General features: G+C 44.0%; 1 protein-coding gene across 1 annotated transcript; it reads right to left on the bottom strand.

The window, feature by feature from the left end:
- Positions 1 to 26,446: 26,446 nt before the first annotated feature.
- On the bottom strand, positions 26,447 to 228,713 carry B4GALNT4 (beta-1,4-N-acetyl-galactosaminyltransferase 4). Its single transcript, XM_063117037.1, has 20 exons — positions 228,517 to 228,713; positions 124,476 to 124,591; positions 91,431 to 91,541; positions 82,921 to 83,016; positions 82,307 to 82,397; positions 81,010 to 81,110; positions 75,183 to 75,250; positions 65,445 to 65,523; positions 62,316 to 62,382; positions 50,300 to 50,443; positions 48,902 to 49,011; positions 46,804 to 46,904; positions 45,780 to 45,862; positions 42,354 to 43,635; positions 40,892 to 41,205; positions 39,622 to 39,775; positions 36,408 to 36,480; positions 36,152 to 36,305; positions 32,756 to 32,882; positions 26,447 to 27,391 (listed from the first exon to the last, which is right to left on the bottom strand). The coding sequence occupies exons 1-20, from the start codon at positions 228,665 to 228,667 to the stop codon at positions 27,277 to 27,279; spliced, it is 3,537 nt and encodes a 1,178-aa protein (XP_062973107.1). The 5' UTR covers positions 228,668 to 228,713; the 3' UTR covers positions 26,447 to 27,276.
- Positions 228,714 to 257,934: the final 29,221 nt, after the last annotated feature.

Here is a 257,934-nt window from a genome sequence, read left to right as displayed (position 1 = left end):
GCTTTGGTGAGGCTCCAGGAGGTAGAAGGAAGAAAGAGAGAGCACAGGCTGTTTCCAAGTTGCCCCAGCCTTTCCATCCAATGCTACCTTCACCTTCAGTTCAAGTTTCAACAGTCTCTTAGCAGGGCAAGGCCAAGATTCAGATAAATAATCCATCGGATTAAGGAAGAGCTGAATCACTGCCACACCAACAGAACCAAGACTTTTATTTCCTCCATTAATTTCCCTTACTGGGCAGGGTGACTGTCTGGCCTTGCTTCCTTCCCACACTTTTGCCTCTTCTCTCTTTACTTTATTACCTTTCTATTTCTTTCCTTTCTTGTTATCCTCATTACTGCCCCCCCCCCCATTCCTTCACCCTGTCGTTTTGGACAGCAGTTCAGATTTCAGCAGCTAAAAAATTGTGCTGCATGGATGGGGAAGACACAAAATTCACAGTAAGACTCAAAGGCCTGCTCTTTGATACATGCAGGATTAAATTGCAAACATCCGATGGTTGTCTAGAGCCCTTGTAAAATGCTGCGAATGAATCAGGGGCAATGATGGCACAATAGAAATAGGCACTCCTAACTCTAGATATAGGCACTCCTGAGGAATATTCATCTATGGAACACCAGGGCATGTGGGGTGTGTGTCTGTGTACATGACTCTACTGCTGTGACTAAGTGGGAAGGCATTGCGTAGAAGAGTTAGGATCCCTGTCATTTCAGAAGTAGGGTTGTCATGTGTCCTGCTTTCCAGAGGAGAGTCCTCCATTTGAAAGTGCCCTTTACTTTAAGGGGTTTCAGGTACAAGCCTACTTTAAAGATAACCATAAAAAGGTAGACCAGGGGGCCTTGAAACTGCCCATCAGCAGTTAACACAGTAGACTGAGTAGACCCACATGCCACCTGGTTAGTCTTCCCCACACTGGTGAGATGTGCATTGCACTTCTGTTTAAATTATAGCCATTGTTTCCAAATTTGCACCTACACACATAAATTAGCACATGCAAACTTTATGCAAATCTGTGTGCTCTTTCCCCCCTCTTTATCTACCCTATTTTGGAGTAAAAGAAGGAGGCTAAGTCATTAAGCTAAATTAGTTGGCTAATTAGAGGGAATGGGAGGAGATAAGGGACGAAGACATCATCAGAGACAGATGTCCTTGGAGATCACAGAAGCCAAACTTAAATGCCTGCTTTTGGGGCAGAGAGTTGCAAGAAAATGATGAAACGTGTGGTCAGACTGACAAGAAGGGGAGGTGAAAGCTGGTAGCTGCTTGGCACCTGGGTGGTCCTCACTGAGGAATACAAGTATTGCTTAATCACATTCAGCAAGTAATTTTTATTTACATCTTGTAAAAAAAAAAAGGACAGCAATGAGAGCCCAAATATTTCCATTGCAGTTCACTGCTCTTCCTAGGGGCTAGTGGAAACCCACTTTCCAAAGGACTTGGGGGCTGAACTGGAGTTTCTGTGGTTCTTCTCCAGGTGGAACATGTGCTTTGGAAAACACAATGAACAGCTTGTTGTTCATATGGATCTTCACCCCTCTTTGGTTCCCAGAGCTCAGTTATGCAGGCATACACGGCCAGAAAAAGGGAAGATGATTGTTTCTCATTTCATGTCTTTCTCCCCTTTCGTCTACTGTCAGCAGCTTAGGAGGGACCATAACTCCATGGTGGAGCACATATTTGGCATGCAGAGCCAGTATGGTGTAGCAGTTAAGAGTGTTGTACTAAGAATGGGGAGGCCTGGGTTCTAGTCCCCACTCTGCCATGAGGCTCACTGGCTGACTTTGGGCCAGTCACTGACCCTCAGCCTAACCTATGTCACAGGTCTGATATAAGGATAAAATGCAGAGGAGGAAGACCATGTACCCCACCTTGGGGTCCTTGGAGGAAAGGTGCAATAAAGCAGGATGGAATAATTTAAGAATGAAGGGGGGCTTAATCTGCAGGCCCCAGTGCATAAGGATGTCCAATACAATACAGTTTAGGGTGCCCATGACAGGAGACAAAGGAAAATACGGAAGATAAGGCAGCTTGAGGCTCTGGGCTGACCTGTTGGAGCCATGTATATGGGCCATCAGCAGCATCAGGTCTCTGTTGGGTAGATGGAGTGAACTAAGAGGCTATGGAGCTAAGCCACTGTGAGCTTACTAACTGGTGGGATTTCACAATGAGTGCCGGCTGCCATTTTGAATATGCAAGCCATGACATGGCTTGTCCTGTGAACCTGGACGGTGTGTTATGTGAGGGTTATGTGAAGGTTAAACCCAGGTGGCATGGGTTGCGATGGTCATGAGAACCTGGTGTATATTTTCCAGGTGGGGGCTGCTTGACAGGGCAGTCTGTTGATGGAAAGCGGCTACAAGCATGCATGCATGATAGGAATATGTTTGGCTGCCCTTTGATCATCAACTCTTCATGGCTGAGAAGGGATTAGTAATTAGCCATTTCCCACCTCCGAACCCAAACATTCCCTAATCCAGCGACCCCCAACCTGGTGACCTCCCGATGTATTGGACTACAACTCCCATCATCCCCAGCCAGCATGATTACATTTCTTGCAACTCCCTAATGTTGTTTTTAGGCTTATATCTACTGTCACGCAGAAATCCAGGGCAGAAAAGGTGACACAGCTTTGCTAAGTATGGAAATTTTTACTATGAGTGAGTATGTTAGGCTGTGCTAGAGCCTTTAAATGTGCCTTGACAAGTTTACCTAACCTGCAGAGTCACTTGCTTCTGGCTGCATGGAAAAAACTTTTAAGAAACAGGCTGATTAAAATTTGCATCAAACCTGTGAAGCAAGATTTTCAAAAGTGCGTTGCGGCAATTGCTGCACTTCCAAGGTAATTCTTGCAGAATGGTTTTCTAATAAGATATTTTCTTTTGAAAACCAAAGTGCTTATTGGTCTGTCCATAAGGCTGATGGCCACTTCGTAAGTTATGATTTCCCAACACCTGAGTTTAATTGTGTGTAGAAATCTGCATACCTATAATATAGAATTCTTGTTCTTGTGTCCCCTCTCCACTGTTAAAGCTATTTGTATTACACACTGGGGGGAAATACTTTTGTCAGGGCATCTGTCAGGTCCTACATTCACTTGTGATGCCCACCAAGCTACAGCTGACAGGACAAGCCACGCCACTCGCACTCAGGACTTAATTCAATCCCTCCTTGGGCTGATGAAGCTTGTGATGGTTTAGGCTTACTGCTGCTTTTGTTTTTGGACACAGGCCAGTTTTTGAAGGCGTCGACTCTACCCCACATTGGCAATATTCTGAACAAAGAAAGGCTCAATTCTGCAATTTGTGTATAAATGGAAATTCATCACAATTCTCATGATTCCTTTTATTTTTCACTATTCTGCCATTTTTAGCATTTTGCATAATTTATTCTGGTTATGCTAGTCATGGGGAAGGAAAGAAATGTGCAAGATATCAAGAAGCGCCACCCCAATTACTTGGTTTTCTTACTCAGTTTTCCTTCTTCAAACATATATTTATAGTCATAAGGACTACAAACTTGCTCTTTTCAAATGTGAAAGCTACAATTCTGTGGAAGCTGAACTTTGCTTGCAATAGCATATTGTGGGCAATTTTCTTACGCCTGCACAATCAAAGTATACAAATAGGCCTGCCTGCCCTTTATGATGTACACATGCTATCTGATATTTGTCAGCAATTACGTATAATATACTCAGATGATTTACAAGAAAACATGGTTAAAGCAACCTTAAAGGATGAAATGATGGAGAGAAAGTGAATAGGTAACCTTGCTTTAACTGTGAGAAAAATGGAGAGAAAGTGGTGTTACCTTTTAAATTCCAAGTAACTATTTGCTGTGTTATCCTAGCATGCAGTGACAACTCCTGGCTAAAGCCTGACTATGCAGAGATAAGTTTTGGCAGTGACAAAAGCAAAGTTCTGCAATAAACATAGTCCTGCACACAGGCTATTAATACTTGGTATTTAGTTTTAATTAATATTATCTTGCATTCATGACCAGATTGTGGGTTTCCTGTGGGCAGCTAGATGGTCACTGTGTGAACAGAAGGCTGGACTAGATGGACCCTTGGTCTGATCCAACATGTCTTCTTATATTCTTATGGAAGTGGAAACTTCCTTTTGAAGACATTGTTCTAGACGTTCAAGGTATAAACATTTAAAATAAATAATAAACATGTGTTAGGAAGTTCTTTCTATGCATAGCTGATCCTGCCCATTTACCTTGTTGGCCCAGTATACGTATCTGTGTCTTTTGCTGCCACTATACTAGAGTCTTGGGAATTCAACTGTTCTTATGTGCATCTATCAAAGTAGCTGGCATACGTAAACAAAAATGGCAGCTTTGAGAGGTGTGTATATGTGCATTACAGTCCCAAAGATGACAGCAATACATAGCATAATTCCAGAAATAGATATAGGGACCCACAGAGCAATAATAAAAGACCCACTTTCAGATTTTTAAGACTGTTTTGGATTTGGAGAGATTCTGGCCAAAGACCATGAACAACCCAGTTTGGCTGATTTAGATCTTCAGGAAGTGGCCTATACCAGGACGGACTATCTATCCATCTAACTCAGTATTGTCTACTCTGGTGGGCAACCAGAGTCCCAGGCAGAGAAGTGTCATCCGATCATGTTATTGGAGATTCCCTTGGCTGGAGATGTCAGGGCTTTAACTGGGACTTTCCCTATGCATAGAATGAGCTATAGAGTATGGTCCCATCCTATATTTTATAGCACACCTTCACAGAGACAAAGCTGAGAGACATAAATGCCTATTCTCAACCCATTTTCTTTTCATATTCTTAATAAATGCACCTCCAGCCATGCAATGCTTGCTTCATAAGTCGATGTAAGTTTTAATGAGCCTATTGCTTTAAAGGTTCTTCTCCATGCAATAAGATGCTGTGACTCCCCAGCAGATAAAACAAGTGTCCTTAACTACAGAGCGAGCTTAGGGAGGGCATTATTAAGAACAATCTTTTGCTCTATGATCTCATGAGTCCTAACCTTGTACACGTTTCATCGTTGCATTTTGTGTGTTTGCATGCATGGGATTAATTAAGAGTAGTTTAGAGACCACTAAATTGGAAGAAGGTGTTTAAACATGCCAAACCAGTTTGAGACACTAAGCTAAACAGTCGTCTGAATTGCTTGTACTTAATCAGCACCTTTGCTATGTTTTCCCACTTGAGGTTATTTTTAACTGCATGCTCATGGAACAGGCATTGTAAAATGGGAATAGCTGTAAGTGCAATGAAACAACCACTCAGTTTCATTTTATGGTACCTCGCCCACAAACCTGGCCCAGCTGCTGCTCTTTGGGATGATGCACAATTATTTAAAGTACTACTACTACTACTACTACTACTAATAATAATAATAATAATTATGATGATGATAATGATAATAATGAAGATATATGGTTCCTTTAAAGACAGAGCTAGCAGCCAAGTCTACCCCTCTCCATTTTACCCTAGATTAAGCACAGGGCCTCCACTCCAGATTAGGGGCAGGGGGGCTAGGTTTATTTCAAGCCTTGCTACGTATGTGCCTGATCAGTATTGGGCCTTCCATGTCTGTAATTTCTATTGCGAAATAGTGATCCATCAAGCAAATGGTTCAGCGGACTGCAGTGAAGGGCTCTAGAAAGCTAGTGCATATGCAAACATTTTGTACTGGGCGTAGCTTCTCCTGAGGAGGTCCTAACTTAGCTAGTCGTTCTTCCCACACTTGATTTGCATTGAGAGCTTCCAACATGAAGGTGCAAACTAGGGTGTTCTCTCCTGGGGGTGGGGGTTCTTCCATTCCCAGCTTCTCTTCTAAGGCTGGAGATGCTCTGGGACAAGTTGTTTTCAGACATAGAATATGAGCCGGAAGACTAGAGGGGATGGGGATGGGGGGAAAGGACTGAAAAGCAGCCCTTATAACCATCTTTATTCTGCTGCCCTGTCTGGAGGATCATCAGAAGGAACCTTCTCTGTATTCGTACACTTACTTGGGCTCGGCTGACCATTTGGCGGTGTGAGGTTGCTGCCTCAGGCAGCTGATTTTGGGAGTCATTAGTGCAGCAAATCATTAACTGTTGGATTTATTAATGTATGTTGCACTACCAGAGATGATTTTGGCACCCCAGGTGATAAATTTTCTGGCTTTGGGTCTGTGCAGGGCCAGCCCAAAACATTTTGCTGCCAGAGGTAAAATACAAGATGGTCTCACCCTCGCTTGCACTCCATGTACAACTGGAATGGCAGTTGAATCTTACTTCAACACTGGCCATAGGATCGGTGCCCTCTGATGCCCTCAGCACAGGGCATCTGAGGGCAACAGGCTACTTTATGGAGTGACACACACAGCTGTCTTCAAACAGTGGGGAATTCCTGGGGGACTCAGGAGAAACAGTTATGGAAGGGTTACTCCTGCTGCCCCCCAGTATCTGCTGCCTGAGGCCATCACCACACTTCACCTAATGGTAGGACTGGCCCTGGCACGATGCAGTTTGACTGGTGGGGGTGGCACCATTTTCTGCTTGGGCTGGCCTGGTGACTTACTTAGCATTGCTGACATTTTCAATACAGCTTTTTCTTCACAAATGGATCTCAGTCAGGTTTGTGCTTGTTTTTGATTTCAGTTTAGTTTCAATCTTGACCAAATGGGCAGATTACACTTGCATGCATTGAAATGAATTAATATATACAAATGGACACTGGATAGAATTTCCCCTCCACCCTCTGGGATACTCTTCAACTTCCCTCTTCTACAACCAATTTGTGAAATTTGTATATTATCTCTGCATGATGAAGAAATATTCTCCAGAGTTCTATTTTGCAAAATGTTATTTTCTGTAAATTAGAGTGGAATAAAGCTTGTGGGAGAGAGAAAAAGTAAGCTGGGCACATGACTCTAAAGTAATGTGTGATACACTGGCAGGTGTAAAAGCTAAATGACAGAGGGGGTGGAGCTGTGCCTGGGGAAGATAATCAAATGCTAATGTGGCCCACCACTGAGATCTGATCCACATCTGAATCATTTCCTGTGGCTGACTATTTAGGTGTCACTAACAGGATCAGCACTAGTTCAGCAGCTGCAGTCACTCAGCTTCACTGAAAGAGCAGAACATGCCTACGCCATGCTCAGCGTTTCAAGGGCAATTTGCTTCAAGGACTATTTCTCCACTACAGCATAACCCCGGCGTGGGCAACTTGTGGACCTCCAGTGCCCATCAGCCCTCGCCAACATAGCCTTTGTCACTTGATCTACATTTCATGTAGTTAATATTTTTTAAAATGCTGTCAGACTATTAACCCAGAATATGGTATGGACTAGTAGCTGGAATGAGAAACGTTAAGTTGGACTTCTTCGGCTGGCAAGAGGTGGTCCAGCTGTTGCCGGAGCAAGCCTTGGAGACGCTGGGAGACGCCTGGTCCTACGGGAAGAACCACCAGACGGCCGTGGTGGTCCTCGGCCTCCTGACGTGTTTCTTGATGGTGGAGACTGTGGAGAACTAGTCTAGCCTTCCCCAGTTTGTGCTCTAAAGATGTTTTGGACTTCAACTCCCATCAGCCCCAGCTAGCATGGCCAGTGGCCAAGAATACTGGGAATTGTAGACCAAAACGTCTGGAGGCTACAAGTTGCCCACCCCTGGTGGAACCATACAGTTGGCCTTGGCCTAATGATGATGATGATGTATTTATAGAGCTATCCCATAACTGAAGTTCTCCAGGCAGCTCACAATACAAATGATAAAAAAGTAAAATGGAATTAAAACCTACATTACTGAGAGACCCAGACCATAAGTTATTAAAAAGGTCTAGGTGATAAAAGAACTCTTCATATGGCACCAAAAAGACCATAAAGATGGCATTATGCAAATTTCTCTGGGAATTCCACAACTGGGGTGCCACTACCAAAAAGGCCATCCCCATCCCTGGTGGTCACCAACCTCATTTCATTCGGCAAGGGTGCTCGGAGGATCAGAGAACTGAAGTAACGCAAACATCAGAGAAATGAAGTAACACGAGCATCAGAGACGCGCATAATCACAGTTCTCAATGGGGACAGGCTAGAAAATGGAGAAGTCAAATAACAGTAGTGGCAATGGAGGGAAAGAGTGAATTGGGGTGGGGAGATTATCCCTTGACCACATCATAGTCGGGTCACAAAGGCATGCTCAGGAGTTAATGTGGAGGAACACAGCACACTACAGTGGAAATGCTGGGAGCAGCTTTAACTAAAAAAACCAGAGTAAAATGATTTTCTGATAATGAGGCTTTTCAAGACCGAAGTTGGCAATGCACTGGCCATGATGTCATGTGCTGCAAACAACCTCAAAAGGCTCTCAATCTGTGCGAAATCCCCTCTGAAGTCAGCCCCCAGTCCCAAGTTGGGTTGGGATTTAAACCCAACACTTTAAATTTGGCCTGGAAATGGTCTAGGAGCCAGTGCAGCTGACAAAGTTACAGGCATAATGTGGTCAAAAACACCCAATCCAGTTAATAATCTTGCAACCGTATTCTGGGCCAACTCCAGATTCTGAACTAATTTTGAAGGTAGCCCAATACACAACCCATTGCAATAACTTACAGCTATGCATCATGGTGCAGTGCAATTGGTGATGAAACCCTTGAGACCAACAGGCAATTTTCTTTCAAAGCTAACTCTCGATGGGCCCTGGCTTCCGTTATTGGCCTCATATCATATTGGGTTATTACTAGTATGCCGTTTTCCATTGTAATTTTGTAGTTGTTGTGGCTTTTTGGCTGAAGCAATAATTTGTTAAGTGCTTTTCTCGTGCAGACACTAAAAGCAGAGAAAATGTGAGATGAACTAACAGCCCTGGATTGTAAAACTGAAGACAAAGTTTCACCAGCCGTAGCTAAAACGATATGTTTTCCTCTGGGATGAGGAAGAATATAAATACAGCAATCCTCTCCAAGGCCAGGGGCTGGTGGCAACCCTGTGGGTGGCAGCTGAAAAATACCCTATTATTTCCCATCGAAGTGAAGGGGTGGAGATGGTGGAGGTGAGCGATGGAGCAGCAGAAGGTGAAAAATACAAAGAAACAAGCCTCTGTTGGGAATATTGCAACCTTGTCTGCAAGTTACAGGCAGGGGGAAAAGAGGCAGTAATACCCAATAATCCCACCAGGCTCATCACACTGCCACCGAATAAGGAGATATATTCTTGAAGAGAAGCAAAAAGGCAGTTTCTTACTATCCGTTCTCTAGAAGGCTGTTTCTCTTTTTAAGAATGTTCTTTACAAGGAAAGGGCATTAGATTTGTTTTGTTGCCTTTGAGAAAGATTCTTATCGGAAGGCATTGGGCTTTTTATATCTTCTATACTTCCAAAATAAATCTTCTTATTGGTAGCAGCTTGAGGCCCATCTTTCTTCCTCTGTAGCTATTTATAATGCGTACGGCCCTGGAGTACAAAAGGTGCCTCGTGAAACCGTCTTTGTCTCCGTTGTCGGGGCCTGCCAACTTGTGGCTTTGAAGGGTGCTTGGGTGCCATTAATTAGTTAGATGGCAGGTTGAAGATTCAGCAAGAATGGCTGAGTGGACTGGCTCTTCAGCAATGCAATAAGGGATAAGGCTGAATTTCTCCCCCCCCCCCCATCACTGAACTACTAAAAAATCAGGAATAGGCAGTTCTGACAGTATTTCCACAAGTCTAAGAGGGAGATCATTATTACCTTAATTCCTGATATAAAGTGACCTTTCTCTGGCGCTCTCTCCTTATCACTTCTGAAACTCCCGCCAACCCTTCCAAAAATTACTCGCAAAATCTGGCTTCTAATATAATATGGGTCACAGAAATCACCCTGCTTCCTCCTGGATCCATGGCTTGGCTCAGAGTTTTCTGAAACATACAGAACTGAAGCCCCTCAGACGAAAATCTGTTGTTTACCCTCCGCTGGCTGTTTAGCTGGAAAGCAGGAGTAAATGGGCTGTTCAAATCCACCATCATGCATTACGTTAAAATAAAATACTATAAAATATATTGTATTTTATAGTATGGTTTTATACTGTTGTTTTATACTTTGAATGTTTTTAATTTTTGTGGACCGCCCAGAGAGCTCTGGCTATTGGGCGGTATAGAAATGAAATGAAATAAATAAATAAATAAATAAAATAAAATAAAATAAAATACATTGAACTCAGAACTGAGCAATTTCAGGGAATCCATAAAACCATTTTCTTTGGTTCGTTGGTCAACATGTACCATACTTTATGCACTTGTAAGTATTCCTATAAGGCAATTTGTTGTTTGGCCATTTTGCATACCATACTTTGCTACCATTTTTTGGTACTTTGCTACCATAGATTTTAAAACTGTGGTGTCGGGTAGTTTTGTCCCCTCATCTACATTTCAAATAGTTAATAATTAAAAAAAATTTTTTTTAAAGAAAATTAACACAGAATGTGGCATGATCTAGTAGCATCGGTCTCCAATTCGGTGTCTGCAGGTGCCATTCTGTCTGCAGGGACCTCCAATAGCATCTGGGAATGGGTCCTCAACATGGTGCTTGTGGGCACCTGAAGGTTGTTTTTTTAATTATTTCCCCCCCATTATTGAAAATATACATACATAGATTTGTATGAAATGCAAACAACTTTCTAGCAATTATACATGTTTCAACAAACGTGGACCAAATATTCAAATAAATATTCATTTGTCACCCATTCAAATATTGAAAGTGTTGCAAGGTCCTTAATCCATTGCAGTATAGAAGGTGAGTGTTCATCCTTCTGATGTTTTAAGGGTGCAGAGAATCCATTTACACTGACCGTTTGTTAATTTCCATGAAGCAGGTAAATAATGTAAAAGAGCGTGTTCATCACTGAATATTAAAGATTGTTCCAGTACAAAATGTATCTGTGTAATAACCTCCTCCCCAAAAGAAGCAACTACTTGACAATGCCAAAACATATGTTTAAAAGAAGAATTGGCTGTATTGCACTGCCAACAATTGGCCAAATTAGACAATCCCTTATTAAAGACACGTTGTGGTGTCCAATAGACATGAAACAAAAGTTATTGCTGAATAAGCAGAACTGGTAGATACCAAAGTGGCGAGCTTCTGATTAGGCATTTTGTGGTGGTGCCCACAGCAGGGTCTCAAATTCCCAAATGTGCCCAATGGGTCCAAAAAGGTTGGGGACCCCTGAGCTAGAGTGAGAGAACTACTAGAGAACTTGCTGATGGAGACTATGAAGGCCTAGTCTAGCCTTCCCCAACCTGGTGTTCTCCAGACATTTTGGACTTCAATGTCTATTAACCCCAGCCAGTATGGGGGAATTGTTGTTCAAAACATCTGAAAGGCACCAGGGTGGGGAAGGCTGGCCTCGTCAAATCCTTCACAAAATCCTCAATGCGTTCATGTATATTATTTACTATATCTATACAAGCTAATGTCTGTTACAAAGCAATACAATGGATCTTGCAGACCAATACTATGCATGTTTACTCAGATGTAATTCCCACTGAGTTAAATTGGCTTTAGTCTTAGGTAAATATGCATAAGATCAAACACTGAATAAACATGATACAATAATTGCTCTAAATGGGACTTACAGCATGATTCTATATACATGTTTAGTAAGGAATAAGCCCCACTGAGTTTAATGGGACTTACTCCTTAGAGAGGAGTTCTTGGTCACAACTTACTTTTTTGCTGGATCTTATCCATGGATTGTAATACCCTTTGAATCCTAAGGCTGCAATCTTATCTATACTTACCCAGGAATAATCCCCATTGAATGCACCAAGGCTTATTTCCAAGTGAACGTGAATATTTATTTATTTATTTAAAACATTTGTATCCTGCCCTATATCATTAAGATTGTGCTGTAAAACTACCACTTCATTACTGGTATTGTTTACAATAGCAGTTTACAAGAAGTAAGTAAACTGAGAGAAAATTGAGAAAATTTATAAATTGGTAGAAAACCATTAGGGTTTTTTTTTTTGTCCACACCCAGAAATAATAAATCCTGTTTGAAGTGAACTGAATCTAACAAATCTGAAATTCACTTGAAATATTTATTTCATGCACCTGAGAAATCAGTGTGGCGATCTCTCGAACAGAGGTGTTCACACCACACAATCCCCACAGTAGGCAAGCATATGCTTAAATGCATTTTTCCCCAATGAGAGTTTCCATGACATGCTGGGTGGAGGCCCCTAAACAAAGCATTGTGGGTAGAGAAGAGAGTTGGATTGTCTTTCTTTTTCTTTGTTGTATTCTGTTTTGCAACAGAATCGAGGAGCCATGTACCTCAGGCACCTGCTGCTCATGTTCATTTAATGAGAAAAAAGAAGAAGGTACCCCAGATAGCACACATGTATAGTAAAACATTTTGAATTTCTATGTAAATAAGCTGTCAGAATAAGCTGAAGCACATCTGGAAAGGGGCCAGCAATGTGTCAAATGCACAATTGTTGTGTAACGTATCTGGTGGAGTGGGGTGAGGTGGGGTGCTAGTTTCTTTGTGTAGGTTCTTGGCTGCTGAATTATCAGCAATGCCCTGCATGAGCACATGCCCTGACGTCAGATTTAGCAGCTCCTATGCCTTTGCTATTGCCCTTCAACCCCATTGGTTAGTTCTCCCACCAGTTGCCACTCAGCACTGGTGACCTCTAACATCCCAGTGCACCGCTTCACCCTTGCCATGGAATCTATTAGTGATCAAAAGACTCCTGTGATGACCTCACATCTTGCCTTGGAGGCCTCAGGCTTCCTTTCTATGAGGAAAGTTTAGTTTTTCTTCACAGTTTCAGTAATTTGGAAGCCAACACTGAGGTCAAGAGTGCTGTCGACCCTTGCCAATATGCTATGTTGCCAGAAGTGCAGAAATGCTAAATAAAGTACAAGAATTTAGGGCTTCCATATGAAGTACAGAATTAAAGGTTACTCAGCGCAGCACAAATTTTGGCGTAAGTGTAGATGTTCCTGGGTTGGTCAAGAAAACTCAAGCAAGAACATGGAAGTGGGAGAATGTACTGGATGACTACATACAGTAGGTTTTTACTGGCTGGGTTCAGACAACACAATAAGCCACACTCAAGAGTTTATATAGTTTGTAATTGAACTGTAGGTTGTTGAAACATGGCTTATCATGTTATCTGAACACAGCCATAACAAACCACGGTTTGTAGCCACAAACAATCTACAGTTCACAACCCACTAATAAACCACGGGTTATCTCGCCTTGTGAGAGGGCTCAAAGTGAGAGATGGCGGGGTGGAGGAGGCAGCTGCTTTTCTTCCATGAAGACCTGTTTGCCACTCTTCTGCTGTGGCATTTGTCGCAGCGGGTGAGCAGGACTAGTGCTGCAGCAATGCCCAGAGAGCTCTCTTCTGGCAAGGGGAGGGAGTGCGATTTGCTGCCTCTCCTGATCTGCTGCCTCAACAGAGAATTCACTTTGCTTCATGGGAGGGCCGGCCCTTTTGCTTATTCTGTCTGGCAGCAGTAAGTATGTAGGACCCTCCACTGATGAACTGTGTTCATCAAAACCTGCATTTTATTCCACGGAGAAAAAAATACGGCTGGGGCAGGGGACACCCTTCACTTCCTAATGCATAAATGGCCACCCTAGTTAGAACTAATGAACTCTTGAACCCAGTTTTTTTTTTTTAGTGGGCTTGAAATTAGGCTAAACTGGTTGGCCCCTCCTTTCCCATTATGGTTTTTCCTGACATTCTCTATTTCAACACCTTCTCCTTTCTTTTTTGTCCCTTCTAGAAACCTTATGAAGCTCTATTAAACCAGTGCCAGGGATGGCTTGGGCCTAGAATCACACCATCATTATTAGTCTGTCATACTTCAAGGGAGTGGCCTTCTGGAGATGGCTCCTTGGTGTCCTATTAATCATGCTGCTTTTCTGCAAATGCATCTGTTGATGACTTGGCTGTGACAAAACCATCCTGTTCCAAAAGCTGTAGACGCCTAAATATTAACACTATCATTATTTAATGCCACTGGTGTTACATGGTCTGGAATATGCTTTTAGTGTTGTTTTATTACTAGTATATAGCCATGGTAATAAAACAAGTGGCAGAAGTAGTAGTCAATGATGTTGATGGTGAATTATTGGTTCAATTAATCAGATGTTTGTGTATATACTACATGCATCATGAAAGATCAACCTGAGAGTGCAGATGTCAGGGTTTTGAATACATGCACAGATGACAATTACTTTCCTGGACAATAATGTTAGTTTTACTCTACCCTGTGCCTGTTTGGTGCATTCTCTTCCCCTTCCTATTGTTTTATTATGATTTTATTAGAATGTAAGCCTATACAGCAGGGTTTTGCTATTTTATTGTTTTACTCTGTACAGCACCATGTACATTGATGGCGCTATATAAATAAATAATAATAATAATAATAATAATATAGTCATCAATGTAGGCCTTGCTCCATACCACATTTTTACCTCAAGTTTAATTGATGGGAATGAGGAAAGCTTTCTCAGTACTCGCACCTCAAGTTATCGAACTCCCTCCCCAGAGAAGCATACTATGCAAGGCCTAAGATAGTTTTTAGAAAAACTGTAAAGCATTTTGTTCTGATTACAGCAAGTTCTTTGAGGGTAGTCACTGATAGGTGTTGTCTTGGCTGCTGTTTATAAGTTGCTTGGAAGCTATTTTAGGATTTTGCTTTAACTATTGGATTTTAAGATGATGAACCTTATTACGCTTTTATTACTGTGTAATATGTTGGAAGCTGCCCTGAGGGCTATTGGGAGGCAATGGTGGGATATGGAGATATATATATATATATATATCAAACTAAAACAAACAAACACACACACACAGAAACCAGAATTCCCTACTGTGGAAAGAGTACACTATACAGATGGCTGCAATCCCAGACTGTACAGTATACTACAGGGCAGGATCAACACTACTGCTTTAGAACGGTTTATAACAGTAGTGACAACTGTTGGAACCCAGGACACACTCCATATACAGTCTTCAAACCATTTTCAAAGTGTCATATCCTGTTTAGAGTGGGGTCCCCAACCTTTTCAGCCTGTGGGTGCATTTGGAATCCTGAGGAGGTACCATTGATAAAATGGCCACCATGGGGGTGCTACTCACAGAATGGCCACCATGGTGGGATCAGGTCATGTCCTGCTTTGGCTGCAGCAGGCTCTAGATACAGTTCAGGTTATAACAGAGGGTGCTTAAAATCCAAGTAGGGGTCAGAGCACAGGCAATCAGGAGGATCAGGCAACAACAGGAGTGGTCACGAAACAGGCAAGAGGTCAAAGCACAAGAAAACAGTACAGAGGCAGAGTCGTTAGGCAGTCCAAAGGTCAGGAAACAGGGCATCAGGTGGAGACACGGTTCAGCGTACAAGGCAGGATGGATCAAAGTTGTTCCAACACTGGCTGATTTCTGATGCAGGCTTTGAAGCATGAAGCCTGCTGGACCGCACCCAGAGCTCACCTGCAGTCATCAAAGCCTTACTCCTGAGGAGCCCCTTTCTCCAGGCAAGCACTCCATTACACAGGAGCCCTACTCACCTGTCGCTTGAGGTGACGATGCTCCCAGGGGTCAGGGGGCTACTCAGCCTCTGCCTCAGAGGAAGAGTCCCTTTCTCCTGGCAGGGATGGCCCTGTAACCACCTCCTCGGAGGGCTCAGGCTCCTGTGGTTCTAATGGTGATCCCTGGTCTGGAGCTTTGATTTCTGGGATGTCCTGGGCTTCTGGGGCCTCTAGCGCCTCCTCTGAGGAGGACTCCTCAAGTAGGGGCACGACCAGTCAGAAAGACAACAAGACTGCAAAATAGTTCAAATATTATTTATTTATTTTAGAGTATTTTTATCCCGCACCTCAGCCAAAAGGCTCTCGGAGTGGCTTACAATTTATCAATAAATAAGACAGTCCCTACCCTCAGGCTTACAGTCTAAAAAAGACATGACACACAAGGAAAAGGGGATGGGGAGGGAAGAGGGAGAAAATAAAAAGAAATTAAGGAGACTGTTTAGGCTGGTGGGAAGGCCTTGCTCCGTCCTCTCATCTCCCAATGGAGGGGCAAACCAACAGCTCCTTCTTCCCCACAGGATGAAGGTGTTAGCCCGGGGGGGGGGGGGAGGGTGTCCAACTGAAGCCTGCTCCAGTCCCCCTCGCATCTTCTTCCCCACAGGGTGAAGATGGCAGTTAGCTCTGGGGTGTGTGTGTCCGTCCAACTGAAGCAGGCTCCGATGGTCATTAAATATGAAATAATTTAATAACAAATAAATCAAACAAAAATTCAAACGTCCAAACATTATCAACAAATAGTTGACAACGGCCCCTCCCACCACGCACTGCAAAAAACAAGCAAACGGGGCTGGATGGGGCAGCGAGCGAGCCCAGAAATCTGGCACACACCATGAACAAAAGCAGCTCAGGCGTATGAGCGAGCACGCAGCAAAATCCTTAACTTTGCACATGCACCAAACAACATCCAGAGTGCCACAGCAAACACAAGGCAGGCGGCCATGGGGGAGAATGGGAAATGCCCCTGCATCCCCACCATCCCAAACATAAAAGCTAGAGGTAAAGCAACACAGGCAGATAAGCAGGTGAGCGAACCGGTGGGAAATTCCATTGCTTCACCCACCCATGGCCAGCAAAAGAACGGAAGGGCACAGAGAACGAGCCCCACGCCTCCCAACACACAATATAAAGGGGTCGGAGACCCAGCGCCATCACTTCCACCCCCAAAAATGCAGGCAGGAGGGTGAGCAAGCAGGCCAGAAATGCCCTCCCTTCGCCTGTGCTTCCCTCTCAGATGGAAAAGGCTCCAGCCCACATGGTCCCATCCCCGTACTGCCAATTTACGTTCAAGGAGAACACTTTTCCCTTTCCCTTCCAACACAGCCACTCACCACTCACGCCCACTCCTAGCAGGCACAGAATGGGAGTAAGGACACTGGGTTGTAACCTATTACTTTGACCAATCACAGAGCAAGGGGGCATGTCAAACCCTCAAATTGAGGTAATAGACTTAAAGTTATAGAGGAATCAGATACATAGACTTAAAAATATAGAGCAACTAGGAAGTGAGCAGATATGCCTTGTATACATAGAAAGCACAATTAAAGGCCTCAAGGATGCACCTGCGCCCTCAGAAGCCTCGTTGGGAACCCCTGATGTACTATACAAATAGTACTACATATGTTATTCTATTTCTACCATCACCATCATTCTGCTGAATATCCCCTCCAAATCCATTTTGGAGGGGGAGCATTTACGTCGAGAAAATGGTGAGATGAGTTGCCTTTCCCCACCCCACCCTTCTTCACCTGTTTATAAAAGAAATGCAAGAAGGTGGGAGATTTTATTGCCGATCTCTAATATCTCATTTAATTTGGCTCTGCCTCTCATCCTCGCTTATCTTTTCATCAGTTTGCTCTTTATACTAATTTCCTGTCAACATCAGGCTTCAAGTCCAGTTCTTAGTATTTTAAATCCTTCCACAACCATTTAATTTGTTTTTAGCTGTGTATATTTATTGTTTTATATTGTATGATTTAATCTGTATGCCAGCCTGAGATCCTAGTGATATAGAGCAGGATACAAATGTTTTAAATAAATAAATAAATAAACAAACCATGACTCTTCTCTCTCATAGGAGTTTGACAGAGCAGTTACTTAACATAAATTAACAAGCCAACTTAACAACCCAGGATCTCATCTGAATTTATTCCAATGTGCCTACATTCTGCAGAGACTGAACTTTGTTTGCTTTAAGGGAGCTGGTTGAATCACATAAAGGTGAGCAAGGAAAAAATAATAGCATTTATTTATTTATTAAATTTCTATACCACCCAATAGCCAAAGCTCTTGGGGGGAAAAGAGCTGAGTTGGTAGGCACCTTCTCCAAGTAGAATATTGATGCTTTCAGCCACTGGGATTGAGTTTTCAGGAGAAGCACTGAGAAGACAGCCCCATAATGCTTCCTGCAGCATCTACAAATGGTGTCTAAAGGCTAACTTTTGGCTTTCAGAATTGGTTATAAAGGTTATAGAGAAGCCTGCAAATCAGTTTTTTCCCCAGGCTCCTGACTGTATCTTGAGTGGGCTAGAAAACAAACTTGGATTGCATTTCCTCAGCCACAGAGAATTGCTGGTGATTTTTTTTTAAGTGCTTGTTCCTTGGAACCCAGCGACATACTTTGTCCCTCTGAAGCCAATGGATTTTGTTACATATACCTGGGCACAGGCTGACATCAAGGGGAGGCATAGTCTGGTACCTGCTAAAGGCTCAGATCTGCCACAAGTCCCCTGGAGTGCCCCCTCCTCTTCATCCTTGCATCCTGCGTGTTCCGCTGCCTCTCCCTCTGGCCCAGACAACTGTGATGGTAGTGAGGAGGAGCAATAGAAGCCACTGCCAACTTTCTCCCTAGCTCTCTGCCCGTCAAGCAAGTACGCCACAGTGATGATGAGAACAGGATGAGGAGCAATAGCAGCTGGTGGCCATGACATGGGAAGGCTGGCTCACTGAGGGAGGGGGCCCCATTGAGGAGGCTCTCGTGCTCAAGGGCCCTCCGAAGACTCGGAGCCGGCACTGCTTGGGCATAGAACTGCAGCCTTGCTAAAGCCCTGGCAGGAGGGAGAGCTCCAAGTCCTGAGGAAGTCTTTGTGCATTGGTAAGGAGAAGTCTTCAGCTGCTCTTCTGGGCCTCCAGGATCTGCATTGTGACAGGGAAGATCTAGAAGAGGTCAGGGAGAGAGTCATGAATGGCATCCTCGGAGTCAGGAATATCTCTGGAAGGGGATGGGGAGCAATTTGTCAAGAAGAGATTAGCCTGGCTGTAAAATGCAAAGAGCAGGGCTGAAGGCAAGGAGAAAAACCTGGCAGAGGGCAGCAGGAGAGAGCAGGAAGAAAAGGGATCCGGGAGTCATGAATTTGTTTCGCCGTAGTTCAAAGTCATTGCATGTCTCTGTGCTCTAGTTTATTTTCTGAGGAACAACATTGACTGACGTTATCCAGGAATGACCTGTTTGTCATTCTATAACCCGGGCTTGACATTTGAGAAAGGGAATGCCTTTAACCATGTACAGAGTGCCTTTCCTTTGCTGTTAGATGACCACAATTATCCACACATCTGAGTTTAGTGGGGAAAATTTCCAGGGCAAATATTGTGGTTTGTGGGAAGGTTTGAGTCTTGGAATGTCTTATTTTAGAAACTGAACATTGGGTGCATTATTCAGTTTTCATACTTGGGCCCAGCACATCTTATTCAACTCCTGTAGTTACACATTCAGGGAGGAAAGGTGTTTATTACATAGGCTTTGAGGCTCTATCATTGCTACTTAGGGCATTGAAACCATACACTGGTCTTTGAGCTGGCTCAAATTAAGTTCAGCTGAGACTGGGCCAGGAAGACTGTGGAAGGCATTTACCACTTACATCTGATGTAAGTGGAAGGCATTTACCAACTGCTCCCTCTCCTGGACAGCAGGAATGTTGCAAATGTCATCTGTGCTTTGGTAATGTATTGGGTAGATTACTGCAATGTATTCTATGTGGGGCTGCCCTTGAAAACTACTTAGCAGATTCGGGTGGTGCAGCAGCTGTGTTTTAGAGAGGGTTGGGTAGAAAGAATGTAAAATATCAGTTCTCTTGCTTGTCTGCAATAGTTTCAGTCTCCTTCTGGCATGATACAAGGTGAACCTTTAAAGCTCTATAAATGGCTTGGGCCCAGCATGCTTGTAAGAATAATGCCTTTTCAAATATGAATTGTCCTAGCCTTGGAGCTTATCTGATGTAGCACTGCTTCCTTTTCTCTTCACATGTTATGGTTTTAGAAGAGCAGTAATCATAGGGTGACCATAGGAAAAGGAGGACCAGGCTCCCGTATCTTTAACAGTTGCGTAGAAAAGGGAAATTCAGCAGGTGTCATTTGCATGCATTCAGCACCTGATGAAATTCCCTCTTCATCACAACAAGTAAAACTGCAGGAACCCTGGCCTCTTGACCAGATACAAATGAGGGCAGGGCTCCTGCAGCTTTAACTGTTGGGATGGAGAGGGAATTTCACCAGGTGCTGCATGCATATAAATGACACCTGCTGAATTTCCCTTTTCTATGCAACTGTTAAAGATACGGGAGCCCTGTCCTCCTTTCCATATGGTCACCCTAGTAAACCACCATATATTTCAGCAGGTTCTTATTACTTAGCATTATTTTCTTCAGGGATGGTCTGTCTTTTGGCTCCAAGAGCTCTAATGAGGTGAACAATTTAAACTATCAATTCAACACTACACATTACAACAGGAAAATGAATAAAACAAACCAACATGATCCCCAAAATATCAATTTAACAGCAGCATTTAATTGGTGTTAGGAGCTGGGGCGGAGTGCTTGCTGTTTTACTTTAAATGAATGGTTTTTCTGGTTTTAAACTATGAGACGTTACGTTTTTTCTGTGTCATTACTGTGAAGGTAAGTCACCACATGAATACCTGACAAAAAGGTGAGGCATGTGTTTTAGAATGAATGGTGAGTGGGCAGGTGAGTGAATTAATAGATCCTGACCTCGGTCAAAACTACTGTAGAGAATGCTTCAGAAACAGGGATCTTAGATGATAAATATCTATTCTCCTTGCGCGCAGGCTGAGGAGCCTCCCCCGTTGCTCAGGACTGGCTCTGATTCAAGGCGCTTCATCAGAGTGGCTACTGGATGCTTTGCCCGGATTTTGTGGTGGCGGTGATGACAACAGAGAGTTCTGACAGCTTTGGGAAGGTGTTCTTGATGGCGAAACTGCAGGCTGTGCGTGCAAGACAGAGGCTGGGTGTGTCTGACTGGGTGGTGCTCATGGCTCCAGGGGGTGCTCGGATTCCTCTTGTCAAGCCGGGGCCTGTGCCCTGTACAGCAGCAGGCGAAAACCATCTCATCTGTTCACTCAGGCTTGCCGAGAGAGCGAGAGATTGCTAGTAACCCTTTCTTTGGACCCCGAGTACCCTCACATCCTCTGGACTGTTCTCTCATGTCTTATCAATGCCATCATCCCTGCCATTCTTCCAACACATGCCCACATACTCTGTCCTCGCACAAGTGACAATCTTGTGCATCTTCATTAGCAGTCTTCAGACTTCCAGACAGAAGGCTCCTGGCGCTACCAGTCAGAAGACGTTGTGCATTATTCCGTCTTTTTCCTGTCTTGGCCTGACAGGTTTACTCTGGTACTGCACTTCTCAAGTCATCCATGGTGGTTTCTTGTGGAGTGTGGAAGAGCCTTCAAGGTGTAGATTTCTCTCTCTCTCTCTCTCTCTCTCTCTCTCTCTCTCTCTGTATGTAATGGGTGGGTGGGGGTGAGCTTAGTAAGTGTGCCTGGCTTTAGAAGTTGTGCAACCCAGCACTGACTTGCTAACACACCTTGAAAACATTCCTCACCCACTAAATATTTTTGTTTGAATAAGCAAATCAATGAGACGCCAAAAGCCTTAAAGAAACAGCAGCACCTGCTGCTTCCCTTCCTTGCTGCTGCAGTAGCCTCCAATTGGTGGACATACAATAGGTGGGAAAAGGAGCTCCATGGATCTCTCTTGCTTGGCTGATCCCTTGCCTTTTGATTTTGCCCCAAGGAATTGGATTTACCTTTGGTCTCACGTGCATCTATTTCACACCACCCTTGTGAACCACACTTCTGTTTGTTGCCCCGTTTCTTAAAATTTACAAATGTGCACATGTCATTCTATAGTATACCATATTACAATTGTTCACCATTTATTCTTCCTTCTGCTTCAGCCTTGCTTGCACCATTTTTCCTGCAGAGCATTGCTGGAGGCAGTAGGTGATCTCAATTCCACGGGCAGATACAGATTTGTATGTGACAACATGTTTGTAGCGCTGCTATCTGCTTCACATCTCTCCTCACTCCCTTCTTTCTCATCGACCTGTTTATTTAATTTATTTATTACATTTATATCCCACCTTTTTTCCTCCAAGGAACCCAAGGCAGTGTACATAATCCTCCTCCTTTCCATGTTATCCTCAAAACAACCCTGTGAGGTAGATTGGGCTGAGAGTTTGTGACTGGCCCAAAGTCACCCAGTGGGTTTCCATGGCTGAGTGGGGACTAGAACCCAGATCTCCCGACTCCCAGTCCAACACCTTAGCCACTACACCACATTGGCTCTCACTGTTGAGTTTAATATGTAAAACAGAATGGTGATGAGCATTTTTTCTGCTGCATTGGAGGGTGTACAGGTGGTACCTCTTGGGGTTTATTTATATATTTAGATCCCCATCTGCGAGCCCTGTTGAGGCTTATAATACAATCACAATATAGCAGAATCAATACAATATAAGCAATTCTGAAGTACCACACTAGTCAAATCTCCAAGATGAAGTCAGAAACTCCTTTTTAAAGGCTTTGGCCAGCCTGTGAAAGATAACGAGTAGGGGGGATGAAACTCAGACCTCCTGAGTTGCATAAGGAGGATGCCACTATCAAGAAGGCCAGGTTCCTTGCAGCTCTCCATCTATATGGAGAGGGTAGTGCTCTCAGAGCAGGACTTCTCCCGATTCTCTTAAAATCTTCAGGGGAATGTTTGGGAGGAGGCACACCATCAAGTACCCTGGGCCCAGGCCATTGGAATGTTAAATGATAGTATAAAGGTTTCATAAACCTTTCAAATGGTCTCAACTGTAGGCTCTGCAAGTCCGATGCAGTGACTGTGGGAGATCTGGGAGATTAATTTTAGCATTTCTGTCAGGAATAGTGTGGTTTGGAACCATCTGACCCTGACACCCAGCTTTTGGAAACAGAACAGACTGCATTAAAAGAATGGACAGTGTACAGCTGAAGATGAGCAGAGGAGAAAAGTGTCTCAGTTCCATGAAGAAAAGGGACATGACCCAGTGGACCTGTGAAACAGGGAAGCCGCTGTCTTGAGCATTTACTTTTCAGTTACTCAAGGATAACCATCCCAGTCTGCTACTCAAATAGGTGGCAAATATAATCCTATGTGCAAATGGATTTACTTACTGAAGGGTTTCATGCACCCATTGTAAAGGAAGCTCTGTTTTTCATCATGTATGTCCAAAATTAGTGCAAGAAATTAATACCTCTTCAGTGTGGTAACCGGCTTTCCTGTAACAAAATGCCAAGTGAGCATGAATCTCATTCACAGAAGAGCAGTCATCTTTCATGGGTTTTCCCCCTGACATTACACTACTTATGACAGGGGTTGGGAACCTGATGCCCTCCCGATGTTTTGGACTACAACTTCCATAATTCCTGAACATTAACTAAGCTGGCTGGGGCTTGTGGGAGTTGTAGTGCAAACATCTGGAGGACACCAGGTTGTCTCTCCCTGGCTTAAGCATTTGTCTGAGCACTGTTTGCAGGTGCCGCTAGCAAGCTGTATGTAGCTCTAAATCTCTGCTTGATGCCTGAAAAAACTCCATCTGGAAGCAGCCTTAGCTGGCTCTCCAGAGACTGTAAAAAGCAACGTTACCTTGTGACAGAAATAAATTGAGTTGCCCCTGAAGAAGTGTTTTTACCCAAAATGCATTTAGCCCTAATGAACTGCTTGCCTAGCACCTGTTGAGATCTGTCCTGTCCCCTTGTTCTCTCTTCTCAGTAGTGCTGTCTGCCCTCATTCTCATTCTCTCTCTCTCTCGTTCTAAATATAGCTCTAAAAGCATACCAGAGTTTCAGTGTGGCCACACCTCACCCAGCCCTAGCAAGGCGGGAAGAAACCTTTGTGACAGCTTGTTGTAATGTTGAAGTTAATAAAATCTGGAAGTGACTGTTGGTTTGAAGACACTGGCTTCCTAATGCCTGTTTTTATTCCCCAAATTTTTTCTCTCTCTTGGAGGTACTAAAGGAAACACACATGTCAGAGCAGATTTCTGCACTCACAGCTGGCACAGGTGTGTACTCTGATATGCGACCCCATCCAGACCACGTTGCTCCTCTAGTGGTTCTGAAACTGACTGGAATTGCTTTTTGATGCAGAAGGGAATACGGCTCTGTCCAGAACTATTAGTTGTTGTCTAGAGCTAGATTGGGGCAATATTTTGTTCATCAGGCATGAGGAACCTTTAGCCCATGGGTTTCCCATCCAGCTTGACAAACCGCTTTCACAGGCCCTGCCCCTTTTACCTGCCCCAGCACGGAAAGAAGAGAAAGGGCAGCATTTTAGAGATACACTCCTTGCCCTCTCTCCACTCCAGAAAAAAGTCTTACCTGCAATCTGCAGCTAGCGGTGGCTTCACCCACTGCTGACCTGAAGCCCCTGATGTCCTGGCCTTCAAGCCAAAATCAGGTCCTTAGCCCTGCTGTATATTTTGATATTTTCTAGGGCTGCCTGCAACATTTACTTGACTAACACGTTCATCTGTTTAAAACTTTTGGATGAAAAAGGTCCTCTGGTTAATCACATAACCAACTGTTTAGGAGTATATTTGTATTAAGAATATTTGTAAGAACTTCAGGTGACAAGTAGGGATGTATAGATTTTGTAAAATCTGTTCCGTCTCTGAGATTGTCAAGTCCCTTTCGTTCCACTGTTTCCTCAATTGGATTTTTTCCAATTTCCCAAATTTGTGCAAATTCACATTTGCACAATTTTGCAGTTGTGAAAATGCACGAATCCCCCTCCCCGAAATGCACAATCCGCTCAAAATGTGCATTTTCAAGCTTTAGCCTATAGTAGAGATGCGCCTTTTCAGCCAGTGTTTTTATTTTACATATTTTTCTATGACTAAATTTGCATAAAATTCCAGAAAGTTAAAACAAAACTAAACAAAAACGTCCACAAGTCCGTGGAATCTATGTGGCTCAGAAAAAGCCAGACTGCTGTGAAATCTGAGGGTTAGATTCAAAGAAATCCAAACTCATGTAATCCTCTTGTGGATTTCTCCGACACTCCTAGTGACAAGCACCATCTTAGAAGAGGCCTCCCCACATCTTTCTCACCCAGGACTCTTCTGAGATGATGCCCCAAAAGAAAATCTTCTTCTTCTGATCTATTGTTATGCTCACAAGCAAATTTAATCAATGAATTAACTAATCAACTCATATGATTAATTGAATACAATTTCATTAATTGAGCAACAATCCTAATATTACCTGAATGCATGTTTACTTGGAAGTAAATTCCAAAGTATTCAATGAGGCTTGCTTCCAAGTAAGTAAATATAGGACTGCAGTCTAAACCTGTCGATCACATGGTGCAGCACTCCGTTCTGGGGTAAAGTCATCCTGGTCATCTACAGTATGTGAGGCCTCCGTTTGAGTGTGCCAGTATTGGCATAACACAATTCTCCAGTGCTACTGCAAGCGTAACTACAGTAGGAGAGGAACAGCACAGGCAGGCTGCCACTATGATGCCTTCAAATGCATTTGCAAAGCACCAAAACTGAAATCTGGGAAAATCAGAACCAAGACGTTGACTTTATTTTTTAATAACAATATCAATAAAAAACAAAAAAACAAAACCAGACATAACTTTCTGAAAACAGCTTTCTACCTCATAATTTCACAGAAATTAGCTTGGAAATATTGTTTTTGCCCTCCCTTCCTTTGATTCCTGCATCATTCCTTTGATACTCCAACCCACAGCACACCGAAGATGAAACCGGAAGGTAGTGAAATCTCACCTATTCTCCATGCTTGGAGTCTTTTGTGCGTAAAGGGAGGAGGTTGCTCCAGAAATAGACATGGGTGGGAGGAAACATGAGCAGCTTCCTGTCAGGTCCATTCATTCATCCCCTGCTCTGCGTTTCCTAGGCGCTCTCTCCCCAAAAATCATTGAGAGGGTTTGTTTTTGGGGTGGTGCTCACAGCATGAAGATGTGCCTGCCTTTCCCCCATTTGCATACACGAGTGAGGTGGCAAATGGTGGGCAGGAACAGCTAGCTTAGGCTCACTTAGCAAGTCCGCATTTATGGGTTCTCAGGGTTCCTCATTAATTCCTGCTTCTCTTCTGCTGACAGTTATGCTGAAACTCATCTGCTCTCTTCCCTGCTGTGGCCATTTCAGCCACTCTTGTTCCGCACGTTAAAATAAACAAACAAGCCCCAAACAACAGATGAAGAAAGGAAGCAAATGAGGAAGGAGCAGCTGATTCAGATGCAATAATGTTACGGTGGGGAAAGGAAGTGGCAGTGCCTCATGGTTCCTGTTCCTTGGTGGGGAAAGGAAGTGGCAGTGCCTCATGGTTCCTGTTCCTTGGTGGGGAAAGGAAGTGGCAGTGCCTCGTGGTTCCTGTTCCTTTGCCATTTCTATTATGTCCGAAAGAGAGCTGCAGTAACTTTCCCAACTGGAAGATGCTCTCCCATTGGGACGCTGTGGATCTCCCAGACAGGGGCGAGGGGCCAGTTCGGTTTCGGATGAGATGTGGAAGGACAGGAAGCGCAAGGCATTTGCCCTCACAGTTCCCTTGGTAGGGTAATTGCATGTGAACTGGCTGGTATCTGAGAGCTATGAAGGGCACTGTCACAGCCATACCCCGCTCCCTTTTCAGGGGAACATCTTTTCCCCAGTATGGGAAATGGCTGTTTTCAGCTCTTCCATCAGCCCTCGAAGCAGGTATATGTAAGAAGATCCCAGGCCCTGAATCTGGGGCTGCCTCTATCTGCCAGAGGCGGGATAGAGCTGCAGGGCTGGAGCAGCAAAAGAAGCAGCATTGGATTGGGAAGGTTGAAACACCCCCTCCGAGTCTTTCACCTCTCTTTTCAAAATCCTTTCCGGACACTGAATTCTCCTGAGCTTCTCTCTTGACACAAACGTGTGTGGGGCTCAGCAGGTACCTCAAAGAGTGAACAGTGCTTGTCACACTAAAGAGGTTCCCTTCCACTTCAGACGCTAAAGCTAGGAGACCCCACTATGAGGCAAGCGAGCCACAGAATCACCACGGCCTTCCCCTGGCAGTAGTATGAACTTTGTGTTAGCTGCCCCAGCCCTTTCCAGGCTGGTAGTAATACTGGAAGGCGTGTCCCATTCTCCCTTTAGCAGGAATCCTCACTTTTCAGTACTACTGAGTTAATAAATGTAATTTCTGACTAAGAAATTAGATCCCTTAAGAAAAGTCACAAAAAATCCCAAAGTAAACATGGTTTGCTTTAAGTAGCTCTGTAGAAACCCTCCACTCCGAGCGCCCTTGTGCGAGGACTGGCAGATGTGGTGTCCGGAAGCGACCCTGCAGCAGCATGGAAGCTGTGCCGAGTCGCAGTAGGAAAGCCAACGTGGCTGCTGCTGTGTGCTGCTTCTCTTCACCCCTTAAGGAGGGCTTGGAGTGGGGTTTGGCTGATGGCAGGGCTGGTGTTTACTCTTTGGGTGTCTTCTTGCTGCGCGAATTCCACATGCCACGTTTGGAATGGTAGTAATGGAAGAAGTTCCTGAGTCGCAAACGTTCCACTTCCAGCCCACTCTGAAGCACCCTGGAACAACGGAAGTAACCAAGACAAGCAGAAGGAAATCAAGAGAAAGATTCAGTCCATTTATAATAGAGCCTTAGACCATTTTCACGGGACACAAAACCACGTGTTGGCTTGGGCACACTATTTGTGCCATGTGCGGATGTTGCTAATGAAGATATATATATAAAAATATGAAAGAGAAGTGGAGTATCCCTTCTAGGAAATCTAGGTTTTAACACCTGTTTAATGGCTGAAGTACAGCCCCCTTTTAAGTGTCAGGGCATGTGTGAAAACACCCTTTCAAGCAGGAGTGGACAACTTGTGGCCCTCTAGATGCTTTGTCCTACAACTCCCATCATACTTCACCATTTGGCGATGCTGGCTGGGGCTGATGGGAGTTGTAGGCTAAAACATCTGGAGGGCCACAAGTTGCCCATCCCTGTTTTAGAGAATGCCTCCTGAATTATACCCCTTTACATCTCCAAGAGCACACCCTGGAGGACATCATCAGCACATCAAATGCAAACAACTATGGCTACAATCCTATGCACACTTACTCAGAAGCAGGTCTTATTAAACTCTGTGGGACTTACACTGCATGGTATTTTGAGAGGTATTCTCATTGGCTATTCCAGATTTCTGGAACTTCTTTTCTTGAGCCTGAGCATGAACCAGAGGGCAAAGGAAATTCTTTTGACTGGGCAAATACTTAATACCCATGGGTATACAGGACTTTGTTGTTAGTAGCATATTTTATGCGTATGTTTTTCATATTGCGAGTGTGTTCCTATGAATTGGTTTGGCCACAGACTGCCAAAATAAAGAACTCTAATTAACAACCAACTCTGCCTTCTTCATCCGTCGTCATTAGGACCTGCCTCCAGATGGCAGCTGAGTCGAACATGCTGACTTAAGAGCGGATACAGCTGGTACTGCAGCCTGCTCACTGCTCCAGCAAGTGGTTCATCTTCATAAGCAGCATAACATCAGAAAGGCAAACTTGCATAAGATCATGGCTCTTCTTTCTGGGAGCACAAAAGCAGCCACCTGCAATTGTTCTGGTTACAGGAGCTGATGGTGTGATCTCATGTGAGCTTGGCCTTCTGACCTAATACTGATGACATGAGCAGAACTTCAACTCGTGTGAACAGTTATGGGCTTTGTGTGTGTTAGCCGCCCTGAGATCTTTATGATATAGGGCGGGATACAAATGTTTTAAATAAATAAATAAGCTGTCTTAACAGCTACACCAGCTTTAAGAGAGCGTGACAACTACAAGCAATATGGAAATCCCTGGGCTGTTTGCTATTAGTCCAAACAGGCCTTTGGGGGCAATGGAATCAGAAGTTCTTCCTGCTTATATCTGAATTTTCTTGAAATCGCTTTGGTCAGTGGCACATGAAGCAAGAAAAGCAGAGTATATCAGATGTGAAACTTTGGGGTTGGGTCGGTGGAGTCAGGGAAGAGTTGAATGCAATCAAGCCCAGAGGTGCTGCTCAGCAAATGGGAGAGGCTTGTTTCCTGCCCCTGTCCAGGCTCCCCACGGCTGCTGCGCTCCTATGAATGGGAACTACAGGCTAGAAAACCACTGGGAAAGCAACTACGTCGCAATTCTGGAGGCTTCATAAATGAAAAGGGCAGGCTAGATACTCTGCCTGGGGAAAACTACAGCTACGCAATTGTGGAGGCTAAGGAATAGTGTTCTAGTGCTTTTATGAATGGGAAACGGGGGCTAGATAATCTCCCTGGGGAAAGCTACAATTGCGTAATTGTGGAGGCTAGGAATAGCACTGTAGCACTTTTATAAATGGGAAACAGGGAGGCTAGTTACTATGACTGGCGACAGTAGTGCCAACGGGGGGAAATAATGAATTGGGGTGGCGGGGAGGATCGGCCCCAGACCTTGACCACATCACTGTCAGGTCACAGCTACATCATAGAGGCATCCCCAGGATTTAATGCAGAAGATCGGGGCACATTGTGATGAAACCGCCTACAACTTTCATGAAAAATACGGACTAAAAGGACTTTGAGAAAATGCAGCTTTTCAAGAGGGAAGCTGCTGGTTGGCTGTGGATTGGCAACAACATCATGTGTCACAAAAGACCTCCAACGCCTCTCCCTCAGCACTAAATCACCGGTGTAGATTGCCCCCCTGGAGAAGCAGGATCACTCTGGGGGCTAAATCCAAAACCGCAATTGTGACATGGTGGCACTTTCCCCAACCAGCTTCCAGGCTGACCCATATGGACATAGCCGGCACGTGCTGCTTTTTGATCTTCTCTTCCTCTCAATATACTTGCCCTATGGGGGAAGCTACCACAGGGTAAATATATTGTTTGCCTGGGTCAGTTCTGCAGAGCAGATAAACTTTAAGAGATAGTTTGGAAACTTCAGTTGGTACAATAGGAAGAATGCTAGTAATGGGTAAATGACTAAGCATTACAATTCTGCACCAGTTATACTGGCTGCCTATTTATTTCCAAGCCTAATTTAAAGTGCTGACCTTAGTTTCTAAACCCCTAAATGATTTGGGTCCAGGTTATCTGAAGGACTGCCTGCACTTGTATAAGCCTGCTAAATCCTTGCTGTCTGGTCCATTGATAAGAGATGATGGGTGATGAGCACCAGGGATTAGGGGTGTCAGAGAAATTTGCAGTGGATTCAAATGAGTTCAGATTTCTATGAATTCAACCTGCAAATTCTACTGATAACTGTCTTTCTCTGAGTCGTGCAGCTTCCACAGACTTGCAGATCAGTTTTTACATTTGGGCAAGGTGGGGGTGCCCAAGTCCAAATTTGTACAAATGTGCATTGGAGCAAGGCTGCATTTGTGCAAGTGCAAAGAGGAACACAGTTCTTATACATCCTTCAAAAAAATAATAATCAGATTCCGTCAATGAGCAGATGATGGAACAAAAGAACCCTGGAAATCTGCAAAACACACTGAATGGCTATAACAAAATCCACAGACAGAACAGCTTTAACAAAACTGGGATTTTTGGTGGTGGCCCCTGACCTAAGGAACTCTCTCCCCCAGGAAATGTGTGTGGCCCCATTCTTGTCAATACTAAAGAAAAAACTGAAAACAATTTGTATTTATTTCAGTCCACTTTTTTTTTAAAAAAACTAATTACTGGGATTGCTTCTCCTCTGTTTGTGTATGGTGGCTTTAATTTGATAGTTATATTTTATGATTCTTTATATTTAATGAAATTTTGTACACGGTCTTGCCACCTACCCCACTGTTAGGTCCTGAAAAATGGTTTTATAAGTGAATGTATGCATGAATAAATAAAACTCCATAAATGAAGAGAAAGGAAGAAGAAAGGTGGGGGGATGATCAACATTGCTTTTCTGTTCTGTAAGACTCACTGTGTGGCAGAGCGGAAGGGACCAAAGCAAACTGGAAGGGGTGAAGGCACCTGCCTCTGAGCAATGGCAACATCAGCAAAGGGATCTTGAAAGCAGCTGAGTTCTGTGACGTTGGGCACGGGAACCTACTCGTCCATTTAGGCTGCAATCCTATGGTCCTTGGGAGGGTGTCCCAGGGACCACAGAATGGTGTGTATTTTCCTCTCCACTTGCAGAGGGTGGGGTGGGTGGGGATCTAACGCCAGAAGCCTCTTCCTTGCAGGCATGGAATCCCCTTTTGTTAACAGCAGGAAGGAGTGGTTTTGGGGGGTATATCCTGTTTTCCAACATACCCTTGGAACAGGAGGAAGTATGCCAGCCCTGGAGCTGGAATACTTATTTTCTCTCCAGGGGGCTGTCTAAATGCTGGGAAAGCCCTGGGGTGGATGCATGGTGGCGCAGCATCGATCATAGGATGCCATTGCAATCACACACCCAGCCTGGGGCTTTCCGCCGAGGCTGCAGAGAAAAAACATTGGGGACTTACCCCGACTTTTTTCTCTGGAGTGAGATGAGGATGCACAAGATGGCATCAAGACAGCCCCTTGCCATGCTCCAGAGTCACAGCGGAGGCGAGGCGAGGCCTGGTGGTGGCCGGTGGAAGGCAACCTGTGATTGACCACCTTCCACCAGGAAGAGGGCAGGGGCAGCTCCAGTCCCTGCATGGCCACTCAGAAACGCGGTGCTCCTTTCTTGGCGTCAGGATTACCTGACGTCACCCCAGGGGAGGGAAAGTGCAGGTATGAGGGGGAAGTGGCACCAACTTGGCGCCATAACTTGGCCCCAGCTTCCCCCCCCCCCAAGCCCACCTTATGCCCTGCAGAAGGACTTTGGATTTGACTTTTCTTCCACCTTGGATTCTCTTTGGTTTGCTCAGTGGTTCTCCTAAAGCAGCTGCTAAAGTTGCCAAAGATATTTTGACCATTGGAAAGTCCTTCCAATTTGTTCGAAAGGCAGCATAGAAAAAAAGAAGAAAATAAATAAATGATAGATACTTGGGAATCTAGGTTTTGGCTCTTTTGCTCTTCTTGGAAGAAAGCATGCGTGACTGAAGTAATGGGAGGATGACATATCCAATGACTAAGGAAGATCTGTGAAAGTTTCACCCCTCCCAGTGCAAGGCAGAGACACAGCGACTTTCCAAGATTCCTGCTGCAAAACCCTGCTGCCAAAGATTGGTTTCCACTTTATTAAGCAGAGGTTAAAATCAAGGGTGAATGCAGTATTCTAGCCCTTTGTACCCTGCAACAAGGAGCTGGGAAATGGTGTACGCCTCTTGAAAAGAAAATCTTCGAGTCGACTGACAGCCTAAGGGCATTTCTGCACAGTCACAGCAGGCTCCAATCACATTTCAGATTTTGCATGAAAGCCCCGGGCCTTTTCAAAGTCAATGGCACAACATCCTGTCCACATATTATAGATGGAGGAGGTATAGCCTTGCTTTGGGGAGCAGGGGAGGGCTGCGCTGCCATTTGCCCTTCTCCAGGCAAAGGGGGGAGCTAGATGTGTGCTTTAGTACAACAGCAGGAGAACACACAGCCTCCCAAGAATGTAATTAAAAAACAGCAAGGCACAGGGGAAGGAAAGGGTTACCCTTATTGCTGTTTGCCACCATTTCTTTTTAAGAAAGGGGCTAGGTGAGAGATGCTGGAGAATTCAATGTGCTTCCTTGAACAGTTTGGTCCTAAATACACTCCATGCATGCAGGAGTATTTGAGGTCTGTGTACAGAATATTTCTGCATGGTGCAGACTAGTTCTTCCCTGCTGCCATCCCCTCGCTGCGATGATTGCGCAGAGGCAGCAGCAGGGTATTGTGAGACCTCAAAACAGGGCTCTCCTTCAAACATTCCCAGCTCTCTAACAGATTAAGAAATCTGCCTTGTTCTCCTGCAAAATACATCATTCTGACCTCTCCCCAGAAGGATAAGGGGATTTGGGGGCTCTAGGCCCATCACATACAGCAGCCTTACCTGTCCAACAGCTCCCAGTCCTCCCCACCCCAGCGGTCCCGGAATTCTTCGGTGTTCATCCCCCCGATGCGGTCGAAGTCGGACTTGTAGATCCCAAAGAGGCCAAAGCCATTCACCTCCCAGTAGCCTGAGAAAAGATGAAGCAAAAGTGATCCCCAGATCTAGTTATGGAAGGAAAAGTTTCAAAGCCGACTCAGGCCTGGATTTATGTAAAAATATTTGCAAGCCTCCTTTTAGGTTCAAACTGCCTCCATACAGACTTCAGTACTTTCCTCTGCAGTTCAGACACCAAAGTGGTCAGTGGGAAGCTTTCACGAATGAAGCCAGAGGCAGATAGATAGTCATGCCTTTTGGCTTGCAACCAGGAAGGTTGGAAAGCAACTGAGGACCCTCTAGGCCAGGGTTGGGTGACCTGTGGCCCTCCAGATGTTTTGGCCTACGATTCTCATGATCCCTCACCGCTGACTATACTGGCTAGGACTGATGAGACTTGTAGGCCAAAACAATTGGACGGCCAAAAGTCCCCCCCCCCCGCTTTTGGCCATATACCTTGAATATACCCAGCTGAGCAGGTTCCGGCCTGGCTAGTACTTTGATGGGAAACTCCCTGACAATACCTGAGAGCTATAGGCTTGGAAATAGGGATGTCCATCGTGGAAATATCTGGCCCTTTTAGGGCTTGATTCCTGCAACACTCCTGGCTCGGCTTGCCTTTGTGAGCAGAGCTGGGGATTTGTTCCCAAAGTCTGGGTACTTCTCCCACCCTCCATGATGTTCTGCCAATTACAGCTGCAATTTGTGGAACACCGCAGTTCCCCAAAGGGGGGGGGAGTTTCCGCTGCGCACACCCCATGCGACCCTTCGCACTCTCCTTGCCAATGCTGACACCGGCAAGGAGAGTACGAGGGGTGTGCCTGGCACGGCAATGCCATAGAAGGGAGTTCTCCCTCCCTCCCTGCTGCACGCACACCCCTTGTGCTCCCCTTCCCTGTGTCAGCATCAGCAGGAAGAGCAGGAGGGGCATGTATGGTGGTGCTGGGACAAAATAAATTGGGAGTGCCAAGCTCCACACCCCAAACGAATTCCACCAACCTCTCTATTTGGAAAGGGCCATATTTCAGAGATACAGCATATGCTCTGCATGTAAAAGGGTCCCAAGTTCAATCGCTGGGCATCTCCAGGTAAGTTTGAGAAAGACTGGAGAGTCAATGTGGACAAGACTGGGCAAGATGGACCATCTATCTGTCTTACTTAGTGTCAGTTTCATTCTTCACTCAGGGCTCTTCCATATACTGAGAATATGCCCCATACATGTGAAATTTGCTACGCATCCAGAATTCCAATTTTTAAATTGTTGTGTTTATACTTGCAAAGATAGGCTTGAAAATGTTTAGGCAATGCCTTGGGAGCCAAAATGAGCGTGTGTATGCGAGAGAGATCAGAGGACTTTCAGGGACGTTGGTGTCTTGCATAGTTCCTTGTGTCTCTCCTGAAAACTGCTGTGACTAAAATAAACCCTCTCTGCCTAAAACAAACCCAGTAGCCTTGTTCCTATGGCAGAGGCATGGGATTGACACCACCACTAGAGACAATCTTTCAAAATGAACAAAAAATAAAATATTTATTAAAGGTAATTCCTTACACAAGGGGAAAAAATCTCACTTCAAATAGTAGGTTGAGATTTTTAAATTAGATATGCTTGGTTAGGTTACCATTCCTAATAGGTAAGGGAGTTTTCCCACCCACAGCTAAATAAGCTCGCGATAGCTTTTTCTTCAGTCCAGATTTCCCTAAAGTCCACCCAAAACAATTTCACACAAACAGGAACAGACGCTGTACCCCAGCCTTCCTCTGCCTACAGCTCTTCGGGCTTCTAGGATGTTTCATATGTTTCAGGGAGTACTTGCTGAAGTTCCTTATGGTCAGACATAAAATAGGAACCTAAAATGTATTATGTAGAACTTGGTTTGCTCATAAAATGATTATGTTCGATATATTAAAAGTATCATTTATTCAGTCAATACATGTTTTCTAAGTTTACTTTTAAATGTTTTTTTTTAAATTTTAATCATTATTTTATGAACAAACCAAGTTATACAAGTTATACATATCACATTTTATGTTCCCAAAGGTGAAATCTACCTAACACCCATAGGATTGTGCCCTAAAGTAACTTTCGATCTGTAAAAAACAAAACAAAAAAAGCCCCCCCAAAACTATTGCAATTTTTGTACAAATCCCCCCAAATTTCTGGTTTTTGGAATGATCCCCCCACAGGGCTTCAACATTTAAGGAAATTGTACATCTCTACTCCTGCCCTGTGGTGGAAACATATGTGTAGTTGGGTAGGGAAAGTAGTATTTGTTTTACTGTTTTACTCTGTACAGCACCATGTACATTGATGGTGCTATATAAATAAATAATAATAATAATTTGGTTTTTTTTAAAAAAGGTTCCCTTCAGCCACTCTCAGTTGTATTTTCTTCAGGTTCTCTCCCCAGCAAAGGTGGAGCACTGGGAAAAGAGGATGGCATCCCTCCTCAGTGAAATTCTAATTCATGTTTTCAACACAGTGGTCAAAAATATGGACCAAATTTCAGGTGATGAATGATTGGCAGAAAGAGAATGCCTACTGCACAAATCTTGTGCCTCTTGAAGACCTCAAGAGAATAAGCACATGGCTCCATTGATATATAAAAAAGGCACAGGAGCGCAACATATTAAAAATACCCATCTCGGCATGCACTTTCTCTCTCTCCCCTATTGCTTTTCACTAAAACATCCACACGCAGGCTGAGTCACTCCCCTTTCCCTCTCAGCCGCCTCACTTGGCAGGGTTCCCATTTAGGGCTTGTCACGTCAAAGCCATTCAGATAAGCTCGGCAAAGCCGGGCTTCCCAGCAGGGGAGCTGGAGCCGGGACTGCCGGGCTCTGTTCTGAACCTGCCATGCAGCCCTCAGGCAAATCGTTTGGCCTTTCTTTGCTGGGTTGCAGGGACACAATACCTTCCTGACAGGGGCTATGGCAAGCCTGAGCTGACGTTGATTAAACAGCTTCATGAAACGGTCCCGGAGATCCGTTGTGCATGATTTCTGCTCTCGCAGAAGACCAGCGAGTTGTGAGTCATGCCACTTTGCAGAGGAGGAGAAAGTGAATGAAGTCTGAAGGAGGGTGTCAGGTGAGAGGTTTTGTGCCTGCCGGAGCGACAGCTGTAGCGCTCTTGTGAGAGAGCTAGACGGGACCCAGGGCACAACAGCTGAACTGGATGCTCCGCCATTTCACCCGTTTCAGCCGCACAACGTGAGCTAGCTGCCCGAGGTGTCCGGCCCTGCTGCCTCACGTGCCAGCCGCTCCCGTCATTCATCCTAGCTTTCCCTAGCAGCCGATGGGGCTTACCGTTGGGTTTTTGCGGAGAACTCCCGCAGCCCAGCCTCATGACGATGGGGGCGTAAGCCAGCTTCCCCTCCACGCAATGCTTCCGGATGCTATCAAGGATGTTGAGGGGGAAGTGGATGTGCAGGTCGCACAGGAACACAATGCTGCTCGCATCCTGAGGGATCAAAGAGCAGCACAGACAGGCTGTGACTGGGTGTCCAATCCGATGCGGAGCAGGTCTCTGGGAAGAGCCACCCCCTCTCCCCTCAGTCCTCACCTCTATGGAGTCCACCCCGGCCTGCAGTCCTGCCGAGCGCTCAAAGTTCCCGGTGCGCTTCAAGTATTGGAACCTGAGGAGAAGATACACACCAGTAACAGCTCGCAGGAAGGAAGGGTGCGGAGATGAGCAGGGGACGGAGGAGCTGGTGCAGAACAAAGCTCTATATGTCTTAAGTTGCCTCTAACCCCCAGGAGTTTCCCAATTTTAGGAAGGTGGAAACAGATATAGGTACACCAGCGGAATAAGACCATTTAGCTACCATCTAGGCTGGGTAGAGACAAGGAAAAATTAGGGCTGTCCACCAATTAAAACATTCTTAGTTGATTAACTATCAGGTAAGTTTAAATACATTTGTATACTACTCAAATCTCACTACAGATATCTTTTTTGAATGATTAGAAAAGATAAGGAAGTTTATAATTTAATGAAGAAAATTAAATTACTGCTTTTTTTTTTTTTAGAAGAAAAGGCTATCATTAATGTTTAAGAACATAAGAAGAGCCCTGATGCTGGAAGAGACCAAGGGTCCATCTCGTCCAGCACTCTGTTCACACAGTGGCCAACCAGCCATCGGCCAGGGATGGACAAGCAGGACATGGTGCAACAGCACCCTCCCACCCATGTTCCCCAGCAACTGGTGCACACAGGCTTACTGCCTCGAATACTGGAGATAGCACACAACCATCAGGGCTAGCAGCCATTGTTAGCCTTCACCTCCAGGAATTTATCCAACCCCCTTTTAAAGCCACCCAAATTGGTGGCCATCACTACATCTTGTGATGTTCTCGTTCCATTACCTATTTCAGCAACATACCTGAACCCCAAGAGAAAATAAGTAACCATTCCTTAATTCACAGCCCAACCAATTAAGATGGACTCTTATTGATGAAGGCTGCATGCTTAATAGGGAATAAGCCCCACTGAACTCATCAAGTAAATATACATAGGACCTTGTTACAGTTTTAAGTCAATTACAGGCTGCACCATCAGCTCTGCAGAGACACCAGCTCCATTTTGGCTCCTCCTCTCTCTGAACTGTTTCCATTCTAGCTAGTTGTTATAATGTCCCTTTTTCCTTCCCCCTCCTTTTTCTGTCATGTCTTTTCAGTTGTAAGCCTGTGTGCAAGGACTGTCTTATTTGTTACTACAATGGCAGCGGAAGAGTAAGATAAGGGACTGCGCTGGTGCACTTTTTGGGGGGAACACCCGAGGAGTCCAGCTGACTCTTGAAGAGACCTGTCTGGAACATCAAGCCTTGTGAGTGGCTGAGGCTGTCGTGTTGCCCCCTAACCTGGAAGAAGTGTGCCCTTAGCACATGGGGATGGACTATGAAGTCACAACCACTGCTGGAGGCATTGCTGGCTTGTGGTGAGAGGAGTGTGTGCTGCCTCCTCTTTTTCCGTCTCTGCGTTATCCTGTGCTAAGAGGGCAGGTTTGACATGAGGGGATTTCAGAGTATAGTGGCTCTTTGTATCCTGTGCTGTAATTGGATTGTATCCAACAGCGTCCTTCTGGAAGCACAATGGGAACCTCTGGTGGATTGAATTTCCCCTCCCCTCTGCAGTTAGGGATCTCAGAAAAATCAGCAATGGATTCAAATGGTTTTGGATTTCTATGAATCTGACCTGCGGATTCCGCAACAGACTGGCTTTTTCCGAATTGGGAGGACTTGTGCACCATTTTTTAAAAAAACGTTTTTGTACAAATGTGCATTTACACAAGTGCAAACGAACGAAATTCTTGTACATCCCTGTCAAAAATCCGATTCCATCAATGAGCGGATGATGGAAAGAAAAATGCCCGACGATCCGAGAAACATGGACAGAATGAATTTAATGAAGCCCGTACATTCTCACCTGCAGCCCCTGCTGGACCAGATTTGGTGTGGGGAGGTGGGTGCAGGGGGGAGGAGGGGGAGGGAAACTCCTATTGTGCAAGTGGATGTCCTCTTGCGCAATGTTGGATTTAGCCCACTGTAGTGATCAGTTATGCCAATTCTTCTCTTGGCTTCTGCTGGCCCTAGGGTGGCTTTGTTTCCTTGAACAGTATGTCTGCATGGCTAGTCTATTGGCTGGTGGGATAGATATACAAGTGTATATATATATATTTGGTTAAAATACTGGATGTATTTTATTATTCCCTTGTTTATTGATGTATTGTTTGCTTTGGGCTTCCTTTTGAATGAGTGAATGAATGAATCTTATGGAAGCTGCTCAGGGAGCTCTTTCGGCTGAAGAATGGGGGCGGGGGCAGAATGCTATAAATAAAGACAGAAACACACAGAGAGTGATGTCCTAACCATGCTTACTCACAGAAGCAAGTTCTCCTGTTTTCAGTAAGGGGTACTATCTAGTAAACTGCAGGCTTAATCCACCAATTAAGCTGATTAAAACTTGCAAACATAAGTATATGAATTGCAGATTAAGTCATCTGCTTGGTATCTGGCAACAGCTCATAAAGCAAGAGTGTCATCAAAACACAGATTGAATGGAGAAGTGGCTGTAGCTACGTGCATTCACACACATACACATATACACTCATTCGTTCACTCTTACTCATGTGTGTGCACATATGCTTCATGTTTAAGGGGGGAATCTGCTTTCCATTTTATTGTTGGCTCCTCTTTCCTTACACATGTATATGCTGGGGCATTTCTGCTGTTACCTTGTATAGAAAAGGGAATTTCAGCAGGTGCCATTGGTATGCAGGCAACGCCTGGTGAAATTCCCTCTTCATCACAACTGTTAAACCTGCAGGAGCCCTGCCGTCCTTTGTATCTGGTCACTCTAGCTAAAGAGGGCAGGGCTACTGCAGCTTTAACTGTTGTGACGAAGAGGGAATTTCATCAGGTGCTGCATGCATACAAGTGACACCTGCTGAAATTCCCTTTTCTATTCAACTGTTAAGCATACAGGAGCCCTGTCCTCCTTTTCATGCGGCCACACTACTCAAGCCTCATTCACACACATAACTGGAAGAAACCCAGCCTAGTCATGCATGATGATTGGAAAATCTGAAGAAGAAATCAAGCAATAGATTTTATTTAAGCAGCCTCAGTCATCTCCCTAGTGGCTGTCTGTAGCCAACTGTATAATGCAAAGAAATGTGTTTGGATAGCATTAGTGGTCCAATGCAGAAAACAGACAGCTGGGCAGCTTCAAGACAGGCTTAGTGAACAAGCCTCCAGAGCTTCCATCATTGCTTAAGGTACCTGGGCAGGTGAGCCTCCTGAAGTGCCTTCTCCACATCCATGTCATCACTATCGAAGTCCACCAGGATAACGTTGAAGTTGGCATCCTTGGTGTTCAAGTATAGGCTGGCCATGTCTGAGATGAACTGCTGCACCCAGCGGGCTTGGTTCTTCACTGCAAGACACGAGCATGGACTGTTGGCATGTCAACACACATTCAGTATACTATTCAAGGGGCAGCGTCTCCATGACGGGCTTGTATTATCGATATGGACATACAGCCGTGGCAAGAGAATAAGTGCTCTCGACATGTGTGTCATACATCGCCAAGACTTCAGAGGTATTCAGCTTACAACAATTCAGTATACTTCTAGCAGAAGAAGGAACTAATTATACAGCGAGAGGATGCAAATGTGAAGTTAAGCACCAGTGTCATTTCCTTATCACCTATTGATCAGGATATATTTAGCTCTTTCACATTCTCACCACAGAATATGGTTTCTTTATATGCAAACAAAAGCACATTTTTATAACTAATACAGGTTGTGGAATTCATCATTTTGGATATGGCTCCCCCCATTTTTTGTGTGGTTTATGCAGTCATGCTTGTAGTATTTGCTCACTCTATGGGATAAAGCAGCCACTGTGAGTTTTACAGAGCAGGAGATAAACCTTGGCCTCCTTCTGGCTTTAAACCTGGAAAAAAATCTTGGAAGTAGCCATGTCTAGTGCCTGATTTCGCCATGTCTGAATTCCATGTTGCTCTGATAACTTCTGAAATGAGGAACTCTTGTGGAAGGGACGGATCTTAGTTCTGTACTAGTGTCCCCACTTTTTTCATTTCATATGTCATCAGATCACCATAGGAAATAACAATGGGAAAGCAGAAACCCAACCACTTGGGTAACATATGAATTGGCCAACATCTCAATCAAAGTTCTACTTGGCCTGGAGACAGACATTTGTTTGTTCAGATAGACAAAGGCACTATGAAAAAAGGATCACTGTCTGTGATATATACAATTTTCCAAATTTCTTCTATGACAAACAGGCTTTGTGGGTTCTTCTACTGCTGGAAAACCTACAAAACCTGTTTGACCTGAAGTGACTGTAGGATAAAATAAATGTATGTGTACACCAGGGAAAATGAAGCATCTCCCAAACCATTCCCAACTTTCTAATGAAACTCACTCTTGTTGGTCTCCAGCCTCGGTTTACCTCCCCAGCCCCACCTGACTCGTGCCTAGGAAAGCAGTCATTCATTCCCGGGATGCACAGTACAGTCTCTGACCTGGCACCACAAAATGCACCATAACGTCGTGCCTCCAGCTGAGCCGCAGAGGCCGGCACAGGATGGGCTTTCCGTAGAGCAGGCTCCAGGCACTAGGTGGTGGCTGAGATTCAGCAGACACAGTTGCAGGACCCTCTGGGTTGACTTCAGTGCTGTCCTCGGACTTGCCCTGGTGCAGCAGGACATAGATGTACTCCGAGAGCCGCACGGTCCTCCGGCCTCTCTCCATCAGCTCCAGCTCCATCAGGTAGCGGTTGCCCCGGGCTGTGTCTCGCCGTTTCTCCACGTTGATGATCCGCAGGAGGGTGTAGATGCTGTAGGTGGGAGAAGAGAAAGTGGACATAGTCCTGGACCAGACGAAACCTCCTCTTCATAAGAAACTGCCTTACACCAGGTCAGTTTATTTGTCCATCCAGCCCTGTATTGACTACTCTGGTGGACAGCAGTTCTCAACAAGAAAGGCTTTTCACATCAACTGCTATCTGACCCTTTTAACTGGCAATGGCAGGTCCTGAAGCTGGGGCCTTCTGGATGAAAGGCATGTGCTCTGCCACAAAGCTGTCGTCCCTTCAGAAACCCTTCTCCTTCTTTAGGATCTTTAAGGGTAAATTAGAAGTGGCCCTGAAATACGCAGGATGCTCCCCTGAAGCTGCTAATGAGAGAGACAGCAATCTTCTTGTATAGGCCCAGATTCAACATGTCCAGTCCTGAAGAGTTCACCAGGGACAGGTGAGCTATGAAACGGGTTACACAGTGACCCAACTTCTCAACACAATGGGATTCTGCCTTCCCCAGCCCGGTCCCCTCCAAATGTATCAGATGATGACTCCCAGCATTCCTGATCATTGACAATGGTAGCTTGGGCTGATGGGAGTTGAAGTCCAAAACATTTGGAGGAAACCTGGTTGGGTGTAAGGCTGCTGCAGGCAGTCCCATAAATGGGTGAGGCCTTCCTCAAACCATCTGGCTTTTGTATGCTAGGAGGAACAAGGGTTTAGGCTTGTCAGGAATGGGACTAAAGAAGAGCTGCTGTGCTGGGACTTGTTCTGGCTGGATAAAACTGGAGGATGACCACCGCCTCGGAGCAGAAAGGTTCACTGTAAGTCTGAGTTCTTCTGGAAAAACTATATTTTATGGCAATTGCCCCAAGATGGGTTGTATCCAATGTTAGCCTAATGTAAGCCCCAATCATTTCAATGGGTCTACTCTAAATGGGGCTAACATTATATACAACCCTATCTACCCCTCTATGTTCTAAAGTTAGTGGTAGTGCAGTCACTCTGGCAGATTCAATTAAGTTACGTTGGTGACTTCTCCGCCGTTACCATGTTTAGAAGTAGCTGCCAGCTACCTAAAAGTGAATGGAGATTTACCAGTGCACAACTCCTGAGTGGAACTGGGGCGGGAGGTTCTCATTCCAGCCCCTACATATCATCTCCCCTTCCCAATCTCCTCTCCCTACCCGCCATTCTTCTCGTTGAGTTTCTCCATATATTGGGCCACCACGTCCACCACCTCACTCTCGCTCAGCTGCAGGTTTCCTGAGACGTTGCACCGCAGGTCATTCCAGTCCGAGCGCAGCAGCTCAAAGTCCACAGGGCTAACGCTGAACGTTCTTTGCCAATTGATGGAGTCCTCTAACCAGCTCTGCTGCAGCTCAGAGTTCTCATAGCTATAGTCAGACAGCTCCTCCTCCACCTCCTCCTCCTGGGCCTTCTCTGGGCCCTCAACCTCCTCCTGCTGAGATTCTGTCATCTCTGACATCTGCAGGAAGGATGTCACTCGCACGCCTTCAGACAGCACCACCTCCGAGGAATTGTAGTCTAAAGTAGTCCTTGCTGGGGTGGTGACCTCAAAGGTCTCTTTGCTGAACAGCCCTTCCTCAGGCAGTGTTGCGGCACTGGGGCGCATCCTCTGCTTACTCCTACCCTTGGGGGGCTCTCGATTGTACAGCTGATCCCATTTCCGTCCAGCCCGCTGGCTTTTCCTTTTAGAAGGGTCTGTTTCCCTGGAGGCATTGCCTGTGAGCCAAGGTGTCCTATGACCAGGGAGAGCATGGAGTTTGTTGGAGGGAGCGGGGCGCCGCTGAAGGACTCTGGAGTTCAAGTGCACCTTCCTGGGTGGCCTGGGGTAGAGGAAGACTCCAGGGAAAACATCCTTTTGGGTTGGGGCTTTCCTCTTGCTGGGCTGTAGCCTGGTCACATACACCTTCTCTGGGGGTTTCTTGGCCTCCTTCTTGGGCTGCTTCTCCTCCTTCATGCCCTGCTGCTTGGCCTTCCCAGCAAAGAAGGGCACAGAGAGGTGGGGCTGGAGGCCGAGGGAGCTGCCCCGCTTGGATGGTGACAGCAGCCTCGGCTCACCCTCCTTCCTTCCCTTCTCCTCATCTTCTTCATTCTGTGCCCAGCGGAGGGACCGGCCATGGACCACCACCTGTTCTCCAAGAGGAGCAGCATTCTCGTAGGCCTGGAAGCCCTTGGAGGGAGCCACAGGACTCAGGCTAGGCCCATTGTTCGTGCCTGTGGGGACAGGCCGCCCTGGCGGGGCCCCCTCTTCTTTAAACCTCTTCTGCTTCTGGTGGAAGGTGTAGTAGTCCATGTTGTTCCCATAATCCTTTGTGGTTTGGGGCCTTTCTTTCCTTTTCACTCCAGGGAACACACGTGGATCCAACACACTGGGGCTCTTGTCCTTGGCGTCAGGGTCAGTGGGCTCAGGACTATCAGCTCCTTCCTCCTCTTCAAGAAAATCTAGAAAATAATAATGGGCAAAGCAGATGAAATCTTGGGGTTTGTGTGTGTGTGCTTGCTAGGGAGACTGTACGTGGGTTTGGAGGGCAATGGGGCAAGGAAGGAAGCCTTAAGTTGGATGGGCCTGTCAGAGGCAGTTGAGGAGGGAAGGGGCTGCAGGAGGTCTCAGGGAGAGAAAGCAGGAAAAAGGTATTCAGGGTGAGTGTAGGGAACTGGTAGGCAAAGGCTTTGTACCCCACTATTTACTGGGATCAGCAACCGCCATTGCTATGACTGTAAGGTAAGGTGCTTGGTGATGCACTGACAAACTTTTTGCCTTAATCCAAGCTGATTCCTCTTCTGTAATTCTGCAAGCATAGAATTTTATGCACAATTTAGATTTTCAAGGAAATTAACCCTTTAAAAAAAAGGTTCCTGGACTTTATGGTTCTGTAATATATCTGAAATGTGTAGGCAATGTCTGTGAATGGTTCTAACATTTAGGGGGTGGAGGGATTTATTATTATTTTTATTTATTTGCTTCTGAAGGGCCACTTGTCCTTTCCCCAGGGCCTTGGTCATGTTCCCCAAGCTACACACCACTATGACCTCCATTTACATACAGCTCTTCCAGTGCCTCTAATCTGCCCTGGCCAGCAAATTCCGTGGAATCAAAATTAAATAGGCTAACAAAACTGTGTCATGCAAAATGAGAAAATATGTACACACAGTACACATTTGCATAATTAATTTGAAATGCAGAACGTTGGTCTCTTTGGGAAAGAATTAGGATTTGGGGTGGCACGATCCTGCCCTAAACCTTCATACATTTCAACCAGATGAATCAAGGGAGAATTCCCCCCCATACTAATTATCAAAGCCATATAAATTCACTGAGAGGAGTCAAGGCTGCATGCCAAAGGTGTTGAAGGGCTAATATTCTTGCTGCAACAGACAAGATTTAGAGTGGGGAAAGTATTGATTGTGTTTTAAGGTAATCGCAAGGTTGTTCTCAGCACAAATTGGTTCTGGACAACTTTGCCTTTGGACTGCAGAAACTGCTTGCCTGGGTGAGCTTTTGGGAACCTGCAGCAGAGCTGTTGGTAGGAGCAAAGAGACAAGAAACACCCCAAAGAGTCAGATATTCTTCTGCCCATGCAAAGAATGGCTTCAAGGAGGGGTGGGGCTGTCCATGTCCTTCTTCAGAGGCAGCCAGGAGCACATGCACAACCACCCTGCCCCACCAAGATCTCAAGTCGATTTCACGAGACCTAACGAGAGCAGCTAACAGGAGTCAGTGGGGAAGGCTAATAAGTACCCATGTAAATGCATTCTGAAGTCAGCCGTGTTGTGAATATACGAATGGTGCTCGGTTGTAGAAATGGTGGATACTACTTTAATCTGAACAACTGCTTGTGCCAAAAAGGGATGAAGCTTAAGAATAGAGGTAGGAGGTAATTTTGTGCAGAACTAAATTAGATAAGAGCCATGCTGGATCAGACCAAGGGTCCATCTAGTCCAGCACAGTGGCCAAACAGCTGTTGACAAGAGACCAACAAGCCGGACACGGTACAACAGCACCCTCCTACCCATGTTCCCCAGCAACCTGAGTATACAGGCTTACTGCCTCTGATACTGGAGGTTTTACTTAGCCATCATGACTACTAGCTATTGATAGCCTTCTCCTCCAGGAATTTATCCACCCTACTCCTAAAGCCATGCAAATGGGTGGCCATCACCCCATCTTGTGGTAGTGAATTCCATAGTTTAACCATGCGCCGTGTGAAGAAGTCCTTCCTTTTATCTGTCCTGAATCTCCCACCAATCAGCTTCATGGGATGACCCCGGCTTCTAGTATTATGAGAGAGGGAGAAAAAAACTTGGGAAGCAGCCCTGCTCTTGCAGAATGCTCAGATGAGGTAATGTCTTCTCCCTCCACGTCTTTCCAGCGGCCTGCAGTTCTTTTCCCTTCCTCACCCAGAAAGCTGTTGCACATCACTGCCCAGGGACATAACCTGCCAAGGCTGGAGATGCAAACTCTGCAAGCAGATGGTACAACAGCCTTCCATGTTTTTACAGCAGCAACATGCACACAGGGGCAGAGAGATGCTCCTGAGCATCCCCTGCCTGGCTAGCATAAGCCTGAACTCCCAGGGACCACTTACTCTCTGGATTCAGGAAGAGAAAGGCTCTCTGGTGTGGATCCTCCTCCTCTTCGTCCATCTTCATGTATTTGTAAAAGCCAAATCTGGAGGGACAAGCAGCGACATCTCAGAGGCAAGACAAGGGCATGCAGGACTGTGTTGCCCAAGGGTAGCCTGTGGCCTTTAGCTTAGGAGAGGGGCATGGTTAAGGGGGCAGTAAGGTGACTTTTCACAGAGGCAGATTCCAGAGGGGTTGCCTGCTGTAGTAAAAAACACTACCCAGTGAACATATTGCGGCATGAGCTTTTGTAGTCCACAGCCTGCTTCATTAGACACCTGTGCGCGCGCGCACGCACACACACACACACACACACGGAGGCTATTGTTGAAATTGTGCTTTAGAGCCCCCAAGCAGCAGAGGCCACAAATCCCGCCTTTGCCATGCTTGCTATAGATGCACGCGGATGACATACAGTATAATGGGATCAGAAAGTGGAGGAGAGGCAGTAACTCAGAGCTGGTGCCGTAGAGCTGGCTCCCAAGTCAGAACAGCTCCCAAGTTGGAATTTGCACCTGCCTTTGACATCTCCTGAAGAGGATCAAGCTCCAAGGCGGCTGTACAAATTCGGCTAGGAATGCTAAGGATACTTTGGAAGGGAAAGAGGGCCAAGGGCACAAGAGTGGCATTTCCCACCTGCCATTTCTGATCCATCAGTGACCGAAATCTCCTGCTCTAAGTTGATGACTTGGTAGCCCGGTAAAATGGGCTTGGATGGCTCCCCCAGCCCCAGCCCCAAACAATAGTGTCTGTCCATGCAACAGAAGATCAGCTTTGCCACCTGCCCTTCTACAGTCATACACAGCAAAGGGCCCAAAGGGCCAAATACTTGTTGGTCACATCCACGTTTTGCATTTCAGGTGTCCATGCCATCTGCCAGGAGAGGACAGACCGTCCATCTCAACACAAGGGCCCTGACAGGTGGTCCACAGTTCCCTTTGCAGCCGGGCCGCCAGATGCTTTATTGCCCTGTCGCTCTGCACTTACTTTTCCAGGTAGAGCGGGGACTCCCTGTAGAAGCATTTGTTGTCAGTCTCCATGTGTGTGAGCCGGGTGAAATCATTGGGGTAAACAAATGAGAGGTAGACCTGTGGGAGGGGCAACCTGGTGAGAAGAGTCACAGCAAAGTAGGTATGTTTTCCAGTGTCTACAGAGAGGGTGGAGGAGGAAGAGGGAAGGGATGCGTTACATTCTGCAGGGGCAGGGGCTCCTTCCGGGGGCACATCCTAGAGCACATGTCGGCCCATGGGGCCCATGTGCACAAGCTCACCCAACTGGGGAATTACACCTGCCTGTGCATAGGCAGAAGCAAGTTTCCACTGCAGCATGCTGTGCCTGTTCAGGCGCAGAAACCAAAACAGATTTCTACTAGTGCTCAGGTGGCATCCAGTGCAGTTCCCCATCCTTCCTCCCCACCTTTTTTTTTTTTTTTGGGTCTCTGTGTCCTTTATTCCATCCTGAGTTGCCCCCTCTCCATCTTTCCTGGATCGCTAGTATTTCTCCCATCCCTGCTAAAACATTCCGATCCCCACTAATGGAGCTGGCCAGCAGGGACCCAGCCATGATGTCTTTTGGATTTGGTTTACTACAGGTATAACTCCCTCCCCACAATGTACCGGTTTACAGATGCGTAAGGCCCCGCAAAGCTGGAGTATATTCAAAATAACCCAATGGAAGGAAGAGACAAAGCCTCAGGATGTTGAAAATATGTACATAGTTTTATTCCTTGAAGTAGCCAATGCGTTTCAGCCCTGTATAATATATACGGGCCCTTTTCAGGGGCTGAATCAGAAACAGAAAGGGATAAAAACACGTGAACGTACGAGTTAAAAATCATTATAACGCAATAACACCTTTGTATGCTTACTCAATATTTTTGAAAATGCCTGTAGAGATCTCCGGAAAAAATATGTCTCCAAGATGAATCCTGCAACTGGTGACATGTTTGATATGCGGTCATTTATATACATATATGGGGAAACATTTCAGCTTTATCCTTTTTGTTACTGATTAGACTGAAGTTCTCCCACTTTGGGACATGCACTATATACTTAGAGAGTGTCTCAAAAGTCCTGTGCTGTACAAAAAGAAACTCTACTTCTTCATTTAGGCTCCCAGGGGTCAGAGTTTTCAACCTTAAAATCCATTCAAGTTCTCTTTGTAGTAGGGTTCTACTGTCATTTGTAGAACTTTTTTTTTTGCAAAGCCCCAAAGCTAATATCTTTTGCAGAGATATTTTGCTCTACAAAATGTCCTACTAAAGGGGTGCCCTGCTTCTTATTTCTAATGTTGTAAAGATGCTCTCCCTACCCATAATTTAAGAGCCCTAGTCATTTCCCCCACACAGCGTTTGTTACAGGGGCATAAATCTCACGACATGTAAATTGTTTCAGGCATATTGTTTTGGTCAGTCAGATCTTCGAATTCCGCCATCTTGCAAGTGTATTTACAATATCCACAACGCCCACATGGATGATGTCCAGCGGGCGGCATCGCGCCTGGCCCGACATTGTAGCGTATCTGCTTAACACTGCCTAAAATCACTTCTTATTTGCATGTCCTTGATATTCCTTGTTCTTTTGAAAGAAATCATAGGCATTTCTTGGCAACTACTAATGTTCTCTATAATGTGCCAATTCTTTTTAATGCTTCCCTGAAAACTGTTTGTCACATGATTAAATGTTAAACTACACTTTAGCTAAAAGATGCTTCTTTCTGTTTTCTCAGGAGATCAGTCTGGTGCATCTTGTTTGCTTGTGTTTTTTAACTGCTGGTCACCACTGCTGTCCTTGCACTATCACAGTGTGATTATTATTATAATGATTTTTGATTTCTATGTTTTATTTTGAAATGTATGTCCGTGCGTTTTTGTCCCCGTCTGCTTTGGGTTTAGCATCTGAAGAAGGCCCATATCTATTATACAGGGCTGAAATGAGTCAGGCTACTTCAAGGAATAAAACTAAATCCTGAGACTTTGTCTCTTCATTCCATTGGACAGATGCATAGCGACAAATGATGTCAAAAAGAGTGGAGATACCTCTCCATGGACAAAGAAAGGGGGCACTAAAGTCTATGGGACACTTACAAATTGCAGGCCCTGATAGCGGGCAATGGGGAAGTCCTTCACCACATACGTGGGGCTGTAAGCACAGGGCACCAACACATTCTCGACATGAGACGGCTCAATCTGGGGAGCTGAGGAAAAGGCAGTTAAGTCAGAGGAAGTCACAGGATCAAACCAGGAGACCGTCCCAGACTACCACAAGGTTCCTGAGTCCATTCAAAGTCAACTTGGCTGACCACCTGCCCTAGACTTATCTTGCATTCTACACCCTGGGTAAATGCCACCCCCACCCCAAAAAAAACCCTTCTTCCTGGCTTCTAGCATTCTGTTAGTAGGGTTTTCTTTTTGTATGGAGGAAGAGCACACATTCATGTGAGCCCTTGTCTGAAGTATGAAGTGATACAATCTGGACATAAGTTTACTGCCTCATCGGCTGTTTGAGAGAAACAGACCTAAGATTTCTATAGATTGAGATGGAATGGGATGCAGGGGTGGGGACATAGGTGCTCCAAATAGCTCCTTGCTCCGCCCCACCACTAGGAAACCAGAATAAATTGTGCAAACTAGTAAAATTCGTGGAACACATTTTTTCAAATAAGCAATTATACACACTTATCTTAATTTGCAAAATGTTTACTGGTAGCAGAATTCTCTTGTTCTTGGCACCCAAACTGGAATAGAGTCCGTGCAGAATACAGACAGGCCTGCAGGTATTACCGGTGGCCTTGACTATGTGGTCTGCTATTCCAGACGGTCTTCTGCTTTTGACCTAGATTGTGGGCAACCTTCTCCCTGAGAGGCCATGACTGTGTGGCTAAAAATTACTTGAGATTTAAAACACTCTTGGCAAAAAGGTCTTCTTCTAAGGCCAGATCTGCCTCTAATATAAGCCAGTCTTGCAGGAATAGCCACCCCCTCTCCATTTCCCAAAATCTCAAGGGCCAACACAAAGGTGATCATTCCACTTAATGCTTTCAGATGGTGTATAAACATCCTGCACGACTGCTTTATTCAACCTATTGCTGCTGACAAAAATACTTACTCGCTCTCCTCCAAGTGCCTACTCTTTTTGTCATCTTTAAAGCAATGGGGCGGCACTGCTCTCCAGTGACCAAGTGTGTTTCTATCTTGGCCAGGTTGCTTCCTAACAAACTTGCTCCATCCTGATCTCCGTAGACACCTCAATGTAGAATATGGGACAGGAGAGCAATAATAAGGAAAGCTGGGAGGACTAAATGCTACGGCTCTTCTCCAGTCTGGTGCCACTTATCCACGTAAGAACGAAAACCATCCAATACACCCGCAACTTTATACAGACAGAATCACAAATGCTTTAGATTTCCCCCGCCCCACTTTCTTGACCATAAATGCCCCAGAGGCAAGAAAAATAACTGTGCCAGAAGGCCCTCTCCCACTTACTAAGGAAAAAAATATCCCGAGGGTCAGGCTTCAGCATATCTGCTCCATGGTCCTCCTTCCGTGCACCCCAGAGGTAGCTGCCAGTGTGGCTGGCGAGGGACTGAGGCACATGTTCCACCTCATTCATTTTCAGACTGGATTCATCTGAAGGGGAAGGGGGACAAAAGAAGAGAGGAGGTGTGGTTGGCAAGTGTGGTGTAGTGGCTAGAGTGTTGGACTGGGAATTGGGAGATCCGGGTTCTAGTCCTCACTTGACCATGGAAGCTCACTGGGTGACTTTGGGCCAATCACAGGGTTGTTGTTGTGAAGATAAAATGGACTGGAGGTGGATTATGTTTATTACATACGATTTATTTATTACATTTATATCCCACGATTTTTTCTCCCAAGAACCCAAGGCGGTGTATGCCTTGAGTTCTTTGGAGGAAAAAAAGGCGGGATATAAATGTAATAAATAAATCGTATGCCAGCAGTCTTGGACTTTTGCAAAGGCCCAAGTGGCCCATGTCTCCTGGATTTTTCACGTAAGTCAGATGTAGGTATTGAGCCAGGAAGTACCTCCTGGGAAGACTCCTGGCGCCCTCATGGCAGCAGCTTACTGATCCTGCAATCTTATAAGAATGATTCATGGCCTCTATTAGCAGATTCCCCCACTTCCCACGTTCCCTGCTTCTCCCTTTGGAGTAATCATGACCTGGCCTGGTGGCATTCTGCGCTTTGGCTTGATTCCTTTTGCTCTTTCTCATCCGTGGCTCCTTCCCTCTCCAATACCCTCGATCTTGGGGGTGGCAGTGGTCATATGCGTGCGCGCGCGCACGCACACACATACACATGCCTATCTATGTATACCCCAGACCCCTTTTTGAATTTGCCTATTCTTCAAGATGAATACCTGATTTTGGGAAGCATGACTGTGACTGCGTTTTGGATTAGCCATCTGGCTTCTCCCAGGAGCCAAGCCTGGGGCCGAATAATTATAACACTTCTAAGATATAAAGCTCCATGTTATCTCACCATATTAGGGCCACCCATGCTCCATGCAGAGACCCTTCAAGCACAGGCTACACAACGTTCAGAAATGGCCCGAAATCTCTGCCCAGCCTCCCCTTCTTGCCTCTACTCCAGAGGGAAATTGCACCCTCCACTGCCCAAGAGGATCCTGCACCAGCTGTGTCTCTTATACTATCGCAGACCCTTTACCAAGCCACATTCAAAGCGGCTGGTGCTATACCAGGCCTGGCAGCTCACAGATCTTCACAGATGCCTCACATCCTGCCACTCACTTGGGCTCTCGTTCACCGACTTATAAATACTCCACCAGGGTTACTTTGAAAATATTTGATCTTCTGAACAAACAGAAAACAAAGCAAGGAATAATTTCTCCTGGGATGTAAGTGCTCAGAAAGGCAAAGCACAGCTCCTCCTCCCCCCCACTCCCACCCACGATCCTGTAAGGCTGCCAGGAACGACATCATCGGTGTCTGGGAGGAACGAAATGCCATATCAATTAAGCGCTGGCTGCCTCCAATGTCATGTTTATTAGATGAGGCTGTCTGTTTTCACAGATCAGTACTAGGTAACTGAAGCAAGGCAGGCACAGAAGTGTAAGGAATCAGAAGTGCTGCCGTCCATTGCTATCTCTCATCTGGCTTCCCACTCAATCCTAGTAAGTGGGGGGAGTGGGTAACACCCGACACGTCAGCGCTGGACCACAAAGATGGCCAAAGACTCTATAGCCGTAGTTATAACGGATGGCCAAGATAAGGCACTCATGAGAAGCCACCCATCAGCACCCCAATTACATGAACAGAGGCAGATCTGTGGCAATGCAGCTTCCAGGAGGATGCCTTGATGAGGATGCTTTGGCTGCTCGTTCCCTCAAGACCTTCGTGGGGTGGGAATGGCAAAACTGCACAGCTGGAGGAAGCATGGGCTTTCCGGCCGAAAAAGCTACTGTGTGATTTGGTTCGTCGAGCCTGCCCCCTGCTCTCTGCCCAGCCTTCCCACACATCCCATGACCCACCCTGGGCCTCGGCCCGTGCCTGAAATGCCCCAGCCTCAACCTGAAGCAAGGTCACCACAGCACCTGGAAGAAAGAAGGTGGTGACCTCGGCACAAAGGAAATAGTCATGGTAAGACAGCGACTTTTAAAAAGTGCAGTTTTGGGAGAAAGGCCATGGTGGCTGTGAGTTGGTAGCTGCGCCATATATATAATACAGCACCAACCTGTAAGCTATGCAATCTACAGGCACATCAGAACTAACACAATGACTGCCTAGAAAAATGGGAGCTAGACCGGTGAGTAAGGCGAAGAGGCATGCTGTGCATTTAGAGAAACAGAATTTTCCTAAGAGGGATATTAAGTTAATTAGGAAAGGAAAGGAACCTCTCATGCAAGCACTTGAGTCATTGCTGACTCCTAGAGGGACGCCTGCTTTCACTGATGTTTTCTTGGCAGACTTTGTAGCGGGGTGGTTTGCCATTGCCTTCCCCAGTCGCAGTTCCCTTTCCCCCAGCTAGCTGGGTACTCATTTTACCGACCTCGGAAGGATGGAAGGCTGAGTCGACCTGAGCCAGCTGCCTGAGAACCAGCTTCCGCTGGGATCGAACTCAGGCCGTGGCGAGAGTTTTGGCTGCAGTAACTGCCGCTTACCACTCTGCGCCACACGAGGCTCATCTAAGTTAATTAACAAGTGGTCAATTTTCAAAATGCAACTCAGGTTGCATCTTGATCAACATTCTGGTGAGACTGCATTTTTATTTCCGTACCACCTCACACGCTTCCAAATCAATGCAGCCTGCCAAAAAAGAGGGGGGCAAATGACATGCACCATGAGATGGGTCTGTAAAACAATTGGGTTCTGAGAATGTGACACAGCAAGGTATTAATAGATGTCATTAGCATAAGACACTAGCAAGGTATCTGTGATGACTGGGTGTAATAGCACATATTCAAGTATTTCTTTAAAGACTTCAGATTAGATTTTAAGGTATGTTATCTAAAGGAAGTTCAGAGAAGGAATGTTTTCTCCCCCTCTTCCTCCCCCCTGCAACCACCTGCACCCTGAAAAGCTTCTCCAAGGGTCATGGAGATCATCCTCAATACTGTTTGGCTGGAGAGGAGAGGAGACAGAACACTTTCTTTTCATGAACATCCTTAAGGATGCAATCCTATACATGCTTGGACAAAAAAAGTCCTACAACTCCAGGCATGCCCCAGCCAGCCATACTGGCTGGGGAATGCTGGGAGTTGTAGGACTCTTTTCTATCTAAACATGCATAGGATTGTGCCTTACATTGTTTCATTTTAGGATTCTTGCACTGTTTTGGACAATCTCCACTCCTAGTAGTCCTTATGCTACATTCCACATTTACTCGTGGTATTAGAGGAGGTCTTGTTGACCATCTAGCTATCATGAATGTCCTATCTGGTTCAACTTCCTGCTCAGGAAATCCAGAACTAAAGCAATTCCAACAGATGGCTGTTCATGAGGGCCCCTGAATCTCCTGGTACATTTTCAGGAGGTGCAGGTAGCTTTGGGGTGGGTGGTGAGAAGAGGGGATAGAAAACTTTCCTTCTGTTAAGTTCCTTGAGTTAAATTATCTTAGGTTCCACCTCTCTACCTAAAAATATAATGAAGGAGGAAGGGCGGGGCAATGACCAGGAAGATGGGACGCCATGGGACTTCTGACAAGATCAGTTATGGAAGAGTTTGGGCGTCTTCAATGAGGCACAACTTTTAGTTTGGGGGGAAAATCCCCCCTCCCACAGCAGTGGAGTGCTAAACAGTGATTGATTATGGAGTGCAGAATAGGCAACGCCATTTCCTTGTGTCATGTTCTGAAAGTGTTCAGATGGAAAACTGCCTATCTGGAAGCAACTGTCAGCACCTAATGTGATTGTGATTCCTCCTAAACTAGTGATGCAGGTTGCAGCCAGCACAGCAAACAGTTGGTTTGGCAATCTGGTTCTCTCTCTCTCTCTGTGACAAAGATTTGGAGATTCACATCCGGGTAGGGCAAAGAATTGCCCAGGCTCAAATCATTGCCTCATATTGCAAAGCTAAGGGGATGGACAGAGACATGGACATATTGAACCCTCTGGATTCTACTCTGGTTCTTTGTTTGGCCAACAAATAAACCAAGCAGAGAGAGAGAGAGAAAGAGAGAGAGAGAGAGAGAGAGAGAGAGAGAGAGAGAGAGAGAGAGAGAGAAGAACTATATAGCACAAACTGGGGAAGTTAATTGCACTGTGTATCATTCCACTGAAAGAGGAACGGTTTGCTCACACAGCCTGGGAGGAGGGAGAGGAATTATGATCTTAATGTTCTTTTGTGTGTGTGTCAGCCAGAGCCTGTGCATGGCCTGCTGCAAATCTGACAGAAGACAGGCAGATGCACCCATCACTAAGGCCAGTGGTGCTCACCAGCTTGTCATTCTCTGGTGCGAAGACAGCTTGTGTTTAAAACACTGGCTCACTTCAGCTCTCCAGGAATACGGGCACACGTGGTTGTCCTTGAAACAAAGAGCATGAAAAAATGCCTTAAGACAACCTCCTTTGTAGAAACAATGGTTTCTAAAAGCTGCTGTTACTAAACCATCTGGCCAGAAGACTGATCAAGACATTTCTGACTGTTCAGTGCAGGAGGGCAAGAAACACGAGTCATTTTTGACAAGTTTATTGCTGTTACTATGAACTATTTATGCAATCCTTATGGGCCAAGTGGCATGACGCTTTGCCTATCTATTATTCTCACGACAGCCTTCGTCGGGGAGTCTGTGCTACTTCCCATTTTACAGGTGGAGAACAAAGCCTGATCGCTGCCTCCCACATAGTGCTCTGGGCTCATGAATGAACTTATTCATGCAAACACGTGAGCAGCTTCATGACGAAGAATGTTACTTCAGGAAATGGAAACATCTCAAAAAGGCCCCTCAGGGACCTTCTGCTTGTGGAAGCAGGGACACAAACATTGCATGAATGGCATAGCCTTTCCATGTGGAGTCTTGATTTCTTTTAAAAGTATGTATCTGCAAGCATGGAACATTAGGTCAGAGGTGCTTAGAGAGAAGCTGACGTAAGGTCATCCATCACGTCCCTAGTCAGTCAAGGCTTTAAAACCAGCTCCCCCTCGCCACCTTCATCAGTCTCCCTTCTAAACGATACTAATTCAATGTTTAATAAAGGAGCAGATGTCCACTTTTCCTGGAAGTTATCACAACTATTTTAGGAACAAAACTTTTATATCTTGTATTCACCTTGAGATTGGCCCTCTTTACTCACTGGAGGCTGGTGGCTCTGATTCTGGTGGGGCTGTGCATCCATCCTGGGTTGCAGTCAGATCCAGCCAGATCTCTAAAAGAGCTATCCAAGGTGCTGGACCTGTTTTGGGAGGCTTGATTTCAGCTCCTTTAGAGTTCTGGCTGGTTCTGACGGGAACACAGAATAGATTCACAGTCTCACCGAAATCGGAGCTGGTTCTGCTATTGTACTTTTGTGTAAAAAGAGCAGGGAAGAAAGGGGAAATTCGGTGCATTCCTAGCTAACAAAGCCTGAGAGATGGCATATGCTTCAGTCCACTACTGACAAAAGGATTCTACTGATGTAAATCAGCTTAACCAGAGATTTTGAGACAAAATATATTTAGGAATGGAATGAGCATTTTGAAAGAAAATACATTATAATTTTTTGAATTTGGTGTGAATATTTGCGCAGATTAAAATGAAAATTTCAGACTGAGGCGGAAACAGTGTGGAATGGACATAGATGAACACATGCAATAGTGAGACAGACTGGAAGGAGACCAACTCATCCACCCCTAGTTCAAACACCAACAGAATGCGGGAGGGTTGAGGGTGGATTGCCTCATTACTGATTGTGGGATGTGGGAGGCACAAGAGCCGATGGATGGGGAGGCTCAGAAGTCAAAGGTCCTAGTCAAAGCCAACGCAATTGGGTCAAAACATCTCCTTGCTTGTTTCTGCAAATGTTTGCCCCTTCTTCTTCTTCCTCCTCAACATTGTTCCAAGGCTGCTAATAATAAGTTACCTGCAAGGCATTTCTGGCTTTGTAGCACAACGCTAAATAAATTAATTAAAAAAATCAAATAAGGCTCATAATAAACTGGAACAACAATTCTGAAAGCATTAGTCTCTTGCTGTGATTAAAGCTTTTCTAGCTATGTTGAGAGAAAAGATGTCTTTAACACAATGAAAGCAGCCCCAGTCTCTTAATTCCCCAGGCTGAAAGCTGAAATAGAAGCTTTTAATAATGCTTAATATCTCTCCACCCCTTTCCCAGGCGACCTGGAGTAAACAGGACACAAATATAAAACACACTCCTTTTGCTTTTCCCCTTTGGGGCATTTCCCCTAAAATCTGCTAGGCAATATCACAGAAGCACTTAATGACACAAACACAATGGGTGTGATACAAGAACCTTGATGCTATGACACGAGAGCAAAGTCTTCGTGTTTTGAAGCACCGAAAAGACAACCATAAACGTCACCTCAATCTTATTTATAAAATGTGCCTTGTAGATTTTCTAGTCACATCTGCTTAGCTCACTGACAGCACAGGTTTTCACTCGTGCCACTGTGGAGCTGATACAGCTACTGTGAAGCGAGAGGCAGGTTCAGCAGTCAGTCTCCCACGTCAACAACCGAGCCTGCTCAATTCTAATTCTGAGTTAACTGGAGGAAATGGACCTGAATTGGTAGAAATTCAAGATGAAGCAATCAAGGAGGCCTGCAAGAAGATTAATGCTACTGCATGTTAGGCAAAGGACTTGGCAACTACCATTAATGAATAAATTAACACACTTTCAATCATGGGTCCGAGAAGTAGAGCTTCTCATTAGTGGAAAAAAAAATATGGAAATCCTTAATTAGATTTTAGAACAGGTTAAGATTCTAAGAAAATATCAGGGAAGAAATACCAACAATGATGTAAGGTGTTGGAAAGGACACCTTTGTTATATTTTTGTGTCATGTGAATTAATTGGACTTGGGAGGATTTTGAATGAATTGAATTAAGTAGAATATAAACTGATGGATAAAAATGCTTTAATGTATCCTATGGATGATCAATGATTATCATTATGTTCTATTATAATTTTATGTTGACTGTATGCATGTGCATTCTTTTTTAAAGGAGGAATTAATACATTTAAAGTAATCAAAATAGAAGAGCAACCAGGCCTCATCTGGGAATTGCTAGGGATGACATTTTTATCTTTGCATGAAAAGTTCATAGAGAGGAAAATCCAGGAGATTTTCTCTGGGACAGAATTCCTCAACCCACTGTCTGGGGATTATGGGAGTTGTAGTCCAACACATATGGAGGTCAGCAGGTTGGGGAAGGCTGCTGTAAGGCATCTTAACCACAGCTGCCTGAGCCATTTGCATCCAGGTGAGCTCTTTGCACCACCACGCAAGACCAATCTAGCTCTGATCTGGCCACAGCTGATTACACCCATCCCTTCAGGCAATATGTGGCATAGTAAGACAGGTTGTCTCCTGCCCTGGCAAATGAAAGGCAGCCGTGCGGAGAGTCATCCCCAAACCACAATGACCCATGCAATACATCATTGCCGACCTCATGTGGACTCGTGTCAGGAAAAGTGCAACGTGGTAGTGACCGTGGTGCACTTCACACTATCTGTGCTCCAATCATGCTGCTGACATTCCTAAGGGAATCCCTCGTGATCAGCTGATTCAATGGCCTTGTAGACCCCTTCCAACTCTGCTATTTTATGACTATCAATATAATTAATTTGCTATAACGTGCATGGGTTACATACATTGGTGGTTTGCTGCCCAAGGCTGTAGACAGCAATTATATATCTACAACTATAAGTACACTGATAACTACACCTATATATCTTTAAAAGGGGGGGGGATTCCAGATATGCAGATCAGTGCTTAGACTTGATGACTCAAACTTTGCCAATCATCTTGCTATTTCTAGAGGCCAGAAAGTAACTCCCCCCCCCTTTTTTTTTGCAAAGAAAATAAAAGATTGAGCTGTGGTGGAAGGGCAAGGAGACAAGAGATTGGAGAGAGGAAACTGGATAAGGAAAATCAGAAAAGACTAGATCAATGGGTCTCCTCCTGCTGCCCCACCACTAGATTCCCAGGGCTGCTGCTGGAAAACAAGTTGGTTGGGGGGAGAGAGCATGTACCTTGATTCCCAGCAGAATCACACTATCCCTTGCCCACCAAACAGCTGTTTGTTTGGCTGGAGGGGAGCGATTTTGCAGAGAAATTGTGATTGTGCTGGGAAGCAAGGTGCATGCTCCCTAGACACCTTGTTTTCCAGCAGAAGTGATGGGAATCCGGCCATGCGGCTACTTCTGATAGTGGCGGGGTGTGTGTGCAGCTTGTGGTGAGTTGCAGGGTATAATGCATTATCCCAGCCCACCAAAGTTGCTGACCTCTAATTGGCTTAGGTCTGAAGTATCTCAGAGAACACCTTCTACATCTTCTTGGAGACCCCTAGCCCAAGCTTAAAGATCTGCTGGGAAAAGCTCTACTCATGGTCCCATCTTTTAGAGATGCAAGACTAGCAACTATTAGGAGAAGGTCCTTCTCAGGAGTTGCCTCAATAATATGGAACACCCTCCCGTGAGAGGTGTTCCATATTATTGCTCTTAATTGTTGTATTATGCTGCTTTTATACCTAAATTTCTTCATCAATTACTTTTGAAAAGTGGAATATAAGTGGCGTAAAATAAATAAAATAAAATATTGCCTGCAGCCAATGTACGACTGAGCTGCAGTGTAGATGGCACGGGCTAGCTGCATGCATCAGTGTGAAGCCCATCTATGCACTTGTGGGACATATTTTAAGAGTCCCTTTTGATATTGAAGAATGAACATGTGTTGATGATTACGTTGACGATTATCTGTGCAGTGGCTGAAAATATATTAAGTGCTAAGAGACCATCTTTCAGCCTTCCCTCAAAAGATGACATGGTCTCCTGCAACTCCAAGTGCAATTACTCCCGCTTAATAACTGTCGCTCAGCACAGAAAAGAGTCGCGGGCAGAGTGTGAAATAACGAGAAAATCACTCCTTGTGGGGTGCAAGCAGCAAATCAGAGGGTAGAGGAGAAAACTCACCGCGACTGATGGATCCAGAAGGAAATATCGTCCCACAGCCCATCTATCTTGCAGGCACTTCTGTCAATATCCCAATTGCCACCATCCTTCTCATGCCAATCGAGTCCTCGTGCTGCTGCACGGAAGAGGCTGCCTTGCCCAACCCCTCCACCTTATCTCCACCTTCCATGGGATACTTAATTACAGGCGCCTTGTGTATTGAGTGCCAGGCAGGGATCTATTCATCAAGTGCCTGCTGCTGCCAGGCCAGGTTATGAGGAAGGAAGTATAAGATCTATGGATTTAATTAAACCCGACACTATCCATCCCTGCTTACAAGACAGATCTTCATAACTCAGCTTTGGGAACGCCAGCTGATGGGCCTTTGCCAGGGGTGCTTTTGTGCCGGCCTCTTCCTTTTTGCTTTGAGACAAAGGAAGACCCAAGGTCAAAGGGCAGGAGGAGCCCAGGGAAGAAGAAGAAGAAGAGCATGGCGACGGCTTACAAAGGGAACCAACAAAAACTGCCCAGTAAAGTCTACATACACACCTCCCTAAACCCTCACTGCCTTTTCATGAAGGGACATGACTGCATGCTATTTTATTTTTACCTCTTTGGGGTGTTTTTTCTTTTCTTTTCTTTTTGCAAAGGCCATGACTGCTTGCCTTTCATAGCTCCGTTGCTTGATCCACCCACCATTTTTTTTTATTGAGTATACCCCCCACTCTACAAGCATGGAGCAATGGCCCGGCTCTTTGCTTGTGGCCCAGAATAAAGCGAAGATTCTGGGCTGTCGTCAAAGGTGGTGAAGAAAAGAAGGGGCAGGATGAAGGGTATTAGACTGAATGGCTTCAAGAGAATTTCCAGTCTATTCGACTACAGCGCTAAAGGAAATTATGTTGTACAAGCACAAGTGACCTCTAGCAGAACGCTGATAGTGTTTGCAGGCATGACAGGTGCTTTTGGCATTGACTAGAGGTTGCTTACGCTAGCACAATGTAAGTTATGTTAGTACCAGCATCAAATTGCATACTGCCCCTTTTCCCCCGAAAGAAATAAAATAAAGTACATTTACACCCCAATCTTTTATGAGTTTATCCACAATTACCCACAATTATATGTGTTTATCCTCTGTGTTCAGTGAGGCTTACTCCCAAGTAAGTGTGCACAAGACTGCAGCTTTATTCACCCTGGTTATAGTGGGAATGTAAATAAAGACACTCTGGTGCCTCTGTACCTACCTAATTCTGTTTGGAAAAGCCAAAATTCACCCTCAATATGGATCGTAACAGCTGGCTTTGTGCCTGTAAGGCAGGTGATTTCCCAGGATGCTACAAATTTCTCAAGCTGATAGCCACGTCCTTCAGAGGGACTTGTGGTCATAGAACTGTGGCAGGGTGGCAACCCCAGCAATGCCCAGGAACAGCAACTGCCAGGCGGGCCCAGTTCGCCCTCATGCAGAGAGTCTGGCAGCAAGACCCTAAGGAAGCCAGCTGGAGATGGGCTGGAAAGGCCACCGTCCAGCTGGTGAAGTGACCAGAGGGCAATGTCTGGGGAAGGAGGAAGCCAATCAAGGCAGCTGGGAGAGCTCTGAAAAGGCTCTCTGAGAGGGAGTTTTTTTAATGAAATGAATGTATCTGAAGGATTTCTACCCCATGTTTTTACCAGAGGGGCCTTCAAGAAAGCTTATATAGTCCAAAAAGAGCTGTTATGAAATAATAACAACAACAACAACAACAACAACATACATACACCACTGGCCATGGAAGTCAAAGAACTATGTCAACAGGAAAAGGTCACAATTATTCCGTTAGTCACATCAGTCACTGGCATCACATCAAAAAACTATACAGAAAACCTTCAGAAGCTGGGCCTACCAAAATACATCCACACCAACATTCAGAAAGCAGTCATACTTAAAACATGCTCAATTGACAGGAAATTCCTGAATCTGTAAAAGACAGCATATTTATATTTATTTATTTATTATTTTATTTATTTATTACACTTATATACCGCTCCCATAGCCAGGGCTCTCTGGGTGGTTTACAGAAATTCTAAAATTGAGGTAAAAACAAGTATACAAAATTTTAAACTCTAAAACACAGAACATACACACATAAAGCATTAAAAACCGATTATTTATTTATTTATATTATTTATTGCCCGTCATGTCTGTCTAGAAAAACCGCCATGAGCGAGAAAGAGATGATGATGATGATGATAAAATAGGACCACAGAAGTTCCATGATTAAAAGAATAAAATGTCAGAGAGAATAAAATTGAGGCAGCACTGAAAATCAACAAAAAATAACTTAACCAAATCAAGCAATAAAACCAGCAGGGAGTAAGGCTCATCAAATTAAAAAGCAGTAAAAAAGAGCACATATCTAGATCTATATATCAATTAAACTTCAAACACATACACTCATAATAGTTATACCATGAAACCACTAACTGCCCAAAGCTCAGGTTAGCACATTTTATTTGACTCCCAAAAGACAGCATGGCAAGCTTCCTGGCTATTTTAATAAGCCCTGGGAGGTAGTGGGTGTGGTAGATCTCCCCATTTCTGAGACAAGAGATTTTGAGTGTATGAGTGTGTGTCTTTAGCACTTCTATCCCACTGGTGGCAAAGCACACTTCTTAAAACACATTATGCTAAAAGGGTGAGCTTCTTGCCTGGCACGGTGGTGCTCCTTGGTATGAAAAAAGAAGGCCCAATACATGCAAGACAAATTAACAGTGCTGGATCTTGCAGGTGATCAACACATGGCTCCTTATGCATGCTTGTTTTTTTCCTCCTTCACACATACTTTAACTACATACACTACAGTCATACACTACAGTCTAACAGTCCTGCTGGGATGAGGGAGGAATTGCGTAAGGCTGCAAAGCCTCAAGGAAAGAATTTACCTGTATAGAGTGAGATGTAGGGGGAATCGACGACCTCGAACTTGAAGCTGGGAAGGAAAACCCGCCACTGAAAGAGACAGGACAGCAGTAAGTCAATCAACATGCATATATTTGTGTGGCTGTGTATGTGGGGATAAGAAGCTTTGGAAGAGCAGCTGCCAGGAATGTGAACAGGGAGGAATGTAGGAGGGTCCAGAAGATGGTTGCTAAAGTTCCCACTCATTGCCAATTCCCAATGGCGAATGTTTCCCCCCCATGCGGCTCTTCATCTGTTCTCAAAGTAATTCCTTGGGAGAATGAGCTGCATGATGGAAGCATCTGTTCCACTCCCAACCTGTTGTTCTTGGACATTATTGGCCTGGACCCAACACACAGGGTACTTCCAGATGGACAGCTTCGAGTGCTACCGATCAAAAGATGTTGTGCAACTATTCCATCTTTCCCCCCTTTACAGATTGTTTTGTGGATCGAAAAAGATGGGGAAAGTGATGGGAAAAGACAGGAGGGCTACAAATGGAAGATGGCATTGTCTGCCCACCCCTACTGTAAAAGTATGTGTTTGAGGCGGGGCAATTGCACAATAAAAGCTTCATCCGGAAGCACCCCAAAGCTGGTAGCTTGACTAGGCAGATCTGCTCCATGTCTAGAAGTAAAAGAAGAAAAAGGAAGCAAGATACAGCCCACAATTCTAAGTTCTCCCTACTAGCTGTAAGTCTTCTGGTGCAGCTTCTGGCCTTCATAACACAGGTGTAAATCTAAAGGAATATCAAATATTTACAGCTTCCTTTTGCATTTTAGTAGCAGTAGTGAGCAAAACAAAGAAGGCCTGGCCACTTCCTGGCACTGATAACGCAAGAGCATGCACTTCTGTTGAATCGGCCTGGCAAATTTCCAGACAACAGTCTTTTCTGTTATTGTTTAAGCTTGCAAACAACTTGAACAGCTGTTACTCAGCTGTTGCCAGGAACCCACTTGTCGTTTCACGTATTAGTGCTTTTGTTACAGTGCTTTTGATATTGTATTTTCTGAGCACCTAAGCTGCAACATTTTACAGTTGGAAAAAATGAGGAGTGAGTGCTGGGTGGAACGGTTGCCCAAGTGTCACAGCTACCTATTGGATAGTGCCTGTGACATCACTATGGCTCCTCCTCTGCCCAACACGTTACATTTGGTGAACATTTTCCCCTTGACGGTGCAAGAGAAACAGCTCTATTTCTGTAAGCTAGTTTAGCTTGTTTTCAGCATGTTCCCAGCTACATGCAAATCCATGTGCCATGTGCAAAGACCTTGTAGAAGACAACCGCCCCATCATTACAAATCATTTGGGTGATGTCTCTGTGCGCTTTGACTTTCATCAGAACCCTTTTTCCTAAAAAGAACAGGAGCTGCAGCACATTTTTCCACCAGTAGGGTAAGCCTGGCTTTCTCTTGCTTTCAGAATGGAAATGCCAGATATTCTAATCAGAAAACCAAATACCAATTCAATTTATTGTACTGATGCTTCCTCTGATGTTCATCACCTCTCCACCCCTCAAAGAAATGCATGCATGCTTCTAGAATTCAAAGTGTTTTGTTTTGTTTTTTGTTATTTCATTAAAATAGTTGAAAAACTGCTCTGGCTATGGGAAGCTGGTTGTATAATGTCACTGGCTCTAGCCAATCAGAGCTCTGCATAGCCAGCTTCTGCTGCCAATAGGGGAAAACAAGTTGCATTTAACAAAATTATGGACTTCTACTAAAATTATATGGCTCTGTATGCACCCTAAGAGAGTGAGAGAAAGAGAGCTTGCGTGCCATCCTCATGAGGAATACAATCAGGATTTTAGCAGAAGAGAGTCAAAGAGAGGCTATTCAGTCCCACGGCTAATATTTTTATATCTGGGCTGAGCTATGGTGTTGCTATGTTACAATTTGAAGTGTCTGAACACAAAGCAGGACCAGCCACTTTGGGTTTGTAATAGAGGCGACTTCTTTTTCTCCCACTGTAGCCAGGAGATTTATAAATGTTAATCTGGGTGCCGGGAGGGCCTCTGTGATGACTGACAAGCTTCTGGACGTTGTGCAAGGCGACAAAAAACATTAACGCGTCAATGTTCATCTATCTATTTTACACGCCTGCTTTTAGACAGGCCCATATGCTGTTCATTCTGCAAATTTAGTATTTACACAGACACACTAAGTAGCTGATGAGCAAGGAGAACCACCTTGCATGCATATGTGCTACTTACCCCTCAGAGCAGTCAAGTGATTGGCGCATATTATCTTAAAGCAATGATAAGCCCATGCAGCGTTTTTCATATTTCCTGTGCTCTGGGCATTACACCTGCTCGGGTGACCTAGAATCCTTTGGCAGAGACTTCACAGCAGGGACAGGGAGCCATTGGGAGGGGAGAGCGTTTACACTGAGCAGCTCTTCTTCCTTTTAATTTAGAAGTGGGATGAATGGAGCCTCTTTAAAAAGACTAATATTTCACCTCCAGCAGCCTGCAGTGCAGCAAAGGCTTCCGTAAAGGGAACACTGCCCCACTGAGAGGCATGGAAATTAGGCTATTTTAAAGTTTCTAGGAGATGGGAGACATTTTATCTTGAGAATAAAAGAGTTTAAGAAATTACCAGCTAGGAAATCCTGCTCACACTCTCTCTGGCTCTTTTCCCCAGAGAAGGACACAATTAATTTTAAGGAGGAAAGCCATTCTCAAGCTCTGCAGCAAGAGCGAAAGGGCCTGGGGACCAATCTTTCTCCCTCCCTCCCTCTGTCCTCTGCTTTATTGTAAAACAGATTAAGGAGGTTAAGAAAAAAGCACACATTTCCTTCTACTTGGTTTATCTGACAAACATGGACCTTTGGTGCACCCCATGGCCATGGCCAGATACCTTTTTCTTATCTGCGAACCTGCAAACGAGGCTTGCATTAATAAGACTCCAAGGGCGAATGTCTCTTGAAAATGCCTGTTTGGCTCTAAAAGGCTTCTTTGATGGACGCAGAAGATGTATTTGCTGGCAAGGTTTTTTTAGTCGGAGACCAGAGAACATAGGGCCAGAAGGGCTTTCTAATTTTCAAGCCCTGTTTAATTTTCCTACTGGGTGACTGTACCTGAAGGGGGAAACGGTCCAAATGGATTTACTCACACCAACTTCCACGTGGTCTGATCCGCGGTCATCCTGCTTGTGGAGGAGCTCGAAGTAATAGCGCCTGGAGGAGAGGACACTGCGTGGGAAACAAAGGAGATCAATAGACAATAACAAGTGCACCTTCAGGGTTACAGGACTTCTAGGACCGCCATGCTTTTACCCCTGGGGATCTCTCAGCTGCAGGAGATGCTGGCCGGGGTTGCACGGAGGGCAAATAGGAGAAACTTTTGATGTGGGGAGCTCATAAATAATACTGGGGAAACCACCATATTTCTTGTTGACTCTCCAGCAATGTGTGTGAATTCAGAGTCAGAGAAAGGCAGGCAGGAGAATGAGGCTATTTGCTGCTCACTCAGAAGCACTAAACAGGCTGTTTCAACACAGGAAGCTTCTGTGTGATCCAGCTGGTACTGGAGTAAAATAATTGGGGGGGGGGAGGAGTCTGTAGCCAACGTGCCCCTCTTCCCAGTATCTCTCAAAATGCCTCAGCTCCCTTAGGTCCTCTCAGCAGGCTCACCTGAAAGTGGCTGAGTCAGAAGCTGGCTCAAATGTACACTCCAAACTACATCCTGTACTTTCCCTCCCCTTGTCAGTTCTGTGCAAAGCATCCCAAAATCTTCCACTCACAGATTAAATGGCACAGATGTGTGCGAAATCACCTGGTCTGCATAACAGATCATCACGGCAACATTCACATTTTCGCAGAGTTAGGAATTCTTTGGCAATAGCTGGTGCGACAGAAAGCAAGAGGAAGAGATGGCTGCTGCAGTGGCTAAGGGGCTGAGCTGGGATGGGCAAAGTCAGTGATTCGAAGTCCACCTTGGCCATAAACCCGCCAGGTGTCCTTACCCAATCCCCCCTCTCTCGGTCTCAGCTCTCTTCTGCTTCCCACTCTGCAATATAACTTCAATAAGAATTCTGCCTTGCAGGGCTGCTGTAAGGAGGATCAAAATATAGGGTGCAAAGTGTTTGAACACTTGAATAAGTTGTATACATGTTAAGAGCCATACTAGACTTGATCTTTAATCACATGCCTGCCCTATGTTACGAATAAAGCAAGAGGTTGGAGGAAGTCTGCTTATGATATCCAAAGAGGCATATGGGTGAGGGGAGCGGTACCCTTCCCCACCTTAGCTTTCTGTGGTCCATCACCTCAGGCACTTTTCTCCCAGCCCAGCTCCAGGACTGAAGGTGAACTGCTTGAGGCAAAGGACTGTGGAAAGGTAATGTGGGCGAGGTAACTGCTCTCTTTGCCGATAGGCCTCTCCTGATGTTAAAAGTCACAATTCATGTGATTCAAGGAAGTTGATGGGCGTTTATCTTGCCTACTTTCACCCTCAGCAATATTCATATTATTACAGGCAGCAGGAATTGGGGGCGTGGGTGGGGAGGGGGAGAAAGCAAGGAGCAGGGGCCAGTGGAGGCTGGTGGCTCTGATGTCAGTGGGGCTGTGAATCCGCTCCAGGGTTCAGTCAGAACTCTAAAGGAGCTATTCAAAGTGCTGAACCCAATCCCCCAAATGAGTTCAGTAGTGTGGATAGCTCTTTTAGAGTTCTGAGTGGTTCTGACTGAAACCCAGAGCAGATTCACAGCCCACTGACATTGAAGCCACCAGCCTCCACTGTCAGATGCCATAGAGAGAACAGTGTACAGACATATATAGTGAACAGTGGAAGCCCTGAGTGCAGCCTTCTTTGGAATCACAGCCTACACTAGACACTGCCCATATAGGTTCAGTTCTTTGCCCATTTAGGTTGTGCACAATTATGATGGCTCTAAACATTTCTTCACTCCCTCTCCCTCTCTTTTCATCCCACCCCCGACTGAAATCTGAATAGCTTCAGATATGAAATTTTGTGCCAGTTTTCAAATCATACCTAGGGCAACACACAGCTTTGATGATGGGTTCTCAGCCCAAGTACAAAGCAAAATGGGATGGGCTATGGCAAACTTTCAATCCTTTGGAAAGCCATCTCCCTTGCTGAAACGGAGAAGGCCTAAGTAACTGAAGTAAAAGCTGGAAGGGTTTAAGGATAAAAGAAGCCGAAGCGGAACATCTACACAAAGAAAATGCTGTCAACAGTTCTGGAGATAATAGATGCCCACACCCAGTTGACAGAGTCAAGGCACTGAAGCTGCAGTTGCAGCTGAGACCCTGCTGTTCTATCACTGCTGCCTGTCAGTCCTGATCAGCGAGAGCAGAGGGCTCCTGAAATCCTTCTCTCTCACACACACACACTTGCTGGCTTGGCGTGTTGCATGTCGCTGCTGCCATGGAAACCATATCCATCTCACACACAGTGAGACAGAAAGCTCTCTGCCTTAAGGTGCCCAAGATGCCAAACGCTTGGAACGCTAGGCTCATTTCACAACAACACAAACTCCCCAGGGCTGAGAGGACTTGGGGAGTTCATGTGCGACAGGTTCTCAAGGAAACATGGCGAATGGGGAAGTGGTGGGTGGCTAAGGGCTTCGGCTGGTGCCTGTTAACTCTACCACAGCAACGGCCTAAAGAACTGGTGGCATTTCAGATGCCTTTCATACGAGTGGGGAAGAGAGAGAAAATAGCTGATCCATAAATCTACTGGCAATGGGAACATGGATGTTAGGGTGCAATTCTATGTACGTTTAGATAGACAGAAGTCCTACAACTGGGAGTTGTAGGACTTCCGTCTATCTACACATGCATAGAATTGCACTCTGAATGTGTCTACTTCCAACACAATGGCCAGGAGATGGACAGCCCTATCTTCAAAGAGCATCCCAAATAGGAGGGGACACAGCTCCCTGGAAGAGAACATGCTTTACATGCAAGCGGTCATAGTTCAGCCCCTGATATTTGCAGCCAAATGGATAGGTATCAAGCGCTCAGAAGGAGTCTGCCTCAGCCACTGCCAGCCGGTGTACAATTCTGAGCTTGATGGACAGTTCCCTGTTTTTCAAACCACACTGTTCTACAGGGACTGAAAAGAGGGGAGGAAACTAGAACGCTCACTTCATTCCATCTCTGCAATTCAGCAACTGACTGTTGGAAACTCCCAGAGACATAGACGATTACAGGCAAGACCCTTGAAGGGAGTTGTCTAGAAAAACTCAAGAAATCCTCAAAATCGTTTAAAAATGTTTTGCGGTATTTTAAAATGTTTTAATTTTTTATTATTTTGTCGTTGTTTAGGGGATTTTAGTATATTAAGCAATAGAGAAGTGTTTTATTTAATTAATAAATAAAAAGCAAAAGGTAGCCGTGTTGGCCAGAAGGGGAAAAGAAAAGGAAAACACACACACCCCAAACTCATATGAGTGTAATGCCTTTATTAGGCTAACCAAAAGATCACAAAAAATGGGTAAGTTTTCAGGATCCCCAGATCTCTCCATCAGACAAAACTTTACAATAAGCAGCAAGGATGCTTGTGCGTGTTGAAGTCATGGTGTCTGCGTGATCATAATACTGAGATGGAATGGAAGAGGAATCATAGAATAGCAGAGTTGGAAGGGGCCTACAAGGCCATCGAGTCCAACCCCCTGCTCAATGCAGGAATCCACCCTAAAGCATCCCTGACAGATGATTGTCCAGCTGCCTCTTGAATGCCTCTAGTGTGGGAGAGCCCACAACCTCCCTAGGTAACTGGTTCCATTGTCGTACTGCTCTAACAGTCAGGAAGTTTTTCCTGATGAAATAAGGCTCTAGTGGCTGATGTGATGGTTTCAGGTTTTACCTGGAGCTGCCCCTAGAACTGTGAGGAAGAAAGACTGCAGCATTGCTATAAAATAAAAATAAAATAAAAAAGTAATGCCCCCCCCCAACTAGGGATGAATAACCCTTTCCTATCATATTACATCCTATCATTTAGTGAGGAACATGAAGGGAATCTGATCTCTACCTCTGGCCAGGGTTTTTTAAAGCAAATTTTCCAACTGCACAAATGCCCTGTCACCCCCCCCCCCCACCAAACACATCATTTCTCTTTCACGACTGAACAGATTATCACCAACACTGGTAGCACCTTAAACTTAAAGACAGATTGACAGAGCCATACAACCCAGGAAGGCCGACAGACCAAGAGAAGTACATCACTGGTTGTCACCTAAAGCCCCCAATTGAAACCACTGCAGTGGATCATCAGTGAACTCCAACTCATCATCAGCACAGATACTTCTCTCTCTCACAAGCCTTGGGAGGCAAACCAGTCCTGGCCTACAGACAATCTCCCAACCTGAAGCAGATGCTAACCAGCAACAGTACACAGGACAGAGGGACCAGACCATGCAATAAATCCAAGCGCCAACTCTGCCCCCACATCTATTCAGGCAACACTGTCACAGGACCCAACAACATCAGTCACACCATCAAGGGCTCTTTCACCTGCATCCTTATATAATTTGTGTTACATGCCATCCCTGACTTTATTTATTTATTTATTTATTTATTTATTTATTACATTTCTATACCGCCCAATAGCCGGAGTTCTCTTTGTCTATTGTTACATTCTTAATAAACACATACACATAACACGTGTCTTTTTTCACCACTTTTTCCAACTGCACATTATCAGATTTCCAACTGCACATTTTCCCCCCTAACTGCACATTTTGTGTCCAACTGCACACTAAAAAAACAACCCTGCCTTTGGCTGTTCCTTCTGCAGTGTGTGTGTGTGTGTGTGTGTGTGTGTGTGTGTGTGTGTGCATGCGTGCACATTGCTATGTGTAACCAGGGCATGCAAACCAGGAACATCAAGGCCTGCTCACCACAGCTGTAGTTCAATTGCAGAAAAGAGAGAGAGAGAGAGAGAGAGAGAGAGAGAGAGAGAGAGATTTTTTTTTCCCTTGGGAACTCCAGGACATATACCAGGCTCTTGCAATCTAAACTGGCTGGGCTCCAATCAGCTACTTCATTGAACTGTGTATGGCAAGTGCACCCAAACTATTCTCCCCACCAGCAACACTCCCCACCCTTCCCTCCCACTTTCTTTCACTGGCTCCCTAATTAGATTACTGTGTGTAATTGTCCTCAGCTAATCATTTGCAAGGGAATCTGCAGCATATTAACTCCCCAGACTGAGCGCAGTTAAATGGTAACCCCACTCTCCCGGCATGCCAGGACCCTTGCAAGTCCCACGGATGCCTTCTTTGTCAACCAACCACAAGCCTCCAGGAAACTGCTCCTCCCATTTATAACAGCAGTTACAAGAAAACCTTGGGCTTGAATCCAACAAGCTTTAGACTGTGCGAAGTTATCTCCAAAAGGAATGAAAGGGGAAAAAAAATAGGTTAAGTTTTAAAAGGCAAAGAAATCTGGTTTTAGGAATATTACTTGGAACTAGTTTACAAAATAAGCTTCAGGATTTCAGAGAAGATGGCTTGTAGATTGCTTCATTTTTAGAACCAGAATCTAACCCTTCTCTGCTCTTAATTTTACTCGACTGGAAGTCCATGCCACCACAAAGTATCCATTCCAAAAGTAGTATCTCTCCCTCTCTCTCATTCTCTCTCTCCCTCCTTCTCTCTCTCTCTCTCTCTGTGTCAGTGTTTTAAGGGGTAGCCGTTTTAGTATGTTTCAGCAAACACAATGAAGAGCATTGTAGCACCATAAAGGCCAACAGCTCTATTGTGGCATAAAAGGCACAGCAGATGTATGAAGCATTTCGGTGCCACAAGACTCCTTTTTGCATTTGTTTTTAAGACACCTCAAAGAAGTTCACATAAAAGGGGGAAGGGCTCTGGGTTAAATGAGGGCTCAATTCTGCATGGTCACACATAGTTTTAATTGTTTTATTGCTTTTTACTACTATATTAGCTATGCATATTTATGCTTACATTGTTCTGATTTTATCTGTACGCCGCCCTGACATCCTAGTGATATAGGATACAAATGAATAAATAAATAAATAAATAAATAAATAAATAAATGCTACGGGGTTGTGGAGAGAAGTTCCATCTCATGGCCCACAGGCTCACCACCTTCAAGCCCAAAGAAATGGCCACCTTCTGTAATGGGAGACTAACACCCCCTTTGATAAAACATAGTGCCCTCCAGTTGTGTTGAACTACAACTCCCAGTATCTCCCAGCCAGCAGTAGTCCAACACATCTAGAGGACACCAGGTTGGGAAGTTTGCTCTAGAGCAAGGGTGGGGAACCTGTTGTTGGACTGGAACTGCCACCATTCTTGACCATTGGCCAGGTTGGCTGGGGCTGATGGGAGTCCAGCAACATCTGGAGGACCACAAATTCCCCACCCCTGCTGTAGAAAGAAGCTCCATAAGGTTGTATGCTATTGCAGAGGCCACTGGGGTATCCCTTTCTTCAGGATTACAAAGGTAGGACGTTCAGGCATGCTGCTGCGCACTTGGGCTCTGCTGGAATGCAGCACATTGGAGATAGAGAGAGAAAAAGAGAAAGAGAGAGAGAGAGAGAGATGGATGCTGGTTCTGAGCTGGCCAGCTAGCTGCCCTCACCCTGTCTGACTTCAGTGTTAGGAGAAGGAGCTGGCCAATGCAGAAGCCTTGTGTGACTCTCAGGCTTTCCAATGCTCAGGTTCAACACTTTGCATCTTGGCTCAGCTGCTCCACAGCCTTCCCAGTGTGTGTGAGCGGGGGGGGGGGGCAGTTTGAGGGGGGGGGGACACTGGATGCAGCCTACATTTTCCAGTTGGACATTTCTACTCTTCACAGTTCATTTCCAACATTATTGCTGCTGCTCCCCACAAGATGGAAGCACCACACCAGTCAAATGAAAAAAACTGCCCTGACCCATCTTCCCCGCGGTCCCTGTCCCCACAAATACACTCCTTTACTTTGCTCCTCTTTCTGCATGATCCTCATATAGTGCCATGGTTACCCCCATTTTGGAAGCATGCAGTTAGCCAACCCCATCCCCCAATTACGAAAATTTTTGTGACTGTAAGATACCAAAAAGGAACAATGTCTTAAACGAATGACATACATTCAGGTAAAAGACATATCTGGGTTCAGAACTCTTTAATAGTCTTCCAAATACACACTGAATGATTGGCAAGGCGTGGTTGTATGTATGTATCCTCCGTGCGATAACTTTTTTATTTTATTTTTAAAAAGGTCACCTTGCTGTGGGAGAAAAGGGTTGTGTGAATCAAGCGTAATTCCCATTTCTCAAATCATGCCGCAAAAGCACCACTCTGCGGAGTCTGTTCCTGACTTGAGAACCTACAGCGCACATTATGGCTACTCAGCAGAATGGGGCATATAGGGAGGGTGGGGGGAAACGAACCCAGAAAACAGATGGGATTTGATTGCACCAAATTCCAGGGCTCCATATGAGGTGTTGATGTTGCCTATTTCAAAGAAACCAGTGTGTGTGGGGGAAATAGTTAAACCCATTGGTTTTTCAAGCCGAAATGGGATACCAAACTACCCTTAGCCACATCCTGTGTCTTGAAATGCCACACATAGGTGTACAGGACAGAGCTCTCTGGATTCATTGACTGAAGTGCTGAGCACCTCTATTAAGAAGGCAAAAGATTTCCCAGCATGTAGCAGTTAGTTATGAACAAGCTCACTGCTTCAAGTTCTGGTATCTCGCTGAAAAGACAGGGAGAAAAACCTCGTTTATTAGCTTTGCGGAGGCACCAGCACGATGACATTCAAGCTGGAAATCTGCCCATATGCCCAGTGGTGAGTTGGGCAGGTGTTTGCCCATTCATACTCCTTTCTTTGCATTTGGATGGCTTCCCTCATTTCTTTCCTCCAGCAGCTGGGAGAAGCAATAAGCATTCAGCACGCATCGTCACTATTATTTGGGAGCTCTTCATGTCCTGACCCTAGCAAGAGAACTCTGCATGCCCTGTTCTTCGCAGTTGTCCTTCTGCCAGACTCAGGGCATGGCACGGGATATATCAAAGAGAAACAAGAGGCTATGCCAAAAGGTGCCCACAAATATATGTATACAGGGCACATGACAACAGGCCACAGGCCACCACCAGGGAGGGAGCGGTTCATAACCCAGAGCAATCATTCTCAATGGCCGACTTGAATACCACTGTCAGACACTGTTTACAACACTGAAGCTATGCGCTGAATAAACCTCATTGGTGAAGGACAAAGGGGTCTTCATGTGTGAAAAGAGCACTGGCCCAATCATTTACTGCATGAGAACCAACGTCTTAAGGGGGGACATGATAGGGCTGTCATGCGGAAGACGGAACAGATGTCTTCTCTGTTGCTCCAGGGGGCAGGACTAGAACTGATGGATGGAAATTCCAAGGAACCAAATTTTGGCTACGCATTAGGAGAAACTTTCTAACGGTAGCAGCTGTTTAACAGCAGAAAAGACTGCCTTGAGTTGTTTTGGAGGTATGCCTTCTTCATGCAAAGACTAAATGGCCATCTGACAGGGATATTGTAGTTTCATCCTGCATTGTAGATCCTGCATTGACCAAGGGGTTGGCCTAGGTAACCTACAAGGTCCATTCCAACTCTGAAATGCTATGATTACAGCATCACGTAATAGAAAACAGTGAAAACAGAACAGGGATGCAGAGTGGAAAGGAAAGAACACTGCTGCAAAGCACCAAGGAAGGTCTTGCTTGACAGTGAATTGACAGAGCAGGCAGAGACAGGCCAGAAGCGAGCTGCCAGCTCCATCCAGAGCTGTGTCAAAAAGGAGGCCCAGCGATGGGAGGGGGGTTGACAGACTCCAAATCCAGACAGAAAGTAGCTTCAACCTGACATGCCTGGAAAAAGGACAAAGACGTTGGAGGATGGGAGGGAATGGTGGAATGGGAGAAGGAAGGAACGAGGAAAGGACTATTAAAGGAACAAGTTTACAGGAAGAATTATCTGTTTGCCAACTTAAGCTTCCCCAAAGGATAGAGGTGGCCTTGGAGTTGGGAGGCCTGGGTTCAAAGTTCACCATCTGCCAAGAACTCATTGTGTGGCCTTAAGCAAGTCACCAGTACCTTTTACTGTAATGGGTAAAATATATAAAATCATAACTTATACTAAAAAGCTCTATTATCTGATTAGGCGTCCTCTACAAGGACTACCCGGGTCTTTCCCATTTCTTTCGCCCAGACCCAGAGTTTCCTTATAGCTATGGCAAACCAACCTGTTTTATAGGTCACAAAAGGTTGAAAAATCTTCTAATAAAAGAGAGATGATTTCTTGACTAGATCGGGTTGCTAATTACACTGTACATACTTCTTTTCCCCATAAGCTAACGCTTGCTCTGGTGGAAGGCTATAAGAAAACCTGGAAAGGGAGTGAGATAACAGAGAAATCCTATCCTAGCCCCACCTGCTGGAGGCTGGCTGAAGGAGGTTAGGATGGCATGGAAGTGCCCCTCTACCAGCAGGTACCACATTCGGTCTAGAGGCCGCCAGTACGCCTGCAGAAAGCTCCACCAGTGTTCCTATCATTGAAAGGGGGCCACACAGGGGATGCTGCAGGGGATCATGGATCTGCTGTATTGAAAGCTCCCCCCCCCCCCAGTCCTGAATGGTGCCAGCCTGAGTCTGGCTTAGTCATTTGCCCTCCCATTCAATGGCAGGAGATAAAAAGATCTGCCGGAAGGGAAAAGCTGCTCCACTACCTCCTGCCCTGGTTGTGGTGTATTGGCAGGGCTTTGGATGTGGTAGACTGTACGCCATGGAACTCTTCTCTGCGCGCACACACACACACACACACACACACACACACACACACACCATGTTTAGGATTGCTCTGTCAGTTGTTATGATGGAAGTGGCAGCAATACCTACCGGATTGGCTTGGAGACTTGCGAGCTGAATTTTGTGAACTCTCCTGGGGCAGTCCACTCAGAGCCCAGCTAGAGGAAAACAGAAAGGGCATGAATACGGGTACCAAATGCAGCGTTTGACAAGGGCAAATCAAATCCCACCCCCCAACAAAAGTAAAGAAAATCCGTCCGCTTACTAAGCTGCCATTTTGCGCAACAATGGAGGCTTGGGCATTTTCGGGAAGGGAAGATTACATAAATGACGGCTGTGAAGAGGCCATTTACGCAACATTACAGGCATGAATGCTCCGTTGGGCTCTCATCAAGCTGTAGGGCACTCAAGGAGCGGGTCTGTGAGCACCCCAGGGCTTAGTGAGCAGGTTCCGGCAAGACGAGCACAGGGGAGTCTGTTGGACTCCGCACACACACCCTGCGGGCTCTTGTGGCATCCCTAGTGGACATATTTAATAATGGAGGGCAGACTCCAATGGGGTGCTGCTTATGCCCCTGCTGATTCCCATTTGCAAGCGGCACCTCCTGCTCACAGAACGGAGGCACAGCATTTCCGGGAAAACGAACAAAAACACTAGTTTCCAGAACAGGGCAGGTGGGCGGAGCTCGCATAAGGAAGCTCCATTAACCTGTCCCAATTGAGAAATGAGCATTTCCACTTGTCTCAGGGCTTCTTCCAGGAAATCTCTGTTGTGCTAACAGTGGGTCCCACTTGCACAAATGAATTGCAAGCTGCGGCTCACAAGAGACACACCGCTTGCAGAACAGACTCTGCGGAGCGCAAGAGAATCGGCAGGGGTGTCAGGGCCTGATTGGATTCTGCCTTCAGGTTTCCTAACAATCTCAATGGAAATTAGTATCAGCTGGACAAGAACTGGGCTGCTGGATGAAACAAGAATTCCTTGCAAGAGGTTGCCTCCGAGTTACTTAATGTAAGAAAGGGAAGCTTTGTTCCCAGTGGGGTCTCCATGACTAGACAGCTCTATAATGGAGTTGCCACAGCCCCACGGGGCTGCAACTCTTTCCCATTGTAACTGCATGAGATATAGCATTGGCCTTTATGCTTTCATTGCAAATACATAGAGGGAGTGAGCTACAGTGGTCCTGGGACTGGCAGCATTGCATTTCTTGGCTGTGCATGTTGAAAATTTTGCCATAATGGAGGATGTAATTTTGTTGACTTTTATTTGTTAGCAGAAAAGCCAAAATGTGAAGGCAGCAAGGGGAAAAAATACAATCTTGACACGGCAAAACCCTGATCTTTAGAGTCTCACTGCAGACTACAAATCTATTTGGCGTAGCCTGATGGTGCCAACATTTTCAGGTATCTCAGAGGCAGCCTTTGAAGAATATTGGGATTGGCATTGAAAAAGTCCATAGAAAGAGAGAACAGATGGGAAATCTTTACAATTTCACAGCGAAATATAGATGCTCTGCATAGTCATTGAGTGAGTTCCTAGTGAGTATCTGCTTCCTAATGTCTGAAAGACAATCCATACATTATACATAGTTGCATGTTTCATTCTCCCAATGGTTCTCCCTACCCTTTCCCTTTTTCTAAAAAAATGAAAAGCAGATTTGGAGTGCAGCCTTATGCAGGTTTAGACAGGGCGGGGGGGGGGGGGGAGAGAGAAACCTCCTGCAATTTTCAGCATTCTTCAGCCAGCCATGCTGGCTGTCAAATTCTGGGAGCTGTAGGACTTTTTCTTTCCAAATATGCACAGGATTGCATCCTTATGAGGCCCTGAATAGGGGTGAAAGAGCAGCAAGGGAGGTGCATCTTAACCTTTTCCCATCCCGGCACCTCCTCACTCAGAATCATCCAGCCTGGGCTGTTTCTTTCTTTCCAGGGAAAACAATGTGCCTTCTATCTTTTCCTTTGCTGGTAGGAAAACAAACAGCATTTGGGTCAAATGGCAGGAAGGGCTTAAACAGCCCCTCCTCTCTACTTCTCTTCTCCTCTTTATTGAGCAAAAGGACCCAAGACGTGCCACTCCAACTGGACAGGGAGCCGCTCCCTTGAGGATTCTGGACTAAAGCAGTCAGCCATGAAAGTTTGGATTGTCATTTCTTTTGGTACAAATAGCAAAGGACCTGGAAGAAGTGACAGCACTGTGGCAATAAGGAGAAGGCAGGCTCAAAATACGTAGCAGGTCAATGTCTTCAGAGGTGAGTCTGACCTAACCACACATTAAGCTGTGGGTGTGAGAATGCAAAGTGCCAAGGGCTACGCAGGACTCTGTGTGTGTGTGTGTGTGTGTATGGGGGCCAATTCCTCCATTCCCCTCCACTCACACACCCACAATCCATCTTCCACAATCCCTCCCTCCCTGGTTCTGAAACCAGAACTGAACTTGGCTGTAAGAAAAACATTGGGGGTGGGGTAGGGAGAGTGTGGAAAGGGAAATGGCAGCTGCAAGGTGTGTGTGTGTGTGTGTGTGTGTGTGTGTGAAATTCTGTATGCCCTTCTCCGCATCCCACCAGCGCATCACGTACACTACGATGGGACAAGGGAGAGGGCTTTCTCTGTTGTGGCACCCTCCCCTTGGAGGCTCGACTGGCGCCAACACTGATTTCATTTTGACGCCAAGTAAAAATATGGCTTTTTAATGGAGCCTTAAATGGTTAAATTCGCTAAGATAGCACATTCTTTTAACTGTTTTAATTTTTACTGTTTTAAATTATATATTGTTCTAACTTGATTCATGGTTTAATTTGTTTTTAGCTGTGTATATTTATTGTTTTATACTGTATGCTTTTATCTGTACACCACCCTGAAATCCTAATGATATAGGGCTTCTCTTCTTCTCTTAGATTCCCTCCATGACCTTGGACTCCATGACCTCGGATTTTGTGGCTCTGTCTATAACTGGTTCGCCTCCTATCTAGCGGGTCGCTCTTTCAGCGTGTCGGCTAACGGCAGCTCGTCCTCCTCTTTTCCCCTTTCAGTAGGGGTTCCGCAAGGCTCGGTGCTTGGCCCGTTGTTGTTTTCTCTATACATGCTGCCCTTGGGTAAGCTTATTCAATCTCATGGCCTCCAATATCACCTGTATGCCGATGATACACAATTATACCTCTCATCTCCAGAACTCTCTCCTGATGTTCACGATCGTATCTCAGCATGTCTTTCAGATATCTCAGCCTGGCTGCTTCATTGTCGTTTGAAACTTAATATGGCAAAAACTGAACTGCTTGTTTTTCCTCCTAAACCTTCTCCTCACCTCTCATTCTCTCTTACTGTCAACGATGTCACGCTCTCTCCGGTCAAGGAAGCTCGTAGTCTCGGCTTTATATTTGATTCCTCGCTCTCCTTTATTCCTCATATCGAGGCAGTAGCTAAATCCTGTCGTTTCTTCCTGTATAATATTGCCAGGATTCGACCATTTTTGTCTGTCTCTTCTGCCAAGACTCTCGTTCACGCACTGGTTATCTCTCGGTTGGACTACTGCAACCTTCTTCTCTCTGGCCTTCCTTCGTCTCACATCAGTCCGCTGGTCTCTGTCCACCACTCTGCCGCTAAGATCATCTTCTTGGCCCGCCGCTCTGACCAGGTCACTCCACTTCTGAAATCTCTTCATTGGCTCCCAATTCACTCCAGAAGCCAATATAAACTTCTCCTGTTGACCTTCAAAGCTTTTCACGGTCTAGCTCCTGCCTATCTCTCCTCTCTCATCTCACACTATTCCCCCGCTCGTGCTCTCCGCTCTTCTGATGCCATGCTTCTCGCCTGCCCAAGGACCTCCACTTCCCTTACTCGGCTTCGTCCTTTTTCTTCTGCTGCCCCTTACGCCTGGAACGCTCTTCCAGAACACTTGAGAACTACCAACTCAATCACAGCTTTTAAAACTCAGCTAAAAACTTTTCTTTTCCCTATAGCTTTTAAATATTGAGTTTGTTCTGACCCTATACTGTTAGCTTCACCCTACCCGGTGCCTGTTTACACTTCCCTGTGCCTGTTTGCATTCTCTTTCCCTCCTTATTGTTTACTGCAACTTTATTAGATTGTAAGCCTATGCGGCAGGGTCTTGCTATTTACTGTGTATAATCTGTACAGCACCATGTACATTGATGGTGCTATATAAATAAATTAATAATAATAATAATAATAATAATAGGGCGGGATAAAAAATGTTTTAAATAAATAAATAAATAATAAATATCTCTTTAAGTAGCACTGCACCACTAGCTTTAGACATTATTAGTCCTAGTTTTAGACATGCCACTGGCATGAGTTTTTGGGCCTAAAGCCTATTGTTCTAGGGCAGGGCAGGTAGCCTGATGTCCTCTGGATGTTTGGGACCAACTCCCAAGACTCTTGACCACTGGCCATGCTTTCTGTGCCTTATGAGAGTTGTAGTCCAATACCATTGAGGAGTATAAGGTTGTCTACCCCTGATCTAGGAGCACTGTCATCAAATTTGTCTGAGAGAGGTCCTGAGTTCAAATCAGATTTAAGTTCGTGCATCTGGAAAAGGGGGGATGTATTTTTAAAGCATAATGTGGAAAATAGTTCTCTCAATGCCTATTACCTATAAGTCCTAAAATATACCTTCCAACATTTTACAAAGACAACCCCTATTTGTGAGTAGGTGGGGCTAAGAGTAAGATCCAACAACCCAGCAGCTCAGCCTGATGAAACAGGTGATCGGTCAGATTCATTATGCGCACTGCACACAGGCATTTGTAATATATGCAGCCCCCACTGGACTAGGAAGAATTGTTACAAAGATATAACCCAGCCGTCTTTTGCTGATTCTTCATCACCTCCAGCGTGCTGTTAGCATTAAACACAAGTGCACCACTAATACTGAGCAAGGGATAGCCTGAGGCCCCTATCAGACACTGCTGTCACTGTCAAAGAAGTAGATTTTGCTGAATGGCAAAAGAGCACTAAGGTCTTAGAAATCAAAACAGCCTGAGTAACTTCATCAGTTCTCTCTCTATCCATTATCTCCATTGCTCTGTCTATATACAGCCCAGGAAGGCATTCAAAAAGTCCAAGCCCCAGAGCAAAACCAGAGGGGATTGCAGGCAACATAGGTGAAGGAACACTTGCTGAGCAGCTTTCAAGCATTTTGAAGGCAGCATACCAGAGGGAAGACTGAAAGGGACTTTTGAGAAACTGCTGAACTGTCTACCTGATGCTATTTTCATTAGTACCTGGCTGTAGTTCTTAGTCCACTTCTTCCTAGCCGAGCTAAGCGTTTTATCGTATGATCCAAGCTTAAAGGTTTTAAATCCAAACCCTTTTGCCAGCCATCAATCTGCAAAAGCCATCCCCTCCTTTATATGGCAAAAAGGTCTCCTTTGCTCCCATAATTTCTTTATTCTCTAACCGATCTGTGAACAGGCTCTCTCTGCACCCAATACAGAAATAAGAGCTTTACCTTCCATTCCGAGCAAACTGGAGAAATAGCCACCAAATCTGCACATAACCTGCACATGTTAGTGAGCAAACCAGGTTGGCTCAGGTTGTGAGCCGCAGCTGCAGAAAAAAGAGTTTTTAGCATAAAATATCACTATCACAACATGATAGCATTTGGAACAGACTCATATACACACATATTTGTGTAACAGATCCAGGTTTTAATTATGCAGCCTCCAGATGCAAGGATCACAGCTGAGTTGGCTCAAGGTTTATATGGCTCCCAATGGCAATACTATTGGTTCCATTTACATTTAACTATCCCAGCAAGGAACCAGGGAGAGGATGCCAGATGGCATTGCCTGGAAGAAGACTGCAAGAATAGCATCTATCCACAGAAAGATGCCACGATGCCACTGCTATTGGTCTTCCTGATACAGTGCTAAGAGAACGTGTGATGGTCGATGCCCACCTTGCCCACAAATGCCACCAGACGTGCATTGGCTGGAGTCTCATCGGAGCTGAGCCAAAATTCAGAGTTATCATCTGAAGCTACTGAAAACTGGAAGTCCCCTACAAGACAAAAGGGGGGGGGAGGAGAAAGCAACACATGAGATTGGCGACCATTTTTACTGCTAACATTTCCTGTTTTAAGCAATTGCTTTTTACACTTCTTTAAAACATGCACCTTGGCAAACAAGCAAAAGTGCATGTTGGTCTTAGAATCATATCATAGAATAGTAGAGTTGGAAGGGGCATATAAGGCCATCGAGTCCAACCCCCTGCTTAATGCAGAATCCACCTTAAAGCATCCCTGACAGATGGCTGCCCAGCTGCACCTTGAAGGCCTCTAGTGTAGGAGAGCCCACTACTTCCCTAGGTAACTGGTTCCATTGTTGTACTGCTCTAACAGTCAGGAAGTTTTTCCGAATGTCCAGCCGGAATCTGGCTTCCTGTAACTTGAGCCCATTATTCTGTGTCCTGCACTATGGGATGATCAAGAAGAGATCCTGGCCCTCCTCTGTGAGACAACCTTTCAAGTATTTGAAGAGTGTTATCACGTTTCCTCTCAGCCTTTGCTTCTCCAGGCTAAACATGCCCAGTTCTTTCAGTCTCTCCTCATAGGGCTTTGTTTTCAAAGCCCTGATCATCCTTGTTGCCCTCCTCTGAACTCCCTCCAGCTTATCTGCATTCGTCTTCCTCTATTTCTATGGCATCAAAAGCCACCTCTGGTTCTTAATAAAAACAACAACCACAAAAGCATAATTACTTTGCTTTGAGAGGGACAGTAGAATCATGTAAGAACAGGAAGGTGGATTGAAAGTAAAAAATGTTTCCTATGCTGGTGAAGTGTTTCCTATGTGTGCATGGCTGCCTTGGATGCATCTTTGCAAATCACAAGTGTCCTTCAGTGTTGTGGGTCTCAGCGTATCTGGAGTGATGCTTGGTTATTTTAAAAAGTGAACAGAAGAGACTGTTTTCTCATATGATCACTCCAGACAGGGACAGTCAACTGAGCCTTTCTGAAGGCATTAACCCTTCTGACTTAGGGAAGGCAGTAAGGAGCAACTTTTGCTACACAGTAATTCCTGCCAGAGACTGGCTCCCTCTGCAGCTGCCTAGTATCTTCCATTGTGAAGGGGGAACCACATGGGGGTTTCTGGGAGGACAGTGATATCCCTGCCCAAAGGAAGTAAGAGGGACCTCAGCAATGAATCTTTGAAGCACAACCCTTGGAGGCAGAGTTAGGAGGTGGTAATTCTACTCACCGTCTTTGAAAGGATGAATGTACCCAAATATACGTAGCCCGTAGTTTTTCCACTTGGGCGACACGGCCAACTTCTTCACTGTTGTGCGGGTCTAAGGACCAGAAGGGAAGGGGAAGAGTGTTTGCGTGCAACTTTCCACAACACAGGGGTTGGGCAAACACTGCCTAAACATCTTGGGCACATGCTTGCACCTCCGAAAGCAGAGACTATTTTATCTACACCAAGCCTCCTCTTCAAATTCCCCCTCCCACTCAGTGTCTCTTTCAGGCGTCCATTCAGAGGTTCCATGAGCCTTCAGAGTGACGCACCCACTAAAGGTGTGCAAGGAAGCCATGCTGACATGGGAGTAACTTCCTATCTCAGCTTCTGATTTAGTGAGAGGTTCCAAGAGTAGTCTGAATCCATGACCGCAGACGTGATCATAGGCATGGGATACCATACCAGTCAGCTGCAATCAGTGGAAGGAATTCCACTTGTTGATTTCATTAGCAAATTGCAAATTCAGTGAAATACTGACTAGAAACATTTACTGTACAGGGAGATAAACAGAAATTGCCTTCCTGGAATTTGTGCAGGAAATGGCATCTTCATCTTGCAGAAGCGTTTGTACTCACATGAGGATAGAGGGGGAAATGCAGGTTCTCCCTTAGATGTCCTACAGCTCCTCCACACCAGTCTTCAAATACGTGCAGATTTGCTTTTCCTTTGTACTGCAGAACAAAATGGCAGCATTCTGGTCATTGCTTTAGTGTACGTATGCACACATGCATGTACAAGTGCGTATAAAGAAGTGGGCATATCAGTCATCCATACTTTACATGTTTATTTTATTTATTTACTTAATTCCAATATTGCCCAATAGTGGAAACTCTCTGGGTGGTTCACACAAGGTAAAGGTAAAGCCATAACACACATAAATATAATAAAACAATATAAAGTCTAAAATGGCCAAAGAATAAAATCAAGTACATCTCACAGCAGAGGATAGCAGCAGTGCATGGATCTTTTAAAAAAAGTACAAACATGTTTTCAAACTCAAAGACAAAAAAGCCTGGGAAAATAAAAAGGGTTTCAATAGGTACCAAAAAGACCATCATGAAGGCAACAGGTGAGCCTCTCTGGGGAGGGTATTTCATTATCTGGGTGCCACCACTGGACAGACCCTCTCTCTAGTTGCCATCTGCCTCACTTTGACAGTGGGGATACCTGGAGAAGGGTCTCAGGAGATGAACTTAGGGTCCAGGTGTGTATATATGGGAGGAGTTGCTCCTCCAGGTAACTTTGGCTCAAGCCATTTAGGTTAATACCAGCAATTTGAATTGCGCTTGGAAATGTCTTGGAAGCCAGTGCAGGTCACAAAGCACTGGCATAATATGAGCATATCACCCAGTCCCAAATAACATCCTTGCTGCCCTATTTTGGATTAACTGAAGTTTCTACCAGAGCATAGATTTTGGTAGCAAAGCTATCCCTGTTCAGATAAGAGTTATAGTATATTGGCCTAAGCTCTCATTCATGGAGGCCATTTGTGTCTCCAGTGACAATGCTGGATCTAAGAGCACTCTCAAACTAGGAATCTGATCCTTAGGGGTGTGTGTGTGTGTGTGTGTGTGTGTGTGTGTGCGCGCGCAAGATCAGGCGGAACACCAGCCAGTCAGGCAGACACTGAGAAATGCACTGGTGGTGGCAAAGAATTCTAGCTTTGTACCACTTTGGGGAAGTTATCTTTAACTTTGTTATCTTTAACTTTGGGAAAGTTATTACCTTATCATTTTTTGATAAGGTAACCTCCCTTGTGGACTGTGGGAATGCTGTGGACGTCATATATCTTGACTTCAGCAAAGCTTTTGACAAAGTACCACATGACATTCTGATTAACAAACAAGCTAAAAGTGGGCTAGATGGAACAACTATTAGGTGGATTCACAGTTGGCTACAGAATCGGACTTATCAATGGAACCTTCTCAAACTGGGGAGAGGCAACGAGTAGGGTACCGCAGGGCTCAGTCCTGGGCCCAGTGCTCTTCAACATTTTTATTAATGATTTGGATGAGGAGGTGCAGGGAACGCTTATCAAATTTGCAGATGACACCAAATTGGGTGGGATAGCTAATACCCTGGAAGACAGAAACAAACTTCAAAGTGATCTTGATAGGCTGGAGTGCTGGGCTGAAAACAACAGGATGAAATTTAATAGGGATAAATGCCAAGTTCTACATTTAGGGAATAGAAACCAAATGCACAGTTACAAGATGGGGGATACTTGGCTCAGCAATACTACAAACGAGAAGGATCTTGGAATTGTTGTAGATTGCAAGCTGAATATGAGCCAACAGTGCGATATGGCTGCAAGAAAGGCAAATGCTATTTTGGGCTTCATTAATAGAAGTATAGCTTCCAAATCACGTGAGGTACTGGTTCCTCTCTATTCGGCCCTGGTTAGGCCTCATCTAGAGTATTGCGTCCAGTTCTGGGCTCCACAATTCAAGAAGGATGCAGACAAGCTGGAGCGTGTTCAGAGGAGGGCAACCAGGATGATCAGGGGTCTGGAAACAAAGCCCTATGAAGAGAGACTGAAAGAACTGGGCATGTTTAGCCTGGAGAAGAGAAGATTGAGGGGAGACATGATAGCACTCTTCAAATACTTAAAAGGTTGTCACACAGAGGAGGGCCAGGATCTCTTCTCGATCCTCCCAGAGTGCAGGACACGGAATAATGGGCTCAAGTTAAAGGAAACCAGATTTGAATAACGGGCTCAAGTTAAAGGAAACCAGATTCCAGCTGGACATCAGGAAAAACTTCCTGACTGTTAGAGCAGTACGACAATGGAATCAGTTACCTAGGGAGGTTGTGGGCTTCCCCACACTAGAGGCATTCAAGAGGCAGCTGGACAAGCATCTGTCAGGGATGCTTTAGGGTGGATTCTTGCATTGAGCAGGGGGTTGGACTCGATGGCCTTGTAGGCCCCTTCCAACTCTGCTATTCTATGATTCTATGGAATTGAATGCTGAGACTCCTGCCTATGGCCTGAGCTGAGGTCTGGTCCAGTGCAATGAAGGACATCATACTTCCATTAAAGCATGTTGTTGTTAACTCCTTAGACATCCTGCATTGTGTACACACCTATGATGGAATCAGCACAACAGAAGCTGGGTCAAGGATAGTATTTGGCGACATGGATCAATGCTAAGGTCCTTAACTGCAGCAAAAAGTTAGGTAGATGTTTCCTGGCTAGGCATAATCTGATTTAAAAATCAGAAAGGAAGCCCTCTTTCCCAGTATTACCTTTCTCCAGCTTCAAACTATCCAGCTCTTAATTGCTCACACCTAGAATTTCATCTGGAACTTGCAATGGTCATGGTCTTCTTCTATAAATAACAGCCACACATTGACTGTAGCTATGTTTGATCAAAAACTGTGCCAGTATTGCTACTAAGCTTAGCTGATAATCACACCATACCATCTGTGTTGATCAAGGTTCCTAAGGATGTATAGTAACTAGTCCATACCACTTAACTACAAAAATAAGCCTGCCCACTTTCAGCTGTCTAATGAATGTTTTCCATTCCCCAAACTACCAACAATACCATTCTAATTGAAATAATAGGCCTGATCCAGGTGACATGTCTGCCCGATTAAGTGGTATTCAACCTGTTTAGGGAGAGTGCAACCCCCTCCAGAACAGGTTGAATACCACTTAATCGGGCAGACATGTCACCTGGATCAGGCCTATTATTTCAATTAGAATGGTATTGTTGGTAGGGGTAGTTTGGGGAATGGAAAACATTCATTAGACAGCTGAAAGTGGGCAGGCTTATTTTCGTAGTTAAGTGGTATGGACTAGTTACTATTCATCCTTAGGAACCCTGATCAACACAGATGGTATGGTGTGATTATCAGCTAAGGAGGAGGTTCATAGTCAGGGGTTGCTCTTAGATTCATCATTGTCACTAGAAGTACAATGGCCTCAGTGGCTCAGAGCACCTTTTATCAGCCTAGGCTAATATACCAAATATAACCCCGTCTGGACAAAAATAGCCTTCCGACAGTTATTCATCAACTGGTAAGCTTTCAGTTGGATCATTGCAATACTTGATACATGGGGATGCCTTTGAAAGCAGTCCAGAAATTTTAGTTAGTTCAAAATAGTGTGCTTGACTGCTAATTGGAACTGGCTGGAGTGATCATATTTATGCCAGTACTTCTTCATCAGCACTGGCTGTCAGTCCATTTCCAAGCCCAATTCAGAGTGCTGTTTTTGACCTTTAAGCCCTAAATGGCTTGAGTCCAGGTTACCTGAAGGAACCTGTCTCCCCTTATGTACCTACCTGGACATTAAGAGGCCCTACCAAATGCGGTGAGGCGGGTGGCCACGACAGAGAGAGAGAGAGAGAGAGAGAGAGAGAGAGAGAGAGAGAGAGAGTCTTTTCAATGGTGGTGCCATGCCTATGAGATGCTCTCCCCAAAAAGGCTCACCTGGCACCTACGTTATGGTCTTTTTGGTGCCAGGTGAAGACCCTTTTATTCTCCCATACATTTTAAGAACTGTTTTAGTGCTTTTAGTACTTTGTTCTGCTGCTGGTTTTACTTTGGTTTTGTACGCTGGAACGGTTTTATCTTTTGCTGCTTTTAATAAAGTCTTGATTTTATTCTGCTATGTTTTTATTTTTTTCTATTAATGTTTGTATTATTTTTAATGTATTGAACAACACCTGGAGAACTTTGTTTATTGAGATGTTTAAAAATACAATAAATAAATAAATATTGCTATATCAAACCAGAAACCGGTACACTATAAACATAAGTTGGTTTTAAAACTGTTTAATTCTTATTGCAATTCTTAAAGACCTATGGGAATGTTAGATTTGTTTGGATGCTGAGAATATACTGCCAGAGAATCCTAGCCCACCCACAGATCTATAATCCCCAACTTCACTGCGGCACTTTAACTGGTTAAAGTGAAGATATGCAGTGAAGATATGTCCCAGTTCTAGCAGGCTGCTTTTTCCTGCCAAAACCTTTGCCTCATTATTTCTTAATTTCTTCTTCATTATTTCTTCAACCCTCTGAGATTTATTCTATTGGTCAAGCACAATCACCTAATTAATTGACCAGATATGCAATATACTTATTCTTTCATTATTACTATTGGTCATCCTTTCTGCAGGGCGTAACAAAACATGAGACTGATTCACAGAACATGGTGGTATAATGAATATACTTGCATTACATTAGCAAGGCTGCTGCCATTTTCGAATGGAAAGGTTTCCATTTTGGATGCCAAACTTGCATCAGGTCAAGGGCTTGTATTTTCTAGACTAAGCTGGTTTGAGAAAACACAGTGCTTTGCCTCTGGTCAAGCTCTGATATCCTGTGCTTCTCTTTGCACTTTTGAAGTACTCATGTGCAAAGTAAAATGCAGGAATTTTTAAGGAGATACAATGAACGAGAAATGGCAGGCTGTGGAATTCATTCAGGAGTAAGTCCCCTATGAGGTAGTTGCTCCAGTCTGCTGTTTGAAAATGAAGGCTGGGGCCCTTCGTTACAATTAAATGTGCTCATGAGTAAGCCAGCTTGCTTAAGGAAACACAAACTTGGAACACATATTTATGAGTTCAGGTGCCCTGCAGAGGATCTCAGGGAGAAAACTAGTACAAGAATCATACTTTGTGACATGCTGGCTTTGTAGAGACAAGGGGAATTTGACATGCAGATTCTTTCAAATAAGCGGTCCTCTATGTGGCTACTCAGGTGGTACACCCTGTGAAGGCGAACTCTATCATGGACAGGCACGTATGTATGCCTCGTTAATGTCTGCAGCATCACATGAGCAAGAAATGTTGACATCAGAAATGGCCCTTTGTTATTCAAAGTATGTTCCAAGCCATTGGTGGTGGAATAGATAAGCTACACTTTTGGTATGGCCTATGGCACAGCACCATCTGCAGGCATCAATATCCCAGCTCACACTGTTTTGGCATCCATTTACAGAAGGTGGAATGAAGGCCCACATCCAAGGTAGCGACAGAGAGCGAGTTCATACTTCAGCATCTACAGGTGCAGTCCTACACACGTTTAGACAGAAAAAAGGCCGACAACTCCCGGAATGTGTGACCATATGAACTGAAGTTCTCTGTAGCAGCCCTCTCATTCTGTCACTTTTTCATTTAAAATTTCTAAGCCACCCATTTGCCCATGATAACTCCTCAAGGCAACTTACAACAATAAAGCATACAAAGCCTCCCCAAAGAATGGTTCAACAATTAAGACATCTAAAAATCCCACTACAAAAATAAGACCCAGTGCCTCATAGGTAACAACAGCATCATAAAACAGTATAATCAAATTAAATGAGTCGGCAGCCCCAAATGCCTGGAATAGAAAGGTCTTGAGCAGCTTCTTAAAAATCATAGTGAACTTTGAGGTTTTTTTGTGTGAGGGGGGTTCCAGGGGGTTGGTGCCAACTCAGAGGAGGTCCCGCTCCTTGTGGTAACCACTTTTGCCTCAAAAGGCAAAGAGAGACAAAGCAGGGCCTCCTACTTTGCAGTCAGTGTGGACAGAAGTGTTTCTTTAAGTATCCTAAGCCCAGTCTGTGTATAGGGCTGGGTCTGGTCGGAGAGCAGAGCCAGCCCTACAATAAGGTAGGGAGCAGACAGTGGCAGTGAGGACACTGCTGTATGGGCCTTGTGACCTGTGTTGCTTCAGCTAGACTGCTGACCTCAAGTCCGGTAGAGGCTCGTCCTGTCACCAGTATTGAAGTAAAATTCAGTTGCTGTTCCAGGCATCTTTGGTACATGGAATGGGTGAGGGTGGGGGAAGAGGCACCATCTTTACTGCCTCAGGCAGCAAAGCGCCTTGTGCTGGCCCTGTTGGAGAGTCCTTTCCTAGCCGTGCAACATACTCCTGGCACAAAGAGAGCTGCTGTTGTCACCCATCTCTCCCCTTTGCAGCACAGGATGCCTAACGTTTGATTCCAAACATTCTGGCACCTGATGCGGAGTGTCAAAACCATGTGCCTTTATAGTTATGGAAGCTGGCAGGGCAGGCAGATCTAGGAAGTCTTTCATCATTAAGGGAGTAAGACGTGAGCCGTCGATAGTGACTCCTGAATCTGCATCCTTCTGGGATGCTGACAGGGGACCTCTCCTCTCTTAATCTTCCTCTTCCTCTTGTAATCACAACACAGTCCTCATCCAAGCAGTGATTAATGGCCTGGCCTGCTTCCCAGATTCAAGTCTGAGAATTACAACCCGGCACATCTCGGCTGCTACTCTCTAGGCATTACTGTGACGCTTCAAATGGGGGGTTGGATCATCAGCCAGTACAGATGGGTTGCTTCAGTAAAGTCCACGGTGCTTAACTAATCCATACGAGCGGAGGATCTGGGGACAAAAGAAACTGCTGGGAAGGATATCAAGGTGAGGATCACCCCACCTCCCTGCCCGCAAAGCTATCTTGTAGCCCCATCAGCATGCATTGCACCAATCTTTAGTAAAATACATTCCCCATAGGCACCAGGGAAGCCTCTCCTCTTCGGAAACAGGAGCTAAATGTTCTAGGACCGATTCTTCAATAGGTGTCGTGTACGTCGGGCTTGTTACTTTGCACAAAGCCACTGTGGGATGCTGACGAGCCTCCTGCGAAACCTCACAGATAATGAGACCTAAGCACTTGACAAATCAATGAACAAAGCCTATTATGCGCTGCAGCGTGTCCCAGGCTTCTTCTGCCCAGTTGCTGATGGTGCTTACTGATCTGTAGGATTTGCTCATTTGTGATGCAACTCCCAGGTCTGGCTCTGTGATCAAACTGCTTCCTTCTCCCTTGAGCATCGCTCAGCGCCACCCCTCCCACTCCTCTCCCAGCCATCTGAACGCATTCTGCTAACAGCCGTGCTTCTCCGCCACAGCGCCACTTCTCCAGGGGCTTCCCTGTGCCTGTCATGGTCGCAGCCCAAATGCTGGCTGAATAATGCATGAGTTCATTAAGCAGGCAGGTGCCTGGACACCAGCATCCAGCTATCTGGGCTGCAGTCCTGGGCTTTACCCCCAAACCAAGTATAATAGAACTCTGCTGGGGGATCAGCGGGAAGTGGGCTGGACCAAAGATGATGGAGCGGGATGGATAAAATGCTAACTGATCTCTGAGCTGCCTTGGATGCCTGGGCTAATTGTGGGTTTCTGAAAAGTCCTCTCCATCAAGAACGAAGACCTGCATTCAACCATTCTGAGCATGAAGTTCAGGAAGGGTTCAAATACTGTCCATGAGTAGAGAACTGTTTCACAGTGGACTGAGATTAAGTTTTAAAGTTCCATAAAAACATAAGATGTGAGTGGACCCGATGGATCATCCAAACATGTCTCCTGTCCTTAGACAGGACCTCCTCTATTTAAAACAGCAGTGGGCGACATGCGGCAGTGGACCACACATGGCCCCCTCTACCCCTTGAATTTTAGGCTTTTTTTAAAAAAATGTCATCTGTAGTAGCTACAAAGTGCCAAAAGTGACACATTTGCCTGGCAAGCACGCTAATGTTGATCTCTTTGACACTCTGAAGCTGCTTTTCTAAACAGGTGTGGGGAGAGGAGTGTTTGCGGCCCACAGAGGCAGGGGGCAAAAAAGCTCTCCAGACCTCCCACAGTTGCCCACCCGATTTAAAGCATCCTTGGTAGTTGCACTGTTTGGGTGGGGGTGGGGGCAAAGTAGAACCGAAATCAAAGGACAAAAATCAATTGTGAAATTGTTCTTTGAAACCATCCCTGAAATGAATGAGAACATTGCTCTTCCATACTTCTCATCCATTTCACTGCAATGTAAACAAGAAGACCGCCTTGTACAGCCTTCCCCAATCTGGTACCCTATAGATATTTTGAACTACAATTTCCAGGATTCCTGACTACTGGCCATACTGGCTGGGGCTGATGGGAGTTGAAGCCCAAAACATCTGGAGGGCACCAGGTTGGGGGAGGCTAGCCTACTGAATTGTGTCCAAAATGCCCCATGATCTCATCTCTGTGCACAACCAATCAGTGAACACCTAGTATTGCTTTCCAAATGCTCTGCCTGAAACTTTATCCCTTGCAGATGACCTTCCTTTCTTGCAGATGTGGCTTGTCCAGCTTACCTGTTCGTTCCATGGCAGCACATGTCTGGTTATGTTTGGTTTGGGAGGTCTTCCAGCTCTGTCAAAGCCACGTCTTTTTGAAAACCATCCATCAACCCCTTGCTCTTCTACCTGGAAGAAGAAGAAGAACAATCACAAATGCAGCACTAATAAAGGGGATATATCCCATAAAGGTTCAAGGTGAGAGAACAATACAGAGAATACTAATGTCATTGCTATTATTAGCCTTTGCCAGAACAACATGCTCTCCACTTGACAGGATCAATTATCTACTGCAGTAAATTGTTGGGAATTCACTGAAGTCATCCCAACACCCACTATATCACTTCATCTATAAACGTCAAATAGAACACATCCCCCTATCCAAAGTAGAATAGTGTAACTAATTAAAATTATCCCAGCCCAGTATGTTGGGACAGGAAGGGCGGGTGGGGTGGGGAGTCATATCTAGACAAAGAAAAGAAGAATACAATTACTACATGGCCATATGATCGGAACACTCTTAAGATTGCCACAGGTTCTGCTGCACCAAGGTACTTTCCCACAACTGAGGAACAGGGACGGGCTCTCTTTCTTTCTTAGCTCTGTCTTATATCCTCTATTTCCAACATGTGATACATGATCCTTATTGCTCCCACATATGAGATGAGCATGATGATCAAAATGCAACAAATGGGAGGTTATAATGGTCATTGTGCTAAGCAGTGTTTTAAATTCCCTTTTTCCTCCCATGATATATTAGGAGAGTATAATGGTGTGCAATAAGGGCATTGTTTATATGTAGATGTATGTGTGGTATATATCTATATCTATCATTGTATTCAATGAATTGAGGGAGCAGTGGGTGGGGTAAGCTACATATTACTGGGGAAAGGGTAGAGATTAAAAAAGGATAGGCAGAGAAAGGATTAAGTACCTCCCTCCCCCACTCCCAATTGTCCCTCCCCAAAGCACTTTTTTCTTATTAACAAGGGGAGGGGAGATAGGGTACCATTACATGTGGTGGCATGTAACGTAGACTTTGGGCTTTAGAAGAAGTGCTGCTCTGTATCTAGTTTGATAATTACTATTTTGTGCAGCTAGATCTCCAGTCTCACTTGGCCTTTTGCTTCATAAGAATATAAGAAGTGCCCTGATGCTGGATCAGATCAAGGGTCTATCGAGTTCAGCATTCTGTTCACACAGTGGCCAACCAGCTGTCGACCAGGGACCCACAAGCAGGACACGGGTGCAACAGTTCCTCACCACCACCATGTTCCTCAGCAACCTGGTTTATACAGGCTGACTTCCTCTGCTATTGGAGGTAGCCCATAGCCATCAAGACTTGTGGCCATTGATAGCCTTCCCCTCCAGGGAAGGCTATCAACCCCTTTATCCAACCCCTTTTTAAAGCCAACCAAATTGGTGGCCATCATCACATCTCGTGGTAGTGAGTTCCATAGTTTAACTATGCACTGTGTGAAGAAGTACTTCCTTTTATCTGTCTTGAATCTCCCACCAGTCAGTTTTATGGGATGACCCCGGGGTTCTAATATCATGAGAGAGGAAGGAAAATGTCTCCCTATCCACATTCTCCACACCAAACATCATTCTGTACACCTCTATCATGTCTCCTCTTAGCCAAGCTAAACAATCCCTTTTCAGATTCAAAATACAGGGACCAAGGAAGATTCAATCAGCCATTTACCATCTGGTGCCAAAGCAGACGGGGAGTGTTATAAACAAACTGTATTTGTGGGGTGGATTGGCCACTGGACTAGTCCTTCTTTTCATAGTCACCTGGGAGCAGTTAGGATCAAGTATCACATACTGGAAAAAGAGGGTATAAGACAGAGCTAATATCAAAAGAGAGCCCATGCCTGCCTGTTCCTCAGATGTGGGAATGCTTCCTCCTACCTTCACGGTTTGAATTACAGATCTACATACCAGCAAAATGAATGCTGGTTCTGTGTTGAGTCTGGCCCCTCCCCCATGCTTTGGATGGGCTGCCCATTTCTAAAGCATGTTTCCAAGTGCCACAAGTAGGTCTAGTATGCATTTATACATGCATCCATTACTTTATTAATAAGAGGAAAAATAAATAAATGTGAAACTGCCCTAGGATTTTTGGTTGTGGGGGTGTTCATGGTGACATCCCAGGCTATCAGCAATTCTGCACAGCACAAACTCAGCTTCTGCTATGCACTTACAGAACCCAAGAGCTCAAGATGGAGAGGAAAGCTATGGTTGGACTCAACAGAGTGAGGGCGTTTTCCATATTGGACTCACTACTCCAAAATGTTATGTTTTCAGCCTGCAGGTGCAAGGCTATGCACACAAATTTGGGAGTAAATCCTATTGAGACTAGTGGGATGTATTTCTGAGTAAACATGGTTAAGCTTGTGTGATATGGCTGTGATCCTAAGCTTACATATTTGGAAGAAAATTCATACTTCCAAGTAAATATGTTTGGGATTCAGCTTCAAGGTTTTGTTGTTGTTTTTTGCAATTCTCACATTTGTTGGAGGGAATGCCTAGAACAAGGGATGGATATACAGCATTGGTGGGGCTGTGGAAGATGGGAGTTGTAGTCTAATACATCTGGAAGGCACCAGGTTGGAGAAGGCTGTTACAGCCTTGATAGCATTCCTACTAGAGTTGTTTCTGAAAATACCGTACTTTGCAAGAGTTCCATCACCCTCTCAACTGGACACTTTGCACCCTATCCTGTTTCATAATGCATCTAAAATGCTTCTTTCTGAACTTCACAACATACAGGACTGGTTCACACATAACGCTAACCCGTGATTTTTGTTGTTGAATTCTGAGTTATCATGATAAGTGAACCATCGTTAACCACAAACAAACCAGAAAGAGGATCTGTGTGAACTCTTGTTTGTTTAAACCATGGGTTATCATTAAGTGTGAACTCAGAACTGTGGGTTGTTCATGAATTCTTTTGCCAGGCTAGAGAGGAGGTGGGCAGGAGCAGTAAAAAAGAAAAAAAAAAGGCGGGGGGGGGGAGAACCCAGCCACTTTATATGACTATACTATAGTGCTGCAAAGGCATTTGGAATACAAGGAATGAGTGGGAAAAGGGCAGAAACGAACAACCCACGGATTGAGAAAACAAACCACGGTTTGTTTAACTGTCTGCCAGATAAACCCTGGGGAAGGGCAACAAACTATGGGTTAAATAAACCATAGATTAGCATTATGTGTGAATCAGGCCAGAGTCAAGTCAAATGGAAACGTGTAGAGCTAGAGCCAGAAATCCCAAGCTCAGGAGCAGGGCTTCAGGGCAAGAGTGAAGAGAACCTGACTTGATCAAATGTGGCTCATGAGGGAAAACAAACAACAGCCATTCTGAAGTCAAGGGACAGCACAAAGGTGCACATTTGATATTTATGCATAAAAAAGGCTGACCACATGGAAAGGAGGACAGGGCTCCTGTATCTTTAACAGGTGCATAGAAAAGGGAATTTCAGCAGGTGTCATTTGTACGCATGCAGCACCTGGTGGATTTCCCTCTTCATCCCAACAGTAAAAACTGCAGGAGCCTTGCCCTCTTTTGTATCTGGTCAAGAGGGCAGGGCTCCTGCAGCTTTAACTGTTGGGATGAAGAGGGAATTTCACCAGGTGCTGCACACATACAAATGGCACCTGCTGAAATTCCCATTTTGATTCAACTGTTCAGGATACAGGAGCCCTGTCCTCCTTTCCATATGGTCAGCCTACATAAAAACAATAATACCAAACAGGAGGATGCACAAAAATGGCTGGAGAACATGTGTAGAAAGGATGACATGGAGTGTGGCCTTCTTGCTCTCCTGGGCCTATTTGCATGCACACTGCTGTCATTCCCAAGACTCCAGCATAGCAGAGGCCAACAGGAAATTAGTCAGGCCTGCCCAAATCAGGTTGTGCCAGCCATTCCTCATTATGGAGAGACAAATTACTCAGGCGATGAGGGTACTCAGAAAAGGGAAACAAAAGCCTTAGCCTGTGATAAATGAGTCCTTGTCAAATTCCTCCTCTGGCAGAATTAATTCTCAGCCAGCTGCAGCTAGTGAAGAGAGGAAGCCTAAACTACCTCTGAAGCTTTGAGATGAGCAGGGTGCCACATGGCCTTCTCCCTAATGCCGGACAGCATTTGAGCTGCAAAGTACCCAAGAATGTTATTGGCAGGCAGAAAGAACAAGCAGAGACTGGAATGAAAAAGTACCCTGCAGCCATCAGAATTCTCAGTGATGGCTGCCCAATTCATGCCAACATGTAGCATGACTTTGAGAAGGTCCCTTAGCAGCCTGTTTCCTCAGATTCTCCACATATGAAGAAAGGGGACAACAATAAGCCCCTTCCCTTTTCTTCCTTTGAGAAAGTTGGCGGAATATTGGTATGCTGTGTCCTTTGTCCCAACCTCAAGGTCTCTCTGTACACGACTCATCCCTGCAGTTATCTGGCAACAAGATGGCTCCAATAGCCTCTGCTTCTCTGCATGGCTCTTAGCTACACACTGTGAGCTTCCCCCCAAATATTGCTCTGCACCCTCCCTCTCAGTCTCAAGTGTGCGATCAAACCTCCGAAAGAGAAATCTTCACACACGCAGGCAGCAGAGATTATTATAGCATCATCCAGCCAGGGCAAGGAACAAAAAAGCCTTTGATGGCAGCCGCATCTAATGCTATTATTTCTGAGCCGACTTCCACTCAGTTTAGACATCTCCTCAGAAGCAAGCAAGGGGTTGCCTCTTATGTAGAGGTCAAAGACCTATTTGCCTGGAAAGGTTTTGGAGTGGGGATTAATATGAAAATATCAATTTCATGATTTCCACTCTGGAACAGAGGCAGGCCTTGTTCTAACCCAACAAAACCTTCTGCCATTTCAGCAGCATTCTAATATCATTACACTGTGGAAGCAGGTAGGGATTCTCAGGATAAAAATGCATGGCAGCTGAGCACACACTCCTGAATATTTACATCTCTGGGGAAACTGAAAAAGGGCAGAGAGGAAAAGCGAGCTGGTGTGAAAGAATGGCAGGAAGAAATGGGTTTACCCCAGGGTAAACTCGCAAGCATTGAGGCTGTGGCTAGCTGCCACACAACCCCACCCGCCAGAGACAGCTGCAGTCACTAATGTTGCACCAGCAAACTGTGACTAATGGGTCTAGCACAGGAAGCTGATGAGGATTTTATAGTCAACAGTTGAAATACTTTGACAGTCACTGGGATCCTCAAGAGTGATGCAAATCTAGGCCTCAATGGCTATCTTAAAAAGCAGTATCAGAATGAATGGATTCAGACAACACGATAACCAACGGTAGTTTAAATAGTCAACGGTTGGTTATTTAACCCATCATGGGTTATCGTGTTGTGTGGAGGGAGTTTTTTAACCAACGGTTGATTATTTGGCTAAAATAACCAATACAAATAACCAGTGCTGTGAAGAGTTGGCTATTTAAACCACCATTGGTTATCGTGTTGTGTGGAGGGTAGTGTTGGTTATTTCCTCAGCCACAGAGTTGCAAGGCAAGAGCGGTCATAGTGGTGGCTTCCACTCTAGTCCAGCTGGCAGGATAGATTTTCGACAGCAATGGCTGACGGTATACTCACAGGAGGACTGAAGGGGGAGAGAGGGTGGGGGATGAGTGAGTCAACTCAGTGTGGACTAATAGTCAACTCAACACTGATCCTAATCCATACCACAGTTGATTATTATGTTGTGTGGGGAGTACCAGCTAGATAAATTGTCGAGTTGATTGTTTCCCCAGCATTGACTATCATGTTGTCTGAACACAGCCAATGTGTGATTTTTGAAAGCTCTTGCCACAGTTTCTCCCTAGGCAACCAATGGAGAAAGCACTAAAGAGTATCACTGCCTTATGGCTTTCTTGTGCGTGCAGGTGTCAGTCAGACAATCTAGGTTCTAGTTAGTCACTGTTGCTCAGCAGAACTGAGCAGGCCCATTCCTTCATCTCTCACACACACCAAAGCCCTTCACAGTCCACATTGGTCCGACTTGCCTAGTTCTAATTGTTGAGTTGGATTTTATACACACTCAGAATTCAAGCCATTAGGCCCTCAAAGGCAGCAGGCGATGTAACCCAAACAATTGTGGACTGGACTCAGATCTAATTCTCAAAACAAGATTTATTGATTATATTATATCCTGCTTTTCCTCCAATGAGGTCAAGGTTGTCTACATGGTTCTTTCTCCCACCCCCATTTCATCCCAACAAACCTATAAGGTAGGCTAGCTTACTGAATGCCCACAGTCACCCAGTGAGCTTTATAGCTGAGTAGAGATTTGAACAAATCCTTGGCTGAGTTCGGATGACATGCTAATCAACGGTTGTTTCCCATTCTGTTCCTATTACCGCCCCCCCAGTTGATTAGTGTGTTGTCCAAACTCAGCCCTTGAATGCTCCTCCATAAGAAACCACCCCTACACATAGAAAAGAAGTATGTCAGAGAGAGGTCTTGACAAAACTTCTTTTCCCTGCCATCTAATATTCACTGTGAAGCCATGGAGAAGCATTCAATCCATTCAGCCTGCAGTCTGAACTGGTACAGCCCAGGAACATGTAAACTACTTCATCTTCTGGTGGTTAGAACTATGTCTGAATTGGTCTGGGATTCTCCTGATTATATGTAGCTAGGCAAGAAAACTGAGGCCATAAGGACTCCCATTTCAAGTGTTCAAACATCACCTGTTCTGCTTTTATTTCCTTAATAAGTGAAAAATAGAACAAGGGAGAGAGGAGAAAATGGTGCATTTGATTGTTTTTCTCTTGATCAATGAGGACCACCCACCCACACCAAGAATTCTCTATTCCTGTTATTCATGGAGATTAGTGCCAGCAGACCTTAAAAGACTATGGCCTTGGAAGTTTGTTAGAATATATATCAACACCTACTCTACTCTAATGCTGGTCATATTCTAGCAAAGAACAAAGGCTCTTGTACAATACTCTGGAGGTCGCTTCACTTCAATGTAAGTAATCACGTGTGCCCCGCAAAAACAAATCACACGTCCCTTCTCCTGCAAGAAGCCAATGCTAATTGGTTTGTCACCACATGTGCATGCAACAGAACAAGTACACATGTTTGTCAGATGTGCCAGTGTGCATGCCATTTTGTCCTTTAAATATTGTGTATACCATTTAGTGATATAATTATTATTGTTTCCTCGGTAGGAAGAAAAAATCATGATGTGAAAATTGGGACGGGCTACTGGGGAAAAGTGGCAGCCATCTTCTCTCTTTGCAAATCAAAGCATAAACTGTTGTTGTGAAGTGAAAGCAACTGCCAATGTTTTAGTTCAGGGTTAAAATAGTCATCCATTTCAATAGTTACGAGCTATAGGATATTATTATCTCCATAAAAGTTGAAAGCTATAGAAGACAGGGGTATAATGCTTACCTATTTCAGTGTGGATCCAGGATCTGCCTTCCAAAAGGGAAAAAAAGACCCTTTGTCAGAGCAAAAGCTCCACTTGCGAAGTTCCCTCTGCCCAATTTTGGGGGACGCCCTGCTCCTCCCTCACCCCATTCAGCAGGGGTTTCCTGTCTCTCTGTGTAGCATTTTCAGGGGACTGGAACAGCTGCCGTGGGAAGGAGGGGTGGGGATCAGCAGCTGATCTGGCTTAAATCTGGATTCAACCCAATATCTACAACACAAAAAAACACCCTCCCACCCTCATTAACAGGGAAGGAACTTGTTGGGATCAAGAAAATTCACCAAGGGTGCTTCGTTCACACACAATTTAGAGTGGGCGTACATTATTATTATTATTATTATTATTATTATTATTATTATTATTATTTATATAGCACCATCAATGTACATGGTGCTGTACAGAGTAAAACAGTAAATAGCAAGACTCTGCCGCATAGGCTTACAATCTAATAAAATCATAGTAAAACAATAAGGAGGGGAAGAGAATGCCAACAGGCACAGGGTAGGGTAAGCAGGCACAGGGTAGGGTAAAACTAACAGTATAAAGTCTGCACAACATCAAGTTTTAAAAGCTTTAGGAAAAAGAAAAGTTTTTAGTTGAGCTTTAAAAGCTGCGATTGAAGGTGTAGTTCTCAAATGTTCTGGAAGAGCGTTCCAGGTGTAAGGGGCAGCAGAAGAAAATGGACGGAGCCGAGCAAGGGAAGTAGAGGCCCTTGGGCAGGCGAGAAACATGGCATCAGAGGAGCGAAGAGCACGAGCGGGGCAATAGTGTGAGATGAGAGAGGAGAGATAGGAAGGAGCTAGACCGTGAAAAGCTTTGAAGGTTAACAGGAGAAGTTTATATTGGATTCTGAAGTGAATTGGAAGCCAATGAAGAGATTTCAGAAGCGGAGTAACATGGTCAGAGCGGCGAGCCAAGAAGATGATCTTTGCGGCAGAGTGGTGAACAGAAACCAACGGACTGATGTGAGAAGAAGGAAGGCCAGAGAGAAGAAGGTTGCAGTAGTCCAACCGTGAAATAACCAGTGCATGAACAAGCGTCTTGGCGGAAGAGACAGACAAAAATGATCGAATACTGGCAATATTATACAGGAAAAATCGACAAGATTTAGCTACTGCCTCAATATGAGGAATAAAGGAGAGCGAGGAGTCAAATATAAAGCCAAGGCTACGAGCTTCCTTGACCGGAGTAAGCGTAACATCATTGACAGTAAGAGAGAATGAGAGATGAGGAGAAGGTTTAGGAGGAAAAACGAGCAATTTGTTAAGTATATGAAAAGAAATACTTGCTTAGTCATTAAAATTGTGTGTGTATGGCTATCTCAGGGTTAAACAGAGAAAGTCTATCTGTGGGCAATTACCTTGAGATAGAGGCTGTTCTGGGAACCTTGCCAAGATTCTAAGTTAGCCTCATCACAGCTGTATGTAATGTAGATAAGAATTGTGTAGATCTGTATATAGTTTCTCACTTGTGTAAAATGGAACTGATCACTGCTTACTGATCACTGCTCTATGATCACTGCTCTCTGTGTATGCCTCAGTGTGCTGATCTGAACTGATCTGAATTGAACTGCACAGAAGCCTGAAGGAAATAAACCAGCTCTGCTGTGTAAGACCTGCGTGATGCGTGTTTGTTTCTGAGCACAAACAGAGTTCCAGAAGGAGAAAAGTTCTGGCACAATAACCCAACAAAGGTTATGGGCCCAGTCTAGCCTAGACCAGCCTACGCCAGCCTAATCCAGGCAGAAGAACCAGAACTTGATGGGAACGGTGCAGTATCAGAACCAGGAGTCTGCTAAAACAGAAAACTGTTGATGAAGGAAGACATCAAGCTAAAGCCAGTGCTGCAAAGTGAGGAAAAATCTCAGTCGGCTGACTCTGAGGAGGACTCTGAGCAGGAGGACGGTGAGATACCAATTCCTAAAGCAGAGGAAATGGCAGGAGCTAATATGTCTGGTTTGCATCAATTGTTAGAAAAGCTGAATGACTCTAACTATGCATTATGGTCTTACAAAATGCAAATGTATCTGATTCAGGCTGAACTGTGGTATGTAGTCACAGAGGATCCACCAGATAGAGCAGATCCACAGAATGCTAAATGGTTTAAGGACGATGCAAAAGCAATGGCAGTTATTGCATTAGCTGTGGAAGACTCTCAAATTTCCTTCATTCAGTTTTTGAATACATCAAAAGAGTGCTGGAATGCGCTACAAGCTGTATATCAAAGAGAAACAGCGGGCAGTAAAGTAATTCTAACCCGGAAACTGTATGGAATGAAGCTGAAACCAGGGGAGTCTATGTCAAACCATTTGAAAAGCATGAGAGAAATCTTCAATCAACTCAGGGCACGAGGGATGGAGTTTACAACTATACACCAAGTCTATGTGATTTTGTCAAGTCTTGATTCATCGTACGACGCGGTTGTCACCATGATGGAAAGTCAAGAGGAGAAAAATTTAACCCTCGAGTATGTAGCTGGAAAACTACTGGAAACCTATGAAAGAAGACAAGCTTCAAAACAACAGAGTTTTAAACATCCTGTGGCTGAATTTCAACAAAGCCATAAATCTTCTGACGTGGTGGCTGCATTAAAGGCAAGGAAATGCTTTAACTGTGGTTCCACAGGACACTTAAGGCGGGATTGCAACAACAAGAAGAAAAAGCAGTCAACAGCAAAGTGGAGAGAAGAAAACAACATGAATGAAGCTGAATCAACAAAGAAGTGTCTTCTAGCAAGAGTCAAAGAAACAATGAATCCTTGGTTTTTGGACTCTGGGGCTTCAATAAGTATGGCAAAAGACAAACTTTCATTTGTAACCTTGGAAACTTCTACTTCAGAGCAAAAGTGTGTTACCCTTGCAAATGGAACAAAAATCCAGATATGTGGTGTGGGTAATGTATATTTTGATTGTCTGGGAGTTGAACTACAAAGTGTTTTATATGTACCAGAACTAGAAACAAACCTTCTAAGTGTGTTTCAGTTAACAGAAATGGGGTATGAGGTTTGTTTTACTGAAGAAAATTGTACTATAAAACAGGGAAACAAGGTGTGTGTGCAGGGAATAATGAAAGATTCTTTGTATGTGATTAATACTTGTACAGAAAATGAAGTTGTAGCCAGCAAAGTCACAACAAAAACAATAGCCAATTGCAAACCACACCAAGAGTGTATCCATTTAACTCATAAAAGGTTTGGTCATGCTAACTATAAAACAATTTCTAAGATTCCAGAATTGTGTGAAGGGGTGAAAATCAAACCATGTTCTAACTATGTAGAATGTAATGTATGCAGTGAAACCAAGTGTCATAAGTCAAACATTCCAAAACATAGTGAGAGAACAACAAAAGGAATTTTTGAATTAATTCATGCAGATCTTGCAGGTCCTTTTGAGACAAGTCAAGGAGGAAACAGATTTTTCTTGTCTATTGTTGATGATTACAGTAGATTTGGATTTGTGTATGTGTTAAAACAGAAGAGTGAAACTTTTGGAAAGTTTAAAGCCTTTGTTAAGTGGAGTAAAAATAGATTTAAAGAACCTATAGCTAATCTAAGAACGGACCGGGGAGGTGAATTTCTTAGCAACCAATTTAAAAAATTCCTCAGTGATGAGGGTATACAACATGACCTTACTGCTCCATATTCACCATTTCAAAATGGAGTTGCAGAAAGGAAAAACAGAACCTTGCAGAACATGTTAAGAGCTCTATTGAAAGAGTCAGGATTGTCTAATCTGTTCTGGGCAGAAGCTTTGTCCACCTCAAATTATTTGTTAAACAGGCTTTACCACTCTGTACATGAAAAAACCCCATATGAAATGTTTTACAAAAGAAAACCTAGAGTGTCACATATAAGGGTTTTTGGGAGTAAATGTTTTGCTCATGTTCAGAAAGAAAACAGACCAGGAAAGCTAGCTCAAAGAGGTTTGGAATGTAAACTGTTGGGATATGATACACAAACAAAAGGCTATCGTTTGTGGTCTCCATATCACAAAAGTGTAATTGTGAGCAGAGATGTAGTTTTTCATGAACAAATGCAGGAAACAAAACAGTATGTAAGTTTGCCTGTAGAACAGAAAGCTGTAGAAACAGAAGAAATTCCTGAACAATCTCAGCAAGAGAGGGAGGGGGAAGAAACTGTAAAGGAGGAAACTATGCCTGTAACTATGCCAAGACGATCAGAAAGGGAACGCAAAGCTCCAATTCGTTATTCAGATGAATACCAAAGCAAACAGGTTTCTCATAGAGCTTTACTAATAGCCTATGAACCTACTTCATTTGAGGAAATTCAGGAAATGGAACCTACAGAAGCTCAGGGCTGGCATGAAGCAATGTCAGAGGAAATCAGAGCAATGGAAAAAAATGAAACGTGGGAGCTAGTACCTTTACCTGAAGGTTGTAAAGCCATTACCTGTAAATGGGTATTCAAAATAAAACAAAATGAGAAAGGACAGGTGGAACGTTCAATGGTAAAACACAAAGAGATGCTTTTAAAGCTGGGTCTCAGATTGTAACACAATTTAAACAACATGCGCAAGAGGAGGACTGTTAAGTATATGAAAAGAAATACTTGCTTAGTCATTAAAATTGTGTGTGTATGGCTATCTCAGGGTTAAACAGAGAAAGTCTATCTGTGGGCAATTACCTTGAGATAGAGGCTGTTCTGGGAACCTTGCCAAGATTCTAAGTTAGCCTCATCACAGCTGTATGTAATGTAGATAAGAATTGTGTAGATCTGTATATAGTTTCTCACTTGTGTAAAATGGAACTGATCACTGCTTACTGATCACTGCTCTATGATCACTGCTCTCTGTGTATGCCTCAGTGTGCTGATCTGAACTGATCTGAATTGAACTGCACAGAAGCCTGAAGGAAATAAACCAGCTCTGCTGTGTAAGACCTGCGTGATGCGTGTTTGTTTCTGAGCACAAACAGAGTTCCAGAAGGAGAAAAGTTCTGGCACAATAACCCAACACAATTCAGTCTTTGCCATATTGAGTTTCAAACGACGATGAAGCAGCCAAGCTGAGATATCTGAAAGACATGCTGAGATACGATTGTGAACATCAGGAGAAAGTTCCGGAGATGACAGATATAGTTGTGTATCATCGGCGTACAGATGATATTGGAGGCCATGAGATTGAATAAGCTTGCCCAAGGGCAACATGTATAAGGAAAACAACAACGGGCCAAGCACCGAGCCTTGCGGAACCCCTACTGAAAGGGGAAAAGAGGAGGACGAGCTGCCATTAGCCAACACGCTGAAAGAGCGGCATCTTCATCCATTTTTAATCCCTCTGCTTTCCCAGGGATTCTTCCACCTTTTCCCATGCCACTGAACATCCACCTCCTCCTTCTTTAAAAGAACAGAACAGTAGCAGAGGTTTCACAGGTGTGAACGGCCCTTAACTTGTTGGATCCTAACCTCTTTACGGCGGAGGCAATGGAGAAGGTTCCAACCTCCTTTATTCCCCGAAGGGCAACCTGGCTGCTGTTACTGGCCAGAAGACAAATAGCCACTGGGAGATTATACCATCCTGGTTCCAAAAAGATCCCCAGAAAGGGAAGGCCAGCTTGGCCTCAGCTAGATGGAAATGTCTGGTAATAACTCATCACTTTTGTTCTGCCACTGTCAAACTGGTTCCCCTCCTCTACCATTTCCCTCCACTCCACCTTCCACTGAGAATCCTGAGAACGGGCCTTGTGTCTTATTTTCATTTATACACGTACACATCCTCCAGCACAACTGCATCTTGCATTTTAATTATTCTCAGCTGCTATGGTAGACATAATTTCTGCCAGAAAAGCAGAATAAAAATGTAATAAATAAATAATAGCTCACACTAATAATTACTACAATAGGCATCTAGACTTAACTGCATCCAAGCAAACTGAGTGATCAGCTCCTCCAATACATCCCAGGCCTTCTCACGTTATGTCAGTGGTGCAGAAACGAGTGATGCTATTGCAGCTCCTACACCACTGAGATAATGAAAGGACTCGGAGTAAGTTGCAGCATCTCTCCAAGTGCACACAAGTAGCAACAGTACAAAACACGGCTCTCCTCTGTTTAGAGCTATAACACTGCCGGGCAGACTGTGCCACCTGGAGACCTGCTGAACTGAAACCAACCGCTTGTGCATTTGAAAATAAACTGGGGAGCAGGTTAACATCCAATATTTTGCTCCCTTTCACCATTTTCCTCTTTCCAGCTTTGAATTTAAAACTGATTTGCTCAGTAACCATTGGGCTCTGAAGAGTGGCATATTGATCGTCTCAGCAATAATTGATAGTGGCTAGTAAAGGGCACTGGTAAGCCATCCATTCACTCTTTCCACTACCAGCTCACACAGTCTAATCGCATAAACGCCCTTTGTTAATTTTCACCCTGTCATGCAACTAGCTGTCACTAGCAGCATCCTGCTTCCTGGAGTGAGTGGCCTCATCCCCAGGGACGCATCAGTAGTTCTTGGCACTTTTAAGTCTCAATTTTTATAGTTTTTAGTCTATGAATTTTCCTAGGCCAACATATGCTGCTGTGCAGCTCATTGGAACCCTTGTTTCTGTCAGGGTGATACTGATAAGCCAACATCATAAACAAAAAGAAATACGGGCCCAGCAGCAAGATTCATTGCAAGGTCATATGGAGAACATGTGTTATATAATTATTAATGTGTTTTATTGTTTCTGTTGTGCACCACTGTGTTTTTTTACAAACAAAAGTGCTTTAAAAAAAGAAGAAAATGTTTTTTTAAAAGCCTTTTTGTTCTCTTTAGCTTCAGAGGAAGTAGCTTGTTCATTGCTGGAAAAATCTAAACTGGAATGTTGGGCCAACTTGCGTATTCTTTGTGATGCTGAGGACTACAAAATTAGTTTCAAGAAAATGTGGTGATGGTCACTAACATTAGGAAATTCAGCATTGCAGTATGCAGAAGCTACTGCAATCTGCAGATATCTGAAATTTATTCTAGAATTCTGCTATCAGTTCTAGTAACTCAAGAGGGGGGAAAAGCTGTTGTAAACTTGTCATCTAGTAGCAAAAGGTGTGGTCAAAAGGGGAAGCGTTATCCAAGAACTGGACACAGCAAAAGCTAGCCGCCTATGGAGCCCCAACTAGCCACAGCTCCTTGGGCAAATACTTCCCAAACTTCCATTAATTAGAAAGCTCGGAACATGTAGGGAAGCAAAGTGCTTTCTTAGGTTCCCCTTCTTTTAAAAAAGCATTATATTAATCCAATTCAGAGTTTGTCTCTCATAATGGAGATGGATTAGTCTGTGGTTCACCTTTATGTAATAAATACAGAGAAAGGAAATGTGCACATTATTTCACTGGGCTACTTGCAGAGTACACTGAAATAATTCCTAAGCTTCTCTATGGGAAATAATAAAAATGAAACAGTAAAAGCTTATTAACAGCCAAGATTAGTACCTGCGTCTGTGGGGTTTCTTGTGGCAAAAACAGCCCTGATTCTTCAGAAGGGCTTAAAGAAAAGAGCTTCTCTGGTTCAGCTCCCAACCAGAGAGAAGTTCTTTAACAGGAAGGAATCCTGTTAAATGCAGCTAGTTTTTTCTACCAAGAAACGTATTCTGTGCAAAGGCCAAACAAGTAGCTATTTCAGCTTTGACGGTGGCTCTAAAGCTGTTCTGCCTTTTAGAACTATTACGTGAAATACTGTAGGCCTGTATCAGCAGCACGTCAATGTTGTCTGAAGAATAGTCTGTGATAACACGCTTTCAAATACCTGTGTACATAATACAAGGACTGCCACTACCAGATGTTGTGTGGGAAGGGAGAGAATGTAGCTCTGCACTCAAAAGTGACTGCAGCTTTCTGAGTCACTTTGAGGCAGGAGGGAAGCACACACCAAAAAAACCCACACACCACCACCACTTGACTAGTGTGAGAACTCATGCAAGGTTAGGTAGAAGAAATACCCACTGCCATCTGCTTCAGCAGGTAACAAACTTTATGGTGACTGGCCCTGCTCATGTGGGTGTGACACACACACACACACACCTACATGAGATAACACCAGAGAAGCTTGTGTGTAATGTGTAGGGTTTTTTATATTCAAACAGGGTGGAATTAGAATTAGAATTATATTTACAGTGCATTCTCTGCATGCTTACTCAGATGTTCCACTTGTGCTCAATGGGTTTTACTCCCTAGAAAGTGTGTTTAAGGCAGGAACCTTAAAGTGTAAAGTCCTTTACAAGCCTTATCTTGTTGGTAAAACAGAACTGGTTGGATAGAATTTTGTTTTAAAAATTAAAGTGTTTTTTTAAAAATCAAAATTATTTTGCTTTGCTTTGCTTTGCTTTTTTTAGTCTACCATGTGTGCATCACTGCCCTCTGCTGGTTGGAGCCAGTCCTGTTCAAAAATGTGCAGCTCATTTCTCGACAGACCACATCACATATGATGTACACAAATAGAAATGAAATCCCAAAGGTTAAAACATCAGGCCCCAGTTAGTGTAAATATTGAAATATGGCACAAAGTGTTTATACACAAACATTCAAGTGTGTCTGTATGGGAAGGGGATAGGCAACCTGGTACCCTCTGGATGTTTTGGACTACAACTCCCATCAGCACTAGTAAGTAAAATTAATGGGAAGGGCTTATGGGAGTTGTAGTCCAAAACATCTGGTGGTCACTAGGTTGTTTGCCTACCCTGCAGGCATAATCGTAGCACAAAATCACAAAATGTCTATACAAAATTTGATTCCTTCCAAATAAAAAATAGATCTGTAAGGCCTCAGAATTTAATGAAGACCAAACTCAAGGATGGCATAGGTCATGCAATTCTCTCGCACACATACACCCACACATCAATCATTTTTATTTGTTACACTTGTGTTCTGTTCTTCCTCCAAGCTGTCTTACTTGGGGGCCCTGGCACCACATTCTGAATCAATGTAGCAGGGAGCATTAGCACTGCTGTAGCAGTCATTCGAATCATGACCGTGTCTCTCATTTGTGAGCATTATCCTCAGGATGCATGTCTCGAGCAATGGGCTATCTTTATTCCTTACGCCACAGGTGAATACCAATAAGCACTTTTTGCTATTAGCTCATTCCTAAAGCTCTGAGACTAAAATCAGCAATGTGCCTGTCCTTGATGTTGAATCTTCTGAACTCTCAGCTAGAAGCCACTGATGTATAAGGGTCACAGGTTGGGTCCTTTGCACTGCCATCTTGTCTTTGACCTCTGCTCCTACCAAGCTTTGGTGCCCGATTCACTGGTCTGTTACAGCAGAGGAAATAAGCTGACCCAGATAGGTTTCTTTGACATTATATCAAGGTGGAAGTAGCCCCGGCTTAAAAGCATGTCATTTGGAAATCAGAAATGTTAAGAGAAGCAGAAATGGTTCTTTTGTCAAAGCTCTGTCATTTTTGAGCGGTGTGCAGAAATAAGGCCTCCAGGGGACAAAGTAGACCCATTTTTGGATGCAAAAGTTCCTATTGATTTTTATTTCCGAGAGACACTGTACATTATACGACTTTAGAAATGCTGTGGAGTGGAAGGAGCACAATTGTACATTCCCCCACACAGCTACCGCTAAGCAAAAGCTTTATGAACTCCTACATCGCTTTTCATCTGACATTGTCAGGATGCTTTGTACCACTGATGCTCTAAACCAGTTGTGCCTCCAGGAGTCAGGAAAGACTTTATTGCCCCTGTTTGCATGGAGGAAGAAAGTGGGCTGCAATGTTGCCAGGCCGAAAATTAATGTGCGTGGGGAGAGAGAGAGAAGTGATGGAGCCACCCAAGCCCTCATCTGTTCCTTCCTTTAACCTACAATATAAAGAATACAGCCATAGATGATATGAGTTAGTAAGAACAGAAGTGATTTGTAGTATTTGTCCTTCGATGTTGCAGCCTTAGTGTGTGTCCTGTAGGACTAGCACTCCGGCTGCTCTTTTTGCTATGAAGAAGGCAAAATGGGGCACACAGTTTTATAAGCAAGAGCAGCTGTCAGGAGTAGGGATGGGAGATTGAGTAATAAGTCTATGGACTGCATTTTATTGTAGGTCACACAGGGAAACACAGGGTTGCATTAACCGCCGGGATAGTGCAAGGTGTGAAGCTACTTTAGCCTCACAACATAACCTGACTGAATTGCAGGACACTTCCAGGAGGCTATAAAAGCTCCCAGATGAACAACCTATGCACCCCTCCCCTTTCCTGCTTTAGAGCATGCCTGTGAAATCCATGTGGTATTGCTGCAAGAGAAAGGAATAGTTCTAAGGGTCTTTTCAAGACTACAGACATATGGGTGGCATGGGGTGGGGGTAGAAAGTAGCACTAGTCTGGATTCAGCACTTGGAATTTGACCCCAACAACAACAACAAGCATGAATTATTACTACATGCGATAAATAATACTGAGCGTGGTTTCTGGAAACATCTATACTTCCTGAGATGGGAAACAGCAGGTAGACTTGCATTAATCACAAGTTTTGTATACAAACACAATTTTAACGATACCCCCCCCATTTATTTTGTTTTCTCAAGATTTCTCTGTGTGAAATGTGCCTGAAAGAATATTTTACAAAAGTTTGAGAGGTAATTTTTTGTCAAAAGGTAACCTTTGCAGTTACAACCTTTACTTGCCTCTGCAGTAGAAAAAAGAAAAGAAAAACCTTAGTAAGGGTTAACAGGTATGTAAATCCTTTCTGTAAAGAGTAAGATAATAAGTAAATATATATAAGATTTCCCCAGAGTCTTACTACTTTTACTCTTGATCTCTTCAAAAAGTGAATACATATTCGTAGAGATTGTCCTACAGGTCAAACAATAATTACAACACTATTGGAAATGTTCTACGTATGCTTTGAAATACTTGTTCTAAACATTCCAATCAATGTATCACTGGCTTCCAATTTTCTTTCTGGGTAGAATTCAAAATTCTGCTGGTGACCTTTAAAGCCCTGCATGGTTTAGGAGCAGGATATTTGAAGAACCACTTTCTTGAGTACAAACTTGCACGCCTACTGAGATCCTCTTTGGAGGCCCTCTTGTATGTCTCAACAAGCCCTGAGATGCACTTAGGTGGGACTAGACACAGAGTTCCCTGCCAAGGGAGCCCTGTCTCCGTTCCTCAACAATTTTCTGGAAGTTGAAGAAGAACTTCATTTTCAGGAAGGCTTCAGTGTGTAATTTTAACTTGCTGTTGTAATCAAGTCTCCACTTGTTAAATGTTTTAAATATATTTGCTTGCTGTGGCATTGCATCTTTCTGCTGCTGCTTTTGTGTTTTGTGTTATGGAGCAATGTTTTAAATTGTTAAATTAGTTGGGCCCTTTCTACACCTAAGGGTGTAGAGAGGGACATGATCCTGGACTTACCTGCTTCTGGGATCGTCCCTGGGTGTCCCTGGACAGTGCTGGAGCGTACTTGCACTCCAGCGTGAAAGAACTAAAAGAAGAAGCCCTGATCCCACTCCCCACCCCGAATGTCCCTGGACTCCCCCTGTCCCAGCTCCTTCCCTCTGCTGACCCTTGCTACTCGCGGGGAGGAGGGAAAAACTGGGACAGGGACAGGGATCATCCCAGGATCCTGGGAAAAACTGGGATAACTGAGGTCTCAGTTACCCTGGGGAAATGAAGGGATCATCCCCCCTGCTCCTGGGATCCCTGGAAAAAAGGCCAGTGTAGAAAGGGCCTTGCTTGTTGCGAGCCACCTAGAAAACTCTTCTGAGATAAGGCAGGATATAAATGCTTTAAAATAAATAAATCATGCAAGCTATTATTACCAGCATTTACTGGAGATGTGAGTGACCACACAAAGCAGATTTGGTCTTGTATTCTCCTCCTACTGATGCTGCCTTAAGCAGGTTGGTTCAACTTACTGCATGGCAGGGCTTGCCCTGGGTGAAATTTAAATATATTATGATTATATAGCAAGCTGCATGATTGCTGTAGGTCTACCATTTCTTATCCATCTCTTAAGTTACTGAACTTGCCAAAACTCACATTCAGTATATTATTACTCATATATGATAAGAATTTTCATCCTGCTCCTTGTAACTGTGGCAGCTCAATAGTTTGTCCTATTACAATGGATATTGTTTCTGTGTCCTCATATAATGGATATTGTTTGTGTGTGAAAGTGTGTATAGCCTTGAAGCAAGGATGACCCCTTCGCCAGGGAAGGGGTTTTGTTTGTTTTAAACAGGTGATTGATTGATTGATTGATTACATTTCTATACCGCCCAATAGCCGGAGCTCTCTGGATGCTAATGCTAATGACAGAAAAATGCACAAGTTAGAAATAGTTTCATTTTTTTTTAAAAAAAAAATACATTAAAGAATGGGACAGTTACAAAGGAGGGAGTGGTTTTGCTGGTGTCCACTTGGTTTTCTCCTCCAATCAGGGCCTTTTGTGAGAATAAAGGCAAGAAAACATGTTTAAAGTCTCAAAATGGAGTGTGAGTGTGCATCACTCATCATTTGTGAGTTAATGAATACAAGCTAATAGGCGGCCATAATATTTGTGTATCCACGGCACGCATGACCGATGCTAAATTGCAATGGACGTACTAGCTGGAGGGTTTCCCCCTGAAGACAAAATGCAAGGCTTTGCTCCTAAAGACAAAATGCTGCAGCTTCCGCACAACAGACAGACAAGCTGTGAAGAAAACTATGGATCTCCTGCAACAAATGAGTAGCAACTCTGTATTTATCGCTCTGTGTCTGAAAAGTCAAAGCTGGAATGGGTGAGTTCTGCAGGAGATGGCTGAACTGGCCTTAGCAACCCCGCTACACCGTAAGACAGAAAAACTCAGCATCCAAGAGCTGCTCCGTCCTCTTGCCCCTCCCTCTTAAACAAACAAACAAACAAATGGGATTCCCACAAAACCTGAGAATCTACTTGGATCTGAGCAGCCTAGCTCTGAATAGCCTCCTCTGTAAGTTCAGGAAGCGGGGAAAGTTCACTCTGCTTTAGAAGCAAGCTCCCAGGGTCCAAAATAAATACACCTTTAACAAAGAGAAAGAGGGGGAGAGATGGAAACATTTACCCTACTATTACTAAATCCAGTGAAGCATTAATTTGCAGAGGCCCCTCTGTAAGGAACACACTTATAATAGCTCTGGCAGAGAGGCATTGCCTGGGCCGGCTGCGCCTCATCCTGCAGAGCTCACACACTCTGGTTTCTCCTGGCAGCTACAGAGGAAGCTTTTGGTCTTCTCTGCTGAAGAACAGAGAGGCTTTTTAATCTGCCGCTGCTTCAGGCATACTGGGAAAGGAGGGGGAGGGGGGAGAGTGAGGCAGGGGGAGACAATTTATTCAGCTTCTACCCAGCCTGTGTTCATCCTCCACTTTTTGAGGCCCAGCTGTAAACTGCACACCAATTAGGTTGCGGGGGATGCAGGACTCTTAACCGCCGGGCCTGGTCCTTTGGTGAGGGTCACGGTGGGGCCTTTGAGATCGGTGCTGTAGGAAGCTGCACACGTGTGTAGCTGTCCCCCACTGCTGGGGAGGGGTGTGAGTGTTAAACAAAATGTGTCGTGTCTGAGAGAGAAAGAGAGACCCCTGCCCCTTGAGATCCCCTCGAGATCCCTGTGACAACCCACATCTTCAAAAGCACGTCTTCTTGAGGCAAACCTCTTTTATAGTTACAGCTAAAATTCCAAGGCAGCGGGAGGAAGAAATTCTTCCGTTCGGAAACCATCACAGCACTATTATCCCTTCTCCCTAATAATGCCTTCAGAGGGCATTGTGTTCCTTCCCTCTGGGGCTTTAATTAGCTCACTTCCACAAAGTTGGCTAATTATTTCTTTGGCAGTCTGCATCCTAATGGGCTCCCTTTTGTTTACAGCATTTATTATCAGCCACTGCCACTGTCCTCCCCAGACTCACTCCTCCATGTGGCTGCCTTGGAACAGTTTTTTTTTTCTTTAAATCTAGTTGGGATTTGAATATATTCAATTACCTCAAATTCCTGAATGAAAAACCAGCCTCTGTAGCAGGCATCAGGGCTGTGCCAATGACTTAGTGCAGCTCAGATCTTCCTGTGGGTAGATCGTGTGTTGTTTAACTTGTTCATACATGATCTGGAGTTGGGTGAACAATGGAGGTAAGCCAAGACCCGAGCAGACTATGACGTCGTTCACATGTAATGACAACCCATTGATTCAATAACCCATGGTTTGTCGTGCATGAGTGAGGATGAATGAGCCTGCTGCCTGCTGCATGCCTACCACTTCTGCTTTTACTGCACAACCCACGATTGGCTCCTTCATAAGTTGTGGAGCGTGAGATCCAAACTTAGGCCCTTTCTACACCTAAGAGTTATCCCAGGAAAATGGAGGGATCATCCCTGCCTGTTCCCAGGATCTTGTGTGGCATTTTGATGCACAGGAACAATCCAGGGATGATCCAGGGGGGGAAAGGCAGGTATAGAAACAGCCTTAGACTGCTGGGTTGTTAAAGAGCTAAAGAATTCAGCATTTAACCCATGATTTATTGTTGGGTTAACCTCTAGGCTGTCATTACGTAGGATGAGCCCCTAGGAAGAGCTCTACCCATGGGCTGTTTTAGGGTTGTGGGTGATTGTTAACTACACCAACAACCCAACTTTGCCAGGTTCAGATGTCACAATGACTGGGTTACACAGTGATTGGGTTCACATGTCACGATAAGCCATAGTGTTTATGAGACATGGTAGAGTCAGAGTGGCTTACCATGATGTCCGAACCTGGTTTGAGCAATCCAGCAAGGGTTATTTTTCAACTAGCCACCATGAGAACCCAAGGCTTATAGTAGGTTGTTGAATATAGCTTGTTCTCAGGGTGGTTTGTCATGAGGTTCAAACCCAGCACCACAGCTTGTGCCGCTTGGTAAGAGTGGCAAAAAAGCCTGTGCCGCTCATCACAACCTCACCAGCGCCACCTCCAACCTCTCTTGCCAGTGACTGCCCCTACATAGATGCCAAAACAGCACTTTGGAAGGACCATCACTCATTCACCACTTTTTTCCGATGCCTCAAAATTGTTCAAATGGGAGTTATCACCATCACCATCATCTGCTGGTCTTTCACAATTGTGAAAGAACACAGAATCGACTGTTCAATATTTGTCGTCTTGCCTGGTCAATTTCCTCCTACATTTCTGCTATCAAATGGTGCACATATGTAACCTATCAGGAAACTGACAAGACAAGGCTGCATATAAGCTAATTTGCACACAGTTGTGAAGGATCAGGGAAGAAATAACAGGGAAGAAATCAGGAATATTTGCGCAAATTTAAAGGCTGGGATGTAAACAGAAGGGAAATTTGCACAACTGCAATAACCGCTCCAAAGAGGAGAAGCAAAAAGTGGGGGGAGTTAATAATTCAAGTCAGCGATGGACCAGAACAAGAGTGTTACAGTGGCTGCCCTGGTGTTTACATCAAGAACACTGTATTTAAGGAAGTTCTGTAACGATAAAAGATGTAACACTTTGAATGTTTCAATGAACACAGTTAAGTTAAACCTTTGGTTAGATTTTATTTTTCTCTGTGAACTGTGTCATGCTGTAAGCCAGACCCAGGGGCATCAGCAATCAGTACCCTTGGGCAAACGCTGAGGCCCAATCATCCCAGAGGACACACAAAAGATGATGCCAACGTCTGCTTGCTTTTATTTTAAAAAAATGTTCAGGGATTGATAGAAGTTGCAATCCAATACAGCTGGAGGGACTAGGTTGTGGAACCTGACCTATCATCCATTTATCGTTCTGTTTAGTTATGTCAAGGATGAGGTGCCTCAAGAAGACTGAGAAATGATTATTAAATTGTTAAAGGCTGCCAGAATTGCAGTTAGCTATAAATGGTAAGAAGTGCATGCTTCATCAATAACAGAAAGGAAGGTGAGAGCTTAGGAACTAGCATTTATGTTAGAATTAGGCCCTTTCTACACCATGGATTTTTTCCTGGGTCGTCCCTGTGAGTCCAAGTGATGCACAGGGAATCCCGGGAGCAGGCAGAGATGACCCCCTCCATTTTCTCGGGATAAGTGCTTCCACAGTTATCCTGATTTTACCCGCGGTCCCAGGATAATCCCGAGGACTGCGGCCCTCTTCCCTGTGAGTAGGGACACCAAGGGTGAGGGGGGAGCAGGGATGGGCCTTTTTTTGTTTGTTTTTACTTACTTTTCGCTGGAGTGCAATTGTGCTCTGGCTCCTGCCTCTTTTAAAAAAAAAGGCAGGCGCGATGTGCACGATGTCCCTGTTCCCTTCAGGGATGTCGCGCTTTTGTTTGGATGCCCAGGGAGTGTTGCGGAAGCAGGTAAGTCTGCGATCCTCCCCTCTCTCCCTCTCCACCCTTAGGTGTAGAAAGGGCCTTAGAGAGAGGACGCAAGGATTTTTTATTTTTTAAAAAAATGAGAACTGATCTATTTTTTTTAATGTGCTGGAATAATAAAGTACAGGATAACGTGCGACCATATGATGTATTAGGGCGGGAGATGTAAACTTCGAGGCAACAATGGATGAAGGCCAATGCACCACAGTACAGAGAACAGCTCCAATAGTGCCCCAAAATAAAACACATGGTCTTCAATGACTATATACTGATGCCCAGAGTATGGGAAACAAACAGAACGAACTTGAACTCTTATTACATGAAGGCAAATACGACTTGATACTTGGTGGGATGACTCCCATGACTAGAATATAGCAATTGAAGGATATAACTTGTTCAAAAAGAACAGAAGATATAGAAAGGGAGGCGGAGTTGCACTATATGTTAAAAATACCTATCCCTGCACAGAAATACAGGTGGATGAGCTGGGAGCCCCATCGAGATTATCTGGATTAAAATAAATGGGGCAAGGAATAAAAAGAACATGATAATCGGAGTCTACTACCGACCACCCAATCAAGGAGAAGACGAGGATGAAACTTTTGAGAAACAAATTGCCAGTGTTTCAAGGAAGTCTGATGTAGTAGTGATGGGGGACTTCAATTACCCTGATATCTGTTGGAAGACAAATACTGCCAAAAGCGGCCCTTCCAAGAAATTCCTGACATGCGTGGGTGATAACTTCCTCCTACAGAAAGTGGAGGAAGGAATTAGAGGATCGGCAATCCTTGACTTGATATTGATAGGGATGACTTAGTGGATAAAATGGCAGTTACGGGAACTCTGGGGAAAGTGACCACGTCATACTTGAATTCTTGATTATAAAGGAAGCAAAAGTTGAGTGTAGCCATACACATACTCTGGATTTTAGGAAAGCTGATTTTAATAAACTCAGAACTATGATAAGTAAGGTCCCATGGCAAGTGAGCCTAATGAGAAAAGGAGTGCAGGATGGGTGGGAGTATTTAAAAAAGGAAATTTTAAAGGCTCAATTACAAACAATTCCAACAAGGAAAAAAGATAGAAGACAACAGAAGAAACCAATGTGGCTTCACAAAAAGCTTAGAGATGACCTGAAAACAAAAAAGGATACATATAGGAAGTGGAAGGAAGGCCAGGCCACAAAAGAAGATCACAGACAGGAGGCACAGAAGTGATGAAATGGCATCAGGAAGGCTAAAGCTGAGAATGAGCTGAGATTAGCAAGGGATGCTAAAAGTAATAAAAAGGCCTTCTTCAGATACGTGAGTAGTAAAAGACAGAGGAAAGAAATGGTGGTTCAACTTCTTAATGAGGATGGCAAATTGATAACAGATGACAAAGAAAAGGCTGACGTACTCAATTCCTACTTTGGCTCAGTCTTCTCCCAAAAGCGGGTTTATGACCTCCCTGGAAAAAGTGAAGCACAAGTTGAGGGGGCAGGATTGCAATTTGAGATTGATAAACGAATGGTCAAGGAACACCTTCTTTCTTTGAATGAGTTCCAATCTCCAGGGCCCGATGAACTGCATCCTAGAGTAATAAAGGAGCTAGCAGAAGAACTCTCATAACCGCTGTCGATTATCTTTGCGAAATCATGGAAGACGGGTGAGGTGCTGGATGAATGGAGGAGGGCTAACGTTGTCCCTATCTTCAAAAAGGGCAAAAAGGAGGAATCTGGGAACTACAGACCAATCAGTCTGACATCCATCCCTGGGAAAATTTTGGAGCAGATCATAAAGAAGCCAATCTGTAAGCACCTTTAAAACAATGCAGTGATTAGTAGAAGCCAGCATGGATTTGTCAGGAACAAATCCTGTCAGACTCATTTGACCTCATTTTTTGATCGGGTAACCTCCCTTGTGGACTGTGGGAATGCTGTGGATGTAATATATCTTGACTTCAGCAAAGCTTTTGACAAAGTGCCCCATGAAATTCTGATTAACAAACTAGCTAAAAGTGGGCTAGATGGAACAACTATTAGGTGGATTCACAGTTGGCTACAGGACTCAGAGTGCTTATCAACGCTACCTTCTCAAACTGGGGGGAGGTAACGAGTGGGGTACTGCAGGGCTCAGTCCTGGGCCCAGTGCTCTTCAACATTTTTATTAATTATTTGGACGAGGAGGTGCAGGGAATGCTTATCAAATTTGCAGATGACACAAAATTGGGTGGGATAGCTAATACCCTGGGAGACAGAAATAAACTTCAAAGTGATCTTGATAGGCTGGAGTGCTGGGCTGAAAACAACAGAACGAAATTTTGATAAATGCAAGTTCTACATCTAGGAAATAGAAACCAAATTCTCAGCAATACTACAAATGAGAAGGATCTTGGAATTGTTGTAGAGCACAAGCTGAATATGAGCCAACATTGTGATATGGCTGCAAGAAGGCAAATGCTATTTTGGGCTGCATTAATAGAAGTATAGCTTCCAAATCGTGTGAGGTACTGGTTCCTCTCTATTTGGCCCTGGTTAGGCCTCATCTAGAGTATTGCGTCCAATTCTGGGCACCACACTTCAAGAAGGACACAGACAAGCTGGAGCATGTTCAGAGGAGGGCAACCAGGATGATCAGGGGTCTAGAAACAAAGCCCTATGAAGAGAGACTGAAAGAACTGGGCATGTTTAGCCTGGAGAAGAGAAGATTGAGGGGAGACATGAGAGCACTCTTCAAATACTTGAAAGGTTGTCACACAGAGGAGGGCCAGGATCTCTTCTCGATCATCCCAGAGTGCAGGACACGGAATAACGGGCTCAAGTTACAGGAAGTCAGATTCCGACTGGACATCAGGAAAAACTTCCTGATTGTTAGAGCAGTACAACAATGGAACCAGTTACCTAGAGAGGTTGTGGGCTCTCCCACACTAGAGGCATTCAAGACAACCATCTGTCAAGTATGCTGTAGGGTGGATTCCTGCATTGAGCAGGGGGTTGGACTCAATGGCCTTGTAGGCCCCTTCCAACTCTACTATTCTATGATTCTATGAATTTTGTAAAAGAGGAAATATTAAATAAAGTGGCAACATAAGTTTCGTTAATTTTAAATGGCTGAAATAATATGGATTGTATAAATGGAAGTTTGTATAAAATCTGATACAAGGTTGCATTATTTATAATGTAGTATTAACATTTTGAAAAATTATAAACATGATTTTAATAAAATAATAAATAATTAAGAAGATTTTGGACTTGTGGAGACTTAGATCCGTGTGCTTTCGCAATGAAGAAAGTAAATGGCCCACTCTGGCAATTAACAGAAAAGGGACTGAAAATAAATTGGCGACTGTAATAATGCCCTTACATAAATCCATGGCGCAGCCATGTTTAGAACACTATGTGCAGTGCAAAGCTAAAGTCTTTGGGGCTATTTAAGTTTAGAAAAAGTGGTGCCTGGTTTTGTTATCTCAGCTCACTATAGCTGCACACTGTTCATGGGGAATGCAAGTCTTGTTTATTTTTTTAAAAAAGCGTGCTATTTTATATACAGAGAGAGAGAGAGAGATTTATCGTGTATGCATAGTCCATTCCTTTATTGATAAACTACGTTAAATGGAATATTATTTCTTCCACAACAATGAAAATGACATGAGGTACAGATTTGTACAACCGTGTTAAAATGATATACCTTCCATTTGCCAAGACTGAAATCACAACAATAAGGTGATGAAGATAATAATTGCAATAGGAAGCAACAATGTATACAGCAACCCTAGTCAATGCCAAAAATAGGATGCCAGAAAACCAAACATTAGCAGTATTTCTGGATCTTTGCGTAGCCTATTGGAATTTAGCAGCCTTATTTGCTTTATATGCTACAAAAACACTGGTGCCAGTAAAATACAACACAAAAACCAAAATTGTGATAGGAGTTTTGAAAATGTTCCAATTGGCAGTGCTGGATAAGAGGCTCTTAACTCTTGAGTGTATTTGTGCGTACAAGACAGAGAGGCTGAAAGCATAAACAATTGTTACTGAAGGATGAGAACAATGCATGGCTTCCCCCCACCCTCCTGTTACTAACTGCTTGCTATACTATTCCCAGCCTTTTAGCAGAAATAGAGTGTTGCAATCCACTAAACACTGTGCATTCTCATTTCATGTTAATGAAGCTTGGGTGTGGCCATGCAACAACAGTGCTTAGGGAACTACTGAGTCAATCATGCATTTTCTTCTTTCACCTTGGCTTGCCGGCCTATGTCAATGCAACTGAGGAATATTTTAACAGAGCATCTGATCTTGGATGGCTTTCTGCAACTGGGGCCTTAGCTAGATCAGCGGTTATCCCAGGCTGATACTCGGACCAGATGATGCACAGGGGATCCCGGGCTCAGGGAAGGATCATCCCTACCTGGCCCTGGGATAAAGCCCTACACTTTGGGCCCAGTTTTCCCTGCGGTCTCGGGCTGAGCCTGAGACCGTGAGCGTGTGGCCCATTTCGGCAGCTTTTCCCAGCTCCGCACAATTACTTGCACGGGGTGCAGCGCTCCTCAGGAGAGCTGTGCCCTTTGGGGCTAGGGTGGGTGGGGACAGGGAATTTTTTTAAAAACAACAACTACACACACCTTACCTTTTCGCTCCAGCACTCATGCACAACCGGCCCTTTAAGAAAAATTTTTAAATGGCAGACATGACGCCTCTCCTCTTGAGCTCGTTGCGCCTTGCGTGTAAACGAGGGTGAGATCTCCCGTTATTCACAACGCGAGGTCTCCCCTCCTCTCCCCCGGCTTTTCAGGTAGGTCTAGCAAAGGCCTCTGTCGATTCCTCCCTTTTAAACCTCCAACTTGGGTGACTGTGATCCTACAGATGCTGCTCATCTGTAGAGAGACGCTGGCAAAGTCCCTCCACTCAGACAATGGGCCAGTTCTCAAATTTATGCAGGGAAGACAGTGATCCTATGCCAAGATGTTTGGTGGATATTGGCACCAGGAGAGTGAAAATTACCAGGCTTACATTTTGTAATGAACAAGGGCGGTGAAGAATGACGGCCAGACAAGCCAAATGACAACAGAACGCTGTCCTCTTGTAGCGTGTGTAACTTACCCCGGGAAGAAGGAACCAAAACAAATTAGCTTTGAATTATTTCCTGGAATTTTACTCAGCACAACGGCTTTAAAATAGGCTTCAAACGATTCATATGGAAGCTATTCTCTCTAACAATTACTCCCCCTTGTGCAGCAATAGGCAATCTAATTGGAAAATAAAAATAATTTTCTTTGGTATACATCTAAACAAAGCTGTAGTATTAAGAGCGACTTTCACAGACAACATGTTCAGAGAAATCTCACAGTACGGGGCTTCCTAGAGGTGTACCAATTCAGAATGCATGTGGGGAATTGCATATTGGAATACTGTCCACATAAAAACTCCATCGTACATAGGAAACTAGAATTTCAGGAAGAAAAGGCAAGGTCAGAATTCTTCTCTCTTATGTAAATAGCAGAAAAGGACAAGCCTGAGCAGCTGACGCTGCATGATCAAAACAGCCCAACGTGATCAAAAGAGCCCACCCAAAAACTAGACTGGCGAAGTGTACAATAAACAAACTATTCATCACCTAAATTTTGTGTGAATCCAGATTCTTGCTTCCAAGGGTCCCAGGCCCTTGGACACACCACCTGCCCACCCCCCCAACCTTGCACCAAAATGAAGACTGCAACTGTGGCAACCTCAAAAGGCCCGCTGTGTCAAGGCAAGACTTCTGTGGCCTACAGAAAGTGACAGCAGATTGATCAGGAAAGGCAGGAGAGGTTCAGGGAGAGTCTAGCTCAGTAACAGGAGCTGGAGAAACAGAGCCCCCATCTTCCTCCCATCTAAAAAAAGACTTGAACTTGCTCATCTTAAGGGCTTGACAGATGATAGCAGAGTGATAAAAAAAGGCAGAAAAGAGTGAAAACCCAACAGAATAGCTGCAACCTTCCTCAGCAGCTGCTGGGAGAACAATACGGTGATGTCATAATCTAGTCAGCCAATGGAGGGCGGGGAATGTTTTCAGCATCTCTCTAGAAAGGCAGTTTTCAGCTATCTTTAATAATGAAAACTAAATCAGTTAGAGCAATAATTAGAGGGTCGCTGTGCCTGTCCTGGACATGTGGGACCTTGTAGGAGCGCTGCTTAGGCTGTCTCAAGGGATGCAAGGAGTGCTGAACTTTATGTGTGCGTTCCTCTTTTTTTGATTGTGGGAAGCACCTTCTTTTTGTCTCTGGTAACCACAAGGAGGGAGGCCTCTAGGTGTTCCACAAATAGCTTTGTCCCTGGAAATGGATTAACTAAACTATATTGGGAGCAGAGAAGGGGAAAAGCAGCTAATAATAAATCCTTTTTTCTTTCAGAGTTCTACTGTGATCCTGTTTAACCCATGAATTGGTGGGGTCATGGGCTAGGGAGCAAACGTGCTGCCTCAATGTGTGCTTGTCGCCTCTGTTTTGAATCAGCTTTCACCAATAATCCAGGAATGGCCAGTTCCTGGGTTGTTATTGTGACATTTGATCCTGGAACTCTGGGTTGTTGCAGGATTGTTATAGGACTGAACAACCCAGAGTTTAACCCAACAACAAACATGAGTGTTTGACCAGGTTCAGATGACATGGTGCAGCACTATGTTGCATATCCAACCCCCTCTTGGGGGTTGTGTCATGTGAAATTAGAGAGTGTGGGTTATGTCAGGTTTAAACAACCCTTATATAACCTTATAACAGTTCATGGGTTATGTGAGGGTTGTTTAACACCCACACAAACCATGTTCACCAGAATCAGAGGACATACCAACATTCAAATGGGGTCTGCATATTAAAAATGGTGATCCCACCACTAAATAACCCACGGTGGGCTGTCATGTCATGCAACCAGCCCCATTCTTGGGTTAGATATTTGAGTTAGCCCCATTCTTGGGTTAAATAACTCCAAGTTCCAGGTTCAGACATCACATCAAACAATCAGTTCCTGGATGGTTGATGAAAGCTGATTCAAAATGTAAGTGGCAAGCATGTGGGAGTCAGCATGGTTGTTCCCTTGCTCAGAGCCCTGACAATCCATGGTTTAAACAACCTATGGGTTGTCATTATGTGCGAACTGTGTTTCTGATGCTAGGCAGAGCTGTTTTAGGAGCATGGAGGGAGGCTCTGCCTCTTGAGAAGCAACTAAAGTTGGCTGATCCTGATTGCAGATCAAGGGAAAAGGCTTTGGAATGCCTTCTAGAGGCAGGAAAGAATGTGTGCTTTTAATCCCTGAACATTTCCTTAATGGCGCTCCACTCCCATTCTCTGATCTCTCTTTAATCACCAGCCTCCAAGCTCAAAAAAGAACACAAATAACAACAAAACAGAATGAAAACAAAATTCCAGATTCTATGGAAAGCCAGTTACATCAACACATCTTGGCAAATTATCTTAATTTGGGTTAATAAAGTCATTAAATAATATCTGTATTTCCTTCCAACAGAAGTTGGATTTTTTTTTTAATTTGGTTTTGCTTTAGAATAAACCACTGGGGTTATATCCTAAACAGTCTGCAAATATTTGATGTTGCTATTAAGGAACTAGTGAGACCCACTGGAGCAAATTATGGCTGATGCCCTGGGAATTGGAATTACACAAAAGAAAAATTATTATCTAGTGATCGGTGAAAGAGATGGCTCTCAGGGGTGTTGGTTTTTATTCGCAGCTCGGTGGCCAACTTAGCCACGACACTGCTCCTATGCCTGCACTTGGCTTTCCTCATTTGATTAACTGAAGCAGTGAAGCCAGTATGTAGAACACTTTTAAAGGAGAAAACATCGGAATGGCTAAGAGGGTCCAGGTTTGAAAGCCTTATGCTTCAAGACTTCAACCAGAGCATGTGGGGGTAAAATTAGGGGCAACAGAAATTGACTGAATTGCCAGTGAGACAGTGGCAGCTGGAGTGTCTCATGCTGATGTCCCGAAGAGGGAAGCTGCAACAGTTAAATGGACTTGGTTTCTGCATGTACGTTTCCTTTAAGACCTGCTCTTCCCTAGTCTCTAAGGACACATAAGCAAGACACTGTTAAATGTTAGGAGTTCTTGCTCTTGCACGGGACTCAATTAGCATTTGTGTATGTACGTGGATGTGTAACATGCCATGCTCTCATCAGCTTATGCTAATTGTTCTGCATGATTTCTAGTGCAACTTTGCTGATACTTCCTGCACCATTCTGAAGGTGTTAATACCTCTATTGGGTTCACACATCACGACAAGACACTCTGAAAACAAGGCACCCTGAACAATCTGACAACAAACCATGGGCTCTCGGGGTGGCATGTGCATTGTTAACCATTCATGCTGAAGAAACCGTGCCGAACTGGGATGTCACAACAACCCACCCTTAAACATACAACGGTGCAAACCACTGTGGGTTGACGTGTCATGTGAAACAGGTTGATGTGAAGATGTTTGACCTCGTTGTTTCCTCTCAACCTCTAAACCATGTGTATAGTTCAAGCTAACATGTCATACATCTTATGAAGCAGCCTCTAGTCCACGAAAGCTTATACCAAAATAAATTTGTTAGCCTTCAAAGTGGAAAGCAGAACTACTTTTGGGTTGGGCCTGGATGATCCTTCAGCCAGCCCTCTGCAGGCAGCATGTCAGGTGGCCATGGCCACACTCCTGACATCACCAGGTATGATCAGAGATAAAAGCGGGGGTTTTGCTGTTGGTGTGCGCCAGCAGGGGAATCTCCACTGTAGTCTCCAATTTGCAGCAGGGATGCCCTCCGAAGGGATTCCTCCAGGGGGCAGGGCTCAAAGTATAAGCCCTTTCCCCTTGAGGAACCCCAAGAGGCTACACAGGCTGGATTGGGATGCTCCTCTGGCTGGAAGTTCTGCAGCCCTGCTTTAAGGTTTCACAAGATTCTTTGTTGGTTTTTCTGCAACACACTAACCCAGCGAACCCTCTGGAAATGTTTGGCTGGCTATCAAGGGCAGCCAAAATTTGAAGCTTATTCATCTAGACATCTTTAACGTATGTTGCCATGCAGTATTGATAAGGGTGACTCTGCCTGATGTTGTGAAAGGCATTTAAAATAATGTGTTCAAATCTCAAAAGCCATTCAGCATAGCACCCTCCCAGCCCCACAAGGACACTGGGATTAAGAAGAGTCCCATCCCCCTTCTCCTAGCATGCATAGTAATCGCGGTGATATTGGGGTGGGTGGGAGAGATATCTCTTTCTGAAGTCAAACACACATGTACACATACATACACACACACACACACACACACACACACACACACACAGAGCAAGAAGCCAGGCGCAAGTGAGATTACCATCTGCTCGTCCTCCCGGCTCTCGCTGGAGTCCTCAGCCTTCCTCTGAGGAGAGGACGCGTGGGCTCCAGCCGCTCGCCTGCCAGGGTCTGTCACCTCGCCTAGTCGCTCACCATCTGCAAAAGAAAAAGCAGATGCACCATAGGGCATGAGAAGACAGCACAGAGGCCATGGCCTGTACCAGCCCTCACCCCACAGCCATCAAAGTCTGAAACCCTCTTTCAGGTTCATTGTTAGAACATCTCAACCCCCTCATGCCTCAGAGAGGACACTGGAACTGATCAGGTCATGAGCCAGCAGCTCAAATTATTCTCCTCCTTACTGAAATTGGGGCCTAAAAGAAACTGCAGTATTAAAGAGGTAAAACAACAACAACAACAACAACAACAACAACAACAACAACAAAAACACAAACACTGGGCAATTCCTGAAAATGGCTTCAATGCTTGGGTCACGAGACTCTTTCAGCTATCCTACAACCTTTCCAGATGGTGAGTTTATAGTGCAATAAACACCGAGTTACTCATTTGGTGTATGGAGGCCACATACATCTTCCCTCTGAGCAGGGCCTTTGTTGTGGGGATTTCACATTTTCTTCAGAAACCCAACCATAATATTTTATCACCAGGAGACAAGTGCTTTTGCTTCCCAGGTTGGGCACTTACTGAGTTGGTAAGTCGCGTGTAGGTTGCTGTGGCACAAATGTCATGGTCCCTAATTTGCATATTGTCCTTAGCCCTTATTAGTGACATGTGGCAACCCCTGCCCCACGCTCAATGCTACCAGTATTTTGTCAACTTTAACAAAAAGGTAAACGTTTGTCATCCTCCAAATTTCTTAAAGGTAGAGCGCTCCCCAGTGTGCCACTTAAGAAATATATTGCTTAAAAGCAAGGGGTAAATAAGCCTTCTCTCTTCCTCCTCAGCAATGCACCAGCATTGTATTAACTTGTTTTTAACTTTATTTTCAGAGTTTTAAAAAATTATCTGATAGTTGTATATTTCCCCTCTCCCAGCCCAGGAGAGTCCATCCTTCCTGATTTCAGAGAAGATAACGGGGAGAAAAGGAAGAGAGAAGAAGTGGGGGGGGGGCAGAGTCTGTGCTGCAAAGCTTCCTGCCCCGCCCCCCATATGGGGACGGAATATTAGGCTACTGTCACTTGACAGGGACTGGTGTGAGTACAATACTAAGACTGGAATATGCAAGGTGATAGCTTTGAAAAGCCATTAGGTGGAGAAAGCAGGGAAAAAGAGTGTTCATATCATAACAGCAGCAGCAGCAGCAGCAACAACAACTTCACTTGAATAGCATCACATCCCTGTTAGGACACTGTTTCATATTGTATCTGCCCAATTAACGTTCCTGGCTTCATTCACTCACCAGCATTCTTGCATCCCTACGAAGCCCTAGATCCTAGCAGTTAAACTAGCCCAGCTGGAGGGATTACGGACGCTGCAATTATTAATGAGAAATCATGGTATACCATCATCAACTTCATGTAAACATCTGCTGCTTAGTTCACTGAGTAGTGGTAGTCCAATCTTCCATATCAGTCAATGCCAATGGAACAACATATGGACCGTAAGCGCTCAGATGCAGCACCAGCATCCCTTTGCTGCATAAACCAGCACCCACCCTGCCCAGATTCACTGATCTGTTTCGGCATTTTATGAAGACACATGAACAAATTAGGAAATCTCATTCTTTGTGTCAGGATTTACTGAAATACTAGCGCCCATTTTAGGGGGTATATTAAAACGATTAAACACTTGCTAGGTGATATCATTTGTTCACCCAGTAATTGTGCAGACAATGACTCCTACCTTTCATCATGATTCTACAATGATACAAGAGACTGGAAGGCAGGAAGGAATGGCCACTCCATGCTGTGGTCATCCCTGCCCCTCACCTGACATTTATATGCGACCCATGTTATATTACTTCTTTGGGAACGTAGGACCCGGTGCAGTACTTTCCCCCCTCCTCACTCTCTGGGCAGCTTGGACAGCCCCCAACGCTCCCTGTGTCTATTCAAGTGGCCACCTCCTGTGCCACTTTTTGCTAGAAGCCATTCTGAATCAGAGATAAAGTATTATAATGTGACTGAGATTCAGGATGGATAGTTGGAGAGGGAGGGAGGGAGGGAGGGAGGGAGAGAGAGAGAGAGAGAGAGAGAGAGAGAGAGAGAGAGAGAGGTTGGGTGTGAGCCAGCAAGAAGGGGTTGCTCCAGCAGAGTGCCTTGAATACCATTAGCTTTCAGGCAGTTGGGCTTGCCCCAGCTTTGGGGAAAGGCACTGCTTTTGTAAAAACCTCCCTCATTACACTGGCGCTAAGCAGCTTGCTTTGGCTCATCAGTGTCATGTTTAATTACATCTAATGCAACAGTTACATAAGAGCAAGGATAAACTCCAGCCATAACAGAGACTGTTAAGAACTCCCTTCCAACACATGGCCACATGCTCAGTGACAGTGGAACCCTGCAATACTACAGGGGCGGGGGGAGAGGTTAACATCCTCTAGCAACCCTCTCCCTTCTCATTGGCTGCTGCTAGCAAAGGCTGATGCTCCAAAGATGGTCTCCCACAAGAAGCCCAGGTTCTGAATGTCTTTCCCTTAGGGTTAGCACCCCATGTTATTTCTTTGTTCTCTGTGCCACAGCATGTCATGCAATTCAGGAAAAGCTATAGGATTAGGTTGCCAAAACAAAACTCCAGAAGATGAAAGGAACATTTGGAGTTTTACCACCTATACCTACACTGTGCTACGGGGATGATAAATTCACATCCATTATGTTCTAGATAACTGTTGTGTTCTAGAATAGAAGGAATTCTATTCAAAGAAAGGTTTGGAAGCCTGAAATGGGATCCAGAAGCCACATATCTATGCACCTCAGGAAGTTTAAGTACCTCTTTAATACAAGGTCTTGTGTTCTCTAAAAATTCTTCCTCTGGCTTTACCCACAGAGGTAGAAGTAGGTGCCCTAAGATCCACCAACATCTACTTCTCCCTCAAGGTGCAGTTCCTCTTTGGAGGGCCTTCTAAAGATTGAGTGCATATACCCATGCACTGTCTGGCTGTGGTCTTTCCAAGCTCACTCAGTAGCCACTCTTCTTCAGGCCACTAATGATAGTTAACTGTCTAGTTATGTGTGGTTATTGGTTACATCTGAGTTTACAGAGTTGTACAAAGCTTGAGATTTAACCAAATAGGTTATTTTATAGATAAAACACGAGGAGAAAAGGTCAGCAAATAGGCAATTTGTAAAAGAAATAAAAAAGTAAACAATTATGTGGTATTTTTTTTGGAGGGGGGGAGTAGGAAGTACAATTAAAGACTGATCTCTTCTGGCAGTCCTACCCAGTCGAATTTTAAGATGTTTGGCTGTTGTTTTAATAATGTATTAGTTTTATATGTTTTTACTCAGTTTTATGTATTTTATAGTATTTTTGTATTTGATGTTATTACCTGCCTCGATCCAGAGGGAGAGGCGGGTAATAAATAAATAAATAAATAAATTATTATTACTATTATTATGTTAGGTTAATGATAGTCTATCATTAGACTCAATTGTTTTCTTAACAGGAAAAGGTTGTGTTAGAGGTTGTATGAAAAATGTTCTATTAAAAAATCATCAGGAGTTAGTTTATTAATAGGAGAAATAATGAGATACCTAGTGTTAAAAGCTGGTTACTAAAAGTATGGGAAATAGCAAAAATAGTAAAATTAGAAGAATATGTAGAAATAAGAGATAGGAAGGAGGAGGAAGAGGAGGAGGAGGAGGAATGTTTTTTGTTCAATAACAGAACCTTAAACATGACCCAGCAGCTCACTGGCAGGCAGTGCAATTCCTTTAGCAGAGCTATAACATACTGTCAAAAAGAGGCCACTGTTAGCAGCCTCACATCTGTATACTCCACCAGCTGCAGCTTCTGAACCAGGCCCAAGGGTAGACCCACATAAAGCGTATTACAATAATCCAGTCTTGAGGCTACCAATTCCTGAACCACCATGGCTAAAATATCACAGTCCAGGAACAGCTGTAGATGGCTAAAGCTGGTAAAAGACATTTCAAACCACCAAGGCCACCTCAGTTTTCAGTGACAAATATCAATTTAGGACCACTCCCCAAACTATGCATCCATTCCTTCAGAGGGAGGGCAACCCCATCCAGGACAGGCACTTAACCTAATTCCCAATCCCACGATCATCCACCTACAGTGCTTCCATCTTGCCAGGATTCAAATTTAGTTTGTTGGCCCTCATGCAGCCCACTGCTGTGTCCAACCACCAATAGAGCCTGCATGGCCACACCTGATGTTATGGAGAAATAGAGCTGGATGTCATCCACATACGGACGACACTCTGGATATGAATGGCTTCATACAGATGATAAGCAGCATTAAGGACAGAATAGTGTCCTGTAGTACCCCTATTACACAAGTGCCAGGGGACCAATGCACACTCCCTCAACACCACTCTCTGAGATTAATCCCATAGGTAGGAGGGGAACCTCTGAAACACAGTGCCCCCAATACACATCCCACGGAGCTGGTTCTCGAGGATACCTGGATTGATGGTATCAAAAGCCAGAGAGAGTTTCAGTAAGAGGAGCAAAGTTTGACTCCCCCATCACCTTCTCCATAGAGATTAGTCATTTATGACACTTGTTCATTGGGGCCACTCCAACGGGATGACAGTGGGTGTTGGAGAACTGTCCGTGGCAATGTGCTTTCCTGAATGCTTATATCCCGATGCTCATAAGACTCCAAACTTGGGGGCTTATGAGAATCCAGTGTAGAGTAGGAGGAGCAGTGGAAGCCATCTTTGCCTCCCCACTCCTCCCATTCTGCATTTTTGCTAGGCAGGCTTTTTTGCCCATCTGGGGCACTGCGGAGGGGGAAGGAAGAAGGCTGGAGAGACCTTTCATCAGGGGATACTTTCACAACCTCGTGGTTCTGTCTGCGCTGGTTGCAAGGGGAGGGGAGCACGGATTCCTGGATCCACGGTCAGCATGCTGTTACTGACCCTAGAGCCAGGAATCTGAAATATCCTATGCCCCACCCACCATAGATTTTGTCTAGAGGACGTAGAACTGCTCCCTCCATCACAATGCTCTAATAGTGACAAGGGCATATAAATACACCATCTCTCTCTCTCTCTCTCTCTCTCTCACACACACACACACACACACACACAGAAAGAGAGCGAGCACCCAACAACAGCAAGCTACACAGGAACTGTGTCTATTCCTGTCCTGACATCCTCACTCTTTTTAAAGTAGCAGACTTGTGTGCTAGCATGACCAACATAGTTCTCTCAGTGCAAAGCAGCATTTCTGCAGAGACTGAAGTGCAAAAGAACACTCAGCTTTACACCTTTTTCCTGGGTCCTATTTTTGGCTTCCTGCTGAATCATACATCTAAGACTGTAGAAAACTGCTGCCTGGACACAGACTCCAGCTCCAGATAGGGGACGACTCAGCAGATTCTCCCTAAAAGCTAAAACATCTCTACTCCTCATGATAGCCAAATTTAATTTTCTTGGGTGCATATCTGAGGTAGAATTCTGGCTCCAAGAGGGAGATTGGATGGGACGCAAGTGCCTGACTCTTTCTCTCTCTTCATGCTTGCTGTAGGCAAGGCCCAGCGGTGTGTCTATCTGCTCATAAGCCTTCTTAGGAAATTACGCTCAGTTTTGATCACACTCATGTTAGCTATTAACAAGTAGTGTTCCGAAGGGGCTGGAAGAGTCAATTTAGCAGACTAAATTGGGATGGACAGAGTCAAAAGGTTTCTTAGGGCACCCGATCTTGGCTGGGCTGCAGCCATCGCAGACAGATCTTAATTGTATATTGGCAGGAGACTGCTCTCCTGTGTAATACGAATCTCTTAGCCAGAGAGCTTCCATCGCTCAAACTCACATTTACCACACTTGAAAGGAGGGAAGGACTCAATAAATTGCTTCTGGGAGGAAGATGCTGCAAACAGAGCCCTCACTCACACTAAGTGGATTGAAAAGACCTATCCACTCCATGTATTGATCTTGACCTACAATTTGGCATAAACAAGATACTTCTGGCCTTGAAGGGATTGAACAAAACTGAGGGCCTGCAGCCTGGCATGGCTGATCCAGACAACTTTTGGGTGGCAGCTCCCCCAGATATACACTGAAGTAGCTGAGTCATTTCCTTCCGTGCATCAAAACAAAACAAATCAAAACAAGCCAACTCCCAAATGATAAATTAATGCTGAAATCTGTATCAGATTTTTACATGAACATAAACAGGATAGCCATATTTGTAGGCTTAAGAGAGGGTGCAAGAATTGCTTACACAGTGTGTGTATGTATGTATGTGTATGTGTGTGTGTGTGTGTGTGTGTGTGTGTGTATATATATATATATATATATATATATATATATATATATATATTCATGTGTACCACCACCAAACATGGCTCTAGAAAGCCCTCAGTACAATAATATTATATAAAACCAATTAAAATAATATAACCATTTAAATTACGCATATCATCATCATCACCACCACCACAACCACCACAGTATTATCAGGAAAGCAAACAGAAACATCTATCTGGCTAATTCAAGACAAATACGGGAGGTGCCACTACTGAAAAGGCATTGCTCCTAATCGTCATTAATCTAACCTTTGACAAAGATAGAACATAGAGCAATTAAACTAATGACACATCACCCCAGATCTCTGGATGACTTTTCCAGTAGTTTCATGCAGATATTAAAGAACATAGGATATAAGATAGATCCTTGTAGCACTCCCTACCATGACCTTCCCAGCACCACATTCTGGACAAACAGGAGTCAAACCATCAAGATTATTAACTCCAACTCCCAATCCTATCAGGTGATCCAGAAAAATGGTATCAAAAGCAGCTGAAATGCTGAGACAATCTACAAGGTCACACTTTCTCTTGTCTATCTCTTTGCACAGTTCATCCACCAAGGTGATCAAACTAATATGGACCAAGATAATTTAAAGCAGTGGTTCTCAACCTTCCTAATGCCGCGACCCTTTAATACAGTTCCTCATGTTGTGGTGACCCCCAACCATAAAATTATTTTCGTTCTTCTCTACACGATCCATTGTCATGGGATGGTTTGCTAATGAAAATAATACATAACAATAGCTTTAATAATACAAAAGATGATACATGACATAGTTCAGTCAATACAGTTTCCTAAGACCATCGGAAATATGTGTTTTCCAATGGTCTTAGGCGACCCCTGTGAAAGGGTCATTCGACCTCCAAAGGGGTCCCGACCCACAGGTTGAGAACCGCTGATTTAAAGCATGTAGAAGGACCTCCACCTGAGTTGCTGCTACTCAGTCACCTTCCCCAAGAATGGCTGGAACTCTAAATCCTGAGAGGCTAGATAGAGATTTAAAAAATGGTCTTAGAATTGCTTCCTTCATTTGGTCTGGTGCCACCTCTTCTCAAAGATATGTATTTATTCTGGCATAATAACCTTTCATGGACTATAGCCCACTTCATCAGATGTGTTGGGTATTATGAAGAGTTTCTGTTTTGTTATACAGTATATGTGGTGGTGGGAGAAGGATTATAAACAATGAAGTCAGAAGGAAATTCAATGCAGACAGAACTGATGGTGACAATCACATTAATAGTGGTCATTTGCAAGGTGCCTCTTTGTTGTTTTTGCTGCAATAGACTAACAAAGCTACTCACTGGAAATGAGAACTATCATGTGCACTGCCTGAGTCAACTTTTGCAACATTTGCAAAAGTCTTGCCACTTACATAAGTCTCCTCGTGGTCTCTGAGCTTTTAGCCAGTAATGACTGCACATCCTTCAAGCTTATCAGCAATGACTCTGGGGCTCACAACTTGCTTTTGTTTTTAAAAGGCAGAAAATTTTGTTTTACTTCTGCTTTTCCCTGACTCAGGATAACTAGATTGTGTGCTGACTGATTATGCAGACCTTTGGGCCTCCTTATTAGAATGTTATTAGCCTGCTCTGAGATGATTTTCGGCTTCCTTTTTAACTTCCAAAGAAGCCAGTGGGTGATCTGGACTTTGGGCTACAATCATAGTGTTAGGAAACAATAACTGGGGGGAAAGCATGGAAGGAAGAGGTAAAATTATTAATAGTTATTAAAGAGTCTAATTCCAGGTATCTGGTTACTACTGTTCTAACAGTGGGGTTCTGAGGCTACTCTAATTAGAATTTACCAGAGTGGTTATTCATGATCCAAGAATTTCTACTACACTAATCCTTCTATTCTGCTGTGAGATCTATCTATCTATCTATCTATCTATCTATCTATCTATCTATCTATCATCTATCTATCCTCATACACACACTTTACTTGCAGTATTAAAGTTATGTACTCCCCAAAATAATAAAGCTGGGAATTTAAAATGTATCAGCTGTTAACTGATTCATACTGTGCTTCCTTTCTGAAACGTACACCTAAAATCCTTTTAAATGAGCAGTAAGGCTATGAAAAGAAGCTTGGCCAAATGGCCAAGGAAACTGCAAGAACGCAGTTTCCATTATTCAAATGCCCTCTCTATCTTGACTTGATCAGTACAGACAGGAAAAGACAGAATGAAGCGGAGTTTTGTCCTGCAAAGAGAGAGAAGGAGAGGCCAAGAGCATGACAAACCATTTGGACATTTTGTGGGAAAATATCATAGGGACAAAGACACTTTAATGCTAGTAATTGCTAACATAAAATTGAGTCAGGCAGTATGTTTTGTGAATATACCAAACAGCCAAAGGGAAAAAAAAGAGTTCAATCACCACTAATTTTGGTGAACTGCCCAGAAAGATTCGGCTATTGGTCGGTATAAAAATGAAATAAATAAATAAATAAATAAATATAGTAGGCACATTAAACAGGACTTCAAACGAAGAGTGAAAATTAACCATCAGAGTGATGGTACTTGAGTGGGTGGGGGAAGCTGTTTGGTAAAAACAGGAAAAAGAATCTCTCTCTCTCTCTCTCTCTCTCTCACACACACACACACACACACTCACACACACTTTTTTTTTAACTACCTGTGCCAGTGCATAAAACTCTTTTCTCAACAGCCCACTATGCTTAGTTTTATGATGCTAAAGTGTCCATTTACTGGGCTGAAAAAACATTTCAGATTCCTAAGTGTCAGCATTACATGTTCAGGCACCAGTCCTGTGCAGGGTTGGAACTGGAGCACAAAAACTTTCATGTACCCGCGTCTAGGATTGTTGATGCTCCGACTTGTTTTCTTTGAAACAAAGAAACTCTCCCCTCTGTTACATTTCTTTCGTTCTTCTCTAGCTTAGAAAGAACAATTTCCTTCAGTTTGCTTTCTTCTTATTTGGCAAACAGCCCCGAAACATTTCTTCCAGAACTGGGCTGGGGGAGGCTAAATGGGAAAGATGGATTTATGTTTAGGGTGATTCATCCTCCAGGCGCGAGACAGTAGAAGATATATACTGGAATAGTGCTATATTTTATAAGTGTTATACAGGACTATTTCCCATAGAAAGCAATAAAACTTCCCATGAGACATTCCGGAAGTCCAATTTCTGTCCAGCTTTACCCCAGGAGATACATCTCCAGTACCTGTCTCTCCCTCTGATCTTCTTCGCTTTATACAGGCAGCTTCCTGCTCTACCACTTTAGAGTCTGTATTCTCATCTATCTACATCTCTGTTTCAGAGTACTTTAGTTACTAATAGCCAACCTTTTCTACAACATGTAGCTTTTGAAGCTATCAATTCTTCATCCAAATGAAGAGCTTGGGGGGGACGGGACACACTTCCTTTTGATCCTATTACCCAGGCACTTCCAAATGAGAAAAGGGATTGATTATCTGATGCATCTCTCCCCAACCTATTCACTACTTCATCCGGAATTGCATTAGGCACCCATATGCCCTAATGAGGATAATTACTCAATTCAACAGTAATCTGGTATGCCTAAATGCTTGGAACATAGCTTTTAGATTGCTATTGCTGAAGTGAGGAATCAAGAGCTCTGAGAAGCAAGCAAGTAGAACCTTGCAGGTTAGCTCCTTTCCTGCACTTGCAGCTTCATACTTAGTTCCCAGGACAAAGAGGGCGAGGACAAGATTTCTCCTTTTAATTTAGCAACACATTAAAAATGAAAGGGCATTACTGCCCGGGGAAGGTCAGAGTAGCCTTGCTACTTTTATCAGCCATTTTTAAACTCCAGGTTTGAATGATTCTGTGGGAAAAGACATCCCTCTAGTCAACATTGCTATGCTAAACACATGCACTAAGATTCTTTTAGGGAAGCATCATGATACTATTGATGCAACAGTAGTTTGTATATTCCATAAAATAAACTTCAACTTGGAATAATAATAATAATAATAATAATAATAATAATAATAATAATAATGCATTCACAAATAGCATAGGCATGGTGAGCTCTTCAACAGAGGTCTCACCAACACGCAATCACATTCCACACAGCACCCATTGTAGAAATTGCCACCGCTAGTTGTGCAGAGGGGTTTGGGACATAAAATCACATTTCCCCCTTTGTGACAAAATATTGCAGATGATCTATTGGGAAAATGCAATTTCTCTGAAATGGAAACACTTGGAGAACAACACCTGAATCTTCTTCAACAACCAAGTAATAGCCATAAAGCAATATATTTTAGTTTTGTGGCTGGTTCAAGTAATAGGAGCAGCTGTTCATGGAGGAATAACTAGGACTATGGGGCAGAGAGAAAAAGCTCACCAACATGTTTCAGTCCTGGGACTTGCTGATTATCATGTCCCTGATGCACAAAATAAAAAAGGTGAATGCCCCTCATATCTAAAGCCCCCGTCCCACTTCTCTGCCATGCAGCCATATGTGCCTCCATGATTAGTATTCTAGATGCAACCCACGCCCTCCCCCTTTCCCCACCCCACTTAAGCCCCATCTCCTAGGAGACCGAAGCAGAAATATCCACACAAGACCTGCATAACAGGAACAGGAAATTAAGTCTTAGTTCCCTCATCTTGTTCCTAGCCACCACTGAGCCTTGACAATTCGATTTCTTTTTTCACTTTTTGGCAACTGTCTATGTCACTCAATCCCCTGTTAATTCTTCTCATTCTGCCCCTGCAAAAGATATGCTATGAAACTGTTCAAGGTAGGGTGGGTGCAGGAAGTTACAGGTGAGGCACCAGGATTTACTTATTTTTAAAACAATCAATGAGGGGAAGATAAAATAATTCTGCTTCAGATTCTTCTCAGAAAAGTTGTCCTGTAAGAGCAAGTCCTAAACCAAGAAGGGGCCTTCATAATTAAGATGGAGGAGGGAAGGGGTAGGAGCATCAGGTGAAAGGTTACGGTGTTGAATCTTCATTAAAATGTTATCCAGTAGCTATAAATCTTTTGGAAAAACTTATATTCAAGCCTACTAGGCTGCATCCAAACCAATACTCTTAGTGAGGGGCTCACAGATATACAGGGCAGCCCAAGAAATTTTGTTGCCTGAGGCTTAGCAGCAAATGCCACCTCCCCCCACAGTCAAACCATATAAAACCCAAGGCTGGTCAAGTTATTTTAGCACCAGAGCCAGAAGATCCACAAACAACATTCTTCAGAGAAAAAATACAATAATAATACATTCCACTTCATTTATTACATTTCTATTTTGTCCAATAGCCAACACTGGGCTGTTTGCAAAGATTAAAACCCTAAAAGCATAAAATACAAAATCAACGTACACAAATACAGCTATTAAAATCATCAACAGTAAATTCCAAGACCCATTAAAAAATCTTATTGTTAAATGTGCTGCCCTTTCATGATAACCGATACCAGCTGCCTGAGGTAAGATGCCTCAGTCTGCCTAATGACAGAGATGGCTTTGACAGAAATTTAGTCCTGGCAGCTCGCAGGGAAAGCCTTCAACACACTCCACCACATAAATAAGTGTCACACATTTTTCAAATGCTACTAGTGCTGAAGTGAGGCAGAATATTCCAAAACCAACAGTCCCCTTTGCCTTTCTGTTTCATTTTCCCTTCTATTCTGTCTTCACTTCCTTAACAGTGATTAATAATCTCAAGGGAAAAGTGGGAAAAGTGGTTAGCCACTTGGAAAATGATTATTCACATGGGAACTGAAAGAATAGCACTGGTTCTCACTGGAGCGAGCCCAGCACGATTTTCCTTATGCATCTGAACTATTAAGAGCTTTTATGAGGAAAAGAAAGAAGCGTGGGTCTCAAATTTGCTGTAAAGTCAACTTTCTGACCATTAAGGCCACGTCTGGACGTCACTTTAGTCCATGATGGCTTAATAAGCTTGGCACAGTAGCTTATTTTAGAATTAGTCCATGTGGCCTCACCACACGACCGAGCCAATAAGCAATGGTGCTTAGCTTATTAGGCTACCGTGCCTAATCTGATCCTTCCCTGGCCCCCTGTCCTGCTGCAGTCCTCCCACCCAAGCAGTGGTGCTGTTTTTCCCATTGATTATATTGCAACAGGGGCTACAAAGAGCAAAATCCCAGATGCATCCAAAGGGGGTGGCAACTAGAAAGCCTTGAGCGTTTGCAGGATCGGCACCAAACGTCAAAAACAGCCTCCCCCACTCAGGGGACATCCAATCCAGCAAGGAAACCTACACACTTACTCACCATGGAGCAAAAAACCCAGATGCACCAAAAAGTAGGGTGACCATATGAAAAGGAGGACAGGGCTCCTGTATCTTTAACAGTTGTATTAGAAAAGGGAATTTCAGCAGGTGTCATTTGTATATACTGTAAGAGAACCTGGTGAAATTCCCTCTTCATCACAACAGTTAAAGCTGCAGGTGCCCTGCCATCTTTTAAATCTGGTCACTCTAGTATAGCTCCTGCACTTTAACAGTTGCATAGAAAAGGGAATTTCACCAGGTTCCCCATATATACAAATGACACCTGCTGAAATTCCCTTTTCTATGCAACTGTTAAAGATACAGGAGCCCTGTCCTCTTTTTCATATGGTCACCCTACCAAAAAGGGGCTGACACTGTAAAACCATGGAGCTTTGCAGGATTGGGATCAAACTTCATAGACAGCCTCCCATCCTCAGTAGGTACCTGATGCACCATCAAAACCCTGCAGAAGTAATCACAAAATCCTGGGTGCAGCTATAAAACCTTGGAGGTTTAAGGGATCAAGACCAAACTTTATACAGAGCAGTAGGGCTGTCTTGCTTGTTCACTAAAGCACTACAGCTTTCATTTGCAGAAGTGCAATTGCGCATTTCTACCCACAGACATTGCTGGCAGAGATGGTTTAACGTATTCCTAACCTCATAAATTTGCAATTATCCCATGTAAATCAATAGGATATCCTGACTGTTCTTGGGGGGGGAAATAAAGAAGTAAACAATGTACACTGGTGACCACTGTGTATGGAGCAGGGCTGGGGTGGCCCTAGACTAGCTGCCAGCAACTGACACCCTAGGCGAACCATGCAGGAAAGTCCCTGGAAGAAAGTCCCTGGGATTTCAGGGTGGCATACGGATAAAATCAAACAGTATAAAACAATAACTAAAGTACACAGCTAAAACGTATTAAATGCCAGCCCCTAGGCTCAGCCCTCCAAGGGCAAAAGAAGTGGCTGCTCTCAGGGAGGGAGGGGGCCTCTCACTCCCTGCCTCCAACTGGGTGCAGCAGCGGAGCAGGAGTTTAGCGTGCATCTCTTTGGTCACCTCCGCAGCCTCAGTGATATTCCCTCTGTAAGCACATGTATTTTTTGGTATTTCTTTCCTGGAATTTGGTGCCCCCCTTAACTTGGCACCCTAGGCGACCACCTAGTTCGCCTCTATGGATGGAGAGCCCCTGCAGTAGGGACCAACTATGTTCCATCCTGCAGCCTATTTAGTGAGTCTGTCAGACAGTTCTCACCAGAAACCCAGCTCAAATCAATCTGCACAGGTCCACTCTGGATTCAGTTTCTTCATTGTTTCATGTGTTTTTCCCAAAAACGTGTTAGTTTCTCTATATCTAATATCTCTCAGAATGACATAAAACAAACCCAGATAAAACTCATATAGATCAGATCAAAACAACGTAATAAAAAAATCCAGTAAAAACAAATAAAATATCAATTAAAAGCAGTAGAGGCTAAAATAACCACCACAAAACCTTGAAAAATACCACAGAGATTAAAGTACTGAACATACAACATAGCAGCAGAAATGCAAGAGAATTAAAATACCTGAGAGAATAGAAAGGTCTTTGCCTGACACTGGAAAGATAATAAAGTAAGCCCCAGGTGGACCTGTCTGAAGAAAGTATTCCATAACTGGGGGGCTACTACTAAAAAGGCCCACTCCTGAGTAGCCACGCACCAGCCCTACCTACACGTGCGAGGGTACTTGGCTATGATGATCTCCAGTAGGAATACATGGGAAGAGGCGTTCCTTTAAATATTGTAGCCCCAAGTCATGAAGAGCTTTATAGGTTAATACCAGTTCTCTGAACTGAACCTGGGAATAAACTAAGAGCCAGTGAAAATGATACAATATTGGCATAAAATGAACACAGTGCTCAGTTCTAGCCAGCCCCCTAGCTTCCTTATTTTGTACTAACTGAAGTTTCTCCACTGCCTTCCAGGGCAGGTCCATGTACAACACATTGCAGCAATCTAAATGGGAAGTTACCAGGGCATGCTTGCTGTGACAAAGCCCACACCTGATGGGTCTGCGGCAGAGGGCCTTCTCAGTGGCTGCTCCAGGACTCTGGAACTCCCTTCCCAGGGAGGCTAGGCTGGCTCCCTCTGTGCTACATTTTCGGAGGCAGGCAAAAACCTTTTTCTTTCAGCAGGCTTTTGGAACTATAGTGGACCTCTGTTAATGTATCGGATTCCTCCCTTTTAATCTGTTAGTTTTTTAAAACAACAACAACAACATGTTTTTAATTTTACTGTAGGTTTAATTCTGTTTTAACTTTTGTAATTTATATTTATATGTTTTACTTGTACATGTTTTAATCTTGTAAACTGTCTTGAGTCCCAGTACTGGGGGAAAGGAAATAAATAAATAAATAAATGAAATTCCTGGGTTCTATATCAGAAGAAGATAGGTCTTATAACAACCTTGTATGTCTTAGGTGCCAAGACGATCAAGGGCTGTGGGTTTACTCTAGAATCAATAAAGCATAAGGCTGGTTTACCTGGTGCGAACATCCTCTTCACCCATCCCAGTGAAAAGGTGGTGGCACATGCATTAGGAAGTAGGCAAAAAAGATTATTGCGGAAGTATTTATTTCCCTCTCACATCCACCACCAAGTTCGCAAGCTATTACATCAATGCTTAGCCCCAGGGCCTGAGGCATTGTGGTTACTCTGCATTTGTGTCATTAAATAATAATGCAACTCAGGCCCCATGAGCCAGGTTTGGGAAGTTTAACATGGCTCTGGGGAGCTCAGGGCTTTAGCAATGGCCTGGCTACACCATTACCTGCTATCCTCAGTTCACCCCATCATTTCTGAGCAGTGCCATTTGAGAGATGGATTTATGTTCAAGCAACATTCTGTTTGGTCATATTAATGCTCCAATCTTATCCAAGGTAGTCTTTTGGACAGCAGCCAGGACCAGAAGCTTCCAAGGAATAGCACAATAGGACAAGGCTTTAATGGAGTGTTTCTGCAGTCTCTCAGATCCAATGCCATATATAAACACTGCATTTCCCCCCCCACACACACACACCCTTGTCTGTTCTATCAAGAGGTAATTGGTATGTTTATCTCTAAATAGCTGCTGCAAGTTTAGCTCTAGTTTGCAATGAGTGTTAATTCACCAAAAGCAAGTGGGGAAAATCTAGCATAATGGATTTCAAACTTCTCAAAGTATGCTGAGAAATCTTTTACGCATCTACAATGGAAACCCAGCATGCTGAAGAAGATTCTGGAGTGCATTCTAGGGCACACATGCTCTTGTAGGGTGCCAGTCTTGAGCTTAGCTGTTGCCCTACACAAACTAAGTATGCACATTGGAAGGTGCCCAACACTCCAGTCAGAAATATGTCCATCCTCAAAGAATTATCATACCCTTTCATAAAGCCATTTTACTACAGCCTGTTGTTTTATAAAAGCCAATAGTGTGTTATATTTCATGCACCATTTACCCTTGGGTATTCCGACCTGCTACCTTTGCATACATCCCATTATGGAGCCGAAATCTAGAAATGTAACATAGGCACCATTTTGCCAGAAATAGCCTTAAATAGCCCAGACCGGGGGAGACCCAAATACGGCACTGTAGTCTCCAGCAGTATAGCAGCTGCTGCAATTCACCCAAGTGAAGTGTAAATCTCAGGGGCCAGGCAGTGATTGGGCCTAAAGGCAAGAGATGCGTGAGGCAATATCTAGATGTATATTTTCTGATTTATGCTGGTTTTAAAAGCACAAGTTCAAGCTACTTCTGCCTTCCACTCAAAAGCAGGCACAAGACAACCAGCAATCCCTACCATTGCTCAGGGGAGCTCTTAAATCCACATATCTTTTAAGAGGATTAAAAAAAAAAAGCGCCAGTGCCACCAATAGTTTTCACATTAATGTGACAGACAGGAGGAGCTTCTTTTCCCCCCAGCCTGGAAGAATGAGATAAGCAATCCATCACAGACTGCAGTGCTCTCACCCACACCCCAAGACATCACATGCTGGACTGCAGGGCTACCAGCCAATGCTAGTAATTCCAGTTAATTACCCACTTGGTCATCATCATTACTGCGTATGAGAATGGACTATCCTTTCAAGGTGCGGCCAGCCAGCATAGACAGCATGTTACACCTCGACCTGGGAAATGTGGGTTAAATGTAGATGGCTTTTGTCAAGTCATTCCCTCAGCTTCTGTTCCCACATTTACAAAAGGATAGTAGTAGCCTACCTCACAGGGACGTTGTAAAAATGAAGGGAATATGATTGCAAAGCAATCTGCAGAAATAGGAACCACAAACATCACTAGAGCCAATGTGGTGTAATGTTTAGAGCATTGGACTGGAAGTCGGGATATCCGGATTCTAGTCCCCACTCAGTCATGGAAGCTCATTGGATGACTTTGGGCCACTCACAGACTATCAGCCCAACCCACCTCACAGGGTTGTTGTTGTGAGGATAAAATGGAGAGGAAGAGGTTTAAGTACGCCACCTTGAGTTCCTTGGAAGAAATAAGGTGAGATATAAATGTAATAAATAAATAATAAATAATATTAATGACACATACCCTGTAAATGCACAAGCTTTTGGGATACACCAAAGCAGTAACATCTGGAGGTGCAGCTTGGGAGACACTGCTTCAGGGGAGGGACTGAAGTGCACTGACAACTGTTGGGGCCTATTGACACATACCATATACCACTTTCATAGTGTTATATCCTGCTTGGTGTAGATGTGTCATGGGCTCCAACAGTTGTCAGTGCCGTACCACTATAAAGCAGTAGTGTAGATCCTGCAGTACACTTCAATCCCGCTATAAAGCAGTAGTGTGGCTCCTGCCTTTTATATACCGCTTTCATAGAGGAATATCCTGCTTGGTGTAGATGAGCCCATAGAGTTTGCTTGTGAGCTGCTTTGGGGGCTTCTTGGCTGAAAGTGGGCATAGAAATAAATAGCAACCTAGCTTAACATCTCCATTTAAGGAGGCATTTTGCCAAGCATACTATAGCTTAACATTTTGCCAAGCATACTACAGCTTAACATTTAACAGCAACCACCGACTCTTCCTCTGAAAGTTATTTCTAGGGAGATACATACATACATACTACGGGCAAACAAAAATTAAACCAAGTTCTTACAAAGTCCAAATAATCTACCCTAAAATTATAGTAATTTAAACAAGTTTGCATCTATGTGTTTATTTTGTATAATTTATTCTGCCATTATATTTTGGATTTAAAGAATTTCAAAATCTTATATAAGAGTATGGTAGTGTAAGGCTTATTACTATAGATCTACCAGACTGATTTTGCTCATTTTTGTTTCAAACTGAAGCTTGAGCAGTGTAGGCATGCAGAAAATTTTGAAAGTTCAAAAAAGTTCAAAGCTCAATTTTTAATCGCAATTAATTTCCTCCGCACTAAACAGGCAGGGCAGACCCTCTGCCAGCGGGATGACGGACAGCCCTGCTTGGCCTGTCATCGTAGCACAAAGGTGGCCCCTGGGTACAGCCATGTGATTATGCTGTCACAACCAGTGATGGAGGTCACCAATCGGGGTGCATGCGGGGGGGGGAGCAGGGCTATGCAATTGAAGGATATAACTATGCAATTGAAGGATATAGCAATTGAAGGATATAACTTGTTCAAAAAGAACAGAAGAAATAGAAAGGGAGGTGGAGTTGCACTATATGTTAAAAATACCTATCCCTGCACAGAAATACAGGCGGATGAGATTGGGAGCCCCGTCGAGAGCATCTGGATTAAAATAAATGGGGCTAGGAATAAAAAGAATATGATAATCGGAGTCTACTACCGACCACCCAATCAAGGAGAAGACGAGGAAGAAACTTTTGAGAAACAAATTACCAGTGTTTCAAGGAAGTGTGATGTAGTAGTGATGGGGGACTTCAATTACCCTGATATCTGTTGGGAGACCATTACTGCCAAAAGCGGCCCTTCCAAGAAATTCCTGACATGTATGGGTGATAACTTTCTCCTACAGAAAGTGGTGGAAGGAACTAGAGGATCGGCAATCCTTGACTTGATATTGACCAATAGGGATGACTTAGTGGATAAAGTGGCAGTTACGGGAACTCTGGGGGAAAGTGACCACGTCATTCTTGAATTCTTGATTATGAAGGAGACAAAAGTCGAGCGTAGCCATACACGTACTCTGGATTTTAGGAAAGCTGATTTTAATAAACTCAGAACTATAATAAGTAAGGTCCCGTGGCAAGGGAGCCTAAAGAGAAAAGGAGTGCAGGATGGGTGGGAGTATCTAAAAAATGAAATTTTAAAGGCACAGTTACAAACAATTCCAACAAGGAGAAAAGATAGAAGACAACAGAGGAAACCAATGTGGCTCCACAAAAAGCTTATTGATGAACTGAAAACAAAAAGGGATACATATAGGAAGTGGAAGGAAGGCCAGGCTACAAAAGAAGAGTACAGACAAGTGGCGCAGAAGTGCCGAAATGGCGTCAGGAAGGCTAAAGCTGTGAATGAGCTGAGATTAGCGAGGGATGCTAAAAGCAATAAAAAGGCTTTCTTCAGATACGTGAGTAGTAAAAGACAGAGGAAAGAAATGGTGGTTCAACTGCTTAATGAGGATGGCAAATTGATAACAGATGACAAAGAAAAGGCTGAAGTGCTCAATTCCTACTTTGCCTCGGTCTTCTCCCAAAAGCGGGTCTATGACCCCCCTGGAAAATGTGAAGCAGAAGTTGAGGGGGCAGGATTGCAGTTTGAGATTGATAAACAAATGGTCAAAGAACACCTAATTTCCTTGAATGAGTTCAAATCTCCAGGGCCCGATGAACTGCATCCAAGAGTAATGAAGGAGCTAGCGGAAGAACTCTCGGAACCTTTGTCTATTATCTTTGCAAAATCATGGAAGACGGGTGAGGTGCCGGATGACTGGAGGAGTGCTAACGTTGTCCCTATCTTCAAAAAGGGCAAAAAGGAGGAACCTGGGAACTACAGACCAGTCAGTCTGACATCCATCCCTGGGAAAATTCTGGAGCAGATTATAAAGAAGTCAATCTGTAAACACCTTGAAATCAATGCAGTGATTACTAGAAGCCAACATGGATTTGTCAGGAACAAATCCTGTCAGACTAATTTGATCTCATTTTTTGATAGGATAACCTCCCTTGTGGACTGTGGGAATGCTGTGGACGTCATATATCTTGACTTCAGCAAAGCTTTTGACAAAGTACCACATGACATTCTGATTAACAAACTAGCTAAAAGTGGGCTAGATGGAACAACTATTAGGTGGATCCACAGTTGGCTACAGAATCGGACTCAAAGAGTACTTATCAATGGAACCTTCTCAAACTGGGGAGAGGCAACGAGTGGGGTGCCGCAGGGCTCAGTCCTGGGCCCAGTGCTCTTCAGCATTTTTATTAATGATTTGGACGAGGAGGTGCAGGGAACGCTGATCAAATTTGCAGATGACACAAAATTGGGTGGGATAGCTAATACCCTGGAAGACACAAACAAACTGCAAAGTGATCTTGATAGGCTGGAGTGCTGGGCTGAAAACAACAGAATGAAATTTAATAGGGATAAATGCCAAGTTCTACATTTAGGGAATAGAAACCAAATGCACAGTTACAAGATGGGGGACACTTGGCTCAGCAATACTACAAACGAGAAAGATCTTGGAATTGTTGTAGATCACAAGCTGAATATGAGCCAACAGTGCGATATGGCTGCAAGAAAGGCAAATGCTATTTTGGGCTGCATTAATAGAAGTATAGCTTCCAAATCACGTGAGGTACTGGTTCCTCTCTATTCGGCCCTGGTTAGGCCTCATCTAGAGTATTGCGTCCAGTTCTGGGCTCCACAATTCAAGAAGGACGCAGACAAGCTGGAGCGTGTTCAGAAGAGGGCAACCAGGATGATCAGAGGTCTAGAAACAAAGCCCTATGAAGAGAGACTGAAAGAACTGGGCATGTTTAGCCTGGAGAAGAGAAGATTGAGGGGAGACATGATAGCACTCTTCAAATACTTAATAGAGGAGGGCCAGGATCTCTTCTCGATCCTCCCAGAGTGCAGGACACGGAATAACGGGCTCAAGTTAAAGGAAGCCAGATTCCGGCTGGACATCAGGAAAAACTTCCTGACTGTTAGAGCAGTGCGACAATGGAATCAGCTACCTAGGGAGGTTGTGGGCTCTCCCACACTAGAGGCATTCAAGAGGCAGCTGGACAAGCATCTGTCAGGGATGCTTTAGGGTGGATTCCTGCATTGAGCAGGGGGTTGGACTCGATGGCCTTGTAGGCCCCTTCCAACTCTGCTATTCTATGATTCTATTCTATTCTATGATTCTATGATTCTATGCCACATGCAAATTTCAGAGGGGGAGTTCACTATGCATGGGCCATATTTGTACCCTGACCAATAAAGTCTTGCCCAGTTCATTCAGAGATTTCGCCAAACAATGTCCACATGCTGTTTTCAATCTTTTCTCTATTGTCCGTGCAGCGTGTCTTTCCTTTATGAAGAACATCAGCCGCTGATTCTTATTTTATATGAATCAAAGGAGACTGTGTCCCTGTGTATGTGCACCCACATAGGTATCCTCTTTTATGTTTTTATTATTGGTTTCTTGTTTTAAAACTCATTTTGCAGAATGTAGGAAAACAATAATGGAAACACTAAACATACTCCCCACCCACCTGCCTCCAATACACTGGGCTTTACATCTTGCTGTTCTGGCGACTGGCCACCAGAATGAAATTTTGGCTCTTTGGCAACCGTACAGTCTTAAGGATTGGGAGGGAAAATCTAACGTCTTTTATGGGCCACTCATATCTGTCCACAGGCAGCTCCCCCACCCCACCCCCCAAAAAATCATGCTAAGATTCCCCCCTTCCAAAACTGAGGGTAAAACAATAAGAACGAGATATCAGGGCAGTTGCCAATTATCACCACCACAATAATCTGCACAGCTTTTTTGCATTATAAAACCAGAACTGTTTTATATAAAGTCATGCAGTTTAAATCAAAATTACATTATTAAAATACATAGCAATTCCCAACTAAACAGTTGCAACCCTCCTAAAAAACCAAACCCCAAACCAATGAAAAGGCAAAAATTGCTTCACTCACCTCCTCTTCTTTTATTTCCCAGAGAAAATGCTATTTTTCCCCAAGTCAGGAAAAGGAGGGGGGCTGTGGAATCAACTGATTTTTTTTTAATAACCTGATGCCATTTACATTTTTAAAAGATTATGGGTTGTGTTCTCTGTGGCACTTATTTGGACAAAACTGGAAGGTTTCATCCTTTCCTTGACAATTCCCAATCATCATGTTAAGTCTGCATTTTAGTATCTACACCCCCACACCCACACCCACAGCCATGTCAAATCTCACACATAAACAATGAAGCATCAGGGCAGTTCCTGACTCCCAAGAGAGGCCTCCTTTTCTGCAGTGGTAAGCATGGAAACTCTGCTTTTCACAGCATGTATAATATTCTCCACAACTATTCTGTTCAACACAAAAGCCAAAAAAAGGAAAGGGGGGGGGGAGCCGCCCCTCCCCCATCACTAGCACTGCCTGGCTTGTGAGGGAAATGACGCTCCCACCGAGGCCTCCTGACATTTCGCTCCTGTGGATCAGAGGCACCAATTGTCTTGCATGCTGGGCTCGCTTGGATTTATGTGCACACACAAGCAGCCCTGCCACCTCTGTGTCTCAGTGATTGACTGCTTTGTTGGCCCTTTTCCCCAGGTTACGCTTTGCCAATCAGTAATGAAGCAGACAGAGCATGCCTGATGAAGAAACAAATTTGTCTTCGACCCACAGTTCCTGTAGGATTTTCTGCTCAGCCAGTGCTCAAAATGTCAGCCACAGCTCAGTGCCCCAAAGGCAAGGCTACCAGCCCTGTCCGGTGTTGCCTCCCTCACGGGTAGGAAGTGGGTGTAGCACAATTGCCAACAAAACTCCTTGCGTTATTAGATACTAAGGTATCCCATCACCTAGGAGTTATAATCAGGGTTGGTTGTTTATAGTGAATTTCCATGCACACAGCTTTGTCCAGATTTTATTTCATCACAACAGATTCCACTGAATTTCCCCTTTAAAAACCCAGTTTCTAGCCCTCATTATTGCCGAATTATGTTTGAAAATGCATCTGCAGTGTCTTGAATAGGCTTTTGAATTCAAAGGGCAGAATTTTCATGCTTGTCATGACCCTCCTGTGAGGCTAAGTCCTTTTTCCTGATAGATCTACTGTCCCTCTAAAACAGGGGTGTGCAAACTTGGTCTAATTTCAAAAGCCCTCTCTGTAAGGAATTTTTTTTAAAAAAATATTATTATTGCATTACATTTATATCTGCCTTTTTTCCTCTTGCAAGGAACCCAAGGCAACATACATGATCTTCTTTCTCTCTATTTTATCCTTGTAACAACCCTGTGAGGTAGGTTAGGCTGAGAGTCAGTGATTGGCCCAAAGTCAGAAAGTGCGATTCATGGCTGAACAGGCACTAGAACCCAGATCTCCTGAGTCCCAGCCCAACATTCTAACCACTACACCACTCTGGCTCTCCAGTGGGATCAGGGAATGATCTATTTCTCCTCCTGCTGCCCACTGGGCTGGGAGGAAGAAGCTTAGAATGAGAGACACAAAAGTGGTTGGCAGAGACATTAGTGTCACCCACCACCATGCAGCACCCAAATGATTTCTGGAAGGATTGCAGCCTATGACAGGGGAAAGGGAAAAAAACACCTCTCCAGCCCCATTCCAGCAGCTGAATGACAGGCAGAAACCCAACAGGTGAAGTTTCATCCAGCATGGAGATGCAGTGATCATTCATTTCATTCATTCATTTTTACATTTCTATACCACTCAGCAGCCGAAACTCTCTGGGGGTTTACAAGGAATAAAAACCATTACAATACATTATACATAGTATAAAAAACTATTTACATCCAAACACATAAGCAGACAGTACACACACAAGCCAGATCTACAAGCAGGATATAATACTTTGAAAACGTTTTGAAAACTGTACATGGAGTGTGTCGTGGGCCACAACAGTTGCCAATACCGTTAAAAACAGTTTTCAAGCAGTAGTGTACCTGCCATAGAGACACATATATCTAAACAATTTTAACGAATCAAATTTATTGGGAAGCACCACTACCCCATTACATAATAATAATAACAATAATAATAATAATAATGAGGATGAGGATGATGAGGATGTTCAAAACAAAGTATCCAAATTGGTAACATTACACTAAATACACATTACTGCATATCGCTGATTTGTATAATTTATTCAGAATACAGAATTCAAATTCGCTGGGTTCAGAATTGGGATTTGAGGGGACTCATGGCAGAATGAAACAAATGCAATGTTATGCACCCTCGTCGTTCCTGGGGTCCTTCAAATCCCTAAGGAAGCCCAGTCTCCAAATCCTTAAGGACCCAGTTGTGCTAATTTGCTGTCATGTCAACCCCATTTCCCACTCAGCTTCAAAACTATCTAGCCATTGTATAGAACACCATATGCCAAGTAGACCATTAGCACTCTTACCACTAACCCTTGCTACCCTCATGCCATATTTCTGCAGCTCCTCTTCCTGTCCTCTACTGACCTTCTAACCTTAATCCTTCTGCTAGTTTCCCGCTTTCTAGTCCTACAGTCATCACAGTCCTTGCCAGCCTTTTTTTTTTATTCTAAGGTCTTGATAATTTCAATCTTAGAAGCAGAATAATGAAATTGTTCACCTGGGTATGTGTACAATTTCATTCTAGGTACAGAATGTGTGTTTCTTTGTGAGACAGACACGCAACCCTGCTTATTCCATTTGCTTCTCTTTTTTAAAGTCTGTCTTCCATTCCTAGTCAGCATCATAAGTGCTCCTATCAAGATTAATGAGCTTGCATTGTTCAGTGAGACACACCATCCTATGTGTGTTCAAGCACCCTAATGCATCACATCTGCTGCCTGCTTTCTATCCACTCATTTAGCAATTCAGTTTAGATCAAGATTTTATCCAGCCGTTTTTTGCCAACAACGTACACACTCTGCTGTTTGCTGTGGGCAGCTCCAGTCCTTTTTATACCAGACCAAAGTTAGTTCTGATAGAACAGCCGGAGCTCATATGCACACTTTAAGAATTCCAGCACGTTAGCCAACCTAAAATGTGGCCACCTTAAAAACTAATATACTTATTGTGGCATAAGGTCTTATGGATTACAAGTACTTCATCAGAGGAAGGAAGCATTGTCCTTCAAAGGGAGACTTTAGTGTGAAATCACTGAAGTAAAAATTTGCCGTTAAGTTTGATTTTATTCACAAAGAACCCAATTGAACCCTGGGTTTTCTCCCTTGCTACAGAAGTTAAATTAGAATGGCAAGGCCTGAGAAATTGTGATATTGGCAATTACTGTTGCTGTGAATGTTCACTTATTTTGTATGCATATCATTATATAGAGAGCTTTGTATCGAACTGTCATAGCCTGTGCCTCTTCCATTTCATGGCCTCTCGGTTCCACTATCTACTCTTTGTGTGTACATCTGCCCAACTGGACAGTATTACATGTTTCTGTTGAAGTGGGTTCTAGCTCGCAACAGCTTGGACTAACAATAAATCTGTTAGTCTGTAGGTGCCACAAGACTTTTTTTTTAAAAGCAATCATGGAAGCACTTCCCTGTTTTGTGGGTATTAGTCACCCATGCAACTGTCCAGAGCTGTGACATTGTGTACATAGATACACCTGGAAACACTGCATTTTCTGCATAACGACTCCACATAGTATTTTAATCTTTGTCAACTGCCCAGAGAGCTTTGGCTATGGGATGGTATATAAATAATGATGATGATGATGATGATGATGATGATGATGATGATGATGATGATAATGATAGAAGCACACCTTTTTCAGTCACATTTGAAGTGGTCTTCAAAGTTTATGTCAGAAATGGCTCCATGTAATTAGATGTCATGCCAAAGGTACCACAATATGGCATGATAGGAAGGGTAAATAGGAGTGTTCTTGGATTTAAAGCCACAAGAATCTAGAATTGTGTGTATGAATGGCTGGGCCAGCCCGAGGCAAAGGACAAAATGATGCCCACCCCCACTCCATATATATAAACTCTCCAGACTGGCAGTTGAATCTTATTTCAACACTGGCAACAGGTCAGCGTCCTCCACCGCTCCTGAGAAAAGCTCTCTAGCTTAGGACACACATAGCTGTATTCTCCAACTCTCTGCAACATCTGCTGCCTGAGGTGGCTCCCTTATTCAATCTAATGATAGGGCCAGTCCAGAGTAAATGTTCTGGTGTGCTCTCAAGCAATGGTTGCTTGCCCTGGCCTTCTTTTGCAAAGCAAAAGAGGCACAGAAAACATTATGGCAAGCCTTGTGAACAGGCTAATGAGTAGTCCAGCCCTAAGAGTTAATTAAAAGGACACTACATTACCACTTTCTCCCCAAATACACACACGTACTCTTCCGCATGCCTAACCATCAGCTATGACCCAGTCATGTTCACTTCTTTTCTTATATCCTTCTTGATTGGTTTCATGGTCACTTACCACCCCAATTTTGACCTAGGATAGAGCTGAGCCCTACTGCTCTGAATCAGCCACTGCCACACTATGCTCTTCATTATTTTACAAGCTCCAATCACTTTACTGTTGATATTGAAAGCCTTATCATTTAACTATTGCCTGGTTCCCTGTAGTGAATAAGAACATTTTTCAGATGATGAGACATATCCCCACTACCAGTCATTCCTGCAACCACCATAGTGCTGCTGGTTTTTTAAATGGGCTGCACTATGACAGCTGCACGTAGAGCTTTCTCATTCTCCCTTCCGACCTCAAAGAGGTCCTGGCTCATTCAGGCTAGAAGGGAGACAAATAAAACCAAACAAAAACTGCACACAGTCTCCTTAGTGCCGCCCTTTCAACAAAGGGCTACGTCAGGGTGGATGCCGGCATGGGTTTTTCATTCCCCCTCTTAGCCTTAGAGCAACTTGTCCTTAAGCCATTGGGGAGAAGGAAAGAACGGAGCATGAGGCTTCCACAATGCTGCCTTTTGTTAAGCTCTCTCTAGTGCCAGTCCTGACTGCTTGGCTGCACAGGCAACTGTGATAGCCTCACCGTGACAAGGGAAGTGAACTGGTTGCAGCGGCGGCGGCTGCAGCACACGACAGAGAACTGTCATGGCAGAGCGGAGCAGGGGGTGGCCCACCATATCCTGAGCAGTTATTTGCAAGGCTACCCTAATGGAGGGGGACAGACGAAGAAGGGAACAATCTTGAGAGGGCATGAGGCCAAGTCATTCTACAGGCTGGCAGGGCACTAATGAGACTGTCGTTAACCCAGCAGGACAGCTGTCAAGCTACGGAAGTGGCAGAGCTGAAGCAGGTCATGAAAGAAGTTGCAGGAGCGCCCTTCAGCTAGAAACATGGAAGATTAGCAGTGATGGACAGGGATACAAGTGACATGACCCCTTTAAGGAGCTAACCTATCAGGAACGTCAACAGTTGGGCACCCCTTTGGCCATGCGGGTCATGGGACACTTGCTATGCCCTGGCCATAACAGGCTGGGGAAATTCTGTAAAGCCACTAGGGTAAAGTTAATTGCACAGTTTTGCATCTCAATTAAGACACACCAGCAGTGATGTTTAAGTAATGCCAAGGCAGTGACACTGATCACATTAAGTCGGCACATCCAGCGTGGCGTGAAAGCTCTCTCCGCTCCCCTGAGAGTAGAAGAGGTCATAGACTAGAATAGTAGTACTCAATTACTTTTTTGCAGAGACCAGGCAAGAGAATAACTAACTTCTGTCTTCAAAAACAGAAGTGCCTTAAACTTTCTAAGGCCACAACTCATACACAGTTCCTAGCACTCTTTTTACAGATTGGACACCATATCTCACAGGAACAATCCTTGTGCATTCCACACAGTCTCAATTCATGGGTTATGATGCTGCCATCCTGTGAAACACCAGATGACTCTGAATATGTGATGTACAGTTGGCAGAATGTACCTTAATGTATAGACAATCCAATGTCCTTTCTAACCCAGAGCTCTCCAGGAACTCAAACTGCATTGGTTAGCCTGAAACTCATTTAAAGTTTTATAAAACCAAGTGGTAACACTATCTTTTAAAGAGGGCAATTGCTGTCTGTTGAATTGCTGGGGAGAGATACGTTAAAAAGGAAGGACAGAGATTCATAGCAAATAAAAGAAAGCATCAAAACAAACACTTTGCTGTGCATGAAAGCATCAGTGCTTTAATCTACAAAGTTTACAAAGTGATGTTCTCATTCTATTCCACTATGAAAGTGGTATGAAAGGGGTATATAAAAGGCAGGAGCCACACTACTGCTTTATAGCGGTATTGAAGTGCATGGACAACTGTTGGGAACCATGCCACAGACCATGTACCACTTTCATAATGCTTTCATAGTGCTATATCCTGCTTGGTGTAGATGTGTCATGGGCCCCAACAGTTGTCAGTGCACTTCAGTACTACTATAAAGCAGTAATGTAGAGACTGCAGTGCACGTCAATACTGCTAGAAAGCAGTAGTGTGGCTCCTGCCTTTTATATACTGCTTTCATAGTGCAATATCTTGCTTGGTGTAGATGAGCCCAGTGGGACAGGAAGCTGAGCACTCTCCAGCCACACTCCATCGAAGCTCTCATATTAAACATTTCTGTCGTAGGAGGCCATGACAAATGGCAATGAGCTAACTCCGTTAGTTAGTGTGGGGCAGGAGGGGGAGGAGAGGATTGGTCACACAGTAGGGGACTAATCCAGCTTTTCCTGAATCCCTAAACATATTTAACTAAGGAGATGCCTGAACAAATATTAATTCCTGCATGAAAGTATCACAGACAGGAAACTACAATTAGCAACATAGGTCTAGATAGAATTTATCAGCAGTTGGCCCCCTGAATATCTAGGAAACAGCTTCCAGAAACAGCCAGGGATTTGCATTTGAAAGGAACTAGATCCCAAGATGCATTTAAGATGCATATAATTTTGGCAGCCAATGTGTGGGTTTTGTTGTTTATTCGTTCAGTCGCTTCCGACTCTTTGTGACTTCATGGACCAGCCCACGTCAGAGCTTTCTGTCGGCTGTCGCCACCCCTAGCTCCCCCAAGGTCAAGTCTGTCACCTCCAGAATATCATCCATCCATCTTGCCCTTGGTCGGCCCCTCTTCCTTTTGCCTTCCACTTTCCCTAGCATCAGCCTCTTCTCCAGGGTATCCTGTCTTCTCATTATGTGGCCAAAGTACTTCAGTTTTGCCTTTAATACCATTCCCTCAAGTGAGCAGTCTGGCTTTATTTCCTGGAGTATGGACTGGGTTGATCTTCTTGCAGTCCAAGCACTCTCAGCATTTTCCTCCAACACCACAGTTCAAAAGCATCTATCTTCCTTCGCTCAGCTTTCCTTATGGTCCAGCTCAGGGGGGCGGAGCTGGCCGCCTGAGCAATGGCGGGTTTCTTCTGAGGCTCTAAGCGGCGTTTGCCGGAAAAAGCAATTATCTCTCTTCTAATGGGCATAAATCTTTGAGCAAACGACAGAAAATGATTATAAAAGTCACAGGAGCTGGAAAAGCTGAGAGATTTGAAGAAGGGAGGTGAGATGATTGATATTTAATACAATGTCTGTATAAACGGCAACACTATCGAAACCGAAAGTAACACTGACGCAGTTTAAAAAGAAGGAATTTATGCTTGCTGGACATTGATTTGTGTTATAACCTTTCATTCTTATCTCACATGGGAAAGATTGAAATGCTGGCTTTGTAAGGTGGAAGTTGTTGATTGGATTTATTGGCGTGGTGAGAAGGGGGGGAGAGAAGGTGGAAGAAGCTGCATTCGGCATTCGGTGAGGGAGATGTGGGAAGCTGAGAGGCTGCGAATGATTAAACTGATCCCCTCTAGTGAATGCTGTTGTGAACTGGATATTCCCCCCCCTCATGAAGAAAGAAGAAGTGTTTGATATATAACAGAGAAGCCAGCATAAGTTGCTAAGGAAGCGAGTTACACTCTAAGATTTATGCCCTACCCAGAAGAGTCCCATGCCTAACATTAAAAGAAAGATCAAAAGTTGGGCAAAGCTTAATATACAAAAAAAGAAAAAGAAAAAAAAAAAGAAAAAAGAAAAAAAGAAGAAAAAAAAATAAGAAACCTTCAAATTATAAAAAAAAAAAGGAACTTTCAAATCATAATTTGGCATGCCTCTCCCTCCTGGAAAGGACAGCCCCTGGAGTTGAGCAAGAGGAGGAAGATAAAGACCCAGTCCCTTTGGATACAATACCAAATAAAGAAAAAATATGACTGAAGGAGGAGAAAGTGGTAGTAACCCTCCCTCGTTGATGGAGATCAGGCCCATTATAGCTGAAAATAACATTGTTATATTTTTAAAAAATGGATCAGCATATGAGTGAATTTAGACATTAATTGTGTATTTAGCGGATAAAAAAGGTGGAAAATTCGGATAAGATCAAAAAGATAGAGGCTAAAGCGGACTTGGACCAGAAGGAATAAGAGGCTTTTGAGAAATCAACTAATATACAATTTAAAGAATGGGTACTGTGATCGATTGCCTCGGAAGATTAATCTAGTAGATCTACTTTTTGAATAAAGCAGCTAAAGGAGTCGCAGGGAGAAGATCTTAGAGAAATCATCGTGAACTGGTTCAAGGAGCTGATGCCGATATATCAATAGACGGATTGGATCCGGATCGAGTCCATCGTGTGGGGGGGCAAAACCACAAAGGGGCAAGAGACATTTTGGTGAAATTTGGTAATTATTATAAAAAAGAGCAAATTATGAAAGAATTGAGATTTAAGAATCAGATATAATATAAAGGCAAACCAGTGTAAATTTACAATGATCTTTCTCAACGTACATTAAATTGGAGAAGTAGTCTTAAACTAATAATGGAAACATTAATGAAGAATGAAATTCCTTATGCATGGGGTTACCCGGTTTTTTTTAAGATTTACATATGGGAGGAGGGAACACAGAGTAACCTCATTGGATCAAGGTAAAGATTTGCTGAAGAGGCTGGGTCTGGATGGGGAAGCAGATGGGGCTGGAGTGGGTGGGGGAGGGAATGAGGCTGGGACATCTGGAGAGTAAGAGAATTGTTAATTATGTTTGGAGATAATTGCAAATAAAAATGCTAATATAGAAACCTGCCGGCCAGGCACAGCACTGCCTCCCCCCTCCCCCTTTAAAGTAGATGGCTGGAGTATTAGACTCACGGGGATATGGGGGGGGGATTAGAGTGGGGGGGTGGGGAGGGGGGGAAGGTAGGGGAGGAGGGATTGGGGTAGGAGGGTGGGGGTTTTATGTATGGAGTTTGTGTTTTTATGTAAGCAAGTTTGAACTGCTGAGCACAAGGGATCGGAAGAGATTTCAAAAGGGTGATTATGGATAAAAAGATAAAGGTATCAACACTCAATGTTAAAGGTTTAGGGGCAGTCGTGAAAAGGAAGAGAATAGAACAAATGCTTAATAAAGAGGGATCAGATATTATAATGATCCAAGAGACACACCAAGGCTCCGAGAATTCGAATATGATAAAATTAAAGTGGCTAGCCTATTATGAAAAGTCATTAGGGACATCAAAAAAAAATGGAGTGGCCACTTTGATTTCAAAAAAAAGTGGGTTTACATTAGAAGAGGTAAAAAAGGATGATAAGGGTAGATATCTTATGTTAAAAGGTAAAATTGAGGGAAAGGTCTATACTTTGATTAATGTTTATGCCCCAAATGAGAGGCATAGAGAGTTTTTTATAAAGTTGTTTAAAGAAATAGAAGAATTTAAGGAGGGGTATGTTATATTAGCGGGGGATTTTAATATGGTTATGGATAATAAAAGAGACAGGTCAAATCCCACTAATGTTGAAAAGAGAAACAATATGACTATATTGAATAAATTAATAAAAGAAAATGATTATTTAGATTCGTGGCGCTTACTTAACGGGAATAGGCCTGGATTCTCATATTTTTCCCCAGTTCATCATACATACTCCAGGATAGATCATATATTTGTTTCAAAAGACTTTGCAACGAGGATTTGTAAAATGGAAATGGGGGTAATAAAAGTAACTGATCATGCCTTGTTAAGTTTAGAATTTACAGTTAAGAAAGATTATAAAGAGGCATATAGATGGAAGTTGAACACAAAGATATTGAAATACAATAAAATAGTAGATAAAATTCGGAAGGAACTGTCGGAGTCATGGGAAATTAATGAAAAAGGAGGAACAGCTGGGTCAGTCATTTGGGACACCATGAAGGCTGTAGCAAGAGGAATCTGTATTAGAGAAACATGTAGTTTAAAAAGACAACAACGTGCAGAACAGGAAAAGTTAGAGATAGAAATTAAAAACTTGGAGGAAAGATATTGGCGAAGTAAAGATAAATATAAATTAGTGGAAATACAAGCTAAGAAGAAACAATTAGAAAATTTAAATATAGAAGAGATTCAAAAGAATTTAATGTATATGAAAAGGGAATATTTTGAAAATAGTGATAAGAACTCGAGGTTGCTTGCCAAGCTCACACAAAAAGAAAAAGGGAGGAATGGGATAGAAACGTTGAAAGATAGCCGAGGGAATTATTGTCATGCAATGAAAGCTAAAATAAAAATTTTTCAGGAATTTTATCAGGAATTGTACAAGGGTAAAGAAATTCAACAAGAAAAGGTGGAGGAGTATATTGGAAGGTTTATAAAGAAGGAAATAAAATCAGAATATAAGGAGTTAATGGAGTCAGTAATAACTCAAAGAGAAGTTGAAGAGGTTATTGATAAGTTAAAAGTGGGTAAATCACCAGGAGCAGATGGTTTGGGTCCAGAATATTATAAGGTCTTCAAAGATTGTCTAGTTCCAAAATTAATGGAACTTTATAATAGGATATTATCAGGAGAGAAGATACCTGAATCATGGGAACATTCAGTGATAATTCTGATCCCAAAACCAGATAAAGATTTGACTAATCCCGATTCTTATAGACCTATTTCTTTAATAAATCAGGATGCTAAAATTTTTACATCTATTATGGCCAAACGATTAAATAAATTCTTGGCAGAATATATAGGAGCAGATCAATGTGGGTTTGTGGTAGGAAGACATATGCATAATTTAGTGGGTAGAGTTTTAAATGTAATAAATGTAATAAAAAAAGCAAATATTAAGGCAGGTATTATGGCATTAGATATTTTTAAAGCTTTTGATTGTGTGAGCTGGCAGGCACTAAAGAGTATTATAGATAAATTGGGATTTGGAAATAAATTTAAAAATGTAATAGAACAGCTATATTCCCAAAATACGGCGGTAGTGGTGGTAAATGACGGACTTACTGAAAAGATACGACTAGCCAGAGGAACAAGACAAGGATGTCCGCTCTCGCCGGTCCTTTTTGTAATGGTTATGGAAGTTTTGGCGCAGGCACTAAGGGAGGATAAAGAATTAGAAGGAATTGGAGAGGTAAGGGAAATAAAGCTAAACATGTTTGCGGATGATACTTTATTGACCATTAAGAATCCATTAAGAAAATTAGAAAGAATTAAATATCAGTTGAGGGAATTTGAGGAAATTACAGGGTTAAAAATAAATTGGTCTAAATCAGAGATGATGTTGTTTAACTATACTAAGAGGGAAGAAAAGGATTGGGAAGTTAAGGGAATGGAATTGAAAGTTAAGAACGAGATTAAATATTTGGGAATTAAAATTACAAAAAATCTAGAGAATTTAGAAAGGGAAAATTTAACGAGGTTAAAGAAGGAGGTACTAGAGAAATTGGAAAAATATAAGAGATTAAATTTATCTTGGTTTGGGAGAATAGCTTTGATAAAAATGAAGATATTAGCTAAAATTAATTTTGTATTTAGGATGTTACCTATAAAAATATCAGAAACCGAGATAAAAAGTTGGCAAAATATTATTAATAAATATTGTAATGGAGAAAAGAGAGCAAGAGTGAATAAAAATAATTGGTACCTAAGCCAAAAAAAGGGGGGAATGGGTCTCCCAAACATAAAATTATACTACGTAGCAAATAGATTAAGACATGTTGTAGAAGCAATTATGGGAGTAGGAGATTTATATTGGATGGAAGAAAAAATTATAAGTAAGGTAGAGATGAATCTGGAGAATGTTTTTTTTAAAGATGGAGGAAGAAAGTGGGTTGGAAGTATAGATAATCCACTCCTGAGGACTCAATGGGAAATTTGGAGTAAATTTAAAGGGAAGCTGCTTCCGAGCAACTCTCCCTTAGCACCGATAATAATGTTAAAGAATTTCCCAGAGGATCTAAAGGGTAGATTATGTAAAATATTAAAAGAGAAAAATAAAATAAAATTAAAGGATTGGGTAAGAGATATTAAAACAAGAGAAGATATGGAAAATTTGTTAAAGGAGAAGAAGCTATCTTGGCTAGAATATGGTCAATTAGAGCAATGGAATAAAAAGTGGATTAAAGATAATAGAATGTGCAGAAAGATGACGAGGTTTGAAGAATTAGTAGTAAGTAAGGAGAAAGGAAAAGGAAGTAGTATAGTTTCAAAAGGATTAATGAGTGAAATATATAAAATATTGTTAGAGAAGGAGTTTAGAGAGAATACAGAGAAAATGATTTGGGAATCAGATTTGAAGATACAAGTAGGGCGACAGAGCTGGGAGGGACTATGGAAACAAAGAGTGTTGAGAAGTTTATCAGTAAGAATAAAGGAGAATTATTTTAAAATTTTATGGAGGTGGTACCTAACCCCGGTTAGATTGAATAAGATAAGTGATCAACATTCAGCAAATTGTTGGAGAGGATGTGGGGAAAAAGGAACGTATTTACATATGTGGTGGCAATGCAAATATGTACAAAGATTATGGAAGATGGTGTTTTCAGAAATTGAAGAAATAGTGGGAATGAAAATAGAACAAACACCAAAAATAGCATTGCTGTCACTATTTGAAGATATAAAGTGTGGAAAAGGAACTATAGAGCTGATATCGAGTTTGTTGGTTGCAGCACGATTGATGATAGCTAGGAACTGGAAGATCCAAGGGGAATATTCTATTGAGGAATGGTATAAAGTAGTATGGGACATAGCCATTAATGATAAACTGACATGTAATATTAAGTGGAGAAAAGGCGTAACTAAAATAAATGAGTTCGAAGGAATCTGGAAACAGTTCCTAGTGTTCGTGTTTACTAAGGGAAGTGGGAAACCACCAGCAGAAGAAATGATTAGATTTTGGACTCAAGAATGATCCCGAGGTGGGGGGTGCACATTTATGTTAAGAATGAAGATGTTGTAGAGTGATAAGGCATATGTAATAGTTTTTGATATTTGTACTCAACAATTATTCAATATGTATGCAGCAGATATTTGATGTATTTTTTTTTCTTATTGTGTTAGTTTCAGTTATATTTTGGAAATGTTTATCTATGTTTATATAGTGTTGAAAATGAATAAAAATTAAAAAAAAAAAAAAAAAAAAAAGAGCAAAATTTCTAACCTTGCAGAATGTATGATTTGTTTTACCATTGTTTTTACTATGGTTGTTGTAACCACTGGTTGAAACAATAAAGATCTATCTATCTATCTAAAAAAAAAAAAAAAAAAAAAAAAATGGTCCAGCTCTCGCAGCCATAGGTTACTACGGGGACTACCATTGCTTTAACTATGCGGACCTTTGTTGTCAGTGTGATGTCTCTGCTCTTAACTATTTTATCGAGATTTGTCATTGCTCTCCTTCCAAGAAGTAACCATCTTCTGATTTCCTGGCTGCAGTCAGCGTCTGCAGTAATCTTTGCGCCCAGAAATACAAAGTCTGTCACTGCCTCCACGTTTTCTCCCTCTATTTGCCAGTTATCAATCAAGCTGGTTGCCATAATCTTGGTTTTTTTGAGGTTTAACTGCAACCCAGCTTTTGCACTTTCTTCTTTCACCTTTGTCATAAGGCTCCTCAGCTCCTCCTCACTTTCAGCCAAAGTGGTGTCATCTGCATATCTGAGATTGTTAATGTTTCTTCCTGCGATTTTAACTCCAGCCTTGGATTCGTCAAGCCCAGCACGTCGCATGATGTGTTCTGCATACAAGTTGAATAGGTAAGGTGAGAGTATACAACCCTGCCGAACTCCTTTCCCAATCTTAAACCATTCCGTTGTTCCGTGGTCTGTTCTTACCGTTGCTACTTGTTCGTTATACAGATTCCTCAGGAGGCAGACAAGATGACTTGGTATCCCCATACCAAGTCTATTCTCATCCTGAGCAAATGAACTGACAACTAAAACTGGGTGTTGGTCCTGGCAAAGAATAACCTCACCTGAATGTTTAAAACAATAACCATGGGTATACCCTTCACACACTTTAGGGGGAAGCATCAAATCAGCCCAAAATGGCCAAGGGGAAGGGGAAAATCATGAGAATGCCAGATGGGAATGAATGCTCAAATCATGCTAGTTTTTTCGTTGTGCAGCACTGTTAAGTGCTAGAAAGATTGTCCTGCAGTCAGACAAATCTTCATATACAACATAGGTTTTAGAGGGAAATTATTGGTATTAATCCAACCCCCCTCTCTCTCGTTCATTCATACACACACATACACACACACACACACACTGAGAGACATTAATGAATCAGAATATAAACTGAAACAGACAGAGGTGAGTCACTAGTTGAGTGCAATGACCTAGTTCACACTTAATTGTGTCATTTAGTGGGGGTGCATGCTGTGCGCGAGCCACTTCCAATTTGCAGCAACAACCTACAAAATGCCTCATTCGTAGGTTGTTAGCATGATATCTGAACCCAGATGCTTTGGGATATTACTGGCTTAGACAACCCAATGTTAACCTATGGTTTGTTTTTAGGTGAACTTTGGGTTGTTTAACCCACAAATAACTTAAAAGTGTTTGATTTTGGATGTCACACTAATAACTTGTGAATGGGCTAGTCGTAGGTTGTTGCTACAAACAGAAAGTGGCTCATGTGCAGGATTAATTAACCCATGATTTGCCAGTGAATGCTGCCATCATGTGCGAACAGCTCTATTCAGAGCCATAGCAAGCTGAATACCTTTAGCACCTAAATAAACCTCACAGTGCACACTCAAGTCTCCAAGTAAGCTCCACTGCAAATTCTCAAGCTGAATTGGCTTTTGAAAGAAAGTGGGATGAAAACCATGGAGCTATGAATTTGCTGTAAGCATGGACTTTGGCACATACATAGTGGGGGGAAAGCCCAAAGGGAGGAAGACCAGATAAATAAAAGGAGAGGTCATCTAGGAACAGACAGAGTCATGCAGAATGGAAGGAACACTGCCATACAGATCCTTGGCGTGACTGAAGGGATACAAAGCCTGTGAAGAACTCAAGAATGTTAACATTGCTCCTACCACACTTTCAATCAAGACAAGAGTCAATTTGCTGCCCAGACACGTGCTCGCTTCTTATGGGAAAGGGGAAGGCAATTAAGCATTTGCCCTCCAATCACCACACTTGACAAAATGTAGGCTCGAGTTCGTATTTCTAACAATAACTAGTCGACCCACATCCAGATTCTGGATTGAGACCTTTTTGGGGCAACTCACTCTCTCAAAATGGTGTATCTACCACCTCTTCCCCCACTCTGCAAATATATCAAATGTGATGAATCCCACTATTATGACAATATGCTCTTGGAAACATATTTTTGTATGTACATTCAGTCTTAATTCTGTATCTGTAACTCAGCAGGACAAGCAGAGAATAGAACACTAAACACAGAAGGTATATGAACAGAGGGAACATCATGGCCATATGTTTCTTCAGTGTTAAAGATCGCACCAATCAGTAGCCTGAAATTTGCCCCCTAAGCAATCTATTGGGGAGAAAAACACTTACTGTCTACCTCAATAATGTTTCTCTTCCCCATCAAAGATGCAATCTGTGCCCTCATTAGGCAGTAATTATCCAAGCCCAGCCAAGATGAGCCTCAGGAAGCAAGCCATTTAGCTGTCAGGCCCTAGCAAATGAAGGGGAAAGGGGCAGAATAAAGAACTCGGCCCAGGGTCTTAATTAGCAGCTCTTTGTCTGGCAGAATTGCAGCCTTTTGCTGGACCCTTTTAGAGATTTACAAAAGAGGTGACAAGACTATCCATCTCTTGGTAACTCCATCCTTGCTGGGCCCCAGCGTCATCAAAATCCAGAGTACAAAACCACTTCTACAACAGATTACTTCTTGCTACCCATAACACTTCAACATAGCTTGAACTCTGCGATCCAACTTCATGCATCAGCTTCATTCCAGACAGACATAATTATCCCAGCATGGTTTAGCAGGAATTAGCATTGGTCCTTCCCACATCAACTTTGGCACTGTGATCCTGGTTTCGTTAAACCACAATTCCTTGTTCCATCCAAAACCACAGTTTGATCCTAGTCAATAAACTGTGATTAAGCAACAGTATGGTTGGACATAATGGGCAATTATGGTTTAAAGAGACCAAGGGCATGTCTACACTGGGTGAAATCCCAGGGATTGTCCCAGGAGCAGGGAGGGAAGATCCCTGCATTTCCCCAGGATATCACCATACCCTTTCTTCGTGGCTTTTCCCATGGTCCTGGGATGATCCCAAGGACCGTAGGTGGTGTGGCTGCCCATCCTGGTTTCTTCCCTCTTCCCCGCAAGTAGTGGGGGTCATCAGAGGGAAGGAGATGGGATGGGAAGAGTCCAGGGCCATCGGGGGTAAGGTGCGGGGCTTTTAAAAGAATATTATTTACTTTTGCGCTGGTGTGTTCCATCTTGTGTCTTTTTTTTAAAAAAAATGGCAAGCATGACATCCTCCTTCCTCCCTGGACGTCGCGTGCCACGCATGAACGCAGGGGGAGGATCTTGCAATCAGCATATCATGAGATCCTCCCCCCTCCCCCGCAGAACTCTGGGAGGTGTAGATATGCCCCAGGTGTTCTAATAACGCTTGCTGTGGCTGAAGTGGAAGGGAACCAGGATTTGCTGCACTTGGGTCTCTTTACCAAGTGAACTGGTTTGCATGTAACACCAATTCATGGGTCGTTTAACCTGAGAATTTGTGGGGCTGTGTGCAAGCAAGCGAATGAGTGATCTGCCTTCTGCCACTCACCACTTCCAGATTGCATCTGCTTTCTCGGGTTGTTTGATGTGATGTGAGAACCCAGAACTTTGATGTGATGTGAGAACCCAGAACTCTGAGGCATGAGCTGAACACTGAGAACACCGGGCTCTCAGCTAGGAGGCAACAGTGAGACCTCAGTCAGCACAGCAGGGAAACTTCATGGTTGCAGAAGCAACAGTCTTTGGAGTTGGAAGTAGTGTTAGATGGATTATCCCTGCTAAAGCATTGTTATTTATTTTAAAGCCATATTTTTATTCCACTGAGCTTCAGTGGAGGGTGGGTGGGTGAAGTCTCAAGAATGCTGCATAGCCTGCACCCACCCCCACCCCTGCCATAGCCTGCTTTAATTAAGTTGGGCTGCATTTATTTAGGAAGTTTTAACAATGTATATTGTGTTTTGATTAATATTTTATGTATTTTACACTTGTTGTTGTTCCCTGTCTCGATCAGGATGGAGAGGTGGGTTAGAAATCATCATCATCATCATCATCATAATCATCATTTGAGTTTAACTTCTGTTTAATAGGATAGCCATCATTATGAAAGGTAGAAAAAGCCCTGTGCATCAGATTTAAGTATCCAACCTAGTCCTAAGCAAAGCAAAATAGATGACTTTGTACATCAAATGGCTGTATCTCACACACTATTTGTTCAATTCCAACAGCAAATAGGGTTGCACCTTTAGTGGACACTGATGGGCCAGTGATGAGTCAAGGCAATGTCTGCACCCCAAAAATAAGGCAGTTATCCCTTGGTGGATAACTATCTTGCAGACTATTCTTATGTAGAGCGTCTGGTTGAGCAATGTCTTCTGGTTGCTCAAACAATGCAGTACATTGGTTCAGAAATTGATGAGATCATGAAGATTTGGAATCATTTAGTTTCCTTAGTTACTTTCAAGAATTTAGTTCCAGGTAATTTGATTTACTGTGATCCTTCCCTGTCCTTAGGTTGTTTGGACGGACCAGGCAATTCTTGTCCATTAAAATCTGATGCGCGTCTGAACCTAAAATCACTGAAGGAAACATTAACAAAAATCTTAAGTGAACAATTAATGAAACTACAACACAGATGAAGATAACAATCACTGTTATGTGGAAATTCATGAGTCATATTTAAGTTGTCTCAAAAAGAGATGCAAATGTGACCGAGAACCAGCTGCGGTTAGGCCCAAGCATGAGAGGGGAAGCGAGGGCGGAGGAATTTTCAGTGACTTGTGCGCGTTTATTAATTAGTCGTTTATTGTTGTAAACACAGGCCATAACACAGAAAATCAAATATACACATAGAAATAATAAAACATTTGTTAATTAAGTATCCCAGCAAAACTTATTCAACCATTTCAGTACTGGACTGAAACTCTCGCTTCTCACTTCTGCAGAAAATAAAGAAGGGATGTGCCCCATATCTGCTTATTGAGAAGGACTGCAAACACTCTTTATTCATAGTTTAACACTGGAAAAGTTTTTTTTTTAAATAAAACTATCAGAATTTAAGCACAGATGCATTTGCAACTTCCTTCTATAAACTAGCAGTTCCTACTTTCTTTTGTCTCCTATTTCCCATGAGCTCTACAGGAGTGATAATTCTATGGTTGCCAAGGAAAGAAGGAATATTACAGAATATCTCTGGCTGTGTTTGAACAACATGATAGTCAACGGTGGGGTAATAATCAACTCGACAATTGTTTATCTAGGGGGTACTTCCCACACATGATAATAATCAACCATGGTGTGGATTAGGATCAGTGATGATTTGACTATTAGTCCATGCTGAGTTGGACTAGATGGCCTTATAGGCCCCTTCCAACTCTACTATTCTATGATTTTATGAGTTGACTCACTCATCCTCCCCCCCACCCCTTCAGTCCTCCGGCTAGTATCCCATCAGCCATTGCTGCTGAAAATCTATCCCGCCAGCTGAACTAGAGCAGCAGTCACCACTTTGTCCACTCTTACCTTGCAACCCTCGGGCTGAAATAACCAATGGTGGCTAAGGATATAACCAATGGTGGCCTCCACACAACACGGTGGTTCAAATAGCCAACTCTGCACAGCATTGGTTATTTGCATTGGTTATTTTGGCCAAATAACCAACTGTTGGTTAAAAAACTCCCTCCACACAACATGATAATCCATGGTGGGTTAAATAACCAACCAACGACTATTTCACCATTGGTTATTGTGTTGTCTGAACCCAGTCTCTAACTTTGGCTTCTCAACCTGTGTCATAGTTAGCTAAGAAAGCAATGGCTGAGGCATACCCGAGAGTAACTAAGAAGGCAGTTTGGCTGTCAGTGTTTACTCTTGCTCTCAGCCTGCAGAAGAGCAGATCATCACAAAAAAGGGGGAGGGGTGGCACACAAACCTAAAACATTCTTTGTGTTTGTGAATAATATGGAAGCCTTTCCCCGCCATGAAAAACAGAGAGTTGCCCTATTGGCATCCGAGCACTGACAGTCAACTTGAACACACACAAGTTGTTTTTGATTGCACTGACCAGGACTAGATGGCTTCAATTGCTACTTTACTTCTCAATCCATCAAAGAAATACACAGGGAGGAACTTGAAGAGCTGTTTGTGTATCCCCTGGCAATTATCCAGGTATCATGAGGAGAGAGCCTACCTTGCGCTTTGAGAATCAGTGCTCCAACATATTGTAATGTTTGTTCATATTGCAGTGCGGCATTATAATAATAATAATAATAATAATAATAATAATAATAATAGATCCCTGCTTCTCAATAGTGGAGGATACTGGTGCTGTTCTGGTGTTTTTTAACCATTCAAATCAACTACAGTTTCAGAAGAAGAAGACAAAGAAGAATCTCCATCTCAATCTACGTTTACTTGTCTCATTTCCCCAGAAAGTGGAAATAGAAGAAAAATGAAAAAAGAATGGGGACAATTACAACCTAAAAAAACCTGCCTTTAGTCTGAGACCTAAATAACTAGCATAGTCCTTCCCCACTAATGATAGCAGACTAATAGGGTGGCAGTTAAATGGGTCATCACCAGATCGCAACTAGCAACTGCAGTTTTTATTCTGGAAAGATCCCCCAGCACCATAGCCCAGTGGTAGAGACCATGTATTTTATGCAAAAGTTCCCAGGTTCAATCCCCAGCATCCCCAGGTAGGGCTTGTCGAAGACTCCTTCCTGAAACCATGGAGAGCTACTGCCTGCTAGTGCAGACAATACTGAGCGCAATGACCAATACTTTGACTACGTATAAGGCACCCTCCTGGATTCCTAGTCCTTACACTCTGCTGTAGAGAGGCTTGCAAAGCAAACAAAACACTTTTCTGTGTTCCAAGCCTCTGGGGCCTCATCTACACCAAGCAGGATATTGCACTATGAAAGTGGTATATAAAAGGCAGGAGCCACACCAAGCAGGATATAGCAGTATGAAAGCAGTATATAGTATGTGTCAATGGGCCCCAACAGTTGTCAGTGCACTTCAATACCACTATAAACAGTAGTGTGGCTCCTGCCTTTTATATACTGCTTTCATACCACTTTCATAGTGGAATATCCTGCTTGGTGTAGATGAGGCCACAGGGGCTCAGCATGAGGTCTGGGAGACTCCACTGCACTTCTTCCAAGCCCGGAGCAAGGCACAAGGAATCCCTGTGACTCAAAGCAGGGCAGCATTCAGTGCTTAGCAAACCCCTACAGCCAAATGCTTACAGGAAAGAGATCCCACACCCCACCCGACATGTAGGAGGAAGACAAGGGCTTTGCTCCTCTGGTTGTGCTGGGCCACAGGTATGTATTAACACTTCTGAAGTTCAGTGTGATGTCACAGGCAAGATCCTGCCCCTCCACCTCAGGTAACCACAAATTTTGGCTGGCTATCAAGGCCCCTAGTTTCAACAAACACATCCATGTTGCCAGCTCTCTCTCAGGACAATGGCAGGCAAAGCTGCAAGAGCAAGGGATGATCAAACTGAAATTGCAATGAAATGCCATGAAGATTGCAGCGTTCTCTGCCAAATTTCCATTACCACGACCATGCAACACAGCAATCTAGCAGTTCATATATATGTCCCTTGTAAACTGCTGAGAAAGCATCCTCCACAGCCTCTATGGTTTCTACCTACTTCCTATCCTGGTTTTTCCTTTTGTTTGCTAATAGTGCAGTACTCTCATTTCATTACAATCTCTTCCTTTGATTGGATTTTTGCAGTTGGGATTCCCCATGGAGTGTTTCTAGAAGTGACAATTCGTTTTTTTCTGAAACCGCATGATTATGGCGTTTCCCATCTCGATTACTCTAAATTCAATTCCATTCAATAATAGGTTACTGCACACATGCAAATAACACAATTTGTCATATTCCTATGAAAGTACAAAAAGCTATCAGGCAATTTAGTTTACATGATTCAGTAGTAGTAGTAGTTTATTACGGTCACAAGACCAGCAAAGTAGAATAGCACTGTGAATACAATAATATAAAAGCAGTTACAGTTGATTAAAAGTAAAAAAAATTAAAAGTAAAATTGAATAAGCAGTTTTTAAAAATGCACATGTCCCACTCATAAAAATACAAGATTTAGCAAGTAAAAACATTGTCAGGCATTTAATATCATCCCACGCCAACAAGCAATTGCAGCAGCACAAAATTTAGCCACAACTCCCATCATCCCCATCCAACATGGCCACTTGTCTTGAATAGTTCTAGTCCAACATCATCTGGCAATCCAAGGTTGGGAAAGGATGAATAAAGGGCATAGCCCTTCTTTCCAAAAGCTTTGTAATAAGGGATAATTACACATATGAGGCAAACATGGAGCAACAAACCCTGTAATGTTAAATGTATGTGTGCACACACGCATGTGCATATATGTGTGGGAGGGGCACTGAAACCTTCCTCTGCTTCCCTACTACAGCTTCCTTCTGACCCTTTTTTTCCTCCTCCCCCCCCCCCCCAGCTGCAAACTGGGCTCAAAAATTCAAGTGAATCATGTTTCTTCCAAGGAAAGTTGCTTTTTAGGAGGAAATGAAAAGATTTTACACAAACAGGGTAGGGTGGCCACATATGCATTGTCAAAAAAGAAAAAAAGAGGGGGGGGGAGGAAAAAAGAGAGAGGAAATACATCACCAGAAAAAGAAGAGGAATGCAACACAGATGTACATAAAAATGTGTAGATGCTAATTTAGATGCACTGATGCAAATTAAGAAATCATTGCAACACACCTCATCGTGGTGGGGAAGCTCTGAGCAGGTGACTTGTGTCCTTGCTCAGCCTGCTGTTCAGGCACTAACTGTTGATGGGACTTCAAGGTCCCTGCTCAACCTTCTAATGGTTTGAGGTGGATCAAACCCAGACTGGACACAACCCTTCAAATAGAGAACTGCTCTCTGTAAAGTATGACACGTGGCCACCCTAGACCAGGATGGTGTTTTTTACTGAAGAGTAATAATATCTAACAGTGAAGAGATCTTTACCCTTGAATATTAGGTTACCTAAACAACCACAGTGTGAGGAAGAACTTATATAACCCATGGTGAGGCTGTCACACATGTGGGGCATGTGCACCCACCATTTTGAATATGCAACCCCCACTTGGGGGTTGTCGTGTCATGCAAACCTGGCGAGCATGGGTTATGTGAGGTTTAAACAACCCTTGCATAACCCATGGTCTGTTTTAGGGTTATGTGATGGTTGTTCGCACAACCCAACAACCCCCAAGCGGGGATTGCACATGCAATGTGGGTACCATGGCTCGTCCAAACCCAGCCAATATCCATTTGGCTATACCTGATTCAACTGCTGCATGGGACTCAAAAGGTATATATAAAGTTTTCCAGCTGGGACCTTTTACTTACTGTTATGTGGGATCTAAACTTCTTTTAATAAGGCTAAGGCCAGAATGCAAGACTGGAATCATGAATGAGAAGAACTGGGTTTTTTTATTTTTTAAAAAAAAAACTTTCATTGTTCAGCCGGCTTTTGTAAGTTTACCTTCTTGCATTGTTTATGAAATGTTGTGGTATTGTTGATTTTCACTGCATATTTGACTGATGTTAAATGCCAGTGAATCAAACCATGTAGTTCAGTCATTAGTCTTGCCTCCTTCAATCTTGCAGCAGGCTGTTCCCTTGTGTCTTTTTTGCACACACACAATTTAAAAAACACACAACTGCTAACATATACTAACTCTATTTATTAAATATATATCCTGTTCTCCCCGATCCCCCCCTCCCAAGAGGATCTCGTTTTAGACTGATGCAACATTTCTCTGGGAAAGACAAGAGGTACATTCTTGACATGCAATGTCCAAAGCCAGCTTCTGTGCAAACTTGCAGAAGTGCTTATCCCATCCCCAGATACCATGGAAGTACAGCTCAACAGAACATGGTGAGGGCTACTTCCAGTCTGGCTCCATCACACTGTACATGTTGCATCCGCCTTCTCCCTTTATAAGCCCCTGATTTCTACTGTCGGCCAAACCAGCTCCTTGTGAGTAGCCACGTGTGTCGGCAAAAGAAACACTCCAGTGGTGGTTTGAAAGAAACTTTACTTTAGGGTTAAGTAACTTTCCATCCAAGGATAGGATGGCTCAGTTCAGCCATGTGGTCAGCAACCCATGAGGCAGGGAAGGACAACAAGAAAGAAGTAGAGGGAGGAGACAGGAAAGGGAAAAACAAACATCCCAGCAATCCCCTCCCACCTTGTTCAGGTACACATTAACCCCTTAGCTCCAGGTTCAGTGATCCGTAGCCCGAGTTCTGCTAACATTTTCCTTCAGGACATTTTCATATATAGTCCCTTGTCTGTCGATATAGTGCTCTCAAGTCACAAGGGAAGCCTGCTTCATCCACCTCCTTTATTTGGAAGAAAATGTATTGCCAGAAATTATTAGCATCCCCTTTTAACCTTCCCTGGCACCTCGTTCTCAGAGAGGCCTGTCAACTACAGCACACCAGTTGCTGCTTTCTCACTCCCTGAGGCTCAGATTATGGCCTACTGCCATAATCACTACTGCTAAGCACATGATTCCAAATGTTGGGGCTTAGAAAGCTGTTAGGACAAGAGCTAAGCAGGGTGGAAAAGGCGGGTGGTGGCCTGAGAGGTAGTCGACACAGGTGCACTTTCTGGGGGAGATGGAGGGTCCCAGACAGGGATGTACAGATTGGGTAAAAGCCATTCTGTCTGTGTTTCATGGACTATCAGACACCTTTTGTTCTGTCATCCATCCATTGATGAATCAGATTTTATTTTTTGTTTTGTTCCTGACTTTGCATGAATTTGCATTTGTGCAAATTCACATGTGCACACATGCACAAATTACTCCCCAAATGCTCAGTTCCATGTTTTAATAGGGAAATGCACAGTTTGGGCCATTATATATATATTGTATTTTACTACAACAAAATTTGTGTAAAATTTCCAAAGGTTAGGAAAACAGTCCGCAAGTCCGTGGACTCCACCCAACAGGGAAAAAGCTGGTCTGCTGTAGAATTTGTGGGTCAGATTCATAAATATCCAAACTCATATGGTTCCACTGTTAATTTCTCCAACAACCCTAGTCCCAGAGCATATAGAACAAGGGGCGGAGAATAGATACTAAAGTGTGGAGAAGAAAAGACCTAAGTTGATAATCAAAATATTCAGGAAATGCAGCTCTCTTTGGGCAGATTTATGCTACAAATTCAGCCTGTCTTTACTCATCTGTCCTACTTTTCTGGAGAAATCTAGGAAACATGGGGAAAGGGGGCCTTGGAAGGTGGGGGAGGGATCTCTAATAAAGACTCAGCCTCTTTAGGATTCTTTGGGGGAAGCTATGACAGCTTCCATCAAAAGTTTGTAGGGTGGCTATAAGAGAGGTCTTTCTCAGTGGTTGTCCCCTGCCTTAGTTTTGGAGTATTCTCCCTAGGGAAGCCTACCTGGCACCTATATGATAGCCTTTTTGGTGCTAGGTAAAGGCCTTTCATTCTCTCAGGCTTTTTAAAATCTGCATTTTAGTCCTTGTGGCTTGATTTTCAACTCCTGTTCCTGTTGGCTATTTTAATTTTTGTAATTTTAAGTTTTATGGTATTATGCCTGTATGTGTCTATTGAAGTTTTTTTTAAAAAAAATCTGTGCCAGTATTTAATTGTTTGTGGACTTTATTTTATTTTATTGTGCTTTTAATCTGTGCAATGCCTGCAGAGGCTTTGTCTATCAGGCGTTTAAGAAATTTAATAAAACAAATCAAATAAATGATAGCATTTGCCAAATGCATGTTTAGCAGAAATTTTTTGAAGAGACACTAGAAAGCTAAGGTCAGATCTATCAAGACAAGGCTGCCCTTAACTCAGCCTAAATTCCGCAGAAACTGGTCAAGGAGGCATCTTTCAGAAGAGGGCTGTTGCTCCCTGACAAGGACATGGCTGAGTGCAATCATATGGGAATAGTTATTAAGTCTCGCCTGCAAGTACTTTCTTGCCTGGATGCCTCTGTCAAGTAAGAATTGCCTCCAGGCAAGGAACGTTACCAAAGTGGCTTTCTTTTATTTCTTTTTTAGGTGACAAAATATGTAGGGCTAATAAAGATTTTAGTGGGCAAACAATGTTTGGAGGCTTAATCTTGCAAGGTTTCACTAAAACCCCTTTGAGGAAGGGAGGGCAAGTACCTACACTCCTCCCATCCTCTCCAAATACCATGTCGGCCTCATTCTTAACAGGGTGGAAAGAAAGGAATCGATGTGTGCAAAGAGACAGCTCTGCCCATATCCTCAGCCAATGGTGACCTTGAGGTAGGGAATGTTCATGGGATGGTGTTATTTTAAGCCATGAATGGCCAGGGGGAATGAAGTGGAGGCCAGGGGCCAGCTGGCGCTCTGCATAAAGGCATATGAGAGAGACAAGAGAGACAGAGAGAGAGGCAGTAGTCTGAAGCTACCTTTGGATGCACACTGGCATTTCACGCACCCTCTTGAGAAAAAAGACTCCCCTTCACCTTGAACTGTTTGCCAGTCTATGGCTCTGAGGAAAGAGGTGGGAGCGTTGAGCCACCTCTGTCCAGGGAAGTGGCAGGAATGAACCACTGCGGTTGTATGAAAGAACTGGCAAGCACCTTCTCCCAACAAGCAGGAAAGGAAGTCATTGCAAGGCTAGCTTTGAACACAAATAGTATTTACATGGAAACTTTGATTCATCAGAAAGGCAAAGCTTATGCATACACACCAAGGCCCCCAGGAATGTCCTATGTGAAGGGGCAGCAACTCGAAATCAAAAGGGAGTGCAGTGTGGGATAGCAGCAGTGGCAGACATCTTTCAGGTCCCCAAACACCAAAAGTAGAATGAACAGGCCTTATTCCAGGGTATTGCATTTTCCTGAAACATCAAGATCTAGCAAGAAGGGCTCTACATCCTTAAACTATTATTCTATCAGTATTTTTCTGTTGTGGCTGAGCATAATGGGCTCTCAATCTGGGAAGTTAGTCCACTCTAAGAGGCTATTTAGCTAGGGTGACCATATGGAAAGGAGGACAGGGCTCCTGTATTTTTAACAGTTGTATAGAAAAGGGAATTTCAGCAGGTGTCATTTGTACACATGCAGCACCTGGTGAAATTCCCTCTTCATCACAACAGTTAAAGCTGGAGGAGCCCTGCCGTACTAGACTAACCCGATACAAAAGAGGCACACAAATGCTGGGCTATCCTTATAGTACTGCAGGGATGAGGAACTTCTTTTAGTCCAAAGGCCAAATCCAATTTCGGAGCAGCGTTCCAGTAGTGGGCGGGGGCCAAAAGTATTTTAAAAATACCATCACGTTTTAGCTTAAAGCTCTTACTGCCATTAGCCTTAAGAGAGAGACTTCAACCTTTTAGAATGGGGAGAAAAAACTGCACCAAAGCTGGGAAACGATGAAACAATCGGTGCTTGGAGGAAAGGGGCCATTTGGGACAACGCCAGAGAACTGACTGGGACCCCAGGAGGGCTGTATTTGGCCCCCAGGCCTCTAGTTCCTTATCAATGTTATAGGCGTGAAACCTATGATGCATGCTGGGGTTTGTGAAGACCAAAGTTGTGCGGAAAAGAGAGGCTGAAGTGCATCCTGATTCCCTTTCCCACTTACCCCACCACCTCAGGGACACATCTATACAAAAGAAATTGTAATCAAAATCAAATTTGTACAAAATCAAATTGTAGAGTACTCAGTTACAGAATCAATGCCTGCATTCATCCATTTTGGTTTGGTTTATTTTGAGAGCCAGTGTCACACTAGGGGCATGTCGACACCATAGGTTGTAGAGGGAGGGAGGGGGGATGATCCTGGACTTACCTGCTTCCGGGATCATCCCTGGCCATCGAAACAGAAGTGCGACATCCCAGAAGGGAAAAGGGACATCGCGTCAACAAAAAAGCCCCCCAGCTCCCCACCCCACCCCCAGTGTTTCTGGACTCCCCCCAGCCTGGTTCCTTCCCTCTGCTGACCCCTGCCAGGACAGGCGCTCACACCACCTGTGGTCCTTGGGATCGTCTTGGGATCACGGGAAAAAACAGGGGAAAAGTGGTTCCAGAAATCTCGGGGAAATGGAAGGATTGTCCCCGCCTGCTCCCAGGATCCCCTGTGCGTCATGTGGATGCACAGGGACAATCCTGGGGGAAAAGGCAGGTGCAGACATGCCCTAGGACTGGGAAGATGCAGGTTGAAATCCCCACTTGGCCATGAAGCTCACTAGTCATCAGTGTCCAGCCTAACCTACCTCACAGGGCTGTTATGAGGATAGATTGGAGGGGGAGGGGGAGGACCATGTACGTTTCCTTGAGGTCCTTGGAGGAAAGGCAGGATGTAAATGCAATAAAATAAGACAACAAAAACAAATAAAACCATGTACATTGATGGTGCTATATAAATAATAATAATAATAATAATAATAATAATAATAATAAATGTTTTTTAGAGCTTGAATTCCCAACCCCTCTCTTTTTCAACTGTTCCTAAAATTGGTTATGCAACACAAGGTGACCCATACCTAACTGATAGGGGAAAAATATTTAGCAGTTACAGCTTCTCCCTGCAACTGCTGCAGCAATGGGGGAAAAGTACACTGCCAAAATTCTTACTTCTAAGCAACTGTTAAACTATTCATTCTTGTCCACAGTCTCTAAAACTGAAATTGCACCCATCTGCAACTCTGACCACATGAATCCGTTGTACAGTTTTTGCACATCCAATGAAAAATAAAGCAGTGGATTTGTAAGAATGTCAGATGTAGCTCTCTACTGGCCTTTAAAGAACAGTTGAGAGAGTCTGGAACAATACAATATGCAACACACAAGCATACAGAGGGCAATGAAAGTCAGATGTGGTTGGAGCCTGTCGTGCTAACTATCATGACTCTTTCATGAAACTTGCTACACACATTCATTTTTGCAGTGTAGAAAGCTGAAGCAGGCAAAAAATATTTATTTATTTTATTTACAATATTTACATACCACTCCCTATCTGAAGATTTCAAAGCGGTGAACAAATAGAATAAAAACCAAATAGAAACATAGTTCAAAATCACATTTTAAGAACAAGGTTCACATAAAACCACTGCTGGTCATTCATGGAAAACTTCTTGGAACAATAACATTTTCAGGAGTCACCGAAAACAATACAACATTGCTGCCTGCCTGTCCTCCAAAGGCAGGGAATTCCATAGGAAAGGGGCCACCACACTGAAGGCTCTTCTCCTGGTGGACTCCAATCGGACCATACGTCCATGTGAAGCCACCAGGAAAATTGGCCTACTCCAAACGACAGACAACAAAGAAGTTAAGGGAAAAGATTAAAAATAACAATTTTATAGATTGAATAGCAATATTTAAAAATAATATATACAGAGCATTCTATCACATGTATATATTATATTTAAATATTGTACATATTATTTTGTAATAAAATATCTGTATATATTATTTTCAAATATTGCTATTCAATCTATAAAATTGTTATTTTTAATCTTTTCCCTTAACTTCTTTGTTGTCTATTGTATTCTGTTAGGTTAAGGGTAACACTTTTTTGTTACAATTCTACTCCAAACGATAACAGTTTTCAGCACAAATTCCAGATATTTGTGTGAACCACCCAGAGGGCTTCGGCTATTGGGTGGTATAAAAATGAAATAAATAAATAAATACATCCAGTACAGATTGGACATTAAAAATAGACTGAGGTGCAGTAAATAATTAATGTAGTCAAGACCTACAACCAGTAACTGAGGAAATAACTAACCAAAGTGGAAATGGTAATGTGGAAGGCTTCTCCCCCCACTCCAGAAGACTTCAAAAGAATTGGAATTCCCTGCATTGTGGACTCATGTTATCAAAGTTAGTGCATACAAGCTAATTAATAGCACTGGTCTTAATGCAGATCTCTCCTTCCTATTGAAAGGCTCTTGGTTGTAAGCAGAGAGAAAAACTATGGCCAGCAGAAATGCTCTTAGTCTTTAATTAATACTAGGCATCTGCAGCCAAAAACGTTTTGGCTGGTTATGTCCAACTCAGAATGGAAATGATCAACACCCCTCCTGCTTCCTAGAAAGTAGAAACCCTGAGCTATCGGCCCCCACCATCCTACCCAGAGCAGAAAGTATTGTCACCTATTTTAAAGATACCCTTATTTCTGACATGTTCATCTGGCAACCCAGAGAGACCTGGTTTCATGGCCAGCAGCATGGAAAGAGCAAAAGCACCGTATGGTGGATGGTGAGGAGGACATAAATCTACATTTAATCAAAAAAGGAGAGAGGGGGGAAACAAGCAATAAACGCGATTAACAATATAATTAGAGCAATAAAACAGGGCAATCAAACAGTGAGCAACAGGCCAATGAAGGGCCATAAAATTAAACTCATTAGTGATCTTCGAGTGGCTCTATTATGGGATTCTCTGCTAGAGAAAATGGCAAAACCACAACTGCAAACCCACACAAAGAAAAGTCTGGGCATAAGAAGAGTGACTCCACCCAAGGTTGTCCTGGGTACTGGCCTGACCAGGAGCAGGCACCAGCTTCTACAATAGCAGACCCTGGGAAAATCCAGACATTCCAAGTCACTGCCCAAGTGAATAGCACTGGTGGAAGGGCCAGGGTGACGGGATGGATAGAGAGGCTCCCTTGCTAGAATGTGAACACGCAGCTGCAGCAAATAAGCCAAAACAGCAAGGGGGTGCTTATGACCAAGGCCATAGCTAGACCTAAGGTTTATCCCAGGATCATCCCGGGTTCGTCCCTGCCTGAGCGCTGGATGCCCTGTGTGGCACTTAGATGAACAGGACAATCCTGGGATCAACCTTATAGTCTAGCTACAGCCCAAGGCACAATTACTCCCAATGTCAGCGACTACTATCACATCCATTGCACTCTACAATAAATTCAACCTTAGTTTACATACCTAATAAAAGACCTAATAACCTCTTTTGCCAGGCTGCTTAGCTTTTATCAGTTAATATGTACCAAGTTTCTAGGACCAAACAAGCAAAAAGGATGGTACCAGAAATGCTGGACAAGCAGCACTGGCTTCTCCTTTTGTTTGAAATGTTAAACATCTTCAAACATGGGTCTTTACAGGCTGCAGTCCTCAAAATCTGCACCTTGTATTAATATCAACCGTTCTCTGTTATGGACCCCAACACTGCCATCCAGGGTCTCCTCTTCCCAGAAGCATTAGCCTACAGCAGGAACAGCACAAAGGCAATGGTGAAATAAACCTTAGGGAACAATGAGTTTATACTCGCAGGTTGCTGCCTATGAGAGCTCATGCCATTTCATCTAATGTATGACACTCAAAAGCCAACAGTGCACTATAGGAGCAGATTCCAGCTCTCTTGAAAGCTGGCCTACTGGAATGTAAGTTGGTATACACTGAAAGAGGTGGGCTCAAGCAAACTTCATCGTGAACATGGAGAGGAGCGTAAGTAGAGAGGCCGAAGACTCCTTTGCCTCCATCTTAGTCAATGTCTTGGGCTACCCCAAGCAATACGGGACAAGCACAAAAAGCCAGGAACTTTGCCCACTGTAGCCTCCTTGCCAGGAAAGACAAACCTAGCTTGTCTTTTCTCTTCCTAAGAAGGCTTAAAGGTAAAGGTAACACGTAGCTGGGGGAGAGGCAACAATGCCAGGAAGGAGACGTTCTGGGTGAAATGCGCATTCTGCACTGCGCAGAATGTCCCCAGATAGTTCTAGTCGATGAGAATCAGATGAGCAAAAATGGATCCAAGCAGAGCAGCTGAGGAAGAAATGCCAGCTACTTCCAAAGGTGTTCAAAGGCTTAAAAATTAGCTAGCTGTGTCTGAGTATGGCAGTAATTAATAGCAGAGTTGAGCAAATTATGGTTAGCAAGCATCTTCCTGTGATTATTCCCACATGAACACTGCCTTGGTTCATTGCTAATGCAGCTCCATCACCACCAAAGCACACACCGGGGCTTACAGCAGAATGACATCCATGCGATGAACTTCTCAAGGGTGACAACACTTGGCAAAGCCTGCTGCTTACGCGAGCACACGCACAACCCACGTGCACATACACATACAAACACACCCCTCTGAAAATCTAGTTCCTGAAAAGTCTCTCCCAGTTCAAGAGAAGCAGCACATATAAACACTCCCAGCATAGCAATGCTGGACCAAACAGATTGATTAAGGCATCATTCTCTCTCTTATTAAAAAACTAATAAAAATTATTGTGGCCGCCTGCTAAACTCAATGTTATCAGCAACAGCTTCCCCCTTCAGTTGTGACAAGATATGAGTAACAATAGAGAAAACAGGCTCAGAAGTTGCCAAAGGCCTCTCTTTTTTCTGCTTTAAACCTGATGCCTTGTGGCAGAAGAGCGATCACCAGCACTTGGCTAGCTATGTATTAGGTCCTCAGCGGAGGTGAACATCCTCTACCCAATTCCTTCTCGCACACAACTCAAGCCAATTACTTATGGCCCAGTGAGCAGCCTCACTATCTACCATTGGGGAAAAGCAAATAAATGAAGGTTAATATCCCTGGCAAACTCACTTTATTCACTGCATTGGTGGTTCTGGCAGCGGAAAGAACAGGCTTAATAAAGTATTTTCACACCACATAAACTGTATTTTATGCACGCTCGCCCCCTCATACCACTGAGAAGAGGCAGCAACACTTGGGGGTTTTCTGCAAAATGTCTCTATCAGAGAAGGGAAGAGGATGCAAATAACCAAGATTCCAGGCCAGAGTATTATATTCTCCTACAATGTCAGGCTCCGAAAATTTTTGGTGAGAAAAATAGGTCTGCACAGGAAGCCTGCTGCATATTTATGGGCTCCGATGATGAAGCCTCACCCAAGACTCAGAGGGAAGGAAATTAACTATCTCTTTTCACTCAGGTTGCTTTTCACCTTGTAAATGTGAGGCAACCAATCCCTTCTTTTGGTGTCAAAAGCATAAAGGTGTCCATTTTCCGCTTAATGTGATGGCACGATAAAAATGACGGTAGCGTGGGTTCTGAAACAGTGAAACAGGCCTCCTTAAAGAGAAGCAGGCACTTGCTAATTGAAATCAATGATGCTCAGACCCTCCTTACTATCAAATTCAAGGGGGGGAGGTATATCTTGAAGTGGAAAGCTCAACCTTCTCTCTCCTTTCCACTCCATGTACCAGCTATGGGGTTCTGTCCCCTACTTTCCATATTTGCTCACAATTCAGGGGCAGGAAAGACTAGAGTTAGATGGTTTCTCCAGATTAAGTAAAAAATCCCGCAGCCTTACTGGGGCTTTGTCTTCAGCAGTCTTGGCAGGGTTAACAATCAACACAATATACGTGCTCCCCCCACCCCCTGTTTTTGCCAGTTCCTTCCCATATGTTTCAATTCTACCACCAGCAGATGGTGCGGTTTTATAGCTCGTTTTCCATTTATTACTGCATTTTCATGGTTTTATAAAATGATGAATTCCTGCTTTGAAGCAGCAGGAGAGGCACCGGAGGTTGATGATGTCATGAAAAGGAGCCGCAAACTTCCGTGAGTGACTAATCACAAGCATGCAATAAATTGCTCGTGTGGAGAAGCTCTTAGTATAGTGAGGGAGAAAGAAGTTTGCGTTTCCAATAGAACAGAAAACAGACTCATCCATTCAGCCATCTATAATATGTCTTGGGGTACTTCTTGATGAGGCTTTTGTCCTGCATTTGCCCTGCCTCAAATATGGAACTTTACAGGGGGTCCAGATGTCGTTATCATTCATTTCGATCCCTCCAGTGTTTTTCCACTGCTTTTTTCTTACCACAAAAACTGTTTAAGGAAGAAATGATGCGATAGCTGATGCAACCCTTCTCTCTGCACAGTTTTTCCTGACTCTTTATTGCTCTTTGCCTTTTGTATATGTTTATTTATTTATTTATTTATTTATTTATTGCATTTTTATACCGCCCAATAGCCGAAGCTTTCTGGACGGTTCACAAAAATTAAAATCATGAAGAGCATAAAAACAATCAACAATCTAAAAACACACAATACAAAATACAATATAAAAAGCACAACCAGGATAAAACCACACAACAAAAATTGATATAGGTTAAAATATGGAATTAAAACAGCAAAGTTTAAAATTTGTTAATAGGTGTTAAAATACTGAGAAAATAAAAAGGTCTTCAGCTGCCGACAGAAGGAATACAGTGTAGGCGCCAGCCGAACCTCTCTGGGGAGCTTGTTCCACAGCCAGGGTGCCACAGCAGAGAAAGCCCTCCTTCTAGTAGCCACCTAACTATTCCATTAGGGTATAGTTACCCTAATGGGACAGGCAGCAGATCAGGGTTGGTGGGGGAGTGTTAGATCAGGAAAAAAAGGCACAGGGAGTGGACAAAAAAGCAACTCCCTGTGTAATATAGTCCCAATATAATTTTGGGTGGGCAGGTTTCTTCTGCAAGGGAGATGAGAAATCCAATCACAAATCTCCAGCATTTCATCTAGTTTACCCCGAATATAATTATTAACTTTTGTGGCCAAAGAACTGCAAATTCAAGCCTGACCTTTTATGACCTACCTAAATCACCCAACATGACCTTCATCAGTTCAAGGACCAAAGCACAGCACTATGGACCGAGGGCCCAATCCATGGAAAGTAAAATCCTGAGTGTTCCGAGCAACGTGAACTGTCACAGTGTCAAAATGGTGGAATGGCTACTCCAATGAAGTCTCTGCTTTGAACCTTCTTGCACAGAGTTAAATTTTTTGCCACATGTTTTAAATGAATAAATGAATCCTCTGAGTTTTACTCTTAAGTTTTCATTGCCAAAACAAAACAACAATGTCCCAGGACTACTTTTTGTCATCGTGTCACTGAACTTCGGCGGCAAATAGCCATTCCCCTCCAACCCCCCGTTGTGCCGGCAATCGCTAGTTACACTGTGCAAAGTATTGGTTTATGTTAGTGCAACATCATTAGTGCTACTGTTGAGACACTGCTGGATACTACCCATACTCTTAACTTTAGTTTTACATCCGAAGGTTTTTATGGCTATTATTTTATTCTGTGTGATATTTTACTCAACTGTAGTGTCACTGATTTATTATTGTAGCCGTATCCTTTGTAACGTATTTGGGAAAGATGGTATATACGTTTTGAAAATAAAGTGCCATTGAACTAAACAAAGCTTGCTTTTTCCATCAACAGTAATTGTACAGTTGATACTGACAAGATAGGACTTAAAATGTTTACAATAAATGTTTCCCACTTGCACAGCATGGAACCAGTTACCTAGGGAGGTTGTGGGCTCTCCCACACTAGAGGCCTTCAAGAGGCAGCTGGACAACCATCAGTCAGGGATGCTTTAGGGTGGATTCCTGCATTGAGCAGGGGGTTGGATTCGATGGCCTTGTAGGCCCCTTCTAACTCTACTATTCTATGATTCTATGTTAAAGGCAAGAGAGACGTGATGGCAAACATGGATTTGCCACTCAAAACAACAAACCTTTGCTTCAAGTGCTCCCTTCTCCATGCATGATGTCATGTTATGGAAATCTGTAAGGTGACATGACCTCTACCCTTTCCCACATTATAGGTTGCTTTGGCGGGGAGTGGGAGGAAGGAACCCACACAAAGTCCCCATTCAGAAGACACGTTAAACGATGGCTTTAACCACAGTGGTTAAGCCAGAAAGTTGAGCCATGTTCAGAAGACACCTTAAACCACTGCTTTAACCATGGTGAATAAAGCAAAAAGCCTTATTCACTGTGGTTAAATCCATGGTTTAAGGTGACTTCTGAACACAGCCTGGCTTTCTGGCTTAACCCCATGGTTAAAGCCATGGTTTAAACATGTCTTCTGAAAGGGCCCACAGTGGACATCAAATCATAAGTATCTTTAACAAGGTGTGATGGGGATGGCGAACAAGGAGTGGTTGTTTTCAGCAATAACCTTGTTTTCTTGTCAACTTCTGTTCTGCCCAGAGAGTGCAGTAATTGACATTTCACCTGATCTATCTGCATAACTACCTTCCTCCCCACCTCTTTGTTCCAATAGGAAACTAACGGGAGAGCAGGATTTCTCCCAAAACATTCAGCAGGGTAGTCATCCAAACTCAGGTCCAAATCCAGCACTTCATCTGTCTTTTATTAGAGGCATGGCTGTGCAGATGCACATTTACATATAGTGACAATTTCCTTATACAAGGAAAGCATTTCAAGTTTTCCAGCTCTCCAGCCAAAACAGTGAGATTTGAAATGCCAGCAGGGGAAGGGATCCGAACATGCTGAGAATCTGAGCTCTCTTCCCGTCCACCTCCCACCCGCCTATTTCGCCTCTTGGAAAAAGTAGATGCTTTTGTCCTCTTGGCTCACACTTCCAATGTATGAAAAACAGTCCTCCGTGTGCTATGACAGTGAAGTGATGTATGGCTAATGCAGGCCATGGGGGTTGGAGGGATAATTACCTCCGCATCTCGCTGTCTGGCAGACATCAAATACTTTTCTAGACATTTAGCAGAGCCGCCAATTAATCTGAGTCCTTGCTGGCCCCACAGCCTCAGTAGCTTCATCCAGGAAGGCCTGATAGAGCGAGTGTCAAAAGCCTGGCACTCGTGTTGTGGGGGCAGAGGGCACTTCTTTCTCTCTCCACCCCTTATCAGGAAAGGAGCCCATTTCTGTCAGCAAAACAAGACTAATAAAGATGTGCCTAACACCAGGTTCTCACATTACCTCTCCAGCATAGGAACTGCAGCAACACCTTCTCCTTCCCAGGCTGTCAAAGTAATGAGAGATGCCTGGGAAGAGCCATTAGCCTTGGCACGGGGTGGAGCTGCAGTAGGCGCCCTTCCCCAGGTACTCCAAAGCTTCTCACATTGCCCCATGGGCATAGGACGGAGCAACACAGCTGCAGCTCCCAGGCCATCCAAGAAATGTATGAATGTAGGTAGACATTCCCAACTGCCAGCTACAGCAATTTTGCGTGTGCGTGTGGTCTGTGACACTCAAAATGAAAATGAACTCTTCATTCATAAATCGCTTTTACTGGAAAAACTAGCAGACTCTCCCTTTCTAACTCAGGTACTTCACACAGTGCCCTAAGTGATGCTTTAAGATAGGGTGCCCCCCACCTGGAGGTGACATTGTGATAATGTAGCTACCCTAGGCTAGCAAATCTTGCTTTTCCGTGTAAATCGGGGTGGGGGAACATCTGCCTCTCTAGATGTTGGTGGACAGCAACTCCCATCAGCCTCAGCCAGCATAGCCAATAGTGCAGGATGATGGGAGTTGCACTCTGACATCTGGAAGATCACACATTTCTATCCTTCCCTTCCATGAGGAAGTAGGGAGGTCAGTATAAGGATCGATGCAGCTCCACAATGGATTTCTTCCCTATGACAATAGGAATCAATTCAAACGTTAGGGAAAATCCCAGAGGGAAATAGGTGTCTTTGTCTAGTGGCAACCCTGACAGAAATGGCTCCAAGAGATTACCATTTCCCCCATTGAATGGTCCTAAAAGAATGTCTGCTGAGCCAGGAACTCGCAACAAACAGCAATAACCTCACAAAGGTGTGTGTGTGCACCGCAAATGTTCTTTGCTATGGAAGTGAGAGAGCTGGAAAAGCAGTCAGGGATATTCCAGTAAAAGTGAGAGGTGGAGCCACAATCACTGTGGGAGCAGGTGAATGACTACCATACAATCCTGAAGACTCTCCCCTGGTTTACTGTCAAGGAAACAGCCAGTGTGTAGGAACTTGGAAGTACAGGAGTGACAACACGCATGGCATGTGGGTGAAATGGGATTGAGATGACTCTCAAAGGCTTCTGCTCTGTTGTCACTGTTACAATCTTCTTGCCCTCCAGCTCTCTGTTTGGCCAGATGAGCTGGACACTCCCAAGCTCCCAAGTGCTACAATGTCTCTTTATTTCCAGAAAAAGACCCAGCAGCTCAACCCTTTATCGGGGGCTCCAAGCCTCAGTAACTGCTCTCTATAGAGGAACTGCCATACCTAGCATCAATTTCAGTTTACCCATCCCTGTGCAATGCTGCCCCACAAAGGTGTTACATCACTGCCAGGTGCCTCCAGCCACTGGTGTGAGTTTGGTGAACTTGCTTGCTACCCACTTATATCCCTGCAAGATGTTGCTGGGGTGCTGCGATCAGTCAACAGTAAGTATGCCTAGGCAGCTGAACCTGTCCTCTGAATGTGGCTGTTAACTGGGTTGATTCCTCCTCCTCCGGAAGACTAGGGCTTTATTCTTACATTTATATCCTGCCTTTTCCCCCTCTTGCAAGGAACCCAAGGTGGCTTACATGGTCACAATGACCCCCATCAGGTAGGTTGATTCAGAGATCTGACAACCCTAATCCTCTACCTTAAAGAGACTCAGAGAGGAGAAAACACTGCCAACTGTAGCTTCTCCTGGCATGGTGGTGATGCAATGGGAAAAAGACACACCAGATGCAAATTCTATGCCAGCCTTTAAAAGGTTATGGGTTACGGACCAGGCAACTCCATCACAGATTGCGGTACCTGGAGCTGCCTCCCATCATCATCAAGAGAGGGCAGAAGGAAGGAAATTAGCACACAGGAGCATAATTAAAGACACCCATCATCATTTAAATGCAGGCAGGAGGTCACGCTACCCTAAGTGCATAGCTGACAGCACAAAGCACGTCTGCTTAATTGCACACGTGGTTCCAAGACTCACTGCCTTCCTTCCGACGCTGTTCATTACAGTTCTCGCCTTTGTGTTTCCACATATTATGCAAATACAACAGCAGGCAGCTATTATGATCTCTGCCTTAGTCACTGAAGATCTCCAGTGCCTGACACGTTTACAGAATATTCCATCTCTCTGCAGGTTTGCACATCTGGGACGAGCTTCATTTAGCAGAGAGGGGTGGGTGGGTGGGAGTGATTTCTTTCACCGCCCACACCAAGGACAGATTACAATATATCCTTGCCTCATTTCACCCTTGCAGCCAAAGGCAGCACCACACTGGAATATAAAGGGGACCATCCAAGGTTCTCGGTGGAAACAGAATCCAATATGTCCCAATCCTGAAGGTTGCTGCATTTAGACTGGCCTTCCCATTTGCACCTGTGTGATTCAGCCACCCTTGATGCACTTACGAAAGCATAAATCCTTTCACAATTAAGAGAGAAAAATAAGTCATGTTCTTCTTTGGGTGCATTCAGACAACCTGATAGTCAATGGTGTGGTAATAATCAACTCAACAGATTTTTACGTAGGGGGAGTACTCCCCACACAACATGATAATAATAAACTGTGGTGTGGATTAGCATCAGCGTTGAGTTGACTATTAGTCCACACTGAGTTGACTCAGTCATCCCCGCCCTCTCTCCCCACTCAGTCCTCCCACTAGTATCCCATCAGCCATTGCTACTGAGAATCTATCCAGCCCGCAGGACTAGAGAAGCAGCCTCTACTTTGATCACTCTTCTGTTGCGGCTCTGTGGTTGACGAAATAACCAATGGTGCCCTCCACACAACACAATAACCAATGGTGGGTTAAATAACCAACTGTCAACTATTTAAACCACCATTGGTTATCGTGTTGTCTGAACCCAGTCTTTATCTTGGTTATAGGCCATAATGCCCCTCCCTCCAAATCTCAGGCCTTTTCAGTAAAGAGATACATGCTAACAGCTTGCATAAAATCACAAATAAAATACAAATTCAATAACACCATCAACTAGATGGGTATCAAGATAGTTTTGACACTGTCTTGGTTCCCCAAAGGTAAGAAAAGCCACTTGGGTCAGATCTACACCAAGCAGGATGTTGCACTATGAAAGCGGTATGAAAGCAGTACAGTATATAAGAGGCAGGAGCCACACGACTGCTTTATAGCAATATTGAAGTGCACTGACAACTGTTGGGGCCCATGACACATACCATATACCACTTTCATAGTGCTGTAACCTGCTTGGTGTCACTCCTGCCTCTTATCTACCGCTTTCATAGTGCTATATCCTGCTTGGTGTAGATCTGGCCAGGTCTCTCTCTCTCTCTCTCTCTCTCTCTCTCTCTCTCTCTCTCTCTCGCACGCACACACACACACAAACACACTGTCAAAACAGTTTAACAGAAACTGATCCTCTACTGAGAGGGATACTTATATTCTTGAACCCTGAAAGCACTGATGGTTTCCAATTAGCATCATATTAATCATAGGAGAAACCCACGTCACCAGACTGCTGTGTACAATGCTGCAACACTCCAGGCTCTTGCAACTATCCTAAAATTCTGATCCAGAACACATTTATCTGAGGAGCGTCTTCTGATTTCAGTGGAACTTTCTTCCAAAACAGGCCACAGTCTTAAGCACATTTTCTTGCAAAGAAGTCCCTTTGGGAGAGGGGGGATCAATAGTACTGATCTCTCACACCCTCAGATTAGACTTCCTCTAAGTAAACACGGTCAGTGTGATGTACCGTTTTTTTCGATTTTATCCTTTGTACTTTTATTTCCTGTTCAATTCCTAGTTAAGTAAAATGGTAGTTATTGTGGCTCTTGGGTTCCTGTGAGTTATTTTAAGGCTGCACATGTAGCAGTCAGGATCAAGTGGTAAGTATCACAGTCTAACATGTTTGGTTGTACACAACAGAAAAGTGGATGAGATGTGGTGCAAGAGACCTTTCACCAAAACAACGATGACCTAGTTCGCATGTAATGACAACCCATCTTTCTGAAAAATGATGAGATGCCAATGCACAATAGGGAGAGAGCAGGTGTCCTGCCTGCACCACGTCCACCTCTTCCACTCAGCAACCCACAATCAGCTCCTGCTGAGTGTGAGTCCAAACCCCAGACCACTGGGTTGTTTAGGGTATAAACAACCCAGTATTTAACCCATGGTTTGTTGTTGGGTTAACTACTGGGATGTTTAGCCCCAGGCGTCATGCTCAGCAGAGCTGATCATAGGTTGCTGAGTAAAAGCAGAAGAGACAGACATGCTGCAGGCAATGTGCTTGCTCTCTCCCACTCTTTCCCAACATGGGGGTTGCAGAGAAATTAATTCAGGAAAGTGAAAGGGCAGCAGAAAAAGAGTTATTACCCACAATGCATTTTCAATAAAGGTCTGTCTAACTCACACAATTGGTGGAGATGTAATACATCTAATGCTTCCTTAACTCATATGCTTTGGCAATGTCCCACAGTTGCCCCTTTTTGGGAGGAGGTTATAATAAGGATAAACTTTGTACTGAAACAATCTATACCATGGAACAATGTGCATGTCCTCCTAAATTACCTACCAGCTGCTTGGAAGTTAACACATGGTCAGTGCAGATGGATCTTCAAGGCCCTAAATCACAGCCAAAAAAATTATACTATCACGTTGGAAGGACAAATGCTCACCTCCCATAATGCAATGGACTGAGGACCTAATAACACTATCAACCTTTGAACGGGTGTTATATAGGTGCAACTTGTGAGTGGAAAAATACTTGGATATCTGGTCTGCTTTTCTTGAAACTTATGTATAACTATCTCCCCTTTTTCTTTTCTTTTTTGAATGAATGGTACACATTATGAAAAATGGTGATATTCTTATATATGTAATGTGTGTTGCTGTCGTTCTTACACGATGTATTTTCTGTTTTGTCGATATTCACAATAAAGGGGGGGGAATTACCCACAGCTAACAAAACAAAAGGAAACTGAGGGACTATTGTCTACATTATATTAAAGTTAATACAGTGTGGTAGCGTATATTTTAATTTAGGCCATGGCTAGACCAGGCCTATATCCCGGGATTGTCCTGGGATCATCCTTGTGCATCTAAATGACACACACGGGATCCCGGGAGCAGGCAGAGACGACCCCTCCATTTGCCTGGGATAATCCTTAGGTCTAGCTAAGGCCATAGTTTATGAACTTAACTGCGGTAGTTTGAGAGTTGCTGCAAAACAAAATCTTCCCTACAGTGGGAGGTGTAGCAGAAAATACAAAAGGTGCAGAGGCCATAGAGAAGGGTATCTATTTCGCTTGCAACTGTTGGTTTCATCCCTGAATGAAGGAGTATGAGCATGTGTAGACACAAATTCTGGAAAGCTCTTAATCCAATAAAAACACAGCTCAATTCCACCTGCAATTGTATATGCAGGGACACAATTGCATAGAGAAAATGTAGTATTAAACCAGCCATTCACGCAACGAGCCAGCAGCTGCTGTGACGGCTTACCGTATGCATAGTCCAATTCACGCTAACCTTCCTCCATACAGTTAATACACCCACATGCACGATCATGTGGTGACATTTAGCAGTGTGAACTAGCCTGTTTGCTTTTTCTGGTGTAGTCACAGATCTCGATCCTAATGCTACGCTATATGGTCTTTACAGATCTCACAAAAAACATTTAAACTTGTCATTGTTGGTGGCTAATCTTGAAGTTTAACTATAATTGTTTAGGTGCCTACCCCATCACTTATTCTTTGTTCAGTGATGTAACAGGAACACCCATCAAATGTATCATTGACCTTCTTTCAATGATACGTAATGAAGTACTAATGCTGATTACATCCCATCCTGCAAGTTCACAGGCACTTCTTGTCCCTAGTTTTTAAATTCCTTTTCAGCTGGGAGACCAAAACCCACAGTCAAATGCTCTTTGTGGGTCTAACAATAAACTCTCACTTTTGTCTTCATGCTGCCACCAGATATTCCATTCATATATTTTCAGCCAAGCTGGTAGTGCAGAGCAAAGTGTTTGAAAATTCCCCAAACTATTACTTCTCCTCTCCACCTTCTCTGACTAAAGCAGCCCATTCTGGAAATTCGTTGATATGACACTTGCACCTAGATCATCCTTCCCCAACCTGGTGCTTTCCAGATATGTTGGAGTACAACTCCCATCATTTCCAAGAAACATGACCAATTGGCCTTGCTAGCTGGGGATGATTAGAGTTGCAGTCCAACACATCTGGAGAGCACCACATTAGCGAAGCCTGAACTAGGTGCTTCCTGTCATACCGAGCAGTGCACACAGGGTGGAAAATAAACACTGTGCCCAGAGAGCTGTATAAGAAAGGCATTTAAAAACAACAACAGCAGCAACAACATTTATTTAGATTTTATGGTACAGTGATGCAATGAGAGCTCTTTACAAAACTGAAGACAAAGACTTCAATTCCAGTGGTGCCTAATACTGCAAGATGAGCCAACCCATTGCATGTGATATGACACATTAAAAAAATGACACTATATCTGTGGTAGCTGATATACAAGACATAAAAATAACAGTGTCCCATACCAGTTCATCAAGGTAAAGTGGTCTGGACAGAAGGAGAGGCCATGGGGTGGTAATTTGGCTGTGAAGTCAGGAGATGTGTAAAGCTAAACTGTTGCGGCAGCAATGAACAGGCTAACACTGTAGTTTGGGATGGGATTTGTGGGGAAGGTGACATCAGAAGGGCAGGTGTGGCAGAAGTGTGTGAAGATGGCTCACCTGTGTAGGGAACAGGAGAAAGTGATAAAATAGAAAAACTCAGCAGCCCGTTGCAGGTCATAGTTAGAATCAGAGCACAGCTCAGTCACTCATTTGCTTTCACAACAAACTATGGTAACAGTATGCTATCAGAAATACAGAGCAAAATAAGGAAAAGTAAGATGTCCCCTCCCAGTCATTGTTCAAACCCCCCATAGGCTCCTGCCTCCACTGCCCCAGAGGAGTGCGTATTCAGAATTCTCTCTAATGAGCAAGTAGGGACAGGAGTAAACTGACAGCCAAACAGCTTTGAAGCGTCAAGAGATCCAGTGCGGCTCAAAACCGCCCGTCTTTCTCCCTGAAGGGTATGCGGCTGCCCCATCAGGGACTGGCTGGGAGGCTCTTTCTAGAGCAATTCCTCCTCTGACAAGAGGCTCTCACCGGAGCATGTCAACGAGGTGTTTCCAGTCGCTCTTCTTCCAGCTCTCTCAGGGTGACAGCTGAGAGCAGCAGATAACTTGTGACAGGCACCATAGGAACCCTTCCAATAAAATAAGCTAAGAGCAAAAAAAAAAGGGAAGGCTGTGCAAACTGGAAAACCCAGAGAGAAACCCAGAGTGGATGGAGCATGGCTCAGCAGCTGAGTCCTGTCAGCCACTTGCATGCAGCATGGATGGTTGCAGGAGGAGACAGGATACTTCCGACTGGTCTATGCAGAGGACGTATCGCCACCAGATGGGTCTGTGCATCCTAAAGGTGTATGAGGGCTGGTGGCGCTAAGTAACCACCACCCTCAACAACTACAACAACAAACCCTCCATGAAGCTTTATTCTGGATTGCAGAAGGAAGGAGGAAACCGTGCTAGACTGTTCCTTGCTGCCTCAACTGCTTTTTGCCTCTCCTGTCCTCACTGCCAAATTATCACCCCATGTCCTTTCCTTCTGTCAGGTATCGTCATCCCAAGCTACTGTATGTAAGGCTTTAAAGGTTAAAACCAACACCTTGAATTGGGCGTGTAAACATACAGGCAGCCAATGCAAGTGGGACAGAATCAGTGTTATATGTTTGGAATTTCTTGTCCCTGTTATCAATCTGTCTACCGCATTTTGCACAAGCTCCAGTTTCTGAATCATCTTCAAAGGCAGCCCCACAAAGAGTGGATTGCAGTGATCTAACTTAGAGGGTCTCTACTTCCCTTGCTCGGCTTCGTCCATTTTCTTCTGCTGCCCCTTATGCCTGGAACGCTCTTCCAGAACATTTGAGAACTACAAGTTCAACCACAGATTTTAAAGCTCAGCTAAAAACTTTTCTTTTTCCTAAAGCTTTTAAAACTTGATTTTGTTCTGACTTTATACTGTTAGTTTTACCCTACCCAGTGCCTGTTTACCCTACCCTGTGCCTGTTTGCATTCTCTTCCCCTCCTTATTGTTTTATTATGATTTTATTAGAATGTAAGCCTATGCGGCAGGGTCTTGCTATTTACTGTTTTACTCTGTACAGCACCATGTACATTGATGGTGCTATATAAATAAATAAATAATAATAATAATAATAGAGGTTACCAGAGCAAACACAACTGAAGCAAGGTTATTCCTGTCCAGATAGGGTGTAGCTGGGCCACCAACCAAAGTTGGTAGAAGACACTCCATGCCAGTGAGACCACTTGAGCCTCAAGTGACAAAGATGACTTCACAAGAAACTCCAAGCTATGAACCTCCTCCTTCAGGGGGCGTGCAACCCCATCCAAAACAAATTGAGTAACCTCCATTCAGTCAGAAGAATCTCAGTCTTGTGTACTGAGCTTCAGTTTATTAGTCCTCATCCAGGCCATTGTTGCAGACAGGCATCAATTTAGCACATCTACAGCCTCACCTGATGACAATGAAAAGGAGAAATAGAGCTGCTTCTCATCAACATGCTGATGACAACACACTCCAAAACTTCGGATGACCACATTCAATGATTTTATGTAGATGTTGAATAGCATAGGGAGCAAAACCAACCCCTCTGAAACCCCATATTGGAGAATCCATGGGGCTGAGCAATATTCACCAAGCACCACCTTCTGGAGCTGACCCTCCAAGTAGGAGCAAAACTACTGCAATGCAGTACCTCCCACGGCCAGCTCAGTCAATCATCCCAGAAGGATACCGTGGTTGATGGTACTGAAAGCCACCAATAGAACAAGGAGAATCAACAAGGAGAATCACACACACGTCTCTCTCCCTACATAGGTCATCATTAAACACAGGCATTGAAATTCCTATGTTCAAATATACATTAGCCACATTTTCTTTATTTCCTTTCTTTTATTGAAATTTTACAATAAAACATTTTTAAAAATGCAAAAGAAAACACAAAACAAAAACACAAGGAAATAACCAATTCGATGGCCCAGCTGAGACATAATGTTGTTGCCGCTTCTCTTTCCATGGTTGAAGCAGGAACAAGCAATGACCTTGAGTGTTCCCTTTCCTGGCTTGAAAGGAGAATCCATGGGTTGTTAAACCATAGTTCTCACATGGCATATGAACAAAGGAAACTGTGGTTTAAGTGCTGCCTACAAACCAAAATAGAAAATCGCAGTTTGATCCTCTGCAGTTCCTGCTGATAGGCAGCACTTAAACCAGAGTTTCCTGGCTGAGCAGTTCGAACTGAACTGCGATTTAGCAATTCAGGAAGTCTCCTTTCAAGCTGGGTGTGCAAGGAGGAAGAAGGGCTTTAGCTCATTGTTCCAGCTAGAACAAGCCACAGTTTGTTGGAGTGCCAGTATTACGTCTGAATCGCGCCAATATTTTGGAGATAAATAGTTCCATTCAAGAGAGAACAGGCTTTTCCATTCCTGACTTATTAATCCTCATAACTCTATAGAAATAGGACAGACTGAGAAGTCATGGTTTGCCCAGGGCCTCCCAGTGAATTTTATCACTAATCTAGGATTTAAAATGCAATCTCTCATATCCAAACCCAATATTTCTGGTCTCTGAACCATCTCAGACAACATTTAACCTTTTCCTATAGTCTGCATTTTTTTCTTTAAAAAGGACACAATCAGTATGCCAATTCTAAATACATTTACCTAGAAACAAGTTCTATTAAAACAAGGAAGCCTGATTTATTTTGGATTCAGCATGCCATGAAAGCAACACCTGGTATAAATACTACTTAAGGTATTTTCAAGACAAATCCTCTAAAATTATGTTTTTCTTTCAGTTTATCTATTTGCTATTTGGATACAAGAATCTACTAATTTCCATTTCAAAAGTAATGAAAGTATTTGAAGAACAACATGAGATATTTGCTACCTTTTTTAAAAAAATCATGGGCCACATCAGCTATATCCAGTTCACATAATCTCCTCCAATGAGAAGTAAAGGTGGAAGTTTATGGGATCAAGTTTAACATCACACTTCAAGGTCAAGGTATGCAAACCATCCCATCTGCATTTTTCAAATTTCCTTTATAATAGCTTAATCCAGTGTTATACTTCCCGATCTAACTTTCAACTCAAGAATATGAAAAAACAACAACACTTAAATCAGAAGGGAACTAAAATCCAGTATGTTTGAGCTTATTACAGGCCCCTGCTAAAATAGGCATGACTAAAACCTATTAAATGCAACAGACACCCCCACTGATTTCAATAGAACTTGCACCCCAATCCTGCAAATGTTTAGCCGTACATACGTCCTATTGTGTTCAATGGAGCCTACTCAGAGGCAAACTGCAGCCTTGGCTGGACTGGGGATTATAGCTCTTGGGCATTTCTGCAGACTTCTTTTAAAATGACTTCCACCAGAATTTGTGGGCACAGAGAATGGTTTGTTTTGGCTTTGAATTCTAGGAGAGAGAATCTCTATAAAAAGTTAAATCAAAACTCAAGCTGACACCTTTCTTTGAGAAAGAATGTCAAGAAAGAGAAAACATTAAATTTCCATCCCTGTATCAGAAGTAATTGTGCAGAGACCTGCAATTCTTCAACAGTGACTTCTTTAGTTTATTATGCATGAAAATGTCCATCTGCCAACACTCCCTACACCTTCGTCGGTCTCAACCCCAGAGCTTGTCAAAGTCATTTTTGCACATAAAGCAAGCATAGAATAAAGCAGAGGCAAACCATTCAAGGCTCACAACTAGTCATTTTTGTGTGCACTGTCTTTCTGGCCAGAGGAGATATGTTCTGGCATACATTATGCATCGCCATCATTACTGAGAAAGGCTATATTGCACTTTGAAGTATACACATGCTTTATGTAACACTTTTCATGACCACTGAACAATTCTGTGCAATAGATTGCATAAAATTTACTCCAGTTTTACAGATTCCTGGTTACATCATAACAAGGAACTCTGGTTAATGCAAACCAGGATCTTGACACCAAAACTGGCGCATGATCAGAGGAGGGAAGAACATTCAGCCATGGCCGATTGTTTGAATGTGGCCAGTGTCATACTCAGTGATGACAAATCACTGTGCAGCGGAGAATAAATTTAATCCTGTGTTATCCACTGGCCCTTAGCAGCTCTATTCAATACTGAGTAAACCAAATTTAAATATGGTATCAGCAAATATCATATCCCTGTAGAAGAGTATCAGCTTTATTCGCCCAAATGAATTCCTCCATTTTCTCCTCTGCTATCACCTAACTCTGAGCTTTAATGCAAAGACTCCAAGTATTTTGGAATGCAGAGCAGTAGACTTTGTGTTCTGGAAACTGTTCGCCCCCTCCTCAAGCATTTCCAGATGTATGGGGTCTATGTGCCTCAGAAGTGCAACGTTAAGCTAATGAAAACAACATTCCTTCTTCCCAGCTTATGTCTGAATCTATCCCCTTCTTCTATTACATCACATGACATAATGGTGGGGAGTTGGGGGGAGGAGGGAAACTTCATAATGGAAATGCAGACCTCCCCCCACCCATCCCGGCTGAGGCATGGCGCCTTCTAAATCTCTCTTCTCCCCTTGATTTACCACTCTTTCCACAACCCAGATCAACTCAAATGGATTCCACCTGATTTACATCCCCGTCCTAAAGCCTGCTAAACCAGAAGGAAATACTTCCAAAGAGGTGTACCCCATAGCTATGCCAGTGCAATGTTAGAAACATATGACAGCACAGATGCTTATGATCAGGCTTAGCAGTACCACTAGAGGTAATGGGAACATCCAAATCTTTAGGGCATTAACTGATTGCAGTTTTAGTTTCCCACCTACACGGCAGACCGCCCTTCTCAAACTCACAAATAAAGTTGTCTTTTAAAAGCATTTGGAAAGCGTTCCAGACGATTAATGAATCCAGTGGATAAACTGCAACTACAACTGCATTTCAATTAATATCTGTTTCACATTCATAAGGATCACAGGCTGTCTCAACATGGATTCCCATGTTTTGCTTATTACAAAAGAGGTCAAACCACAGGCTGGCTGCTGCTTAGGAGTTCACTTCCTTGTGGTTACTCTTCCCCTGTGTGTAACATTGGACAGCATGAGTTACCCAAATGCCACATAGCAGAACTTCAGACATGCAATTAGCAGCAGAGTTTTCTGGCTGAAAAACTAGGGGAAAGCCATATGAAAGGGAAATGCACCATATTGGGGTAGTGGGGGGTGGGCAGGAAGGAATATTTTGGGAAATGATCCCAAAAGTTTCAAGAGAAGATCTTGAAGAAATTCTTCTTCAAAAAGGAAGGAGTGACAGAGGGAAGGCAAAGATGCTGTGGGACAAATGGCATGAAAAATATAAGAACAGAAGACCCACTAACATATGGGATGAAGCTAAAATTCTCAGAGCCAATCAGGCTCAAGACATCATAAGAACTGTTATGTTAGGTTAGACAGCAGCATCACCCAGCTGAACATTCAGTCTAGTGATAGCGACCACCCAGGTTTAATGGCCAGCCACTCCTGATTTTGGACAGTCTTGCGGATGGACAACAACTAGCAACCCTTCCAACATTTCTTTAGTATTCCTTTAATATTTTCAGGCATTCCATTTTTCCTTACCCACTATTTTTGTGAATGCATTCCTACATGGCAGTAAGTTCAGAACAAATAACCAGAATTATTTTTATATATATAAAAATCAGGGCTCCATAAATTTTGGCTAGGTTTGGTAGCCAACTATTCTTTTCTGCTGCCACAACACCTCCTTCCCTCTCAGGAAGGAGAAGTGTGGGGTACCCGGGGCAGTAAAAGCTCAAGTCTGAGTATTCAGAAGATGAACTCTATATTCAGGGTAAGGTTACTGTTGCATTATCCCAGTCTTTTGTTTTGTGAATTCTTGTAAACTGCCTTTGTTGGTTTCATAAAGACAGTGACTGAGTTCAGACAACACGATAACCAACCGTGGTTTAAATAGTCAATGGTTGGTTATTTAACCCACCATGGGTTAGCATGTTGTATGGCAGAACTTTTGTAACCAAAAATTGGTTATTTGGCCAAAATAAACAATGCAAATAACCAATGCTGTGTAGAGTTGGCTATTTGAACCAGCATTGGTTATTGTGTTGTGTGGGGACACCATTGGTTATTTCTTTGGCCACCATTGGTTATTTTGTCAGCCACAGAGTCACAAGGCAAGTCCAGCCAGCAGGATAGATTTTCAGCAGCAATGCCTGATGGGATACTAGTGGGAGGACTGAAGGGGGGAGAGAGGGCAGGGGATGAGTGAGTCAACTCAACATGGACTAACAGTCAAATCAACACTGATCTTAATCCTCACCACGGTTGATTATAATCATGTTGTGTGGGGAGTACCCCCCTACTGCAGCAGCAGCAGCAACAACAACAAAAATAATGGTCATAGACAAGTCGCTGCTTCTGTCTCAACTCCCCCTTCCTACCACACATCAAGATTCAGACTTGCCACTCATTCCATGATAGCTCAGAGCCCAAGGCCATAGCTAGATGGGGCGATTGTCCATGTGTGTCCCTCCCTTGCCCTACAGTTGTAGCCCGCTTTTTCCTGAGACCACGGAACATGTGGGTACGCGTTGCAGTTTGCCCCAGCTCCTCAGGAGTAACTGTGAGGAGCCAGGAGCCGGCATGAGGCACAGAGCTCCTCAGGAGCTCTGTGCCCATTGGGGGTGGGGTGGGTGAGCGGGAAAATTCATTTAATTTTTTTTAAATACTAACCTTTTGTGCAAGAGTGCTTGTGCGTTCCTTGTTCTTTTTAAAAAATATCGCGGGCGCGATATCACACGCCACATATAAACCAGGGTGACAATCTCGCAATCATAAAATTGTGAGATCGCCTCCCTCTGACCCCCCTCATCTAGCTGAGGCCCAAGTCTGAAGCTCTCAGTAACACAGTTCTCCCAGTCCTATACAGAAACCTTATTTTCAGTTGTCTGACTGCAAGTGTTTTGCGAAATAGTGGAGGCAACAAATGAGTGCTATATTGGCTCCCTGCTGTGGCATGAGAACAAATAAGCCATAAAATAAAAGACAAGTTAAAAGAATGACAAGAGCTATACATTACTGCAAGTTTAGACCTACAAATAAGGGGTTGAAAATGCTTTCCCAGACTGCTTGGGAGCTTCCCCCGAGCTAATAATATACACTAACACTACTTCTCCCAGCACGCAGGTACTAAAGAGTAGAAGGACTGCAGGACAGCAGCACAATGAACAGGGTAAACAGAACAGTTTTGGGGTTGTGGCAGATGCAGTTCACAGTGATTCAGCAAGGAAGAGAGAGAGAGAGAGAGAGAGAGAGACGCAAGGTGCATCATATGGAATATTAATTTGTGTTTTAATTGCTACTGTTTACTCATACAGTCCATCTGGCTGATAGGCAAATCTACTCCAGTAGGAGATTAAAAGGAAAACTGCTAAGGAGAGCACTGAACAGAAACAGACCACCAGCAAGACACAGGGTTCCAACAGTGGCCAAAGCACTGCATTCTTATGAGAGACAGGGAAAAGAGCCCAGAAGTTCCACCTCCACTACAGAGTAACTGGGGTGGAAGCTGGGAATCCAAACATTGCAAGCACTCACAGTCCATTTCTGAATTGCTACCACCAATCTCTTTTGGCTCCAGTGGAAGCCACCCTCACCCACTCACCCTGCAATCGTTTCCATTCCAGACATCTCTTTCACATAAAGCTCCCTCCCTTGAGCCTGTCTTATTTTACAATCAGAAAGAAACAGAACAACAGGTATGCCAATTTCTTAGCCAAAGTGTTGCCCAGATTGCTGTCTTGCTACTTCCCAATCTCCCTAGTCCTCATTTCAGCCAAGTCCGACAAGGGAAGAGGAGGATGTTGACTGGGAGAAGGAAAAGCACGGATTTGCTCTTGGAGATGTAAAATTTCCAGAAATTTTGAGACTATTGAGGGGTGGGATGTTTCCCCCTCCCCCTGTAAAAACAGACATTTTGGAAAGATTGAAAAATAAGCTATACATTTTTTAACATGCTCTTCACAGATCTAAAGTCACTTTGTTACTTTAAGACATCCTTCCCCAGACTGGTGCCCTCCAGACATTTTGAATTTCAGCTCCCATCAGCCTCAGGCAGCATGGCCAATAGTCAGTAGTTCTGGGGACTGTAGTCCAAAACATCCAGAGGACACCAGGTTGAGGAGGGCTGATGTAGGACTAAACTGTAAAGCAGACTTTCTGTTCCTAAAGTTATTTATGTACAACTTAGTTCGCTCATAAAATTATCATTATATTTTGAAACTTTTAAAAGTAAACTCAGTTAGTAAACTTGTAATTATTGTCTGAATAGTTTAGAACTACATTAAATGCCTGCTACATCATTAGAAACACAGGACTCCATTGAACAAAACCCAAACTATCAAGAATGTACATTTACTTTCAAGTATGCACAATGGTGACTCTATTCACATGTTGGGAAACGGAGCATAAATGTTTATTAAAATATACTTCAGATAAATAATTTTAATAAAGAAGAAAAGAACTATCTATGTTGGGAATCTTACAGAGGATTTAAAAAAAGTACCCCATGGCTTCATTATTTCCAGACATTTTACATCTCTAGTCATTCTATAAAAGTGTTCTTATTACATAGTTTTTAGAAATTAGTTTGGAAGTTGTAAAAGCTGAGTAAAATATATATAAATACTTCATCTTAAATTCTAAAAGAAAATATTTCATAATTTAAACCTGTTCAATTTTTCAGAAAAAAACAAAAACTCCTCAGAAAAAACTGGTGGTAGAGTGTGTGTGTTTTCCCTGAATTTTTCTGTTTTTTTCTCGGCCTTCACATCTACCTGTCCTAACAACAACTTGTGCTGCCTCCTGTTAAAAACTGTAATTTGACTCCAGTATGGCTCACTCAACAAGGCTAGCAATACTATGCAGAGGGGGAAAGATCAAAATTGCCTTAGAAGTGATGCTTTACATGAAACATTGGGTTGTTTCCAACTTTAGAGCTACTAAAATTAATGGGACTTAAGTTAGACTAACATTGGATATGAACTGTTGGATTCAGTCTAGATTTTCTACATAGGACTCACCTCCATTTAGGAAATAGAATGCACACAATCATGTGACGGACACTACCACGTGCAGCAAAATAAATTTGTCAGATCAGGAACCTGAACCAGAACTTTTTATTGTTGCATGTACATTATTTTGCCAGTTCAACTAAAATAAACTGCCTTGGAATTTCATTGGTCAGTGCCAACTGGAGCACATGCTCTTGAGAATAAAGACTTACATGCCTATCTATCTGTTCTGCATTAAATAGCAGTTGTGCTAAGTTGGTTAGCATTTAGCCAGTTACACTGACCAATTAAAATAAATATTACACTGGCACAAGCTTAATACAAGGGATATTCTCAGGACACTTACTTAAAATAGTAGTATCTCTTGAGTAATAAATAAATGACACCATGTGTTGTCTGGTAAATTATCTTAAATACTTTTCTGAGTGAAGAAATGTATGCAGATTGTTTGGGGAAATAGCATTAGCCCTGAGCATTTTCTCATAAGGGATTGGTATGTTTAAAGTAAGGTCTCAAACCTACATTATTCATCTGCAATTAGTATTAATACTTTCAGCCTTAATTTGCATGCTTTAATGGCTGACCCCCCCCCTCCCAGCCTCCCACAAGGGGATATCTAAGGGGTACTACGATGAAGGATGTTGCTTACAAAAGCCTCTTCTATGGATCAACTTGCCTTATTGGCTACTCTTCTGCAATTTGGCAATGCCTCTCAATTTAATTTTCAAACACAGATTAGTCTGTTCATTGCCTCTCTCTCTCTCTCTCTCTCTCTCTTACACACACACACACACACACACACACACACTCCAGCTGCTCTAACTGCCACAATCAGCTCTTGGATATGAGGAGTGTAGGAAGTGAATTTGCTGCTTTAATACACATACACACAGCTCATGTTTCAATGAAAGACCTTTATCATTCAGACTCTTCTCTTCAAATCTTGCCTCACTGTATTTGCCAATACTGAGAGTCAGCCAGAGAGCTAAGGTAGCTTAGGCAGTCCAAAGGCAGAAAAGGCTAGATTTCAACCCACTACAAAGCCGGCAACCCAAATTTTGGCTTTCCGGGCCCAACCCAGATTTCTCAAGCATAGTGACTGATAAAGAGATTGATAAAGAAGTATCTCCAAGATAGATCACAAACAGCAGCTCACACAGAGATAAGTCAACCACAGAAGTTATCCAGACATCGGAGACAATCCAGGAATGACAGCCTGAGGCAAAACCAAAGTCTATGCTAACCATTAGCATCCTATATTCTTGTCTTATTATTTATTTATTTTATCTACAATATTTATATACCGCTCCCCATTCAAAATTTCAGAGCGGTGCACAAGATGAAATAAAATAAAAAACAGAATAAAAACACATTAAAATAGGTTTTTGTGTGATATGTGTGTGTGTGTGTGTGTGTGTGTGTGTGTGAACCATGGTTAGTCATCAAGGGAAGGCTTATTATCCATTTTTATGCCTTGCATACTCTCCTCTTGTCATACTTATGAAGACATGATTTTCTTATTAGGGAACACTGCCTTCTCTCTCTCTCCCTCCCTCCCTCTCCCTCTGTTTTACAGACATATGTCATGGAATTGCCACACAGGACAAGTCCCCAAGTAACCCGTAGGGCCCAAGGTGTGGATGGATGATGCTCTCCAAATACAGAACAGTTTTAAGACAATAATTATGAACAAGTTTAAATATTACATACAGAAATTAGAAAATGCTGCAGGGATCAGGTTAAATACATTACCTTCTTATTGCATTACTCAAAGCATCGTGTGAGATGTTCAGAAGGAATTATTATTGCTTTACCCTTTTAAAACTGAACACACATATGCACGACTGGAAAATAAAGAGTTAAGTGGCAGTAAATATGAACTGCACTGGATTCATTCTCCGCTCCAGCATGCATACATAAACATAAAAAGAAATTAAATTAATGGCAGCTACAAGGTCCTCAAATGAGCGAGGGCATCTTATTTATATTGAATTTTCACCTGCACTTCGTTAAGTTGCAATGGAAGAGGTCACACAAATATCTTGTAGCTAAAGCTACAATGCTAGGATATCTTAGGACAGAAAAGAATCACAGAGTAGAGCTTCACTGCACTTCCTAAGTGTGTGATTTTTAATCTTAATTGCACTGGAACTGTGAAGGCAGGGACAAGGTAACAACTTAACAAAAATATGTTTCTTCTGCTATTGTATCTGCTATTTTTGAAATTGCTATCATTGTTGCACAGCATGCTATCATTGCAGCACACAACAATTTCTTTGGATTATATAAAAATGTCTTCACTTGTGCTGGTGAAAAGCTTCCCCACTTGGGTTAGAATGATGAAAAGCCATAGGGAGTGTCGATAAGTAATACAGAACCCACAAGACACAGCAGCATAACAGGGCTGGCATTTCAGTGTTGTAAGTGTGAATGCCTTGACCCATGATAGAGATGCTAGAATCCTGGGTTCAAGTGCTGCTGCCAGGCAAATATGAGTATCAGCAAAGGGGAATGTGTGGTCCTCCGGATGCAACCCCCATCATCCTTCATCACTGCCTGTGCCGGCTAGGGCTGATGGGAGTTGCAGTCCAACAACATCTAGATGGCCACATATTCCCCACCTGACATACAAAAAACACTGACCAAACTCAGTAACATAGCCTAACTTTTCCAATTTGCAACAGGTGAACGCATTGTGTTATTCTGTTGTTACGCAGCAGAAGGGACAAGGGTGCTGAGTAGAACAAAGGAATAGGTGTTAGGCTATGGCTAATCTATACCTGCAGCCTTTCGCAATGGAAGACGCATGCTCCTGAAAGTTCCCCACTTCCAGGATCACCGGTCATGGGGCACACGTGACTGATCTGTACCGCAGTTAGAGGAGTGTCATTGAGGGCGCACGTGCGCCCCAATACGTTGGTTCCGCATGTGTATCGGTAGAAGTAGGTGGGGCTAGGCAGATGTCTACGGGGCACAGCATTTTTTTAAAATTACTTGTGAGGGATGCGCAGGAGTGCAGACACGAAGCAACACATGGGGGGGTAGGAACTCCATTGAATATGTGCTCCTGTGCAGAGATATGTCTGTATTTTTTTAAAAAAAAAACCTTAGGCGATAAAACATGCCGATATCCATGCACATGTCCCTCACATCTAATTGGCTGTTTGGTGATCCTGGAACTCATGGCGAACAGCAATGACCTTGCAAAGGAGGGGCACACCACAAACGTTCTTTGCAATGCAAGCAAGAGAGCCAGAAAAACTGTGACAAAAGCAGTCAAGGATATTTTGATAAAAGTGAGAAGTGGAGCTCAGATCACCACGGGAGCAGGTGAATGTCATATGGCCCGTTAGTGACGACTACGATACAATCCTGCAATAAATGGCTGGTGTAGACTCCTAATTCATAGATGACCCAAGTGGTGTGTGGATACTTCTGCTTGGTTGTTACCAAATTGCTCTGCTAATGTGTTTAGAGCAGCCTTTCTCAACTTACTGCCTTCCAGATGTGTGGGTCTGCAACTCCCATCATCTGTGGCCAACATGTCCAGTGCTGGCTGGAAGTGATAGGAGTTGTAGTCCAACACAACCAGAGGTTATCAGGCTGGGCAAAGCTGGGTTGGAAGAAAGTATCAGATAGCCCTAGTGTGGAAAAGACACTGAGCCATACAGCTCCACCTAACAAATGTTCCCAAAGCAGCTATCTTAACAAAGTAGTATCAAGAAGCATCTGTTGCACAGGTCTTCAGCACAGCATGTCTATCCAGAAATCTGCAGAACTGACCTTTTAAGAGAAAGCTGAGCTATACCTCAAAGCTGGCCAGGTCAATGGAGATGCTGCTCTTGCCTTCACCACTCAGTCTATTGCTATCATCATCATCATCATCATCATCATCATCATCATCATCGTCCCCTACCCACAAAAAGCAGTCTCAATGTGACTTACACATATACACACAAATGCAGAAATCCATAATTAATTTAACAGAGAAAACAAAATCAATATAAGCCATAATCCTCACAATAATGCAAGTGAAAATAAACACCACAAAACAATTCAAATGCAATCTCGGAAGCGTTCATCCACAATACACAGATATCTCCCCGCAACTTAAAATGAATACCACAAAAGTATTTATTTATTCTCTTACTAGATTTGTTTCTGAAAGTGAGGATGACTAGGGAGTCCCTACTCTAGAACTTCAAACATAAATTGCAAACTTTCATTTGGCTATAAATATCTGAGTTGATCTGTAGCAGCAGAGTGTCTTCTGGCATGTTAAAGACCAACAGGCTTATTGTGGCATGAGCTTTTGTGACTAAAGCCTACTGCATCAGATGCATTCATTATAACTTCAAAAAGGCCCTTCCCAAGTCCCAGGTTGCTCTTAAATCAGATCACAGTATTGCTTCAGCAGGAGGTGAGCAAATCCCGGTCATCCACCATCAACCTGCTGCAAGGTTGATGTTTTTGTACACACTGCAAGGATGTAAAGGGGCAAAAAATGGGCAATGCCTCAGGGAAGCCAACTCAGATGAAGGAATAGCCACCGAGTTGTCATCAGTCAAGGGCACTCACACCAGCAAGTCCAGACTAAGCCACACTCAAAGAGACCCTGGATTTCAGAATCTCCAGGTGCTGTCTAGAAGCAAAGCTGCTCACTAGACTGCTAAGGCTTATCTCTTTCCATATGTTCATGAGATAGAAGTTTGTGAAGAGCAGGAACAACTATAATAATTAAGAGGACAATCTCTGATACCTCCCGACACAGCACATCTCACAGAGGTCAAGACTGCAGCTGACCTCTGTGAGATCTGACTTCTCACATATATGTTTTCTCAAACGTTGTGCATAATACAAAATAGCTTGAGGTTTGCCAGTGCTGGCTGGCCAACAGCACAGCAGCTCCTGATAACATACCCTCCCCTTTTCATTGCGCAAGAGTGTAGTTCCACATAACAGTTGGCAAAAGCAAGCAGGATGTACAAGTTACTTTGATGAGATCTAATGTTAATCCATGTCCTACTAAGGAATTTCAGAAACCTTAATTGTATAAATGTTCCTTTCCTTATCTCCCAGAAACACATTTTAATATTTTGACACCATATATCTGTTTGTTATACATACCTCGCTATTAAATATTACTGTTTTGAGGATTTCAACAGTATAAACACTATCTGTGTTATTCGATCTGGTACCAAGGAAAGCTAGTATTCTATCAATCAAATGGACAAATCAACTGGAAAGTATGCTCCTGTATTAAGTATGCATCCAATGCACAACACTACAGATCAGTACATGTTGCAGTTAGGATACCTCAAGCCCGTAGAACTTTGAACCAGACGACCAATTAGTTCCTTTCTAACTACACAGCTGCCATCCTATTACAAATGTTTACATCCAGTGATATCAATGGAACAAAGTAAATATTTACTGGGTGTAGGAATCTATGACTCTTTGTAATTGGCACACGTTTATGACAGCCTCACTAGAGGTAAAGAAACCCCAAAAACCCAAAAACACTGAAAAGGGAAATCTGTTTCCAATGGCACTGCTAAGGCCAGACTATAAGGAAGAGGTCCAAGACCCCCAAATTTGGGCCCCTCTGCTAGTTTTGCTCCCCCCACACTCCACCACTCACTTCCCCAAAGTCAGATGGATCTCTCCCCATTTTAAAATTCCTTTTTAATGTTTAGAATAAATTGGGTGCACTGTGGAGAAAGCTGCAGTCATGCCCGGAATAATCATTTCCTCAGACGGCCTCTAGATGGCTACCTGAGCCCAGAGGCACACTGGGGAAATAAAGCATGCTGGGTACACTGCAGCTTCACCTGAACTCTTGGAAAGGTTAAATAAGAAAGCTGCTTGTTATGGGGGAGAGGAGCATCGGGTTGACAAGGAGACGGAAAGAACACCAGGGAGAGAGAGGGTTGTAAGGGGGTGTAAGGGAAGAACTGACAGAGAGAAAGAGAGAGAAGGGGTGTTGTGCTGGGGTTGCCGCTCAAGAGGATATGAGTGAGTGTGCCCAGAGGGCATGTTGCTCAGACCCCCTGCCCCTGCCAATCCTGGCAACATCACTGTCAATTTCCAAATAAGAGAGCAAACACCTGATCTATTCTAAAGCTGGAGAAAGGCAACCTTTTAAAGAGAATTAAAAGTGCTTTGCCAGAGGTATGGCTTCTCATGATTTATTTACACACACACACACACACACACACACACACACACAACCAACACATAAGTCTTCTGTCACAATCTCACCATCTGGTCAAGCAGCTTGAATATATATATATATATTAAAAAATAAGGCAACCCCCTGCAAAACGTGTTCATCAGAGGTGAAAGTGGGATGAGTGTATACACTGCAAGGCGCAAACCCTCTTTTCAATTCCAATTGTGGAGGGGACACACACCCCTAACTCCTGTTTCCAGCCTTTGGTTTACAGAGTAGGGCTGTACAAAAATGGAAATAGGTAATTCTTAAGACAATTTCTGCCTGGCTGGGTCTATGGCTCTTTCTACACCTAAGGATTATCCCAGGAAAATGGAGGGATCGTCCCAGCCTGCTCCCAGGATCCCCTGTGTGACATTTGGATGTACAGGGATGATCCCAGGGGGAAAAGGATGATGTAGAAACGGCCTATGAGTGCTTATGGCAAATGCTGATGTCACTAGTTACTACCTTCCTCTCTCACACTGGTTTTACAGAACAAGCAGCCATCACTCCCCTATATGATTAAGGAGCTGTTCATGGTGGATTTAATTTACTTTTCTAGAACTGGTTTCATTTGGTTCACAGGCCGTTATATAGGAAGTTTCAAAACTCCTACCCAATAATCTCTACCACATAAATAGGTCAGATTGAAAGTAACATTTTAAATAGAGGGCTGTTACCTAAGATTTATAAGCAGCTTCTGAGTGTTGGCTTAAAAGAAGACAGGTATAAAAATAAATTGGTTCTAGATTTAGATGTTCCAATAATAGGAGGGGATGGGAACTTGACAGATATCATGAATCTATCGGCTCATACTTCTTGTCATTAAATTTGAAAGAATTATCGTGCAAAGTTATGTGTAGATGGTACTTCACACTAGAGACTGAATAGGGTTTATAAAATGATGTTGTTCCATTGGGTTGTACTTGTATCTAATTAGTCTACCTCCACTGAAGGAAGGCTCTTTGATTCAGTGGAGCTTTCTGTGAGTGGAATAGGGGTGGAGGTGAATTTCAGCAATTCCCCCACTCCCATGCAGAGCACATTTGGGGGGGGGTGCATGGGGGGAGGGAGGGAAAATCACCAAAACTTGCCTCCTTTCCCATTCCACTGACAGAAGCTTCTGCTGGATCCAAGAGCCTTCTGTCAGCAGACGGACACTAATTGGATACAACCCATAGTTAGAAATATGTCAATGATGCTGGTTTTTCTGAACATATGGGGATATTGCCCCGACGTTAAGGATGTTTGGAGGGTGAGAGTGATGAAATATTTTCTTTTACCAACTGGTGTTACGTTGAAGTGGAATCCTCTGTTAATACTGTTATTAGAGAAATGACAAGTTCAGATGCATCAATGAGCTTTTCCATCCTGATAAGTTCTTGCTTTGTTTATCCACTTCCACTTACAGAAGAAGCCAAATGGAACGTGCATCAGCACTTGCTTGTGAACAATGTGTTTTGGCTTAGAATGTTGTCCAAATGCAGCCAATGGGCAATGAGACATCTACAACATTTAATGTCAGCTCTCCCATCTCAGTTTTTGTAGAAACAACAGAAGCTACCATATACAGGCACAGGTGGAGTTGCCTTCAACCTCCATGTATTCTCTCCATAGGATGGTGCTCTCACCTCCCTGTCTCCTATCTGTCCCTTTATCTGCAATGTCAAGATACAGCCTAGGGCTTGTTACAGGGGGCCAATTCATGGGAGCATGTCATCTGAGAAACTAAACTAAACAAATACAGAGGTATCGAGAAGATGGAAAAACCAGCCAGAAAGGCAGGAACTAAGTAGGTCACAGCAGAGAGGAGGAGGAAGAGAAGAGTGAAGTCAGACAGTTATCATGCAGATCATCCTTGGTGGGCAGGGCAGAAAGAAATCAAGGTTAAAACTGCAAGAAATAAAATGACACCTGGAAGGCAGGGCCCAACCTCAGGCAGCCCACCAACTCTCCAACATGCCAGAAAGCCTCACAACTGCTGAGATAATTTGTTTCAGTGCCAATGGTGCTGCCGTTTTACTCTCTGAACTTTCAGAAGCGGTATTTGCCAAGATGGGCTGATGATACATAATGTTTCCAATGCAGCCTCACCGTGACCAGGGATATTTATATTTCTGAGCATCATGCATATTGTACTTAATTTGTTTTGTTTTTTGCATGAGTTCATAGTAATGTGGGATATCCATGGAGGACAGAAGCAGCCAATTAAGGAGTAGAAATAAGGGCAGACAAGAAGAAGAGGAATTTACAAAAATTCTACCCGCTGATCTGCATTCAGAAATTCTCTTTCTGGATCTTTAGCACATACTAGCTGCAAACTCTTGGCAACCATATCCAGAAGCTTATGTAAAAATATTTGAGCTGGTAAGAACTGATATAGACATCATCCACACTCCAAGATCTAACAATAGAACTATAGGCTTCAGAAGTAACTACAGGTGCAAGGGCTGCCTGTTCATCATGTGGTATGATGGGGACATATATCAAAATACCTTATATGACCAGAAAACAAAAATCAGTTCAAATTTACTATGAATAAAAAAAAGTTTACCCCTCTACCCCCACCCACCCAAAATCCCCTGTATGATCAAGAGTAGCAAGGCCACTCCAAAATGGCCTGTATGAAAACGGAAGGAAATCCATCCCTTGTTCACAAAGCGGCTCTTGTAGCTAGATTCTCACTGCCCCGGCAAGAGGTGGGCTCTGGAGTGCAAAACCTTCCACCCAGGTGTTTTACCAGTGCTCTTCTCACTTTAAAGAGATCGAGGCCGTGTCTCCACCAGCCATTTATCCCAGGGTCAGCTTGAGGTCAACTCTGTGCATCCAAATGACACACAGCTGATCCCAGGGTCAACCAGGGACGACCTCTCAGTTGTCCCAGGGTAAATGGCACTGCAATTACCCCATTTTTTCCTGCGATTTTGGGACAACCCCAATATCCACAGGTGGTGTGCCACTCGCTCCCAGGTCCTCCCTCCTCCCTGCGAATAGTGGGGCTCACCAAACAGGCACGGACTCTGTGGGGGGAGTCCGTTTCCACAGGGGGGTGAGGGAGGCATTTTTACCATTCCATGGATGGCTCTCAGTGCTTTTTGGTGCTGAGTTTTGAGGTGTTTTTTATAAAAACCAAAACCTTTTTTTTTTGGCGTAGGATCGCGCCCATGCAATTGTGCAATGTCTCCATTCTTTAAAAAAACACGCTGCCCTGGAATGTCCCTCTTCACTTCCGGAATGACACACTAGCATTTGGACCCTGGGGGATGATCCCGGAAGCTGGAAAGCCCGAGATCCCCACTACCACAGTCCCGTAAATCCTGCAGGTGCAGATTAGGCCTAAGTAAAGCCACAGAAAGGCAAATTAGCTTGATGTTTCCAATTGTCATAAGGTGCAGTGGGCAGTCTTCTTGGGGGAAAATGCATTTTCAGTTCCTCCACTTTTGTGATCTGAAGAGGAGGAGGAGAAAGATTACTACGCAATCTTACTCTGATTTCCTGAACATTCCTGTACTGCTTGACTACCAAAGGAGGTGAGAACTGGGTCAAAATCATCATCATTTCTTTCTTTCCCTTTACGTATACTCTCTCTCTCTCTCTCTCTCTCTCTCTCTCTCTCTCACACACACACACACACACACACACACACACACATCATTCTACTTTTAACAAGCCACAATGGGTTTCAAATTATGCAGAACAGAGAAAGAAGCTTTAGTCATCCCACAAATAATCAGGCAGCAACATACATGACTTGCATATCTCATACATCACTGACCCCGATCACAATTTACCAATTTACCCACTGCACTTTAAGCAGTCTAAAGGAAGAGATTTCTTCCCAGAGGCCAAAAGAACTACTGATCACCAGTAAGCTCGAAACATACTTGTTTGCTATGGTTTAAGGCAGGGGTGGCCCTCTAGATATTTTTGAACTTCAACTCCCATCAGCCCCAGCCAGCACAGCCAATGAGCAGAGATTATGGGAATTGTAGTCCAACAACTTCTGGAGGATCACAGTTTCACCATCCCTGGTTTAAGGAAAGGATCAACAATCAATTCCCCCATTCCAAAAGCTTGGGCAGGCGTAAAAGCCTTTTAAAAGGTTTTGTTTGTTTGCCAAAACACCCCTTAACCCACCCCAAACTCAAGTTCTCTTCTAAGTGGGCTCCAATGTAGCAACACCCTTCTTCCGCATAGCAACAGGCAATATCAACAACTGTTATTGCTCATATTTTTGCCCAGCAAGAGCAGAGACACATTAAGAAGATTGACAGTCAACACTCAGCTGCAACTCAATGCCCAGTGGGCAGTAGAGGAACTGTCAAAAATGATGCCAATTTCCTACTGAAGGAGGCATCTAGCATTCGTTGAGGCAGACGCTGTTGGCAGTTATGAAGTAAACATGCACACAGAGGGCTCTGGGAAGGAGCAAGCGGTCTCACCCCGTTGCTAAATTCACATATATCATCTGTTTATCCTTCGTATTGTGGAGACTCTGGACAATTATATATTTTGTATTATTGCTCAAATTTAGCCAATAATATCTACAAGGACAAATAAAGAGAAAACACAAAAGTAGTAGGCACGATTGCTGCTTGCCAATGCAAGAATTCTCACAAGAGCCATTTCAGTAATGTTGAAGAGGAGAGATGAGATCTCGAAGAACAACAGAAACGAAGCCTTGCCGATATCTTTAGGAGCAGTTCCACTTCCTCTGAATAACCCACAACACGAGAAATGAAGTAAGATATTCTGATAGTAATGAACGAGGAGCAGGGCAGTGGACAGGAAGAAGCAAGGTTTCAATGCAAGATTTCGTCTACAGGCGGGAGGGGCAACGCTGACAAGCACGATTTTGCTCAGATTCTCCTACTTTCCACTTTAGTTCATTCCATTCCATTTTCACACAGGATTATGATTTATTATTATTTTTAGTCCACATGACAATCCATGTGCCTTTTACAAAATACAGTTTTTGTACACATTTATTTTCAAATGTATGCATTTTTGCAAGCCACTTCTCCCATTAAACAAAGCACGTTTGTGCTCATTTCTCAAAATATACACATTTTTGTACACACTTTTTCAAATGCATGCATCTTTTATGTACACTTCTTTCATTTTCAAAGTGCATCACAAACTTCAGAAAAGTACCAATTTCAACATCTAACCACATTTTGGTTGAAACGCGAACTGAATGAATTTCTCACCCATCTTCAGTCTACGCAACAGTTGGGTAGAAGTCTTTAATGAGGCCATACGTCATGAGCAGAGCACATGCTTTGTTCGTTCAAGGTCCCATGCTCATCCCTGCCATCTTCAGCTAAAGCAGCATTCCCTAAACTGGTGCTTTCCAAATGTGTTGGGCTACAACTCCCAGGGATGCTGGGAATTGTAGTCCAACACATCAGGCACCAAGTTGAGGAAGGCTGAGCTAAAGGGTGTCAGATAGCTGGTTCCAGAAAGACCTCTGCCTCAGATTATAAATAGCTGCTGCCACAGAGTGGACAAGGATCGGCTAGATGGCCCTATGGTCTCGACTTTGCATAAGGCACCTTCCTATGTTCACAAGAAGAAGAAAAATGGGCAGATGGATGGAAGAAAGCCACATGTGACAGTTCTCAAGGCTCACTGAAGATCAAGTCCCTGCCTTCCATGTGCCAATGGCAAGCCACAAATTGCATGAAAGAATGCAGGTCCTCCGTTTCCCCCCTGCCCAGAATGCATCTTAGAGGGACTGCTGCTCCAACCACAATTTACAGCCCAAAACCTCATTGTGTTTTCTTGCTTTCCAACAAGTACCTCTCAAAATGCATCCATTCATATGTTGGCAGAACTCCCCTCCCTAAATCCATGCCCCTTCACCCCTCTGCTGACAGCCAGGACATCAGTATTCTGCAAGTGAACCTATTAACGCCGCTGTTTACAGCTCCTCACAAATAAAACCCGTCTCCTGTTTGACTCCCGCAATAACCTAAGTGCTAAATCACTCCCTTCAGTAAGGCGCCTGCCAGGGAAATCTCCAGCTAGCAAAGCGCTGGCATCCCCCATTAAAAGTCATTTTATTTATTTTTTAATTGTATTTTTTACCTGGCCCATGCTACAGTTTCCACCCCATTGACTTGGTGCGCTTTGCAGCCCAGAGAGTACCGTAATAGCCTCATTATTTCAGCTGAGGAATCTCTGTGTTAAATTAGGCAGAGAAGGGTAATTATCTACTTGTAGGAGATAAGAAAGAGGTTTATTTTATCAGGAACATAATGCTATCTAGCTCTCCCAATTGTACAATGCTGATAGGGGAGCATAGCACTTCCGTGCAGCATGTAGTGAAATGTGCACACCTAGCCACCTTGATTCACAAGCACCCCTGCAGAGAACATACGCTTTGAGTTTAAAATGTAAAAAAAAAAAAAAAAGTGCCAGAACTCCATGAAACCTTTCCCCAGCCCAGCCCTTAAGGCAGAATCTTATTTGCTAGTTATCATAACCTTTTGCATGTCGGCATTTCCGAAACAATTCAGTTGACAGCAGGAGATAGAACACATGCCCAAACCCTCAGCCTATATAAAGCGCATCTGCTTAGAACTGGCTAATTTAACAAGTAATTAACCTTTCTGTGCATCCTCCTCTTGGCTGATCTGATATCAGCAATGCAAGCCATAACCAGGGAAGGAATCAGACTGTGCCTCATTGCGGCAGATGCCCATCAGTCATACTAGGTGCATGCAAATGCGCTTGCCACACTCCGGAGAGACAATGTCCATCTTTGGCTTAAAAAAACAAAGGGGGAGTAAACAATGTGCTCCAAAGAAAGAAGCCTTTGGACGCTCCTGCCTCTGGCCACTTTAGAAACTCAGAATAGATTCTTCTGAATCTCATAGCATTAAGAATAATCCCCAGTGTTCGTACTTGAGAGGCGTCCCTGGAATCACAACTTGCAGAATGTCCATGCCATCGCATCCTTCTTACAGTCCAACCATTTGTCCCCATGACCTAATTTTGATACATAACTTTCCTTCTGCTGACCAGACCACTTGGCAAGACTACTGACAGACTTGGTGTCAGCACCTGGCATGGTGGGACAACTACCAGGCCCCACAGCACCTTCTGCGGCTGACCCCAACAGCATTTTATTTAATTGATCATGCTACAGCAAATTTTAAAGGTGCCAGCACTGAAAGGAGAAGTGCTGAGCTGGCCAACTGCAATGGCCACTATCTCCCCCTGCCCCTGAGGGCATTTGAGGGAAAGAAGATGGTTGGCCCTGCAGCGACTTTGCCCAGTGCTTCTACTTTTAGTGACAGGTCCTTGGAAGAAAAAGAGAGTTGTGTAGCACCACAACTCCCCAAAGTGCTGCCCTGGCAAGCTTACCCAGCCTGACTTCTGTTTGTCTTTTTAAGAGCTGGGTGCTGAGAGATGCACTTGGCCAGTCAGCTAAAATGGTTTCACCTTACTGCTTTTCCGTGCCGCTGCTCATCCCCACGACCCAGTAAGCTTGTGGGGAGGCTGGCAGGGCTGTGCTTTGGAGGAATGAAGGGCGCCTTGTCTGGGGACCCTCAAACTGGTGCCAGGCCTGCCCGCTGCAGTTCTCCAATGTCTCAGGCATAGGCCTTTCCCAGCCCCTCAACTCTTTGATCCCTTTCATTCTTCTCTTTCTTTTCTTTAACTCTTGTGGATTAAACCTGCCTGGGCCTTTCTGCATGCAAAGCATGTGCTTCGCCACTGACCATGAAACCTTTGTGCATGGGCAAATCCAGCTCTCTCTTTTTATATATACCTTTCTATTGGCAGCAAGCGCGCCAAAGGCAACTCCTGAAGGGCACTGATGCTGCTTATTCTCTTGAAAAATGTGTGTGGTCTGTGCAGCCTACCCTGCTGGAGAGGCGTCTGCTTCCGTAGAATCTATCCAGCGCAAATGTTCCACTTAATGCTGCTTTAGTCAGGCTACTTCAGCCTCCCACTCAAAAACACAAAACAACCAGCTATTCTCCAGCTCTGTTGGAAAGCCAGAGATCTTTCTTTGGGGCTGAACTCTTACTACTATAAACAGACCACAAATGCACTTGCCATTGGCGAGCACATCTTTTAAGCAGAATCGGGGACAATTGTCACTCTTTGCCTGAGCCCAGATTCTCCCTGTCATGTGGGCTGAGCTCTGGATCCTTGTGTGCTATTTTGCAAGTGTTTATGAGACTCAGCACAAGAGGGACGAGCCCTCCTTCCCAGCACAGAACTGGGAATGAAGGCAGAGGCTCCCCCACCATCACCATTGCCCTGAGCCTTGAACATGGCGTGATGTCAAACAAGACCTTGCTCCCTCCCTCTGTGCATTTTGGCAAACACACATTTTGGCTGGCTAACCAACGCTTGTGGATCCCTCCTACTATGGCTATTTTTATCCTGAGTCTGAAGCCAAAAGCAAAATCCTAGGAAGGGATTCACCACCACTCCCTGCTCAAAAAAAAAAGTGTGGCCTCCTTCACTGCAATTCACAAAAGGAATCTAATTAACAAACAACTGTGATCCCACCATGCATAAACAATGACATTCTGCCACCAGCTCTACATATCGGGGAAAGTTTCCAAATATTACAACACTTTCAACTGGGACTAGTTATGCAAAACCCTAAACAGAGCTGAGGTTGAAGGACAGTTTCCAAGGGACATCGACCACCAACACTTTGGATAAAATGTTAAAGAGTTTGATCTTTTCCTTGTATCTGAGAAGAGTTTTGAAGAAGATGAACATCCTTGGAAAAGCCGGCCCTCTTTGTCGCATGAACCTAAATAGCCCAAGAGTCAAGACAACTTCCACATCCTCCCACAGCTGTTCATATGACCTATCAGTATGCCATCCAAGTGTCTGAAAGCAGCTTCTTGCTCCAGAGAAATATCAGTGTATCATCCAAGCTCAATGCTTATGCAGTAAGGAAAAAGAGAATTGATGTACAGTGATTAAAAATAGCACAGTCATTTTACAATTGACTTGTAAAGATGATGATCTGGTTATTTTAAACATTACCTTACAACAAATCAATGTGTTTTTAGCTCTCGTCAGTGTGGAGAAAATCTTATTTAACTGCTTTAAAAAATAAACAATTGTACATAGACCTGGTTCATATATTACACTAACCTATGGTATGATGCCCTACCCAGGGTTTGTCTGGCAGATTATTAAATTTCAGTTTGCTTTCTCAATCCCTGGGTTGTTTGTTTCCCTCTTCCTTTGCCAGTTCCCATACTGTATTCCAAATGCCTTTGCGGCACTGCAGTAATGGCATGTACAACAGCTGGCAAAATAACTCATGGTTCTATTTTCAATGACAACCCATGTTTTAAACAATCCAGCAATAAACCATGGGTTTTCTTTCTCGGTTGTTCATGGTCACCAAACCATGGTTTGTTAGTGTGGCTGGCTTTGCACATCACAACAACCCAGAATTCAGCAACCCATGCGTTAAATAAACCATGGATTAGCATTATATGTGAGTCAGGTCACTGTCTTGAACTACCTTAGTCATAACAGTGGTTTAAAGCAGACTTATAGACACTCACCAGAAATTAATAAGAATCCTCTCCAGGCAATCAGACATAGAAAATGTACCCAAAATTGTTTTCTTGTTGTTATAAATTATAACTGGCTAATATAGGTCTCTGTGGAGCAGGTAAACTAGTAAAAATGGTGTTTACTAACTCTTATAATCATATTTGCAAGGATGGCTTCAAGATTTTTAAATAAAAGAAGGCATGAACTCATATCTGCTAAACGTCTTCTCGACGTTTAGCAGATAGGCTGTAATGCTTCTAGTGGTCCAATGCAGAACTTGTGTTTTCTATTCACACTTCTTCCCTATTCTCTGCCATTTTCTACCCGTTACCCAGGGGAGGGCAACTTGGGACCCTCCAAAACTTTTGACCTACAACTCCCATAATCCTTTACCATTGTCTATGCCAGCTAGGGCTGATGGGAGTTGTAGGTCAAAACATTCAAAGGGTCACAGGTTGCCCAACCGTGCACTACCCTAACCTCCAAGCACTTCCTCTTCCACTGTCACTCAATTCCCTAAAGACAAAAAGAAGATTCCAGCTTCTGTGATGTTTTGCAATTAGCAATAGGGAAGATTAGATAAGCGTTTCCATCTTTTTGTGGCCAAAAAATTCATGGGGGGAGGGACTTTTGAAAGACCCCAGCATCATGGGCATCCAATTTTTTTTTAAGAACTAGGAATATTTTTATTTATTTATTTATTGCACTTATATACCGCTCCCATAGCCAGGGCTCTCTGGGCAGTTTACAGAAATTCTAAAATTAAGATTAAAATGAGTATACAAAATTTAAAATCCTAAAACATGGAACATACACACATAAAGCATTAAAAAACCGTTAAAAAACTAAACATGTGGGTGATTAATATGCTGCAATGAGGCACAGGTGTGCATGGTAGGTGAAGAGCGGGTGTTTGGGAGACAATGCAGATAGAAGTCACTCTGTGAATAACTGGTCAGTCGCTGTATTGCAATGTCTGAAGAAGACAAGCTGTGAACAATGTTACAGTCCACTGGCTCAGAATCTCTCCGCTCCCCACCACCCGCCCCCAAGACCACCTCCTTCTTCCAGTCTATTAGTACTAAATTAAATGGATGTCAGATCTGAATATCCTCCCCTCTGCTACTACAGCCAGCTGACAACTGATCTCTCTGCCAGCCTCAACTGTACAACTAAGCTACCCAGTTGGTGCACCAGATGGCCATCAGCATCTTCCTCCAGAACTGGAGGTCAGGGGAAGGTTAGCTTTTCATCATCTGGCATTGGCACAAGGTCAGCTACGAAACAAACACGGAGAGGCAGCCCAGGAGCCGCTCTGCCACCTGAGCACTCCGCTTTCTCAGTACTGCAAGGTTCCAGGCTGCTCAGGAGAGAGAAAAGCTCAACTTGGAAAGACAATAACCACATTTACATGCTCTTGCTAGCATTTAGGAGATGGTTGTTCATCTCTGGTCCACTTGCCTTCCCCCCCCCCTCTCCCAAACTATCCCAGGACCAGCAGCCTCTTGCTCACCAGGAGAACAGCATGCCTGTGCCCTTATAATCTGTTGCTGGGGAACATGGGCAGGAAGGTGCTGCTGCACTCATGTGCTGTATGTGGGTTTCCCATGGACAGCAGGTTGGCCACTGGATGGACAGAATGCTGGACTAAATGGATCCTTGGTCTGATCCAGCAGGGCTCTGCTTATGTTCTTATGTTCTTTAAGGTGGATTCCTGCATTGAGCAGGGGGTTGGACTCGATGGCCTTGTAGGCCCCTTCCAACTCTACTATGATTCTATGAACAAGAGTGCAAACCAGTGATGTGGGGCAATTTTTTTTCCAGTGCTTTGTTTTTCCATGGAATTTTTTTTAAAATTTCCTAAAGTCATTTAAAAGAAAAAGAAAAAGTATGCTCAATGCAAATACACTATAAAGCAAGCTTGTCAGTTTCAAAATTGTAATTAATATTTTTCAGGTGATTAACCTCAGCAAGTATGTGAGAGAATACATACAGTACATGTCAATGGAATACATATACATTTTGGGAGTGAAATGTAACCAATAAATAGTGACAGCGAAACTGAAGGTGCCCCAACAGCCATAGGGGACAAGAGTTGCACTCTGTTGAAATAAAGAAGTGTTTGTCAGCATATCATGCACAGTTCTTTGGCTTGCTAAAATTAATTAGGGTGTCAACAATTTTCAGTACTTGTGCGTGTGCTTTTTGTTATATTTAAACAATATAATGGGAGTACATGCTATTGTCTTTAACTTTTTATAAGTATTCCAATATTTTTTTTGACCTAATATAATGTTAAAATAACATAAGTGTGCTTTAATTTTCCCCACAAAACACTTGTGGTGTATTGGGGCAAAATGATCAATATGGGGTACTTCTTAGCTTTGTTTACTAAATACAAACAAAATAAAAATGCTCCATTAGATCTCTCTAGGGCATCAGAATATTTTCCAATTCAAACTGAAAATTGTCCTATGCAAATGATCTTGTGCAAATGAACCTAATTTGGATTGGAAAACTTTCCAATTAAGAATTTTCCAGAAAACCCACATCACTGGCATAGATACATTGACTGGGTTCAGACAACATGATAACCAATAGTGGTTAAACAGTCAACGATTATCTAACCCACCGTGGTTTATCATGGCGTGTGGAGGGAGTTTTTTAACCAATGGTTGGTTATTTGGCTGAAATAACCAACACAAATAACCAACGTTGTGCTGAGTTGGCTATTTGAACTACCATTGGTTATCATGTTCCGTGGAGAGTATCATTGGTTATTTCCTTGGCCACCATTGTTTATTTTGTCAGCTTCAGAGTTGCAAGGAAGAGTGGTCAAAGTGGTGGCTGCCGCTCTAGTCCATCCAGCAGGTTAGATTTTCGGCAGCAATGGCTCATGGGATACTAGTAGGAGGACTATTGGGGGGGAGAGAGGGGGGATGAGTGAGTCAACTCAATGTGGACTAATAGTCAACTCAACACTGATCCTAATCCACACCACGGTTGATTATAATCATGTTGTGTGGGGAGTACCCCCTAGATAAACAACTGTCGATTATTACCCTACCATTGATTATTGTGTTGTCTGAAAGCAGCCACTCTGGCTGCATCCGGACAACACAATAGTTAGTAATGGGTTAATAGTCAACTCCATGGTTGACTAATGCTTTATGTGTGTATGTTTTGTGTTTTAGAATTTTAAATTTTGTATACTTGTTTTTATCTCAATTTTGGAATTTCTGCAAACCGCCCAGAGAGCCCTGGTTATGGGGGTGGTATATAAGTGTAATAAAATAAATAAATAAATAAATAAATAAATAAATAAATAATCAAGGGGGTACACCCCACACGACATGATTATAATCACTAATTAAGGCCAGCATCAACTTGACTATTAGTCAATGGTGTTTGCTTGTCTCATGCCCTATCCTATCTCTCTCTGCTCAGTCCTCCCGCTGGTATCGTATCAGCCACTGCAAGTTCTACCAGCTGGACTAGAGTGGCAGTCGCTGCTTTGGTCGCTCTTGCCGAAAATAACCAAACTGCGTGCAACAAAATAGTCAACGGTATCCAACACATGACATGATAACCAACGGTTGTTCAAATAATCAACTCTTCACAGCATTGGTTATTCCAGCTGAAAAACCAACTGTGGTGTGAAAAAGTCCGGACAGACAACACAATAACTTGCGCAACATCAGCAGGAACAGAAAGGGTTAGCAGTGAAGATGGGGAGAAGGAGAAGTTTGTGACTTGACTGCTCGTTCATGGTAGATTGCTGCTTGCCTCAGGCAAATAACATGCATACAAGTAGCTAGCAGTCAGGAAGGCAGAGCATCCAAATGGTGTCTCCAGGCTGCTGACAATCAGATTAATTTCTTCAAACTGGAGTAGAATCAGATTTCGGCTCTAAATGGAAGCGGATTCCAAAATTGGATCAATTAGCACATTCAGTCAGTTATAGAACAAGGCTAAAGATTCACACCAGTTGTGAATTTTAACAGCTCATTCTCTTCATTTCAACTATTCCAGCTTAAAGCCTATGTACAACTTCCCTCACAGTCCTATTGGATGGAAATGACACACTATTTAAATAGTAATACCTGCAATGGTGGTTCAGTGGTAGTAATACCCTAGAAGAGCTACCATAGATGCCACTCTGACCTGGCTGTGGAATCCATACAACAGCCATCCTTGTCACAAAGGCATCCATACTTGCATAAATCAGAATCCCAGAGGGGCCCTCCAGTTTACAACTCTGCCTTTGCTGCAGTTTGCTCTCTGCCTTAAGGCATTTCCCCTAAACCTCTTCCACCTCCACCCAAAATCCCTCCCTTCTGTGTATGATTCTTCATTTTCTGTTACGAGGCTGAAGAAATAGTAGCTTGGATAGAGGCTCATTCAACCCGAACTCCCCAATTCAGATTGTCTTTTAAATGCTAAAAATGCTGTCCTACTTGTCTACAAAAGCCATCTCAGATTTTTAGAGTATCTGCTGATATAACAAAGTATCCAGTATTTAGATAACAGCTATCTTGGGTCTCAGTCAAACTAGGATATCCCTGCACCACCTTTCAAGTCCTGGAGCATCACCAGATGGGTGGGGGGGAATTGAATTTCCGTATGATCGCTTTTCTGTCCCACAGGAGGGACAAGCAGCTTCCTCTTTCACACAGGGAAGCAGCAGCAATGACCACATGGCCCATTCAGTGGGCGTTTTTTATCACGCTGCTTTCCCTGCACACAACAGGAAATGGTGGCAAGTTTCAACTCAAAAAAACCCAATCCAGAAAAACTCCACGGATTTTCCAGGTCTTATTTCGTTGCAGAAAATAGAGCAGAAAGAGCGGGACACGTGCAGGAGGCAGATGCCGTCATCAAAAGGACCTGCGAAAAACCGTGAGTGGCCAGTAATGAGCATGCGATAAAATGCTCATCTGATGATGCTCCTGGTATCCTTATTTTAGAGAAGAAGCAGTAGACTCTACTTTCTCAGCACCCAATTCATAGTTTCCTAAAAGCTGGGAAGGAAGGGAGAAATCAGGAACAGTGTCCACATATTCCTTGCCTGGTTCTGAGTTAACATGCAAAGCAGGACTCGTGGATCTCACCTGAAGTCCTGCTTCACACATTTAACAAGGAAAGATGAAACAGAAGTGACTCAGATTTTCTTTCCTTGTAGGTAGCATATGAACCTTCTTCCAGAACTTCCTATTGGAACCAAGAACCCCATAGACCCAAGAAGAGACTCCATATTAGATAACTGGGCTCAGTTTTGAGGTGGGCAAATTTACCCTTTTGAAAATAGTCTGCTGTAGCACTCACCTGAATAATTTCGCAATCATAAGTCTTCTTTTCTTTAAGGTAGTACAGCAGAAGCTCACCTTTTACACAGAGCGGGATGGCTATTTGTAGAGTATTCACTTAAACTAGCTGTTCATTCAGTTTTTTCTCTCTTCCAAATAACTCCAAGCAAAACCACTTCGATCTGACTTGCTTTTTCTTCCATCAGTTTAATCTCTCCTATCCTTAGAGACAAGGGAAGCAATTGGGCTTGGTCTACACATGAAGTAGAATGAAGTGAGAATGAAGTGGTAGAGTAAATTTTATACTGCAGTTGAGGAACATGTTTTGAATAGGGGTGTGCACGGACCCCCCGCTCCGCTTCACTTGCAGATCCGCCATTTTCCGGATCGGGCCGCTCCGCCCCGCCCCCGCTCCGCCCACTTCCGCTCCGCTCCGCCCGGAGCTCCGGATCCGGATCCGGAGCTCCATTTCCCCCCCCCATAGGCTTGCATTGAAAGCTAAAAAATTATACAACTTTTTTTCTGTTCAAGTTAGAAACCTCATGTTTGGCACCATGACACCTCATGGGGATATACACACGCATGCCAAGTTTCAAAGCAATCCCATCATCCCCTGATTTTTGGCGAATTTTTGAAAATCGGGCACCCCACACACAACATCCCTGCGAGGTGGGCAGGGGAGGAGGGAGGGAAGGCAGGCAGGCAGGCATGCAGCTGGCATTTCTGAGGGCATAAGGAAGTGAGCCAAGGATAAGCCAGTAATGCATATAAAATGGAATAAATCAATCAATAAACAAAGGAGGGGTGGAATTAAAAGCAGCAGTGTTGCTCAATAAACAGCAAGAAGAATTTTTTTAAAAAGGCTATATCTGTCTTTTACCAGCAATAGGGGGACGTGCCCGGGGGAGGGGGAAGTAGCTGCCAGTTCAAGACACTGACAGCCACCAACAGCTCCGAGAAGAAGTAAAACGCTCACTTCGACTCAGAACAGGCATTGCTCCACCACTGAAAAGTGACCATTCACTTCAACTCATGATAGGCATTGCTCCACCGTTTTACTCTCTTTGGAAGGCTCTATGGCCTTCCAGTGCAGGAGAGAGTGGGGGCACGTCCACGATGAGATGCCCTAGGGGAGCTCATCCCCTTGCACCACATCGATTCAGTTGTTCACCAAGGTTAGGGTGGGGAGCAGTGCTGTGTTTCTATCTCTTATTCTTGGCTTAGTATATGATTTCAGGTTGTGTTTGTGCATTTGGTGGGGCTACTGTGTTAAAAAACACGGGGAAAAGCCCGTTCAGATGAAGAAAGAGAAGTTTCCCAGAATCCCAAGTTACCTGTTTTGCCTATGCCCTCCTCCAACTTTGGGATCATCATGACCGGGAGCTGACTCTGCCCCTCAGCCCTTTGAAAAAGGTATTTTTCCCGCCAATTTTTTAAAAACTTCTAGCCCGCGACCCGTACGATGCAGAAAGTTGAGAGTGGTCTCAAAATGACCCCCATCCACGACTCTCTGTGCACAAGAATTTTCAGAATGATAGCTTAAACCCCCCCCCCAGTTATCCCTGATTCTTTCCCTCAATGCAATCCTATGGGCGAAAAGCCGAAAACGCAGTTTGAGCCGTGCGGTTGACCCGATTTTCACAAAAACATTGCACGTGAACCACAGCACGCAGAAAGTTGAGAGTAGTCTCAAAATGACCCCCATCCACGACTCTCTGTGCACAAGAATTTTCAGAACGATAGCTTAAAACCCCCCCCCAGTTATCCCCGATTCTTTCCCTCAATGCAATCCTATGGGCGAAAAGCCGAAACGCAGTTTGAGCCGCGCGGTTGACCCGATTTTCAAAAAAATATAGCACGCGACACGGACAACGCAGAGAGGTGAGAGTGGTCTCAAAATGACCCCCATCCACGACTCTCTGAGCACAAGAATTTCCAGAGCGATAGCTTCAAAAACAACGTAGTTATGCGCGATTATTTGCCGCAATGCAATCCTATGGCGAAATGTTTTCAAGATGGCGACCGGAGCGCTCCGCCTGAACTCGGAGCTCCGAAAAATGGTCGCTTCTCTTCGCCTTGCTTCTAGGGGGTCCACGGTCCGCTCCTACTCCGCCTCTGGGTAAGGCGGAGCAGGCCAATCCGCTACTGCTTCTACGCTCCTAATCGGAGCGGAGCACATCCCTAGTTTTGAATGCTTTCGTGCATAAGGAACTCCCTGCAATTTGGAAAAATAAATAGCATAGGAAGGAAACATGCACAGCTAGAACCATTCTCCATGATGTCTTAGGATTTAAGCTTTTATTTGCAGGGAGATGGGTGTTTTGTTTTTTAAAATATACACTAAAAAACTGCATCTTCTACTTGCAGTAGTGATATACTATTGTCCATTCTTTCATCTCACTCTGCTGCATGTGTAGGCCAGGCCTTGGTAGTTTTGTTCTATTGAGAGGATATGTTTTGAATCATGTTTCATTCCTCTCTTTCATCTGGGCTAAATGTACCTAGTCTCTTGACAATGTTGAATTACAAACTCTTTGCTACTCTGCCATTACTCCGCACCAACTTTACTGTTTACAAACATTTCTCATGGTTGCATGACAATCAAAACAAAAACAAAAAGAAGAGAGATCCAGCAGAAGCCTGGCTAATCTTAAGCAAAATGATAGAGACATGGCATGTTTTTGATAAATGAATGTTCAGAAATACATTTTAAAACATGAATTACTACTTTTTTGTGGTGCAATAGCATGATACTGTTGCCTTATTCCTACTTAGAGAGACAGCTGGAGAAAAATGTGCCATATTTTTTTGAGTTTACAAATTAGATTGTTTTTAACCATGAGTAATATTTTAGATGTGCCTTTTTAATTTTTGTCTCAGCTCCAAACTATTTCCCCCTCCCAAATTATTTTAAATGCTATTTTTATTCCCCAGAGTGTTTACAAGCTCTCCTAACTTTGTGCTACTTGCAAATTTGATCAACAGATGTCCCAGCCTTGCATCTATCCCTGATCGCCAAAGATGAACTTTTGCAAAGCCCCAGCACAATCTTAACTTTATGCCATAAAGGGAGGTCAGTCCAGCTTACCTCAAAAAGGGAAGGATCACATTTCAACTACATGCAGTTCTGAAATCATAGTTCATCCAGTTGCACTATCATTAAGCTGTGGTGTTTCCTTACCACTGCAGGTACCACTTTGAGTAAAAAACACATACACTAGCTACCACATTTGGAAGTCAATCCTCAGATCTTACTAAGCAAGGTTTTGTTATGAGAAACACTGCCAGTTTTTCTTTCTAAACACTTGCGTGCCTGAGAACAGGATGTGTACAGAGTACGTGCAATAATGAGTGTTTGATTATCCACATCCTCCTCTCCATAGCAGCACATGTAGTCAATAACAAAGCCACTGCATCAGCAGATGAACTGAAGCCCAGTGATGTCAATGGCTCAGACTCCTACAGAATAGTCCAATATGTCTTCCAATGGGCATTCACTGCACGGATAAGGCTCCACGTAAGGGTCCAAGCACATTTAAAATGCTGCAGTACATTTGAATGTCCTCTAGCCATGTCTAAGAGCTCACACACAAAGTTTAAAATGGCAACATCAAAACACTTCCACTGACCATCACTAAGGAAGCAGTTCCTAAACACATGTCACTGTCTCCTCTATAAATCAAGATGAAGAAAACCAAAGCGTTTGATTAATGGGCTCAATAGATGGTGCTTACTCATCTGTGGATCAATGGAAGAGATGCTGGCTATATGGAACTCACATTTTAAAGTTCCCAGGGGACAAAAAGATCATAAAATGTGGCTAAGGCCTACTTCTTATGGAGGTGTTAAATCTGTTTCGGGGCTGTATCACTTCAGATGGCAGAAAGAGTAGGGTGTGTGTCACATGACTGGATGCTCCTTCAAAAAAAATTTGCTCCACATATCTCCTTGCATCTTGTTTTCTATGCAAAAAGAATAGTTTGCATGACCTGAGACATCATGAGCAGTCTGAAGTGGTACAGCCCAGACAGCATTTGACAAAGTCCCTCACCAAAGACTCCTCAGCAAACTTAGCCATCATAGAGTAAGAGGAAAGGCCCACTTATGGGACAGTAACTGGTTTAAGAACAAAAAGCAGAGGGTAGGAAAAAATGGTCAATTCTCCCAATGGAGGGATGTTGTATTATTATTATTGTTGTTGTTGTTGTATTTATATCCCGCCTTTTTCCTGCAAGGAACCCAAGGTGGCATACATAATCCTCCTTTTCCTCTCCACTTTTATCTTCACAACAACAACCCTGTGAGGTGGGTTGGGCTGAGAGTCTGTGACTGGCCCAAAGTCACCCAGTGGGTTTCCATGGCTGAGTGGGGACTAGAACCCAGATCTCCTGACTCCCAGTCTGACACTCTAGCCACTACACCACACTGGATGTAAATAGTGAGGCCCCACAGGCATCAATTTCTCTATAAATGATCTCTAATTAAGAGTAAGCAATGAGGTGGCCAAGTTTGCAGATGAAATCAAATTATGTAGGGTGGTTGAAAAGGAAGCATTCCTTCACACAGTGCATAGTTAATCTATGGAATTCACTACCACAAGATGTAGTGATGGCCACCAATTTATCATCCCATTTTTTGATGAAAGTTAATCTGAAAACAATTCAGAATAATTGCTTAATGTGTATTTATCTTCTAATGAAACCTACAACTCTGAATATGCATTAAGTTTATATTAAACAATAATGTATTTCTACTAAAAAATGATGATTAAATAGAATATTCCTCGTTAGTGATTTAAACTGTGAGCCCTTCAGAGAAGTGATTTAAATCAATCATGATTTAAATTATTATTTAAATCAAAACAACCCTAATTTTATGACATCAATTTATTTATTTTGAATATTTTCAGACTGTTATTAGGGCTATGCTCAACACAAAATAACGAACAGAAGAAACTAAAAACAAGGTACAAATCATAGGTGATCACATCAGGAAACATGTCCAGAAATTGCTTATAATGCTGTTCTACAAACACATGGAATCGACTTGAAGAGAAAGGTCTTCAAGGCCCACCTAAATGCCAGGCTGAAGAGGCAAGGTTTCAGTCAATTGGGAGGGAGTTTCAAAGATCTGGGAGAACCACCGAGAAGACTCTGTTTCTACCGCAAGTCATAATTACTGGTTTTAATGGCAGGCACTCGAAAAGGAACCCCAAGGGAGATCTTAGCAATTCAGGGCCAGCCCAAGATATTTTGCTGCCTGAGGCAAAGGACAATTCCATGTACAGATGTTGACTGGACTTGCAGTTGGATCTTATGTCAACACTGGTAATGGGACGGTGTCCTCCTGAGGACAAGAGCCTAGCTTAGGGGGCACAGGGCAAACCACAGGACACACACAGCTCTGTCATCCAACACCCCACTGCCCAGCATCTGCTCCCAGAGACAACCGCCGCCCTCTGCCTGCTGGTAGAGCTGGCCCTGTGTAGCATACTGATAGGACTGTATGAGTGAAGGTAGTCCTTCAGATAACCTGGTCCCAAGGCACTAAGGACTTTCGAAATTAAGACCAGCACTTTTATTTGAATCCTCACCAGCATACGGGCTGTTGCATTTTGCATCTGCTGAAACTTGTAGACTATCTTGAGAGGCAGCCCCACGTAAAGCACACTAAAGGTGTCTATTTTGGAGGTAACCACAGTTTGAATACCTGTGTCTACTGGTGCTTATAAAAATGATCCTGGCCACTGTGGCCACCTGTGCGTTCCGGAGCACCCCCCCCACATCAGGTCGTTTGAACAGAGTGTTACTCCAAGCAGGTCTAGCTGTCCCTATCCAGAACTCCCATCTTTACCATTTCAATGTATTCTCCCTCATCTGTTCCAGATCCAGACACCTGTTCAGGAGTTCTGCAGCCTCCCCTGTAGCTGTTGGGTAGAAATGAGATGTAGAACTATGAGCCATCAGCATATTGATGACATTGAAGCCTGAACCTATGGATGATTTCTCCCAACAGCTTCAAATAGACTTTAAAGAGTGTTGGGGAGAAGATGGAACCCTGTAGCACCCCACAAACCAAAGGTCAAGGGGAGGAATAGAAATCACCCAACACTGCCTTCTGAAACCAACTTTCTAGAAAGGACTGGAACCACTATAGTACTGTGCTTCCTAAGCCCCAAGCAGACCACCCGGGCAGGAAGATACCATGACTGATGAGAATAGGACCAAAAAGGTTGCACCCCCACCATCTAGTCTCTGACATAGATCATCCACCAGGGTGACCAAGGATGTTTCCCATCTGGATCCAAGATCCACTACTACCAAATGAAGCATTTTGACCTCCACTGAACTGCCTATAATAGTTCAACTCTAGATAAAAAGGTTGCCCTACTACAGAGGACAATAGTGATCCACACAAAAAGATATTTTAGTATTGCCAAGGAATTCCAAATGGGATCTAATCATCTCTTGGCTAAAGCAACATACAGCTTGTACATGCCATCTCTAATGTTTCTTATTTATTTATTTATTGCATTTATATACTGCCCCATAGCCGAAGCTCTCTGGGCGGTTCACACGGGACATTGTGAAAACTCCAAAACTTCGCATTCATTTAAAAAATTAGAGCATGTTTTTAGTCCTCTTGGTCTCTAATCTAAGTTTGAAAATGCCTTTTCAGAGGGTTCTAAAGGCTCAAAAGCTATATACAAAGTTTCCTAAAGTATTATTCAATATATCTAACAAATTCAAAGCCTATTGCAGGATTTGTGAAAGGCGGATTGAGTTCCTTGTATTTGGATTTAACAATCCCAGAATAAGACTTGAGTACTGCAAATTTGCCAGCTGTGCATGGCTCAGCATTATTTCCTGTTTGGCAAGATATGTGCAAATTATCACACCGGTAACTGGAAATATACAATTGTGAGATTCTTGTTCATTCTAGTCAAAGACCGAAAGCAACATTTTAAAATTACATCTTTAAATTTATTTATTTATTTATTTATTACATTTCTATACTGCCCAATAGCCAGAGCTCTCTGGGTGGTTCATAAATTAAACGCAAGGAGTTCCCCAACCCGTTTCATTAATTTTTGTCTTGATATTGTTTCTGCCATGCAATTTGACATAAAATGTCACATCTTAGCCAGCATGGGACAGCAAACTATCAGCACAGGAAGATGCGCTCCACTATCCTGCCTTGATCACTACGAGTGCAAACAAAACAAAACACAACAAAACAGAAAACACCATTTGTCACTCACAAGATTCCAGTGGCATAAAGAAGAAGTTGTTGCTATATTGCTACAAGGACTCTCTTTTAACAAGCCTGTGCAAAACCTGGCAACTGACCTGGTTAGAGAGCGAGCGAGCTGGATTTTCCATGTGCTCTGGAATGCTTTCCCCAGCATATACAGTGGAGCTCTGTGCGCTGGATTCAGAAATGATTACGCTGCCCTGCTCTAAAGAAATATTGAGCTGCTGCTACAAACACTTCGCCACAAAGACTAAAGACCTGGAAGGTTTGGACAGTTTGTTGGCAATTATAACCGAGTGCTTGACCTGAGCTGTGGAAGCTAGCTAACCGCACAGAAGCTCCTCTGTCTGGCCATCTGGGTCCAGAGAGGCAAGATGAAGGTGGCAATCCCAGGTACGCTTACTTGGGAGTAAGTCCCATTGAACACAGCAGGGTTTATTTCAAAGCAAACATGTATAGGATTGGGTTGCACAGTTTCCAACATCTATTCCCCATCTAAAAAGGGGCATTCTGAGTAACTGGGAGAATGTGAGCCCCTTAAGAGATCAAGGGCTTGGCACGAAATAAAGGCTTGGCAGTCAGCCTTGAATTGAGATCAATTCAAATAATCACTGATCGTGTTCATGAATACCAGCATATGTTCTCTCTCAGACACCTCTTTAGAAGTTACAGAAGGGAATCTTAAGGCATGAAGACATTGCAAAATGCAGAAGGTGAAGAGATCCTAACCTTCCCCAACTCCAAGAGCTCCACCTTTCAAGTGACAACAGGACGGGCATCACTTCCCAGTGACAGACAAGAGTTGCTGACGGAAGAAGTTGCTGATGTGAATTTCAATCCAACAACATCTGGAGGGCCACACGTCCCCATCCAAGCGCTATGGAAAACGGGACCAAATGGTTTCCTCACATACTAGGCTTCAAAGCCTGACCCTGTACGGGTTTACTCAGAAGCAAGTCTCATTGTATGAATGGGGTTTCAGGAATTAAAAGTTCAGAGCTGCCAGACATTGCAAAGAGGGTCTGAAAGTCAACCCAGGATGCTACAAATATTCCCTCCAGGGCAGGGAAGTCATTGAAAATGAAAGATGGGAAAATATATGAAATGCCTTTTGGGGGCTGGAAACCTGTGTGCAAGAAGTACAAAAAATGAGACTTCTGGTGGCACGAAGCACACACATTCAGAAAGCACTTCGTTACCCCTTAGTACAGCTTCATTGCTTTATCGTGCCCATCCTCTTTCTATACGCGATTATGAGTGTTCGGATATATTAGCACATATCAATATTTAAAACGGGGGGCGGGGGGGGGGGCTGGGAAGGAAATTATTCCAGACGAATTACTCCAGGGCAGCAGAGCAGGCTCTTGTGCAAGTGTTGTTCAGGTTACTCATAGTTTGGATCCAAAAGTAGGAGAGGGAGGAAAGAAAGAGACGATGCCCTGACTGATTTAAAACCTGGAGGAACAAGGGCTAGACAAGAAGACCGCCACCCACCCGCTCCCCAACCCCGGAGTCGGAAAGGAGACGAAGCGCCTACTCCGGAGCCTCGCGGGCCGGCCCATCCTTACCCCTGCCATAGGCGAAGTGCAGGCGCAGCGCCTTGCCTTGGCGCACCAGGCTGATGTGCAGGTAGGTGAACCACACGGCGAAGGTGAGCAGCACCAGGAGCAGCAGCAGCTTGAACTGCTTCCGGATCTTCTTCACCGGGAACCACAGCATCCTCCAGGCAGCATTCCCGGGGGGTCAGCCTGCCCCCGGGGGGAGAGCGATGGGCGCCCGGCAGCAGCAGCAGGAGGAGGAGGAAGGCGGCGAGGGGCGGGAGACGACGGCCGCGAGGAGTCCGCGCCTAACCCGGCCGCCCACTCGGCCCTTTGCCGCTCATGTCGCCCCCAGGGCCGCTCCCGCCGGAGCTACGCCCTCGCCCCACCGGCCGTCGTCCGTCACCTGCAGCGGCGGCAACTTCGGCGTCTCCGGGCTGGCGCGCAAACTTCGCTCTGGCGCTGTCCGGCAGGGCGCGCCAACTGAGGAGGGGGAGGGGGACGAGGGCGCCGCGAGGTGCCCGCCGAGGACGCGGGGAAGGGGGGCGCTCCTAGCGCTCGCCCCGGAGAGCAGCCCGGCCGCCTCCCGCCAGCTCTCGGCGGGAAGGGATAAAGGCATCCAGGCAGCGGCGGGGAGGCATCTGGGAGACTCCCGGCCGCCGTGAGGGGAGGTGGCGGGGGGCACGGAGGGCTCGCCCGCTCCCTCGCCGACACCTCCCTCTCCCCCTTCCCCCCCGGGCTCGGCGCGCTGCAGAGCAGCCCGGCCGGAATGCCCTCTCCGCAACAATGATAATCCGTCCTCGGCAGGCAATGAATGGAGGGAGCGGAGCAGCCCGGACTTTCTCTCCCTCCTCCTCCTCCTCCACGTCCTGGCTTTGGGGGCTGCTATTGCATTACACGGGCTGCTTGGCCCGCGCTTTACATTGTCCTCCGTACGGTTGCGAAGCCGCCGCCGCCGCCGCTATTCCTACGCCCGTCCTGCGCGCGCGGCTTGCAGCGATGCTCTGGCAACACCATCGCCTCTTCGCCGCCGCTGCTCTGCCGCGGCTCAAAGAGAGCAGCATCCCCACGCTGCGACGCAACCGAGCCTGAAACGGGGCAGCCGGATCGACAGGCCCACCGGACCCAATCGGAGCCCCGGATTTCTCCGCCCGTCCAATCGCCAACCCCGGGAGGCGGCGACGAAGGCGAGGTTTGGCTGTGAGCGGCGTTCATCTCCACGCCAACGTGCAAACATCCACCTGGGGAGCGGACCCAGTGGATGCTGTGGCAAAGGGGAGGGGGGCAGCACACCAGAGAAGGGGGGGGCTTCTTCCGCCGTCTGCAAAGCTCACGGGCCTCGGCTGGGGCTCGTGAAAGAGAAATCCGGCTACGGGAAGGGAACTCTCCCGTTTCCTCCCTGTGGTGGCTTGTTCTTTTGCAAAGCCGCTGGCAATGGTATGGGAGTCTCCCCCTTCACTGGGGATGGTACCTTCCCAACAGATGCAAGCTGATACTCTACTGAGAAAGCAGCAAGGATGCTCCAAGATGGTTAGGGCTGAGGAGAAAGGAGGGACGCTGCTTTACTCTGAGGCGGCCACAGGTAGAATTGCACAGCCGGACTCACTTGTGGCAGGAAGCTCCGACATGTGCGCGAACAGTAACCAGGGCAAACGTTGAGGTCAGTCTTGTATGTGGCGACCTTGGGGTTTCTCTCAAGGTTCATTGTTGCATGCAGACCAGAGAGCCTGTCCTGCCTCCTGCTTTCACGCCAAGCTCTGGTGGAACCCAGTGGGAGTTGAGCATGACCCAGTAGGGCTTGAGAAAAGTACTGCAGGATGAATGTGCTTACCAATCTGAAGGGAAGTGGCTTTGCTGGTGCTCTTTCAGCAAGTAGAACAATTCAATCTCAAGTTGTTGCCCCATGTGCAAAACGGGGATGTGGGGGTGGGGAGAAGAAGTTGTCCTCAAACTGACACTGGAGATTTTTTTTCCTTTTTACAGTTTTCTCTAGATGCTCTTATAGGTGTGTTAAGTGTGATGTTGTTAGCACTGTCAGGGTTGAGGGGACCCTGGAAAAGATGCTCTCCAGAGTGGCCTGCACCACCCTGGGCACTCTCCCTTCCAATGTGCAGTTTCTCTCCCGCCACTGCCCTGCTTGCTGCTCAGATCTCAATAAAAACTGCCATTCAGAGGCTTGCAGCCGGAGGTCAAAGTGCATTGTGTTCCTTTGCACTTTAAAATCCAAGTGGTGGTTTTGCTAAGGCAGCAGCCCAATGTGATCATTTGGCTGAATCCAGGGGCAGAGTTCTAGAGCATTCTGTTTGCTCTCCCACCAAGCATCGCGTTGCAGAGGACATCCCTCCAAAAAGAAAGCAGAGGCTTTTCTCCAAGGAGCGAGACAGGGACTGAACATGTCTCTTCCCTCTGGCTGCCCATTCCGCCTCCTTTGTTTTAATATAATAAAGTCTATCTGCGGAGCTCCACAGAATCATATAATTTAAAATGAAAATGGCGGGAAGGAACGAGGGAGCTAGAGGAAGACGTGATAGGTGGGAAGGCGGGAAATCGGCCAATCACTTTGTCCTGCCCTGAAAGCTATGCCCACATGTCAAAATGCTATTTAACTTCCCCAATGACACATAACTATAACGCGGTGTAAACTCAGACATTGATCCAAAAGTCACGGTAAATCACAAATGCAAATATGTGCATTATCGCGTTAAAAACCCGGCGCTGTGGCAAACGGACGGCTGCGTCATGTATCCTGAAACGCGAATCTGCACATTTACGTCGCGGTAAAGAAGCTGTATAGGCAAGTCCCCAGGTTCAATCCCCGGCATCTCCAGGTAGGGCTGGAAAACTTCCTTCCTGAAACCCTGGAGAGCTGCTGCCACTCAGTGTCAACGATACTGGACTAGATGGAACAATGGCAGCTTCCTATATTCCCCACAGTTGAGCCCCAAAGTCTGTGCCTAGTGGCACCATGGGTACATGAGCCCAAATGCACCCATGCACTTCTTGTTGCTGCTGCAAGGCTTCCTGCTCTCCTTTCATAGCATTCACAAAGCGGCCTCAATACAGCTTAGGTCTTGTTTTATTCAACACTACCTAACAGTACCTGCAAAGAGACAGCCACTCTCAAATGGTTGGAGTTCTTTGCAAGAGCAAAGCCCCATTTTCAATCCCATGTGCATAAGCCTCCTCTGGAGCTGAGTCAAATGAGAAGCAGAAGTAGAACTACTGGGCTGAGTCAAAAGACGAGGAGAATTGCATTGGGTTCAATGGGGAAGCATAAAAACTTGACTGCTTCACATGTCATGTGCAGTCAAGACCTGAGGGGTCTGAGCTGAGGAGTGTAGATCCCATCGGTTCTTGCACAATTGCTTCTTTTTCTGTCCCATTAACCGCTCATCCATCCATTCCTTCTGTCCCTTCATTTGTATTTGATTTGTGAAGCTTTTAATTCTGTAAGAAAAAAAATCCATTCTCCTCTGTCATGGAGGGTTTCTGGATGAAGTTCTGGGAACATTTCTGTTCTTTGATAGATACCTGTCCACCCTTCAATAACTGAATTTGTCTTCTGATTTTTCACTTAGTAATGTATTTTCCTTCCCCCTTCTACTTAAGGCTGCAATCCTCTGCACATTTTCCAGGTAGTAATCCCCATTTAACGTAGTGGGACTTACTTTTGAACAAAAATGTATAGCAGGGGTTGCCAGCCTGGTACCCACCAGGTGCCCTCGCACCTGCAGCCCACATCCCATGGCGCTTGCAAAGCTCTTCACTCCTGGCCCTCTCCCACACAGTTTTATTTTGTTTTTGTTTTAATTTTTGAGAATGAAAAACCCAAAACCAGAACATGTCCATAAATTCCATAAATTATCACAGGAGACAATTATTTTGCTAGAGGAAATTCTGCAGGCACTATCTTATAACAACCCCCTGAGGAAGGCCTTTGAATAAAGTACAGGCCGAAATGTGTCAGATTTTGTGAAAAATTGCATCCTGAGAAGCCATTTCTCCTTTTTTCTGACCAATTTTTGAGAATGACCATACACAGACAGAACCAGCCTCAGCAAAACTTGTGCTTACAAGTCCCTCTTCCCCTCTCTTCCTCTGGCGTGGCTGCAAAGACTACTGAAATATTTGCTTCTGTTTTTCCTTAGTGACAGCTTGTCATGTTATCCGATCCCAGCAAACCATGGTTGATATTAACTAGTGTTAGTTCCAAGTGAATTTCAAACCATAGTGGATGGTGCTAGCATTTTTTCAAACTAGTTTTTTAAATTTAAAAAATGGGGGAGGGGAGGAGTTACAGCACCAGGTTGACTTTCCTGTTCTTGAACATGCCACTGGTCAGCTGTTCAGTGGTCAAGAAGACAAGCTGGAGCGTGTTCAGAGGAGGGCAATCAGGATGATCAGGGGTCTGGAAACAAAGCCCTATGAAGAGAGACTGAAAGAACTGGACATGTTTAGCCTGGAGAAGAGAAGATTGAGGGGAGACATGATAGCACTCTTCAAATACTTAAAAGGTTGTCACACAGAGGAGGGCCAGGATCTCTTCTCGATCCTCCCAGAGTGCAGGACACGGAATAACGGGCTCAAGTTAAAGGAAGCCAGATTCCGGCTGGACATCAGGAAAAACTTCCTGACTGTTAGAGCAGTGCGACAATGGAATCAGTTACCTAGGGAGGTTGTGGGCTCTCCCACACTAGAGGCCTTCAAGAGGCAGCTGGACAAGCATCTGTCAGGGATGCTTTAGGGTGGATTCCTGCATTGAGCAGGGGGTTGGACTCGATGGCCTTGGAGGCCCTGTCCAACTCTGCTATTCTATGATTCTATGATTCTAAGAGAAAGCAAGGCAAAGGGGGAGAGGGAAGAAAAGGAGCAGAGTTATGCACGGGAGGACAGTGAGGGAAAGGTGGAGGGAGAGAAATAGTGAGGTTAGAGGCTGAGAGAGGAGAGAAACAGCAAGTTAAATGGGTAAATGGGAGAGAAAGAGCAAGGTTAAGGGCTGGGAAGAGAGAGAGAAGGATAGGGATGGGGAAGGGAGAGAAATCATGAGGAAAGAGGGTGGGAGAGAGAAATAGTGAGGCTAGAAATGCGTAGTGCACAAAGAGGAAAGGTCTGGGTGGAGGAAAGAAGATTCCATCTGCCAGGATGGGTGGGCCAGGAAGCAACTCCTGGGTGGGCCGGGATCAAGTCTTTGCATTTCCCCCTCTGTCCCAGCCTTTCGCCTCTCTATTTCTCCCCACCACCTCTTGATTAGCCAGGCCCCCATGGCAACCATTATGTGGTCCCCCCAACACCGCAGCAATTTCTCAAATGTGCCCACGTGTCTAAGAACCCCTGTTGTGTAGGATCTGACTTCATTAATTTTGCAGTAATATCACAAATATCTATTTGCTTCCTTTAAGTCCATTCATATTTCAACTGCATACCTACAGCATAACCTAAATCTAGTTAGATATTAAATGTTGCAAAGCAGAGGGGCTGCTCTAAATCCTTAGTGATATCAAAATAATATCCACACATATACTTATTGATTGTCTGTCTGTTCATTTGTTTTCATTTGGCGAGATGGTAGTGGTCTACCAAATCCTTCTCCCTTAAATCTCTTCAAACCCTCTGACTTTTCTAGCAAGAAGCAGTGCATCTGGTATCCTTTTGTCTGAGAAGAAACATGCCAGATAAAGACATGCTCGAATCGGCTGCCAGTGGGATTTACAAAGGAAATGTTGCCTCATTCCTGATACTATAATAAACTGATGCAAAGATGAAGAAGAGAACAATTTGTTTGAGTTAACGATGGCACTGTATTCCAGATATTGCATATAGTCTTGGGTTTTTTTTTAATCCTGGCTTTCCATCTGACTGAGTCATGACTGATGGGTTATTTTAAAGCAAGTTCTAAAGTACAGTTCAGCTTATTCAAGATGACGTTGTACAAATCCTTGGCATTAGAAATGCTTTCCCTTTAGACCGTGATGGCATTATCTCCATTAAGCTTGGGAAATGTTCCTTCAGAACTGGATAACTCAGTAATGGTTAGAGTGTTGGACTGGGACTCGGGAGATCCAGGTTCTACTCCCCTCCCCTTGGCCATGAAGCTGGGTGACTTTGGGCCAGTCACTGCCTCTCACCTAACTTTCCTCACAGGGTGTTATGAGGATAACGTGGAGATGAGCAGGACTGTGTCAGCTGCCTTAGGTTCCTTGCAAGAGGGGAAAATAAGCAGAATAGAAATATGACCGATAAGAAGAGTCACACACACAGAAACCAGTGTCATCTCTGGGATCAGGGAACCAACACAGCAGAATTCCAGTCAGATATCTACTATTAGGGAGCTTCTAGAGCTGATGTCTTAACCTTAGCCTTTCTGGCATGGGAGGAAGCTACATGGCTGGGTTTTTAGTTATGCATTGTCTTAGTTGGGTGAGATGAACATAGGGGACAAGTCTGCTTCTTAATCCTTACATTACATCAAGCTCTGTATTGCTGTTTAAAGAGAGTGAGCTGCGAATCAAAAAGCTCCTGGATTGGCCCTCACCTCTGCTGTGATCTCAGGTGGCCGTAGGCAAGCCACTCAGTCTTAGGCTCAGGCCTTTGCCTGCAATGTGGAGATAATACTCACCTATTATGCAGGGGTGTTGTCAAAATTACAGCAAGATGATATATGTGAATCACTTTAGATTCAACTCTTTTTATATACCTATTCTGAGCACTCAAGGGTAGGGTGGGCTTTCCCATCGGAGAAAGGGGCCCAAACTAGACATGACTCCTTTCACACCATTGGCAACTGTGTGACCAGCCTTGGACAATTAAATGGCAGGTGCAGGAACCCCAATCTGGATTGGGACACTGCGGTAGGTGGTAGAGGGCTGTGGTCCCAGTCCAGATAGGGTCCCCTGCACCTGCTCTTTGCACTGGGGAGGGATATCACATCGAAGTGGTTTGAGACTGCAGCAGAGGGGTAAGGTTAAAGCCCCCCTATCTCCCTGCACCGTGGTTCTAATCCAGATCAGGGTCCCTGCACCTTCAATTTACTTTTAAAAAGACGTTCACGCAATTGCTAATGGTATGAATGGTGTCTCATCTACTTTGGTCCGAGCACGGCTAGCACTTGCTGCTTTACTGGCACCAGAAATACTAAAGCATCTCATTCCACACAATGCTAGCCTGGCTGCAGGGTGACAGAATAGCATTGATTTGAATTTTTACACTGCCAGAAGCATATCCGCCAGTGTTGGAGAAACTGGGTGTAGTGTACAGCCTCCAAAAGGAAAGAGAGAGAGAGGCAGAACAGAACATATACAGAGATAACATTAAAAATAGTGTGGATTCAAACCACATTTCCCCACTGTAAGTGAGGCCTGAGTTTTATTCTTTTAAGAAAATAAGAGCCATGCTGGATCTATAGCCAGGCTGGAGCAGAGGTGATGTTGACACTGAGTTTCTCAGTTTCCTCTCTGTGACCTCTCCCACTGAAATTGAGATTGGCTGCATTTGTGTGTGTTGCTGCCCCAATCAGACGGCTGCCTCGGAAGCAGCACCCTGCTTTTTATTGTTTAACAAAGTTGCAAGGAGGTTTATTAGGTTCAGTCCTGTTAGGTTATCATGTCATAAGATTTGTAGTGGGGGTATAACCAGGTTAGTCTGGTGCAGCAAAGACAACCCAGAGTCTTGCTGCACTTTAAAGATTAACACATTTATTATGACATAAACCTCTATGGACTGCCACCCACTGTGACAAAAGCTTTTTGCACTTCGCTCCCTGTGATTCCACCCATCCACCCCGTCTCAGTCTGCCACGAAGATGTTTTGTGTCAGATAACCCAAATTATGCTAGTTTGCAAGATCATATTTGCAAGGCAAGAACAGAGAAGGGACAAAGTCAAATCAGGGACTATGGATTTTGGCTTCCAAAGGCTCATATAAAACATTGGTTTGAGTTAAGTTGCTTAAGAGAGACAGTGTGGTGTAGTGGCTAGAGTGTTGGACTGAGAGATCCGGGTTCTAGTCCCCACTTGGCCATGGAAGCTCACTGGGTGATTTTGGGCCAGTAAACACACATTCAGCCCAGCCTACCTCACAGGGTTGTTGTTGTGAGGATAGAAATGGAGAAAAGGAGGATTATGTGTGCTGCCTTGGATTCCTTGGAGGAAAAAAAGTGGGATGTAAATACAATAAATAAATAAATAGTAATGATGGGGATTTTGGAAGGTGTAGCCCAACACATCTGGAGGACCCCAAAGCTGCCATGTCCTGTGCTCTCTCCTGACCAGGGCCAGTGCTAGACTGTTTTGCACCCTAGGCAAGGCGAGCTACTTGCACCCCCCACCAAAAAAAATTGCCAATTTCGATTCAGCTGTTCAAGAAGAGTTTCTGAACTATTATATTTTCCTTTTATTATGTTTTTTCTTAAAACAGCTAATTTGTACAAAATTGTGACCCTTAAAGGTCAGTACTCTGAGGTCTGCGCCCTAGGCGGCTGCCTAGTTGGCCTACTGGCAGCACCGGCCCTGCTCCTGACAGACCGGGCAGAAGCAGCAATTTCTAAATTTCCCCCTCCCACTGAATTCAATGGGGTGGGAAATTTCCTATGCCAGGTCTGGGACAAGAGTGAAGTTCTGCTCACAGAGGCATGGCCATGGACTGAAAGGTTATAAGAGGCTGTGGGCATGTCTACACCAGCCCTATATCTTGGGATCATCCTTGTGCATCCAAATGACACACAGGGGATCCCGGGAGCAGGCAGGGATGATCCCTCCATTTTCCTGGGAGAATCCTTAGGTGTAGAAAGGGTCTATGGTATGAGTGTGCTCTTCCCCAGTTCCATCCACATCCCAGCCACACCTTCACCCCCTTTTGGCCATTCCACCAGCATCTATGTTGTGGCAGTGGTGCCTTTGGCATTCTGCTGGCCTAACGGGGCTTTCACTGATTCGCGTAGCCCTTTGGCCAGTAGCTCTGGTGTAGGACTGAACTCATATTTATCACACACTATCCTGTGGGCTAAGTATGCACAACAATATTTTGAAAGCAAATAAGGAAAATTAAACTCTTAAAATATTACCTATAATATAATGCAGCACCCGTATAGGACACTGAATGGTGAATGAGTATAGAGTTGCACAAAGTATAATTAAAAATAACTTTCTGTAACATCTTTTAATTTATAGAGTGCTGAAGGCACTTTGCTAATAAGACTCACTAATTAAGATAGCATAAAATATTCTATTAAAAGCAACAACTGTGGCAATATCGTATATTCTTTTTCTTTTGTAGACAATTCTTTGTTGTAGGTGTTGTTTTAAATACATTTTTTTTAATCAAGGGAGCTATTAGAGCTGGAAGAATTTGTGTGAACTCTTGCACTTTTGCTCACTGCATGAGCATTTCATCATCAGATGTGTGAAGGGTATAAAAGTATTCTAAAAAAAACCCCAACACCTTAGAGAGCAATATCCCATATGTGGAGGATATGGATGATTAACATTTTCTTTAAAATAATCAGGTGATTTCTCAATAGCAAGATCTGGATTGGCCTGTTAGCCCTTGATTGTCATGGAAGGAGCAGAAGAGCTCCGTATCCCATACAGGAATGAACCCTGTTGTAGTAGGTGAAATCAACAACTTGGTGAAAGTGACGTCAGTATGGATGTAAGGGAGCTGGTGATGGCAGCTGCCTTAGAGCACAATCCTATGCATGTTTTGCTGGCTTGGGGATGCTGGGAGCTGTAAGGCTCCCCCCCCCCATCTAAACAGGCATTCAGCTGTGCCCTTAATCTATATTTCAGGGCCAACACTCCCTGTGCTTCCAAATGGGCCTTTACATGTGCTTACCTGCCCCTAGCATCAATGGATTACCTCTTCCTCCAAGTTCCATCAGTCACTGCCCGCTATGATTTTATTGAACCAAGTAGGAACTGGTTCCTCCTCCCCATCATGTGAAATTACTCTCAATTGGCACTTATCTGCCTCTAGAAATCAATGCATGGGATAGATGCTGAGAACGGATTTTTCTTCCTTTTTGGTTGCTTTTCTTTTCTGTTGACATTTTAAGTTGCTTAATTGATCGAACAGCCATTTCTCCAGAGTCTGCTCCATATTTAAACTACTTGGCCTTGATGCCTTCCCTTTCTCTCCCTCCCTCCCTCTGCCTTGCAGCAGAGAACAGCAAAAGGGACACGGGTTTCTCTGACCTTTCCATAACTCTTGGAGTGCTTGTATATAAAACCTAGAAGAGTACCATGGATTGTCCTTACTTTGGATGAATTCACATAGCCAAATATAACCCTTTTGTTTCCATTGTGAGGTAGCTTCATTTGCAGTCACTTTGTGGCAGACATCCTCATGTGTTTCAGAAGCCTTATGGCTCCATGCCAAAATCACCTTGAAGTGGAAACAATAGCTCAGTTAAGTCCCCTCTGAGATGAGGGCTGCCTCTTACAGACTGCCAGGGATTTGACAGTAACCTAAAGTTTGATTCATTTATGACATTTATATCCCATATTTTATCCAAGGAGCTCAAGGTAAATTCTCCCCTCCCACTTTTAATCCACACAACAACTCTCCGAGTTAGGAGAGGCGGGGAGAGTGATTGGCCCAAAGTCACCCGTGAGCTTCGTGGATGAGTGGGGAGATGAACTTGGGCTGCCCCAGTCCTAGTCCCACACTCTTAAAGCAGTATACCATACTGGAAGTAGGCAGAAGGCAGAGATACTGGTATTGGTATTTATTACATTTATTTACCACCCGATAGCCGAAACTCTTTGGGCAGTTTACAAAGATTAAAACACTGAACATTAAAACCAATATACAAAATTTAAAAGCCAGGTTATCCCCGTCCAGATAGGGTGTAGCTGGGCCACCAATCGAAATTCTCAACTTCAGTGTCCTTCCTCTCTACATATTGTTATGCTCACGCCAATTCTCTGAGCAATGAAAAGTGCCAGGGGCAGAGGGCATAGCTGAGTTAGGATTGCCTTTGGAATGCAGTCGCAAGGGGTGTATTGGCATTTTGTTAGATTTGAAATTATTTACAAAGATACAGGTTGAGCGTAGGTAGAGGTACAGCTTAAAATCTTCAACAGCCAGCCAGAGTCCACATCCGATCTGTAGGGGGATTACCAACCCCCAACTCCCAAAGATGCTTTCACAGAGACCAAACTCAGCTGTCTTTCTCAGCTCCTGACTGGGAACTGCAGTCTGCCCTAATGGAGGACAACTGGATTACAACATACTTAGCTGGGACAGAGGGAGGGAGGGAGGGATGACCTTTTTCAAATGGGCTTTTCCTCTTCAGATCATTCTTTGGCTATTTCCCAGTCATCCCGGGAGATGGTCTAACAATTAATTCCCATGGCAACATATCATCTGAATTTGCTAGCAAAGGAATCTAACCTGTTTGATCCCTTTAGCACTCCTCCTCCTTTCCAGATCCCCCATCTTACAATTGTAGAACTGGAGGGGACCTTGGAGATCATCTGGCTGAGTGCTGTAGGCATTAAGAATTAATTTATATGGGTTGTGGTCCCTGAAACTTCTCTCAAGCCAAATAACACAAAGTGGTAAAAAAAAAAGGAATACATTTAAATTGCTCAAACAGTCAAGGGAATAAAAAGCTTTAGCTAAGATGAGGCAGATCATAAACATTTCTAAATACACACAGGTTATAATCACTAAAAGTACAATGAAGAGAGTAGCAAGCAGATTGATAACATAGTACAACCTAGGTTCCTCTCAATCTAACAGTCAATATCAAAGGTTCATATTTACCTAAATAGAAGGCATGGTGGGCGAAGCTAATCTAACCTCCTTCTCTCAGGATCTCTCTCCCAAATTGATCAAAGCCTGTGCCTCTTATAACCATCATGATGCCAGTGACCTCGTCCTTTGTTTCAACCTGATCATACCACCATTCCTATTTTTCTCAAATGTAGCCAGATCTGACACTGATACCAGTTATTTATTTATTTATTTATTTAGAATATTTATATACCGCTCCTCATTGAAAAAATTTCAGAGCTGTGTACAAGGTAAAATGAAAATAAAAACAGAATAAAACAGTTAATACAAAATTTAAAAAGAAGCAAAACAACAACAACAACACAGAAATCCAAGGCTGCATGTTAAAGAAAGGCTTCTTGGAATAAAGATGTTTTCAGGAGGCGCCGAAAGGAGTCCAAGGTCGGAGCCTGCCTGACCTCCAGAGGCTGGGAATTCCACAGGAGGGGCACCACCACGCTGAAGGCTCTTCCCCTGGTGGATTCCAATCGGAGGATGGATCTAGGTGGAACCACCAGGAGCAGGCCCTCGGATGACCTCAGTGACCGGGCAGGTTGGTGAGGGAGAAGGCGCTCTCTCAGGTATCCTGGTCCCAAGTTGTTTAGGGCTTTGTACACAAGTACAAGAACCTTAAACCTGGCCCGGTAGCGAATAGGCAGCCAGTGCAGTTCCCTCAGCAGAGGAGTTACATGCTGGAAAGGGGCAGCTCCAGACAACAGCCGAGCTGCAGCATTCTGCACTAGCTCCAGCTTCCGGAGCAGCTTCAAGGGCAGCCCCACATAGAGCGCATTGCAGTAATCCAGTCTTGAGGTTACCAATGCCTGTACCACCGTGGTCAAGCTATCCCTGTCCAGGAGAGGCCGTAGTTGGCGAACCAACCAAAGATGGTAAAAGGCACTCCGAGCTGTGGTGGCTACTTGAGCCTCCAATGACAGAAACGGGTCTAAGAGTACCCCCAAACTACAAACCTGTTCTTTCAGAGGCAGAGCAACCCCATCCAGAACAGGCAATGAGCCTGTCTCCCAGACTCGGGAACCACTCACCCACAGGGCTTCCGTCTTGCCAGGATTTAGTCTCAGTTTATTGGCCCTCATCCAGCCCATTACTGAGTCTAGGCACTGGTCCAGGACTTGCACAGCCTCACCTGATTCAGTTGTCACACGGAGATAGAGCTACGTGTCATCAGTGTATTGATGGCATTTAGCTCCAAATCCCCTAATGACCGCTCCCAACGGCTTCATATAGATGTTAAATAACATTGGGGACAAGATGGTGCCCTGCGGCACTCCATAGCTCAATTGCCAGGAGGCCGAGGACTGGTCACCCAATGCTACTCTCTGAAAATGACCCCGTAGGTAGGACCGGAACCACTGTAAAACAGTGTCTCCGATGCCCATCCCACAGAGTCGATCCAGGAGGATACCATGGTCAATGGTATCAAAAGCCGCCGAGAGATCGAGCAGGATTAACAGGGTTGCATTCCCCCTGTCCCTCTCTCGATAAAGGTCATCCATCAGGGCGACCAAGGCTGATTCAGTCCCGTAACCAGATCGAAACCCAGACTGGAATGGATCTAGATAATCAGTATCCTCCAAGAGTGCCTGCAGTTGCTCTGCCACAACCCTCTCAAGTACCTTCTCTAAAAAAGGAGTGTTAGCAACTGGGCGGTAGTTGCCTAATACCATCAGGTCCAGGGTGGGCTTCTTCAGGAGTGGTCGCACTACTGCCTCCTTAAGGACAGCAGGGACCACCCCTTCCCGGAGAGAAGCATTTATCACCCCCTGGACCCAGTTAGACCCAGATGAAGGTATCCCTGCTAAATTAAGCTACATACTGCTTCCAACACTTGACCAACCCATTCATGGCCGCCTCCCTCCATTTCCAAGAATATTTTCCTTTACTCATAGTTGTCTCACAATATACACATACTGAACTAGCCACACCTACAAGATACTATAAATTCTTACCAATTCTACATGTTATATTCATGCTGTGTGACACTTGTACAGGGTTTAAGCATAATGCTGCATGTTACTAGTTGGCTGCATTCAGCTTATCATGCCACTGACTCCCATCTGCAGATGGATGGATGGATGGATGCAGGCCTGGTGCCAACATCTGGCATACTGGGACATTTGCTGGGATGCACATGCCTTGGCAGGGCTTATCAGGGCTGACACCATGGCTGGACCCACCCTTAGCACCCACCACTAGTTGGGGCTGCTAGTAGGAGCTCTCTTGCAGTCACCAATCTCCTCCCTTGTATTCACATACTCAAAACCAGCAGTGCTTCACAGCCCTGCTTCTGGGAAAGCCTGCTTGCAAGCAAGCAAACACAAGGGGGAGGCTGGCCCTCTACTGCTCACTGCCTTACTGATTAGGAACACATTAAAGAGACCAAGCCAGCAGTGTAGAAGAGGCAGGGTATGAGGTTTGGTCCCGATCCTGCAACCCCCCCCCCCCAAGGTGTTATAGGCATCTCCTGCTTTTTAGCACTTCGGAATTCCACTGCTTTCACAGTTAGTGCTGGGTTTTCATAGTGCATCAAATGCCTCCTTAGTAGAGGAGGCTGCCTCTGAGGTTAGGTCCTGATCCTATGAAACCCTGAGGCTTTCTAGCCACTTCCCCCTTTGGGGGGCACTTAGGATTTTTGGAGTAAATGCACAGGGGTTTGATGGTGGATCAGGTGCCGCCTGACTGGGGGAGGCTGTGTATGAGGTTTTGTCCTGATCCTGCAAACATCCAGTGCTTTATTTTTATATTTATTTATTTATTTATTTATTAAGTTTATATACCGCCCCATAGCTGAAGCTCTCTGGGAGGTTTACAAAAGTTAAAAACAGTGAACATTAAAAAGTATACAAAACTTAAAACCATCAAAAATATAAAAACAACAGTATAAACAACAGTATCCATTTGAACAACCACAGTTCTGGGGTCCATTAACAAACAAACAAACTTAGCATATGTTGTTAAATGCTGTTAAATGCCTGGGAGAAAAGAAAAGTCTTGACCTGGCACCGAAAAGATAACAATGTTGGTGCCAGGCAAGCCTCATCGGGGACATCATTCCATAATTAGGGGGCCACCACTGAAAAGGCCCTCTCCCTTGTTGCCATCCTCCGAAGTGAAACAGTACAACTACTCAGATGGGAGGACTGTAGCAGGACAGGGGGTGAGTCAGATTACACCCAGTAGCTTAATAAACTACTCACAGTAGCTTATTTGTCCTATCGTGTGAAGGATAACAGTATTTTATTAACCTATCATAGCTTAAAGTGACGTCTGAATGCTGCCAATATGTGCAATGTTTGCCCATGAGAGCCTACATTATTGTTGAAGAGGGAGGGGCCCATGATGTGCTCAGAAGTCACTGTGGGGGCTCAGACATTTCCCTACATTCATCCTCTCTCCTCAAAAGAGGATCTTAGGGGTTTGTTTAGCAGGGGGTGGAGAAGACTTTATGCGGAAAGATTGCCCCTGCTACTGAAATTGCTTTGCTGACTCCTGCTGAATTCCAAAATAACAGCCCTGGAAATGTTTAGAGCAATAAATGTGCTGTTATCACTTGTCGCCTTTCGTTGCATGCAGCCCTGATGTCTTCCCTTCAGGTTGCCCTTCGGCTGTGCAATTATATTTTGTTCGTAGGAAACACATTTTCCCCCTCCCAGGTAGCATATTCATTGCTATTATTGCATGGAACAAGATAATGATCACAAAGATGAGACATCTATTTGGTACTGTCTGCAGCATTCCATGCTTCTGCCATTTTGTGACTTTTAGGCTGAGTTTGGATGACATGCTAATCCACTGCGGGGGGTGGTGGGGGTGGTAATAGGGAACAGAATGGGAAACAGCCTTAGACTGCAATCCTACCTGGGAGTATGTCCTATTAAACTCAGTGGGGTTTATTTCTGTGGAAATATAATTGTGCTGTTAATAAAAACTGGGCAAATGCATACATATATAGGATTGCACTGTTAGTAAATTGTTTATGGGCAGAACCCTATGCATGTTTAGACAGGAAAAAAAGCCCTGCAACTCCTAGCATGTCTTAGCCATCCAGAATGGCCGGGGCATGCTGGGAGTTGTAGGGCTTTATTTGTCTAAACATGCATAGGATTGAACTCGAAGAAGTTCAGTTCTCTCTCCTATATCATGCAAAACTATCATCTATTCTTCCGCTTTTAAGTGAGCTTTTTAAAAAACCTTCCCTTTGTTTTGTTTGCATTATTTATTCTTGCCTTGTTTTAATTTTTGTAAACCAGCTTGAAATAGTGATAAAAGGCAGTATATAAATGTGTTAAATAAACATTTGGCCTTTTCTCTTAGTGGTGAACACCAGCAAGGCAATTCCCTCTGCCATGTAGCCCATGTGCTGCCATTGATTTATGCTGATATTGATAAATTGTCTCCATGAAAACACCAGAGGCAATGAACAAAACAAATCATAGAGGAAATAACATATTTGTGTACCTTTTGTGATTGTGTTATTCTTAGAGGCTTGTGAATTCCTCTCGGAATCTGCTTTGAATTAGGAAAAAAAGGGTAGCGAACAGCATTATGGCTCTTACCTGCTCACCCCCACAACATGCACATGCAGGCTATCTTTGAGCTTCATCCCACATACCTGTTTCCCTCGAATTATCCCCTACAGTGCTAAGATGTCGGCGCTGTTGTTGTTGTTGCTAAATCACACCCTGGGCAGCAGCACTCCTAAGATCCTTTGCAAAGGGTTAAGGGAGAAATGTAAAAAAAAATCATAAAAAAACAACAGATGACCCAATCCAATTCAAATTTGGTATGCTTAAAGCTCTCCTTAATATCTATTACTGTGCCAATATTGATGTCTTTATCTTTAAAGCTTACGCAGATGTAAGCATTTGTTTAATTTTTCTTTAAACATATCAAATCCTGCTCCTGCACCCCCAGTGGCTGCTCGGAAAACAACAAATGATTCACTCAAAAACTAGTACCAAAATACCTTGATTCTTTTCCCTTTACAGCACAATTAAAGCAGGATGCATGGGAGTATTTCACAGTCTAAGCAGATTATAAACTGGAAAACTTCAGAGTACTTCACAATAAAAGGAGATTGTAAAATGGAAAACTTCAGAGTACTTTGCAAACAATTCTCAATGATTGCACAGTATAATGCTGGTGTGATAAAGCTCTTTCTTTCCATACACTGCCATTAGAGATCACACTATTACTTTTGAACCGGGACTCCATTGTGCAAAGACTAAAATGCAGCTGGGGCATGGACTCACTGACATAAGAGACTGTAATCCTAGGCGAATTTAACCACTGAAAATCTACTCAGATGTCAGCCCCTCTGATTTCAAGAGGACTCCCGAACAAGTGTGTATAGGATTGCACTCATCGCCTACCAGAGAAGAAGCAAGTAGAGGAGGTAAGAGGTGTGTGAGTGAGAGAGTGTATGGGTGAATGTGGTGCCTGGGGTGCCTGGTTGTTTGAATGGATGTGTATGTGTGTGTGTGTGTGTGTGTGTGTGTTTTGGGGTGGATGATCCTAAGAGTGGGTGGGTGTTTGTATGCTGGCAGTGTGTGAGTGTATATGCATGCAGCACCTGATGAAATTCCCTCTTCATCGCAACAGTTAAAGCTGCAGGAGTCCTGCCCTCTTTTGTATCTGGTCAATAGGGCAGGGCTCCTGCAGCTTTAACTGTTGTGATGAAGAGGGAATTGCATGCATACAAATGACACCTGCTGAAATCCCTTTTTCTATGCAACCGTTAAAGATACAGGAGCCCTGTCCCCCTTTCCATATGGTTAGCCTATTTGTAATCCTCCCATGTTTTCCTGCTTCTTCTTCCATCTTTTTCCATTACCCGGGGGGGGGGGGGGGGGGGAGACCAGTTAAGGAGGAAAAGACAGAAGAGGTGTGCAGTGCCTTTTTATTAGTAGCAAAAGGAGGCCTCTGTTTGGAAGTGCCCCAAGAGTGCAATCCTATGCATGTCAACTGAGAAGAAAGCCCCATTTTGTTAAGTGGGGCTTATTCCCTAGTAAGTATGTATAGGATTGCAGCCTTAATTATAACAAACTTTTAGTGGATTGGGACTATTGTTGCTATGCATGACAAGGGCTTCATTGGTTATAAGTGACTTTTACTCCTACAGCAGCAACACAGTATGTTATAAAGGAAGCTGGAGAACAGCCAAAGGGACTTGTAGGAATGCCTGCCTCTGGAACCACAATGGTGGGTGTCATAAATGGATCCTGCTGAATTTCTAGGGTACCCTTTGCTGCAACGTCATCACAGTTACAATAGTAGTGGAAAAAGTTTGGCTGAAGAGAGATATAAACTTCTCCTGTTGACCTACAAAGCTTTTCACTGTCTAGCTTAGGGTGACCATATTTGGGAAACCAAAAAAGAGGACACCTAGTGTGTGTGTGTGGAAGCAGCTTTCTGGGTCCTGCAGAAAGTACTTTATTCCCCCGCCACCTTAAAGAACCCGATTGGAGTGGAGGAGGGGAAAGGATTTCATTCTGCACCACCACCATCCACTCCAATTGGGGCCTTTTCTATAATGTCCACGAATGACCCACTTTCCCCTTTAAGACCTCAATTGGAGCTCGGGGTGGGGGAATGATGTGCCTCAAGAAAGCATGTCATTCCCTCCTGCCATGCTAATGGCAGCCTTAAAGGGGAAGGTGTGTCATTCCAGGACATTATTGAAAATTATAGAAAATCCCCCCTGACACCATGGAAAGAACAAAAACCAGGACAAATCCGGGGAAATCCTGACAGTTGGTCACCCTAGTCTAGCTCCTTCCTATCTTTCCTCTCTCATCTCACATTATTGCCCCACTCGTGCTCTTCGCTCCTCTGATGCCATGTTTCTCACCTGCCCAAGGACCTCTACTTCCCTTGCTCGGCTTCGTCCATTTTCTTCGGCTGCCCCTTATGCCTGGAACGCTCTTCCAGAACATTTGAGAACTACAAGTTCAATCGCAGCTTTTAAAGCTCAGCTAAAAACTTTTCTTTTTCCTAAAGCTTTTAAAACTTGATTTTGCTCTGACTTTTATACTCCCTGTTTGGTGCATTCTCTTCCCCTCCTTATTGCTTTATTATGATTTTATTAGAATGTAAGCCTATGCGGCAGGGTCTTGCTATTTATTGTTTTACTCTGTACAGCACCATGTACATTGATGGTGCTATATAAATCATCATCATCATCATCATCATCACCATCATCACCCTTTTTTAATGTCTGTTACACGCTGTGGAGAATTCAGTAGGGGATGCTGGGAAGTGTAGTCCAACCCATCTGGAAGAAGGCTGTTGGAGAAGAAGCTCTGACCCTGAGGCCGATTACAGAAGAACCTTTTTGTTGTTCTTTTTTTTAACATGTTCTTTGTTTTTAATTATTATTTTTATCTGGTTTTATATTGTTGTGACATATTTAAATGGAAACTGCTTAGGGATTTTAATATATGAAGTGGTATAGAAGTATTGTAAATAAATAAAATAAAGAAATAATAACGCAGGGCATTTCTCTCTGTGTCCCTTCCTGTGGCCCAGGGCCTGGTTCAGCTTCTTTTGTATTGATGTCTGAGCCAAATCGATGAGGCTGGGACTTCCCTAACGCCACCTGCAAGAGCAAAAACAGCAGGATGGAATGCTGAGGCCGCTTATCAGCCAATCTAGAAAAAGAGTAGTTAGTCTTTTGTGCTCAATCATTCCAGAGATTTTTCTGGGAACACTGAAGGTTTCTCCCTCTTTTAAAACAGTTTTTCTATTGATGTAGAAAAACAGAAGTTGGCAAGAAGCAAGCAGTCTGAGTGGATTTTCCCCATTATTCCCATAACATTCTGTTGTTGTTGTTTTTTTCTGTTCTCACTCCTAAATTGTTTTTAACATTCTCTCCACATTAAATGGGAGGCAGAAAAACTCAGCAGTTTGACTTGATTTGTTCTTCTTAGTTTCAAACAATGTGCCTTTAATATTCAAGAATTAAGAGCAGTAACCCAGGATCTCGGGTTTTCATTCCTGTCACTGCTACAACATTATGCAGCAACAAACCTGAGTTTTCCATCGAATCTATACTTAAGGGACCATTTAGGCCATCAAGTCCAACCCCCTGCTCAGTGCAGGAATTCAGTTTAAAGCAACTGTAGGAGCTTAGCAGCATAGGAAGCTCCTTTATACGGAGTCAGAGCATCAGTCCATCTACCCCAGCATTGTCAACACTGACTGGTAGCAGTGGTTTTCTAGGGTTTCAGGCAGGAATATTTCCAGTAGAGCTGTGCACCATCTCAGGCTGAATCCCCCAAACTGAGGCTAGGTGGGTTGATTTGGCCTGGATCCGAATTGGTGCTGCGTTGGCCCGATGTGCCCTGAGGCTGAAGCAGATTGGTACTGAAGCCTTGGGGCAACTTGGGCAATTTGGAGTGGCGCAGGGTCCTCTCCCCATCCCACCCACCTGGGAAAGCTGGTGCAAGGCTGGCCATGAGTCCATTGAGCTCACCTCTCTCCCTCCCTATGCCCACTCTGCCTGCTCTTCCTGCTCACCTCCTGCCGCCATGCCACCCCCAGACCGCCACCCAGACTTACCTGTAAATCACATCCTCCTCCCAGAAAGCCAAGCTGCAACTTATAATTAAGATCACGGTGTCTCTCTTATTTACTATATCTATGGCTGAAAAATACATTGGCAGTAAAGATGTATGGCCCTTTATGGCCCCCACAATTTGCTGCCATAGATATAGTAAATAAGAGAGCCACCATGATTTTAACTCTAAAATGTAGCTCAGCTCTATGTGAAGAGGACACAAGTTACAGGTAAGTCCCCGCAGTGGTGGCTCTGGGTTGGGGGGAGGGGGAAGGGGGCTGTGAGAGGGAAGGGGGAGTTAGGAGTCCCTTGGACTCCCAGTCGGCCTTGCATCCTGCTTTCCTGGGTGCCGGCTGCGTGGCTGGCACCCAGGAACCTGCAAGTCCGAATCGCTTGGGGGAGGCAAATCTTGTTTTGGCTTCAGACCCCTGAAGTATTCTGAGTTGAATCAAGACCATTTTGGAGGTTCTGAAACATTGGGGGTGGGGTGGGGTTCTGCACAGCCTGGAGATTCTGGGGATTGAACCTGGGACCTTCTACTCTACTATTGAGCCATGGTCTTTGACAGCTGGTGGCCCAATTTTTTGTTTGAATACCTCTAGTGACAAAGAGCCCTCCACCTCCTTAGGTAGTTGGTTTCATTGTCTGATTGCACTGAACATTAGAAAGTTTTCTCTGATCTTCAATTGAAATCTGCCTTCCTGTAATTTAACCCCATTATTTCGTTCTGTTATTTTTCTTTCCAGTTTTCTAAATTCTCAAGTTAATTTTGAATTTTGTTTCTGTCATCCTCAAACTGCACTCCTAACCTTCAGCCTCTTTATCACCTATGCCAGATAGAACTCCAATCCTCTTTTGCAAGGCAACTAAACCAAAATAGATGCTGAGTAGTTCCACTTTTACTTTGTCATGATGGCGCTGCAGCCAATGCTGACTTGCTGAGGGATGTACATGTATGATGCATGTGTTTCTTGCAGTGGAGCCTGATGGCTTCGGTTTCAGTGGAACTATGAGTCCATTCCAGGTTTCAGTCAGAACCAGCCAGAACTCTAAAGAAGTTATCTAAGGTGTTGAACCCTAACCCCAACTAGGTTTGTTGCATCTTTCTGCCTTAACTAATACATGGATTAAGGTGACCCTAAGAAGAGCCCTACTGAATCAGACCAAAGACCTATTTTGTCTGACATGGCCAGCCAGATGCCCATGGGAAGCCCACAAGCAGGATATGAGGGCAGTGGTCTTCTCCTGCTGTTGTTCCCCAGCAACTAGTATTCAGAAGCAGACTGTCTTTGATACTGGAAGCAGCTTTTAGTTAATGAGGAACATGGGTGGGAGGGGGCTGTTGCACTTGTGTTCTGCTTATGGGTTCCTGGTCAACAGTTGGTTGGCCACTGTATGAACAGAGTGCAGGGCTAGATGGACTCTTGGTCTGATCCAGCATGGCTCGTCTTATGTTATCTTGTGATTTAACCAACTATGCACAGTTTTAAATTAACACTGCCTGGGTCAGCATGACCATAGAGGGGAAGTAAACCATGCTGACTTATTTCCACTCCACACACATGCTGGCTACATGCTGATGGGGATGGGGGGATTAGCAGAATTAGCACGGCATGTTATGTGAACCTGGTCAGGGTGGCTTGTTGCCATAAGTAATCAGCCATCCACAGCCTTACAGCAAGCCATGGTTCTTCTGCACCCACACATTTCTTTGCCAAAACTAAAAAGAAAGAAAGACGATTGAATTAGCCTACACCCATTCAAATAACATTTGACTGTAATCCCAGCACAATTGATGGGACTAAACGTACTCACTTTACCAAGTGATTCTCCAGAAACAGATTTTTCACTTGATGAATGGGTAGCCAACTGACCGCCCCCCGCAAAAGCCTAGTCTGTATCATGTATCGTGAGCCCAAAGGGATCAGTACTGCGATATTATCAAAGATTCAAGACACAAGAGGATCTTACAGATGCACTTCCCAGTTCACGAGGAAGTGCTTGCCAGTGAAGCTTTTCACAGCTTGGAAATAAAACATTATTATTTGCTAATTTCTGATTAAAGACATTGTTTGAAAGCACAGTCATGAGGCTTTGTCCAAGATTTGGCAAACCTATTAACAAGAAGTATGTTTTTTTTTCCAATTTCATTGACCACTCAGAAGTTCTCATTGAATCCCAATTTAGAGACGCGTGCAGTGACAAAGAACAGAATGCTTTGACACAGGACCTTCTCCTGGACCTTCTCCGGTGACAAGTGCCTGCCAAAGCAGAGAAGTTACACATCAATAGCATGTGCGTTATCAAGGTTCTTGCGCTGTGTGGTCGTGTCATCATGGTATACACAAAGAGTTAGGATGAAAACTTTGGCATGAATGTCAGTCCCCATTATTGTGATTTTTAGACCGGCTTGGAGTAGCTGTAGTAGAATGTCATGTTTCGTACCCTCTTAGCAATGGAAGGACACAACTAGAGTAAAACAACCAGCTTCCTTTCCTCCCTTCTACTTGGTTTTGGAAGCTATGATGCTCTTGCTCCGGAGAAGTACCCACCATGTGTACCCAGTAGGAAGCCCAGCATCTTCCCTTTCATGCCTGAACGCAAAGAGACTTGATCCAACAGTAATAACTTCCAAAGGGGTAGGCAATAGGCATGTTAAGTCAAAACCAGCAGAGACTTGTGGCACCTCAAAGACTAGCAAGTTCATTATGACAGAGACAATAATACATTCGGTGCCACAAGACACTTTGGGGCTGTTCACACAACACACGAATATTGTTGAACCAAATTCAGCAGGTGCGGCTTGCAGGAGAAGCTGCATCTGTGGAAATTCCATTGCCTACATGACTAGGAAGAGAGCAGGAGTCTTGTCCTTATTTGCACCTGGCCACCCTGAAAATCGTATCCAGCCCTCCAGCCCATATATTAATCTCATGAAACCCCAATGGGATCAGTAATGTCATATTATCAAGAGTCAAGACACAAGAGGATCTTACAAACACTCTTCCCAGTTCACGAGGACAACATGCCTTAAGAAATATTTTTGTAAGACGCCTTGAGAGCCTTTTCGGTAAAGGGTGGGATAAAAGTACTGTAATAAATAAATAAACAAACATGCTTGCAGTCAGCTGAATCTATGGCCACGTAGGGATGTTCCTTGTGTTGTGTTCAGGCACAGTGAATTGACTGTGTACTGCCCCATTAAGTAGAGCCCAGCTACCAGAATCCCAAAGGGGAAAGGTAGGAAGGAAAATGATATTGTCTCTGATAACACCTGTGTGGTTATTCCGTTGGGTCAGCCTGTAATGATAGGGTGATTAGGATGGTTGTGTGAATGCCTGGAAGGATTACCAGTTAACTGGGCCATCTGTACATTCTCAGTAAAGGTGTAATCTTTATGTGGTTTTCCGGCCTGCTAGTGGGGCAAAGAACCCTTTTGGTGGCTGCTGATCTCATGAGCGGTTCAAGGTTGCTCGATTACAGAGCATTAGTGCCATCTGTTGGGTATTAAGAGTAACTGTACATGCTTGGAACCTTTAGTCCCCTGTTCCGTTCCCCCCATATTTCATCAATGTCTCCCTCCATCAACCTTTTGTTAAGGTTGGTACAACTCCTACAATTAACACTGAATAAAATCGAAATAGTAACAAATGTGCCATCACCTATCTGGTTTCCCTCCCCCCATTCTCTCAAATAGAATCACATTATAAATTCTTAACAGTTTGAGCCTCTTAACAATCTTTTGTTAATTAGTACTACAAGGCATTGATGCGGGGGGGGGGGGGAGGGCTGGAATAATGAAGGGTATGAAAAAAAATAGTGTGTTGTATTCACTGTCAATGAAGTAACTGTGCACTGTTCTCTTGATGACAACCCAGCCTCCCTTTGATGAGGAGACACACACTACACACCCTGCTGCAGGCCTGTGTCAGGAGCCCTGTTACTAGGAAGCTATGCATAACCATATCAGGGCGGGTTCCAGGAGTGGGTGGACTTCCTACACCAGGGTCCCTCCGTGATCCCTGATGGGCTTTCCTGGTGACAGGTAGCAGCACTCCCATGAGCACTGGGGCAGTCTGGACCCACTGTTTAAAATCTCCTACAACATCTCAGAGCATCCCCGGTGTACCATCACTCTGGGGCATTGTGGGAAATTTATATGGTGGCCCTAGAGCAATGTTACATTTAGGGCATTCCAAGCCACCCTGAGCAGAAATGATGGGCTCTCCAGGCAAGTGCTGGAGGACAGATGCCCTCCATGCCCATCAGATGAGTTGGACTGCAATGCCCATCATTCCCACCCATTTCCTGGGTATGATGGAAGTTGCAGTTCTACACATCTGCTGTAAATACATCGGTGAGATTCCCAGCATCTGCGTGGAGTAGCGTGGCCACTTATGAGTTGCCAAAGAAGAAGAAAATCATCACCCAAAGAAGAGAGCAAAAGGGGACAGGGATTTGCCCTCTTTGGCATGTGCTAATTTGTAGATGCAAATTTAGACATAATTGTTATAATTTAAATAGAAATGCAGTTCTGGAAGGCCTGACTTGTGTGCCTGTCCATGCAGCCTTTTCTCCAGTTGCTAACTGTGGATGGGCAGCAATTCCAAGGGTCCCTTCTCTTTGAACTGGAATCAAACAAAGGACTCCTTCGAACAGAGGACAGTGCTCTGTAAAAGAGGATACCTGGCAATTCAATAGTTAAGGGGGAAGAGGCAACACAGACAGGACACGAGTGTGGAGGCTAGGGGTATCTCTCCAAAAACTTTCATCTTTGTTCTCTCTTTTTAAACCCTAACTTCTTGTCCGATACGTTGGATGTACATATGCTGTCTGTTGATATGTCTGAATGAAAATGTTTTTGCACTTCGTATAATGTATTTTTCATGCCTTTTTATTTTTGTGAACCACCCAGAGAGCTTCGGCTATGGGGTGGAACAGAAATAGCATGAATGAAATGACTGGATTCGCATGATCACTGCAGCCTACCGTGGCTTGTTAGCCATGGCAGGTTGCAGCACCTGTGGGTGTCAGGTTGCCAATTCAAGCCCCTGCTGATGTGGCTTCTGCTATCATCTGAACTCAGCAAGGGTGGCTTGTTGGGATGGTTGACAAACTACCTCCCAACAAGTCACCCTTGCCAGGTTCGGATGACACATGAAACCGCCCTCTGTGAGAATAATAGTGCCGTTCAGCTAGCACACGTGTGGGTGGGTGGGTGAGCTACCCACCGTGGCTTGTTAATCATTCTGTGATTGTGATTTGCATTTCCTGCTAAATCAGAGCTGAACTAGGATGCTGGCGGCATGTCTGGGTCTGAGTACCCTGGTCACCCATGAAGGGCTACAAAGTGATGGAGGAAGATTTACAGAGGAGAGGCAAGAAGGGGCAATGGATGCTGTTCTGCCCACCACTCCCTCCCCGGGTGCAGTGGGGAAGCAGGAGGGAAGGGAAAGATGATTTAAAACATTCCAGGCTACTTTTCCAAAGATCAGTGCTGCTTGCAGACACAGCATTCATAGATTTCGACCATCACTTGACAACATTCTTCAGCAGCTAAACGAAAAGCCCTCTGAACTAGCGAGATGCCTTAGTGCCCTTTCCAAAAGCAAGTTAAGAGATACAACTCCATGCCTCGGGAGGTGGGGGGTGAGGACCATTTCACAAGTTTGGAGCCTTCACTGTAAAGTCCCCATTTCTGGCATTTACAGTTAGGCCACTGCATGAGGCTGATTGGAGAGGACTCACAGAAATTTCACCACTGAGAAAACTGGGTACATGCAACAATGTAGTGTGTGAATTAGACACAGCACTCAGCCCAATCCTGTCTATTTTATTCAGAAGACAGAAACACCGATCCCAAAGGGCATTATTCTTAAGTAAGCACGCATGGGATGGAAACCTTAAATATACACCCTTGTATTGCTTATTTGTACTGCCAGCTAACCAGGAACACTGTTTTCTGAAACTTTGGGACCTTTAAATGCTCTCTCCTCAGGGCCAGTGCAAGCATTCCTGCCACCTCCGCCCCCCTGCCATGCCACCCATCTCCCACCGACCTCCCCATTGCCGCAGCCACTGTTGTAGCAGCGCTGCATCAGCCGTAAAAAGCAGCCAACGTTGCTCTGCAGAGAGAGAGTCAGCCCCAAATGTCTGGCTCCGAGGGGTTCTTCCTAAGTGCCAGGCATTGTGGGAGGAAGTGTCCCTGGAGATTGCCCATGGTAGGGGTGATCTCCAGGGACACTCACTACCACAATCCCTGGCTCTAAGGGAGAACCCTTCAGAACGAGCTATTGGGGCTGGCCATGCTGCGCTGGGCGCGTTTTACAGCTGCTGTAACTCTTCAGAGAGACCACCCACCTGCCCGCCCACCCTCTGGATTGCCATGAGAGCACCCTCAGGGTAAGACAGAGGGTGGGTGGGTAGGTGCTGCAGAGAGACCTGCCTGGTTGCTCTCTCCCTGCGGCATTTGCTGCAGTGGAAGAGGGGGGCTGTCGGCATCTCTGGCATAGTCACTGACTGGGAAGCAGCTCCAGAGAGACCCGTAGCAAATTCCGGCAGGGCTCTCTGGAGCAGCCACCCCTCAGTGGCAGCAGCTACCACATGCGGGGGGGGGGGGGGGACACTGTGTACTGCTCCACTGCCTGAGGTGGGAGCTTTTACCCTGCTTCTTGGGAGGGCTGGCCCTGTCTCTCCTGGGAACCATCTAACTTGCAGTCTTCTCAAGGTGGTCGTATCTCTTTCCTCTTCCTTAGATTTGTTTTTTTCTAGTACTCATTACAAGCCAAGCTGTAATGAGTACCAGATAATTGTTTTGAATTGGGGGTACTTCCAGATTTTTTTGGGAGTGGGGCTCCTAGTGCTACCATTCAAAAGACATTGTGTGGCTATACCGTCTTTTCCTTGATAATGGATTTGCTGGGGTTGGGGTCGTAAGAAAAAAGGTGGAAGAAGCAGTGGGAAAAGCATTTGTGGGGGGTACAAATTGAGGATGAAGACGTTGCAACCCCTGTAAAAAAAAATCGAATGGGGCAGGGCAGCTGCACAACAAAAGCCTAGTCTAGAAGTGTCCTGACGACGTCTCTTGACCTAGGTCTCTTGACTCTTGATCAAATGAGTTTTGCCTTGAGGAAACTTACCCTGACAAAAAATGTCCATTGTGGAGCTTTATGTGTGTAATGCAGAATTGACAGCACAAGGGGGCGCCATAACATAACAAAAGAGTTCCAGAGGCAGGACTTGAACGCTTTTTAGTCGAAATTGATTCTCCATGCTTCTGAGTGCAGGGCTCCTAGTGCTACGAATCAAAGGCATTGTGCAGCTATTCTGTCATTTTCTCCTTAACAAATTTACCCTGGTAAGTAAAAAAGAAAAAAGACAAAGACAAAAGAAACACATCCAGACCACACCCACTCCCCGTAACATTCTGTGAATGATGCAGGGAGATTTCACAGTTAAAGCCTTGCCTAGAAGTGCCCTCAGCCAATTCGTTAAAGGATTGCAGTCTTATCCACACTTACTTGGGAGGAAGGACGATAGAATAAAATGAAGCTTATTTCAGAATAAGTGTGCAAGGGATTGCTAGTCCCACTGATTTCAATGGGAAAGAGCTAAAACATCACATGCCGAACTTCCCCACTGAATTCTAGTGTGGGGCACAACATGGCCCCGCTATTGCAGTACCACGAACCTCAATATGCCTCCCTCCCATTGAAATCAGCGGGACATAGGCTGCAATCCTAGCTACTCTTGCCTGGAAGCAAGTCCAATTGAACTCAATGAGACACAGCTGAATTGACATGTGTAATATTGGGTTGCCAGAAGCTTAATTGGGCTGAATTATTGCTGCTGCTTCGTGTCATGAGGAGCACGATATCTGATTTTTTTGTGGGTTATTAAATTCTTTGGAATATTTGTCATCTTGTGGAAAGTACCTTCTGCATGCATTCAATAATCTCAGACATGATTCGGCATGTTAGAGCTTCCTCCGCTTCCCTGTCATCTCTTGCTGGCTGGAAGAGATGCTTGGAGTAGCTGGGGTGAATAATACTTTCGGTGTTTCCAGGAATAATTGGCCCAGCATACTTTGTGTGTGTGAGAGAGAACCACAGCAGAGTGCTTATGTTGAAAACTGAAGGATGAGCATAAAACTTTGGAGGGAGGTGTGGCATTACCCCACAATTGATTATACTGTATATGTTTGAATTAGTATCTCTGTTAAGTATGGAATGTTAGAACTGAGTGGGTGTGCTTTATGATGTAATAGGTAGGGGAAAGGAGTATATAAGGAGAGCGTTGGGAGTTTGGTGAGGATGAGTGAAGGGGAATTGTTTCTCCCACTCCTTGTCCCAGTTAATCCGTTGAAAAATGAACCTCGGAAAACCCAGTTCTTCTGAAATATGTCAGGATTTGTTGGGATTTCCTGCTGTGTGCAGTTGAAGTTGCACTATAAAATGCCCACTAGAAGGTGCTGTTCCATTGAACTATAGGGGCTGGGAGGTTTTACATTAAAGGCCATGTGGGCACTGGTCTCTTCCCATGTAATTCAGCTCGTTTCAAATGCGGAAGAGAAGCAGAAAGCAGAATGACAGTAAGGAAACATGATTCCCCTTCCCCCCGTCTGAAAGCCCTATTAATCTCAGTCTTAAAATGGAAAGCGGGTGGCAGTCATTCAAACTAGGTCGCTGCCTACTGAGTAACTGCTCAAGGCACAGGCAGAACTAGTTGGCAACCACACCTGTGACATTTCCTTTTCTTCCGCTGTGGCAGAGTACATAGGAACTCCTCAGGCATGCCTGCAGTATAGTTTTGTTTTGTTTTGCTTCTGACATGGCTTTTTTTTTGTCCAGACACACAAAAGGTGAGTGGGTTCATATCCCGGCTATACACCCACACCCTTCCATCTGTTGAGTCACAAATATCCACCTCTGGTTCCCAGCCCTGCGCTTCATGCAGTGAGCCACCGGTGGATGCTTCTTTTACAATGTATTGTATGGCTTCCTGGCCTTTGGATCTTCCCTTTTCTTACCTAACAGAAGGCTTGGCTAATATTCCTCCATCACCCCCTTTACACACATGGTTTTCTTCTGGTTCTGCCAACT

This window comes from Elgaria multicarinata, chromosome 2, assembly GCF_023053635.1.
Source record: "Elgaria multicarinata webbii isolate HBS135686 ecotype San Diego chromosome 2, rElgMul1.1.pri, whole genome shotgun sequence".
Classification (NCBI taxonomy): Eukaryota; Metazoa; Chordata; class Lepidosauria; order Squamata; family Anguidae; genus Elgaria; species Elgaria multicarinata.
Note: the sequence above shows the minus strand (reverse complement) of the source record. Positions and strands in the feature narration are given on the sequence as shown.

Coding starts and splice junctions, on each gene's coding strand:
- B4GALNT4 (XM_063117037.1), bottom strand. CDS start 228,667: ATGCTGTGGTTCCCGGTGAAGAAGATCCGGAAGCAGTTCAAGCTGCTG. Junction 82,398..82,920: donor ATTTCCCCCTCTATCCTCAT/GTGAGTACAAAC, acceptor TCTGGTCCTTAG/ACCCGCACAACAGTGAAGAA. Junction 41,206..42,353: donor CTCAACGAGAAGAATGGCGG/GTAGGGAGAGGA, acceptor TCCCACCTACAG/CATCTACACCCTCCTGCGGA.